Genomic DNA, 276,248 nt, shown 5'->3' with positions numbered 1-276,248 from the left:
CAGAGACCTGTAAATGTGCCTTTTCATGCAAATGAGGTTTGCAGTGGTTTTGGGATTCACAGGGGCAGTGAGGTAATGGGATCCAATGGCATCGTGCCATCCTAGTCAAGAGCACACATAGTAACTGTCTCTGAGTGCTAATGGTAGCTGCATTTGTTGTTATGGTCACCACTACTGTCACCAGATCCAGCCAATCACAGCCTCAGGACGAACTGTTCCGTTCTAAAGCTTGTCAATAAGAACTCCTCCCTGCCCCCCCCCCCCCCTTTCAATCCTTCTGTTGGCTAACCCCGTTTTCTCCCCACTCTCCCCAACCATTTTCTTTCAACCCGGTTTTGTTTTACCTCCCCCATCCCTTCCTCCCCTTTGCCCCTCATGCTCCACTGGTAGCTGTCTTTAACAGATGTGAACTCGACTGACTAATTACTTAATCTAGTAATCTATAAGCCTCTCACAGTCTGCTTTTATGACTTGTTCTGTACAGTAGTTCAGTTTGTAATGGGTGAAGGGGACTGATAGAGGGGGATAAGACAGCTTTCAAACAGAAGCTTAACCCTATTTGTAATTTGAATGGTTTTGCTTTCTATATAGGCTTGCGTTAGAATGTAGGATTGAAATGGATTGAATTGTGATTTATTTGTGAATACAAATTCTAAAACGAAAAGATGATTCTTACAAATTAATTAAAAGTAGATGGAAAAAAAGCCATGTGTGAACAAAAATGTGTTGACATGATTTTTTTTATTGCTATCCCTTAGTCTTTCCCTTATATACACACAACACCAGTAAAATCCCCCAGTCACGTATTCCACTTTAAACACAGGTGAAACTTCAAAGACCAGAGCCAAAACTGGTAGATGGAACCCAACATTGAATATATTCTGTTATTAGTTATGCTATACAGTGGGGAGAACAAGTATTTGATACACTGCCGATTTTGCAGGTTTTCCAACTTACAAAGCATGTAGAAGTCTGTCATTTTTTATCATAGGTACTCTTCAACTGTGAGTGACGGAATCTAAAACAAAAATCCAGAAAATCACATTGAATGATTTTTAAGTAATTAATTTGCATTTTATTGCATGACATAAGTATTTGATACATCAGAAAAGCAAAACTTAATATTTGGAACAGAAACCTTTGTTTGCAATTACAGAGATCATGCGTTTCCTGTAGTTCTTGACCAGCTTTGCACACCCTGCAGCAGGGATTTTGGCCCACTCCTCCATACAGACCTTCTCCAGATCCTTCAGGTTTAGGAGCTGTCGCTGTCGCAATACAGACTTTCAGCACCCTCCAAAGATTTTCTATTGGGTTCAGGTCTGGAGACTGGCTAGGCTACTCCAGGACCTTGAGATGCGTCTTACGGAGCCACTCCTTAGCTGCCCTGGTTGTGTGTTTCGGATCGTTGTCATGCTGGAAGACCCAGCCACAACCCATCTTCAATGCTCTTACTGAGGGAAGAAGGTTGTTGGCCAAGATCTTGCGATACATGGCCCCATCCATCCTCCCCTCCCCTCCAAACATGGCGAGTGGAGTTTAGACCAAAAAGCTCTATTTTTGTCTCATCAGACCACATGACCTTCTCCAATTCCTCCTCTGGATCATCCAGATGGTCATTGGCAAACTTCTGATGGGCCTGGACATGCGCTGGCTTGAACAGGGGGACCTTGCGTGCGCTGCAGGATTTTAATCCATGACGGCATAGTGTGTTACTAATGGTTTTCTTTGAGACTGTGGTCCCAGGTCTCTTCAGGTCATTGACCAGGTCCTGCCATGTAGTTCTGGGCTGATCCCTCACCTTCCTCATGATCATTGATGCCCCACGAGGTGAGATCTTGCATGGAGCCCCAGACCCAGGGAGATTGAACTTCTTCCATTTTCTAATAATTGCACCAACAGTTGTTGCCTTCTCACCAAGCAACTTGCCTATTGTCCTGTAGCCCATCCCAGCCTTCTGCAGGTCTACAATTTTATCCCTGATGTCCTTACACAGCTCTCTGGTCTTGGCCATTGTGGAGAGGTTGGAGTCTGTTTGATTGAGTGTGTTGACAGGTGTCTTTTATACAGGTAACAAGTTCAAACAGGTGCAGTTAATACAGGTAATGAGTGGAGAACAGGAGGGCTTCTTAAAGAAAATCTAACAGAATTCTTACTGGTTGGTAGGTGATCAAATACCTATGTCATGCAATTAAATGCAAATTATAAAAATATCATACAATGTGATTTTCTGGGTTTTTGTTTCATCTCTCTGATAGATATTGGGCATGAAAAGTAGCTGAATTACACAATGTATGAGAGTATTAATGATCTCTGTACGAAGGACACTAAGTAGGAAATATGATGCCTCATTTCTGATGATTTCCACACATCCTGTCCATACCTCCTGATAGGAGTTTTCCATCTGACTGTCATAGACCCTATGAATAGACCCATGGACCGTAGGTTGGCACATACCATTGTGAGGAAACCTGTCTGTACCTGATGATATGCATGTATTTTAGTTCTATTCTCTTGTTAGAGGAGTGGTTCGTTATCTTGTGCTATATGAGGTACCGTATCACAAGCAGTTGGTATCTACTACTGAGGGGCCTCACACAACCTGATAAGCTGTGGAGCCAAGAAACTTAAGAAGGGACACTATTAGGCCATGTAAGGTTAGGATGTAGAATACACGTATGTGATTGGAAGACAGCCAGATATTGGTGGGGATGTGCTGGGACATAAATACTGTGTCCACTTTGTAATCATTGGAGAGAGAGAGAAATGAGAAACCGAAGGAAAACATCATAGACTCATGCTGAATAAAGATGGATCTCCCCTGACTTCTGGTTGCATTTATTTTGTTCATGGATCAAACTTGGACAGAATCTAACAGTATGGTGCCGTGACCCGGATAGATGGATTTGCACTCTGATTGGTGAGTCAAACCACTCTAAAAGAACAAGTCAGTTAAATCAGCATGAGTATCCAGATTAACACATCTGGAACAAGAAGACCTAGAAATATCGTTTTTTTAGGCAATGGAAACCTGTGGTGAAGACGTAAGACTTACGTTGACACTGAAAGATGTGTTCTTAGTCTTAGTCCAGAGATTCCACAGAAGAAGATAAATCTTCGTTAAGTCATCTAGAAGTCCTTGCTAAATCTTCCTTGTTATGATGGGAAGTACTTACTAGACTGAGTAGTAAGTGACACATGTGTAAAGTCCTAATATAGGCCACTGTTTAGTGCAAAGCTTCGGTATTCATCTAGAAGTCCTTGTTATTTGGATAGCAGGTTGATGCGTATGTAGTAAATGAAATCTTGTACAAGTAAGGGGAAAATGACGTCTTTCAGTTAAAAACAACGTGGTAAATACAGGTACTGCAGCCCTCCCGTTGTAATTTAGAGAATGGCGAAATCATTGGCCTATGAGATCAAAAAGAGTTTGAAAATAGATGACTGTCACCAAGAGATAATTAAAAAATATGCCATTGTTCCAGAAGAAGATTTTTGGAGTTTTTTTGATATACAGAAAATATGGGAAGAAATTCAAAGAATGCCTGATGAATTACAAAAAACACAATGGTCGTTGATTGTGTTATCAGAAATTGAAGAATGGATTGATAAATTCCTCAAAGATAGAATGAGAAAGAATGTGTTCGGGCGTTGGCTGAACAAATGGCTGAACTGGATAAGTTGGAAAAAGGAACTGGAAACGTTGAAAGCAGGAACAACATCTAAAGACACTCAAAGCCCATTAAAAAAGAAACCAGGATCATGTCACTATTGTGGAATCATTGGACATTGGCAGGATGAGTGTCGCAAGAAGAAGAAGAACCAAAAGAAAAAGACAGGATGCACAGACAGTTGGAACATGAGACATTCTACCCACATTCTGATCAGCAGCAAGGAAAGTTCTCCCATGTATGGAATTCAGGAATCAAAGACAGAGGATTTCCTGGTGATACCGGGAACTGACGTGAGCTAATAATCATTGATTAAGAGTTTTAAATGTGTTTCCAAAAATGTATCATACCTAAATATTGAGTAGAGCTGGAACTTATCAAGGAAACCTGATCACTTCCCTTGATAATGACCATGCTTATTCAAGTTAATATTAGTTTGAAAGCACTTTGATGGTATATAGCATGTTTTAATAAGCACTGGAAATAGCCTGTTTTGTTCTGTCATGCTTGAACATGTTTTAATAGGTATTCAAGGAATAGCCTGTTTTGTTGTGCTTTGTCATGTTCACTATGTAAATTTAAATCAAACGTATTTATTGCATTGATGATAATGTTTAAAACCGTAAGGCCTCAAGGAGGGTCTCACTACAGGCTTTAACACGAGGGTACATCTAACCCTAGTGATAAATTAGAAATTGGTACAATGATGATTTTGTAATCTGGTAAAATAGTCTCATGGTTTTCTTACAAAAGGTTAAAATATTGTGTTTTCTCTTTCCTTATATATTATATCAGTGATAGAATGAAGAATCCACATGGTGATAATCTTTAATGTTAAGAAGACACGCTGTGTCCCATGAGGACTGAATATAAATCCAAAACAGCCATAAGCCTTTACAGAGGGTTTCCCCCAAGTTGGAATGCATGTGTGTTGTCTCTCTCTCTCTGCCTTGTCACAGGACAACTGGTGAGAGGGAAACAATATACATAGGGTAATAATTTTTTTAAATAGACACGTGGCTTTCCATGTGCACTGAATTTGGTTCTAATATATGTTATAAATTGGTTTTAGACAAAAGATTGAGATTACAGTCTCATGTGAAATTAGGACAAAAAGGGTGAAAACCGCCAAAAGCGAGTTTTTCCCCTACAATAAAATTGTATATTTTATTCTGAATTTGCTTTGGTTAATTAGGAACCGTTTAATTTGTTCTCTAGTTACTGAGATGACATATGTGTTTTAAAGAACAAAAGCTAGATACTCAGTTCTAAATAGGTTGACTGACAAAAATAGACTAATCCTGGGTTCTAAGAGCAGCACAGGAGGGAGGAGTGCTTGAGCCAATTCCCCCACACACTGCCCTGTGTTAGAAGACATAGGCTTACTTGGGTGGTCATGTCTGTTTTCGGTTTAGTCATAATTTTTATCAATGTTTTGGAATGTCCACAAGAATGTTAAGTTATTGTATAGATATGACAAGCATATTTTTACAAACTGCACACAATACTAGAGATGGGTAAGACAATAAATCTGAACCTTCACCTAAAGGATATTGGCTAAGTTAAGGGAATAACATATGTTGCTACTGACAGTCTGAGGACCATGTACAGATTTTCAATACGTGGAGACCAAAAGTCATCCTCCATTGTTGATGATAGAGTAATTCTGATGTCAATAGAACCACAGATGTGGTCAAAATATAAGTTGTGATTTAGTCTTTGGCTGACCGCCACTATTTGGAATGAAAATGAATCAAAGTTGGAGAATTTTACTTAAATGTAGAAGGTCAATTAAGACATTGTTTGTCACAAGGTAGTTTGGTCGTTGCCTTTAAAAATGCTAAATTTGGGTGCTGTAGATATGCTAATACAATCGCCCTGGTGGTTGCAGTAGATGTACCACTGGAACTTGGGCTGGAGTTTTTCTCTCCTAAAATTTAGTTGCTCAGCATATCCCTTAGTGGGCTAACCAATTTAGTTAGGCATGTGCCAAGAAACTTCAGGATATTATAAATGCATGATAGCCAATTAAAGAATTTGAGAGCTGTTTAGCTCTGTAAGACAAATGTGTCAGTGGGTTATATGGTTTATAATTCCTTCGCACAAGACTGTGTTGCACATTGATGTCTTTGATTGTGTTAGTGAATGTTTGTGTTTATAACATTTCCACTTTGTTGTTTTTGATGAATATACAGTATGAAACTCCATAACAAATGGATTCTAGATCCATCCCTATTACCAAATCTTTATTTTTACATGTCCGTCCCAAAATGATGGCCAGTGTGGGTTCAGGATGGCGCCTCCTGTGGCCATATTCGCCGTGATTCTGCTTTCACTCATGGTGTCGCTTTCCATTGACTTAATGAAGTGAAAGCAGGGGGGATGTATGATATGATAACTGATTATGATTGGAAATAGTTGAGCTTAGGGCTCAAAGCAAATCAAGTTGTACTTATAAGGAGTTACATGAACATTTAGTTTTTTTTCTGTTTGCATAGTTATAATGGTGCACTGGCATTTGTTATGTTTTACATCTTCCATTCCTTGGATTTGTTTTCATTTGTTTATTTGTAAGGTCTAACATTTTAATGGTGGAATATATTAGATCTTACCATTTTTGATTTGGTTATGCATAGTCAAGTCTGATCAGACAACGGAATCTCATTCTACTGCTAGGTGCTATCCAGCATAAATATAGCACATTGAATGAAACATCAACCAAGCCCGTTCTAGATGGAAAAGGAAATTTGACATGAACTTTTGAAACTTGTCTATGGAACTTCTGAGATCCACAAGTTTTCAGGACTGATCTATTGTCTTCATTGTTGGGAGTTGACGGAACCAGACCAAGTGGATGAAAGTCAGATGGACTGTTGAACCACACTAATCGTTGTTTTGCAGTTATACTTTCAACAGATCAGGACATCACAACCCCCTTTTTTGATGATACATCACGTCACTGACTGGACACAGGCAACTGAGTGTGTGAGTACCAGCAACATGTTCAAGAAGGATTTCTACAACTACACTGGTTGAATCTGTTCCGAATCCTCCTGACCAATCACATGGCAGAACGATGCCAGGGTCAGATCACTTGGCTTCACATCCCATTTCCAGATGAATCATTGACAGCAAGATGAGAGGAGAGTCCAGAGGGACTCCACATACTATAGGTCAGAGTACCACGGGCCAGTTGACTGGAAAGGTCACATGGTCCCATCACAGTAGAAGACACTGTTGTGGTGTTAATCTTGAAGTAGTGAAGTTTTGGAAACTCACTACTCCACTACACACCTACACTGACTTGTTAGAACAACCAGGCAATTTGGTGGGTCCACATCACACTGACTGCAATAGCTGATATTGGAACTTTACATCACTGATGCAAGACAGAGAAGACTGAAGACTAGAACTACAGGACATTTGATGGGAATCCAGCTTCATTCTTAACAATCAATAGTTTTCCTAAATTGACAGATATTTTGATATCTTATGTATGTATGTATGTTCATTCCTCACAAGGCAGGTAGAGGACTACATATGATCACTACCCAAACATTGGTCATTGATACTTGTCTTTTTATGAAGCTGCATAATAGTCATAATTACAACAACTGTCCTGATATGTTTAATAGTGCCATATTCCTTTTCAAAAGGTAGAAACTGTCACTAGTACATTCATTGGAGTTGAGTGTTGTGTTACGTTCAGGATATGTTGGGTTGTTGGTATGATGTTGACGCATGACTCATGATATGGACAAGGGGGGACTTTGATTGTTTAAAGGGTTTATTGTGAATGAATTATGCATTTCATTAATATGTCATGTTAGGTCTGTTTCTGTTGGACACGGGTTAGACTGATAGTAGCCTGGGACTTGATGTGTATGACAAAGATCGATCACAATGGTTATTGTGATTGCAGTACCATACAGTGCTATGTGCCAGGGCAAGCTGTGTCCATTGCATCTTATTTTCATTTCATTTCAGGAATAATAAAGCCTCATAGGCCAGATAATCCTTTTTATTATTTTTATTTATTGTTTTTTAACCAAAGTGTTTGGACCTTTTCAGTTCATTAGGAATTGGACTGTAATTTTATTTTTGCTATTTTTATCAACATGTAATTATTATATGTTAATCATTAATGTGTGAAGGGGGGACTGATAGATATTGGGCATGAAAAGTAGCTGAATTACACAATGTATGAGAGTATTAATGATCTCTGTACGAAGGACACTAAGTAGGAAATATGATGCCTCATTTCTGATGATTTCCACACATCCTGTCCATACCTCCTGATAGGAGTTTTCCATCTGACTGTCATAGACCCTATGAATAGACCCATGGACCGTAGGTTGGCACATACCATTGTGAGGAAACCTGTCTGTACCTGATGATATGCATGTATTTTAGTTCTATTCTCTTGTTAGAGGAGTGGTTCGTTATCTTGTGCTATATGAGGTACCGTATCACAAGCAGTTGGTATCTACTACTGAGGGGCCTCACACAACCTGATAAGCTGTGGAGCCAAGAAACTTAAGAAGGGACACTATTAGGCCATGTAAGGTTAGGATGTAGAATACACGTATGTGATTGGAAGACAGCCAGATATTGGTGGGGATGTGCTGGGACATAAATACTGTGTCCACTTTGTAATCATTGGAGAGAGAGAGAAATGAGAAACCGAAGGAAAACATCATAGACTCATGCTGAATAAAGATGGATCTCCCCTGACTTCTGGTTGCATTTATTTTGTTCATGGATCAAACTTGGACAGAATCTAACATCTCACAGTTGAAGTGTACCTATGATAAAAATGACAGACTTCTACATGCTTTGTAAGTAGGAAAACCTGCAAAATTAGCAGTGTATCAAATACTTGTTCTCCCCACTGTATATCAGGCATTGGCAATTGATGGCATAGTTATTCCAGCAAGGCTTGCACTTAAGTGACACAGGCACAGTAAAATTGAGATAACAATCGAATGACTACTGCTTTGGACCTGAAAACTTTTGTGAAATTTTTATTTAAGATTATATAAAGGATTTTTCAAATAAGTAGATGATAATTCAAATGGTAGTGTTGAGTCAACTCAAGTGTGGCTAAGATGCTCACAGGCAAGATTCTCTATTGAATGTGTCTTCTGCAAATGTATGTGCTGAACATTTTCTGTTTAATCTATTTGTTCTTTGCCTATAGGTTTTTATTTTCTATTAAGTCTCTATTACATACACTACCGTTCAAAAGTTTGGGGTCACTTAGACATCAAAATGATCAGAAATACTTGTCAGTCTATTCTTGTTCTGAGAAATTAAGGCTATTCCCTCACAGGTTCTCAACTGCCAGCATCATTAAATAGTACCAAAGCAAAGAGACAGGTGTTTTACAGGTACTGTTTAATGAAGCTGCCTAGTTTTTTTGAAACTAGACATTTTAATGTATTTGTCCTCTTGCTCAGTTTGTGCATCAGGGCCTCCCATTTCTCTTTCTATTCTGGTTGGAGCCAGTTTGCACTGTTTGGTAAAGGGAGTAGTACACATCATTCTTCAGTTTCTTGACAATTTTTCACATGGAACAGCCATCATTTCTCAGAATAGACTTACAAGTTTCGGAAGAAGGTTCTTTGTATCTGGCCTTTTTGAGCCTGTAATCAAAGCCACAAACACTGATGCTGAAGATACTGAACTGGTCTACTTTAATCGGCACAACAGCTGTGTTAACATAACCACAAAAGGATTTTCTAATGATCACTTAGCATTTTAAAATGATAAACTTGAATTAGCAAACACAACGTGCCATTGGAACACAGGACTCATTGTTGCTGATAATGGGCCTCTGTACGCCTATATAAGTTTTCCTTAAAAAATTTCCAGCTATAATAGTCATTTAGAACATAAACAAAGTCTACACTGTATTGCTGATCAATTTTATGTTATTTTATTGGCTTTCCTTTCATAAACGGACATTTCAAAGTGACCCCAAACCTTTGAATGGTAGTGTACATATCACCAGGTGTGCATTTACCATGAGTCATTTTCACTTCTAATCTGTATCTTTGGTTAATATTTTCTGTTAAACTATTCAAATACTGTATCAGGATCCTGTAGCTCATTGTTGTGCCATTCATCCTCCACCATAACATCATGCATGATAATGAACAGCCACATCTAGGATCTGGACACTATTCCTGGAAGCTGAAAACATCCCAGTTCTTCCGGGCCTGTGTACCCACCAGACATGTCACCCATTGAGCACGTTTGGGATGCTCTGGATCGATATGTACGACGGGCGTGTTCCAGTCCACACCGATGACAAGCAACTTTGTAAAGCTTTGGAAGATGAGTGAGACAGCCTTCCACATCAACAGCCTGATCATCTCCATGTTTAGGCGATGTGCTGCTGTCCGCGAGCTAAGTGGTGGTCACGCAAGATACTGACTTGATGACATGAATACATTTCCATTGACTGGTTTCTTTATATTTATTGTTACTCAGTAAAATCTATTAAATTGCTGTATGCTGCATTTATGTTTTTGTTTAGTGTATATATCTCTATGTTCTCTAGCCACCAATGGCTCACATAGAATCATACAATATGTCAATTTGGCGGAGGTCGTTGTGCTCTCATATAATCTATTTTTAATTTTAGATTTAGCTAGATCTCTGACCTCTGACAGAACAGACTAAATCTAAACAAATGATGGCCAAGTTTGAAAAACACAGTTCAGTACAACTGATTTCAGTAGATCACAGTAGAGTAAGCTAACGTTTTATAAGAGTACAGTAGAGTATGGGAAGGAAACTTCTCTTGGATGTCATCATAAGGCCACTGGTCATTCTAAAACAGCTACAGAGTTCAGTTGCTGCACTTCAGAACTTCCCATAAAGGTGTTGATGTTCAGATTTGGTGATGGGGGGGGGGGCGTGGAAGCTGTTTGACGTCATCCTGGTGTTCATAAAATCACTCTTGAATAAGTTCAGCAGTGGGTATGGGGACATAATGTAATAGTATTGGAACATCACCATACTGTAGGGTTCCCCATGTCCCGTAAAATTGCCTCATATTCCCTGGTAGTTGTACCACCAAGCAGAGCAATCATCATTTCCATTTATCCCTATAGGTCAGCTTTGACTTGTGGCCACTATTCCTCGGCATGTTCGGCATGTGCTGTTGTGATTTTTGATACTGTTTCCCCTGACACATTGAATAATTTTGACTTTTTTGTGACCGTTGCACCTGCAATTCTTACACCGAATATTTGGACCCTTTGGGACTCTTTTAGTTGCCTTGGAAATTGTGATGTAGTTACTTTAAAGTAAAAAAATCTTTCCATGTGGGGTTTCCATTAGTTTGTCCACCTCCTGTACATGCATTCCAACATTTCTTTGGCAACCCTAGGCTTAAAACACACGCACACACACGCACACATAACATGGACTTTAACTGAACACATGGCATTTATGGGAAACCCTGCTTGGGAATTTATGGATAAATGTACTAAGGTAAATCGGCTCACCAAGTAAAACATTTTGACAGGATTCTGACATCAATGTAACATCTGCCCATTTAAAAGCAATAATCCAAGAGTTGCTTAGTGTTGCTTTTGTAGAGGATGAAATCCTTCCGGAGAGAGAGACCAATGGAAAGGTTATTCTTTTAAATGTGCATCTGAATCTATGGGCATTGTCCAACTGAAGTGGTAACAACAAAAATGTAAGCTTGAGTTCAGATTTTGAAACAGTTAAAGCTGCCATCCTTCAGCCTTATGGGTTGGTCCCAGTGGCTGACAGGCAAAACATCTGTGAATCCCAAAAGAGTTGCAAAGGTATGTTGCAAGGGAGCCTGAGCTTCTTTTTGACCAGTTCTCAAGAGCTTGAGGACTTTGAGGGTTTAGAAACACTAATACTACTTGAGCAGTTTAAGAACTCTCTTTACGAAAGTGCTGCTACCTATATTAGTGAGCACAAAGATCACAGTCTTGTGAAAGCAGTAATCCTTGCAGATGAGTTGATGTTGACACATAAAAAATTACAAACATGCCACCAAACACAAATCTCCAACACCCTCACTCAAAAAAAAATGTGTTGTTTCCTCCAGTGTCCAAAGACAAAGATAGTCAGTTTGATAGAGACCACATAGTGACTTAACATCTAAATGTGAAAGAAATAGCTGTTTCTTCTTGTGGGAACACAACCCAGTTAAGTTTCTGTTTGGGAGTGGTATATCACTTAAACAAGTGTTTGTATCAGATGTTTATTAACCTTTGGCCTCATATGTGTAGGATGGTAAATGATTAGAGAATGAGAATTAAATGTATCCTGTCATATGTGACTGCTCTTTGCTTTCAAATTATTGTAGGTTAGTGTAGGTCGTGTGTTGTGACTGTGTGGAAACACATCTGAGCAAGTATTCCTCCTTCATTGTTGTGCATATTCAAATGATCTCTGTACCTCCGCTGGGCAGGATGAACACCCTGTTCTTCCTGTATTAAAGCTTGGCCCAGGGAAGATATTGGAGAGAGACCGCTATACTGGCCATGAAACTATCCTTGTTGCAGAGCAATAAACCATTAAAATTTAAACTTGATTTCAACATTTTAACCACTCACGTTTTTGCAAATATTTGTTTGTATCTTTTCATGTGACAACACTGAAATGACACTTTTCTACATTGTAAATTAGTGAGTGTACAGGTTGTATAACAGCGTACATTTTCTGTCCCCTCAAAATAACTCAACACACAGCCATTCATTTCTAAACTGCTGGCAAGTAAAGTGAGTACACCCCTAAGTGAAAATGTCCAAATTGGGCCCAATTAGCCATTTTCCCTCCAACGAGTCATGTGACTCGTTAGTGTTACAAGGTCTCAAGTGTGAATGGGGAGCAGGTGTGTTAAATTTGGTGTCATCGCTCTCACACTCCCTCATACTGGTCACTGGAAGTTCAACATGGCACCTCATGGCAAAGAACTCTCTGAGGATCTGAAAAAAAGAATTGTTGCTCTACATAAAGATGGCCTAGCCTATAAGAAGATTGCCAAGACCCTGAAACTGAGCTGCAACACGGTGACCAAGACCATACAGCGGTTTAACACAACAGGTTCCACTCAGAACAGGCCTCACCATGGTTGACCAAAGAAGTTGAGTACACGTGCTCAGCGTCATATCCAGAGGTTGTCTTTGGGAAATAGACGTATGAGTGCTGCCAGCATTGCTGAAGGGGTGGGGGGTCAGCCTGTGAGTGCTCATACCATACGCCGGACACTGCATCAAATTGGTCTGCATGGCTGTTATCCCAGAAGGAAGCCTCTTCTAAAGATGATGCACAAGAAAGCCTGCAAACAGTTTGCTGAAGACAAGCAGACTAAGGACATGGATTACTGGAACCATGTCCTGTGGTCTGATGAGACCAAGATAAACTTATTTGGTTCAGATGGTGTCAAGTGTGTGTGGCAACCAAGTACAAAGACGAGTGTGTCTTGCCTACAGTCAAGCATGGTGGTGGGAGTGTCATGGTCTGGGGCTGCATGAGTGCTGCCAGCACTGGGGAGCTACAGTTCATTGAGGGAACAATGAATTCCAACATGTACTGTGACATACTGAAGCAGAGCAGGATCCTCTCCCTTCAGAGACTCAGCCGCAGGGCGGTATTACAACATTATAACGACCCCAAACACACCTCCAAGACGACCACTGCCTTGCTATAGAAGCTGAGGGTGAAGGTGATGGACTGGCCGAGCATGTCTCCAGACCTAAACCCTATTGAGCATCTGTGGGGCATCCTCAAACGGAAGGTGGAGGAGTGCAAGGTCTCTATCATCCACCAGCTCCGTGATGTCGTCATGGAGGAGTGGAAGAGGACCTCAGTGGCAACCTGTGAAGCTCTGGTGAACTCCATGCCTAAGAGGGTTAAGGCAGTGCTGGAAAATAATGGTAGCCACACAAAATATTAACACTTTGGGCCCACTTTGGACATTTTCACTTAGGGGTGTACTCACTTTTGTTGCCAGCGGTTTAGACATTAATGGCTGTGTGTAGAGTTATTTTGAGGGGACAGCACATTTACACTGTTATACAAACTGTACACTCACTACTTTACATTGTAGCAAAGTGTCATTCCTTCAGTGTTGTCACGAAAAGATATGATCAAATATTTGCAAAAATTTGAGGGGTGTACTCACTTTTGTGAGCTACTGTATTTTGGCAATAAATATTCACAAATATTTCTGTATAATGTAGGATGCACCTACTTCCAATGACTGGCATCGTAATTCCACCTGGCCATCTTAAAATGTGCTTGTATATTTTATGTAGCTCTGGCTAAGAGGGTCTGCTAAAATTGCATGTACCTACGCAGAATGTTGGGTACGATCTGTTAGGGTGATCTGTTGTGCTGAATGTGTATGAGATTCAGCCTAGTCGGACCTGAGCGGAGGTTAGGAGAGACAGGTGTCGTGTGCTGCCTCAGGGGAGAATATTAATTAGATTAATGACTTTAGGTGATTCGTTTGGATCCGTATCACATCCCTGGACAATCTCCTTTGAGATCTTTTAACCTGAGACGACCATATTCACAGGCATACAGACACTCCGTAGACATCTGCTGTTGTGTTTAAAGAATCATTAAGGAGTACATGTTCCGACAGCTCCTCAGCTAGGCCAAAGGTGACGCCAGCTTTTCTCCCTTGGGCTTGTGTGTGTGTGTGTGTGTGTATGTATGTGTGGGGGGAGGTAAACGGTACTTCCGTGTAAGCTTGAGAGAAAGAGGGGGAGTGGGTAAGGATATTAGAGTGAGGGAGAGGTGGTTAATGTGTTGCTTTAGGAGTGTTATTCATTCTAAGATGTACAAGGAAGTTCCTACCAGGCCGAACCAGCTTCTTCCTGAATTTCAGAGGCCTCCCATACCAAGCATAGTTCATATCCCACACATCACTGCAGAGTCATGTGCGTGGTGTGTGTGTTTGTGTCTGTGTGTACGTCAGTGAGTGTGTCTGAATGCCTGTGTGATCCAGCTAATCCCAGCAATGCTCTTTCACTCTAAGAGGGTGGCTTTTCTGTTGTTCTTTTGTTTTCGTTGGCCAAATGTATAATATAAACCAGAAAAGGCCATCTAGTGAGCAAAATGTCATGTTTTAGACGTCATTCCCAGCTGCAGCATATGGTCAAATCTGGCCCACTTTTCTTTCAGCAAAAACGTCCCCCTGTCTTTATGGAAGTTAACCAAAGGTTTTCTATAAACATTGAAAATATTTATTTTCCTGATGTTGAAAATTCTTATTTACAATGATGGTTGTATACTACTATACTATTTTCTCGCTACTACCATTGTATGCTGATGTTTATCTTGTTGAATAGTATGGCGTCTACTGAATGACTACAATGTAAATGTGAAAACAAATACGTGCAAAACATGCCAGGTAGTATTCCAAAACACTCTGCCCCTAAACAGACCAGACTAAATCTCAATGAATGATATAGACAAGTTTGAACTTTGAAATACAATAGACCAAGGATTGATTCACATTGGGTCCCAATCTGACCTAATAACAGATTTTTATGTTTGGCCGAAATTCAGGCTGGTGCAGACGGAGGATGTACAAAAAGAAAACTCTAACAGACGTCAGTCCTCCCTTAACAAGAGACCTTAACAGCATGGAGTCTGTTCTAGCACCTTTCCAATATCACTGAAACCTAAATGACATTATCATTGTCCCCCTCTGCATTCAAGGTGTAATGACTGTTCCAATATCACAACTAACTAAAAGTCCCTTGCATGCCAGGATTGTTCACTTATGGGATGTATAACTAACGCCTCGCAGAGCAGATGACATCATCACTTTCGTCTATCAGATCTCCCGAGGCGGGAAAGGGGGAGGGGAGAGGCGGGCTGGGAATAGGGTCCATGGGGACTGATGGGGTTATTTTGGCTGGGGAGGAGGTAAAGTTTAGAGAGGGGGGGAGAGATTGGGGGCGAGCGAGCGGGGCTCTTTCAGCCCGTGTGAATGGGAGAGGGATTGTGAGTGTGAATGGGTCACTTCTCAAAGCTCCTGTGTGCCACTTCAGCATTGGCACAGAGCGGCCATTGTCGGGACCTAACGAACTGCAATGCACCGAATCCACTTCAGGCAAACCGATGCATCTATCGGTCTCCCCGTCACAGCAACTCCACTGGCTGTCAGTCTACTCAAGTCACTCTTCTGTCCTCCCGATCATCCTTGTCATACGCAGACTCAAATGACTAGACTTATTATTAGAGTCTCAGACAAGCTTTCTTTAGGGCCAATAAATTGAGAAGTATGAGTGTGTAGTTTCATGTTGTTTGTTCCTCAGCAGACTGTATATGCAAGTCCTGATAAGCAGAGGGGAGGTGATCTACATACTAATAAACACCGCCGAAGAGTGAGGGTAATCTGCCAGGAAGAAGAAAGGGAGTGTTCCAGGAAGAAGAAAATATTCACTTGCTTTCAGTTCCAAAGGTCATCACAGGGTTTCATGGCTACTCAAACTCCTTGCTCTGGCCAAAATCTATGCCACGCCCATGAACCTTACTTTCTTACCAAGGAGTCTGAGTTGAACAGACTCCAAGTTTGCAAAGATGGCCAATCGGATTGGTCACAGTAACTAAGGGGTTGGGCCAGTGTCAGAACCTACATGTGTGAAGCCTCATTTAAAAAAAAGCCTTTGAAATCGTTGGCTTTTATAATCTGATTGTTTAGATATTATCCAATTTCTGAGGACATTATTTTCAAAACCATTTCTCAGTCTTAAGCTGAACAATGTAGTGAAATGTAGTGCAGTGAAATATTAAAATTTGAGTTGTCATGGTAGATCACAAGGATCTCAAACAAAGACACAAACAGAAGGGCAAGTGATGAAATGAGCGTCGCTCCAAAACACCCAAACAAATGTTTTCCAAATGACAGATCAGAAGATGAAATAACAAATGTAAAAGTAAATGGTGATTCTGCAAAGGTTGTGACACTGTCTAGCCGTTAGAAAAGAAACATTTTGCCCCTCTCAAAAGTTGAACAGTTATGTGGGCGAACAAAATGTAATCAGCATCCATGAATTCATTAGATGCTGTGTTAAAATAACGGTTATATAAAAAAGGCATGTCCAATGGCCAGGTGATATTTTTTAAACCACCAACATGTTTTCAGTGAGTGAACAAACATCCAAATCACACTGAGAAGTGCTCGTATACAATGAGCAATAACCCTTTTCCATTTTTTTCCGATCGTGAGAATATCCGATTACAAGTCTCACGTGTGACCATTGGATACGATCACGGACATGAGTTTGATGAGATCGGCACACCCCTATTGCTGTCACTGCTATTGGGTCCCAGGGACTTTGGGGGCCCGGGAGGGAGAAAGACACTAGGACAAAGACGCAGGGTGGAGAGTCCACTGAGACCTGAAGTACTGGTGCCTGTTCCTCCAAAAACGCCTCCAGGAGGCCACCCCAGAGACGCCGCCGCCTCCCTATCACAGAGGTTGGTTTTCTGTTGATTACTCCCTCACCTCCTCCTCTTCCTAGTTCCTTAATAAAAACCCTTCAGGGCCCTGAACACTAGTCTGGTGACCAGCTCTGAGAAGGTCACGGTTAAAGCTCTAAACAGTTTTAGCTTTGTCAGTATCAATGTTCTCTTTTCTGAGATTATTCAGATACATAGACTTTAATAATGCTCTGAAATGTTATAGTTCAGAGTCCAAATCAAATAAATACAAGGGCCTGCTCATTGAAGGGTTTAACTGATTCTTACACATATAAGAGTGGGAAATATGATAAAGACATGTTAAAGCAGTACTACAGTGATCACCATTAGTAATGATGTCTTGGCAGAACATTCCAGTGGTGTACTTGGTAGGCATTTTTTTGTGGGAACAATATCAAGGAAAATTGCATTGTGCAATGACTTTGTTTGGATTAAACCGGAGAAATCCCTGATTTGGGACAGATTCTAAGCATTAAGAATATCTTAATTGAGGTAGCCTAGTAACACAATTTGAATGGACAATAAGTTCACTTAGGGCAGCCAGAGCACAGACAGGAACAGAAAGCTGTTCCTTGATACAGCTAAAACTGTTTAAGCAGATATAGCGGTGCAGATTTTCACTACAATAGACAGTTATTCTTCCTCCCTTGTAGGACCTAACCTGACAAAATAAAGCGTTTGAATTTCAGAGAGTTTGTCTGAGGCAATATTCTGACATGACAACCTGCACAGAACAACGGTTTGGAATGCATCAACAATTTCACATTGTCTCTTACATCTCAAGATCTTCTATGGACAATACTTTAAGTTCCACAACATATTCCCAACACCTCTCAAGTACAACAAGTGTCATGTTTCCGAGGGCACAGTGCTCCACAGTTTAGAAATAACTTGCTCATCTTCTGGTCTGGAGTCTTTCTCATCCTCTTCGAGCCCCTAAAGATTCCAACAGACCCGGAGCCCCAGCTGATTACCTTGGGAGACTCATAGGCTCTGTGAAGGCTGATCATGCCCAAAAGAGAAAGTCTCTCATAGTCTTTTAGACACAGAAAAGGGGATGTTTAGAAAAATGACTGAGGTTCCCTTAAATACATTACAGCTCAGTGAATTGGCAAACAATAAATATAGAAATAATTCAATATCGTCAGAGAAACAAATTATCTACATAAATAAATATCTGGGAACCCTTCCTCTCTTATTTGGACAGTTTGGCACCATAACTAAATTCTGAATGTCATATAATATACAGCTCCGGAAAAAAATTAAGAGAACATTGCACCTTTTTCTTCCCTTTCCAAAAAAGTTTTAAAGTTTTTTTAACCCTTCTGTTCCTCACTCAAAACCTTCCTTTTCAGCTTTTTTGGAAAGGGAAGAAAAAGGTGCAGTGGTCTCTTCATTTTTTCAGGAGCCGTATGATTCCATATTAGTCCATCATTCAACCATGACTTAGGGACACTCGATGTTGAGACATACATAAGAACTGACAGTTGCTGTGTGAGATTTGCCTTAGACCTCAGCCCTTGTGTCGTACTGCTTAAGTATAATCTGCATAAAGTCCTTTTTTTAAACACTAAACCCAAAACTGGTGTACATGGTCAAATAACTTACACTACTGTTTAAAAGTTTGGGGTCACTTAGAAATGTCCTTGTTTTTGAAAGAAAAGGAACATTTTTGTCCATTAAAATAACATCTAATTGATTTTGAATAGAATATCTACATAGGCGCACAGAGGCCCATTATAAGCAAGCATCAGTCTTGTGTTCCAATGTTCTAATATCATGTATCTTGAAAGGTTTCATATTGAGGAATGGTGTAAGTTTCTCGCATTGACTCCAATCTATTAAGTCTTTGTAGGAAAAAGCTCAGTATTGTTATCCAGGTAAGGTGTTGGAGTACTGCAAAAATAAATAATGATGACTATTTATGGATTTGTTTTATTATTATTTTCTACTTGTATATTATAATCAACTATATTTTTGGCATGCAATATATACAGTGTTTATTTGCGTATCTTTATCACCAGAACAAACCGTCTTGGAAATTAGTGTATGTTCTTGATTTTTGGTAAAATATTTTGTTATATATGTGTAGGAATGAACAGTGCCCTCTTGTGATTTACTGTCACCTCTGCTATGAAATCCCCTATACAAGTGAATGCTACTATTATCATAATATATGTTCTGGTGTTCAAGCATGAGTGTGTGCATGTGTTGAAGTGATTAATTTCCTGTATACTCAGTCAAGTAAGTCTTTTACCATATAGGGCTATGAGTAGAAGCTAGCAGGCGCAGGAAAAGAAGAACTTGTCATGAGGGGAGAGAAAAACCTCAAGTCTGAACTTGCAGCAGAGAGGAACAAGGTAGTGACTGCCAGAGATATCTATCATGTCAAGAAACGTCATTGGAAGGTCTTCATGTGCACTGAGTGTCAGAGAACATGTTTCATTCTGGCTTTGTCTGTACCTGCACAAACCATCCATGAGCACGATGGAGGCAGGGCTGGTTTATCTGTAAAACACTTGATGTTCATCACAAAAACCTGGATGTGCTGCTATCCAAGCACACCAAGAGCTTGCTTTAACATGGTTAGGATGACACACTGATCGCATCATCATGCCCTACCCAGCGCAACTGATTCCGAAATACTACAGCAATACTCCGCTTCAGATGCTCCAGATGAGACCCGAGTGTGAAAAAATTGAATATTGATGTCAGAGAACAGGAAGTTCCCTTCAGACTCATAGTATTTGGTGATGACTGAACTTGATCTTTACTTTCACTTTCATTGTCATATTGGCTTAGGCCTTCTTCACATTATTTTGAATGTGTACTTTACTATTTGGTGGGCATGGCATATCTTTCATGTCAGTTGATGTTTTCATTATATTCCAATAGAGAAGATTTTCAGTCAGACTACCAGCAAAAACACAGAATGACTAGAACAGCCTTCTTGCTTAAGCACTATGCACATCATCAACTCCTTTGAAGTATAACATGCTCCTTCTGTGACAGTCCTAGGCCACTGTAGGTTTATTTGATGGCTCACATACGGGGGCCCTTTGTGTGTTTCTTTTTCTATAACAATAGGGCAAGAATAAGGCCTTTGCAAGATATCATATTGCCTCCATTGTAGGCTCCATCTTAGGTACCATTAACTTTCAGAAATGTAGGTCTACATATAAAAATGAGTTGATTAAATAGTGCTTTATTAACAGTCATTAAGAAATCATTACTAAGCTGAACATTTATCTAATTTACTGATATAACGGTCCCTGAAATAACTGTTCCATGCAAAATAAAATATAATTCTGAAATACTGCATATTTGTCCATGAGTGAATATGCTTTCGTCTTCAGACAGGTGAAACAGACACCTGGCGACGTTACCTTAACAAATGGATCCAGAAAGGAACAGTGAATGTACTGCATCCAACTCTAAACACACCCAGCTCACTCAAACGGTAAATATCATGACCTTAAAAGGCGTTTTTTTTCGCTTACGGTTTTAAAATGAGTTGATGCCAAGCAGTTGTTTCTGCTCGCTCCTTTGCGCACTCTTCTGGCAAATAAGTGATAAGCAGCGGCTTTCAAATCTGCCTTCCTGGGAATATTATCTTAGTCAATCAACAGACATGTTTGAAGAATACACTTGTAATTAATTTAGTAAATAAATAATATCCTAATTGTAATACTCCCATTCGGCCTAGCTAACATAGTGATAATAATCATACTTTTCCCAGTTCAGTAATGACCGAATACACGGCAACCATATTCTCGCTAACGTATATTGACAAACATAGTATGTGTTTGTGAAATAACCTACACAAGCCGTGATACCTGCTTTATACCAAGTATCGAATTTCCCCCCCCAAAAAGGTCAGATTTCTCAATACTGGGAAAGTTACAGTTTAGAAGACATTATAATAACGTTGTAGCTATATATATATGCCTGCCTGCCAATTTGTATTGACTTTCTCTATTCTGCACCATCCAGTAAATAATGTTCAGCTCTTGAATGTACACTAATTCCAGATTGTCTGGCCACTGGATATGACGTTGAACAATTATTTTACTTTTTGAACTACCAGCCAATACAATTCGAGTAATATTATCGTGCATTTTTGGTATTGATTGTCTTCGCCTTCTTTAGACCAAAAAGTGTATTTTGTAGTTATCGTATGGGAGGGTCGGAGGTGGGGTTGATTCATCTTGAGTTGTTCAAGAGGTATCTGTATTTTGGGTACCCTGATTAAGTGACTGGCCATTTTTACGAATGGATCAAAAGACCCGAGGACAGATCGGGCAGGATCAGCGTTTATAGTTCAGGAATTGGGTGTGAGGGTAACAAAACGTATGACTGATAACGTGTCTGTTTACACAGTAGAACTTCTGGCTATACAGTATGCGATGAGTTAAGTGGAGGACACTAAACCAGGAAGGATGATTATTTGCTCTAATTCTTATGCTGGGTGGATGAGTTTGCCATCATAAATCTAATAGCCGGCAGAACATATTATATGAGGTAATACAAACACAACGATAAGGACGGGGCAGGGATACGATTTACTTGGGGACTAGCCTCTTAAACCAGGCGTAGAATAGCCGCCTCCAAGGAGGCCAGACAAGATTGGAGGTGTGGCCTCGCGAAACTACTTGGGTAGTAACCCATGCTGGGGTGGAAGGGAATGAGGCAGCCGGTGTTTACTAGACTATGGGTGGGGCACGGTTGTTTGAACAACACCTTACATTTGATAGGGAAGCATTCAACAGGACGATGTGACCATTGTCAGCAAGTCGAGGCAGGAGATCATGGGCGCTATGAGAGTGAGAGAGCTAGATTAAGAATAGGTTTGAGAGCAGACGGTTTACATGCGTGTAGTTTAAATAGTATTTTGGCTGGGGTAGGTTCAAACAGTGTTAAAATATATGTTTGTATTCCTTGGGGAGACTGAGTTGGCTGGAAGGCTTTAGCTGAAGCTTTTTCACCCTCCAACACAGTAGGTGGCGTTAATGCACCAAGAGCATCGAAAAAGCCCAAGCTGAAAAAGTGTTACATCGTGCCTCTCTGGAATGATATAATTTTCTTCTGTCACTAAGGTTAGCTAGCTTTAATATTCATATTTATATGATTGTCTCATCGTTTGCTAGTTCATGTGTGAGGAGCTGTTTGGCATTATTAAAATCCAGTTTCTGATGGGCTAAAGGGTATTTTAGAGCTTGGATTATATCCTTAGTAAAACGTGTAGCACCTTGTCAACTTGAAAACATTACCCTTTTAAACTTGAAACTAGGGTAATTGTTCGGTTAGCTGAAATTACTTAAGCAAACTAGTAAACTTGGTAACTCCTTCAGTAAGTGTCACGTTCCTACTTTCCTTGTAGCTGCACACACGTTACCTTATAGCCATGGTCATATAGCAGGAATAATAAAACAAAAAAACGCTTTATGCATTCTCTGGAAAACAATGCAGCTCCATGGACGGTTAACTACGTAGTTACGCTCTGTACACACCTTCCACACGATCATTTTCTCTTGGTTTATACTACTGGAAAAATATGTGCACACCCTCTCTATTAAAATCAATTCACAAATCACAATAACTGTAGCAACGTTTTTAAAAGTGTATATTGACCACAGTCGATGTCAGTCAGGGCAACGGCCCCTTACAATTTCAAAATTACAACACTCCAAATTACAATGCTTGGTTGGAGAGAAGGGCCAGTACCTTTTTGTATTCCCATTAGCTCCTGACAAAGCAGACTCCATTCTTCCTGACGAGAACAGCCTTAACAAATAACAGACCTTGTTGGACCATGTGATATTTTTATTTTTAATGCTAATTGTCTGAGTAAATGATAGTAGGAAATTCTGTGTGGCCATGGCTAAGTCTACAGTACTGTGCATTGCTGTGAGTTTGTTTTAGACTTGAAAACTGAAGAGACCCCCAGTTTAATGTATTTAGGTACTGTATGTGTGGGTTTCTAAGCTATGCAGTTTGATTGTGTCAATTTGTGTTGTTTATTACAGTTATTTCTATTTAAAGAAAATTAGAAAGGAACCAGTCAGTCTTTCACCAAAATACAACCAAGAGAAGCATGCATGTTTTTAATACTACCTGCATGGTTAGTTAAAGAGAATGATGCTGCTTTGTTATGAGCCAACTTTTGCTTTGCTAGTTCCTTTTTTGCCACAAGACCATCCTGGGTGTACTGTATAGGAGGAAATAGAACCAGACCAGACAAACATCTCCCATCTTCACAACCTTTGTCCATTTGACTTTAGCATGTGATCTGCTGGTCCTGTGTTAGTCGTTGTCCCAGCCTCCTTAACCTGCTCAATGGCCAAATCCTTTAATCCATAAATCTGGTTGAGGTGACTACAACTCTTTGCTAAGTGTCTCAGTATGTGAGGCAACCCGGTGTGGTGTGCTGACATGTAGAATGTGGAATCAACAGCAAACATAACCATTCTAGCTTCTTGTAAGAGGCAACAAAAGACTGGAGAAGTTGCCCAATGCTAAAAAACAAAACCTGGTGGAACATCACACAACTAATTAGGTCATTTGCCAAGAGGTGAAGTGGGAAACTGTCCTGTCTGACAAATCAAAATTATCATGGATGCAGCGTCCTCTGAACTAAAGAGGAGAGGAGCCATCCAGCTTCTTATCAGCGCACAGTTTAAAAGCCAGCATTAGTGCACATGGCGTGGTTGCACATCTGTGGAGGCACCATTAATGCTGAACAATATATACAGGTTTTAGAACAACATATGCTGCCATCCAGACTATGTCTTTTTCATGGAAGTCTTTGTTTATTACATTCTGCATGTATTACAACTGCATGGTTCAGTAGTAAAAGAGTCCGGGTATTAAACTGTTAAACAGTCCAGACCTGTCAACCATAGGCACATTATGAAACGAAAAATATGACGGTGATCCCGAACTGTTGAGCAGTTGAACTCCTATATCAAGCAAGAATGGGAAAACATTTCACTTTCAAAACAATAGCAATTGGTCTGCTCACTTTCCAAACACTTACAGAGTATTGTTAAAAGAAGAGGTAATCCAACACAGTGGTAAACATGCCCCTGTCCCAACTTTATTTGAAACGTGCTTCTGGCATCAAATTCAAAATGGGCATGTATTTTTCCAAAAACTAAAAATGTTCTCAGTTTCAACATTTTATTTGTTGACTTTGTACTATTTTCTATTAAATATAGACTTAAACTATTTGCAAATCATTGCATTCTGTTTTTATTTACATTTTATGCAGCGTCCCAACTTTTTTGGAAAGAGGGATTAGATGTCTTCATTGTAGTTTAGATGTCTTCATTAGTATTCTACAAAGTGGAAAATAGTAATAATAAATAAATACCCTGCTATATTTAAATGACCTAACCCCTTATGTGTTTACTGGAGATATTATCTTCATTGTCATTTGTTTATCTTGGTTTGGTAACTTATTTTCAGTTTAGTCAATGAATGTCTTTATTTACATTGTTAATCAATCATCTGATTTGTTTAAAACTTTTTGTGTCATTTATTTAAACCATAACATGTTTGATTAGGGACAGTCCAAGATAAATACGAACACCTGTCGTAAAGATGTGCCGTACACAGTAGGACCACTAGGTGTCGTACCATGCCACAGAAATAGATACAAGATAGTACATAAGATTTATTCAAACAACGAATTGTGGAGATGAAAGCATGTGAAAGTACTGGGAACCCAATAACCATTGACCCCTACAAGTAATTGTTAAAAACCTATACTTTTAAGTAATTTTATGAAGCATGAGCCGAAATTCCCACTTTGGAAATCTGACCTTCGGTTAACCAGCATTATTTTCAATTGTGCATTCTCCTCACCTGTTCTTAAAAGAATGTACTGCCTCTAAACAATAACGCAACTTGTCTCCTCGTCTTCCTTACCAAATGTAACCAGTGTAGTACTAGCTAGTCCAGGGTTTAGGGTGGGAAGGACGGTACTGAGAGTGTCTGAAGTGAGCATAAGGAGATTACAAATGAATGCAAGTAGATAGACGGACCCGCTAGAAAGTTTAAATGGGGAAAATGTCAGCGACTCCGATACATTTAATAGATAAACATTAACTTAAAACATTAACTGCCAAGGGCTGCTGCTCACATTTGCTTGTTTTGAGGCTATTAGTTCAGTAAAAAGCATTCCTAATGGCCATTTTAGTGACGTCCGTTCACATTGTATGGATCAGCTCCAATTATGTTAGACATACTTTAGTCACCCGTACATGTGTTTGTACTCATGCTTGTCTGTCTTGTCATAGTTCTCCAAATGTTCATTTGCTTACCTGTTTTAATGTGTATTTAGCATGTAAATGTATTCAAATGATGTATTGTCTTGGCTGCCGATAATGGGGGGGCCAATGACAAGTGGTGTCCGGTCTGCACACAGGGCCATGGGGAACACTGACAGTGTTGTAGTGCAGAAACGTCTGGCCCGCTTCCGGCCTGAAGAGCGACCCGTGGTGGAGGGAGTGTTTGATCGTCTCCATGGTATGAACCCTGTTGGTGTTGCTGGGAAAGCAGGGAAGGTTTTAACGCTTGAGATGTTGAAGGTGAGTGTGGAGTTACTGGGATACATGACATATTGTCTGTTGAACCAAGACTGTCTGGCTCAGTTAACCTCAAGAACCACAATCTCTTTAAAATGCTGCCATGTAATCACGTAATAATGTTTTGTATGTGAAACAGCAAAGATAATGTAGCAGCGATTATCAGACCAGGGTTCAAATACTATTTCGAATTTAGTAGAACAAGTAATCAATTTCTTTTCAAGTATGTGAATGTACCTTTTTGAAGTACCTATATGGTTCATTAGGTATGTTTTTCAGAATAGTTGTCCTTAATGTAATTAGTATTTGTTTTTAATTAGTATTTCAGACGTGTAGGTACTCAGACTACCGAAACATTTAGGTACTCAGCAGGAGCACTGCTCACTGTTGGCTGTGTGTGATTGTGTTCCAGAATTTCAGAGGTAGATATGGGGCAGTGAGGTAATCCTGCATTTTCTTGGTTGGTACGTGAATGTTGTGTCAGTATCATTGATGCTTGAGGAATGGGCATTGCACCATGCCAGGTTAAAGTATAGAGATGAGACTGATGCAATCCGGTATGGCTTGTTCTGCTCCTGAACAGTCAAGCATGACTTATTCTTTTTCTAGTCCTGTGGTTGGACTCTGAGGAGTTGACTCTTGGAATCTAAGGAGTTGGCTCTAAGGAGTTGACTCGAAGGAGTTGCCTCTTGCACAAGTCCCAAAACATGCTGAAGCTGCAACCACATACATACCGCCAGATTATTGCATAGTAGCAGTTTAGAAACCTGAATATTTCTATGCTTTCTTTTTATGAGCACAGCCTTGACAAATCCCCTGTTAAGATGAGGAACACTCTCAGTCCTATTTGTTGCTGTGTTATAGCCTTGACATGTAGATGATAGGCTACAAAGGCCTGAGGGAAGTTGTGTCATTTGAATAAAACCAGTGAGGAAGAGGCAAACGTTAGGCTACACTCGTGAATATGTGAGACATTGCGAGTTATGACCCAGCCTACAGAACACAGTTCTTTGGGTCTGCCCCATACTCTTTCTCCTGACTTTCTCTGTTGTATGTTGAATGTCCTAGTCCATTCACTGATCAGGGCCCTGTTTGTTGAAATTAGTGTTCAGCTTGGTGGCCGACCGGCCTGTAAGCAAGGTGACCCCACCTTGCTGATGCTTAGAGTTATGTGGCTGGCTGTAACAATGTCAGATCCATGCACAGTCTGTTATAACAATGTCAGATCCATGCACAGTCTGTTATAACAATGTCAGATCCATTCACACAGTCTGTTATAATAACGTCAGATCCATGCACACAGTCTGTTATAATAACGTCAGATCCATGCACACAGTCTGTTATAACAACGTCAGATCCATGCACACAGTCTGTTATAATAATGTCAGATCCATGCACACAGTCTGTTATAACAATGTCAGATCCATGCACACAGTCTGTTATAATAATGTCAGATCCATGCACACTGTCTGTTATAACAATGTCAGATCCATGCACACAGTCTGTTATAACAACGTCAGATCCATGCACACAGTCTGTTATAACAACGTCAGATCCATGCAAACACTCTGTTATATCAATGTCAGATCCATGCACAGTCTGTTATAACAACGTCAGATCCATGCAAACACTCTGTTATATCAATGTCAGATCCATGCACAGTATGTTATAACAATGTCAGATCCATGCACGCAGTCTGTTATAATAACGTCAGATCCATGCACACAGTCTGTTATAACAATGTCAGATCCATGCACACAGTCTGTTGTAACAATGTCAGATACATTTGGAAATGGCTCTGCCTACAGATTTAGGCCTGTCTTTCATTGGTTAAATATATTGTAAGTGAGGTGTCAGTCATACTGTGGGAAGTGATACTCAAGGTCAGTGGAAATTCCAGGTTGCAGGCATCATCAGTGTCCTGTTTGGGGAATTTGTACCTAGGTACTGATGTTTTCAACACCCAACAGGCCAGCTTTTGGTTGAGAGCTTATAGTTACCCTACATTCTTGGGTGATGAGAAGTCCTTAACACAGCTCTTCAACTGGATGTTTTAGTTGCATGGTGCCTATTGAAGCCTCCCTCTAAGACGAGATCAACACATTCAATTCGAAATAGATTTCTGGCTTAGTTAGATCAGCATCTTGTCTGCTGAGAGAAAAACGTTTTCTTCATGACAGAAAAATTATAATACGAGTTTTGTCAACATAATTTTATGAGCGGGACTAGTTGATTGCCATCAGCATTTTATTAAATTGATAATCCATGTGAAATGGGCCTCTTTGACCCTCAAAAATTGTGACACAATTGGCTTCTACCAACAGGGAAGTAGCATGGTGGTGCCAGGACAACCTCTCCCTCAATATCAGCAAAAACAAAGATGCTTGTTGGAAGGAAGAGAAGGGAACACTCCAGCAGGGAGTTTTAGAGTGGCCATATGTAAAACCCCTGCATTATAATGGAAGACAACATCCACAATATGGCTGACGTAATAGTGAAATGATAGTGACGTTTATTTATTTAGCACATTTCATACACAGAGGCAATTCAAAGTGGTTTACATTATTAGTTATATGGTTTCACCACGCTCATTCACCAGGAATTATTTTGGGTGGATACAAAAGTAATCAAAATAGGAAGAATTTCTATTGGTCAACAAAAGCCGGACCAAATCCATGGCTATACGAATGTATTTGAACCCAGGTCTGGGTGGGCTTACTTATCAGATATGAGTATGTACCAGTGGGTGAGATACAGTATAACACACCTCCCTTTCCTCCTTTAGTCCTGCATGGGCAACGTTGCTTCTGACTCCATGATAAAGAGGGTCTATACTGGAATGTGCAGCATGGACCCCGGCGTGGCTCCTCCTCCCCACGGCGCTGGAGTGAGCCGGGAGCAGTTGGTGGTCTTCCTGGCGGATGTCCTGCGGGGCACGGCTGAGGAGCGGGCGCCTCTCATCATGGCGATGGCAGCAGGGACAGGAGTTGCCACATGTGACCAGATAATAGAGGTTAGTAAATCTAACCTATGTAAGAACCAGTGCCAGTACCTGCGTGTTACCAGGGGAACGAGCCTTTCATTTTGCTCTGATTTCAGTTCTTGCGGGACCTGGTCTCGGCCGTGGTGGAGATCATCATCCAGAAGGGTCGCCTGCAGGGCTGGAAGCCACAGTGCATGGGCGACAGGGCTGTTGGTGGTCAACTCTTGGCCGAGCAGATGAGCTCTGAACTGAAACCCTCAGGTAAAGGAGTGGAGGTATCTCTTTCTGAAGGGAATGGGGAATGGCGTGCATAGTTAAGGAGATAATGTGTACAGGCAGTCATTCCGGTCCACCCGTGTTACTGTGCTGTTAGTCTGACCTGGTGCTCCGTCCTGCCCCTCAGAACAGCCCACCTGTGATGTCAAATGCCTGGAAGACTGGCTGTTCCGAGTTCCCAATGTGGCCATGTACATGGAGCTTCTGATAGGCGAGGGTCTGAACGTGGGCTTAACCTCCCGTCTCCCACCCACCCTCCTGCCCCCCTGCTGGGAAACCCCGTGGGACAAGCTGCGCTGCCTGCTGGACCTACCGTTGGTCATGTTCCTCACACCTCACCTACCTGACGGCTACGCCACACCCTGGAGGCTGCTCTTCTCCACTCAGCTGCATGGGGAGAGTTTCACCAAAATGGTGGGCAGCTGTAGAGGCTGTGGGCCCACGGTGCTGCTCATCAAAGACACTAAGGGACACGTCTTTGGTGGATACGCCTCCCATAGCTGGGAAGTAAAGCCTCAGTTTCAAGGTGAGTATAGTGATGGATGGAAGTAACTCTGTCCTGTTAGTAGTGATGGATGGAAGTAACTCTGTCCTGTTAGTAGTGATGGATGGAAGTAACTCTGTCCTGTTAGTAGTGATGGATGGAAGTAACTCTGTCCTGTTAGTAGTGATGGATGGAAGTAACTCTGTCCTGGTAGTGGTGATGGATGGAAGTAAATCTGTCCTGTTAGTAGTGATGGATGGAAGTAACTCTGTCCTGTTAGTAGTGATGGATGGAAGTAACTCTGTCCTGGTAGTAGTGATGGATGGAAGTAACTCTGTCCTGGTAGTAGTGATGGATAGAAGTAACTCTGTCCTGGTAGTAGTGATGGATGGAAGTAACTCTGTCCTGTTAGTAGTGATGGATGGAAGTAACTCTGTCCTGGTAGTAGTGATGGATGGAAGTAACTCTGTCCTGGTAGTAGTGATGGATGGAAGTAACTCTGTCCTGGTAGTAGTGATGGATGGAAGTAACTCTGTCCTGGTAGTAGTGATGGATGGAAGTAACTCTGTCCTGTTAGTAGTGATGGATGGAAGTAACTCTGTCCTGGTAGTAGTGATGGATGGAAGTAACTCTGTCCTGGTAGTAGTGATGGATGGAAGTAACTCTGTCCTGGTAGTAGTGATGGATGGAAGTAACTCTGTCCTGGTAGTAGTGATGGATGGAAGTAACTCTGTCCTGGTAGTAGTGGTGGATGGAAGTAACTCTGTCCTGGTAGTGGTGATGGATAGAAGTAACTCTGTCCTGGTAGTGGTGATGGATGGAAGTAACTCTGTCCTGGTAGTAGTGATGGATGGAAGTAACTCTGTCCTGGTAGTAGTGATGGATGGAAGTAACTCTGTCCTGGTAGTGGTGATCAGTACTCATCATGTGTGAACTTGTGTTTCTGCATTGTGTTGACTGTAGGAGACTCCAGGTGTCTGTTGTTCTCTGTGTTTCCCTGTCTCCGGGTATATACCTGCACTGGATACAACCAGCACTACATGTACCTAAACCAGGGTCAGCAGACCATGCCCAACGGCCTGGTGAGACGCCAGCACACACACCTCTACAGCTCCCCTGACCACACACACACCTCTACAGCTCCCCTGACCACACACACACCTCAACAGCTCTGCTGACCACACACACACCTCTACAGCTCCCCTGACCACACACACACCTCTACAGCTCCCCTGACCAACACCCATTCTGACTATTGGCATATGATCTGAACACATTAACTTACTGTTATTATATGTGAAGTGATGGTTGGTCAACATGGGTACATGTGACATATCTGTGTGTGTCAGGGCATGGGTGGACAGCATGGGTACATATGACATATCTGTGTGTGTCAGGGCATGGGTGGTCAGCATGGGTACTTCGGGCTGTGGCTGGACAGTGACTTTGGGCGTGGTCATAGCCGGGCACGGCCCCGCTGCACAACCTACGGTAGCCCCCAGATGTCCGCGGAAGAGGACTTTACTGTGGATTCTCTGGAGGTGTGGGGGGTCAGGAAGCCCCCCGAGGAGGAAGAGGTCAGTATATTGATGTAAAAAAATATTGATGCAGTGCATATATTGACATTGTTTTGACAATATTGTATTGGATCATTTTGACAGTAGTGCAATCTTATGTTGCTCTACATGCACATGGCCTGTACATGGCCTCCATCTGAATTTAAATAGTTAACTAATATGTTTTCACCACTGTTGACTGTCTGTAGCACAGTACAGTGACCTAACTGAAATGTTTCAATGACTGTGTCTGACAGATTTTTTGTTACCCTAAAATGCTGTAATCTCTAAATGGTTCATCCATTATGGATGAAAATAGCCTTACATTTAATCTGACAGTCTGCAATTTAACATCATCATTGTGTAATTTGAAATCCAAAGAGCTGGTATGCAGAGCCAAAATAACAAATGTGTCAGTAGCCAATCATTTGAGGATGACTATTTGGAACATGGAATCTCATTCTACAGCTCTGGAAAAAAACAAGAGACCACTGCACCTTTTTCTTTCCTTTCCAAAAAAGCAGAAAATGAAGGTTACGGGTGAGGAACAGAAGCGTTCAATTTGCCGTGGTCTCTTAATTTTAACTCTTCTGTTCCTCACTCAAAACCTTCCTTTTTCGACTTTTTTGGAAAGGAAAGAAAAAGGTGCAGTGATCTCTCCGTATATAGATTTGTGGACATGAAGACATTTCCAATAGATATTGCATCAACACGTGAGTATATTGACCACATCATATTGTGAGGTCTCCGGCAAATGCCAGCTCTTCCAGCATCAACCAGGAATATCCCACTTACACCGATCAGCCATAAGTGACAGGTGATGTGAATAACTGATCATCTGGTTATCATGGCACCTGTCCTCTGGGATGAATTAGGCAGCAAGTGACATTCTGTCCTCAAAGCAGGAAAAATGGGCAAACGTAAGGATCTGAGCGACTTTGACTAGGGCCAAATTGTGATGCTAGACGACTGGGTCAGAGCATCTCCAAAACTGCAGCCCTTGTGGGGTATTCCTGGTCGGCAGTGGTCAGCACCTATCAAAAGTGGTCCAAGGAAGCAACAGGGTCATGGGCGGCCAAGACTCATTGATGCACGTGGGGAGTGAAGGCTGGCCTGTGTGGTCCGATCCAACAGACGAGCTACTGTTGCTCATATTGCTGAAAAAGTTCATGCTGGTACTGATAGAAAGGTGTCAGAACACACAGTGCATCACAGTTTATTGTCTATGGGGCTGCGTAGCCGCATACCAGTCAGGGTGCCCATGCTGACCCCTGTCCACTGCCGAAAGCGCCTACAATGGGCATGTGAACATCAGAACTGGACCACAGAGCAATGGAAGAAGGTGGCCTGGTCTGATGAATCACGTTTTCTTTTACATCCCATGGATGGCCGGGTATGTGTGCATCACTTACCTGGAGAACACATGGCACCAGGATGCATTATGGGAAGTAGGAAAGCCAGCAGAGGCAGTGTGATGCTTTGGGCAATGTTCTGCTGGGAAACCTTGGGTCCTGCCATTCATGTGGATGTTACTTTGACACGTACCACCTACCTGAGCATTGCTGCAGACCATGTGCATCCTTTCATGGCAACAGTATTCCCTGATGGCATTGGCCTCTTTCAGCAGGATGATGCGCCCTGCCCCAAGTTAAAAATGGTTCAGGAATTGTTTGAGGAACACAACGAGTTCAAGATATTGACTTGGCCTCCAAATTCCCCAGATCTCAATCCAACCGAGTGTCTGTGGGATGTACTGGACCAACAAGTTCGATCCATGGAGGCCCCACTTCACAACTTACAGGACTTGAAGGATCTTCTGCTAACACCTTGGTGCCAGATACCACAGCACACTTTCAGAGGTCTAATGGATTCCATGCCTTGTGGGGTCAGGGCTGTTTTGGTGACAAAAGGGGGACCTACACAATATTAGGCAGGTGGTCATAATGTTGTGGCTGATCGGTGTATTTACAAATGGTCCCTTCACATGCTCTGCCAGTTTTATATATTCACCTGTAGGTGGCGATAAAGGCACATCCAATTTATTATAGGTAATAACCGACAACATACCGCATATTCTTTACTGATGACCTGTATTGATGTCATAACCAGAGGAGGGTGACAGTAATGTTGGGGTGTCCTGTGGCAGGGAGAGACCAGAGGGAAGAGGAGCATTTTGGATGCAGACCCTGAGGCCCAGGCCATGTTGGAGATGACAGGGAAGACCCTTCATAGCCAGGGCTTCCGAGAGCCAGAGGAAGACGAGGGTTGACCTCATGACACTACTAGAGGTTCTGACTGAGGATTTTCTGCTTTTCAAATGGACGTATAAACATGCTGATGATTCCTTCTCAGATGAGAAATTTCTTGTTGAAGAACTGTGTGCACTTATCTCTTTTCTTGTAAGTTGGAGTGTGTGTGTGTGTGTGTGTGTGTGTGTGTGTGTAGATGGGCAAGTATGATTAGATTTTGTATCTGTGTTTACTTCTACGGATTTACTTTAACGGGGCACCAAGTGTGGCTTCCACGCTCAGCCCTTTAACTGCTGGGATTGAGCTCCTGTAAAGAGATTTAAAGAGACATGGCAATTTATGTATCTAGTAAATGTTTTACTTTGATTGCTTTTGTGATTTTTTTTCTATTGTCATTTAAGGTCCTATACCTGCATATTATTTAAAGACCAAAGTAACATTGGCTTAATGCTACTTTGCTGCACCAATAACTGTAAACGGCCAGGAGGAAATGTGCCGTAATGAGGCCAGTTACATAACCTGTTGTAGAGGTTCCCCAACGGCCCTGTCATACAAGAGCCACCGAGCATCCGGTGTTGTCCCCAGCCGGTAATGGAAGCATCACGCCTGCAGAGCATAACGTCCAATGGCAGTGCCCAAGAGCAAAAACCACTGAGGTTCATTGCTCGTTGGCTGACGTGCAAATTAATCTTATCTTTTGAATAGAAAGAAGGGATAAAAAGTTGGGTTTAGTGTGTTTCTGGTGTAGCAGGTAGAGGTTGATGCTTGGCAACGTAACATGTTGAGCTCATTCTACTGCATCACTGGGTTTATTATGGAGCAGGGGATGAAAGTTACATGGGACAAAAGTAACATGGGGCAAAAGATACAGGTCCATTTTCTATGGTAACAAAAATAGAATCACATAGTGAACGCATCTTATTCTTAATGCAGAGGAAGACCTTCTGAAACAGCCGACTGACTAAGTTATCAACAAAAGGGGCTTTTTAGTGACCTGAGTAAAGAACAACTGATCCGGACATGTTTTTCGGTTGTACAACCCTGCTTCCTAAAAAGTTGCGACGCTGTGCAAAATGTAAAGAAGAACAGAATGCAATGATGTGCAAATCATCTAAGACAAAGTGCAATGACAACATATCAAATGCTGAAACTGAGAAATGTTATTGGTTCTTGAAAAATATATGCCCACTTTGGATTTGATGCCAGCAGCACATTTAAAAAAGCTGGGACAGGGGCAACAAAATGTGTGTAATGGTAAAAAAAAACTGGCAGAACATCTCACAACTAATTAGGTTAATTGGCAACAGGTCAGTGACATGATTGGGTATAAAAAGGGCATCCCAGGGAGGAAGAGTCTTTCAGAAGTAAAGATCCACAAATGCAAGTTAAAACTCTACCATGCAAGGGAAAAAACAGATATAAACAAGATCCAGAAACACTGCCACCTTCTCTGGGCCCGAGCTAATTTAAGCTTGAGTCGAAGTGGAAATCTGTGCTGTGGTTTGACAAATGAAAATGTAAAATTCTTTTTTGGAATCATGGATTGTGCGTCCTCTGGGCTAAAGAGGAGAGGGACCATCCAGCTGGTTATCAGCACACAGTTCAAAAGCCAGCATTCATGATGGTATGGGGATGCATTAGTGCACATACAGTTAGGTCCGGAAATATTTGCACACTGACGCAATTTTCATAATTTTGTCTCTGTATGCTACCACAATGGATTAGAAATAAAACAATTGAGATACAATTGAAGTGCAGACTTTCAGCTTTAATTCAAGGGGTTGAACAAAAATATTGTTTGAAACGTTTAGGAATTGCAACCATTTTCAGACACAATCTCCTTATATTAGGGGCTCAAATGTAATTGGACAAATTAACTCAATCATGAATACAATTTTCATTTTTAATACTTTGTTGAGAATCCTTTGGAGGCAAAGACTGCTTGAAATCTGGAACGCATGGACATCACCAAACGCTGACTTTCCTCCTTTGTGATGCTTTGTCAGGCCTTTACTGCAGCTGTCTTCAGTTGTTTGTTTGTAGGTCTTTCTGCCTTAAGTTTTGTCTTAAGCAAGTGAAATGCATCAGGTGATTGACTCGGCCATTGCAGAATATTCTACTTCTTTGCCTTAAAACACTCCTGGATTGCTTTCGAAGTATGTTTTGGTTCATTGTCCACAGGGTTGGGTAGGTTACTTTTTGCGTGACCAACTTTGTTTGCATTATGATCACAACTCTAGGCGCGCAATTGTTATTTTCATTCAAAACATTTAAAAACAAAATCAAGCATGCAACATGTCGTTATTATTTCTCGCACCTAATCATTTTCAATTGAAGTAATCCAAGGGTAATCTTTTTTTTTATTTATCTGTAATCCAATTACAATTTCTTTGTTGGTAACGTAAAGGATTACAGTGACTTATTTTTTGTAATCTGTTATATGTAACGGATTACTTGTAATCCAGTTACTCCCCAACTATGAATGTCCATCTGTAAAGTGAAGCGCCGTCCAATTAACTTCACTGAATTTGGCTGAATCTGAGCAGACAATATATCCCTTTACACTTCAGAATTCATCTGTCTGCTTCTGTCTTCTGTCATATCAATGAACACACCTTCTGTCATATCAATAGTGACCCAGTGCCATTGGAAGCCATGCATGCCCATGCCATCACACTGCCTCCACCGTGTTTTACAGATGATGTGGTATGTTTTGGATCATGATCGTTCCAAGCCTTCTCCATGCTTTTTTCTTCCCATCATTCCGGTACAGGTTGATCTTAGTTTCACCTGTCCAAAGAATGCTGTTCCAAAACTGGGCTGGCTTTTAAATCTGTCTAAAGTCTAATTGGGCTTTTCCATTCTTGAGGCTTATTAATGGTTTGTGCTTTGTGGTGAACCCTCTCTATTTGCTCTTGTGAACTCTTCCCTTTATGGTAGACTTGGATAATGATATGCCTACCTCACGGAGAGTGTTCTTCACTTGGCTGGATGTTGTGAAGGGGTTTTTCTTTACCATGGAATGGATCCTACCATTGTTGACTTCCGTGGACATCCAGGCCTTTTTGTGTTGCAGAGCTCACCAATGCGTTCTTTTGACCACTCCTAATGTCCCTGCTATCTCTCTGATGGACTTTTCCCCTGTCTAAGTGTGGCCTGTTTCACTTGCACTGAGAGCTCCTGTAGCTCCCCAGTAACGCGCAGACACACAATGTTTAGTGAAAAACTGGGTAATCTTTATTCCATCGTAGACCATTAATCCCGTGAAACTGCCAACAAAACAACACTTATCACAGCTGCTTGCCGTAACCACATTGCAACACTAGCTTATTACATTAACAAAGCAAGCTATCTGGCTAAGTTAACTAAAACGTGTAAACATTCTCAACGTACCTCGTTGGCAGCTTGTTACAAAGGAGCTAAACCCGAATCTTGTATCTTCACCACGTTGCATACCAACTTATCTTCACACAAATCCAATGTAGTAACTTAACTTGAGATATTAATACACTTTCTTACGGAATGCGCTTAACACCTTACATTACCGCTCTTTCCATCCATGTATATCTCAAAACTGCCCCACACGGGCAGTGCACGTGCAAATTAGTTCTGCCCCAAGCTATACAGAACATTATGTAGAGACATAACATTCATACACATACACTACAGAATAACTGTACTGAAATTGCACACCACATAAATGAGATCTAATGCATGTTAATGAACTGACGGCAGTTAGAGCTCCTTTGACCACATGTTGTGGGTTCATAGCAACAGCTTCCAAATGTGAATGACACCTGGAATCAACTCCAGACCTTTTACCTGCTTAATTGATGAAGTACCTTAATCAATTTCAATCTTTAAATGTAGGAATAGCCCACTCTTGTCCATGAAACAGCTTTTAGGTCAGTTGTCCAATTACTTTTGGTCCCTTGAAAAAGAGTGGGCTACATTTTAAAGAGCTGAAATTACTAAACCCTTCCTCCAATTTGAATGTGAATACCCTCAAATTAAAGCTGAGAGACTGCACTTTCAGCTCATACTCATTATTTAACATTAATGCCTTGCTTATTCAGCAAGACAATACCAAACCACATTCTGGACATATTACAACAGGATGGCTTTGTAGCAAAAGAGTCAGTGTGCTAAACAGGCCTGCCTGCAGTCCAGACCTGTCACCCATTGAAAACATTTTGGCGTAAAAAATACGACGAAGGAGACCTCAACCTGATGAGCAGCTGAAGTCTTATATCAAGAAAAATGCAAAACATTTCACTTTCAAAACTACAGCAGTTGGTCTCCTCAGTTACTAAACGCTTACGTAGTATTGTTAAAAGAAGAGGCGATGCAACACAGTGTTAAACATACCCCTGTCTCAACTTTTTTGTTGAGACAGGGGTATGTGTTACTGGCATCAAATTCAAAATGGGCATATATTTTTCAGAAAACAATAAGATCTGTCATTTGATATGTTGTTTTTGTACCATGTTCAATTAAATATAGGGATAAATGATTTGCACATCATTGCATTCTGTTTTGATTTGCATTTGACACAGTGTCACAACTTTTTCGGAAACGGTGGTTGTAGTTGTGTTGTATATATTTCCAGAATGTCATTTTCGTTACCCATCAAGTGACTAATGGAAGGCATAGGATTCAAGGATCATGCTAGCCAGTCTTGGATGTTTGCCTGGGAGAAGTTAAAGGAGAGATGGGTGGGACTAAAGTAACACAATGTTAACTGTTGACCAGTAATAGAGGAAATGAAATAAATTCAGCACTGACCATTTTCCTTTCGTTCATATTTCTTTTATAATGTAAAATATTAACAAGTGACTGAATGTTTAAAAATTATAAATGACCATTAGAATTGTTCAATAGACTAAGTAGCTTCTGACAGTAAACGTTTATCAACCAAAAGTCAATACTGTTGAAATGACTTTGGGACAAGTCTGTGAATGTCCTTGAGTTAATCAGCCAAAACCTGGCATTGAAACCTGTGAGGAGACCGGACGATTGCAGATCACAAGGCCCCCCATCCAATCTGACTGAGCTTGAAAGGATCTACAAGGAAGAATGGGAGGAACTGCGAAAATCTGAATAAAGTACTAATAAGAGAGCTGTGTAGCCAATTTTCTAAATATCTTTTGTATCTTTAATATGGGGTGACTGTATAAAATATAAAATGTTATTTCTAAATGCTTCATCTGATATGGATGAAAATACCCTGTCATTATTTAAATATGCATTGTATTTCCCAACATAAAACCAATGGCACCATATGGTTAATCAGTGGATTTTGCTAAACTGATGGAGTGTAAGCACTGAAAAAAAAGTTTTTCAATTGTTTAGGGTTTTCAATGCTTTTGCAAGGCATGAGGGTGTATGGCATATTGGCTAGGAGCTATTCGTAAGCACGAGGCACAATGCATTGCTGAGTGCCTGAACACAGCTCTTAGCTGTGGTAAATTGGCAATATGTCACAAACTCATCCAGTATTCAGCTTTCAAACCACACAGTTTATACATATATTTGTGAGCTGGGAGGTTTCGAATGCTGATGCATCTTTGTCTGATTACACTATAAAGCAAAATTAATGAATTGACTAAAACATGATTGACCCTAGAAATGCATTTGCAATTGGTAATGGTAGAGGACATATGTTTTGCCTGTCATAAAGTAGGGTTTCTCTTGCAGTTTGTGTCACCTGGGGGCTCACAATCCCGCCAAGCTCCTGTCATTCAAGATGTGCCGCAAGGTTCTGTGCTTGGACCCCTGTATTTTATCATCTACATGATGATCTCTCCACTTCCTCCCCCACCCCTGATCAGCTGTCTTAAAGGCACAAAAAGATGGATGACATCAAATGTACTCAAACCCAACAGCAGTAAAACTGAGATAATGTTGGTGGCTTCCAAGGCTCTACTCAACAAAATTGGTGACCTTGTGATGTTGATTGACGGCTGCTTCATCTACCCATCCTCCATGGTTAAAAACCTGGGTGTCATCTTTGACTCTACTCTCTCTTTTGACCTCCACATAAAGACTGTCACCAAATCAGCTTTCTTCCACCTCCGTAACATCTCTCGGCTCTGCTCATCCCTCGCGGACCCAGTAGCAGAGACCCTCATCCACACTTTCATAACATCACGTCTGGACTACTGTAATGGAGTCTGGTAAGGGGTCAAAGGCAATGCCCTGGAGGGGCTCCAGTATGTTCACAACTCTGCTGCCAGAATTCTCACACACACCAAACCCTGGGATTGCATCACTCCAACACTGCACAGTCTTCACTGGCTTCCTGTCAAGTTCTGCATCAATTACAACATCCTGCTCCTCACCTGCAAGGCCCTTCATGGCCTTGCCTCCTCATACCTGTCCTATATCCTTCACATACACAACCCCTCTCATAGGCTCCACTTCTCTGACACTGGACTTCTCACCATTCCAAAAACTATACTCTGTACCATGGAGGGCCGGACATTCAGTGTTGCGGCCCCTAAACTTTGGAACTCTCTCCCTTCTGCCACTCGCAACTCAGACTCCATCACTATCTTTAAAAATAGAAAAATAAATAGACTTGTTCATGCTGGCTTTTCCTTCTGTTACTATTGTGTTTTTGTTTTTTGTGGATGTACAGTGTCCTTGGGTTTCCTGAAAGGTGCTAAAAAGCCCATATATTGTTATTTTTATATTATTTTGCTCTATTCAGTTATGAGTAAATAGGAAAATAAATCATGTTACTTTGGTTCTGGCTGTTTCCTTACTGTAGTTGGTTGTTCTTGTTTCTTCACATTTCTATGCAAATTTCAATTTCCATGTATCCACAATGAATTGAATGGAACAAGAAGGTGGCTTCATATAGTATAACAACATTTGCCATGCACAATCATTTTAGAAATGTCTACAGTAACTTAGAACATTCTTATTTAATAGGCATGCCATAGTTACTGATCAATCAATCAATCAAATGTATTTATAAAGCCCTTTTTACAACAGCAGTTGTCACAAAGTGCTTTACAGAGACACCTGGCCTTAAACCCCAAGGAGCAAACAACAGTAGTGTTGAATTTCAGTGATAGTGTGTTGTTTACTACTGATAATGGCTTATAGTCTGCATTTAATGGCTTTAATGGTAATGTTCAATGATCAATAAATAGTATACTTTGAAATGAAACTGCCATTCGTCTCATATTGCCATTTCTGAGAGAGACGCTTTCTGCTCTAGAATAAACTCGCGCTTCCTGCTTCTCACAGGCGCCGCAGGTGCTTTCGCTCTTTCAGCCTATCGTTCTTCAACCACGAGGGCTGCTTCTACTTGAGGGTGTAGTTTTGGGCAATACTGTTGCAATCAGTGACCATGAGATCTATTTACATAAAATATTCCATACATGGACAGCAATAGGTTTTATAGGCTTATTAATTTAAGTTGGCCAAAACTATGAATCTTTAAATGCAGTGTTGCCAAATGTTTTTGCGTCCAAGGGGACTTTGCATAGATACCATCTGTTGCCTACTTCCGGATCTTTTTATTACTGCTATGCCTATAATGCAAGTTAACTTTACTTCCTTGTAGCATTCACAACGAATAGAGGAACTGACCATTTTGCGTCAGGGCTTGGACTGTATGAAAGACTAGGCTTTTTCTAATCTCACCCGATAAAAACATGAATTAATGCAAGAGGATACCCTACAGTTTAACGTTGATTGTTTCATTTATTGGGTAAGTCTTAAAATGTTTATCTATTTTTGTTGTCTGTGAATATGTACAGCAAAGTGAAAGAGTGACAAGGGGGAAATCCGCTTTTAGTTACAACTGCAGTGTTAATGGTTATGAATTTTATGCGGGCGTAATGGGACCATTACGGATGCAGTGGGGCTACGGTCTCTGGTGTGTGAATAATTCTGTTAGAATAGGCTGAATGCCAAAAATATCTCTTTTGCATTTTTGATAACATTTTATTAATTTAGGACCCCCTTCATGTTTTATTTGATCTTCTTCTGGAATGTATATTTGTCCAACAAGCTGCGTCAATTCTCGTTATGAATATAATATTAGAATGGAGTATAAGAATAGAATATAAGAATTGTGATTATAAAAACACAGCAACAAATACATATTTAAAACACACACACACACAAAATACAAATGTCGGTTGCAGATATAAGGCCAGGTTACTTTACCTGATGATTGACATTGTCTCTCCTAGAGTAGGCCTACATCAACCCGAGACAGGGTTGATAGGTTCTACACTACCACATGCCTAATTTCTAGAATTAAGTATTGAACTGTTAGTCACACTTATGTTTGTTTTGTTGTTAGCTATACTTTTTCTTTTTGTGTGGTGTTACAGCCAGGAAACTTTGTACCCTGGGTGGGTTTCCCTTTTGGGGAAACACCATGTTGACTCTAAATATTTGTCCTGGAACATATTGAAATAATTTTTGGTTAATACTTCACCATGTATTGGTCAACCCCATCACCCATGCCTGCTGCTCATTTGCAATGTAAATAATGAGTGCTACATGGAATCGGCTCACACAACCATACATTCCATCATTACCTTAAGACTAAATGAAAGTGCACAAAAGTCCCCTCACAGCAGAAGACTTAACTTTACAACTTAAACTGACTTGAGATGTTTTTTGTTAAAGGTTGTGGTTTGGAAAGTAGACCACAGGTCTGCTAAAGTTGTTCTGGCCTTGATCACTGCACTGTATGGAAAATTTGTGGTATGATCAGTATGTATCGTTGTTTCAATGTGTATTACTGGGAAGCTAAGTGAGAAAGATACAGCCTGAGAATGCTTTAACAAAATAGAACAGGATTTTTCAAACATTTTAATACCATGGTCCCCCAAATGCCCCCGGGACAGTGACCCCCACCATGTTTTTCTCCAGATGATTTAGTCCCTGCTTCAGTCCCAACTGACTTGGAATAGTAAAAGTTGAGAATCTTAAGATGTGTCTTCCGAAGCCCATTCAGGTTTTTTATCACATTGCTCACTCAACCAGGAAGCCTACATCAGAATCCTTACGCGCCAGAAGGAACACACTCTCCAGCTTTCTACCTTGACAAGGCAAGGCAGCCATATTAGACTGCCATCCCCCAAACTAAACGATGATGACCAATAGCACCACCCTCCACTGGACCCTTGGGCTAATCTAGGAGAAGGATTCAAACCCTGGTCTTGCAATCACGTAGCTAACTGTAAGATGCCCCAATTTGTCCCGATGATGGAACTTGTTGCCAGAGCTTGAACGTGGCCATGGCTGCCTGCAGCTACAGTATATATTACATTTGTTTCCATGTTATAAATATTCTATTGGCTGCTTGCAAGTGTTAGTCATTTAATAAGAAAAGTGTTACATTTGGGTCAAAGACCTTCATCAGGCATAAAAAAAATTGTGAACTCAGGGCATACATCAGTGGAGGCTGGTGAAATTTAATTGAGGAGCGATTGAAATGGTATGGTAGCTCACACTGGGTATAATGTGTTTAATTCCATTTACTCCAGTCTATTAATATGAGCCCATTCTCCTCAATCATGGTTCGCTGTCTTTCACTGGTGTACACACATTGTAACATAACCAATCACATAAAACAATCACGAGTGACATCATAATTATATAATTGCAGTAACGAAATTACAATGAGCTGATAATATTAACTAGAATGTAATTACACTTAACAATTGTCATTCAATTCTGATCAATAACAACAGTCTATAATTACAGTAATAGATGTGCAAGAACCAATTCCGATAAATCTGTAATGAATATGATGGGAGACGAAGTGCTGGTTTCAATCGCAGGGTGCAGCAGGTATTTCTTTTGTAGTGTACCACAGGAGGAGGCTGGTAACTTGGTCAAGGGACAGGCAAAAGGTCATATACAGGGAACAAACAAAGGTCAGGCAAAAGTACAGGAGAGTCAGGCTAGAGGAGTCCTCAGAAAACAGGCTGAATATCAAACTAGAGTCAAAGGCTAAGGTGCAGGTAAGGAATCAGGCAAAGAATCTGAGTTAAAGGTAAACAGGTCGGTACACTAATGTTCAAATATATAATGTACCAAACAACACCTCACAAAGACAGTAAGAACAAGACTGAACTATGCAGGCAAGAGATGATGGGAACAGGTGGTGCAGAAAACAGAAGAACACTTGAATCAATAACCAATAAACAGAAATAACAGACACTAAACAGACTAGGGAAACAAAGAAACTGAAAACAGAAAACACAGGACCTTACAACATCATAGAAAAGCAATGATGGAAAAACCCCAAATTAGGATCTCACTGGACAGAACTTCTGAACCCTGAGTCTCAAATCCTAAACAAGAGAAAGAAGAATGCGTTACATTTTTATTCTTAGAACTAAAGCGTGACATTTAAGAGTAACTCATCATTTAGAGCACCCGGAGTTTTTAGTCTATAAATAAAGATTAGGTAACGTCTTCTTATAAAGAGGTCTAAATCAACACCTCTTGTTCGCAATATATCTTTCTCAAGACTTTACAGGTACTAACTATTAGTTCATTTTTCTAGATGTTATAAATATTTTCATAATGTCTACCAAATCATCAATGCAAATAAACGTATATACCGCCAGTGTACGCCAATGCACCTCCTGAAAAAATGGAATTGGTCAAACAAAGGTCGGCTATATGAATTGACTTGCTTCCTTGTTGTCTTTATGACATGATAACCACTAAATATTAAATCTAATTAATTTCTAAGATAAGGTAACCTGGACAGAGTAAAAGCATTGTACCCCTCCTAAGTAGGCTATGGGCACATTCCGCAGGGGCAAAGATGGCTGGGCTGGGGCGAAGCCAGCGTGGGGAGTTGACGGAGTACAAGAAGAGTCTGATCAAGAGAGACCTGGAGATGGGCGTTGTCATGACAGTGTTCCGGCAGAAAGCTGAGCGTCTCACAGTCCAGGTCATCATGGAGACTAGGCAGGTGGCCTGGACCCGAACAGCTGACAAAACTGATGGAGTCCGTGAGTAACATTAACGCCTTGCCTTTAATTTAAAGGGATAGTTTGGGATTCTGCCAGTCAGGCTCTTTATGCATTTAGAACTTAATAGGACTCTCTGCAAGTTTGAGAAAAGGTAAAAAAATAACTCTAATGTGTAGAGCGATGCAGCTGTGTGTGAGGGAGAGTGTGCGCTCTGTTAAGTTTGTGAGACAGTCAGGTAACAGAGGTGATTACTGTTTCAGTGGACCTGTTTGAGATCCGGGAGATTCGTCCAGGGAGAAACTCCAAGGACTTTGAGAGGTTCAGAGATGGCAAGGATAAACACGCTGAAAATACCTGCTTCACCATCTTCTACGGGTCCCAGTTTGTACTTAACACCCTGAGTGTTGGGGGTACGTTTCTGAAGCTGCTGGATGTGACAGCTCTTCTGTTTGGTTGATGCCATAGAACAGCATTTTGTTGACAGCTTATTGATTGTATATGTGTGGTTTGCAGTAGGCTACGTTGTATAATCAGTGGTGTAATGGCAACAGTCTGTGTTGATTTACAGCGGACAGTGTGGATGATGCAGAGAAATGGCTGACAGGCCTGGAGTTACTAAGACAGGAAACACTGGTGGCCCCTACCCCAGATATCATAGAGAGGTGAACACGCGTGTGCTAACCCATCATACTGTACACGCCTGTCATGTGGATGACCAATAACAACTTCTGAATAAATCTTTTTTTTTTTTCTCCAGCTGGTTGAGGAAACAGATGTATTCAGTTAATCAGACTAAAAAGAACAGGTAAAAATAATGTCCACCAACTTGTGTCACAATATTGCCTTACTGTGATGGTTTTCTGTCTAAACGATCGAAAGGAAATGGGGGAGGGGAAAGCGAAAAAGTAACTGTGATTGGCTGGGAGGTTTGGAACGCTCTTCATATTAATCAGTTACTTCCATATTAATCAGTTACTTCTGACATCACCTATTGTGTCAGAAGTTCCGTCCTGTCTAAACATCCTATATTCCAGCATTTTGTTTCTGAAAGAGATCTCATACAAAAGGGCATTGTTTATTTTTAACCACATTATGTCAAGAAAACAGGGAATTCAGGTTTTTGACAGATGTGGCCCATTAGACCGCTACACAATTACTCCTACCAGACTGTGCCCATTTAAATCAATTGTTCTCTTAATTTGCTCTCCTCAGCATCTCATTGAAGGAGTTGAAGTCTCTTCTGCTACTGCTGAACTTCAAAGTGCCTTGCACACGCTACCTGAAAGAAAAGTTCTCGGTACTCAACCCCTCTTCTTTTATCACACTACCATTATCTGCCAAGTATTTAGTGAGCGTGTCAATACTGATGTTGTGTTCTATTGGACAAGGCCAGTCTCAACAGACTCCTGGAACACTGGTGTGTCAGATCTTAGGCCTTGGATATTCTTTTGTTATTTTAAATTATATCGAATGGTGTTTGGACTCAAGTGTTATCTCAAATTCTGAAATAATCAAAACATGTAATAAAACTAATTGTAGTGTTCTAAATCCAATATTGTCCACCGACCTCTTCTTTTCCAGGAAATTGGGGCACGGAAAGATGTCCTGGACTTTGAGCAGTTTCATAAATTATACAATATCCTAATGTTTGAACAGAAAGATGTGAGTCAGTATAAGAATGTACTACTCTCTAATAAAAAATGCTTTCAACACAAATTAGGCATTGTCACTCCTTTTGCAGCTCATGTACTTTCCTTTGTTAAGATGTTTTCACACTCAAACACACACACATCAGGAGGTCTCAGGTTTCCTGTCATGATAAGATATTGCTCTGTTGACTTGGGTCTGTGCTGCTGACCGTTTGTAATGTGTGTTTGTTTCTTTAGATTCTGGAAGAGTTTAAAAGAGAGTCTTGTGCTTTCATCTTGGGGTGGGTCTTTCATTAAGATATAAATTTCTACGTTCACAAAAATACAGTCTCAGCTTAATGTTACTGGTTTGCATGAATCCTGTTGATGTCATGTTGCTGTGGTTCCCTACTGTAGTAACACTGACAAGCCTGATGCCTCAGCAGTTCTCCTCCAGGATTTTCAGAGGTTTCTTCTGTACCAGCAGAAGGTAGAATCAACCTGTATCTGTTGTCAAAAAAAAAATAATACTTTTGTATAAATATACATGATAATGTTATTCTACTTTTGTTCACTCTTTCCTTCTCTGTATCCCTCACCCGTTCCCTCTCTCTCTTAGGAGTCATGGGCCAGTGAACTGAACCAGGTCAGAGAGCTCATGACCACCTTCATAGACGACACCATGAGGAAGACCAATGATCCAGAGTTCACTGTCAGCGAGGTGGGCCACAGTGAGTGTGTGAGGTGTGTGAAGCGTGTGAGGTGTGTGTGGGGCGTGAGGTGTGTGAGGTGTGTGTGTGTGTCGTGTGATGGTTGTGAGGTGTGTGTGTCATGTGAAGGGTGTGAGGTGTGTGAGGTGTGTGAAGCGTGTGAGGTGTGTGTGGTGTGTGAGGTGTGTGTGTGTCGTGTGAAGGTTGTGAGGTGTGTGTGTGTCATGTGAAGGGTGTGAGGTGTGTGTGGCGTGTGAAGGGTGTGAGGACGAGAGAATGCTGTGTTATTGTTATCACAACTCCAACGCCTGTCTCTCTCTTCTCTAACTTTAGTTCCTCAGTTTCCTCTTCTCTAAGGAGAACTCAATTTGGGATGAGAAATATTCTGAGGTGTGCAACCTGGATATGAACAACCCACTGTCCCACTACTGGATCAACTCCTCACACAACACGTCAGTATGGCCATACAGTGACGTGCACAAGTGTTGGGACTGTGACACATTTGGTTGTTATGGATCTGTACTCCAACACTTTAGAAATTACAATTTCATTTTTTCCAGATTATTTTATGTCCACCTGAAAGGAATAGTACATCCCTTTTTAAGTTGAGAAACTTACAGAATCCATGCAAAAAAAAATCCATGCTAGAATACAGAACTAAAAAAACAAAACAAATACATTTGGACAACACTGTAACACAAAAATACAACACATTAGAATGTAATAAAGTATTTTTTTTAAATCATTGTTCAGTGTTTAGAAAAGGCAGTAAAGTTAACCTGTGTACTGAAACCCTTTGGCTTATGATTATTTCCAGGTTGTGTTTCTTGTCATGATGCGTGATGTTTCTCTCAGGTACCTGACTGGAGATCAGCTCCGCAGTGAGTCGTCCACCGAGGCCTACGTGCGCTGTCTGCGTCTGGGATGCCGCTGTGTTGAGTGTTAGTGTTACACACCTTTAACCTCCGTTTTGACCTGTCTCACTTTGACTCTGACCCATTTCAGCTTTGTTAAAGTATCCATTTACATATTTTGTTGTTGTGTGGCCTGGTAGTGGACTGCTGGGACGGACCAAATGAACCCATCATATATCACGGTTGGACCAGGACCACCAAGATCAAGTTTGAGGACGTGGTGAAGGCCATCAATGACCATGCCTTTGTCACATCTGAGTGAGTCTCATGCTGGGGCTTTAACACTGATCACTGTAGATGTTTCTAGAACACTGTGGCTGTGTTAAGGCACTGTGGCTGTGTTAAGGCACTGTGGCTGTATTAAGGCATTGTGGCTGTGTTAAGTTAGGCTGTTGGTCTGTTGGTGTCAGATACCCTCTGGTGCTCTCCATCGAGGAACATTGTTGCGTGGAGCAGCAGAGGCAGATGGCTCGTATCTTCAAAGAGGTATTCCAGGACAAGCTGCTGACGGACCCTGTGGAACTGATGGCTGAACAACTGCCCTCCCCAGCGCAGCTCAAGGGCAAGATCATCCTCAAGGTAAGGTTCTGGTCAGAGGGTTCTGGTCAGGGGGTTCTGGTCAGGGGGTTCAGGTCAGAGGGCACAGGTCAGTGGGTCCAGGTGAAAGGGTCCAGGTCAGTGGGTCCAGGCCAGAGGGTTAAGGTCAGGGGGTCCAGGTCACAGTTTTTATCTGCACATCTTTAGAATATGCAGATAAAGTGTTTAGAAGTCTCTCAGCTGTTCCAACTCCTCCCCCTCCTTCCCCCTGCAGCACAAGAAACTGAGTGTGGAGGGGGGCATCAGCCGTAAGGACTTCCGAAAGGGAGAGAAGCAAGGTGACCTGCACATCTGGGACCCAGTGGACCAGGTAACCTGTTCAGCTCAGTATGTAGAGCATGGCACTGGAACAGAGTTGTGGCTTTGATTCTCACAATGGGCCCAGGACAAATGCATATCATTATCGTATTTTTGTCATGATAATGTGATGGCTGCCAATATTTTGTGGTTAATTATTTCCTTTAAAGTCGACTCCTCAAACATTGCATTTGTTTTTCCCCCCGTAGAGATGGAACAAGCACTACTGTGTGATTTCAGATGATAAACTTTATTACGCAGAGGAGGAAGAGGAAGAGGAACCACAGAGGAAGGTACAAAATGAGAAATACTTCCGCTCTGATCCCGATAAACCGATGATCATTTGTGTATACCGCATCTTTTCCGACTTTTTGTCATCTTCCTCCTGCCTGCCATCCTCTCTTCTCTCCTTCCTCCCCTCCCTGGCGTAGTCCTCAGATCTCCACACGTCAGAGCCCTGGTTCCATGGGAGAATGAGCGAGGGCCGTCAGACAGCAGAGAGGCTGCTGCAGGAGTTCTGCGCCGAGTCAGGAGGCAGGGACGGCACCTTCCTGGTCCGAGAGAGTGACACCTTTGTGACAGACTTCACTCTCTCATTCTGGTACATTGGTTTGGCTCCACTTAGGCTGACCTCCTCAGTGTGTGTGTGTGTGTGTGTGTGTGGGTGTGTGTGTGTGTGTGTGTGTGTGTGTGTGTGTGTGTGTGTGTGTGTGTGTGTGTGTGTGTGTGTGTGTGTGTGTGTGTGTGTGTACACTGCCTGGAATACTGTACAGAGGGCTGTTGTCGCTGTGTTCTGCTGTAGGCGCAGTGGGAGAGTCCAGCACTGTCGTATTCGCTCCGGCTCAGACGGAAATAAGACCTTCTACTTCCTGACGGACAACCTGCACTTCCCCAGTGTGTACTTACTGATCCAGCACTACCGGGAGATGCCACTCCGTTGCCACGACTTCGACCTCAGACTCACTGACGCTGTGCCTCGGCCCAACCCACACCTACTGGAAGGGTGAGTTTCACAATCTCCCAAAATGGACTATATCTGAATTTAAACATTCAAACACAGACACACACACACACTGATCCTGTATGCGTGTGCGTTTTCTCTCTGCTCAGGTGGTTTTACAGTAACCTGAGCAGAGGGGAGGCAGAGGATTATCTGTTGAGGATTCCCCGGGACGGAGCCTTCCTCATAAGACAGAGAGAGGAGGGCGACTCGTACGCCATCACCTTCAGAGGCGACGGGAAGGTCAAGCACTGTCGGATCCAAAAGGACGGCGCCATGTACGTCCTGGGTACCACCACCGAGTTCCAAAGCCTAGTGGAGCTGGTCAACTACTTCCGTAAGAAGCCTCTGTACCGCAAGATCAAACTACGCTACCCTGTCACGCTGGAACTGGTCAACCACTTCAGCAAGGTGAGGGAGGGGCTGGACAGTTGGGGGTGGGGAGGGGCGGGGCAGTTGGAGGTGGGGAGGGGCGGGGCAGTTGGGGGTGGGGAGTGGCGGGGCAGTTGGAGGTGGGGAGGGTTAAATATAGGATGTTCCCTGATAAGTTTTTGCAATTGTTTGTCTGTGTAGGAAAGTGACTCCGCCTCGCTCTATGATATCAAGATGTATGTGGAGCCAAATGAAATCGAGCCATCGCTGGTAGGTTCTGATACCATGACGACGTGTCTCTTTCACTGCATACAAAAAGTCCAATGTAAAATGTGTACAGTGTGTAGTTTGGGTTAATGCGTTTATGTCCTTCTTCCTGTATTGTGTCTGTACCTCAGCCTAAAAGCACCATTAAAGCATTGTACGACTACAGAGCCATGAGACCTGACGAACTGAGCTTCTGCAAGGGGGCTCTGATCCACAACGTGTCCAAAGAGAGCGACGGATGGTGAGACATACATACGCTTCACCTCCACTGGCTTGGGCAGACCTCCAATAGGGCCTCCATTGACTTGAGGATGGCCAGGAAATTGTTAATTTAAACTCCATCAGAATAGTTTGACGTATGCCGTGTTTGTGTTAAACCATGTTTCTGTCCAGAGCTGACATTTTACATGGTCATTTTCGGTCTGACCTGACGTCACACTAGTTGTAGAGGATCTGTATTCCTGGTTTCACATGATCTGTATTGCCGATTGAGGGGTTTTCTAAAGCCAGTAATATAACACAGCACTTACTACACCTTCAGCTAGCGTGTGGGGGGAGGTTTCTGGAAATGTAATCTAATAGAAGTCTAAGTGTTGGAAAACATTGCAACATTCATGCGATCCTCATTAGATTAAGAACCTAAATGTCTTGTTTCCTGCTCCCAACAGGTGGAAAGGTGACTATGGGGGAAAGGTGCAGCAGTTTTTCCCAGCAAACTACGTCGAGGAAGTGTTCCACAATATGACAGCTGAGTCAAAGGAGCAGGTAGGAGCAGGAGGAATTGTCAGACTTCGTCATGGCTTCACAGTAGTACTTGTGTGTGTGTGTGTGTGTGGTCATTCTGTTAATGTGTTGATGCATCGGTGCTGTATGTTTACATGACCAGTCTATTCAGAGATCTATAGTGTACTGCCTGTATGTCACAGGTCATGGAAGATAACCCCCTGGGCGATATGTGCAAAGGAATCGTGGACATTTCCAAGTGTAATGTTGGTGAGTACATCATTTCTGTTCATCCGTTCTCCATGCTGTCCAAACACATTGTGTATATACCAAACAGGCTGTCTTCATCTGATAAACACCCCATATGTCCAGAGCCCCTAGTTTTCCCTCAGAAGGGGGTCATCACATTGACGACTGCTTTTAAAACACACTGTATCAACAGTATACTATGAATGTTTTTGACCTCCGCCTCGGGACCAAGCTAAATATACTGTTTCAAGTGTACATAATATGTGGTCTAGTCCTGTACACAGTTTACTGGGCATGGTAAATATTTAACTGTCTCTTCTCCATGCTTCCTTTGTCCCCCCTCAGTGAGGTCAGCGAAGAATGGGAAGTCCCATGTCTTGACACTGCAGATAAACGAGGACCACAGTGGCATGCATTTTGACTTTGCAGCAGAGTCCCTGGAAGACCTGTTTGAGTGGTACCAGGTGGCCTGGGACATCACTCAGAGAGAGATCACCAAGAAGCACAACATGGAGTTAGAGGCTCGTTGTGCAATATCTATACGATTCCATGTGTCCTGTGAAAGTTGGAATGTGTTATGTCATGCAGACAGAAGGCTATCATGTGTCCTGTGGTGTCATGCTGTTAGAAAGCTATTATGTGTCCTGTGATATCATAATAGAATGCTTCTGTGTGTCCCGTGATGTGATGCTGACAGAATTCTTCTGTGTGTCCTGTGATGTCATGCCGACAGAAAGCTGTCATGTGTCCTGTGATATCATGTTAATAGAATGCTTCTGTGTGTCCTGTGATGTCATGCCGACAGAAAGCTGTCATGTGTCCTGTGATATCATGTTAATTGAATGCTTCTGTGTGTCCTGTGATGTCATGCCGACAGAAAGCTGTCATGTGTCCTGTGATATCATGTTAATAGAATGCTTCTGTGTGTCCTGTGATGTCATGCCGACAGAAAGCTGTCATGTGTCCTGTGATATCATGTTAATAGAATGCTTCTGTGTGTCCTGTGATGTCAGGCTGACAGAAAGCTGTCATGTGTCCTGTGATATTATGTTAATAGAATGCTTCTGTGTGTCCTGTGATGTCATGCTGACAGAAAGCTGTTGTTTGTCCTGTGATGTCATGCTGAAAGAAAGCTGTTGTTTGTCCTGTGATGTCATGCTGAAAGAAAGCTGTTGTTTGTCCTGTGATGTCATGCTGACAGAAAGCTGTTGTTTGTCCTGTGATGTCATGCTGACAGAAAGCTGTTGTTTGTCCTGTGATATCATGTTCTTTTTAGATCAAGCAGCAGGAGGAGGTGGAAAAAAATGAAGAAGTTGCTATGGAAATGTCTGATCTGGTGGTGTACTGCCAGCCTCGCAGCAAGGAGAAGGAACGCTTTGGTAGGATTTTCAGGTCCAACCCCCTCATTGACCACCAGGTGGCATTCATCCATTTACATTCCATTCCAATTGTGTGACTTCAAGTTTAATATAATCTATTCTGAACTATTCCTACAGCATGTCCCCCTACTCAAACAGTCAGATTTGGTAGATTCTCTTATATTGGTAATAGTCTGATTAACACTTCAAGTCCGCCCATTCTCAACCACAGGGAACTATGACTACAAAGAAATCCGCTCCTTTGTGGAGAACAAGGTCCCGGCCAAGAACAAAACCCCACAATTTCTGAAGTACAACCGCAAGGCCTTGAGTCGCATCTACCCCAAGGGCCAGCGTGTTGACTCCTCGAACTATGACCCTTACCCTCTGTGGGCCTGCGGTTGCCACATGGTGGCGCTCAACTTCCAGACTGCAGGTGGGTTTGACCAGCATAGGCTGGAGGGATGGTTCACCCCTGTGAACGATGTCAGCCAGGTATGACAGACATCCATACATTGGTTTAGTTTCCCTTGCTTTTTTTTCCACTGCTAAAATGGTGCAAGTTTCCTGTAAAAAAATCTATATTGCTTGAATTGTGGTGGGAACTGCAAGTAACTTTAATGTATCAATAAAACATCCTTCATACTGCAACACCTGTTTAGAAGAATTGTAGAAACTACTGGGAGTTTGCAGAAATTGGCTTGTGCCACCAGTGAGATGTGGCACAAGCCATTTCTTGAAACTATTTCTTGAAATGCTCGACAGTGAAAATTGTATTTATTATATTTAGCATACATCAATGCAAAGAAAGCTATTAAATACATTTAATTACTTATATCATCTATGACCCACCATTTAATGTCACTGACGTTACTGCCAAGGAGGTGCATGAGGAACCTCTGTCAAAGAATCCTAATTTATGGAAAGTGATGTTTTCTATATGCTAATCTACTGGGGGCACAATATTGTCATAAAGGTCACATTTATTTTGATTAATTAAGCTACCATATTAGTTGACTGGTAATTGGATTATGCACCGAAGTACATTTAAATGAAACAAAACCATTGGTTGTCTAATGCCATGCATAAATGCCACAATAAATCTGTTGATACTTTAAGTACAAATTCGAAACAATGTCAGAACATTTTTAACCGAAGCGTAGATTGCTGTCATACCTTTTCCATAGAGCACATCAATGTGTTGCTGTGTAATTTGAGTGAACTGTCCTTTTAAAGATTGAGACAAGACGAGACGACAGAGGAACTTTCACCAAAATATGGAAAAGCATTTGCAGCTCGTTGTAGCAGTGATGATCATGTTTGTTTGCATCCCCAGATAAGTACACTCAACTCAACAGCGCCCTCTTCAGTCTAAACGGACGTACAGGCTACGTTCTGCAGCCGGAGATGATGCGATCCGACAGCTACGATCCGCAGATTGAGAAGAAGAAAGTCAAGTTCACCCTTACTGTTCGGGTAAGGCTGAGCTCACTGTCTAGTATTATTTTTCCTTTCACCCTGTCATTTCCCTCTCATATGATATACTGACTGCAGTTGATCAGTGAGTCTGTTGTGCTGCCCCCTGCAGGTGATAGCTGCCAGACACCTCCCCAAGCCAGGCCGCAGCATCGCCAGCCCCTTCGTGGAGACAGAGCTGTTAGGACACACAGAGGAGAACAAGTTCAAGACCATCGTTTATCGTAAGGATCGGGGATCGGAACGGATGTGACATGCTTCCTGCAATGCCTTTTGAAAAAAATGAAGAAACCCTTGTGTTGTTTCAGAAAGGACTGAGTCATATTTCGTACTGGTTCCGTCCTTGTTCCAGGTGACAACGGGCTGAACCCAGTGTGGAAGGCACCTCCAGAGCCTGTCATGTTCCCAATCCACGAGCCAGAACTGACCTTCCTACGCTTTGTGGTGAACGAGGAGGACATGTTCTCAGATCCCAACTTCCTGGCTCAGGCTACTTTCCCTGTGAAGGGCATCCGCTCTGGTAAGACAGACACCGGCACCGCGTGAGTCCAATAGGCTGCTATGGGCGTTGATACATTCACACACCGTCCCGTGTCTTTTAGGCTATCGGTCTGTTCCTCTGAAGAATGGCTTCAATGAGAGCATAGAGCTGGCTTCTTTGCTCGTCTACATCGACATGCAGCAGGTGGAGGTGAGACTCACTGCATGTTGACTGTAAACAGCCTCCGGTGTGAGTTAGTGGCTTTCTTTGTAATTCTGCGCCCATTTGTCATTCAGAAAGCGGAGGAGGAGCTGTACTCATCATCCAGCCAACTGCGGAGGAGGCAGGCGGAGTTAAGCAACGAGCTCTTCCTGTACGACACCCACACCAGCCTTCAGCGCTCAGCCCTGCCCCAGGTCCGTGATGACCTCATGAGAGAGTTTAGCACCAACGAGAAACAGCTAGAGAAGATCCAAGACACCTGCCGACAGAAGTAGGCCCGGGTTAAGCTCTGTTCATGATTCATAAGAGGTGTCACAATGATCAAGGGAACACATTCATACTCGCTTGTCCGGTCCGCTGCTCTTTCCTAGGATAAAGGAGAAGAAAATCAACAACAGCAGATTCTATTCCTGAGGACTCATCCTGAGTTTGTGGATTCCTCCCAAACACTGGTCCAAACCCAAGGCCAAGAGAGGAATGTGGGCCGGACACCTTTTCCCCAGGGATTGCATCATGGATGTTGTGTTGCTGATTTCAAAAACATTTATTAGCATTTCTTTGTTTCTGTTATGGTTACTATGATGAACAGTGTAAGACGCTCTGTACAGCATCGTGATGATCATTTCCATTTTCCTCTGAGGTTTTTAAAGAGAACAGGAGTTGCAGGTAGGGACATCAAGTAGTGTTACTGGAATGCTGTTTGTTTCTTGTTTTTTTTCCTCACAGCAAATCTATTCTTTCACTACTGATAATGAAGGGGTCATTTTCATAGCACACCTTTATGCTCTAGCTATGTTGCTTTGGTAATACATCTGTTTAGATTTTCTTTTGTTTCTTCAAGTCATTTTTATAAATTCAATGAAAATACGACCTGTGCCTGTCTACTTCATTTGGTGAGCTTCACATATCTGCTGGCACTGATCCTGAGCGCGGGGCCTTTTGATTTACGTATGACAACCTGGGGAGAACCTATAAATAACTATGCAGCACTCACATTTCAAACATATTCACAGACAGTTTATTTTGATTGAAATTATTTCACATCATAGTTCTTATTTTCCTGTAGAAGGTCTTGTATTTTTATTAGAACAGCCACAGAGCAGCAGTAACCCAGCTGGAGAAGCAGATAATGCAGACAAAGGAAATGAGGCCAGCTTTTTCAAGCTACAAAAAAAATTACAGGAATTATGGGAAATCTAGTTTATGTCCATGACTGTGCCGGTGGGTGGAGGGGGGGCATCAGCAGACACCCCGCTGTCCACCACATTAAGACTCGAGCCGCAGTCACAATTCAAATGATAGAAATCTTCACAAATAAAAAAAGAAAAATAACCAGGTTGTAATATCACCTCTCGGTAGAGACAAATGAAACAGGGAGTTCGAGACAGAAACCCAAGCAAAGCACAATGAGCTCCACAGGATAGAGATAACAAATGGATGAGTCTTTTTTCTTTTTTTTTTTTATAACAATCACATAGTTTCCTCTACAGTAATAAAGCCTTCCACATTCCCACCATCAAGGTCTCCCTCTTTAGCCAGCTGCAGATATACATTTAAAATGTTAAAAACTAGAGGAACATCAGGGCTACAAAAAAACTCCTCAGGTCACACCCCCCCCACCCACCCCCTTCCCACACATCAATAGAAATGGTCCAGGAGTAGATTATATCAACAGTTACCGAAAAAAGAAAATTCCAGACTTGAATCTCAGCACAGTCACATAGTATCTGGCCAGTGCACGCATGGTGCAGTGGCCGGTCAACTCACGGGCAGACACGCCGTGTTCATATCCATCCACAGTATTTTGTGCACTAGCTAATGTGTTCCAGCAATACAACAGGTGATTCAGTCGCTGCTGTGTGACATGTAGAGACACCGCTTGAGATTGTGCTCCGATCAGAACGTTCTGGTAAGCCGTGGACAAAGGGCGTAGGGTGACGTTAGAGCTAGTGATCGGACCCTTTTCAAATAAAAAAAAAATATATATATATAATAATAATAAATGTTACAAAAATAACATCAGCTGATGCAACGTGTACATGCAAAAATAAACAGGCGACAAACTCTTGATTAAAGTGATCAACTCAAACGAACAGTAGAAATAAAAAGATAAACCATAACATAATAACCATGAAAATAAAAATAAAGATTACAGTGCACTTTGTGGGAAAATAAAAAGTCATAACCACATGCACACGTCCTGAAGACGAAGGCAACGACAGCCTCCCTAACCGGGAGACGAAGGGGATCAGAGCTGAGGGGACAGGCGAAGGGACACAACATTATATACACTTGTATATACATTATACAGGATGTGACATCATGAGGTCCTAAGCTAGACCAAAAATGGCCATACACGACAACATGTAGTGCAAGTAACCATCATGACACTCAAAATAAACAGCCTTGAACTTGGGGGGGCTCAAGTGGAGGGAACCAGGGCAGACAGAATAATGGTGTGATTGTATAGGAGACACCCCCTGGGGGTACAGAGTAGAGACAGATGGATTAAAGCCACCTACAGCGGAAGAGACAGAGGACAGTCTTCCAGACAGAGGACGTCACTGAGGACAGTCTTCCAGACAGAGGACGTCACTGAGGACAGTCTTCCAGACAGAGGACGTCACTGAGGACAGTCTTCCAGACAGAGGACGTCACTGAGGACAGTCTTCCAGACAGAGGACGTCACTGAGGACAGTCTTCCGCTGGGTGTGGACAGTGACCACATACCAGAATTCGGTAACATCACATCTCATTCCTCTGCATCAGCACAGCAAAACCTTTCAAAATGTTAAGTGGACTTATCCATAGTATACCATGTAAACAGAATATGTTCAGATTTCAAATGGAGATTGATAAAAGTGTTTGATTTTAAGCCAGCTACAACATAGTGGAGCATACTACAAAAGAACTCCAAAACCCCCTCTGTCTATGGGCGATTATGAAGACAAAAATGTAAATCCGTGAAACACTGCTTAGCACACTGGAGTCCACGTTATTAAATGTAACTGTTTAAAACAGTACAGATGTTTGATGCAATAGTTTTCCTGTTGTGAAGTATTGAATGCTTGAAAATAGCATATTAAACAGAAACAACCTTGTTTGGCAAACAGCAATACTGCCTACAACATTACCAAACGACCAACCTCACTCCAAATTTAGAACAGGTCTTATTCTAGTCTTTCAGGAAATAACGCACACATTTCTAACAGGATCATTGGTTACTCCAGCCTGTCGCTTCTTCAAAACCGGTCACTGCTGACATCTATGACCAAAGAATCTCCCATTAAATATGTCCATGAACTGTGTGTCTACTTCCTACGAAATGTGTCCCGTATTACTTTATAAAAACATGTCCCACCTTGCCAAGAAAGCAACATTGAGTGCGTGGATGCAAAGTGCATACAGGGCTTCGGTTGAAGCCACAGAATGGACTACAAATCAAAATTCAACTGCAGGAGGCCCTTGGCCTAGAAAGTGGAAACAAGTATATCAACAAATGACAAAACACAGGGTGGCAGAAGGAGAGATATGTAAATTGAGGCAGTCCCAGACCACCTACTACACAACCATTCTGTTAAATATGGAAGCTATGTACACTACACCGGGAATCTGTTTGCCTTGTCCTTTTGTTACAACCACAGAGTTCCTGAAATGTCTGCTTTTAAAATGTCAACAGGAAACACGTAATAAACCAAAGCAGAGATGTCTGGAAAAATATGTTCATTCAAGTTGATAAAAACTGATTGCGAGTGAACACGTCATACGAGGAATTAGGCACAGTCTTGCAACCTTTCTTCTGTTTGAGGTAGTACCTCATTCCCAATGAAGGACTGAAAAGGGCAGAATGTGAACCTGAAAGAACCCAAACCCCCAAAAAAACAAGACCAAAATGACAATTGAACACATCTTTTAGAGCTACATTTGGATTGACTAGAGGCGATATCAAAAGTTTACTGGAATGTGACCTGGTTATCCAGCCTTCATCAGACAAGGGTAAAAGAGCTTCCAATAAATGGGGAAGAGTGCATTGCAACACCAAGGTCCTCAGGGAGAGGGAGAAGGGGGCAAGATCGTCAGTTCGTTTCATTTGTTCTGTGTACAATATGACACAACACAGGAAATCTATGAGAAGCCTACTGAGGACAAACAGGATATGGAAAGGGACTGAATGAGCAAGCACATATGAGGACAAAAAGAGAGGGTCCCTTATTTCACAAGAAAGAGGGTCCTTGTACTTCGATTACGTCGCTAAAAAGGAGGTCCTTGTATTTTGATATCACAAGAAAGAACAGATCCTTACTGTTAGGTCACTAAAAAGATCGTTTTTCTCGCTCGACATATTACTGATGAGAGGGTCCCTGCATTTTGATGTCATCTCCAGATGGAACGGGTCCTAGTCTAGATGATACTCGTGTTTTTGACGATGTGAGAGACTAGGTGTTCTGATGGTAATCAGGTAATCCTCGTGTTTGGATGACGTGAGAGTTGGCATTCTAACGATGTCATACAGGTTGTGTTGGTTCACCAGGCTTCTGTGTAGCGGACATCCACCTCTTTCAGATTGGGGAGTTTGGCCTAACAGGAAGAAAGAGCAGATAAGAGACTGCAAACTTGCACTCCCGCATCCTTGTCAACAAACATGGTTATGGCGGTGCTCGTCACCTTCAAATCCTCATATGTGTCCACGGTGAGCTTGGTGCTGTTCATGTTCAAACTGCACAGGCTCTTCATGGCTGCAAAAGACGGGCATAAACATGTGACCTGACACATACTGACATACAGATGTATGAGGAGGCGTGGGGAAACCTGGTTCTTACAGCTGAGAGACAGCAGGCCAGCGTCAGTCACAGGCGTCTCACAGAGATTCAACACCTGCAGACACGCCAAGTGTTCCGACAGCAACCGCAGTCCCGCGTCTCCAAACTGCCGGAAAAGAAAACAGGAACAGGATTGGTCATTCAAATGCTCCGCAGGCCGAGTCGTGCTCGTCCGGTTAAGATAAAACAGGTGACGCGCGTGCGTGCGTGCGTGCGTGCGTGCGCGCGTGTTCGGACCTGGGTGGACCACAAGTTGAGCTGTTTCAGGGAGGGCAGCTTTATGAGCTGTTCAGCACAGGCACTGGTGACGTTGGTGAAGGCAAGGCTGAGGTTCTCCAGGTTCCCAAAGGACCCAGAGCTCAACAGCCTGGCAAGGTCGGCATCCTACAGAGATCCACAGACACATGGTCACATACAGAGGCAGTGGTAGACAGGGAAAGATACGAGGGGGAGAAATAGCCATCTTGAACAGTCAATGGTCAACCTTTTGTCAGTAAAAAAACAAAAAAACAAAGAAGCTTTGATGAAAGGGGAGTGGCATAATAAGAGCCAATCTCACCGTAGACTTGGAGGGGAGAGTGAGTCGGGTGGGGCCTCCTTTTCTTTGCTAAGGAAGTAAAAGGAAACAAAAATGGCGACTGATTACAACAGACACTGCAGTTCCCCATTAAGAAAACAGGTGGTGCACGTGAGCAATGTGTCAAGGATGAAATATGAGGTCTCTCAAATGAGATAGGGTGTATATATCTGTATTAAGTAACCAAACAGAAAGATTAAGGAACCCGGGAGAGTGAAAAGATAACTAGCTGCGTCGACAGTGATGACTTGTAACAGTTTTATCTGAGCAGATACTTCAGTTGTCCTGTGCTAACCCAGAGCCCTGGCGTGTTCAGTGGAGACAGTGTGCAGTTGTCCTGTGCTAACCCAGAGCCCTGGCGTGTTCAGTGGAGACAGTGTGCAGTTGTCCTCTGCTAACCCAGAGCCCTGGCGTGTTCAGTGGAGACAGTGTGCAGTTGTCCTCTGCTAACCCAGAGCCCTGGCGTGTTCAGTGGAGACAGTGTGCAGTTGTCCTCTGCTAACCCAGAGCCCTGGCGTGTTCAGTGGGGACAGTGTACAGTTGTCCTCTGCTAACCCAGAGCCCTGGCGTGTTCAGTGGGGACAGTGTACAGTTGTCCTCTGCTAACCCAGAGCCCTGGCGTGTTCAGTGGGGACATTGTGCAGTTGTCCTCTGCTAACCCAGAGCCCTGGCGTGTTCAGTGGGGACAGTGTGCAGTTGTCCTCTGCTAACCCAGAGCCCTGGCGTGTTTAGTGGGGACAGTGCGGAGTGGCTGTGCAGACATTGAGGTGGAGCGGGTGGTGTTGCAGCCTTCGTGTGTGAGTGTCAGATCCAGTAGTGACTCACCAGCTCTTTGAGCTCCCTCTGCCTGTCACACAGCTGCTCGTACATACGTAGCCCCACCTGGGTGCTCTCAAGGGTGGAGATGATCTGCAGCTGGGTGTCCTTGTTCTCGATAATGTTGTACTCCAGCATCAGGCACAAGATCTGAAAACGCACACACTTGGTTCACCACGGCTTCAGGGACAGGTACAACTTTCTGGTGCGCGCACCACACACAAGCACACACATGCACACACATGCACACACATGCACACACATGCACACACATGCACACACATGCACACACACGCACACACACGCACACACACACCTCAACCATGGTCTGGTTCCCACGTAGGGCCAGGAGCATACAGGGTCCTAGCTTGTTTTCAGCCAGGGACAGGAGAAATTTCTTGGTTTTGTAGCAGGAACCCATTAGGATGTGGACCTGGAGGCAAAGGTCAAAGGTCAAGTCCAGCCAATCAGAACAGAAGGGGTTCACGAGGGTTAGGATTAATAGAGTAACACCACCCATCGCTCACCATGCTGGCAAACAGCTCCCCGTCATCATCACAGGCCACGCCCCCTGGACTGTAGAGCTGGAACCAACCATCCTTACCAGAGCGCACACTGAGCAGACAGGAATGGACCTACAACACACAAACACATCTATGAGACACACACCCACACACTAAATATCAGCAATATCGCATTTGTGACATTCATTTCTGTAAAGCTCTGCCACACCGACATCATTTTTGGAATTCATAAAATAAGCTAGGTTTACCAGTAGCTATAAATAAACTAGGTTTACCAGTAGCTATAAATAAACTAGGTTTACCAGTACCTCAAAATAAACTAGGTTTACCAGTACCTGAAAATAAACTAGGTTTACCAGTACCTGAAAATAAACTAGGTTTACCAGTACCTCAAAATAAACTAGGTTTACCAGTACCTCAAAATAAACTAGGTTTACCAGTAGCTCAAAATTAACTAGGTTTACCAGTACCTCAAAATAAACTAGGTTTACCAGTAGCTCAAAATTAACTAGGTTTACCAGTAGCTCAAAATAAACTAGGTTTACCAGTACTTCAAAATTAACTAGGTTTACCAGTAGCTCAAAAGTTGGATCCAGTTTTGTTACTCTCTCAGTGGATGTTTAATTTGGGTGCATTGTTTCAGCACAACAATACAAATGCTGAGTTTGTGGTGTAAGTACACATGGTCTCCTACATCTCAAACACCCGGAGGCTTGTTTAACGATCATCCAGATAACAGAGGAGCAGAGAAGGGAAGGCATATTTAGACACATATTCAAAAGTTACACTCTATGTCACCCTGTTGATATAAATCATGCAGTATAATCGACCAGTCTCTTCACATTTACCAGTATAGGAAGTGAACCAAACAGTCAATCATTCAGTTACCTCCTGTCTGGGGTCCTCTGCAAACCGCTGAATGACATATTTCAGCTCTCTGACAGACAGAAAGACAGAGAGGTCAGGGACAATCCTCCAGCTATCCTCGAAGACTCTGGATCAACATGGTAACTAATAATAGTAATTATTATAATACATGGTATTTAAAGCGCCTTTCTAGAAACCCAAGGACACAGTACAGGCATAAGAAAACACCAAAAAAGAAATATATCTACACATCACGGCAGTAGGTACTCACTTTGTGAATTTGGCGTGTGCAAGAGCCCTATGGAGAGAAAGAAACCACATTCAATAAAACTAACCATTAATAATGATGAAAGGGACTATTGCAGACATAAAAACACCACTTGAACAACCAAACTTTAAGCACACTGTAGCTAGTTACGTTTCGGTGCCGAGACCCTGGATATGGCAAACACACAGACATGTGAACCTATTGGAGGTTATATGTGTGAGTGTGTGTGTGTGTGTGCGCGCACAAGCGTTTTTCTGAGTCATTCACTCTGGGAGTTGTGATGGAGTGTTGTTGTCCTCCCTAATGACGTCTGAACGTGAAGGTGAAAAACGGGCAACAACAACAGCCCTCTGCAGGTGTCTGGTAATGAGGGCCTGTGCTGAAAAGAGCCAATTACAGCAGCGACCCAGGGGTTGGCCCCGCCCCACAGGGCCCCATTGGCAGAGCACCCACGTCAACACTTACTCCCAGGACCCTGCACCTCAGAGGCGCCGGCCCCCAACCCCAACGCCTGGAGGGGAGAGGCTGGAAAAGGAAGGGAGAGCCGGAGCGGAATACGTACTCTTTAGGGAAGGGGATAGGCTGTAGCAGGCTGGCCAGGGCAGGTCTCCAGTCATCATAGTCGGACCTGAATGGTTGTACAGAGAACAACAGAGACAGATCAATCAAAAACCAGTAAGAGGATCACACAGGCTGTGACACACACACACACACACACACACACACACACGCGCACACACACAAGGTCACTGCCCGCTGTTCGTACACACATAATATTTAAGGTCTTAGTCCATTTCCCTCTTGCGACACAGCGTCACACCCATGTCACCCCTCCTCTCAGAAGCAAGAAACACAGCCTTCCTTTGAATTCTCCAGTAAGACATTAGAGGCTGCAGCTGTGTCCAGCTGCTCAGCACAGCCCACACAAACAGAACCACAAATAAATCCTTGTTTACACATTACACATACAGAGAGACAGACGCAGGCCCTCTGTTAGTCAGAGGGGTTACAGTGGTTCAAACTCACAGCATTTTGAGAATGAGTGCGAAGCACCCCAGCACACGGTCGGCTTGGGCGGGCAGCTGGATTGACAGGGCATTCAGGGCGGGGCTGACCAGCAGACAGTCAATCAGGTTGGGCTCGCTGTCGCCCCCAGCTGGACCTTTTCGCCTGGCGTTGGCTGTGTTGTTGTTGCGCTCCAACTCCACCAGGATCTCGCTGGAGTTGACGATGGAGGGGGGCGGGGAGAGAGGCAGGGCAGGGGGAGGAGAAAGGGGAACGGAGGAAGGAGGAGTGAGGCCCAGCAGGGCCGTGGGTGGGGGCGTGGGAGGCTCCGGGCGGAGTAACCGCAGTGGGAGGGGGGGTTTGCGCTCGTTCTGCTGCTGGCAACCGTTTCTGATCTCCTTCAGGCTGGGGGAGTTGTCGCGGCTGGGGACGGAGGGAGGGTTAGAGAGGAATCCTTTTTGAGATTTAAATAAAGAGTATGGACTTTAGTGAAGTAAAGAAAGTAAAGGACAAACATAGGTACACGGTAAGGGCTTAAGAATGTAGGTTTTAGTAACGACTGATGAGGATTTGAGTTAGTCAGAGATACAGTCCCACTCATGTTGTTATTTTAATGTGTTATTTAAGGCACATTTCCATTTGGAAAGATCTTAGGTTCAGCGCCTGTGCCTCTTCCAACAGTTAATCACAACAATGAAATTACAATATGCATAATATGCTGAACAAAAAAATATAATGCAACATTTAAAGTGTTGGTCCCATATTTCATGACCTGAATTATTTTTCAAAAACCTTATTTCTCTGAAAATGTATGCAGAAATGTATTTAAATCTCATCTCTTTCAGAGGTTTTCCTTATATGAACTGTAACTCAGTAAAATCAATGAAATTGTTCTTTGTTGCATACATTTTTGTTCAGTGTACTTGGCCAGTCATTGACTAGCAAAACATAGCTAGCTAAACTCTGCGCTAACTCTTGGCAGCTAACACAGGCAACTCCCTTTTGATAAGTTACACTGTCAATACTAATTAAGGTGACCAGATACCCAACTTAAAGGAAGCATTCAGTGTTGTGTGCATGCGTTTACGTGCACTTAACTAGCTACCATCCCATAGCCTACAAACTCTAATAGTAGCTGCTTTTGTTCTTGTTGGCTGCATTGTTTTTTGCCTTCCCCGCCTTTCTCATCTATACTGACAGGGAAAAAGAATTCCACCTGTTCAACTGGTTAAAGCTTTAGTAGGTAGAGGTTTGCAATATTGGTACTGGCAAGGGTTGAAACAAACAGCCGTGAGCTAACGAACAAACCGCTAACCGGCTACACTTTCCATTCTCTGTTTTCATCTTTGAGAGGGAGGTGAATCATGCACCAGAGCGATAATTCTCTGAGGTGGCAATGTCATGGAAATGTACCAGATTTGACCCAAGGGGCTTGACGAGACCGTGGTTCAGGGTGATGATGTAATGATGTAATGATAACCAATTAGATGAGTGATTAGTCAAGTAAACACCTCATTTAAAACGTTCAAGGGGAGTAGCCAAAGTCAACCAGGGAGGGTCTCTCAGCCCAAGTCTAGTCGATGTGGCGGTTTACACTAGAGGACAGTAACATAACGTCACTCACCTGTTAATGAACTCTTCATAGCAGGAATAGATGGCAGCCAGGCACACAGCCACTAGGTTAGGCAGGACGCGAGGGTGAGGGCACTGCCCGGTAGGACCATGCATGCTGAAACACACACACTCAATTAGCACTCAGCACCCTCCATGGAACAGGGAGGGAAAAAAAGGCTGGGAATGATTAGGACCTAACGTTTTCCCATGGTCAGTGGAAAACAAAATCACTGCTGTCTCTGACTCACCTGTGAATGAATTTCTTGACGACCTCCATCCCGGCATTGAGCTCATTTAAAGCCAAGATGTACTCCTGAGTGAAGAGACGCAGCCTGGGGCACTTCCCAAAGTCCTGTCAGGAACAGAGAGACGAAGAAATAAACACGAAGACAGAGAAAAATAGGTGTAAACATTGGAACAAAGAGAGAGACGGAACAAAGAGAGAGACAGCCCGAGAGAGAGAGAGAGAGAGAGACAGCCCGAGAGAGAGAGAGAGAGAGAGAGAGAGACAGCCCGAGAGAGAGAGAGACAGCCCGAGAGAGAGAGAGAGAGAGAGAGAGAGACAGCCCGAGAGAGAGAGAGACAGCCCGAGAGAGAGAGAGAGAGAGAGAGACAGCCCGAGAGAGAGAGAGAGAGACAGCCCGAGAGAGAGAGAGAGAGACAGCCCGAGAGAGAGAGAGAGAGAGAGAGAGACAGCCCGAGAGAGAGAGAGAGAGAGAGAGAGAGAGAGAGAGAGAGAGACAGCCCGAGAGAGAGAGAGAGAGAGAGAGAGAGAGACAGCCCGAGAGAGAGAGAGAGAGAGAGAGAGAGACAGCCCGAGAGAGAGAGAGAGACAGCCCGAGAGAGAGAGAGAGAGAGAGAGAGAGAGAGAGACAGCCCGAGAGAGAGAGAGAGAGAGAGAGAGAGAGAGAGAGAGAGAGAGAGAGAGACAGCCCGAGAGAGAGAGAGAGAGAGAGAGAGAGACAGCCCGAGAGAGAGAGAGAGAGAGAGAGAGAGAGAGAGAGAGAGAGAGAGAGAGAGAGAGAGAGAGAGAGAGAGAGAGAGAGAGACAGCCCGAGAGAGAGACGTAAACATGGGAACAGAAACACGGGGACCAAGAAAACCCCGGGAATGGAAAGAGGACAGGAGACAGCAGTGAGCTTTGATTCACTATACAACACAAGGCTGCACAAAACACAGAGTGCACCCCTTGACTTGGAAGGAGGCTCACCATGTTGTGTTTGAGAATCCTCTGTACCACAGGGGTGAACACTTCAATCACCACCATGGACCGCGGACGCTCCCGACAGTGCTGTGCAAACAACCACGAAAACACCATTTACTACAACACCTTAACAATGACCTGAATGTTACCTAAGCCAGGATAAACAGGAGATGGGCTTATAACAATGCCCACGGCTGTGGAGACACAAACAAGTGTTTACATCTGGCGCTCCAACAGCGGCCCTAGGGTGAGGGACGTTGATGACATGGGAGGCGTCGGGAGGAGGAGCGGTGTTGACAATGCGACTGTTTCACCATATCACCAGCAAAACGGCAGCTTTAGAAAAATGATTGCGAGAACATCTTCAAGTGCCCGGGTCTGTCTTTACCTTGCAGAAGAACTCACACAGGTCTGGGGGTGGGTGGTTGTTCTCCAGGAGAGGAGCGATGGCCTGGGGGGGGCACAGATGTCAGAGAACACACTGATCAATAGAACCGGACAGGTTCCCCTAGGTCATGTTTTATTCACAACGGCCTGGTTTCGAAAACCAGCCATGGGCCCAGCAACATGTGCAAGTCTATCCGAGCCTGATCTTTATAAATCTAGAACAAAAACCTCCCATAGTTAAGGTCGCTCTTTAACTCCCAAGAGATAACGTCACAAAAAAACATACACAGGTGTCCCCATTGTTCACAATCGCGGTGTTATCTTAACTCACGAAGCGCCCCAAGACAGGTAAACGAGGAGAGCAGCTGTTCGTATATAACAAGCGTACTTTCAACTCTACCCTGAGAGCTGCCACAGTTCATTAATGCCATCATCACAGCTCTCTAGAGGTCAGGACCGAAGGGGTTATGGACACAAAACACAGCCAGTTGAATCCAGCATCACACTAACAGGAACTCACCACAATGATGTTCTCGTGGTCTTGGGCGCTGAGGTTGGTGTTCTAATGGGGCATATGAGAGAACAGGAGACCGGATCAGAGAGAGAACAGGCAAATGTAATAGAGCCACTCCCAATCTGACTAACAGCTCTGGCTCTGCCAAACAGAAGGCAGCTGTGGGTTCTGAGTTCCCAGTATCAGATATGTGTAGGTGTATGTGTGTGTGTGGATGGACCCACCTCGGCCAGGAGAGTGGAGATGATTTGTAGTGGGGCCTGATGGATGGACTCGTCCTGCAGTGGTGAGGTCAGGGCCATGTCCACCAGTGACCTGATCTCCTTCAGAACCACCTCCCAACGACTTGGGTGGTTCAGAACCTTGCGGTACTTATAGATTTTTTTCTGGTTGGAAATGAGAGGCACATTAAATTAGTCCCTTTAATTTTTTATGTCAAAATTGGGCACCACATTTGGATTTTAAATATTCAATATTCAGCTTTGGACTTTTTGGAATGTTGTGATTTATTTTGCACGATTCCCTTACTTTAACCACACAGTTACTCATTTGAAGGAAAAACAGATTAACCTTAAAATGGGAAACAGGATACCCAATCTAAAACTTTGTTTTAACATGGTGAAATTATTCCTTTCTGAAAAGTAACTCTACACCAATTTCCGACAACAGCTATAACTGAGCTGGCAGGAGCCTGACCCACCACAAAGTCACTAGAGTGCAACGAGACAACCCTGGCAGACAACCAACCCTAACTCAACCCAACCCAGAGGATGCTGAGCCAATTCGCACCGCCCTGTGCACGACCCCCAGGGAATCGCAGGTAGGCGGTGAACAGGATGCACCCATAGCCTAAATCTAAATCACTTCACCAAAAGTCCAGCCCCCATGAAAGCAGTTCATCCTCAGCTTAACTGTACGGGAATGAAGACTTCAATGCAATGGTTATGGCTGGGCAATCTACAAATGATTCATTATAACATGGATCATCATCACAAATGAATCATTATAACATGGATCATCATTTTAACAAATGAATCATCATAACAAATGATTCATTATAACATGGATCATCATCATAACAAATGATTCATTATAACATGGACATGTTTCTGTTAATTGGCTTGTTTACACCGTCTAGATGCATTGGCTGACTGGTGGCTCTTTGGCTCATGAGAGACTTATATCTACAGGTAAAAGTACACTAATGTTTGTGTTTTTTCCGACTATAGCAGCATATAACGCAAAAGGAATAGCCTGCTGTTTTCTTAGACACGGCTAGTTATAACAGCAATTGATTTGAGTCCTGCTTATTAAAAACCATGCCTGACGGAATTAACTAATGAGATCTGTCGCTAGCAATCTACTGTACAATCTATAGTCTACCCTTTAAGATATTTTGCTGTCTGAACATAATACAAGAAACAGTAGCATCTTTCAGGAAATTATTAGATCTGTAGCCAAGTTGAGAAAAAACAAATATTGCTTGCTGTTTGAGAAAACACCAAATATAAATTATCAGTGGAAAACATTATTTCCACTAGTATATTTATGTGCATTTTCTCCAAGTAACCTGAAATGTATAGCCCACTTGGTATGTACAAAATCACTGCTTACATTACAGTGGCCTATAACCACCAAAAAGTGAAACAACACAAATGACCTTGTCAAAAGGAAATTATCATTGCAGAAATGGATTTCTACTGGTAAACGTTACTGTTTGTTAGCATGGTATAAGCGGGACAAACGCAAATGTGTTACTGACTGGTGAGATCTGTTGTACTTCCTTATGGGTTAATAACTGGCACCAAGCAAATTGTAATTACTACAGCCAGGCACAGAACACATTATTAACATTGTAAAACAATAGTTATTTTTGAAACCCCAGTGTTTTTATTGTGTTCTAATAAAAAATATTTTCAAATTGCCATTTTGTTAGGCAGGCAGTTTTATGTACACTATGAATTCTGGAATGGTATTTTATGAACAGACCCATACAGAGGAAATTAGCTTGTTGTAGATCTTTAAGTAGGCTGAGGTGAATGGATCTTTAAAAAATATATAAATGATTCTTGATGGCACAGTGATACCCTACACAGTTCAGTCCTTGTTCATGCACTGAATGTCCTCAACATGGCAATTACTGAGGGATTTTGCTTGCGTTTTGCCATTTAGGAAGTTCTTTTGGACGTACCCAGAATCATTTCTGGTAAATAAATGTTGTAAAATAAATGTTTTTTCAATTTACTCAAATCTGACCCTAAAGAAAGTATTTTCTGTTTCAAAGCTGTGTGTTTTGATACAAATAGATACTTCCCATTGATGGTAAAGGATTTTAAAATGAACACTGACATTTTAAACAGCATTTTCACATATATGCAAAAATCCATAGCATGTGTAGTGATAGTGAAACGAAGGCGTTTCATAGCATTAGTTAGTGTCGTGATTTGCTGTGAATAAGAGCTGTTTAAAGCTCTTATTCCAGATCTATGTCAGACTAATCTGATTATTGACCTTACCTGCTTGCTATACCAGTACTTGGATAGATCCTCTACTCAACAGGTTCCTAACTCCAATTTAAGAGTTATTGAACGCTTATATTAAAAATGCATATATTTCACATGTGGAGGTTCTCTAATCCTGCAGAGAAAAATACCACTGACATGTATTTGGCCAAAGCAAGGACTTTGGGTTGCTAGACTTTGAGACAACACTAATCATAAAAATGTAGAGAAACAAAAAAAATATATCTACACTGTAATTTGAACACAATTAGAAATCCCTCAGCACAAAAGTGTAAATACTCTCTCTATACAACAGAAAAACATTGAATACATCTAGACAAGACAATTTAGATGTTAGATTTAGAATGTTGTGCTGTACAACAGATGACATTCAGATGAAGACTAGTCGAGCAGCAGAGACTGAGACCATGGGAGCGAAGTTTTTCTAATCAGGTCACATAGTTTAAAATAACACACACAGACACGTTTTACTTAGCTCTCTAAAATGGGGGCACCAAAGTACTACTTGCAAAAATCCTAAACCTTATCCTAAACTCAGTATTATCCTAACATTATCCTCAATAACCCAACATTTATGCCTAATATCAAATCCTAAAACAAATTCTAAGCCCAATTGTAAAAATGCCTTTATGAAAGTCGGGACAGGGAAAAAAGGTTAACTTTTTCAGATTTATACACAGTTTGGGGACATTCTGTCCTTGTTATATAATTTAGTCAGAAACACACACACACGATCAGTAATGTCTAAGTGTAGGCTGATATTTATTAAAGGGTATTTGCTTGTGTCTGTTGGATGATGTGGTTTTACAGATTATAATCAGAGAAAAGTGGAGAGTGCGCCTTGAGCTGCTGTGTGTTGTGTCTTAGCCTGCAGCTCCCTCCCATGATTTTTAGCTCAATGTCAGACATCAGTGCCGAAGTGCAATTCCAATGACCAACACTGTGTGCTCAGTGTAGTTTGAGTGTGGAACTGGTTCTTAGATCGTTGTGTGATGCATTATCTTGCTCATGTGAGACATTTTGCACATTTGGTAGTAACCTGGCACCATTTGTTACTCTCTAGAACAGACTGCCGGGGTCCATAGCACAGAGATGAAAACAGTCTACCATCTGATGTTTCTATCAGGATTTACCTGTACTACCCGACTGCCAAGGACCATTTCTAAAACACTGGGTGGCCATTGTGGTAGGGGCCCAGCAATTATCTTCTCTGTACCCCACATTTAGTTGGAGACCCAAAGCAGACATTGGTAGAGGAGGTGAGGATGATAAAGCTGGGTCAAGACTGACTGGGGGATTTGTATCAGTTGCCACAACCTTGTCCATCCTCTGACATGCCTGCTTGATTGATCGGTGTTATGTCGTCCTCCCACCAGAGACTGTGGATTGATCTGTGAGATGTCGTCCTCCCACCAGAGACTGTGGATTGATCTGTGAGATGTCGTCCTCCCACCAGAGACTGTGGATTGATCTGTGAGATGTCGTCCTCCCACCAGAGACTGTGGATTGATCTGTGAGATGTCGTCCTCCCACCAGAGACTGTGGATTGATCTGTGAGATGTCGTCCTCCCACCAGAGACTGTGGATTGATCTGTGAGATGTCGTCCTCCCACCAGAGACTGTGGATTGATCTGTGAGATGTCGTCCTCCCACCAGAGACTGTGGATTGATCTGTGAGATGTCGTCCTCCCACCAGAGACTGTGGATTGATATGAGAGATGTCGTCCTCCCACCAGAGACTGTGGATTGATATGAGAGATGTCGTCCTCCCACCAGAGACTGTGGATTGATATGAGAGATGTCGTCCTCCCACCAGAGACTGTGGATTGATCTGTGAGATGTCGTCCTCCCACCAGAGACTGTGGATTGATATGAGAGATGTCGTCCTCCCACCAGAGACTGTGGATTGATATGAGAGATGTCGTCCTCCCACCAGAGACTGTGGATTGATCTGTGAGATGTCGTCCTCCCACCAGAGACTGTGGATTGATCTGTGAGATGTCGTCCTCCCACCAGAGACTGTGGATTGATATGAGAGATGTCGTCCTCCCACCAGAGACTGTGGGAGATGACATTCCTGAGACATTAAAAATATTTCATTCAGCCAAACCAACAGCTCGGTAATCAATCTCAGGTAGGGTTTCTGGAGCCAAGCACCACCTCCACAGGTCTGTCCGGGTTACACTCCGGGTGGTTTTGTCTGCGGCAGGCCGCCAGATGGTAGACAGCTCTAACGTACATGGAGTCAACCCTGTCTGGGACGAGACCATGGCTTGACACTGGCATTGCTGGACGTATATTCGCTGGCGTCCAGCGAGTAGAGGAGGTGTGAGAGCAGGCATCCTTCGGCCCTCCGGTCCCAAGGTTTTGGGATGATAGTTGACAACTGGAGGAGTGTGTTGAAGGCCAGCTTTATGCAGCACAATCTGGATACAGATTCAAATTAATCTACACTTTGACCTTAGTCCAATGTCTGTCCTGCCTCTGATAGGCTCCTTTGCACCTTTTATTAAAGGTCCCTAAACTAGTCTGAGATCCCAATCTGAACGTCCACCCTCCACAGATGGCACCAACGTAGGAAAGCATGGGCATCCTGGTAGCAGAGTGGGAGCGTAGCTTCCACACACACCTGTAGCATCAACTCCAAACGCAACGCAAGGTCTTACGTACACAGACCTCACTACTCAAACATGAAATTCCATAAGACGTTTCAGACAAATCTGGCACAGCGGATGGCACACAGCTCCAGTGTCATATCTGACTGCAAACCAGGGGGGGAAAGGCATGTTGCCCTCTGTGTACCAGGCAGATACAATCTCAGAGCAAAGTGGCGCGAGTGTGTTAAACCCCTGTGAACACAATCCAATAACTACTGTACAACACCGTAATCCTACCTTCCACTGTAGAGAATGAAACCACTGGTCCCGCAGATAGCTGTTGGCCGCCTGTTTGGGCACACACAGTCATGTAACAGTCAGACAGGTGGTTGAGCGCGCGTGCGCACACACACACACACACACACACACACACACGCGCGCGCGCGCACGCACGCACGCACGCACACAGCGGAGGGCGGTTGTTGGTGGGGGAGATGGGTCATACCTGCAGGAGGACAGTGCCCCCTGGGAAGCTGAGCTGCACACAATATTTGGGGGCGTTGTCCCAGGACAGCAGCTGCAGGTCCTCGATGGTGCTGTAGGACAGGGCGCCCTCCATGTAGCCGGTGGGCTAAAAACCAGAAGTCAGGAGAGAAGCCATGTCAATTCGCTCATTAATATAGGCTACGAACACAGATCACAGGCCAACAGCATTTCCAATCACTCATTAGGAATCCCCATGTTCATTGAAGACCCGTACGGCGTTAAACATGGGGCAGTTCTGTCCATACAGAATGATGAGAAAATGGGAAGTCAAGAGGGGCTTATATCTACACGTGGGTCATAATTGGTTGTCTTTGTTAATTTGATGAGTTTGCCTTGGTAGTTAATTGAGGACATGAATAATTGCCTCCCACTCTCCAGATACTACTACAGTATCCAGAGAAGGGCTATGCTGAATCACTCATTCAGTATTTGTATACATCATTCTCACAGGATTATAATTTATTTTATAAAATCGGTCAGAAATGACACTTCTGTGGCCAAATGTGTTATTGATCCAGTTGTTTTGCTTTCAAGTATTACATGAGGTAGTATATTATACTGCTTACAGGAATTATTTTTGCCCCAAGCTGGCCTGGAACAACAGGAAGACAGGAAGTAAACTTCCCAGTGATACACAGGGATAGAATATAGTGATAGAATGGGTAAACATTAAAAAGGCAAAGAGACTAAGTTGAAATGAAAAGAGAGCATCTGATGTGAAAGGAGAGAAATAAATGAATAGATGTTTTTCAGCAGCACAACTGACTGTTGTTTCTGATCACATGACCTGAAATGTCAGCAGGGTGTTCCATGAACACTTCCCTATACAGTAGGAGTTCAGAGCGTTTCCATTATTAGTGACAGCCTCCCTACCCAGTAAATCAACAGGCTATGCTTTTGACCTTTGATGCCCTACCTCAGAGCAAGCACATATGTTTCTTAAGTTGAAGTTATTCCCTGGTCAACTTTAACATACAGTTCCTTACTTTATGTTGCTCTTATTGAAGCCAACAGGCTATTCCATTATTTGCATCTCTCCCTCTCTAGTGTAATAGAACAAACAGGCAGTTCCTCCCTGCTTCGCCCTCCCCCTGCAAAAGAACAAACAGGCTATTCCTTTATTTATATCTCCCACCCTGGCTGTTAGAACAAGCAGGCTGTTCTTCATCTTATCTCCCTCCCTCAGAGATGTTAGACATATCAAAGCCATATTTCTCTATATCAAATATTGACTTATTTTTGTCTTAGAACAAAAGTCATTATTTTATTAAACCATTTTTTATTTAACGTATTGTGCATGTATTTGGCTGCAGGTGCCTGTGCAAATGTACCAGGTACGCATGCATGCACACACAAAGTCAGAGACACACAAAATACATAACACAGTGACAAGAGAAGGGGAACCTTGCATCTGAGAAAAGCAAACAAAAAAGTAAATATAGAACAGAAGCGAACCAGGAATTCAAATACCATAACCGCCATAAGTTGTCATGGATACAATATCATGCACAACAGCTTGCTGTGGTAACCCACGTCAATCTCTTTCAATCGTCATGTCACCCCCCCCCCCATCTCTTTTGATCGTGGTCTTTCATCTAATTGTCTTTTTTTATACTACTTTTCTTCCTTGAGGAGAAGTGGAGTACAACCATCCTCCTCAACACGGCAATGTTACCATGGAAACTAGGAGACGTGTTTTTTTGTTGTTTCCAGGGAGAGCCAGTTGGAAAAGGCTGTGCAGAAAGCGTATTCAGATTCCCAGGCCGACTCATCATACAACCCACCAAGAGAATCGATGTTGATCCTGCTCAATGAATACTATTATGGCAACACAATCAGTTGTCACGCATCATCATCCATTCTGTAACTTGGGGGGGGGGGTCCTATTTCTATACTGTGCTTATGTCTATTATACCATAGGTCTGAATGGGCTGTTCATTTTACCTATATTTTTTAAATAGACAAAATATTGGGAAGTAACAGGGAAATGAAGGAAAAGGAAAACAAATACTGCCAGGTGATATAATGATTCACCACCTCTATATACAGTATGCAGTACAACCATTGAGTCTGGCTTGCCAAGCACTCTCCACCATTTTCTCATTTGCACATGTTATTAACATCAGAGACCAGTAGATGGCAGTTGTCTCTGGACAGCTCAAACGAAGGATATCCAATTAATAATTGTTCAATGGCAGGTGAAACTGTAAGTAATGGGAGAAACAGGAAGGGACGTGATTCTGGAACACAGAGAGAGAATACATCAGGTGAGGTACTTAAGACATTCAGGCATAGAGGACCTGAGGTGGATCAATTCAGGCTGTATAAACATTAAGGGATTTCAAGCTGGTGTGTGCAGGGACTTTGTTTAGTTTGATCTAATCAAAGATACATGTTCAACCTTTACCCTGTTCTCTTCTCACCCAACACAATCCGTTGACGCTGTGGTTACCCCGTTGCCAATACCTCGACTGTCCACAGCTGTGTGCCGTTTCCCTACCGTAGGACTAGCCCAGTACTTTAAACATTTGCATTTGGTTTGGCAGACATGAGCGCTTCCTGTGTGAAACATAGCCAAATAGACGTGAAATGGATTATGGGATACCATGCAAACCTTACAAAGCTGGAACATCACTTATGTAACTTACGGAAAATACACAATCGTGTATCAGAAATACACAAGCCTTGGCTTGGATTCAGCAAGCCGCTGATAATAATAAAAAAACTATAGCGTTGTGCCAACATGGCTTCCTGAATGTAAATGTCCAGTGTGTCAACATGAATGATAGAGTGTTTTGAATGGAACACAGTCACTGAAACAAAACTGGTTATTGTTAGGGGAACTTCTTGCCATAATAAGGAACCATCCATATTGATCGACATAACCACTTTCTGATGAACAAACTCCAGCTCTTATGTGAGGATTTTGGGGTCCCTGTAACAGGGATTTCATTAGGAACACTGCTAAATAATAACAACTAGAAAACAAAATGATATACCATGGTACTTTGTAAAATGTACAGTGAAAGCTGAGGGAATAAAAAACAACACACAGTGACCAGAGACCAAATAGAGCCCACTCATGACCCCAGAGGTCCAAAAACGATGAGCCACAGAGTTTGGAATGGCCAGGCACCTCAAACCATATGACCTCAACACGTTGGAGGATAAAAATGAGATGTATTGCAAATTGTAGGAAATTGTGATTCAAACAATTCTGTGTACTCTATACTGTCCCTGTTCTCTGATGAGAGAAGAAACATGTTTACTGGACAGGCGACAAACAGGCCCATATTTCTGAAATTAGGAAGTTAAAATGCATTTCATTACTTAGTTGCACACATTTTAAGTCGGTCTTCCTACCCAAATGTTTGGGAAAAATTCCAACGCGGGTCGACAATAAGAAAACCGAAACACGGCACAGTCTCTTAATTCCGGATACCAAGTTAATTCATATTTTAATGGATGATTATCCCCAAAAAATAATTAAAAAAGGGTATTTGAATGTGAGCAACCATTTAGTCTGGCAAGAAGTCTAGGCGTGTGTGGTCTCAAATCCAGGAAGATAAATTAAAAACCGTCATTGGTAGCACTGGTATACCAGCCCCCGACAAGAATATTTAGACGGCTGATTAGCACTTATCTTGCAATCAAACAATACACTCCATGTATGAGAAATGTATCTCAACACATTTTCCAAGAGAATCTAAAAGGGCCAGTAAGTAGATTTTTTGCAGAAACTTCCATATTATACTGTATCAGCAGTAACAGTGGAATGAGTGTTTCACACAATTTAATTTACACACCAGAAATACAAAAGGGCATCATAAAATGCTGAATTGGTATTGGTTAACAAAAGGCATAACGTATTCTGTTGTCATATAAAAATGGCACCATCCCTCCTTCTCTTCCATCAGCATCACTAAGACATAGGTCACAGCTCCTCAAATGAGCAATGGCGCAATGGCAGGTGGGGGCTAGTAAATATTATGTAATTTCCTGGTTTCTAATATTCTACATAGTTCACTCATCTATTTTTAAAACTTGCCCGCAAGGCATGTTTTAACTAGAAATGTTTAAGAGGTTAACAATTGCAATAGTATTTCTGTTGAATACATCAACAAATGCTAGGGATCTTACAGATATCTGAATGCTAAACAACAAAGAAAGAAACCAATCAAAATTAAACCAGTTAGAGACCTTGTAAAACACTGATGAAAGATGATTTTAAGAGAACATTAAGATGATTACGTGAAAAATGTGTTTCAGTTTTCTAAAAACAAACTACACAAAACCCATGCTGTCCCAGTATGGGTCTAAACTTTACAAAACATTAGAACCGGCACACAAAACCTGAAACACTTACCTTTGCCTCGGTGTGACTTCGTTAACATCTCATCTCCAGAACGAACATTGGAGGGATGGCTGGGAGTGGAAAAACCAGCTAGATGAGCCCTTTCTAAAAGGCCTGACTGAAATGTCTTATTCAGGGACTGGCCACCAATGGAAAGATTTGAAAGTCTGTATGACAAGTAGTAGAAGAATCCTTAAGGATAATAAGAAACTTAATATAGGTTGGACATTTATTTTATTTTGAAATGCTTAGGTTGACATTCTTTTTTTTAACCATAGATTGAATCTAGAACTTTTGGAAGAATCATTAAAATACAATGACGGTCTAGTATTGTATAGGACTTAAGACAAGGTTCTGACAGATTAGATGGGTTTTTTAAATGAAGAAAATGCTTCTGTACTGCCTGTGTGTTGTGCCAGTTAATTAAGGATCACAAAGTCAAAGCCTGATGAATCCTAATGGCACAGGTAATGCCTCCGCATTTGAAAGTAGTGATTAGCATCCCAAGTCTTCAAACTGTTAACTTTTCTAAATTGCTGCCTTCACCAAGGAAATTGTGTTGAAATGTGAATACATATTCACATTCAATATGATCTAACAGCTACTAAATTCCCACCTCCCAACGGGTTCCCAATATGACCAGAATGGCCGTGCTGCAAAGCACTTTGATGTGGACTACTACGGTACCGGTTAACCATCTAATCAAACTCTGTATTTGACAAGTTTATGCCCTCTGGTTAACACTTTATTCATTAACTTTTTAACTCCTGGCGCTTTATATGAAGATGGAGCAGCTCTACCTCCTCAAGCCAAAGCAAAATTGCTTTAAATTCAAATGAACGCTTCTTGTTAGGAACAATTAGGAACACAACAGCCAAATGTAACCCTCTTCTCCCTTACATATTTTTTCAGAGGGGGGATATGAACACCTGTAACTTGCTTTTACGGCCTAAAACACAGTGACAATGAGCCATCATCTTGTTTAATGCTTAACACTAGCTACCTAGTTATGTGACCTGTTGTGGAATCAAATGTTGTCAGCGACTGATGGGCAAAATATTTTACACATTCAAAAGGGAGGATGAAGTACTGTATAAAAAAACGGTCGACTGCCTTGTTTAGGAACATTAATTCACCTTGCCAGCACTGAGTTTCTATCCAGCAACCGTTCGGTCACAGATCAGATTACCCAAATAAAATAAAAAACACCTTTAATCCACACTTGAGAGTTCATCAAGAGTGGTCCTTAGATAAGTTAATTTAAACACCCACTTCACCACCACTTTCTTAATAAATTAATATCTAAAGAGTTTTAATTGGGAGAAGTCAATGTATTCGATCATAATTTTATTAAATCCACTATACACACCCTTTGAGGGAAGGATTATCAACATCGATTTGACCTTTGTAACGAACACCATAATTGAGAGACAATTAAAGTCAATTAGAGAACAAAGCAGGAATTTATCACTAGGTGCAACAGTAAAATGTGTGGCTGGGAGTCCCGTGGTTGGCTTCCAAAATAAATATATTTAGCTTTTTTTTTGTGTTGTTCTCTGTGGTTAACAACAACAAATACCAACAAATTAGGCCCCTCCCTATTTAACTTGATTTGCTTGTTAATAGAAGCATTTTGTAACTAAAACATTTTGTTTGGCTCAAATATTATACCCTAGGCAACTACCAGATCACTGAATAGGGGCAACAGGGAAGTTCATAAAGTGGCTTGAGCATTTTACGATGTCCTAGGCTATAAACGCACCAATTGCTCCTGTTATGTTTTAGGCCTATTTGGAATTAGATGCAAAGAACTGACAGAAAATGAAGAAGAGAAGTTGGTGTTCTTTCAATGCATATCAATCTTGTGCCTGTGGTAGGAATACTGGGTGATGTTTTTGTAAAGATATAAACATGTTAGCATTTTTGCCAGGCACATAAGCTACTGTTGTTTAGTAGTGGCAACATAGCCTGCAGTTAACGTTCTATCCCCAACATGGGCATAATTGTATTAACAGAGTGATCTAGCACGTTATTTTGTTCTCAGATTTAGTCTACAAAAAAGGCATACAACACAGCTTAGGTATAGCCTATACAGGCCTAGTATTCATATTTATAAATGTTTGTCAAGTGTTTAGTGCAAATGAAACCACAGACCGTGATACCAGGGTTCAAACAAAATGTGTAGTTACAGCCCTATTCATACATTTGCGAAATTTAGGAACTTCCCAAATGTGTTTTTTAAAACAACTAAAAATGTACATGAGAGATTTCATTTGTGATTTAAAAGTCAAAAATCCAACCCATTTTTCTCCCTTCCCCGATGTTATCGTATCCAATTTTATCCACGGCCCTGTCTCATCAAAAACGATTCTTCCTTAAAGACAATTACATGGATTACACCTTAATATTCCCAAAGACTCACCCTTGTGGAATAGAACTTGGAAAACAGTTTGGGCTTCTTGTATTCTTACTTTTCCTGTGTTTAGATAGAAAGATGTCTCATCTACTGGTTTGGTTTCTTGCTGATAGCAAGGTTTCTCTGTCCAATCTGAGCCCTATGGGAGCAGTGCGGCCTAACCCTGCACTGTTAGACAGCCAACCTCCTGTTCTTAGTTTCTGTCTGTTCACTTAAAAAGATAATAGGGCCCTTGAGATATCAGTGCTGCAATATCATTTAAATCTGAGGCCTTTGCAAAATAGGCATGACAGGAAGTTATTGCAATGGGTTGACGTTATGCAAATATGATGTAGATTCTACGCTTAAGAAGTAGAAATGAGTCACATTTCTCCCATCTGACCAGAAGATGTCTTTATATAGTAGCATACCTCGTATATCAAAACTAAAAGCATCTACTGGGCTAGGGTTTTCTCCTAATGTGAATTACCGACAGGAAAGAGGGTGAAAACATGTGATGTGTTTCAGTCATAGTTAAGTGACCAAATACGAACATCAAATAGAACTCAAACAAATTGTCTAAGTAAAAAAAAAAAAAAAAAAAAAACTTTTATGTGTTTGAACTAGATATTCCACTGACAGGATTTATAAGGAATGAGGGAAACTTTCTGTGGACCGTCTCTGTGTGATTAATTGACAATCATATGACCTTGTTATAAAAACTTTTCAGAATAACCAAATAACGTATCACAATATACTAATTAAATAATAAACGGCAACAACTCACAGACATTACAGATATATTACTTGTAAGACATCCTGACTTGCTGTGGCTAAAAGAGACCATTAGTCACAGTCAACTAGACTTGCATTAGTAACGCTCTGCTGGACACTGGGCAGCTGTTGGACACCGGTTATATTATAGAGGGACAAGCATAGATAATGGCGGACAAAGGCTGGAATTCAAGGAAAGTTTCACGGCTGGAAACTTAGAGGTAAAATACATTTTTGTTTGGATAAAAAGAATAATAAAAGCTCTCCTGGTGGCGCAGTAGTGTAAAGGCTGTTGCACACTGCGTGATGGTGGACCTTGTGACCACTTAATGCTTTTCTCACCTCTGATCGCTAACTCATCTCATGCTGTGTTTTGATGACCACCCACAGCTAGCCCCCAACGCTTAGCCTTTCAACATGTTGAATCACTAGTCGCCAGCTCTGAGACAATCACAAAACGGTAGAAGAAAACCCTAGTAAAAGGCGAAACAAAAAGGGTGCTGCTTACGCATTCGCAAAACCTAATCGTAAACACATCATCCTCTGGTGAGAAGTAGGCAGTGTGAATACCAATAATCACAATGAGATGTTCATTGCTATCACGTTTGAGCTCAAACCAAGCCCCAATGTGTGACCGAACCATAAGGCACTCTTCTGTACCACTAGGCTGACCACCACTGTTTAGGTTCCTTGACTGTGCCTCTGCAAGTGGCAGGGAAGCACATGGCAAATTAAAATTGTCCAGCATCACCCAAGGAGGGGGAGGGCATGTTCACCAGAGAGTCCCTGGTCTCATCAGGCTCAAGTAAATCCCACAGGAGGCCGGGATCCAGCAAAGCTAACAGAAGTTATAAGATGAGTGATCGTTGACCCACATGAGTTCCCAGTTGGAAAACTAGTGTTGAAAATAGCAGAATGGCTTGGCATAGATGCCTTCAAATAAGGTTTTGACTCTCCCGATACCATTGAGGAGGCAGCGCTGTGGATTAAAGTGGTTACAACAAAATTGTAGAAAGGAGAATAATGGATGTGATTTTTTATTATTAGATCAAAAATGAAATCTCTCATGGAAATACATTTTCTCTACCCTTAATTTAGTACTATGGAAGCATCTTTGTCAGAGACCCCAGCTTCTTCTAGGGTACCAGGTTTGTACACATGGACTTGGGCAGTCTCTCCAATTCCTCCTTTTAGATCCTCTCAGAATATGTAAGATAGACCTGGGAGGATCAGCGAACTCTGATCATCATCTCTCCTCACAGATCATCAATTGGGTTCAAGTCCAAGCTTTGGCTGAGCCAATCAAGGACATTCACAGACTTCACAGTCCCAAAGCCAATCCAGCATAATCTTGGCTGAGCGCGTTGTTGTCATGCTGAAAGACAAATCTATGCCACAGTCTGAGATGCTATGCACTCAATCAGATTTTCTTCAAGTTCCCCTCAGTAATTTGCTTCAGTCATCATTCAAACAATCTTCACCAGCCTCCAAGTCCCTGCTGTTGAGAAGCATCCCCATTGCATGACGAGGATAGAGTCTTGGTGGTGTTGGCCTCTTTGAGGTCAGTTCCTTGAACTATTTGCTTTGTTTTTTGCTCTGACATGCACTGTGAAGAGTGTGTACTCATATAGACAGGTGCTTGCCTTTCAAAACAATGTCCAATCAATTGAATTTGTATGATGTCAAGTATGATCAAAGGACTCAGGATACATTTGAGCTCAACTTGGTGTGTCATAGCAAAACGTCTGACTACTCATGTAGATGAGATATTTCGATTTATCGCTTTCAATCAACTAGTAAAAATTTTTCAAGGTGTCATTGTCATTATAACACTGTCAATTGGCAGCACAAATCATTACACATTAAGTCTATAACACAAAATATGTGGAGAATGCGATGGACCTGAATACTCTCGAAAGGCACTGTATATTAACATAATTTAAATTATTTGTCTTTAAGTTAGTCAACACCTCACACATTTTTTTTAAATAACTCTCCAGTAAGTTGACAAATTCACACAAGATATCATATTTTACCAAGTGTTTTCCAGTCAACAACTAACCCAAGCCACAATTACTTCCTACTTGGTCATGAAGGCTGACACAGACAACTTGTGTTTGACCCTTGTTGCAACTGTACTTTTCATTGAATCCTTATGACATCAATGAGTTAAAGCGAGCAATCAAGATAGATTGGACAGATAATATGGTGAGCAGTAGGTTTGTAACATTGAATTGCAATGAAAATCTCAGTATTGATTCGCAATATATACAAATGTGAGAAGCAGAATACATGTCCAATCGGCACCTAAGTAGTACGACAATACTGTATTGTGAGATTCCTGGCAATTCCCAGCCCTACTGTTGACAAAACAATGCCCTTAGGCTATGGCAATACTAACCCATGGCCACATGTAAACAATAAAATAAAACAATGGCAACAATAACAGCAGCCTGACAGCAATGATTATATTTTCAACCTTTAAACCCATTTAACTAGGAAGTCACTTGCACTGTGAAGCTTTTTCCAAGAAGTAGCCTACTAATAAGTGTAGGAAAATGAACAGTATTCTAGTATGATTAGTAGTAATATATTATGGTTTGGAACACCATAGCCTGATGGGAACGGTTTTTATCTACTCTCTATGGATGCATAAACATTTTATAGAACAGATCAGTCCAATGAGCAGCGTATGTTAATATTTGGCATTGGGAAAGCAAGAACAATTTTGTAGGAACAAATACAAATGTTCCTACAAAAAGCAGAATATTTTTCATCTAGATTTTTTCTAAAATAATTGCAAGCAAATTATGCATATTGAAAAATGACTATTTAAACTCAATGGCAACTTGTTTCAGACAGAGCTGTAGATTTTATTTTGAACATGTTACGACAATTTGATTAATTGTGATAATTGTTTTCAGTGGAGTGAAACTAAAAGTAACTAACAGCACAAGCAATTTTATATGACGGCTTAAATAGATATACTCACAACATTTTATCAATTCAGTGATCGCAAGAAACAGATTGTATTCAGTAAATGAAGTGATAAAACGCTTATTATAGGATGATTTGAAATATATATTCATTTAATTTCAATTCATTATGTATTGAAAATGAAATTGATACCTGGCCTTGGCCTTCAAGTATTTACAAATCCATAGGCGGCAGCTGATGGGAGATCAACAGTAGGCCCGAATGAGCTTCCATATCTTACAGAAAATGTCCTCCAATAAGCTTACGCGCATGCCATCTCTGGCTGCTCACAAAACAATGCTTAATAGGCTACATAGAGAAGACCCAATTGCACGTTTATGAAATAACATGTCAGTGCTCGCCTACCGGTATGTTGGTTATTCGACGAGACGACAACAGTAGGCCGTCTACAACAGCCGTATGTTTCATTAAACATTATTATCAAATGTTATTATGATATGAAGTGTAGCCAACTACAACAAAAGCGTAGCAAATCAGTCCTCGCCAGGGTCGCCAGAAAATAATTGTAGATGTTGCTATTAGTATCATGGAGGAAATAAAACAACAACGTTGTGTCTATTATCCTCAGAAAACAAATGTAGCTTAACATGGAAGGTATGTTAAATAAGGAATCACAGGCTACATTTCCTGATGTTGATGACATTAAAAACATCAGTCGTCGTATTTGATCGGTGATCACAGGTGGAAACAGCAATGCAATAAAAAGACAGCCTACGGCCTTTGGGAAAATGTAAAATGTACGTGGACACAATGTTGCAACAGTAACTACTCACCGTCGCTGACGCCAGGCTGCTGTCTGTCAAGGTGAGGTGGTGCGGTTCCCATCGCCGTAAGAATTTTGATGTTAGGATTTTGCTGAGGAAGGTCCGAGGGTGTTTGACGACACAAACCTGGATGTCCCCCTCCTGTAGTAGTTTATATCGCATCCCACTGCTGCAATGGAGCAGGGTTCTCTTGCACGGCCCAGCACCTAACTTATTGTTGTTATTCCCCTCCGGCGGCGTCGGAGCAGACATCTCCCCCAGCAAAGGCTTGTTCTCCTCCGATTGATAGAATTGGTTATTGTGAAGCTCGTTACCCCCACCGCTACTGTTAAAATCCATATTTAACAATTTGCACACAAAAAAAGAGGTAATCTATTTAGCCTACCTTTAGGTCGTTTTCTAAAATATATAAAAATGAAAGCCAGTGGGGGTTGAATTGTAAGGCTTGGGTGCGAAACTACCGCGATGCTACCTCAATTGTTAAAATAATGTTGCGGACAAAAAAATGACACGGCGGAGACACAGATAGAAAAGCCATGAAAGGGTCTTAAATTGGGGTATTTCAAAATCAAGAAGTAAAAGGAACAGTAGGTTAATTGGTTAGATAAATAATCCTATTCATACAATGCCCACGGTAATGTATATCCTGTCCTGGTTTCGCTCCCCAACGAGCTATTCAATACGTTCGGGCCATGGCCATAGTCATTCTGCCAGCCCCAGTTCAAATAACATAATCCATGGTATGAATTCATACAAATCACGTAGCTTTGATACAGAAAACAACTAATCCAAATGCGACGTGTTTCTTCGTGAGTTTGGTCTTTAAATGTTCATTGGCACGGTTCCTTTTTTCTGTCTTTTCCTCTATCTTCGTAAAAGAACCCAAGCACTTCGATATAGCCGCTTGGATTGGTCCCTTCTCGTTCATGTGATACCAAAGTGACGTCAATGGGGAGGCAAGCGGATGCGCTGTGCGTCGTTTAACTTCGCTGTCTGCTGCCTGTGCGATAGGAGTGTGTGCAGTTCCTTCAACATAAAAATGGAGGGCGCACGACCTACATACACATTTCCTCGTCCAGCAGTATTGTGTCTCTTTTTTTTTTTTTTTTTTTTAAGATAAAGACCGCGTTTGACACGAACATTAATTAGGCTGTTCAATATGTCTGGGATCTTGGGCGTTATCAGGGCCATGAACAGACCTTTCCAAGAGGCATGTGCTGAAATAAAAAAAAAAGATGGGCGGAGTTCTCGGCTGACACGGACGGGCGATGTGTCTGAGTGGGTGATGCACGTAAGCTTGAAGACTTCTTCCCCTGTGAGATCGTCTGTCCATCTGGACACCTGATTAAACTGTGGGTTTAATCAACGGAATGATTTCATCACAAACTTTCAGAAATCTCAGGGAGACTCATCTGCAGGCTTGTCGACCTGAGGCTCTTGACCTGAATGCTGTTAGGTGACTTCAATGGCGAAATGCCATTGGTCATCTTCGAGTGCCAAAGGCACGCTGGAGAAGTGTTCTGTTGTTGGATAAATCCTAGTATCAGTTGGACAAGACAGAAAAAGTATTTGAAATTGTTGCATTTTAGGCTTTAAGCCTGATTTATGCTTCTGCGGCTCTGCGTTGTTAATGTCATGTGCGTGTGTGCGCAGACGTGCTCAGCATTTATAGTTGTGTGGCCTTGTTGTGTAGATGTCGTGCCACTACACTTCTTCGCACAAGGCGGCGATGTCGTGCAAAATGTTGGTTTGTTCGCATGTAGATCAGGAAAGCTTCAGAGAAGAAGTAACTGTATAGTTGGTGAACAATGTAATGGGTAGCTAACTAGCTAGGTTGGGGAAGACTAGTGAAATTAAATGCAGAGGAAGGAAAGAGAGAATACCCTTGGCACCTGGTTTGTTCGATTGTAGAGCAGGAACATTTCACACAAGTATTTATTTAGGGCGACACGATATATCGTTTTAGTGTCGACATTGCGATGAATCCGCAATAGTCATCTCAGAACTTGCGATTTAGTAAGGTAAACATATCAGTCTACTATATATATATTAAATGTTAAACTAGCATTATATCGGTCTGATATAAGGTAATTATGGGTTATTGGATACAGTTTATTATTATTTTAAACTGAGTTCATTGCTGCACGTGGTTGACATGCATGCTCTGTTTGCGCATGAACAAATGATGAGCGAGGAACAGGCAAAAAAGTCCGAAATGGAGAATTTGGTTGCAAAAAGAAATGCATCGTCAATTATTACGGCTACAGGCAGGATGTTGACCAAAAACAGGTACTTTGTCATAGTTCTGTGCAATTGTTGCCGCAACTCGACCAATTTGTGCGATCATTTAAGGAGGCACCACACATTTTCGTATGACGAGTGCAAAGCATATCAATGCCCTCCAAAGCAAAAATCTATTTCGGATGCCTTTGACAGTATTACACCATACGAGAACGGTTCCAAACGACAGAGAGAAATCACAGATTCAATAACATTTCCAGTCGCCAAAGACATGGTACCAATTAACATGTTTACCAAAGAGGGTTTTAAAAACATGATCCGGTCGCTTGACATCACGCACCTATTTATCACAAGTTGCCATCCCAGAGTTGTACGAGAAATGCAAAGCACAAGTTGAAAAAGAGCTGTCACAAGGAATATTATACAGCAACAACGGACTTGTGGTCCAGCCGGACAACGGAGCCCTACATAAGTCTGACCGTACACTTTATTAATGAGGACTTCCACCTGAAAAGTTGCTGTTTGCAAACTGCATTTTCCCAGAGGTTCATACAAGTGAGAACATCGCAACAGGCTTGAGAGAAGCTTTAGCTGATTGGGGTCTAGTCTGTATAACAGAATGCCTCAAACATGGTGAAGGCTGCAGGCCCTGAACAAGACTGCATCTTGCAGTTGGTAAATTATGCCCAATTGCGCATTATATTTTACTACTGTTGCTATACTGTTACTGTTACATATTATTACCTGGCAACCTGCTCTGAAATATAAATGTTAATAAGTTTCATGTTTTTACTGTAAAGGATGTGTCTGGGGAAGAATGAAGGATACAGACTGTCAGGTTGATAGCCAAAGCTCTGAATGGCAGGGCTGATATCCTATGGCATTAGTGTTTCACATCTCTATCTTTATGTTTAAATGTTGCATTTGTTTATAAACAATGGAATAAAATGCCCCTATATTTTGGGTTATCATTAAGTTAATTAGTTAGTGCTAAACTCATGAGATATAAGTTGAGAATGTTTTATTATAGGTCTTTAAAACAAAGCATGCTGAAACTCAAATGTAATCTGTAAATAACTAATCATTTGCAAAAGAGTTATGAGCAATTTATTTCTATAAATCATTTATTAAAGTAAATGTATTAAATGTGTGTAGTAATAAGAACTTTTTCTCTTTGTTTTTCCCCTTAGAAAATGCAGTGAAAAAGGTTGGACGCATTGACCGTGCTGCAGGTGTCTGCAAGAAGCTGGTGGTTCACTTCTCACAGCTGGAAGGCCAGAAGTGCTCTTGAAAGAGTCCAGAAGGAACTCAATCAACCTTCACATTCCCTCATATCAGAATGCCAAAAAAGATGGGGTTCCAGACAGAAGATGGTCAGCAGGATACTAGAGCAGCAGAAGGCTATAACTCAGGTCCTGTCTGTGGACAGGAAGACACGGCATCTAATTCTAACCTGGCTAGATATGGATGTCCTGGAATCTGTCAGTAAGTCACTGGGCCCACAGCTGGACTTCACAGATGCACTCTCAGGAGAAGACTGTTAGTGTCTCATGTGAAGCCAGTTCTTCACCTCTTAAACAATTCAATGCTGCTAATATAAGAGGGAGACACAGACCTGACCCAGACCTTGAAAACAGATGTTGCACTACATCAACGAGAAATATAGAGATGAAGCTACTCAGGAGCTGCTAGATGCTAGCTTCTTGTTTGGACCCCCGGTTCAAGATGGACTTACTCATTGAAGACAACAAGCCCCAAGTCAAGGCCAGATGGCATCAGAAATGATGGAATGCCAGGAAGAGACGTCAAGCAGCAGCACTGAAGTGGAGCCTGAAGTTGCTGATACGTCCCAGGCAAAGAAAGTCCTTGGGAAGTGTCTTTAAACAGAGCGGAACTGCAGCAAAGTGTGATTCCTCTCTGACCCACAAGGATGCTGTGGAAGCAGAATTAAACAACTACTTGCTAACACCTTCCATAGATAAAGAGGAAGATCTACTTGCATGGTGGAAAACACAGAGTAAGCTTTCCACATCTCGCCAAGCTTGCCCGCAAGTATCTATCCATTCCCACCACAAGTTCCCCCTCAGAGAGGCTTTTCAGTACAGGTAACATTGTCACTTGCCAACGGTCATGTCTCAAGCCTGTAATGGCGGATAGACTGGTATTCTTGGCCAAAAACCTTCAAGTTTGAGTGAGCAATGTATACATGCTTAAAGTCGAGTTATTATATTTGAATAGAATTTAGATTTACTATATTATTCTACAGTAGTGAGAAATACATTTATTTTACTAGGTACTCTGTTTAGAAAGAAACCACATTTTATACAGTAGAAAAGTTTAATTCGATCTGCATTTGTCTAGCCATGATCAACACTGTTTTCCTTTGGCACTGATGCTAAGAAAAGTTTATTTTAGAAACAAAAGTTTGTGAAATACAATGGTTCTGTGTTGATTTGATATTCATGTTAAGTTCATTGGTATTTATTAGTTAGGTTTTGCTTTTATTATGAAAAATTATTAGTTTTATAAACACTATTTAGTTTTTGTAAACCACTCAGGATTGGGGTCTAGCTGCTCTTTTTCATTTTTCAAATGGTTTAAATTAAAAGATGTTTCTATTTTCAAAAAGGTTTTTAATTTAATTTGTAATGTAATAAAATGTTAAATTACTTTTTGATTTGATTTTGTCATTCCCATTAATTCCCTATTGTGATAATGAAACTCCGTAGAGTTTGAACCTGGTTGGAGTACTGAGATAAAGCCTCCTGTAATCTCCTGGAACCTTTATAGACACCACACCTCTTCATTCACAAATGAGCCCTTTTAAGGCATGCCTGTAGATTTGCGTGACGCTCGTCACAGACACCGACTTGCACATGTCAACTGGAAATGGGACTATAGAGCAAAAGAGCAAGGTTGAGCCTTACCTGTGCACATGCCTGGGTGTCATGAATTATGAGAACAGGCCAACCTGTCAACATTTGGGGGTATATCTCATGTAAGCCATTTCACAGTGTAACTTTTTTTTTATGCCAGGGCATTTGTCTTATGCCATTTACTCAGGAGTGGCTTTTGACTACCCACTATCATAAAAGGCTGATTAATGGAGTGCAGCACAGATGACTGTCTTTTTGGCAGGTTGTCTAATCTCTGCAATCTGTTAGTGGCCATTGGGTTCTCTATCAACTCCCTGACCAAGGCCCTTCTTGCCTAGTTACTTTGGCCAAACAGCTAGCTCTAGGAAGAGTCTTGGTGGTTCCAAACATCCTCCATTTCAGTATGATAGAGCTCACGGTGCTCTCGGGAACTTTCATGCAATTTGAATGGAACTCTTCCGGATCTATGCCTTTGTTAGAAATCAGCCATTTCCTATATTGGTTGAAATAATGATTGCGTACCCGGTTGTCCAGGGAGAGAGTAAATCAATTATTTATTGCAGCGTTTGATAGTCGATTGCTCATAATGTTACAGGCTTGATACTCATTCTTACAAACTCAAGCTCACTCAATCTCATCTCAAAGAAACTTCCAGTTGTTCCTCAGATTTATAGACAGAGGACAGAATTACTGTAAACCCATTGGCTACTTACTGTCGCGCTTTGAATGAACGTGACTTCCTGTGTACGGATAAACAGATGGTCTTTTGCTATCTAAACATAAACAAGCATGCACTTCGACACCTTGACACAATTCTATATCTGATATATATATCTATATCTATTTCTTCAACAAGGCTTGGTTTTGATCAAAGAACACAATGCATCTATGCTGAATTTAGAAGGTCATTGATTAAGTACTGATGACTCATGTACATGAGATAATTCAGTTTTTCCATTTCCAATAAATGGGCACAAAACTCACAAATATTTTTGTTTTGTCATTATAGGGTATTGTGTCAATTATTGCAAATATATATATTTTTATTATAAATGAAGTCCACAGCATAACAAACTGTAGAAAGTGAAGCGGTCTAAATACTTTCCAAAAGCGTTTTATAGGCCTAACCAAGTACACATCTATCCATTATAAGTATTGCAATGATAGAGGAACCTAATGTCATGCTGATTAAATGCTGCTCTGTCCATTGAGGGGCTAAACATTTGCAAACCATAATTTTTTGCGGGGAGGGATAGTGTCTCCACAGGGGGAATTATCTGGATTGCATACTTGTCTTCGGCTGTTGGCTTTTTCTCAAAAATATTGGACGAGAAGGTGAGAGAGGCCTTCTTGCTTTATTATCCAATGGGTTTTAAAGGGAAATGAAAAGAGAGGACGTGAGGGGTAAGCATGATCTTCCCATAAAGTATTTTGGGCAATCCTCATCTCATGGGTAACACTATAAACAAGAAGTAGTTCTTTTAATCATCTCACCATTGAGGTTTTGATGCTCCCACTGGGAACTAGACGCATTTCTCAGCAAGCGCTTTCCATTCCACCCACTCCCATTACTCAACTTGACCACAACCTTGCAGAGACACGACACTCACCAATTGTGCCCAATATTTCTGAGACACAATCACAAGCCTCAGTGTTTGCTTTTCCTTATACTTTCAGCTTTACCGAATGTACCGACAGTCTGACTTTCATGATGCAAAATCGAAGGGGAACTTAAATAACCCCTGATGTAGTCTGTCTAAAATCAGCATTATAATTTCACGTGCCACTGGTGGACATGAATATGTTGTGTCTAGTGGTTGATGCTTCTAGACTAAATCCTGTGTCCAAAATGATGAGGGTAACCTTAAACACTCATGATTGTCCAGTCACAAGACTTGTATGAGAACATCACGGGAGCGTCTTGGTTTAAGTGAATTAACTCCATCCTAATTATCTTTAGTAATCCTGGAGTTAATCCCACGACTCTCCTCATCTCAGTCACACACGTTTGTCTTTCTATCTTTGTGGGGAGCTGAGCCCTAACCCTAAGATTTTTTTAAACATTATTTTGGTCAACTATTGCTCCAGAGAGACAAACTATTAAAATCCCAGAAATATCTCTGATTATGCTCAGTCCCCTGAAAAAGCCAAACACCCTGAATGCTACTGGATTTTTAACACCGGAATCAGTGCTCAAGTCACAGAGGAATACCTAGAGAGTTGCCCAGACAGAGTTGAGTTTAATGAATTAAATGAATTAATTAAACCAAAGACACTTTAGTGTGCTAATTCCATGACAGCTTCATTGCTACTGCACATAATTGAATACAAAAATACAAACAGCTTTGAAAAGCGGCTCTCATCTCCCTTTTGGTTAACAAACACATTTACTGGTACTATTTCAGAACTCAGTGAACAAACTGCATAAAAGTGTTTTGATAGCTACACAATGGGCCATGTTTTGTGAAAGCCCTGTTAGGTTGACTAGAATCAAGATAGTGTTTACTATAAACTGGTAAGGGTCACTATGGAATATGTAGAGTGTCTCAGCAATTCATCGTAACAATGTATAGCATGTTACATTAATATTGTGGTTGGGTATAGTACCTGGTTTTAAATGTACCGTTCGTGCTTTTCATAATTACCCTGAGCTCTGTTAGCTGCATAAAGGCATCAAGTATGTGTGAATGCAACGCTTAATGTTTCTTGGTGTTAAGTAATGTCTATGTGATGCATTTACTTTAATTTGGGATGGCCAGCAACATCTATAACTCAATAGAATAGTCTACACCGACTCGACAGACAGTTCAAAGGCCAACAGCAAAATACATCTTCAAACTTAAGAGAAACACCCAAAACACGCATACATTTGTTTGGTTAATGTAAAACTCTACATCCACTAAACAGCGGTGTCACCAGTGTCAATTTGAGGTAATATGAGTAAAAGCGTTCTATAAAAACAGTCTCCTTTAAGTTAAAACCTTTTTTGTTAAGATTATATTATTTTACAGGCCACAAGTCCCTTAGCTAAGGAACAACTTCTTGTATAAGTCTCCGTAGCTGTGTTTATACTAGCATATACATTATCTTTTAAATTCTTAGGTATTTGGACCAATAATTTCAGCTCTGAAAAAGGTGTTTAGGTGATTAGATTCTTTAGATCCTATCACTTTTTCAGAGCTGAAATAATTGGTAAAATTATCAATGAATTAAAAAGATAATAAAGGGTCTGCCAGTGTACACAGCCCCTGCAGATCTCTAGTTGTCATAATAGGCACAAGTCCCTTAGCTAAAGTTACAATGAAAACAGCATTTGTTCTTTTGAGATTCTCTTTGTGTATCTAGCTGTCCTTCAGTGACTAATTTGGAAAAAATGCTGATAAAATGGTAGACCTGGCAGCAAAAATTACACTACTACTGCGTTATTGCTTTTCTCCCCTTAAACATGGCATTCAATGCACTAAACCACGAAAAGCAGCTAAACCTACAGTAGTAAACAAAAACAAAAAAAGCCATCCCTTTAAAGGCATGAGCCCACACAAACAATAACACCCTAAAAAAAGTCACCAAGATACACCGATGATGACTTCCAAGGTCCTCTCTGGATGGTCCTGTCTGTAACCTCGATTCTAATGTCCCATTGCTGTGCCCATAGCCAAAGAATGAGTGTGAATGTGGAGACAGAGCAGCTAAATGTGCTGGGCGGATGGGACACCAAGTCTAAACAGACCCTGCTTCAGCTGCAGACGGAACAGTTTGCAGTTAGCGATGCGCAGCGCAGCGCAGCCAGTCTTGCACAGGTCAGCTGTCAACATGGGTTTGGTGCGGTGCCACGTCCCCGAGCTGCGGCGGAACTCCCTCACGTAGTCATAAGCCGTACCTGCAGAGGGAATATACATACCGGCAGATCACAGAGAGATGGATACATTACATTACACACAGTATTTGTCAACAACTGCCAAATTAACATATATTAATGTTTCCATTTCTGTTGGATGCGTCATTAACTCACCAGTGTCTAGGTCTCCCACTACATAGATGCTGGCTCCAATTGGGACCGCACCGTACACAAAGGAGGAGCTAGTCTGAACACAGAGATTCTGATCATCCAGGTATATCCACCTGGACAAAGCATGGTAAAACATGAGTACCATATGATTCAGAGAATGCCAAGAGTGTGCAAAGCTGTCATCAAGGCAACAGGTTGTTACTTTGACAAATCTACAATATGAAATGTATTTGGATCTGTTCGGTTGCTACATGATTCCACATGTCAGTTATCACTGATTAGCGATGGTTCAATCCGGGCCTCGACAAATTTGTCATAAATGAATAATATTGACTGAGCTTCTTTCTTTCCATCGGGCGCAGTTTAGAGAGCTCATTGAAGATGGCAGGGTCCAGACAACCTTGTGGTTCAAAAGCGGGAACAAGAGATGACAGAACAGCAGTCTCTATAACTTGCTCAAAAATCAGAAAAGTCGACACCGAAAATCGAGCTTCCAAAGATGAGTGGACTGACAAATATGCCTTTATTCTTCCCACAGCCCGAGCCAGACCAGTCTGTCTGATTGCTTCTGAGGCAGTGGCAATTATAAAAAGCAGAAGTGTTAAGCGTCACTACGAAACAAAGCACTGCTATTTAGAGGAAACCGATGCACTGAAGTCAGAGGTGAGGGCACAGAAAATAAACCAACTCCCAGCTCATTACCATGGTATGGACCTTTGATGGGGAGGACCTTTGATGGGGAGGACCTTTGATGGGGAGGACCTTTTAGTGACTGGGCCCCCTGACATTTTAATTGAATACCCCTGCCATATGTGTTGATTCATGGCTTTGATGTCTTCATTGTTATTCTACACTGAGGAAAATAGTAAAACTATAGAAAGTGTGTTCAAACTTGACTGGTACTGTATACAGCTCCGGAAACAAATTAAGAGAGCACTGCACCTTTTTCTTTCCTTTCCCAAAAAGTTGAAAAGGAAAGTTTTGAGTATGGAACAGAAGTGATCAATTTGCTGTGGTCTCTTAATATTAACTTTTCTCTTCCTCACTCAAAACCTTCCGTTTCAACCTTTTTGGAAAGGAAAGAAAAAGCGGTCTCATAATTTATTCTGGAGCTGTATATACACAGAAGATTGGGGTCACTTAGAAATGTCCTTGTTTCTCATGAAAACATACATGAGTTTGAATAGGAGAAAGTAATTGACAAGGTTAGAAATAATGAATTTTAATAATTACAATAATAATTGTATCCTTCAATCTTTGCTTTCATCAAAGAATCCTCCATTTGCAGCAATTACACCCTTGTTGGATTGGCTTAATGGTCACTTCTTACGTACCACATGGTCAAGCTGCTCCCACAACAGCTCAATAGGGTTGAGATCTGGTGACTGTGCTGGCCACTCCATTATTGATAGAATATAGTCACAACATTAACAATGTATACACTGTATTTCTGATCAATTTGATGGTATTTTAATGGACAAACAAATTGCCTTTAAAAAAATTATAAAAATCCTAAAATGTCTAAGTGACCCCAAACCTTTGAATATTGGTGTATGTTCTCACCATCTCCGGGTGGAAACATCCAGTCTACACATGTTCCTAAAACAATTCAAAAAGTATTGTTCAAAATTATTATTTACCTTTTCATTTCATCATGAAAAAACTCAGACTTGCAAGTGGTCATGGGGCTGGATTCTAGGTTGTCCAGGTCACGGTTCCTCACGCCTCCGAACACATATAGTTCCTGACCCACACCACATGCCACTGAGCCAAACCTGTGGGCAGACATCCACACACCCAACATAATGTGAATACATCACATGGGACTTGTCATTCACATCTTCTATTGCATTTAAAGGGAATCAAATGGAACAGGTAAAACAAGTGTCACACTCCCACTACAGAACCTGACATGTCCCTCCAATGATCAGGTCCAATTCTTAAAGGATTAGTTTGTATAATCCATCATTATCAAATATATGTATATTTTTTGTAGAAAACAGGTGAATGGAATAACTAGATTGCTTTTAAACCAACCAATCCAGAAAGGTGAGGTACATTTTATAATCAACATTTTGTGTATATTCGGTTTTTCTATATATGAAAAATGACCACAGGAACTGAATGACTGTCCATTATAAAACAAACTTGCACAAGCAGAGCTAGTAAGTTTCACTTTCACTTTTGGTCAACCAGATTATGGAAGCTGCAAAAAAGTGTTTTTTATATTTTAGAGATATTTCGTAGCGATTTTGGTGGAATAATGAATCTCAACAACATTTAATGGTTATTTTCACAGTTGAACAGAAATGTAGTCAACTGTATAGAATTTTAGCAACCAGGAAATGACTAAGGGATTTCGCTTACCCCAGTCCAACCCATTTTCAGGGGTAGATGTTATCATGTACACACTACTGTTCAAAAGTATGGGGTCACATTGAAATATCCTTGTTTTCAAAAGAAAAGGAAATACAGTGAAATACAGTGTAGATATTGTTAATGTTGAAAATGACTATTGTAGTTGGAATCGGCTGATTGAGAATCAATGTCACCAGTTTTGGTGCAAATGAAAGTGACAACAGGTGCACTGGAGAGGCAAGACAACCCCCAAAAAGGGAATGGTTTTGCAGGTGGTGCCCACAGACAATTGCTTTCTCCTTATCCTTCCTGAATGATTCTTCTCTAGTTTTCCGTTTTGCTAGAGTCCTTGGCCCTCATTTATCAAAAGTGCGTACACCAAATTTCCAGCGTACACCTGGCGTACACCCAAAACCACGGTGACTTTGAGATTTATCAATATGGACGTTGGCGTACGGCACTCTCAAATCCTACGCCAGCTCAGGAGGTGGTGTACGCACGTTTTGAGTTGCGCAGAAAAAAAACCTAACGCACTGACAAACTAAAAGATATGATGTATTATGACCCACTGTAAAAAAAAACAACAACATAATAATTACAAACTTCAGTGTTTATTTTAGTGCAACATGGACTTCAATGTTTAATTTGTGTGACTTTACCAAAGCATTTGATTTATATGTATTTCTTCAGATACTAGCCTGTGCGCTTTACATGACGTTTCAGGGTTAGGCCCGGCAGTTGCGCACGGACTGGGTTCAGTAATAAAAGGCTTTTAATGACCAAAATATAATTCAGACTGACAAAATAATAAAAATCACATTCTTCTTCTTTTAAATAATAATAATAATAGAAATAATAATAATAACGACATTCTTCTTCTAAATAACAATAAACGTCATTAATAATAAATATCATAAAATAATAAGACGAATATTACTAATTGTCATGCAATTATTAATGTGAATGAATGGTACTCCACATCATATCATCATCTTTTATTCCTCTTTAAACTGCCAAATAAAACCATTTTATTTCTTTCTACCTCCCTGGTGATCGTCTCAATCTCCACGTGAGAGAAGTTTCTCTTTTTTGCCGTCTTCCGTGTGTCCATGGCGTAAAATGGGGGCGTGGGGGAAGCGGAGACTTGAATATATAGGGGCGTGTTATTCTAATGACGATCGTTTTCAGCCGCGGCATTTATCAAGGGCAGGTATTGCGTACACCTGGATTTTAAAGGTACGCACAGCTTCATAAATCAGGCGGTGAGAGGAGTGTAAGCAAAATCCTACGCCAACATATACGCCCGTTTCTACACAAGAATGATAACTGAGGGCCCTTCTCACTACTGGCAGCATGAGGCGGTACCTACAGCCCATTCAGGGTGCGCAGGTAGCCCAGCTCCTCCAGGATGGTACATGCACACATGCCGTCGCAAGAAGGTTTGCTGTGTCTCTCAGTACAGTCTCAAGTGCATGGAGGAGATACCAGGAGACGGGCCGTTACATGAAGAGAGTTGGACAGGGCTGTTTAAGGGCATCAACCCAGCAGCAGGACCGGTATCTGCTCCTTTGGGCGAGAAGGAACAGGAGGAGCACTACCAGAGCCCTACAAAATGACCTCCAGTGGGCTACTGGTGTGCATGTTTCTGACCAAACTATGAAAAACAGAAACCATGATGGTGGCATGTGGGCCACCACATGCAAAACCATTCCCTTTTTGGGGGTTGTCTTGCTGTTGCCTCTCCAGTGCACCTGTTGTCACTTTCATTTGCACCAAAATAGGTGACATTGATTCACAATCACTTATGCTTCCAACCTGGACAGATTGAAATCCCTGAAGTTTAATTGACTTGGTGTAATAGTGTGATGATTACGTTGTTTTGGAGCAGTGTATATTGAGACAGGCTCAGTACTTTGTGTAATATTGATGCTAGCGGTAGACAACATGTAGAGAAAGAATACATTAAATGTACAAAGCTGACAAATAAAAATAGGCAGTCAGCATGTATGACCTAAAACTAACAAGAACAGTGTTTTGCTCTAGTGCAGTATTTCTCAACCCTGCTCTTGGGCTCCCCCCTGCCATTTGTGGTTTAGATCTCTCCCTACTCTGTCACACCTGATTCAAATGATCAGCTCATTATCAAGTCCTTCATGAGCTACATCAGGTATTTTAGGGCAGGGAGAGATCTAAAACATGCAGGGCGAGGGCGGGGGCGGGGGCGGGAACACCGCTCTAGTGACTGGTTGAATATGTTGATGCAAAACAGGTGAAAGCAGGTAAGAGTGTCTTAGTTTAGCTGGAGACCCAGGTTGGGCCACTAGCTATCCATCTGTTCTGTCTTTTTAAATAGCACGCTGACTCGATCTATATTATTAGGACAATTTACCTGATTGCAAGAGTGGATTAGTGTCATGGAGTCACAAGTGAGTCAAAAAATGTATAATTTTGATGTGATGTAAGATGTATTGTTCTATTAGTGGTGCTGTCACCAAGCATTGTTTTCAATGAATACATTTAAACAAGACATTGATAGTATTTAATTTAAGCATTAACAATGACCTAGAAATAAAGATAAAGCCTTAAGAAATGGCCCTGATTATAGCGCCAAACCGAACACCACAATCTGGGGTTGAGCCTTGAGAGTGCCGCTAACTGACAACTGGTTGGGAAGCCCCCAAAGGTGATGCAAACAGGCCAGCATCACCTGGGGAGAGGGTAGGCGTCAGCAGCGGGAATTCCCTGGTGTTATCACACTCCGCTGATCCACAGGAAGCCACCTCATCCTAATGAAGACTCTGCAAAGTATGATTCTAAAAGAACTGTCTAGCCTGATGTTAAAAACATTTATTTTACAATATGTCAAATCTCAGGTGGGATTTATGGTAGTTCCCCAAGGTTGGAATCTAAGGCCAACCTTATATTCTGTATATAATGTTGCATTGGGTACAGGCCGCTCCCTTATCCCCCTTTATGCTAACTTCGTCCCCAGGCTATTTTGCACACAGTGAATAGCAAAAACACTAGTATACAACCTTCCCCTAGCTATACGCTTTGCGGAATACTCATACTGGTGAGTGTTGAAGAGGGTCAGAGTGTATAGCTCACACTGGTGAGTATTGAAGGGGGTCAGACTGTAAAGCTCACACTGTTGAGTGTTAATAGGGGTCAGAGTTTAAAGCCTGTAAACTACTTTGTCATAGCCCAGGATTTGTAGGATGGTCATTTTTAAAATGGTTACACCTGCCAGTGTAGGTGAAGGGCATAGCAGGGTAAGACAGTATTCTGTATTTAACTTTAACTGAAGATGGGTGATATGTGTTTGTAATGACAGTAAGCAGTGAAGCCATATACCAAGGTACTACATTTGAAGGTGTCAACGTAATGTCAGACTCTTTTAGGACAAGGATGTTTGGGGGGCAGGCAGGTTGAGGCAGGTTCCGATTGGTTTTGAATTTGGTTTAGAGAGGTAAGCAAAGACATGTCAAAGAAGGAATGTTGGAAGTTACCAAAGCTATGTTTAAACTCTGACCCCCTTCAACACTCACCAGTGTGAGCTTTACACTCAAACCCCCTTCAACACTCACCAGTTTGTGCTTTACACTCAAACCCCCTTCAACACTCACCAGTTTGTGCTTTACACTCAAACCCCCTTCAACACTCACCAGTTTGTGCTTTACACTCTGAACAAGTGGCCCTGACTAACTGGTATCAATTAATTTACAAGTTGGGCCGAGTCCTTGTTCCTCACTTGTCGACTTTTTCAGCTCACCTGACAGGTTTTCAATTGGGTTTAATTTAGGGGACTGGGATGGCCATTGCAAAAGTTAAATACCGATCATTGAGCCATTTTGTGTAGATCTGGAGGAATGCTTTGGGTGATTGTCCTGCTGGAAGACCTAACAACTACTCAGTTTTAGCATTCTGGCAGAGTTGGACAGATATGACTCTTTAAGTCAATCCTATCATGCTCTAACTGGGCAATTGCAGGATAATTGTTGTGTAGAAAGATAAAAACAAATTCCCAGCTGTCTTGAGTACTTTGAGTGATAAACCTGTTGAATTTCTATCAACAAATCTTTGGAATTAAGGCCAAAAAGTTTCACATTTGTCTCAGGCCATAACACATTTTCCCACATGGTTTTCTGAACTGTATTTGGGCTTAGATGTTCTTTTTAGTGAGTAATGGCTTTTGTCTTGTCTTGTTGTCTTGACTTGTGGAAAATTCTTACAATAGCTGTACCATGCAGGGAGTGCCCAGTTACTGACATATATTCCTGCAGCTCTTTCAAGGTTAGTAGCCTACCTGAGGAGCTTACTGCTTACCTCATCAATTCTGGAGGGTCATCCTGGTTGTTGAAATGTCCTGGAGGTGACAACTTGGCTGTACATCTCAATGTCGGCCTTTACAGTGTTCAGTGATGTAATGTCTCCAAAATGGTTTGTATCACTTTCCTGATCTGGACCTTTCAATAATAAGATCCTCTAGATCTTTTATAAATCCTTGTGGACCATGGCTAACTCGGCACTATGCAACCAAGTGACCTCCAAGGAATTCCTACAGGAACTAATGGAAAATTCCCTTTGTACATGATTTGGAATGCAATTGGTTGAACAAGAAACAGTTTCAACGCCATTATAAGTGCGAGCACATTTGTGCAACCAAGACAGTGACAGTGTTTCATTAATCAGAGAAATTATCCATTTGTTTTTCACTTGACATGATTTGTCTTGTTTCAGACATTACATCAAGAAGGTGGCATATTAAATAAGGGTTGGTTGACTTTTAATATTACCTGTATACTCAAACTCAAATGAATACATTTACTATTTAAACTAGTTCATTTTGTACCTTCTCTCTTTCAAAGGGCAGATGGCTGTCCACTGCTGTGTCTTTGGATCATAGCATTCTACTGAGTCATACAGCTTTCCATACGACCCACCACCCATGGCATAGATCTTCTTTTTCATGGTGGCATAGCAGCCAATCTAAGGAGGAGAGATTGTTGGTGGTTATAAATGAAGAGGCCGCTATTTCTGTTTGTCATATTTCAGTGTATATTTCAGTATTTAAGTGTTCACGACATGTCTTACCTTGCGGACCATGGTCATGCTGGTTTGGGACGTCCAGGTGTGTAAGTGAGGGTCAAACACCTCCACAGTCAGGAGCTCCAAGTCCTCATTCTCTCCTCCCAACACATAGATCATCCCATCCAGCTCTGCGACACCAAAGTTCTGCCTCGCCTGACCAAACAAACCGCACAAGCCTCAATAGTATTGGGCAATACTGACTGCTGGTGGCATCTTTCAGAACTACAAGACAATGATGTGGCCATTAACAAAACATGGCTACTAGCGAGTATATGCGAGAATACCAGGGACATTTTATTTTATTAAAAAGCGGTATGTACTGTATTTATCAGTACAGAGCATAATAATCCTACACTTGATTTAGCAGAAGATTTTTTTTTTTTTTTATATTGGGTTTTGTCTAGCCCATTAATGTTTCACGTATCATTTGTCAAGGAAACTAGTGCGTTGAGTTTTGCCACAGAAAGGTTGGAAAGATATCAAGGAAACAAGCAGTTTCCATGTCGTGTGGATTTGAATACCTGTTTCATGGAAGGAATGGGGCTCCAAGTGTTTGTTTCTGGGTCATATTTCTCTCCACTGCTCAGGACAGTCTTGGTTTCATCCATGCCACCCATCACAAAGAGATAGCCCTCTGAGAGGACGAAGAATAGTGTTAATCCATGGTTGACCACCATGACTGGGTTGGGTTTGATTTACCAGTACATGACAGCTGCTGTAGCTATCAACTAATTACTAAGTGCCATGAAGACTGCAGTGTGTAGAAGCTATGGGTGAAGATCCCCATACAGTTACATTTGGTGTGCAGACAACGTGCGGTATCGGTTTGACAACATCACCACACCGTGTTTGCTGCTTCGGCACTAAAACGGGTTGTTTTCTCATGGCTCTCGTGTCCTTCTACTGCAAGTGCATGGTAAGCAATTTATTTGGAACACTGAATTGCAGTGAGCATAGAGACTGTAATAAGCGTGGTAATGACATTGTATGGTGAGGTCCTGGCAGTCCACAGCCCTAGGTTGTACAAGTTTGTTACAGTAATACTAGGTATGGATTCAATACAAACCTGCTGCAAGCACTCCATGCCCTATTCGCCCAATGCTCATTGGCTCCAGCTCAATCCACAGCTGGCGGTTTGGGTCATAGAGTGGACACATACAGCGTGCCACCGCTGACAGCTTCCGTGTTCTGAACAGGAACCAGAGAACAGGAAGTGAGTTGTGGTCGGTCCTGTTGGTTTTATCTCTGACACCCTGGCTCCGTCTCTCACAACATTCGCTCTGTGTGTTACCAATACATTCCTTCAACTTGACGGACTGAGTTGTTTGTTTGTCTTACTGCTTCAGCCTCCTCTGTTGTTCACTTTAAACCAACCACACACTATTCTTAGTTCATACCTTCCCTGTGCTTTAAGCATTCTCATCTAGCTTGTCATAACTAACTGAATGTTTTGCATGAATTTCCATTGCAAAAGGGTTTGTCCATAAATCACACCATGCACAAATACCACAGCATTCTGTGAAATTCGAAAAGTTACGGCCACATCGTACTATTCATCATTCAACATGGTGTTGACATATGCCCGGACGTTGTCCCAGAGTAGCAGAAACTCACCCTCTCATCTCCCCCCCCACAGTGACGATGCACTCCGAGTAGCCACGGGGTTTGAAGGCAGCTAGGAGAGCCTCGCCCTGCAGTGGTGTGTCACCTAGTGGAGCATTGCAGTACTCCCTGACCACCTCCCTCATCAGAGGCTCTCCCAACATCTGCTCTCTCAGGTAGCTCTGGTCCAGCCCCTGGATCCACACAGATGCCATCACCTCCTTCATGTGCACCTGGCGGGGATCACAGAGACATTTCTCTGAGGATAAGCTAAGAAGCCAATACTAATGTCTAGGTAAATAGCAAAAACACATCCCCTAAACTGTTTTGGTCATCTGTAAAACATGACGTTCATCTGTAAAACATGACGTTACTCACCACACATCTAATTTGCTAAGTTTGATGTATTATTCATTGCTCTATGTTTCTCTCATTTTTATCAGCACCAACACAGTACACGTTGCCAATTCTAGCTCCAAGCCGAGGAAAAGGGCTTTGTGCTAATTTATTGGCACACTGAATCATGTCACATGCCACAGTTTAAAAAGTGTTTCTACACTAGCCACAGAGTTATGTCATATTGGATTTCCTCCACATACAGGTACCTTTGCTGCTTTATGGTTCTACTTTTGTAGCCGTGCTTTAGGCAGATATCTAATACTACGGGTTGTTTCCTGGCAGTCAGAAAAGAAAAGGGCAGGACCACCACACCCTTGGTATAATAACAGCGCCTCACCCGTCGTTCTTCTAGGTCATGGCTGAGCCAACGCACCACAGCCTCCAGAACATGCTTCTCATTGCCCACATTGAGCTTCTCCATGGACAGGATCTCACACAGCCGGTCTACGGGTAACTCACTAAACTCCTCCGTGGCTGCCACGTCACGGAAATGCGTCTGGAGGAATTCTGTGGCAACATGGTGAACATGGTGCAGGCAGTAATGTAGAGAGAAGAGACGTATTCCAATGCAGTTCTCTGCAGCGATGCAGCTTTCCAGGAACTGGCAACACAAGGACTTCAGGTCTGTCAGGAGCAGGAGGTCAGCAGCCTGCACCATGTCCTGAATGGTGTCCTCATTGAGACTGATCTACAAACAGATTACAAGATGGAATGCACTTGACAACATATAACATTAAAACAAGACTTTGAAAAAAGAATATGGATTCTTTCAAAATAATTCTGATTATTATATATATAGCAGGTGTCCCGAACTCAAGGGGTGGGCCTCAATTTGGGGCACAAACACTCCATAAGGTACTTCTTTAACAAGAAAATTGTATATAATTGATTTGTGTTTGAAATATTTTATACCGAAATTTCAGAATAAATTTCAGAATACCTTTGTTTTGTCTCGACATTCAGAACCTGAGCTTTGAGTTTTGATTTATAATTAAACTGAGCAGAATAACATTTGGGGAAACAAGTTGAATAATTCTAATTATTAATCATATTATGTGATTAAACATGCATTGCATGACTTGGAAATAGTAATGTGGAAATATTTTAAAATTGTGGACGCATGGATATCTATGCTAAATCTTAACCATATTCATTGATGAAGGTAACCCATTTTAAAAGACAAACTTTGAAATGCCATGAAATTAACATCAACCAACATGCAAGTATACCCATACTATTATCATAACATGAAATGGCTAAAATAAAAATTCAAAGGAACAAGACAGTTAAGTGGCTGAATGGAAACACTGGGTAGGGTTGCCTTGCTTAAGGGATGGAGAATCTCCTCTTGTAGCGGATTGGAGCTTCAACAGGAAGTCAATAGAGTGTGTGAAGAATTAGGGTGACATCTATAGGCCTCTATTGCCACAATTGAGTACACAAGAAAATTGTCGGGAAAAGACTCCACAAATGTTGTTGGAACATAACTTAGACACCAATGTGTCTGGAAAAAAAACTGTAAAACAAAATGTTTGAAGGAGCCCATTGGTAGGTTTCTAGTAATCTAACCCACCTCACCTGTAATTACTTTATTGTAGGCCCATTTAAAAAACGTTGTATACTACTCACCTCCCCACAATAAATGTACTCCATAATCTTCTTCATGATAGTAACAGAGATTCCCTGTAGCTCAATAGTGTACATGGAACCATCTTCCTTTGGAGGGTTGTAATTCAGCTTTGTCCTATAGGATGTCAAAATAGCCATTTCAGAGTAATTGGAAAAAGCACCCAGTATGCCAGCATTGAGTAGGTACACACCCAGCTGGAACAGTTGTTAAGGGTATTACATTACCAGCCCTAACAATATATAACCATAATTAGATACCTGATATATGGACTAGCCGCCGCCAAAATGTTTTTCTGGACTGGAATCTGTTCCCCGTCCAGCACTAACACTGCATCTTGGAAGGATTGTTCTTGACAGAACGAGCGAAGGGCCTTGAGAAGTTTCTGAGAGTGTTGAGGGTCCGAGACAACCGACCCTGAAGCGCTAACTTCTGATTTAGTGCTGGACATTGTTTACCTAAGTTACGCAGAGATAAAAACACACGTCGTCAATGCCAAACGGACGATCGTCTTGCAGACAGGGAACATCAATGTAGCTTACATTGTTTATGTAACTTCTTGCAGGATTTTCCGACGTAGGCTAGGCTAACCAGAGCATGCTAAATTAGCTAGCTATCTACTTGTAATGACTTAACTAGCTTATTAGCTGAGTATCAAACGTGACAGCATTACACTTAACAGGAATACAAGCATTATAATAAAACAAGATATTGGTCTGTGACATTAATAAGCTAAATAGCTAACAATAGCTAAAGATAAAGAACAGGGTGCGTCCCACTTAAATGTAACCACGCATACCTCGCATAGACTACAATACAACACAAATCAAAGGTAGAAAGCGATAATTCTGTATGCGTAAAGCTTTTCGGCCTTCCATTTAATAAGTCAAGCCCGTGCAAATACGTTTACAGTCCTTTTCTTGGAGCAATTATTGATATGAGAAAAAATGTGTCCATGTGGCAATACTGTTTTGTTAACCTTTTCGCACAGATTAGAATACGTATCTCAAGAAGGGTGGATCTGAAATGTTCTTCTTCGAAGTAGAGTCCTGTCATGTACGGTATATTGTGGAGACGCCCATTTCACGCCCATAATCTCACCAAGACTCCACGTTTTTGAACGTTCAGAAAGATGCAATGTAAACAGCATGTGTATTCGAAGTAGAAATAAGGAAAAAACAAAACATGGACCAACCCAGTTTCTGGAGAGCTACCCTACGATTGATTCTCGAACGAACCGCTCTTATTTGTGAACATCGGGAACCAGATTACATTGACGAAACGAGCCGTTCATTTAGTTCCTACATTTTAAACTCAAACAATGATTATTTTCTGATAAAATGAAAACCTATTCACTAAAGAGTGAATACCCTCCTTACAGAGTCAATAAATAGTGGTGAGATCTCTTTGTTTTCCACGTGCTTTTCCCAGTAGGGTAACATCAGTAAGAAAAAGGCGATCTAATAATTATAACATGGAAGATATATCCTACATTAACTTGTATTTCACACTCTAACATAACTGTAGTACCTTTCCGTATTTACATTGGATAGTTGAACTTTGTAAGCGTTTTAAACAAGCCAGTTGGGTTTCAAATCTGTAGGCTCTTTCTGGAGCTCGGAATATCCATACTGTATTGATGGGTCGTTCGTGAACGATTCATTATTTTTTTAAGAATCTTTTTGGTGATTCATGATTCATCTCAGTAGAATCTTCGACTCTCGTTCACCAGAAAGAACGACGAACGAAATGAACGGTGATCCATGAATCTTTCGGCACTTTGGATCACCTGAGAACAATGAAGGCCGTCTAAACAGGAAATAAGTATTGGAATCCTGATCTCCCGAGTATCTAATTTATTATCATTATTAATGTTCCTTAGTAAGAAACACTAGCTACAATAAATATTAGGACAGTATGCTGTTATTCAGCTGTCAAGAGATGTACATGTATACACCAAAAAGGTATTTGGTGTATTATCATCTAGATTCAACAAACTATGTCAAAGCACTATTGTTGAAATTGCTCCTTTTAGATCTAGGTCAAGGCCTGAATCAAAACTTTACCCATGGTTAGAACATACAAAACCTTAAGAAGACGTAGAAAAGCAGAACGAAAATGGAAAATGACTAAACTACATGGCCATTACATCTATATGAAGGAGTCATAACCCAAAGTTCTTATTTAGAACTATGACTGTGGTTTTTTTTCAGCACCAGTCGGGGCCATGGCCTCAACTACTGCAGACTGTGAAAAGTCCTTAACCTTTTTTAATCAGAAAATTGCTAATATTAGATCTATGATAAACCATACTCTGCCCTGTACTGACGTTCCTTACCCCAGCATATGTGTATCTAAATCTTTTACTTTAATTGTTTTAGAAGACCTTTCAGATATCAAATTTAATTTAAAACCAATCCTGTTTTCTTTGTATATGCTTCCATTCAGTCGTATAATTCACCAGCATGACATTTCTTTTCATTGTTATGCAGATGATACGCAATTGTATTTGTCTGTTAAGCCAAATGATTTGAGCAAGTTGTGTGTTCTGCACAATTGCCTGGAAGAGGTTACAAACTGGATGTCCAATAATTTTCTTCAGTATAGGGTTGGGTTTCACCCTAGCAAAAACCATGCGGATGGCAGATCACCAGGAACAGGATTGGGGAGCTTTGATCATCTGCTCTACTCTCATGGAATTTCAATCTGCATAATGCTAAACCGTTTTGAAAATGAACATAGCCCAGAGTTTGTCTGACGCCTAGGAACAAACATTTTCTAAATGAATGTTCCTAGGATGACATAAGCGGTGTCAGGCTTCCATTCTGCAAACAGGCTTTCACACTGCTGTCAGGGGGCACTACTGATACGATAGTTTAGATCTGGGGGTCATCAACCTTTTCTTGTCCAGGAACCACCACCCAAACCAAGAAGCAATTCAAGGACCCCCACTATACGTTGGCCTTTACAGCTCGCTTGGTTATTGGCCTTTACAGCTCGCTTGGAGAGGGGGGTATGAAAATGGACAGTTGTGCTCAGAAGTTTGCATACCCTGGCAGATATTGTGATATTTAGGCATTGATTTTGAAAATATGACTGATCATGCAAAAAAACTGTCTTTCATTTAAGGATAGTGATCATATGAAGCCATTTATTCACATAGTTGTTTGGCACCTTTTAAAATCATAATAATAACATAAATCACCCAAATGGCCATGATCAAAAGTTTACATACCCATGAATGTTTGGCCTTGTTACAGACACACAAGGTGACACACACAGGTGAAAGTGGCAATTAAAGGTGAAATTCCCACACCTGTGGCTTATTAAATTGCAATTAGTATCTGTGTATAAATAGTCAATGAGTTTGTTAGCTCATATGTGGATGCACTGAGCAGGCTAGATACTGAGCCATGGGGAGCAGGAAAGAACGATCAAAAGACCTGCGTAACAAGGTAATGGAACTTTATAAAGATGGAAAAGGATATAAAAATATATCCAAAGTATTGACTTTGCAAATGCCAGTCAATACTGTTCAATCACTTATTAAGAAGTGGAAAATTCGGGGGTCTCTTGATACCAAGCCAAAGTCAGGTAGGCCAAGAAAGATTTCAGCCAAAACTGCCAGAAGAATTGTTCAGGATACAAAGAAAAACCCACAGGTAACCTCAGGAGAAATAGAGGCTGCTCTGGAAAAAGATGGTGTGGTTGTTTCAAGGAGCACAATATGACGATACTTGAACAAAAATTAGCTGCATGGTCGAGTGGCCAGAAAGAAGTCTTTACTGCGCCAATGCCACAAACATTCTCAGTTACAATATGCCCAACAACAACTTGACACGCCTTATAGCTTCTGGCACACTGTAATTTGGAATGACGATGGTCACAGCCATAAGCGCTATTGTTTGGAGAGGGGTCAAGTTGACCCCCCAATAGTGAACAGAATACCATCCCCACTGTGAAGCATGGTGGTGGTTCACTGATGTTTTGGGGGTGTGTGAGCTCTAAAGGCACAGTGAATCTCGTGAAAATTGATGGCAAGATGAATGCATCATGTAATCAGAAAATGCTGGCAGACAATTTGCATTCTTCTGCACGAACGCTGCGCAAGGGATGTTCTTGGTCTTTCCAGCACGACAATGACGCTAAGCACAAGGCCAAGTTGACCCTCCAGTGATTACAGCAGAAAAAGGTGACGGTTCTGGAGTGGCCATCACAGTCTCCTGACCTCAATATCATCCAGCCACTCTGGGGAGATCTCAAACATGCAGTTCATGCAAGACGACCAAAGACTTTCCATGACCTGGAGGCATTTTGCCAAATGGATGGGCAGCTATACCACCTGCAAGAACTCTGGGTCTCATAGACAACTATTACAAAAGGCTGCACGCTGTCATTGATGCTAAAGGGGCCAATACACAGTATTAAGAACTAAGGGTATGCAAACTTTTGAACCGGGGTCAGTAAATGTTTTTCTTTGTTGCCATGTTTTGTTTTATGATTGTGCCATTCTGTTATGACCTACACTTGAATGTGAATCCCATAAGAAATAAGAGACACATGTATTGCCTATTGACTCATGTTTTCTTTACAAAATGTACATATATTACCAATTCTCCTATGGGTATGCAAACCTTTGAGCACAACTGTATACTCACTGTTTAAAGCTAAGTCAGCTAAACAACTTTACATTTTTAAATGTTTTCTTAAATAACTTCAATCACTCCATACAACTATTTCAAGGAAATATGTTTAATTATAGCAATTTGTCTAATCCTAAAGTTTATATTTGCCACTAAATGGTTATAAATATAATCATGACAGATTTATGTTTTCTTCTGAAAACAAAACCCATTTCTCTCCCACCCTTCGTCTCCAAAACCGTCTCTGAACAAACAACTTGAAGTTATTGGTCCCTCACCCTGAACGTCTATGGCTCAAGAGAAACAGCAATCCTTGTTTCAGTTTTCTTTAAACAGCCATCACAAACATCACCTAATTTTAGCCACCAATAGTTGAAAATGAATAAAAGTAATGGGACCGTGTGAGGAAGGGAAACAACTACTCAGAGCAAGTGACGTTAAGGACTGAAATGCTATCAGTGCCGACCATGGCTAGCCATTTCACACCTGTAACACCCCCATGGTGTCAGTAGATTTTTTAGGTAGTGATGGTTAAAGCTGAAATTTGAAACAACAACAACAGATAACAGTTTTGGCAAAATGTTTGGAAGGTGTAATAGAATGTAATATTAACCAAATATATATTGGTACTGGCACAGTATCCGACTGATCCAGTTTCCAGTGCAAACCTAATTATTCTTGTCTTCCCCCTAAAGAAATTCAATAGAAACATAAATACATTTTAATTTAACCTGTGAAACTGCAGAGGTTTCTCTCCATCTCATGAGAAAAATATTTTTGATTTAAAGCTGCAACAACAAAAATCTTTGCCTTAAATATACTTTCTGAAGGTAAATTGCATTCAAAATTCCAAAATGTTCCTACGATTGCATCACCAAAAGCTGGGCATTTAGAATGTTCCTTTATAGAGAACAATTTGGTTTAGCCAAATCATATGTAAACAAATCCCTTTGCCATTTAATTAGGAACGTCTATCTGCTATTTTGTGTGAAACTGTGCAATCTGGAAATAAGGTGGTGTTTATGGAATTCCAGTTGGCTTGTGGAATCTGCAAAACTACAAGTACACCCTTCTCATACTAAGGAAAACACAACAGTGTCACCAACAAGAGAAAAGGTGCAACCAAATTCATCAAAGACCCACAAAACATTCTTATCCATTTCTTAGCGACATACTTTCTTGTTTGCCTCACTGGAAGCAGTATGACCCTGGACTGGCCAAGAACATGTCCATATTGTCTTGAATTGTCTATATAATGACAGCATAAAGACGTACCACATCTCCTAGACACAAACTGGACAGATGAGCTGCTTAAGAAACAGAACATTATATTCGCTAATGACACACAAACAGAACAAAAGGTTAAGGTCTATGTCACAGCAGTGGCCACTATCATCTGTTTAGTTTAGACTGTTAGTGGCCCTGTAGGAAACATACCAAAACATCCCCATGGTCTGGTATCAGTGCTGAATGAACCAAGATCTGACATGATGTTTTTGAAGAATCTGATAGCGGGAGCATCTCAAATAGGAGAATACATTCAGCAGCCAGAGAACGCATATGTCAGCACTATTCCCAACCATCCAGCAGAGGACAGAATGACAACAGCTTACCATCACATAAAAGTCTCAGCTAACCTTGGGCAGCTCATGGCTTTGTACGGAATAAACTGTCCAGTATCTGAACAAACCACAATCTAGTGAAGGGTTAACCACCATATGGTGAGAGGTTAACTACCATCTCATGAGAGATTAACTACCATCCGGTAAGAGATTATCTACCATCTGATGAGAGGTTAACTACCATCTAATGAGAGGTTAACTACCATCTAATGAGAGGTTAACTACCATCTGATGAGATGTTGACCACCATCTAATGAGAGGTTAACTACCATCTAATGAGAGGTTAACTACCATCTAATGAGAGGTTAACTACCATCTAATGAGAGATTAACTACCATCTAATGAGAGGTTAACTACCATCTGATGAGATGTTGACCACCATCTAATGAGAGGTTAACTACCATCTAATGAGAGGTTAACTACCATCTAATGAGAGGTTAACTACCATCTGATGAGATGTTGACCACCATCTGATGAGAGGTTAACTACCATCTGATGAGAGGTTAACTACCATCTAATGAGAGGTAAACTATCATATGATGAGAGGTTAACTACCATCTGATGAGAGGTTAACTACCATCTGATGAGAGGTTAACTACCATCTGATGAGAGATTAACTACCATCTGATGAGAGGTTAACTACCATCTAATGAGAGGTTAACTACCATCTGATGAGAGGTTAACTACCACATCATGAGAGGTTAACTTCCATATGATGAGAGGTTAACTACCACATCATGAGAGGTTAACTACCATATGATGAGAGGTTAACTACCACATCATGAGAAAAATAACCCAAGCAAAGAAAAAAATGCAGATTTCCTTGGACTGATTCACAATATGACCGAAAGGACAAGATCCCGGATACAGGCGGCCAAAATGAGCTTTCTCCGTAGGGTGGCTGGGCGATCCCTTAGAGATAGGGTGAGAAGCTCGGTCACCTGGGAGGAGCTCAGAGTAGAGGCACTGCTCCTCCACATTGAGAGGGTTCAGCTGAGGTGGCTTGGGCATCTGTTTCGGATGCCTCCGGAACGCCTTCCTGGGAAGGTGTTGTGGTCCTGTCCCACCGGGAGGAGACCCCGGGGAAGACCTAGAACACGCTGGAGGGACTATGTCTCCCGGCTGGCCTGGGAACGCCTCGGTGTCCCCCCGGAAGAGCTGGAGGAAGTGTCTGGGGAGAGGGAAGACTGGGCATCCCTGCTTAGACTGCTGCCCCCGCGACCCGGCCCCGGATAAGCGGAAGATGATGGATGGATGATTCACAATAGATAGTAGTTGCCAATGGAATGAACATGCCTCATGTAAGTTGGATAGAAGTTACTTTCGTACTAGTTATCCCAGTGTTTATGATGAAGGGCAGACATCTATCTCATCTCAGTATTGGCTTCAATGTGATTGAGAAATCCTAAAGATCAGTGGACAGTACACAGATCAGTTAATCAACAGTGAGGATGATTTTTCTTAGTATAGAGCAAATCACTGTCCAAGCTTTTCCAGACCTAGTTAATGCTGAATTTAAATGAGAGTATGTGCTGAAAACAGAAAATCAACTCAACAAAATGCCCAAAAAAAACCTTGTCAATGTTGTGTGCAGGAACAACAGTTATGGGACACCTCTGATCTTTAAGTCTGATATAAACCTTCAGGTCTGTGAGATTCTCGTAAAGCTGAGAAAAGATGCCTCTTCATTCTACCTCCTCATTAAAACAACAAGAAAATACCCTGTACATAATAAGATAGCACTAATTGCATAAAAAGTATGTCTCTTGACAGTCCCCAAGTTATACTTTGATCATATTTTTTAATCATTATAATTGTCTTTTTGTTTTTTACAGGTTTTTTCAAATACCAATTAAACTTTTGCCAATTACAATTTTGTTTTGATACTCCTTTTGTTATTTTTGGTTCAGTTGTAAGTCATGAAGGGAAACATTAAAAGGAGGTTTTCTCCCTACTCTCATTACCTTTGTCTCATTCTTTTACATCACAAAAACCTAGCATTTTAACAGAGGTGTGTAGACTTTTTATTTCCACTGTATTTCGTTCTCCTTGTGTGTTTACATAAAAAAAAAAAAAAACAGGCAGTTCTGTTTGTTTCTCGCTCTGTTATATGCAAGCATGTTTGAAAAGAAAAACACCTGAAATCATCTCCATATTGTGTTGGATGATAATGGTAATTTGACCATTAAAATAACTTCCAACTTCACATCCATTGATTTGGTGACTAAAGATAGATGAACCTTTAGGGGGGTTCTCTAGTTCATGGCATTAATATCTTAATTACCTACTGTAGGTGAGATAACTACAGATTACAATCATATGAAATACATTTTCCTCAGCCATCAGCAATTTCTATTCTGGAAAAAATCTAAACTGCTAGGGTTGGTTTATGTGGTGGGATTAATCAAGATGTTTTGAGTGGAGTGTGGAGGGAAATACTTTCTAGATCGTTTTGAGGAAAATAGTTATTGATGGTGTTTTCATCTACTATCTTTGTGCTGCATTTTGCAGCAAACCTACCCAAAAATTAAGACAGCAGAAAAGACATACTACAGAAGTGGATAATTTGTCTATTTCTCTCACATTGTAGAATGTCAAAAAAGAAAACAATCCCCATTTTAACCATTAGATGTCACTATATCTCATGTATTTCGTTCCTGGAGAACATGGTCTGTAGTTTGATTTGGTGTGACACTGTCTGTCACCAAAACTGTCATCCTTATTTTGATGTTGCTCTGACCTTTTTTCAAGGTTTTCAGTAATGCAATCCTTGGATAGTATGTAACACTCTCTCCAACGCAATTTAAACATAGTGCCTGTCAATGTAATATTACAATCATCCCAAGAGCCCTCAGTAGCCGATTTTTCTGTATCTATTACATTTTCAGGTACTCAAGTGATTAAAACAATAAATTGTTACATCCAATTGGTTAAACACAAAAGTTATCTAAGGGTCATCTAACCACTTACCAAACAACAAAAAAGTGTATTTATTTAAAAACACATTTATTTGTACAACACAAAATACATTTTAGTACACTTGAGAAAATATACTACATACTTTGTACCAGGTTTATACAAAAGATTATTTCTATATGCAGTCCATGGGTAACATAAATTTAGTAGCATAGTAGGTAGTAGCAGACATTTGAATAATTTGCATAAATTAACCCACTAACTCTTGAAGATTCAGGGTTGAGCCACTAAACTGATATTCTTTTAAATGTTTATAGTAGTAAATATTAAATATTCTATAGTTTGTAGTACAACATAAAAATAAGCACAAATCAGTAGACATCTATGGTTAATGTTTTAAGTTAATGTTTTGAATAATCTTTTTATACAAAATGAATCGGAGTGACTGACATACTCCCCATTTAAACTTTCCCACTGGTGCGTCTATCAGTTTGAATATAGTTGTAAACTCCTTATACTCACTTCAGACACTCGCAGTACTGTCCTTCCCACCCTAAACCACACGGGAACAGCTAGTACCGTACCGTTCTCATTCAGTAAGGGAAGACCAGGAGGACACAAGTCGTACTATTGTTTAGAGCCAGGAGTCTAAACAGTGCCCCTTTTCTATCGCAACCTAATGTGCTAACAAAAGCTGATAAACTATAACTATCCAAATGTGGATATATCTGCATAATTAGAATTAATTAACCCACTAACAGTCCTGTATTCAAGCATTCAAGCTGGAGGCATCCGAACCCATTTTGTTCACTTGGCAAGGCTATCCCAAATTTAAATACATAAATAAAATGCCTATTATCTATCTACATTTGCATTATATGTTCATAATAGCGTTAACTAATCCTCTAACAAAAACTCTTGAACTGTTTGCTAGAGACACCAAACAAACTTTATTTGTTTGGTGCCTGAAATGTGTTTAGGCTATCACATTTACTTTAAATTCTTGAAAAAAGACAGAATGAATTTGCACACATTTACACTTACTTAACATGAATTAACTCATGATCAGTAACTGCTGAACTGGTTAGGTTACCCAAACTTCAAAATCTTTAAAACGTTCTCAACTACAACAAGCTATCAAACACACTAAATGTACTTCTGTAAATTATTTTGTAATTTTGTTTAAAAATATTTTGGGGATACTAAAATCCAGAAAATCCACATTAAAATATTCAATGATTCATGATATATTCTGCTTAAAACACATTGCATATAATAATAAGAAATCCCAGCTTTGGTAGCTACAGTGCCTTCAGAATGTACAAACATACCTTCACTTTCTCCACCTTTTGTTGTGTTATCACCTTCATAATTGATTACATACTTTGTCGCCATCAATCATCAATATGCCCTCCATAATGACAAAGCAGAATTCTTTTTTTTCAGAAATTGGTGCCAGTTTATTGAAACTTAAATCTGAAGTAATATATGTAAGTATTCAGACCATTTGCCATGACACTCAAAGTTGAGCTGAGATGCATCCTGTGTCCTTCGATCCTTTGTTCAACCCTGAGATGTCTCTGCAAAGTGACTGGAGTCCACCTGTTAGAAATTCATTGAATTAGACTTGATTTAGCAAGGCTCAATTACGTCTATGTAAGGTCCCACACTCCACAGAACAAGTCAGAGCAAAAACCAAGCCATGAAGTCCAAGGAACCAAACGTAGACCTCAGAGTAACAATATCATTTCTATGAAGCGAGGAGGTAGGAGCATCATATTATGGGGGAGACTTCTCAGTGGCTGGGACTGAGAGACTTGGTGCATATACAGAGAGCTCCTTGAAGAAAATCTGATCAGGAGCGGGTCGAGGATTAATCTGTTAGCACGACAACTACCTGAAGCACACTGCCAAGACAATGCTTATTAAGTGGCTTTGTTACAAGTCTGTGAATGACCCAGCCAAAAGCCTGGAATTGAAACCCACTGAGCATCGGTGTGGAGCACTACAAAACTTGTAGAGACTCACCCAAGAAGACTTGAAGGTGTGATCACTGTCAAAGGCGCTTCTACAAATAACTGAATAAAGGGTCTGAATACTTATGTACATTTATTTGAGTTGTCTCTAGAGTTTTATCTCATTTTTTAAAATGTCAATGCACAATGAGCATACCAAACTAAACAACAGGAAATCATAGTAAAGATGCTGAATCTTTGAATTCCCCAAAACCCAGTATATTATAATACCAATTTAATATAATTTGTTTTTGTTTGTAGCTTAAATCATTTAGACTCTAGACCTGACAAAATAGAAATTCTATGCAGGCAATCTTGAGTTTAGCATTTTATTGCATGAACATCTAATAAAATAAAAGGTAAAATAAAAGTCAACATATATACAGATATGTTTCTGCACACAAATCTAGATACTGGAAATAATTACCAGGCACATTGCTCTTAGACATATGAGCTTTAAAAAACAACGAAACAACAAATAAAAATCATCACAAAAAATATGTGGCTCCAGAAACATGTTCTTTAACCATTTTTTTGGGTGTAAAAGCATTGACACTAGCCACACATTTTGGGACCACTATTTCCATTCATTGCTCCATCTTTTGCTCTACTGTCCGATGTTCAAAAACAATCTACAAAATAGCCTACATTAAGAGACTTGGCTAATTGACTGATTGATTTAGCCTACCTTTTAGCAATCATCAGAGATATAGTATCATTTTGAAATTTTAAATGTGTCAGTCATACATTATTGTCTTATTGCGCAATGAACAGAATAGGTTGCAATAGCAGCCTACATGATCAGCTATCAGTGTGTGGACCAAAGACTTGGAATATACTGTAGGTCCTACTGTAGCCTGCTTTTGGGCATACTGCCTTATTTCTTAATGAATCAGTCTATGGAACAAAAAAAAGCCCTGGAGTTTATATGCTGAAACCCCAAAACTTGTAATGTAAGCACCAGCCAGCTGTGTGCACTTGTAAAGTTGTTATAATCCTCCTCCATCTTATAAACAGGAAAATACATAATATAAAGCATCATGCACGCATCCACAAATAATACAGTTTACCTTCACATTCTGCCAAGTTGTCCTTTTATGGCAGTGGGTGACTGCTTTCTCACTCATCTGTTGATAACAGTTAAAATACTGTATTTAACATGTTCTCAAGTTTTATAAAAGAAAGATATGCTCTATTATAAAACATTGAAATACATGAAATGATAAGTGTTGCAATAAAATTAAATTAACTGCATATTGACAGAACTCAAAGTCTGCAATATAGGCGATCCTTCTCTTTTTAAAGTCTTAATTTGAGCTGCAAGGGGGGTCTGACACAATATAAGTTAGAAGAAAATTGTTTAAGTTATTTTTCTTTTATACACTTTGTTTTCATTTCAAGTAACCCACAGCAACTCCCAGAAAGAACTCGGCCGTGTTTGCTTGTTCTCTCTGTGTGAGCAACTTTCAGCGTCAAGGGTGGACGTGATATTTCAAACATCAGATCACTGCGTTTATGTATTGGGTGCCCGGAAATTTTTCCAAATAAACACAGCTTGATTCAACTTGGGTGGGCAGACTTATCAACAGACTAATTCTATAAACAAATGAGGGAATAACCAAGCACACCATTGGCTGGTAGGTCCTACGCAGGGGAGACGTGGGGAGAGAGCTCCGGCTTTCAGCAATGAAATTTTAATTAATGTGGGTGGGCTGAGAACACAACGAGTGTTTATGATAGACAATTTATTTTCCAGTGCAAAGTCAACATAAAACAGCAAACGTACAACAATTATTTAACATTTTTAGACTCATGAGTCAGGGACGCAGTGGAAGTCCGTCATTCCAGGAGCAGCGTTCTGTTCGGGCTGAAGTTCATTGGGAAGCAAACAGCGCTCCAGCATCATGAATCTGTACCATAGCCGAGTGCCGCAGCTCGGAGTGCCACCCTCGGCGCTTAATCTCTCAAATTCCTCCCTGATTTACTTATATGGAGGCGACGGCGGTACCATTCTTCCGGCCTTGGGTTTCGTCCCGACTCGACAGGAACCTCCGCAAAAACCTCCTTACAGCTACATAGCACTTATCGCTATGGCCATCAAGAGTGCGCCGGACAAGCGCGCAACGCTGAGCGGCATATACCAGTTCATTATGGACCGCTTCCCCTTTTACCATGACAACAAGCAGGGCTGGCAGAATTCAATCCGTCACAACCTCTCTTTGAACGACTGTTTCATCAAGGTACCGAGAGAAAAGGGTCGGCCCGGGAAAGGCAGCTACTGGACTTTGGACACCAAGTGCCTGGACATGTTTGAGAACGGTAACTATAGACGGAGAAAGAGAAAATTAAAGGGTCAAGAGACAGCAGAGTCGAAAAATAATCCCAAGAGAACCAGGGGTCCAGTTCCATCTAAACTTTCAGATGATGGTCGCTTGAGCAGGATGTCCGCAGGAGAGATGGCTCTGGTGTGCACTGATATGGAACAACAGCACAGACATTATGAGCATCGTAGTTCCAATTTAAAGCAAGTTCACGGTGAATTCAACAATCTTGGAATGCAACAATGTGGGTCTATACAGTGCCCAAATTTAAATATGCACAATCAAATCCAAATTGAATCCACGCAGGACATACAAGGCACTCAGTCCACTGACCCGCGCTTCGGTGCAAAGTGCAAACCCAGTCAAGAGCACAGGGTCTCGTTGGACGTAGCACATCCTGCAGGAGCATCTTCCATCCATGACATTGTACATGACAGCGGCAGACTAGCCTTTGATGGGAGAGAGAACGGTTCTCCTATCATGTCCGGTTACGCGGAAAACTTGAACTCATCTATCATGTGCAGGAAAAAAGACATAATACCCACGGTCCCAAGCAGATCAGCCGACAAATCAAAATGTTTTAGCATAGATAGTATCTTATCAAAAAAGGGAAATCAAATGCACAAAAGCAGCGTTTGCGTGACAGACGCAGGTTTGGACCCCGTTGGTCACCCCTTCAATTCATCTGTGATCTTGGGTGCGCGCACGCACCAGTTGTACCAGATGGGATTCCCTATATGCTCTTACTTATCGCTCATGTGCCCTGAGAAAGTTCTGCATTTCAAATAGGCAGAGGTATGTGATCGAGGAAAAAAAATCCACCAATCCACAAAAATATTTCACGCAGGAACGTCGATGTAGGTTATGGGAAGAGGGACTATGATATTAATATTGGACTTCTACGACCATCTTAAGAGCCTAACAACTGTAACGACGAGCAATTATGATGATCATCAGGTTTATTGTTATTAGGGCACCTATTCCCAAGAGCAGGCCATTGCACTTGACAGTCCCTTTCAGTTGACTTTTCATCCGGAGAGAACTACAGCACTCAAGAGAATACGGATGTTGTTTTAGTACATGTAAATGTTTATGAAAACTATGGTTTTATATGTAGGAGCTCAGAGGATGTCATCGGGGCCTTCAGTTTCACTGTTGTCTTTTGTATTCCGTGGGCTCCTCAGATTTTGAATGTCAGTGTTAAAATGTGTATATATATATATATATATATATATGTCCGGGAAGCTGAAAAAGTATTTTGTAAAATCAAGATTTTTTTCTCCCATCCTGAATATCAAATAAAAACAGAATGAATGAAAATAATACATTGCATATCAGCTTGATTTCATTTTGTTAAATATAGACCAATGAAAGTTCAAAAGAATATACAAAGTAACACATTTAGTCTTAATATGTATATATATATATATATATATATCAGTTAAAAAGTAAAGATATATACTGACGCGTAGTTACGTAATTTTGATATATATATGCATGCATCCTTCAATATGGCATTGCAACTAGTCTGCAGCAAATTTACACCTTGGAGTAACAGCTTAAATTATGAAGGAAAACTGAAACATGTCCAATGACCCTAGACTCCTTAATGCATCAGGATTAGAGCTTAGGGCACCAGTAAACATACATTTGTTTATCAATTCAACAAAATCCCCATTGCAAAATGTGCCGTTAACACAAATACTGCATCAATCAGAGCAGTGCCATCTGTTTCCTTGAGGCCACGATGTGATTTACACTGAATTAAAGTTGTTATGGTATTAAACTGCAAAGTTGTATATAGTATACAGTTGCATACATAAGCAGTGGGTTAGTCAGGTTTGCTATGACACCTGCATGAAATCTGAGCATTATTGACATATAATCATGAAAAGTTGGATAAAAAAAAAATCCACTTCTAAATATAGCGTGAATGTACTCCTCTAAAACCCCCACTGCAGACCTTGAGAGTATAAATCAGGAATGTCTGTGGAAATAAATAAACTTCCCCACATTTGAGGAGAGGAACTCACAATCACAAGCATTTCCTGTGTATAGGATTCTTTTGGTCAGATGTGTAAATAAAACATCATGCTGAAAACTTCTGAGGAGAAAAGATGTTGTATTCCCTAGATTGCTCAGCTCAAACAATCATCTGCACATTCAGTCATCAACTGTGGACCGATTCTGAAGGACCTTTCTAAGACACTGTGGCTCTGCTGAATGGAGGATCCTAAACAAACAAGACCTAAGCATCTAAAACAACATACAATGTTGTTCAAACAATTAAAATAATGTATTGTGATTTATCGCATAATCTTCATAGTTAATCGCGATTAACCATAATTGTAGAATGTGTTCAACACTTGCCCCTTAGTACACACTTTTTTAAAGCAGTGCATATGGTAAAGACATACTTTGTTTTATAGCATACTAGGGACAGTGCTTGACTTGGAGTTGTCACAGCCCTTAATTTAGTTTAATATACATACAATGTCAGTCCATAACTTACCACAATAACTGGCTGCATCTAAATGGAGCACATGAAAATCTAAATAGAAGGTTGCTGGTCTATGATCCCAAACTTCTACCATCACATACTGTAAACATTAGTTGGTATATTTCCTGAAAGTTGATATAGCCACAACTAAATAACAGTCTCTCTATTAAATGATTGCCAAATTCAACCAAATTAATAATGTAGGCTACTTCAATAGACAATGGCATAGGGTGTCATGGTGGCTAGATATGTTATCTACAAACGTTAATCAAACATGAATACAAAAAATATAAAATTTAATAAATAATGACAACTTACCATGCTACAAACACATCAGGTGGGTTCACGCAACACAGGTGGTTTGGGGAGCATTCTCGTTTGATGGGTTTTTGGAGTTAGACTGGGGTGCGGGACGCAAGGATATTAACATTTCCTTACATCCATTGTACTAACGGATGTGTAGCCCACTAACAACTTTTTAGGCTGTGGTCGTCAATCTAGTGCCAAGTACACAAGATTCACGACATGAATGCCTAGGCTACTATCCAACGATATATTGAAAACAAATGCCGGTCAAGCACTCAGGTCAAGTCAACCCCCAATAAAGTAACGGGTGAACAACAAGTGCACGCGATCCTGAAATCTCCCGTAAAAGTCATCCTCTAAGTATGGATGGGTCTGAGGCTCAAAATAAAAAAAAAAAAAATGCGTTAACGGCGACAGAAAAACTAACGGTTTTAAGCATTTGTAATTAATCCCACGCGTTACTGCATTAATTTTCACAGCCCTAATTTATAGTAATATATATGATTGAATGGCCAAAATGGTTTCTTTATCTAGAATGATATGGATTTGTGTATAAAAAATTACTCAGTATTATTAATAATTTATTATTAGAAAATTATTTTGACAAAATGATTGAAAGCTCAATATATTTCACATTATTACTTGAGTCTTACATAGTCACTCACCTAAAGGATTATTAGGAACACCTGTTCAATTTCTCATTAATGCAATTATCTAATCAACCAATCACATGGCAGTTGCTTCAATGCATTTAGGGGTGTGTTCCTGGTCAAGACAATCTCCTGAACTCCAACTGAATGTCAGAATGGGAAAGAAAGGTGATTTAAGCAATTTTGAGCGTGGCATGGTTGTTGGTGCCAGACGGGCCGGTCTGAGTATTTCACAATCTGCTCAGTTACTGGGATTTTCACGCACAACCATTTCTAGGGTTTACAAAGAATGGTGTGAAAAGGGAAAAACATCCAGTATGGGGCAGTCCTGTGGGTGAAAATGCCTTCTTGATGCTAGAGGTCAGAGGAGATTGGGCCGTCTGATTCAATCTGATAGAAGAGCAACTAAAATTGAAATAACCACTCGTTACAACCGAGGTATGCAGCAAAGCATTTGTGAAGCCACAACACACACAACCTTGAGGCGGATGGGCTACAACAGCAGAAGACCCCACCGGGTACCACTCATCTCCACTACAAATAGGAAAAAGAGGCTACAATTTGCACAAGCTCACCAAAATTGGACAGTTGAAGACTGGAAGAATGTTGCCTGGTCTGATGAGTCTCGATTTCTGATTCAGATGGTAGAGTCAGAATTTGGCGTAAACAGAATGAGAACATGGATCCATCATGCCTTGTTACCACTGTGCAGGCTGGTGGTGGTGGTGTAATGGTGTAGGGGATGTTTTCTTGGCACACTTTAGGCCCCTTTGTACCAATTGGGCATCGTTTAAATGCCACGGCCTACCTGAGCATTGTTTCTGACCATGTCCATCCCTTTATGACCACCATGTACACATCCTCTGATGGCTACTTCCAGCAGGATAATGCACCATGTCACAAAGCTCGATTCATTTCAAATTGGTTTCTTGAACATGACAATGAGTTCACTGTACTGAAATGGCCCCCACAGTCACCAGATCTCAACCCAATAGAGCATCTTTGGGATGTAGTGGAATGGGAGCTTCGTGCCCTGGATGTGCATCCCACAAATCTCCATCAACTGCAATATGCTATCCTATCAATATGGGCCAACATTTCTAAAGAATGCTTTCCGCACCTTGTTGAATCAATGCCACGTAGAATTAAGGCAGTTCTGAAGGCGATAGGGGGTCAAACACAGTATTAGTATGGTGTTCCTAATAATCCTTTAGGTGAGTGTACATTTCATTTATGTTGGCCTCCGAGTCCTGTACAGCATTATTCCGGCTCTGTAAAGAATATGGTTATGTGCAGACACCAACAAAATGAATGTATGTTCAAGTGCCGGGGTTTACAATCTGTGGTCTGCATTAGAGATAGTTTGTGATTTAAAGTAATATGTAATTTCATTTCATAACCAAAATGAACAGTTAGCATCATTAATGTTTTTTTAAGCAATTTCAAGTACATTTTAACAATGCACATTGTTTATAGTATTTCATATGCCTTGAACTGTTACTTTAAGAGATAATATGTAGGCTACTCTAAATTTGAGTGGCAGTACATGTTTTATAAAAGAAGTCTGCTACTCAAAGTAACTTTTCACTATGATGGTCTCCGGAATGAAAAAGGTTGTGAACCACTGTTCTACTGCCACCTAGCGGCTCAAATGATCTCCACCAATACAGTACACAATCAATAGAAGTCTGTTGACCCCTACTAGTAGGCTGTTTGATTGAAAAAAATGGGCTTCAGACTTAAGAATGTATCCTCTAATCCTTATTTTGGGAAACATGAGATAAATTGTGTTTTGGGTGTGATACTGCCCATCTAGGCTACAACAACCAGCCTGAAACACTAACAAAAAAAATATCTTAACGGACCTTTAGGTGGTTTGTATCATGTTTGAGAGATTTCTGGGTCAATAAGAGTTGTTACACAAAACTGTCCAGAAGGAGTGTCGGAATGGGACACACTATAACATCAGAACCATATGAGCGAACGAGATACCTCCACAACCCACGGCGATGGCCACGCATCGACGCCCGTCATTCAAGACAAGGGACATCCGACGACTGTCTGGCTGCGAATGAGATTCGCGTCACTCCAGCCGATGGATATCCGACAACAGGCTAACTGAATCAGGGTTCAGGCGATTGCCACGAATTATTTCTAAGGCTATGTCTTGTGGGTGTCCATCGAGACTGCTGCATGCCTGTGGTTAGAAAGTGTATCGAAGGACTAACAAGATCTGAATAATTAATTTAGTCATGTTTTCTTTCATTTTGCAAAGCCTCCATGTTATGCCGATTGTCCTCCCGGAGTGGCCGAGCTTAGAGTGATATAAAGTGGGGAGAACATGAACTTGATACACTGCCGATTTTGCAGGTTTTCCCAATCACAAAGCATGTAGAAGTCTGTAATTTCTATCATAGGTACTCTTCAACTTTGAGTGAAGGAATCTAAAACAAAAATCCAGAAAATCACATTGTATAATTTTTATGTAATTAATTAGCATTTTATTGCATAACATAAGTATTTGATACATCAGAAAAGCAGAACTTAGTATTTGGTACAGAAACCTTTGTTTGCAATTACAGAGATCATACATTTCCTGAAGTTCTTGACCAGGTTTGCACACACTGCAGCAGGGATTTTGGCCCACTCCTCCATACAGACCTTCTCCAGATCCTTCAGGTTTCGGGGCTGTTGCTCGGCAATACAGACTTTCAGCTCCCTCCAAAGATGTTCTATTTGGTTCAGGTCTGGAGACTAGCTAGGCCACTTCTTACGGAGCCACTCCTCAGTTGCCCTGGCTATGTGTTTCGGGTCGTTGTCATGCTGGAAGACCCAGCCACGACCAATCTTCAATGCTCTTACTGAGGGAAGGAGGTTGCTGGCCAAGATCTTGCGATACATGGCCCCATCCATCCTCCCCTCAATACGGAGCAGTCGTCCTGGCCCCTTTGCAGAAAAGCATCCCCAAAGAATGATGTTTCCACCTCCATGCTTCACGGTTGGGATGGTGTTCTTGTGGTTGTACTCATCCTTCTTCCTCCAAACACGGCGAGTGGTGTTTAGACCAAAAAGCTCTATTTTTGTCTCATCAGACCACATGACCTTCTGCCATTCCTCCTCTGGATTATCCAGATGGTCATTGGCAAACTTCAGATGGGCCTGGACATGCACTGGCTTGAGCAGGGGGACTTTGCAAGCGCTGCAGGATTTTAATCCATGACGGTGTAATGTGTTACTAATGGTTTTCTTTGAGACTGTGGTCCCAGCACTCTTCAGGTCATTGACCAGGTCCTGCCATGTAGTTCTGGGCGGATCCCTCACCTTCCTCATGATCACTGATGCCCCACGAGATGAGATCTTGCATGGAGCCCCATGCCGAGGGAGATTTACAGTCATCTTGAACTTCTTCCATTTTCTAATAATTGCGCCAACAGTTGTTGCTTTCTCACCAAGCTGCTTGCCTATTGTCCTGTAGCCCATCCCAGTCTTGTGCAGGTCTACAATTTTATCCCTGATGTCCTTACACAGCTCTCTGGTCTTGGCCATTGTGGAGAGGTTGGAGTCTGTTTGATTGAGTGTGTGGACAGGTGTCTTTTATACAGGTAACAAGTTCAAACAGGTGCAGTTAATACAGGTAATGAGTGGAAAACAGGAGGGCTTCTTAAAGAAAAACTAACAGGTCTGTGAGAGCTGGAATTCTTACTGGTTGGTAGGTGATCAAATACTTATGTCATGCAATAAAATGCAAATTAATTATAAAAAAATCATACAATGTGATTTTCTGGATTTTTGTTTTAGATTCCATCTCTCACAGTTGAAGTGTACCTATGATAAAAAATACAGACTTCTACATGCTTTGTAAGTAGTAAAACCTTCAAAATCGGCAGTGTATCAAATACTTGTTCTCCCCACTGTATGAGCAGGCCAGAAGGCCGGAGCTCATGATCACCCCAGCACCCCTCACTTCACTTGGTTACACTCTGCCCTCAATTCATTTGTATGACACTTTGTGTGCTGCTAACTCCATAAATGCGCGTAATGCCCTGGCAGTGTGGCGGGACAAAAATAGGCACAGATCTCAAGCTAAACCAAGTGCAATGGCTAAAGGTCTTGGTACAGATATTGAAAACATTACCTTATGTCCATTCGGTACAAAAGACAAAAATCTTGGCTTTTTTGTGTAATTTTTATTTAATTCTAATCAAGTACTTTTTGTATGTTATTTTATACAGGCAATATTAAAAATGTTTAAATGCTGAGTGCTTGATTTTCCTGGCAACCTAGAGGGTGTTGCGAATGCTTAACTTTGTTTATAGGCTATGAATATTCATTGAATAATATATACATAATGTGGCCTAACCTATTTAATTGCATACATTTCATTTGAAAGGCATAGCCTACAGCATGTAGCCAATTTGAAATGATTAATGCTCACAGTTACATTTTAATGTTGTTTATTCAAATAGGTGCACATCAGAGGGGAGTGAGTAACATGACAATGAAATAGACCGGCATGGAATCTGATATTGTGATATGAGCGATCCCAGGGGTCAGCTGGTAAGCCTAACCAATGACCGTTCGGGTTTCCTGTCTGAACTGGTTATGCTAATTCATTTGTACATTAACTAGGTGAGCTATGGTGAAATTCCCCTTTAAGTCCTAAAGTGTAGGAATGCAGATAGGTTCAGTGAATTGTATGGATTCAGTAACCCCTTAAGTCAACTGTTAGCTACTCAGTGCTAAAATGGAGGGCTGAGAGGGAAGATATATGGGTGGATGACATGACTTCAAATTATTGGAGATTTAGGGTGTGGTTAAGCACTCCAACTTGAATGTGTTCACCCTAATGAATTGAGATTGAGCAGAAAAAGCTTGATGAATCAGCAAAAGGTCAAATAAAGAGTGAGAAAAATAGGAGCAGTATTGAAAAGTGTCATCACTTCCATTTCACGCGCAATCAGTTCTCCATTCTGCACTAAATCATGCCATTTAATTCTGCTAGGTTCAATGGGGTTTAATCTACATGTTTATTATATTTTTTCACTCTCTACATAAACCAACTACACTTGTCCAAATACACACTCAGCAGAAGGCGAGGGTGGAACCGTGATGAAGATTGATGGGCCCGCTGCATGAAACATTAGCTGCTAATCAAGTTAAGTTTTCTGGCACACAACTTTATACATCATTATTTGCCTCAGATATCCACCAGGCCTATAAAGGCTGCTAACCATGTAGACACTATACACTATACACCCACACACACACACACCACGGATTGGACATATCCAATGAAACACACAATCAAAAATAACTATGTTCTGGATCAGAAAATAACTATTATTCCATCAAAACACAAGGCAGAAAATTCAAAAGCATATAGCATGCAAGCCATTACACTTATTGATCCCTTTAAAAAGAACTGAATAAAACTAACACAGAATGACTTTAATGTAACCTACTTTAAAGTAAACAGTAAACTGGCATGATTACAAACCATAAACCCACCGGTTTTGAAGCAAACGATGAAACAAAAACAAATGTTTCAGTATATTTATTTATTTTCTGGTCATACACAAATAAGCATAATTTTTTAAGAATTACAAGAACCCAGCTGGTTTTGATATGCCTCTTTCCCTTCAGTATGTGTAAAGAAGCCAAAGGCTCTGTGCGAACCACTTACATCTGCAAAGTGTGTTGATTTAAAATCTGTGAACCTTGCATGAAAATTGGATACCAACACCTAAAAATCAGCTTCATTTAAAGTACTACACTAATATGGAGTCTTCAGCTCCACTTATGCTGAATATATGCACCAACTCTTAAGATTAACAATTTTGTCACTAAATAATTATTTTAGGTGTGTGCGTATGAAAAAAAGGTAACACGCTTAAGAACTATATATCAAGGCTGGCCATCCCCTGGCTAGGAATACCATATTGACATGTCACACATTTAAGTGCAGAGCAGCTTCCCACACTGGGGTCCAATAACGCTTATCGCTGCCTGCAAAGTTAATCTCCACCCACCTCTCATCACTAGTCTACCAGTGTCACGTAGCCATACCACAGAATCCCAGTCGCAGCCTACAGACAGGGAAATAAATCAATAACTAAACATACTTAGGGCATTTACCTAAAAATACTCAGGTATATAACTGACAAAACATACTCATTTATCCAACTTGATCAAACATACTCAGGCATTTAACTGGTGAAACATACTCAGGAATTTAACTGGTCAAACAAACTCAGGAATTTAACTGGTGAAACAAACTCAGGCATTTTAAGCCGTCGTTCTCAGGTATTTAAAACTCACACCCTTAGTGTTGCTGATTAGCTAAGCACACTCACATATAATTGAACTCTCCCACAGGAAAAACAACACCATTGACACCGCATGCTGGTGAGAGTTGTATACAAAATGTTTTGTCAGTAGCTTATAATAGACAACACATGGAAGTGCAGTGTGGGAATTGAAAGGTACGGGGCAATGTGCAGAGTGTGTTGACCCTGAGAGTGGGATTGGGCTGTATAACCAGCAGGTCTGGGACTGATTAAAGACACAGAGAGCTGAGCCCTCGTTGTGTGACACCACTGACTGGGCTTTCACAGCTCATTACATTGTGTCCAATCAGTGAACAGCCAGCGTGACCACTGTTTATTTACATGCAGCAGCAGGAATGGCAGCCATTTGGCAGCTTGGGTCGTGGTCTGAACACTCCCACATTGTGCTACTACATGGTCCCCCTCTGCTCACATGGACGGTCTCTTTTCTCACTCACACACGCAGTTCTCTTTCCAGCCAACACGTTCACACTGAGCTCTCATCCTCAAACAGCTGTCTAACCCTTTCCCCTCTCCTAAACTATATCATACCCAAACCCGCACACACCCCCCCACACCAAAGACTCAAAATGCGTTCACATTAAAAAATATATTTATTATTTATCACAACAACGTTCTCCATCATATTTACATATCCATGCAAACTCAACCACCATTTGCACTACAAAAGTGGGAGGACATTGTGAACAACAACCAATAAGACGTCTCTTTCCCGACTCTTTAACTTGAGGACAGGCTGTGATCTTTAGTGCCAAAGGTTGTTCCAATTCCAAACACATGCAAGGCCCGTTCATGACTAGGTATCAGACATTAGTAGCGACTGGTAAAGGTGGACCACCACTGCCCACAGTTCAGCCAGACAAAGACATTGTGTGAGATGTCTCAAAGACCAATAATTGACCATCCGTGCATTTGCCATGCAACATGAAAAGCGGGTGAAGTGTTCCCAGTTCCAGTAGTGGAGGACGGAGGGTTGGTCTGCGTGTCAATATAAATGACACAGAGTTCACAGTCCACACAGCAAAGCAAACACAGGAGGGCCTGGTGTTAAACCACACCAAACCTTAACACAAAGGCCAAACCATCCAGCAGTACGCCAATACTGTGGACGTGAAGCATGCAGACTTAGCGGGACATATCGGACTGCTGTAGAAAGGTCCAATCCGGACCGTGAGCAGGGGGCAACATTGTAACGCAAGTACTACTCACAACTGAGATGAGGCCCCTTTGAGAAGAAGCTGGTCCTCTGTTACAGCTCACAAGGAAAAGGAGAGGGCAAGCCCAGACAGACACCTGATAGACATGTCATAGAAGTACAACTAAAAGGCATCATATGCCACTAGTCACTGTATTTCTAACACACTGAAGAAATCACGAAATACAATATACTCAACATTTGACACATAGACGGTTGGGTCCAGCACTTGAATGGACTAATCCTATGGGAGGAATTGAGGGCACTTCAGGGTCACAATATCTTTAGTTGCCACTGAGATAGTTACTTGGACTTCACAACACAGTTAGCATAATCATCATACACAGTAGAGTTACACAGACGTTGACCCACAGATCACACAACACACACAAAGACTTGGAAAAAATACGTTTGAACATAATGTGTGAAGAATCATCAAAAACAGACAAAACAAAATCACAAAAAATAAAACAAAAATGCCAGTACTTAAATTCAGCAGTGAGAAAATTAACAGTAATCATAAAATGCTTTACAACACTATATTCACATATATCTGAAATGTCAATGCTCCAACATTAATTAACGTTAATAATAATAATAATATATATTACTTCAGTCTGCCTCAAATGCTGGTTCTCAAACCTCTCCTTGGGGACCCTAAGATGTTCCGCAATTTTGTTGTAGCCTTGAATCGGCACACGATTCACCTAGCCAAGGACTTGATGATAGACTTGCCCTTGAATAGCCCTTGTTAAAGATCAGATACAGTTGATCCCAGAGGAGAGGTTGAACAAACAGCTGTACTAAACCTTAAAGTCCCAATGCTGCCCTCTGGTGGGATTGAATAATTCCAAGAAGTAGTAGACAGCATTGCTTCCTTAAGGGCCATGTTGCATTTGAACAATTCCAGTAACACACTGGTATGGGCAATGGTGCGTGGATAACCTACAGCGCAGACCCCTCAGGACAAGGCTACTGTGGGAATAAACCAAAAGACATGGGGCTGCTGCTGGAAGGCACCCTGCAGCCTCTTGCCACCTCATGTTAATCCAGATCTACCACCCCACACACAAATGTAGGTCATCATAACCACTACACACCGAGGACGGCCTTCACAAGCATGGGAAAACCGTCAACACCTGTGCACGAAACTTCAAATGTTCCTGACTGAGCATCAGTAACAGGAGGATATCGTAGTAGATGTACATTTACTGTTATAATGGGGACTTGCATTGACTACATTTGAAAGAGTTAGGTACGTTTTCCACAGGTACATTCAAGGCACTTTGGACAGAGAGGAGTTTATGCTCCAAGGTCATTATATGTCTCCACTGCAAAACAATAAAAACAATACTAATCGTAGGGTATGTGCACTGCATTTATCAGGGGACAGGGAGGATTAGAGAAGCAGGTTACTGTGTCAGGGTAGCCATACTCTATGAATCTATTTATCAGGGGACAGGGAGGATTAGAGAAGCAGGGCTGTAGGGAGTCTGGGGTGGTTAGCACCCATGCAATATTTTGGGGGCATTTTTCAAATAATCATGTCTGTTATTTTCTTTTCAGAATACAACCAACTCCAAGTGTGTATTTTATACTATATATACACTCTCTCTCCCTCACTCATATATATATGTAGTACACTGTCTTTCTCAGAGCCTCCTTAGGCCTTTAAAAAACCCAATGTGAAAGCAAACCCATTAGAAAATACTGATCCACTGATAACATGGTTTAGAGCCACCCCCTTAAACAGCTAAACAGCCATTGGTTCATGATCCACTGATAACATGGTTTAGAGCCACCCCCTTAAACAGCTGAACAGCCATTCGTTCATGATCCACTGATAACATGGTTTAGAGCCACCCCCTTAAACAGCTGAACAGCCATTCGTTCATGATCCACTGATAACATGTTTAGAGCCACCCCCTTAAACAGCTAAACAGCCATTGGTTCATAATCCACTGATAACATGGTTTAGAGCCACCCCCTTAAACAGCTAAACAGCCATTGGTTCATGATCCATTGATAACATGGTTTAGAGCCACCCCCTTAAACAGCTGAACAGCCATTGGTTCATGATCCACTGATAACATGGTTTAGAGCCACCCCCTTAAACAGCTAAACAGCCATTGGTTCATGATCCACTGATAACATGATTTAGAGCCACCCCCTTAAACAGCTGAACAGCCATTGGTTCATGATCCACTGATAACATGGTTTAGAGCCACCCCCTTAAACAGCTAAACAGCCATAGGTTCATGATCCACTGATAACATGGTTTAGAGCCACCCCCTTAAACAGCTAAACAGCCATTGGTTCATTATAACGAATGAAGCCTTAAATTTGAGTCTCACTCAGACGTTTCCAAAGTGAACAATTTCGGATTATTATTTAAAATTTACAGAGACTGAAAATATCAAAATAGAAATGTGTTGATATTTATAACTGCACTGGGCAATAGGCCAAATGATAATAGAAATGGGTTAATGGATGCTTATATTGCTGAATCAGTCAAACTGTGGACAAATAATTACCTATGAGAAAACATACTTACTAATGTCAGTATAAAATAATGCAATTTTATGTGATAGGGTAAAAGACCTCGTTGACAGTGCCCGGAAGAGGTGAAGAGTCCATATGTTAGTTTGAAGTGTGGTGAAGTTGGAATATTGACACTGTAGCTGTGTGTAGCATCACAGTGTGTTAGTTATTGCAGGTTAGTGATACTTCACTGGAAAATGATATTGGACAGATCGTTACTGTACTAGATATTGAAGGTTTTTGTAAAAAGTTATTGCTGAGTCTTCACCACAGTACAATGAAGAGGAGGTCTGCTGTACTGGGAACAGACTGATTACTAAGCTAATTACTAAAGATTCTGCACAGGTGTCACTGAAGGGGGTCATTCCCATTCAGTCCGAGGCCATCTGCTCAATGTGGTCGCTTAACAGCTTGTACTGTTCTGTAAGAGAGAAACAGAATTTTTTTTTTTTCCCCAATTAGAGGAGCTAAGATGGTTTGCATGTATACATTCAAAATATATTGTCTTTTTTTCTTTAGGCTGTAGGAAAGACAGAGGAGAGAATGTTCTGAAACTATCAGTGGGCTGTATTTGAACGCATGCTGTGATGGTATGATGTGCACCAGAGACAGTGTCTTCCCCTGCTAAACCACAACAGACCACAGCATGTTTCCATTCTAACTGTGTAGTGGCATTCACTTGACGCAGCAAGAAACAGACGTACTGCAATGGAGCAGTTTTTTTGGTACACATGAAAAACTATATTTTTAACGTAACAATGTAAATAGTTTGATTGGTTTTAATAGATGTATTTTATTATCAAAAACAATACATTTGATGCTACTTGTGTGCAGATGGTTGTCATGGTTACCTTCATTTAAGTTTCCAATGATGGCCTGCTTCTTCAAGAAGTCATTGCAGAGTTTCTTACTGAGCCCAAATGCCAGCATGTTGTGAGTGAATGTCCTGAAAGTTAATTTACCATGAGACAAAGACACAAAACATGTAGACAATAATTCTCCTGTTGAATATGTGAATTACATTTTGTACTTCTTTTCTTCGCTCATAGGCGTGAGAACATATCCTCACTCACCCTAATTGGCCGAAGGTAATATTTTCATCGACCTTTGAGCTGTCATCTTTCTCTTCCTGTGTCATGTGACACCACTTCTCCCTGGAGGAAGTGGAAAGCAGAGAGAATAGGGTCATGATTTATAAAGTTACCTCTGGCCTTCTAACCACAACCAAACAAAAATTAAAATTCTGGAATGAGATGATAGCAGCACTATTAAAACAATTCCAAAAGGAAAACGTCAATCAAAAGCAACGGCCAGCTGGATATCGTTACATTGTGCTGTTTCTCTGTTTTTGGAACAGAGAGAAAGGTCTAAAAGCTTTATAAACAGTGTAGTCATAGCATGAATAGTGCTACGTACAACTGAGGAAGCAGAACACCTGACCAACACCACAACATCGCACACTCACACATACAGACATGGTACAGGAAATCCTCTAAAGAATAATAAAATAAACTGATGATAAATAAATATAAATGAAGAAACTGAATGGTCTGAGAATTGGATAAGACTTGACATGCAATGGTCATAGAGACAGAAAAAATGTCACATGCAACAAGCCCTACTGAAGGGAAACCATCTGATGTTAGCATGCTGTCATCAGTGGAAACAGAACATGCGGGGACGGCTGTGAGTTCCGTGATCTCCCCCTCATGCAATGCTATGGAGTTTGGGAACATGGCCATTAGTCTTCAAACATGGCCTCATGTTCAATTAAAATACAATCATCCATGAACTAAACATAACTAAAACAAAAACAGTAACCACATAAGTAAATGTTGGCCTTTCTGAACAGAAATAGGTCATTTTATACCGGTTTCTATGAACAAGACGAACCCATGTTAATCAGTAGTCTGGACGAGGTGGCTGTGACTGAGAGACTGCATGGACACTGTGACTGAGAGACTGCATGGACACTGTGACTGAGAGACTGCATGGACACTGTGACTGAGAGACTGCATGGACACTGTGACTGAGAGGATATGACTGTCCCACTGCTGCCCTGCTGGTCCGGCCCACCCACTGTAGAAATACCAACCTGGGTTCTGTTCTGCAGGTGCTCAGTGACACATACTCGGAACACAACGGCACTTTCAAGACATTCAACTCCAAGTCACAATACTAAGTATCCATTGGTTATTCTCCATGTTCCTCCCCTCCTACGTATCCATTGGTTATTCTCCATGTTCCTCCCCTCCTACGTATCCATTGGTTATTCTCCATGTTCCTCCCCTCCTACGTATCCATTGGTTATTCTCCATGTTCCTCCCCTCCTACGTATCCATTGGTTATTCTCCATGTTCCTCCCCTCCTACGTATCCATTGGTTATTCTCCATGTTCCTCCCCTCCTATGTATCCATTGGTTATTCTCCATGTTCCTCCCCTCCTACGTATCCATCTATCTGCACTGAGTCAACTCATTGTCCCACCCCCTCTTATTCTCCATCTACCAGTGTTAAGGGTAGCAGACAGGTAGAAGGACAGACCTCTCGTCTTTCTCGTCCTCCTCCGTCCCCCTGCCCGGCAGCAAGGCAAGAGGAGACAAAGGGTTAAAGACACATGCAAAGGTTGAGAACAAGAGCTTGGAAGAAGAAGCTGGTGGCAACAGTCAGCAGATCAACAGCAGTCAACAGATCAACAGGAGGGAACTACAGGAGTACAGTGAGGCTTCCCTGAAGACGTCATGAGTTCAAACTCACACCATATTCCCTTAATTTGTACACGCCCACTTAGAAAAGACAGGTGTTCACATACAAAAAGACACACCTCATACCATTTAACACACGTCACATTCACGCTGCACGTGTTCCAATCTCTTGACACATCTACCGGAAACTCATACATACTGTACAGTGTCGTTTTATACTGTGTACTCACTCCACAGGCTGTTAAGAGCAGCTTTACAACACCAGGTTCCAGTGGATGTTACACCAATATCATCTTGAATTCATCCACCCTGGAGGTGTGCCGGTCTCTCACCTGGTTGTAGGTGACCTCTTCTTCCTCTCACAGTGAACCGCATCGAAGAAGGCTGCGTTCCAAAACCTCAACGTGTGCCTGCCCGGAGAGAGACACGTCTATAAAACCATGTTGGAGGACAATTTACCACTTTATTTTCACTGCGGGAAATTCTCACATCGTATGTAAACATCTGTAGAAACAAGGCAACAGTAAACATGTCATTCCTCACGAATGATGCACACCGGGTCAGTCAGTTTATTTTTGTATAAATGCCAGCTCTCTTCCCTGAGCGTGTGTGCTAAATGTAATCAGTGTGGACAACAGATGAAGAGATATAATAAACAAATGCTTGTTTTAGCATCGCTGTGTGGTTGACAGGGATTTTCTTGAATAAAATGAGTCTTGACAGTGTTTGCAACCTGCGCACAAAATACAAATATCTTTCACTGACTGATATGTATTTATACGCCAGACCAAGGCCACGTTAACGTTTATTGTACAAAAGCATACATTCTGTTTTTTGGGACTAATAAGAAAGATATTGTGTTGCTTGTACCTTGGCCATATACAGAATAAGTCATATCAAGTTAGTGGCAGAACGGTCATTTTATGCCAAATTAGCCATGTTATAAGTGCTGCTCACAAAATGTGAAATGGTGAAAAATCCATAATGCTGGACCGCATGAGGAAAATTGTGTTTTTGTGAGGAGAGGAACTTTAGGTCATTTCATGACTTTAGGTCAACGTGGCATGACCTCTCAGAGTCTGAGATTTCAAACACGTGTTGTAGCACCACCAATCGCCCACATTGTGTCAAAAATGGACCAGCTGTGAGATTGCATGTGGCCTAGAGTAACAGTCAAAACGTTTGGACACACTTTCCCAAATAGGTGTGCCCAAATTTTGAATGGTACTGTATACTAACGGAGAGACAACCATCCATAGTCTCCACATGGTTACATTGTGGGGAACAATGTAGAAATTTCCTACCAGATGGGTTGCTGCTTTAGGTGTGTGTATAGGTACACCTTCCCATTCTCTACTTTCTTCTCCTCTGGAGGTTCTGAGGACAGTGTAGAAAACAGATTAGGCAACGGACAACAACTGATGAGCAACCCATACTTCATGAGGCAACAGAGCTGTAATCTTAGATGGTGATAGGTTGGTTATGACAACAAATGAGTTATAAACTAGACTGATACAAGAACTGACTTGTCCGAATCATAACTGTTGATGGGTATCAACGCTGTACTACTTCAAAATAAACAAGGCACGTTGGATTCACGTACCTGGTGATTTGGGCTTTGCCTCGACTGGACTCCCTGCCTCCCTGGATAGAAAAGAATTGGGGCAATAGTGGATATTTACAGTTGTCTGAAACCCAGCTTAAAAGATCACTTGTTTTTTTAAAAGGAATGCATCTTACTCATTCTTGCGAGCAGACGCCCTCAGCTTGCTCTCAAGGCCTCCGAAGAAGCCTCTGACATCTGTCTTGGCAGCTGAAGAGTTCTTCAGGAGGCGCTCGGCCGCGTCCTTCTTGCCGGACAGCCAGGAGTTGGCCTTGTTCAGGTAGGAGTCCATGGCTACAGGCGCTCGCTCCAGGAGCTCGGTAGGGGACAACTGGGTTTTACCTGTGGATTAGGGCACGATCACTACGTCACCACCCTAATGACGCTTCCTTAGGAGGGTCAATTGGTGCTTCATAGAGCCTTATAGGACATTAATAACATGGTTATAACCCGGTAATAGCAGTGTGCAACAATATATACGCACGTGTAAAATTACTTGTTGATTATGTGACTATAATAATGATTGTCAAAATCTTCCTGTGACAAGTAGAGGGGTGTTTAAGCAGGTGCACCTCTCACCAGTATGGTAGTAAGTGAAGCACATGGTCATAAGGTGTTTAGCCGGACTGTAGTCATCCATTTGATAGCACCTGCAACACACACACACACACACACACACACACTTAAATCAGAGTTTATATAGCAAAAAATATACAGCAAATAGACAAGACAATTACCAATAAAAATTGTAAACTGAACTCAAAGGATACACAACCAAAACAAGCCAAATCAGGACAACATCATAAATTCAGAATGGACCGCTTGAGAAAAGACATACAGTCAGCTGAATAGGTAAGTTCACCCCCTGGAAATGTGTATCTTTTTTTTTTACATTTATTTGTATTTATTTATTGAGGGAGAATCAAACTCAGACCAGGGTCTCTTTTTCAGTTGAGTCCTATGTTACAGCTATAACCATATACAGAAAACACACACTTATTATAAATAGCAATCACATTTTACCGTAACACATTCACTTAACAGATGTTTGAAGTCTAAATCTTAATCATACAAAAATGCTCTGGTGAGACTTGAAGCATGCATGCAAGAAAGCCCTTGAAAATAACAGAGTTGAAGCAATACTGTAATGAAAAGCAGGCAAAGATTCCTCCCAGACAATGTAAAAGACTCATTGACAATTACAAGAAATGGCTACATTAAATTATTTCAGCCAAAGGAGGCACCACAAGCATTTTGAAGTGTACTTTTTTCTGCACTTTGAAATTAAATTTCTGTTGATTTTCAATGAAAAGATTAGTCCTTCAGTGTCATTTCTTAAATTAAGTCATCATTATCTGTCAATAGTGTTGAAATGAGGACTACATATCCATATGTCCAAATACAGTAAGGTCCGGAAATATTTGGACACTGGCACAAATATTTTGTTCTTTACGCCACCATGACAGATTTGAAATGAAAACCAGGATGCAAGTGAAGTGCAGACTTTCAGCTTTAATTCAAGGGGTTGAACCAACATTTCACATGAAACGTTTAGAAATTGCAACCATTTTAATACCCAGTCCACTTATTTCAGGGGCTCAAATGTAATTGGACAATTATAAACAAAATGTTTATTTTTAATACTTTGTCGAGAATCCTTTCCAGGGAATGCTTTGTAATGCTTTGCCAGGCCTTTACTGCAGCTGTCTTCAGTTGTTGTTTGTTTTGTGGGTCTTTCTGCGTTAGGTTTTGTATTCAGCAAGTGAAATGCATGCTGAATTGGGTTGAGATCAGGTGATTGACTCGGCCTTTGCAGAAAATTCCACCTCTTTCCCTTAAAAAAACTCCTGGGTTGCTTTTGCAGTATATTTTGGGTCTGTAGAGTGAAGCGTCATCCAATTAACTTCACTGAATTTGGCTGAATCTGAGGAGACAATATTTCCCTATACACATCAGAATTAATCCGGCTGCTTCTGTCTTATGTCACATCATCAATAAACACTAGTGACCCAGTGCCATTGGAAGACATGCATGCCCATGCCATCACACTGCCTCCACCGTGTTTTACAGATGATGTGGTATGCTTTGGATCATGAGCCCTTCCACACCTTCTCCATACTTTTTTCATCCCAGTATTCTGGTACAGGTTGATCTTAGTTTCATCTGTCCAAAGAATGCTGTTCCAGAACTGGGCAGGCTTTTTTAGAATTTTTTGGGTGAAATCTGGCCTTTCTATTCTTGAGGATTATGAATGGATTGTACATTGTGGTGAACCCTCTGTATTTGCTCTCATGAAGTGTTCTCTTTATGGTAGACTTGGATAATGATATGCCTACCACACGGAGAGTGTTCTTCACTTGGCTGGAGGTTGTGAAGGGGTTTTTCTTTACCATGGAAAGGATCCTACGATCATCCACCACTGTTGTCTTCCATGGAGGTCTAGGCCTTTTTATGTTGCAGAGCTCACCAGTGCGTTCTTTTTTTCTCAGAATGTACCAAACTGTTGATTTTAATTTGTAGTCTAAGGATGGCCTGTTTCACCTTACACTGAGAGCTCCTTTGACCGCATGTTGTGGGTTCACAGAAACCGCTTCCAAATGAAAATGCCACACATGGAATCAACTCCAGAACTTTCACCTGCTTAACTGATGAAGAAATAATGAACAAATAGCCCACACCTGTCCATGAAACAGCTTTTGAGTCAATTGTCCAATTATTTTTGGTCCCTTGAAAAAGAGGGCGCTACATATTAAAGAACTGTAATTCTTAAACCCTTCAATTTGGATGTGAAAACCCTCAGAGACTGCACTTTAAGCCCATATTCATTATTTAACTGTAACTTGAATAAACTTTGGTGAAGAGCCAAAATAACAACTTGTGTCAAAGTCCAATTATTTCTGGACCTAACTGTATATAAAGAAAAGACAGCTTCTCAGGGGGTGTACCAAACATACAGTGGGGAGAACAAGTATTTGATACACTGCCGATATTGAAGGTTTTCCCACTTACAATGCATGTAGAAGTTTGTCATTTTTATCATAGGTACTCTTCAACTGTGAGTGACAGAATCTAAAACAAAAATCCAGAAAATCACATTGTGATTTGCTTTTTATTATTGCATGACATAAGTATTTGATACATCAGAAAAGCAGAACTTAATATTTGGGACAGAATGCAATTACAGAGATCATACGTTTCCTGTAATTCTTGACCAGGTTTGCACACACTGCACTCCATACAGACCTTCTCCAGATCCTTCAGGTTTCGGGGCTGTCGCTGGGCAATACGGACTTTCAGCTCCCTCTAAAGATGTTCTATTGGGTTCAGGTCTGTAGACTGGCTATGCCACTCCAGGACCTTGAGATGCTTCTTACGGAGCCACTCGTTAGTTGCCCTGGCTGTGTGTTTCGGGTCGCTGGAAGACCCAGCCATGACCCATCTTCAATGCTCTTTCTGAGGGAAGGAGGTTGCTGGCCAAGATCTCACAATACATGGCCCCATCCATCCTCCCCTCAATACGGTGCAGTCGTCCTGGCCACATCAATGATCATTGATTCCCCACGAGGTGAGATCTTGCATGGAGCCCCAGACTGAGGGAGATTAACCGTTATCTTGAACTTCTTCCATTTTCTAATAATTGCACCAACAGTTGTTGCCTTCTCACCAAGCTGCTTGCCTATTGTCCAGTAGCCCATCCCAGCCTTGTACAGGTCTACACTTTTATCCCTGATGTCCTTACACAGCTCTCTGGTCTTGGCCATTGGGGAGAGGTTGGAGTCTGTTTGATTGAGTGTGTGGACAGGTGTCTTTTATACAGGTAACGAGTTCAAACAGGTGCAGTTAATACAGGTAATGAGTGGAGAACAGGAGGGCTTCTTAAAGAAAAACTAACAGGTCTGTGTGAGCCGGAATTCTTACTGGTTGGTAGGTGATCGAATACTTATGACATGCAATAAAAGGCAAATTAATTATTTAAAAATCATACAATTTGAATTTCTGGATTTTTGTTTTAGATTCCATCTCTCACAGTTGAAGTGTACCTATAATAAAAATTACAGAGTGTATCAAATACTTGTTCTCCCCCCTGTACATTTGACTTTCACGAAGCACTGGCAAAAGAAATCAGGGCCATAATAGGCACTTAGCAGAGAGAGGTGAAAGAGAGAGTTAGACTTACTCGAAAAGAACAACCGCAAAAGACTGCACCAGCCTGTAAAATGTGGCTTCACTCACACACTTGGAGTTGCAGCGCTGCAAAGAGAAAGTGTGTAGTCACCATAAAACTCTCAAATGGAATATGTAGGGCATATGATGATGACTGTGTTTCTGTGTGCCTGTGTGTCGAGACAGATCACTGTGATTAGATGCTGAAACTGACCTGTGCACTGACGTATCTGGCAAACCACTCCCTTCCGCTGCCATTCTCTCCGCTGCACAGCTGCCCAAAGCGAGCCTTCTCCTCCTGGCCAAAGTCCTCCCTGACAGAAAATGAAGGTTTATACAGACCATTGTTGTACACACCTACCTCAAACAGTTCCACACAGACCAGTGGTATATGTTGTACAGACCTACCTTAAACAGTTTCACACAGACCAGTGGTATATGTTGTACAGACCTACCTTAAACAGTTTCACACAGACCAGTGGTGTATGTTGTACAGACCTACCTCAAACAGTCTCACACAGACCAGTGGTGTATGTTGTACAGACCTACCTTAAACAGTTTCACACAGACCAGTGGTATATGTTGTACACTTATATACTGTAAGAAATACCCTATCCAAGTGGCATGTACATTATTCAGCATGGAACCCATTTTGTCCACCAGATGTTCTGGGGCCCCAATTTCTGTTGGGTAACATTTGTGACTCATTAGCTTTTTTTTAAATAAAATCTACTTTACATAAAACCCCACATGTGGGGGAGTATGCTAAATAACACTAAAAGATAAAACAAATGCACTGCTGACTCGGCAGGTGCTTTGTTGCGAGAAATGTGCTTGAAGTAGTTCTTTAAATCCAGGCATGTTTACGGCCCATCAAGTCACCCGGCAATGGCAGGGAAGGAGGAGTGACCTTTTCAAATCTAACAGTAATCTGCTCCTCTCTGTCATGTTGTTAAAAGGGCAGCCTGGTGCAAACTGTATTTTCCAATTGTACAGTAAGCTCCAAAATGATAGGCACCTTCAATAAAGATGTGAGAAAAAGAATGAATAAAATAAACACAAGCAATATTGTAATTATCCAACACAAGGAATATATTGCACTTCATTAATAATCCACGGGAATCAACCAATGACCCTTTTTTTAAATATAAATCATCCTTGTTTTCATTCCTCTAGCAAAGATAGCCTTAACCTATGATTTCTGTATGTGTGCTTGTGGTCATTATCTTGCAGGAAGCTCCACCTGTGACCAAGTTTCAGCCTCTTCCCCAATTCCACCACCCGCTGTGACACCTCTGGGTTAATCAACAAGCAGGATTCAAACCCTGGTCTCGCAATGACACAGCTAACTGGGAGGCAGTGACTTCACCACTGCACCATTCCAGCGATTCCAGATAAAGCATTTTGAAGCAATCACTTGAACATTTCAAAAAACAGAATCCTACTCATTACTGTTGACTACGGCACTTTCTACCACGGCTTTGGTCCTATACAATAACGCACTAAATACAGGATGATCTTACTTTCCATGAAACACCTTCTCCACATAAGCCTTCATAAACGCCCGATTCTGAGCTGCCTCTTCCCCGCCCTCCGCGCTGTGATTGGATGAGGAAGATGACCGCCGGAATTTCCACTGCTGGGAGTGTGGGTCCATGTCATTGTCACTGTCAGCTGACTCTGTGGCATCGCTGTCCCCGTCCTCTCCCCGGCGGTGATGGTAGGAGCTGGGCATGGGGGCCAGGGGCTCCGGCAGCTGGGGCTCCACGGGGGCCATGGAGGCAGGCCCCGGAACCAGCGGGGCAGGAGAGAAAATGTCTGCGTGGGCCAACATCCCACTAGGAGGCTCTGTAGATGAACAGGAGGGGAAGTCAAAGTCTATGAGGTTGTCCACACCTCCCCCCTCCATTGTAGCAAAGCACAGAGAGGTCAGAGTAGACAGGAGGAACTTCCGACTCTCACCCACTAGGGGCGCAGTGGCAGAGAGATGCCAATGCCCACGCGCCCAGTGCACCTGTGAAGAGATGGGACAGAGTCTTGTTACTCACATAGGCCTACTTTACCTCACATAGGAAGTATAATCACAGCACAGTACTGCTTATTGATGAGGTTAAAGGACAATTTCACATTTTACAACTTGATAACAGATGGTTCCTCACCTGGAAAGAAGTCCATAGGCCGAGACAAACAGTAATCCGTGGTTTGGTTCCATTTCACCAGCCATGGCAAACATCAGCTCATTTTAGCCACCTCTACCAAACTAAAATGTTTGCAATGGCTGTTCAAACAAAACTGAACCATAGACTGCAGTTTCTCTTGGCCCATAGACCATTTTCAGGGTAAGGAACCATCTAACATTACGTTGCAAAAAAGTGAAATTGTCCTTTAAGCCGATCATGTAGTAAACTGGATTTGGCTGGATATTGTTTTCCTGCAGTGCAGAAGGTGCCCTCCTACACAGATCTGCCAATTCCTCCTAGAACCGCCATTTTGCTTATCTTCAAAGGGAACAATTTTCTCCTATTGGATATGGCAGCAGCTCTGCCACTCAAAGCCCGCAGGCTGAGGTCTGGTCTGACTGTGAACCACTAGAGGACTGCACTATGACAAGTATACTTATATAAGACAGGATTAGGACGCTGGGAACCAGCATAAGTGAACACTCATGCAAACACAGCCACACAGATTTGCTAAATGTACATGAATATGTACACATTCAGGTGCCCATTTTATCACTAAACACATCCAAGCCCATTCACCGACTCCAAGTGATATTACTCAACCGAAACCTGAACATTGAGAATGTTATAGAGAGAACCTTATTCGAGTTGTGCTCAGAACAAAATCTCAACACAACACTGTTTTGGTTCCCACTGCAGTACTGTCGCCACAATCACCTTGCTGCTGCTCTAATGACCCTAGTATTAACCGTGTCCCCCCCCGCACAGCAAGGGAGGGGGGACTTTCAGTGGGGCTCAGTCAATCTCAGGGATGAGTCGACAGGCTGCAGTATTTCTGCTTCCCTGAGCAGAACAGGAGCAACCCCCACCACCCACCCACCCACCCACCCACCCACACTCCCTCCAGGGAACAAGCAGAGAAAATGAAGAGCTTTCGTCACAATCTGTGCCAAAATGTGTACGAACAAGGATTCATTGAAATGATGTCGCCTATGAATAAATATAGACAGGACAGTAAAAAGTCAAGGATTTTTTTTTTTCACTCTTCCTTGTTCTACAGACCTCAGTGGCATTCTTAAATGTTATATCATAGTCAGCAGCCCAGGAACTGAATCTGTTAGCTGTTTGAATATCCCTTAGCCTGGTGAATTAGGGCTGTTGTCCAGTCCAGATTCCTGAATGTCCTGACTCACACCAGACTTGGAGAAGAATGGGGACTGGTTCAATCCTATCTAATCACAGGCATTTTGACACTTGAATGTTCATCTAGGCTGCACTCTCTTCCATTGGAGAGGACTAGAAGCATAGATGGACATACCGAGTCCATAACTTAACATTTCATACTGAAGGGAAGGTGTGACAGAACAGGCCGCTGACAGATTAGGGTCATTTGAAATATTGTTTCATTATGCTTCCCTACAGCTAGACTGTTTGACCTGACCTGAGGTGGACACAGCTAGTTCAGAGCAAAAAGTGAGTGGATAAGAAAGACTAGGAGGATATGTACAGTATAACTCCCTCCAATTTGGTAGCTAAAACCAAATGAATTCTTGATTTGCAAAGTAGGCTTTTCACGTAGCCTATGGTTCTTTTGACATACCGTAGGCCTATCCCGTTGTTCTTTTCACACAGCCTGTGGTTCTTTTCACATATCCACTGGTTCTTTCCACACAGCCTGTGGTTCTTTTCACAAAGCCTTTGGTTCTTTTCCTGTGGTTGTATTCAGGTGCTTCATCTCACGGCAACTTCAATCTGAAACAGAGAAAACCAGCCTGTCTTTATAGCTACCTGTTTTGGTTCCAACTATCAAGAAACACACCAGACAAACATGTCCTGCTAGAGACCAAAAGATCTGATCTATTAATAACCAGTTTCCCAAGCCAAACCCTTGTCAGACCCTCCTCCCATTCATGACCTTGATTAAACAAGGTCACTGAAAAAAAAGCTACCATGGCAGCAACAGAAAGATAAGCTCTTAAGTCCACTGGGACACTATAGAATAGGAGCCAGAAGAGACAAGAGTCAATATGTGAAAGACCATATACATAACAGCAGGAAGTTCTCTTCAGTGTGCAGTTTCAGATAAAACCATTAGACAGAGTGCCAAACGAAACACTGTGCAACCAATCATGAGTATGCTTCATTACATTACAAAAGCCGGCTACTGCTAGTGCTTTTAACTAGTGCTCTTTTATAAATACATTATGTTATTCACACCCACTGCAATAAAAATACAACACACAGCCAACCTGATATGGCAATGGTTCTTTTTAACGTAATCAAAATTTTAACCCACTTCTTTACTCCGTCTTTTCGCAAGAACACAAAAAGGCAAGGAGAGTTGAAAATTAAAGCACGTCTTCCTCCTAGGTAACCATTCGATGTGATTCTGCCTTTTTCCTATACTGCAGGTCCAATCAAGAAGTCAGTCTGATCATCGTGTGTGATGACGCTCAGCCGACTGACACCTCGGTTTGACAGCATGCAAAGTGGGTGATGCTGGAGTGTGATGAGACATAATAGCTTGCTGAGCATGTCACACCTGACCCCCGGTGATGCTAGGCCAACATGCATCCACAGACACCCCAGACACCAGTCAGCCCCAGCACCCTCTGGTCTCAAAACTAGACTGTGGATAATGAAACTTTAACACAAGTCAAAGAAATGTTCATGGCTACTAGGATCTTTCAGTTAGAATTCCAATAAGCCAGTTCTGAAAACATTAGCAATCAAAATAACCAAGAGCAACTGCAGAGCAAATGTAACAAAAACAACTGAACTTTTAAATTAAAACTTTCAGGACATACATAATTAAAGTAATGGCTTAAATAATGATAGTGGCTATAGAAAATGTATACTTTGTTGAGCAAATGTTTTTCAAAGGTGGAAAATTTACCTTGGGCTTTAGTGGAGAATTAAAAAATAAATAATGTTCTCCATGCCCAGGTTCTGTTTGAAGTTAGAGTGACCGCATTGAAATAAAAAAATTTATTAAAAAAACGTCCAACATTTCTCATAAAGTAGGCTATATAATCATTCAGTGTCAGTAATTTTGGTGTGGAGATACTTTGCAACTTAGATACATTACTATCCATTAATATAGCGTAGTAGTAATATAATCAACCTCAATCCTCAAATCTCTCTTTGGATATTGAATTCCAAATAATCTCAATGCAATGAGCAATGAAAAGCCCCAGATGCGATAATAGTAAGAATTGTCATTGTCAAGTAGTCGGACAAAACACGATCTACTAAAACAAGTTGAAACCATTAGGCTACTATACACATCAGCTCTTCTCTTTTCAGGAAATAGATCCTATACAGTGAACAACACCGTTTGGAATAGGCCTGCGTTAGGCTAGAGTACACACTGGTTTACTCGTATTTTGTGTACGATTTTCTGATAACATGCACTTCACAAGGATAGCCGACGTTACCCACCCAATAAACACTGGGTTCATCAGATGATGAATGACAGGACAGAGATCGAAATAACATTGTAGCCTGTTTGTAACTGTGACTAAAACACACCAAATTATAAGCTTAAGAAAATACATTTATGATAAAAATGCATAAGGTATAATATCAAGACCATTCCTTATTAAAATGACAGCTGTACGTACATGAAACGTAAGTAGATGAAGAGTAGAGTCTTCTCTGAATGCATCCGAGCTCTGCTCTCTTGGGTAGTCAAAAAAACACGCATGCGCGATCGAGCACGGACTATAATGTGGGGGGACCCAATGATGTCACGAAGCAGAGCTAGAAAATACACACGTAACAGACGGACAGGAGAACAACCTGACTTTTACATTTAAACTGCAAGTTTAAGTATATATATCTAATGAAACTGAAAGCCAATCAATATATTTTAAGGTGGGAGCTCAAGGACATGTATTATGTTTCAGTAGCTTGTGGACGACTCCCTTGCTCTCAAATTCAAGGAAGGAATTTGATTGACCTCAAGTTTCCTGGGTAGAAAGCCTGTTCAAACAAACACACATTTCTTCTAGGCTCCAACTGATTGCCTTATTTTTGGAACCGGACTAAGTCCCGGGAAGAGCAGGCTCTAGTGACAAGTGATCTTGGGCGTTCCTTAAAAAGTGTCATACCATGATTATCATGGACCTCCTACGGTCCATGACAATCCCATAAAACGCTTTCCACAATAAGAGTGCAGCACGTGGATTCCCAGTTCCTCCTAGATTTGCTTTCAAAATAAAAGTAACTACTTTAAAGTACGAAAAATTATAAAATATAATAAATATTTGAAACAATACACATTTGGACTATATAATGCTAAACAACAGTGGAATGTTGTTAAATAATTATACATTATAATTCTTCTTATAGAAAATGTTTAATGTAATTTCCCTATGGATATACACTCACCTAAAGGATTATTAGGAACACCTGTTAAATTTCTCATTAATGCAATTATTTAATCAACCAATCACATGGCAGTTGCTTCAATGCATTTAGGGGTGTGGTCCTGGTCAAGACAATCTCCTGAACTCCAAACTGAATGTCAGAATGGGAACGAAAGGTGATTTAAGCAATTTTGAGCGTGGCATAGTTGTTGATGCCAGATGGGCCGGTCTGAGTATTTCACAATCTGCTCAGTTACTGGGATTTTCACGCACAACCATTTAAACCAGGGTTTACGAAGAATGGTGTGAAAAGGGAAAAACATCCAGTATGCGGCAGTCCTGTGGGTGAAAATGCCTTGTTGATGCTAGAGGTCAGAGGAGAATGGGCCGACTGATTCAAACTGATAGAAGAGCAACTTTGACTGAAATAACCACTCGTTACAACCGAGGTATGCAGCAAAGCATTTGTGAAGCCACAACACGCACAACCTTGAGGCAGATGGGCTAAAATTTGCACGAGCTCACCAAAATTGGACAGTTGAAGACTGGAAGAATGTTGCCTGGTCTGATGTGTCTCGATTTCTGTTGAGACATTCAGATGGTAGAGTCAGAATTTGACGTAAACAGAATGAGAACATGGATCCATCATGCCTTGTTACCACTGTGCAGGCTGGTGGTGGTGGTGTAATGGTGTGGGGGATGTTTTCTTGGCACACTTTAGGCCCCTTAGTGCAAATTGGGCATGGTTTAAATGCCACGGCCTACCTGAGCATTGTTTCTGACCATGTCCATCCCATTATGACCACCATGCACCCATCCTCTGATGGCTACTTCCAGCAGGATAATGCACCATGTCACAAAGCTCGAATAATTTCAAATTGGTTTCTTGAACATGACAATGAGTTCACTGTACTGAAATGGCCCCCACAGTCACCAGATCTCAACCCAATAGAGTATCTTTGGGATGTGGTGGAACGGGAGATTCTTGCCCTGGATGTGAATCCCACAAATCTCCATCTACTGCAAGATGCTATCCTATCAATATGGGCCAACATTTCTAAAGAATGCTTTCCGCACCTTGTTTAATCAATGCCATGTACAATTAAGGCAGTTCTAAAGGCGAAAGGGGGTCAAACACAGTATTAGTATGGTGTTCCTAATAATCCTTTAGGTGAGTGTATAACTGCAGATTTGCACAGACAGCATAGAAATATACAGAGTATTGAACATACAGTCCATTTTGGACTGTGCATCCTAAGCTAAAAATGGTTCACTTTTATTTTGAAGCCAAAACTGGGAGAAGCTAGGAATCCACTATTGTGGCTTTCTGTCCTGTTCCTGACGGCTCTGCATAATAGAATCTGTCCACTATGCTGCAGACGTTAATCAGCTGTTTTCTTTTCATTATGAATAAAGTCAGACACAAAGATGACAAGCACACGTTTGCAATGAAAAGTTGTCTGTTATATATTTCAGTTAAGAGTCTAGACCTACCTACAAAAATCATTAACAAGAATGACATGTGCTGTGTTGTACCACAAAAAATGCCTGAATGAAGAAAAAAAATCTGCCAGTGCAATGAGAAAAATTTTCTTGTTACAAAACAGAAAATTCTACCCACAGGTAAAGTCTAATTCAGACAAAACGACAAATCTGAACAAGCCTTATATTCTTGTTTACAGAATATATTTTGCTTAATTTTAGCATTTTTCTAATTTCAACTGTTTTCTAAATTTTTTGACAAAGGTTTTCTTTTGCTGTGTGAGAATAATGCAAATGGAGTCAGTTCCCCCCTCCGGCTGGTGCTGACAGGCTGCGGAGCTGGTCAGGAAGGACAACATTCATGAAGTGCACCTTGTCCTTCTTCAGGCCCTGAGAAACCACCTGCTTCAAACCCAACTCCATGTACTCTTCTTTCTGGTCATACAGGGGCCACTGTACCAAGCCCTCCCCGTTAGGTGAGCTAAGGGTCACATTAAGTTAGAGTTAATGTACGCCCAAGGATATCTGTGTCTGCAAATAACTAGCAGAGGTGGGAGCGCAGACAAACAACGGATATCCATTTACCATTATCATTTTCATAGGAAACGTTGAGCCATGACCAATCCAAAGTTCATTAAGTTAGGCTCAGTCATTATGGAAGTAAACTCAGGAGTCACTTTCTACATTTGGGAGCTACATTGCAGAGTTAATTAAAATGAAAATCTGTAATCAGGAAATAAACTAAACATAGAACATAAAATCTTAATAAAAAACTAAATGATGTATATCATCAATCATTTGTCCAGGCATGTCTGTATGGTGTCACCCAAAACATACATTACAGACCGAATGATCAGCCATCACACGTTTTCTTTATAAAATGCCATTAATGGTACTAATGTACACATTCAGATTTGAATAACCCCCACCATTAAACCCTGGACTGTTGTGTGGAATGTAGGCAGCTAGAACCTAGAAATAACCATATTGTTGTGAATTAATGTTGGACTGAATGCTCACCCAGTGCGAGCAAAATTAGCCCAATATGCCATCATTGTCTTGCACAGCGTCTTCTCCTCTTCAGTTATTGTTCCTGTAAGTGATATTTGTAAGTAATAAGGCACAAGAGGCTGTGGTATATGGCCAGTATAACACGGCTAAGACCTGTTCTCAGACATGACACATCGTGGAGTGCCTGGCCACAGTGCTCAGCTGTGGTATATTGTCAAGATATCACAAACCCCCCCATATGCCTTATTGTGCAAACTGGTTACCAACATAATTAGAGCAGTAAAAGGGATTTGATGTTATACCCATGGTATTCGCTATCATGTACCACGGCTATCAGCCAATCAACATTCAAGATTCAAATTGGGACACTTATGAGTCAACAAATAATGGAAATGAACTGCATCTATTAGCCTCCTGACCACCTCATTTAATTACTAATTTGTCCTACATTTACTCTTATCTTTTAAAAAGATTATGTTCATATTCTCAGCAGACATTATCACCATCTCCTTATAACAGTTTTGATTAAGTTGCATATTTAAATTTAATTATTCTGGTGATCACAAATGGCATCACTTTTTTTACAATTTAGTCATTTAGGAGATGCCCTTATCCAGAGCAACTCACCGAAACAGTTTGGGTTAGAACTATCGCTTTAACAGATTTGTAACACTGCTGACTGAGATTCAACCTAGCAATCCGTTTGGTTGTTTGGTTATTGGTTAGACCCTATAACTGCAACGCTATCTACCTCCCCAACGTAAAAGTTGATTATGCGCTTGATCTTTGCTATAGACCTACCTGTTATCTTAATATGCCCATTCCAAAAGCACGATCCAAACATAAAACCAATATCATCAGCATGGTCGGACTTCACAAAGCTGGGTCTGGTGTCTTTATGCATCTCTGGCCGGTGCTGGAACTCATATAGGTATACTGGGGCATCTGCATCTGAACAAACAGGAGAGACATTGGAAATAATAACCAGAACTTTTAGCAAGTGAATTATGATGATGTAGCTGTTAGCCTACCAAGAAGGTTGATTTACCCACACCAGGACTAACCTCTGTGGTATCCAGCAACTTTAATAACAGGCAGAACCATGAACAGATCTCCTAGCATTTCAGTGAAACCATCACGGATCTCCTGAGGATTTTTTGCATCCTTAAGGTATTCATCTGCAATGAGTTTGTTTCTTCCAGAGGCCTGTAATACAACAGAGGTGTAAACTGTGGTGTAGGGATGTGCAGGTTTAGAGGTTCAACAAACTGTGTGTTCAGGCCCAAAGCTGACTACCCATCTGGTTTGATGTTGCTGTATTACCTTCCTGTAACTAGCAGTAGTTTTATATCCTGGTTCATTTAATGGATAACGATAACATACTCAAAGTACTACAATAATACATCTATCATCAACATACAGTAGTGTAATTGGTAGGTTAAAGCAAGCCTGCCTCATATTGACATGGATACAGTAACAGTTGAGGGAACAGATGAGGAGGAATATCGATGAAGATGACTCACCCCTGCAGGATAGAAAATGTTCAGTACTGACATGGCAGACTGCCTGTCTAAGCCCTCTGACCATCCAGGTGGAGCAAAGGACTGTTGCAAAACATCAGAGAACATGCAGTATGAAAGCAAAAAAGCTCATCAGAAACGAGTAAAGAACTGTGATTTTGTGTTGACTTTTTACCTCTTCCTCTGTTGTTCGTTGCCTTTTGATTAGTGGACTGTATCTACTTTATTTAACAAAAATATACCTGATTATACCGAAATTCCTGTTGTACACTTGAGAAAGTGTAGAAACATGTAGACAATCAAACTAAGGTAACTCACTTTTTGGAGCCATCAATGTTCATTTTCATATTGTGTGTCAGAGATCAGTGAATAAGCTGAATGATAATGTATGTATATTGTGGTATTTGGATCAATAACCAAAGAACTTGCCGAGGGGAGGATCCATCCAAACTCATGGTTTGTCACTCCAAGGAGCACAGGAACCTTTTGGAACTCCTTCCTCTTTAAAAGTTTCTCAACCTCGTCTTTCAGAAACACTCCATCGACAGTCGCTCCCATATTGATTTTCATCTAAAATGCAGTGAAATTCAGTTGTTAAAGACAGGCCTATTCTGACATCTAGTGGCCATCTGAAAGAGAAGCAACTCCGTAGGCTTTATTTAAATGAAGATGAGGTCAAAGAATTTCAAACATCAAATAAACCAGAGGAACAAACCAGAGGAAATACACATGCACAATATCTATTAATGTACCTTTCTTGTAGTGTTCACCAATTCCTCTTTAGTCTTCTCTCTTAAACATTTGACAAGCTGCTCATTAGTGGTGTTGTCACACTCTGCCAAATTAGCCACCACCTGGACGCATATAGTATTTCAAAGATCAGTAATAATTCAAAACATAACGTATTGACAAATCATGGTTTGTCGTTAAGTCAGTAAAAATGTATTCTGTGTCAGATGAACGTGAGAAATGTACAATACCATAGCTTGAGAAAGAGGGTCTTTTGTAGTATAAGTGTCTAATGTTGCCACTCCACTTTGGAAAATTGCTCGATTAAATAATCCTTTTGCTAACGGGGACATAGTCTGTCAGGTTGGAAACAAAGATGGAGATCAGACACTGTTATTTCTCATTCCCTGAAATATTCTGAGATGCTTTTTGTTTACCAGTATGGAGGCACTGATGCCCCCCGCTGATTCCCCGGCGATGGTGACAGATAAAGGGTCCCCTCCGAAGCGTTCAATGTTCTCCTGAACCCATTTTAGAGCTGCAATCTGGTCCAGAAAACCCCAGTTTCCAGTTGCATGCTTATCTCCAGTGCTTTCAATAAATATGCAAAGAAATCCATTAGATACATTGCATTTGGACAAAAACGCAATGTCAAACAAAATGTACCATGTAGAACATCTACATACCTCAGGAATCCCAAAATTCCAAGACGATATTGAATGACAACTACGACCATGTTCTGATAGGCTGCTAGGGGTGAGGCGTCATATTGAGATGCTGCACCCATTGACAAGCCACCTCCATGAATCCAAAAGAATACCTGATCAGGATAAACACACAAACACACACACATATACACATGTTTGCCCCTGATGTTCCTATTTACTTTCCCCAGTTCCCTGTGTTTCTTGTCGGTCATTGTTTTGTGACGTCACAGTTGGAGGCTTTTATTATTAAGCCTGTTGTTATTAAGCCTGTTAATCAAAAGTCCTTGGTCCGCCCCCTCTGTGGCTGTCTCCTACCACCTCCACAACGTTACACCTGTTCAGCTGTGACATGTTTAACTTACAGGTAGTTTTTCGCCGGTTGCCGCTTCTTTAGGCGTGTACACATTAAGATAAAGACAATCTTCTGACACATCTGGCAGGTTACATTCAATTGCCATTGCTTTTACAATGTTTTGAGCAATAATTGGATCTTGAATGCACCTATATAGAAGAAAGTGACAGAGAGACACAGAGGGGTATTGTGAGTTCTTAGGTTAAATGCCACATCGGTTTAGCACTCCGTTTCCAGAGAGACAAGACAGTACAGTAAAAAAGCTTCAGCCATCTCACATGTGAGGCTGGCGGGTACCGTCCCACTCTCCCTCCCATGGCTCTACAGGCTGTGGTGCAGCGAGACGCAGGGGGCCCAGAGGTGGACGGGCAAATGGTATTCCCAGATACTGCTGCACCCTCTGCTCTATGCCTTTCACGCTTATGTACTTTCCCCGAACTTTGCCACTCTTCAGGGAGACCACCGGACCAGTCTCAGCTGGAAACACAGTAAACACAAAGGGGCTTAACCACATAACCTGCTCAAAGTCTAAGCCTACAAGTTGTCACCCTTCAGTTTCTGTATTTAAAGGAGACAACTAACAGTTGAAGGGAAACATTAGTGAAGTAGAAATTCACGCTTTTAAATGGGAAACATTTAAGTAAAAGTTATGGATATTTCCGGTGCTACTTTCCCAATTATCATGTTAGGTAAAGTCGCTAATGAATATACGCATGTTATGTAATCACATTTTCCTTTTCCGGGGGTGTCTTTATTTTGTATGGAATGATGAAATAGAAATGTCTTACCTGTTGTTCCCAGAGAAGGACCTAAAAAGACATTAGTTAGATACACACAAAGAAGCGTTGTTCTCATCATGTCTGTGTCTTGGAAAGGTATAGACACACTCAGTTTTCATTCCAACAAATACCCCTCTGTATAGCAAGCACCTCCCTCTTTTTGAGTACACACTCACAGTCCAACCATTTTCATTGATTTAACCCCAGTTGCACTCAATAATGTATATGAACATTAGATTGCTTATGCAATGTATTACCCAATAAGAGGTTTTGAAGCCATTGGTTCAGCATATAAGTACTCAAGAAACAGTCTAACTTAGAAATTAATGTATTTGGTCATGTATGCACTTTACAGCAGGTCTAAAGCGCTACGGTGAAGTACAATACCAAAATCAATGTAACAAAAGTCAGCAGTCTGGTGGGAGAATGTCTGTTGGTCTGAGCCTGAATGATCAAATATCATTTGTCAGATGGTACCGGAGTCAAGAGTCCGTGACTGGGTTGACTGGATTCCCAGAACTAGATTAAATATCTATATAGACAGAATTATTGATATTATAAAGTTTAACATTTTAGCTATTAAGTCCTTTATCTAAGTCTCCATAGATGAACGTGTGGATATTATTTTCTATTTGGTAGTGTCTAGTTACAGGTAGTTTTACAGTACAAGCCAATGTTCACAGGAGCAACTATCCTGATAGCAATTTTCAAAGACAAGCACCCAGTGCACAAATGCTGCAATCAACCAACATATTATAGAAAGCTATATTATCTTCCACTTATATTTTACTGGGTCACAGTTTGATTAACAAAATAAGTGAATTTAAACTAATCACTTCACATGTGATCTCACCAGACTGGGAATACATAAAGAAAACATCTGGGATCTTTTATTTAATTTCATGAAACATAACTTCCTTCTAACTGTCAAAACTATTCAGAATAATCCCTTTAAATAAGTTTTAAAGCAGGGAATGTATTGCTAGTACTTTCTAAATGGTTCATCTCATTGTGATGTTCCTAGATGGATGTATAGCTGTGAAACATGAAAATAAACTTTTGAAGAATTGAAGCAAGGCCATTTTCTCATGGTCACACAGGGATTAAATAACCTTTATCTTAAAGGGACGTTCACCCAGTTTTACATGTATCTTTATTTTCTGTCTTTCTGTATTTTTAGTTGATCCTGTAAACTGTTTCCAAGGCGAAGATGTTTGTTTGGCACATTTTGCTGACTTATCACTTAACACTGGGAATTAATTGATTCCAGTCAAGCAATTGACTGAAGTAGTATGAATCATAATCCACATAATAACTTGCAACAAAACTCAGGAATGGGCACTATGCCTTATTACACCATTAACTTTGTTCCATAGGGGATCGGTAGATCCAATTCAAATAAGGTCTGTTTCATGTTGGCTTACACCTCCTCAGTGTTTTAACTGTGTCAGAATCTACAGGACAAGGTAACTTTTATCAATATTGGCTGAATATAAGAAAATACGTTATTAATAAAAGCAAATATTTTTATAAATGTCACCTTGTTCTGACAAAATGTACACAGTTGTCAAAATGCAGAGCCAGGGAAAACCTAAACGAAACAGAGAACTAATTTGAAGCAGTTCAAAAATATTGGATAAATGAATGGTCAAATGCAAAAAGTACAAGTACCATATTAAGGGGATTATTAACATGTAGACTATTTCAGTCTCTGTTCCCATATATATTCCTTGTTGTTGGAAACAGCATCCTTCAATAATAGATTTGTGGAACAACAATGTTCAAATATTGTAATAATGTAATATCAATTGGTTTTTCGTCTCCCAGCCAGTTTTAAAATAGCCTTTGTCAGACCTCTATTGAATATATAATGTAAGTCATTGGTTGCCCCAGACCTCTGGCCATCTACAGCCCAACTTTCAAAACACCAGTCTTCAAACAACAAGCTTAGTAAGGCTATTCAGGGAGATTCAAGTTGTTGAAGTGTTGGATTATTCTAACTTAGAAGTATTTTTTTTAATTTTATATATTGAAGTTGATCTGTATTAGTCATTGCTTTTCATTGTGATAGGGTGACACATCAACTTACACTAGACTGTATTTAATCCTCTTATGACATTCATGAAGCTCTTGAGTCTTGTCCTGAGTTCTCCTTAATATCTCACTGCAGCACTGCAGCATAAGCCAGCCTTGTAAGCTTGTGGCAGTTATTCACCAGCTGGTGAATACCATGCACAGACTTAACAGTTATGCTTAGCTCACCTGGACAGAAATTCTCAATATCCATTGGGTTTACAATGCAAAGTCTTATCTGACTTTCAGACTGACTTTTTCTGTAGTTAATTAATACTGTAATGTTCTCTGTTGTAAATAACACTTCGCTACAGTGTTGTTGTGTAGTTGTATGTAATGTGAGGCTAAGTTACAAGACCTTTCGCATAAGGCTCTTAATTGTACCCAAGGATACTTCATGCCGGCTGCTTTGCCACTATATATATAACATCACACGTAATGCTATCTGGATTAGGATTTTGTCAGAGACTGCTGAAACATACAGTATGACCACTTTTAATCACCACAACTTAAGAGGGAAGGTTGTGTGCCACTGATCAAGTCAAAGGATGTTGTTTCACATGGAAATGCAAAGATTGAATGTTACTGGAGGTGATATCAGGTAAATTATATTTTGATATTAGATGTGTTCTTAATGCTCCTTTAGTCAGTGAATTCTGTGAAATATTTAGTGTTGTTTTTTCTCTATGTACTACAGATTGTGACATGTCCAACATGGTTTTCTATTGATATTCTAAACAATTATTTAATGTTAAAACAAACAAATGTCTGAACCAAAATTAACCTTTACTTATTCCTCTGTTTTAAAACCTTCCCATTACTTGTAGTAAAGAACCGTCAGAAAGTGGAATATTCCGGCACGTGAGGTTTCCCCGTCAAAGGTGCTTGGTAGTGCTCGTGCTCCTGTCTGTGTGGGTTCTAATGATCTTCCTGGTAACCAACCTCGTTACTCTTCATACAAGCCTGACTCCTTTTTGGCAACTAGGAGGACAGGGTGAAACTCCATATACCAATAATAGCGAGAGGGAGTTTTTTTCACCATATCATGTAGCTTACCCACAGAGCTACCAGTTTATCTTAGATGAGCCTGATGAGTGTCATGACCAGAGCCCCTTCCTGCTTCTCATGGTCCCAGTTGCTCCTGGTAACCTAGTAGCCAGGGAGGACATCCGGAGGACTTGGGGTAACGAGAGCATGGTTTTGGGCCAGGCAGTGCGTCTCTTCTTCCTGCTGGGCCTGCCCAGTGGAGAGGGGGCAGAGAGGTTGCAGGAGGAGGTGCTGCTGGAGAGCCGACAATACCATGACCTGCTTCAGAGTGACTTCAAGGACAGCTATTTTAACCTGACTATCAAGACCATGGTGATGCTAGAGTGGCTGGCCTCTCGCTGCTCCGGTGCCTCTTTTGCCATGAAGATCGACTCTGACATGTTTCTCAACGTGCACAACCTGGTCCACATGTTGATAGACCCAACCACACCGAAGAGCAACTTCATCACCGGGAAATTCAGTCTGAACAATCGAGCGGTGAGAGATCGCACCTCAAAGTGGTACATTCCCGCAAAGGTTTACCCTAACAGCAAATTCCCTCCCTATCTTTTGGGAAATGGCTATGTCTTTTCCATCGACCTTACTCAGAAAATAGTGGAAGCTTCCAAACATGTCCGTGCCATATTTTTAGAGGATGTCTACCTGGGAATGTGTTTAAAACATTTAAGGGTTGTAGCCAGTAACCCGCCCAGCTCAACCCTTTTTAAGCTTTCTATGCCCTACATTCACAATCGCTGTCACTACTCTACTGTCATCACAACTGAAATGGACCACGTCAGTGACCTACTGAGAGTCTGGCAGGACTTACAGAGTCCTGGCACGTCCTGCTAAGACCATTAACACGCGTTAGTGTAAAGCGTTTAATCCTTATATCATAAACACTATCATTTAAAAGGATAAGCAAAATCCACCTACGTTATTAAGCAGAAATTACAATTACAACACAACAAGAGAATGTTCTTACTATAACAGCATTACTACACTTAAGTAGAATAGTAAAATACTGTGTCTGATGAGGGAGGGGCCTGATATAATAATGGCAATGTCAATGACGGTGGGTAATTAGGTATTTGGAGGAAAATAATAGCTTCATGGAATAGCTGTTGATGGTATGTCACTGATGATGCACCACGTGGCCTGGTTGACAAGGTGACATAGTGATAAAGATTTCTCTATCATTTCTGAAGGATGCAGCTCCCTCAGACTAGGCACTGCCGAGTCAACCGGAGCTATCCAAACAAAACTGAGGCAGCAGGTAGCCTAGCGATTAGAGCTTTGAGCCATGAACCAAAGATTTTCAGGTTCTGAATCCTGAGCCCAGACGGTGACCTGTTGATCTGCTCTTGATCAAAGCAATGGACTGTATTGCTCCGGGGTTCTGTCAATACTGGCTGATGCCTGTCTGTCACCCCACTCTCAAGGGAGCTAAAATATTCAAAACACGCACATTACCAATTCACATAAAGGAACGTGAACACTTCCATCTGTGTGTGTGGACAGTGCTTAATGTGAACACTTCCATCTGTGTGTGTGGACAGTGCTTAATGTGAACACTTCCATCTGTGTGTGTGGACAGTGCTTAACGTGTACACTTCCATCTGTGTGTGTGGACAGTGCTTAATGTGAACACTTCCATCTGTGTGTGTGGACAGTGCTTAATGTGAACACTTCCATGCGTGTGTGTGGACAGTGCTTAACGTGAACACTTCCGTGTGTGTGTGTGGACAGTGCTTTATGTGAACACTTCCATGCGTGTGTGTGGACAGTGCTTCATTTCTAAATTTAGAGGTCCCTGATTACAAAGTGAAAGTGGATCTTGTAAATCTTTGGTAGGGACGAGGTGCCGGTTCGAACGAGTTAACAGAACGGTGCTGAAATAACTGAGAAAAAGCCTGAAACCAAAGATTTTCAGGTTCTGAATCCTGAGCCCAGACGGTGACCTGTTGATCTGCTCTTGATCAAAGCAATGGACTGTATTGCTCCGGGGTTCTGTCAATACTGGCTGATGCCTGTCTGTCACCCCACTCTCAAGGGAGCTAAAATATTCAAAACACGCACATTACCAATTCACATAAAGGAACGTGAACACTTCCATCTGTGTGTGTGGACAGTGCTTAACGTGAACACTTCCACCTGTGTGTGTGGACAGTGCTTAATGTGAACACTTCCATCTGTGTGTGTGGACAGTGCTTAATGTGAACACTTCCATCTGTGTGTGTGGACAGTGCTTAATGTGAACACTTCCATCTGTGTGTGTGGACAGTGCTTAATGTGTACACTTCCATCTGTGTGTGTGGACAGTGCTTAATGTGAACACTTCCATCTGTGTGTGTGGACAGTGCTTAATGTGAACACTTCCATCTGTGTGTGTGGACAGTGCTTAATGTGAACACTTCCATCTGTGTGTGTGTGTGGACAGTGCTTTATGTGAACACTTCCATGCGTGTGTGTGGACAGTGCTTAATGTGAACACTTCCATCTGTGTGTGTGGACAGTGCTTTATGTGAACACTTCCATGCGTGTGTGTGAACAGTGCTTAATGTGAACACTTCCATGCGTGTGTGTGGACAGTGCTTAATGTGAACACTTCCATCTGTGTGTGTGGACAGTGCTTTATGTGAACACTTCCATGCGTGTGTGTGGACAGTGCTTAATGTGAACACTTCCATCTGTGTGTGTGGACAGTGCTTTATGTGAACACTTCCATGCGTGTGTGTGGACAGTGCTTAATGTGAACACTTCCATGCGTGTGTGTGGACAGTGCTTAACGTGAACACTTCCGTGTGTGTGTGTGTGGACAGTGCTTTATGTGAACACTTCCATGCGTGTGTGTGGACAGTGCTTCATTTCTAAATTTAGAGGTCCCTGATTACAAAGTGAAAGTGGATCTTGTAAATCTTTGGTAGGGACGAGGTGCCGGTTCGAACGAGTTAACAGAACGGTGCTGAAATAACTGAGAAAAAGCCTCATGCATGTGCTGGTAAATATAATGAACACAATAAATACATAACTGACATTACTACCAAAACTGGTCTGTGCCCACATTACTAACTTACTAACACCGACAACCAAACTCATCTCTTATAAGCCTATAATTCAAGCATTGCACCCAATCCACAGACTAACACAGCCAAACTAACTACACCATAACATCAAAATTATCGGATCATCATCAACACCACAGATAACGGAACATTTGTATTCTTACCTTTCTGTTTAATGGGCAAACACTCACATAACAGTCATGGAGCTCTCCCATCTGGGCTGTTTAGGTGCTGACTGACCCGCTGGTTTGAAAAATGAAATTAAATCTTATTGTCTCTCATACATTACAGCTAACGTTAGCTGACAATCAATACTCCACCACAGCTGGTAAACACATGCTGGCCCTGTTGCCCGTGTACGCGATGACGTGACTGCAATTGGCAGTTTTGTTTTATCATTATGTTTACTTAAGTCATATTATTATATAACTCTAATGTTTTGTACTTATTCAGACATATAACCTTATCTGTCAAATTAGGTGCAGGTCCCAATAGGTACTGGATACGAGTCACTAAGTCCCGGATCTGGATCTGGAGGTCCAGATTAAGCACTGTGTGGAACACAACAAATATGACCTGTAAATAGAAGTCCATGATTATCTTTATTTAGGATTTTCATGCTCAACTGATGCCCACGTGAGACTCTGTTTTACACATGCCTGTGTTTGTGTTATTTAAAAATATTGAAAAACCTATTAAAAGCCTCTGTTTTTAAAGGACTAGAATGCATTTTTTTTTGGGGGGGGGGTAGTACAAACAGTTTTATTCCAATAAAAGCCACATTGCTTAATTTGTGCCACCAGCAAGGAGCACAGAGTTCGAACCCTGTAGGACATTTTTGCTCCGAAACATGCAACCTTATGTCAACAGTCACTCCTAGGGTTAAATGGGGGATGTTTGTAAATTCTCTGGTTTCACAGGAATCAGGGTTAGGGGATTCCAAATTTCAATATATTTCTGATTCTGGAAATCCCGGAAACCATTATTTCAGTATAATTTCTTGAAAGTAAAAATGTTGTAAGCCACCTTGTTCCAATGAGGGTTATCTTTACGATACAGCACATTTCAGTGTCAGTGGTTGAAGACCGGACCTACCTGACCTCCTGTGGCTGTTATTGGTATAATACAGCATCTGAAGATGCTTGTTTTGCTTTTATATTTCTGCATGGAATGTGAGTTTTAACCAAAATATGGATAACAATTAACCATTGGAATCACCAAGACAATATTCATATGCAAAACATATTTCTTCAGTTTACCTTTCTTTTGTAACATTCACTTATATTCAAATATGTCATTGTTTGACGATTTTGCGACAGTTACAATATCTTAGTTGGCCCATGGCATTTTTCAGTTTGGGACATTCAAGCAAACTAATATATCAGCAATTCATCAATAAATGCTAAACTCAGAAACTGTCTTTTTGTTGAGTTCAAAGGTTCAACTGGTGGAGTGAAATGTAGGTACAGGATGTTTCACAAGTCTGCTATGCTGCAATACACTCTTCTTCCTGTGGTACTTAATTCGTTATTATGGTATCTTAAGTAATCAAAATGCATTGTTTGTAATGCATAAGCTACTCTGTTTTTTCTACCATTTACATGAAATAAGGCTTTGTTACCTGTTGTTATTACCGGACCTAAAAATACTGTCAGGTAAACGCTTGTTCTCATCATGGCTGGGTCTTGGAAACTGAGACAGTCAGTTTACATTCCAGCAAATACTCCTCTGTACACCAAGCACCTCCTTCCGGGTAAGTACTCCCACACACACATAGACACACACATGCACAAACACTCAGACCCAGACACATATATATATACACACACAGACAGACACGCACATTGATTTAACCTCTATTGCACAAGACCCCTGATTGCCCTCAGACCAACAGTCTTTGAACTATACGCTTCGTATGGCAATTCAGGGACATCAACTGTATGAGGAGCTGGGTTTCTCTAACACTCTGGGTGCTAGTGTGAGCATTATTTGACTTTTCAGCCGTTTTTCTAGACAAGAAGGTGATACATAATGGGCCAAACATATTGTCTAACAAGAGATTGCATTCAAGCCTCTCTTGACAATAATGAACCATTTCCTCGTCCTGTATCTTTTTGCTTTGCAATACAATCCAACATGGATTTGAGTATAATAAATATCCTTATTTATATATAACCTTATTAAATGCTGGTCAACTAAACAGTTTACCTTTATATTTTTAATTTACTGTTTACTGTTTTGTAGTTAGCCAGTTAGTAGTCATGAAAAGATTTGTGTGTATATAGCATTTTGGAAATACATTTGGATTGTAATAATAATTTCCTCCAATTCTACAACTTTTGACATCATATGGTGTTTGTAGGGCATTTGATCTACAGGACGAATGTTCCTTACGTGGCTGTTTAGATATATAGCCATGGCTAGTGTGTTTTTACACATCACCCTTTTTCATCTTCACTAATTTTCACTAGATGGCAGCAGTGAATCTAGGTTAAATGTCTTGTGAACTGTTGTTGTCTTGGTAGTTTTTAAAAAACAATCCATGATATATCTCCAAATTCATTGATACCTTTGATATAAATAAGCAACAAATATTATGTAAAGTGCATAATAGAAAAGCTGTGCTATATTGTATGCTCAGTAAATGTGTAAATAATATAATTTAATGTTTATCCATTCGCACAGTGATCAAGTAATCATTTATTTTCTCAAAATATAGGGGTCCAAATTATTGGCACATCTGTTTTCAGTACTCTGGCACACTCCCAGCACTTAGACTTTATAAAAATGTTTTATGAGATTGGATGACACATTCAAAGAATTTTAGACCATTCCTCCATACAGAATCTATTCAGTTCCTTGAAATTCTTTTTCTTTGCTTATGTATGACCTCTTCAATTCTAACCACAGATTTTCAATAGGGTTCAGGTAGAGGTCTTCACAGATCTGGGTAGATTTGATTCCCCAGACCTGAACCAGGCAGGATCAAGTTGTGTATAAAGTCTGTATATGATGAGAAAGTCCAGCCAACATATGGAATACATATACAGTAAGCATATTTTGTTGTCAATTAGTAAAGGGACAATTTGGAATTTGGGAATTTCCCATAATTTTGTAACCAAGATCCCTAGTATCTGCTTTTTGAAGCTACTTGATGGTAGCATAATGGTGAGCTAAGCATAACTGTTAAGGTAATCTCTGGCTTCTCTCGAAAGCATGGAAATAGACTTTATTACAACCCCAAAGATGGGTGGTTGTTTGTTTATAGTTTTACAAAGCCAGACATAATAAACCTTATTTAGCATTTTTTTATATTATTAAAAATAGTAAAAAACAAGATTCTATCACACTTGCTCAATCTTACACCCTTTGTGCATTAACCCAAATGCTGAAGGAAGCAAACAAGATAGCAACTTTACAATCTGATTGTGATACATTGAAAATACAGTTACTGAAAAGGTTAGAAATAATTATTTTTAATTGAAATAATAATTGTGTCCTTCAAACTTTGCTGTTGTCAAAGAATCCTCCATTTGCTACAGTCTTGTAGAGCTTTGGCATTCTTGTTGTCCATTTGTTGAGGTAATCTGAAGAGATTTCACCCCATGCTTCCGGAAGCACCTCCCAAGTTGGATTGGCTTGATGGGCACTTCTTACGTACCATATGGTCAAGCTGCTCCCACAAGAGCTTAATAGGGTTGAGATCCGATAACTGTGCTGGCCGCTCCGTTACAGACAAAATACCAGCTGACTGCTTCTTCCCTAAATAGTTTGGCATAGTTTGGAGCTGTGCTTTGGGTCATTGTTCTGTTGTTGGAGGAAATTGGCTCCAATCAATCAGCATCCACATAATATAGCATGGCATTGCAAAATGGAGTGATAGCCTTCCTTCTTCAAGATCCCTGTCACCTGGTACAAATCTCCCACTTCACCACCACCAAAGCACCCCCAGACCATAACATTGCCACCACCATGCTTGGCAGATGGTGTCAAGCATTCCTCCAACATCTTTTCATTTGGTCTGTGTCTCACAAATGTTCTTCTTTGTGATCAAAACACCACAAACTTAGATTTGTCTGTCCATAACACTTTTTTCCGATCTTCCTCTGTCCAGTGTCTGTGTTCTTTTGCCCATCGTAATCTTTTCATCTATTTGGCCAGTCTGAGATATAGCTTTTTCTTTGCAACTCTGCCTAGAATGCTAGAATCTTGGAGTCACCTATTCACTGCTGACATTGAGACTGGTGTTTTGCAGGTTTTATTTAATGAAGCTGCCAGTTGAGGACCTGTGAGGAGTCTGTTTCTTAATCTAGTCACTCTAATGTATTTGTCCTCTTGTTCAGTTGTACACCGGGGCCTCACACTCCTCTTTCTGTTCTAGGTAGAGACTGTTTGCACTGTTCTGTGAATGAAGTAATACGCACAATTGTATGAGATTTTCAGTTTCTGGGCAATTTATCGCCAGGAATAGCTTTCATTCATTTCTCAGAACAGGAATAGACTGATGTGGTTCAGAAAAAATAAATAATAATCTAACCATCTGGAGCCTGTAATTGAACCCCCAATTACTGATGCTCTAGATACTCAACTAGTCTGAAGAAGGCCAGTTGTATTGCTTCTTCAGCTGTGCTAACATAATTGCCAAAGGGTTTTCTAATTAGCCTTTTACAATGATAAACATGGGTTAGAAAACACAACGTGACAATTTCATTTTATTTTAGTGGACAATTTTTTACATTTTCTTTCAAAACAAGGACCCCAAACCTTTGAACGGTAGTGTATATACAGTGGGGAGAACAAATATTTGATACACTGGCAATTTTGCAGGTTTTCCAACTTACAAAGCATGTAGAAGTCTGTAATTTTTATCATAGGTACTCTTCAACTGTGAGTGACGGAATCTAAAACAAAAATCCAGAAAATCACATTGTATGATTTTTAAGTAATGAATTTGCATTTTATTGCATAACATAAGTATTTGATACATCAGAAAAGCAGAACTTAATATTTGGTACAGAAACCTTTGTTTGCAATTACAGAGATCATACACTCACCTAAAGGATTATTAGGAACACCTGTTAAATTTCTCATTAATGCAATTATCTAATCAACCAATCACATGGCAGTTGCTTCAATGCATTTAGGGGTGTGGTCCTGATCAAGACAATCTCCTGAACTTCAAACCGAATGTCAGAATGGGAAAGAAAGGTGATTTAAGCAATTTTGAGCGTGGCATGGTTGTTGGTGCCAGACGGGCTGGTCTGAGTATTTCACAATCTGCTGAGTTACTGGGATTTTCACGCACAACCATTTCTAGGGTTTACAAAGAATGGTGTGAAAAGGGAAAAACATCCAGTATGCAGCAGTCCTGTGGGCGAAAATGCCTTGTTGATGCTAGAGGTCAGAGGAGAATGGGCCGACTGATTCAAGCTGATAGAAGAGCAACTTTGACTGAAATATCCACTCGTTACAACCGAGGTATGCAGCAAAGCATTTGTGAAGCAAACAACACGCACAACCTTGTGGCTACAACAGCAGAAGACCCCACCGGGTACCACTCAACTCCAATACAAATAGGAAAAAGAGGCTACAATTTGCACGAGCTCACCAAAATTGGACAGTTGAAGACTGGAAGAATGTTGCCTGGTCTGATGAGTCTCGATTTCTGTTGAGACATTCAGATGGTAGAGTCAGAATTTGGCGTAAACAGAATGAGAACATGGATCCATCATGCCTTGTTACCACTGTGCAGGCTGGTGGTGGTGTAATGGTGTGGGGGATGTTTTCTTGGCACACTTTAGGCCCCTTAGTGCCAATTGGGCATCGTTTAAATGCCACGGCCTACCTGAGCTTTGTTTCTGACCATGTCCATCCCTTTATGACCACCATGTACCCATATTCTGATGGCTACTTCCAGCAGGATAATGCACCATGTCACAAAGCTTGAATAATTTCAAATTGGTTTCCTGAACATGACAATGAGTTCACTGTACTGAAATGGCCCCCACAGTCACCAGATCTCAACCCAATAGAGCATCTTTGGGATGTGGTGGAACGGGAGCTTCGTGCCCTGGATGTGCATCCCACAAATCTCCATCAACTGCAAGATGCTATCCTATCAATATGGGCCAACATTTCTAAAGAATGCTTACAGCACCTTGTTGAATCAATGCCACGTAGAATTAAGGCAGTTCTGAAGGCGAAAGGGGGTCAAACACAGTATTAGTATGGTGTTCCTAATAATCCTTTAGGTGAGTGTACATTTCCTGGAATTCTTGACCAGGTTTGCACACACTGCACTCCATACAGACCTTCTCCAGATCCTTCAGGTTTCGGGGCTGTCGCTGGGCAATACAGACTTTCAGCTCCCTCCCAAGATTTTCTATTGGGTTCAGGTCTGGAGACTGGCTAGGCCACTCCAGGACCTTGAGATGCTTCTTACGGAGCCACTCCTCAGTTGCCCTGGCTGTGTGTTTCGGGTCATTGTCATGCTGGAAGACCCAGCCACGACCCATCTTCAATGCTCTTACTGAGGGAAGGAGGTTGTTGGCCAAGATCTCGCGATACATGGCCCCATCCATCCTCCCCTCAATACGGTGCAGTCTTCCTGTCCCCTTTGCAGAATAGCATCCCCAAAGAATGATGTTTCCACCTCCATGCTTCACGGTTGGGATGGTGTTCTTGGGGTTGTACTCATCCTTCTTCTTCCTCCAAACACAGCGAGTGGAGTTTAGACCAAAAAGCTCTATTTTTGTCTCATCAGACCACATGAACTTCTCCCATTCCTCCTCCAGATCATCCAGATGGTCATTGGCAAACTTCAGACGGGCCTGGACATGCGCTGGCTTGAGTAGGGGGACCTTGCGTGCGCTGCAGGATTATAATCCATGACGGCGTAGTCTGTTACTGATGGTTTTCTTTGAGACTGTTGTCCCAGCTCTCTTCAGGTCATTGACCAGGTCCTGCCGTGTAGTTCTGGGCTGATCCCTCACCTTCCTCATGATCATTGATGCCCCACGAGGTGAGATCTTGCATGGAGCCCCAGACCCAGGGAGATTGACCGTCATCTTGAACTTTTTCCATTTTCTAATAATTGCGCCAACAGTTGTTGCCTTCTCACCAAGCTGCTTGCCTATTGTCCTGTAGCCCATCCCAGTCTTGTGCAGGTCTACAATTTTATCCCTGATGTCCTTACACAGCTCTCTGGTCTTGGCCATTGTGGAGAGGTTGGAGTCTGTTTGATTGAGTGTGTGGACAGGTGTCTTTTATACAGGTAACGAGTTCAAACAGGTGCAGTTAATGCAGGTAAAGAGTGGAGAACAGGAGGTCTTCTTAAAGAAAAACTAACAGGTCTGTGAGAGCCGGAATTCTTACTGGTTGATAGGTGATCAAAAACGTATGCCATGCAATAAAATGTAAATTAATTATTTAAAAATCATATAATGTGATTTTCTGGATTTTTGTTTTAGATTCCATCTCTCACAGTTGAAGTGTACCTATGATAAAAAATTACAGAACTATACATGCTTTGTAAGTAGGAAAACCTTCAAAATCGGCAGTGTATCAAATACTTGTTCTCCCCCCTGTATTACAGATATTATTGTCTTTAGCTCCGCAAAGACGTTAACATGTTGCACTCAAGGACTATGATGAGGTTTGAAATTGCAAATAATTATGAATGTTTTTTGTATGTTGAGCCATATATTAGGGCTTACTATTCAATTCATAGTAAATAATAATAATACGCCCATCATGTAGACGTTTGCTCAACGTCAGACGCAGACAGCGTTAGAGGGGCGTGCCAGCTCTGCATATCAGCTGTGCTGTTTAGAGTAATATACTCGCGCTCCATTGAAAACGTCCTGCCAGTTCAACAGCGTGGGACGGACTAGGAAAAAACATAGAGCTTAAACGAAAACAATAATAGGCTTCATTGACCTCTAAAGCGGAAACAGTTAATAGCCTATAATAGTTATCGCGGTTAAACTGCAGCCACTGGCATCCCGTAGGTGTTAGGACATCACAAAGAAGACGAGGGAGGGCACGGAGAAGACCGCACATCTGGGCAGACATTGAAAAGTAACTAAAGCTTACTTGGCCACAGGTAGCCCTTGCGCGTCAAAGAATATATCAGTACAGGTCATGCGGATATCTCCGGCTGGAGATCGTGCTGTGTTTCAGTGCTAATTCTTCGTGGGAAGATCACTTCTCTTCAGTGGACCAAGAGCAGCGGAAAGCCATGTCCCGAAGAAAGCAGAGCAAACCCCGGCAGATCAAACGTAAGGATTTATAAGTTCAAATGTATTTTCAAATGCGGTTAATTGCGCACTTGTTACAGATATGCTGTAACTAGCCTATTAGGCAGTCACCAAAAATTATATATATATACGTAAAATACTGGCGAAACTATTTGTATTTATTTTTTATGATGATTATGATTATAGCTTATACCTACCGACCCAAACCAGTTTGAAATAGTAGTTATTATAATATCGAATACAAGTGGTACTATACTTTGTAAATACTCTGGCATTTTCAAATGCATTTCACAATAATGTATCATTTTAGATTACTGTAAGCAAAGGCGCTCCCTGCTCCTCTCCTCTCCTCAAAGTCTTCAAATCATTTGTTTTTAAGGAACGTTGTGAAACATAGAGATGAAGTGTATCTTTATTGTACATGTCATAGCCTACAGTTAGAGACATGGTTGATGCTGTAATTTGTTTTCCTAATTGGAGCCCATTTACTTGAGAGTCTCCAACTTTATTGTGAGTTGCAATATAGGCCTGAAGGCCTAATAAAGAGTTGAATTTGCTTGCTATTTTAAAAAACGTTTTGTCCATTGGCAACTGAACTATAACAGTGGTTTCCTGTTTAATTCTGTTGTGGAAACGTCACTGTTCTCTGAAAAGGCGATGTGAACGCAGATAAACAGCGATCTGATCTCAGCCGAGATACGGATTAAAATTGGATCTTTTGTATTTGTTTTCTGTCTGGTGAGGCTGCACTGTGGCTGGCGTTGCATTTCCCCAGGCTTTTCAGTTCTCTTTCCAAAGATGGGGCGTCTGATAGCGCGCATGGCCGATCTTTCCTGCTGATAGTGGCTTACAATTGGATCTTTTTCATCTATCCTTTTAACTTTATAAAGCATAGGCGTCCATTTAAAAGGTTTTTCGTTTGGCCTGGTGCTTGGTCTCAGTACTTGACAAGTTCTTCCTGTTTACAAAATGTGTGAAGGTTTGCGTGATCATGCAGTTGATAAAGATATTAATAATACGTTAACACTCTCACACAGGCACACATACACTCACTCAATGCCTACTGCTGAAAAGCCGTTTGCTCTGGTGCCAGGCGCTGTTTCAGTTCTTCATCCAGAAGAGATGCCACGGTCAGATAAGCATAGTAGCAATATCTTGGAGGCTGAGTTTGAAAGGGTTGCTGAAAAATAAAGCAGAAAGCTTCTCTTGAAAAGGAAGAAATCACATGCTATAGTAACATCAGCATACATTACTGCACTGTGCTTAAAGTGTGTAACAATATTTGTAGTAAAATAAGTGTCCCATCATGCCAATTGCCAAATGGACTGTCCAATTAATTAGAGAGATATCGAATACCTTGTGACTAAAAGAATTGTTGGCCTGAATTATTTTAAATGATACTAACTCTTCACATTTTGTGTTGTTAATGATGGAGATGATTGTTCTGTAGGCTAACTGCAATAATAATAAAAAAAAGTTATTTCCGTTCAATATTATTTTCCCATAGTGGTCTACCAATTGAGCACCTATCAGTGTGGTGGACTGTGAGTATACTGTAGACACTGGACAGGATTAACTCAATGGCCTTGTCTTTATCATTGTTTTACACCATCATGCTTTCCGGGCTTCTGACGTGGAACACAGAGAAACATTTAAGACCACTTTCCTTATGCCTTGGTGGATATTTTAATGGAAGAATGGTTATCAAGACTTTGGGTTAGATTACATCCACCATATTGTTTAATAAGCATCGCTGGCTTGCTTCTCTGTACCATCCCCTATTATAGCTCTTATTTTAATTCCATATTGTGTGATGGTCACACATGCTGGGCGGTGGTTGTATTTAGTAGACTGGGACAAAAACAGATGGGTCCGGCATTATGGAAGCCTCAATTGAGGGTAGATATTTGTCTGCGTCTTTTGTGCGTCATTCTGCCCAACGGTAAAGATCTGTCAAACTGATTATACATTGCTCCTTGATGGAAAGATATGCAGGCGGGCCGCTGGGTCCAGATCCCAGGGCTTATATTTTGCCGGTTGAGATGGGAGGCAGGATAAGCGGGACGGCGATCAAACCTTGGATAGTGTGAATGTGAGACAGATAGAGGCGATTGGGACGGAGCTTGCATTATAATTCCATCTGGTTGCTGCATTCTCGTCTTTGTCGTGTTTGTGTTGTTGTTTGGGAATGGCTCGGTGTGTATCTCTTGATAATTTAAAAAAAAAAGAGAGCGAAGCAGATAAGACCAGAAATAGGGATGGCAGGACTGATAAGGCATAGTGGGAAAAAAGCCAGGAATACAGAAATGGTAGATGGATGTATTGTAGGTTTAAAAGCAGGCAGCTCCCCCTCGCTGAGATGTGTGGCGCTGATAAGGCCGTCTGCTGATCGCTGATAGATAAGCTCAGGCAGATCCACAGATACAGAAGCTCTCTGCAGCTCTGCCCTCATGACGTCACTGACAAAGCTCGGAGGTCACAATGAATAATGCACGGCCTCCTATAGAAATCATGACGTCACGTCCGTAGGTTCTGCCGCCTCTGAATTACCACTGACCTCATCTTTTTAGACAATGGCATTTGTTCTGGAAGTTTATTTGGGCATGAAAGGGATTTTTGGATATCTTTTCTAATAGGTTTTCTGGGGTTTGGTTAACCCTGTTTCATTTTGAATGGTGTTCCTCCATACGTCTTTGCCGCTATTGGTCAAATGACTGTTTACAATTTCACTTCCTGTACCAGTCTATTAGGCCTATCTAATTATTTATTTTTTTACATTGGTCATGTACTTTACACACAGTCTCAGACAGACACACTCGCACTCAGAAAACCCATACGCCCATACATGCGCACACACAGCGTCTTGGTGGCTTTCTCTTGTGTGTTTTTCCTTCTTTGTTCTGCTTTTAGCTCGATGTGAACTTTTGATAAGCCCTGGGGCCCGATCTCCGGTGCAGATAGAGATCGCCAAGTGTGATTAGAGTTGTTATCAGCGCGGAGCAGGCAGGAGCTGAGACTCCACTGCAATAACAAAGCGACACGTAGGAGCAGCAAGGCCTGGACCCTGGCAATCAGTTCCACCGTTAATGTGATTAATGCTGTTGTATAATTAGATGATAGGTGTGAATGCATTTCTCTCCCTCTCTCTTCTTCAACCTTGCCTTTTTCCCCGCCCCCTGTTTTTCCCCCTAACAAGCATTGTAGTTGATTAATTTAATTAAAACTAATACCACATATTACTCAGTGTAGATTCCATGTAAGATAGCATTGAGATGCGGGGGAATTTTTATGTTCGTTGATGAGTATCTTGCAAGTGCTTTTTTTGGTGAAAAATGAAGAGCTTATGCAGCTAAAAGGAAAAAAATGAGCAAAAAGTTCAGCATCAGCATTTAACTCTGAAATCGGTTGATGTTGCTATGAGATATTAGATGATGACGATTATGGGATTGGGTGATTTTTAAAGTCATCAGTTTGAGAACTTAAAAAAAAACATTGTGTATAAGCTAATATTTTGAGGCAACTGCAAATTTTCTGGTAGGTTTTTGTGTATATCTGTTTGTTGTGCCATTAATCTCATGGGTGTGAACAATGTTGGTGGAAATGGTGAGGGTCTGTGGGGGAAGTTAGTAGGGTTACAGAGGAAACGCTACTTGTTTGGTGTGTGGATGAGTTATTACACCTTCCTGCTGCTATTTGCTAGGGGACCGGGTAGTGTGAATTATGATGCACTGTTTCTTGGCCCATCTTGAGCTATTGTAAACACTCACCTCTGACCTGTGAGGTGTGGGGACTTGTTAAAGTATGAATACTCAACACACCGATTTACAGTAGCCTAATCCTCATCAAACTATTAATTTATACAGTAGTTGCTGCTGTGTTTTGTCATCAGTGTGGTTTGCACATACCGTTCTGTAGTGAAAGTGGACTTTTACCGTAACAACATACAGCAAGGAACCCTTTCCTCACGTACATACTGTACCAGCTGTGTTGCACCCTCCACTCTAAACACAGCTGTGTGATGTATGTTGGGAAGGGTGGATACAGTGAAATATCACTGATTTATTTTTGCGTATTTTAGATAGAAACCTTGACTCCAAGTATCGATTTGTGGAGGGAGTAAGCTACATCTACATTTCAGGTATTTGCCTGACATTTTATCAGAGATATTTCAAAATTGCTTGTTCTTAAATCGTCTGTGCCAACATTTTTTGCAGTTATTTTTTCAAAATGGTTTCATTATGGCTCTTTTTAATTCCTCTCCAGTTCCTCTATGGTAACCTTTCTCCTTGGAAAATGTAATCGCAATGAAATAGCTCTATTAAATTGCAATATTTAATTGTGATACGCAGAAATTGCGGTAGATATAGGCACTTATGAATCACAACAATATTGTGTTACAGTCCCTGGCTATTCCTGGCACTAGTTGTAAAGACTGTGCAACCATGGGTGACTTTGACATAAAGATATTGAGGTCTTATGGACACTGTCCAACTGTTCTTGACATCGGCCTATGGTCCAGTTTAAGAGTGATATATCTGGAGAGAAGGGGGTCTGTGCGGTACTGAGGTTACAGATGTTATTACGCGTCAGGTATTTTAGAGGGGTCTCCATGCCCTGTGTATCAACAGGCCACATGGCCAAGCCCAGGCTAAGTTGGCCGGCCGTCCGCTGGCTGGGGGACAGAGTCTGACGCTGTTATGACAAGGCCCCCCCCAGCGCCGGTGATAAGAGAGGCCATTTACTCCTACTGTGTTCAGCACTCTTCTGTTCCGGGGTGTAAAAAGGCCTGGGCAAACAATCAAGGTGACCTGGTTTTACAGCTGTCAGGCAGGCAGGCAGGCGGGTGTAGGGAGCGGAGCGACGCGGGAGTAAGACTCTGCCCCCAACCGTTACTGACAGGATGTACATGGGAGTGTGTGTTGTTGAACTGTTAATTTACAGTATTTATGGCACACCGACTTAGGACCACCACTCTGTAAGATTCTGTACGCGTGTATGTGACATCCCCCCCCCCCCACACACACACACACACACACACACAGACAGCTTTATTATACTCATATTTCCTCAGCAAATGTTTTGTTTTTATTGTTTTTGCTTACTTTCAGTGGCCCGCAGTGCTCCATTGGGCTCCATTAGAAACGTTATGTGAAATCTCTTTGAGTAATGGACAGGGTGTATGGGGAGGAAAGGCGTCAGGGACAAAGGCCCAGAAAGCGGAGATGCTAGCCTGGCCCCTGGGGAGCCACCTTGACAGAGGTGGTCTAGACCAGCGGCTCCTCTCCCTGTCTGCTCTCATACATTACACAGGCTGCTTCCCAAATGACTCCATAGTCACTATGTTATGCCCTACATTTGCCTAAGGTCTTGGTCAACAGCAGTGCACTACGTGGGGAATGGTAGGCCTTTTGGGACGGAGACATCCACAATTCTTTGGCTGGCCAGTTGTGCTGAAGCAGGAACCAGGGATCCGCTAGCCCTCACTGTGGACGTTATGGTTCATTCTGGCCAGCCCTGTTACTTGCGAGTGAGTCTGGCTTGATTCATGTTTGTGTAAACCATGTGTGTTCTTGCTCTGTGGCTGATAAGAGACCTGTCAGTCAACAGTTCTGTAAGCCGAGGGGGGAAGGACTTAGATAGTTGGGGGCGGGGCCACAGGTTTCATATAACACATCATGTAAGGGCACAGTGTTCAGGTTTCTTATGTACGGTAATAAATGGTTAATTGAGTATTAATGAGACAGTTTGAAGCAGGGAATGATTAGGTGGCCATGATGAGAAGGCCAGATTGTTTTTTTAGCCAGGTCACCAGAGTTAACACCCCTGTTTTACGATCATTGCTGAGGGATCTTAGGGACCATAGAGAGTCTGGCGGCAATGTCCCCTTCCCTGGAGCGTTGGGATTTTATCTTTATGCCAGAAGGATGAATGCCCCCTACTGGCTCTCCAACAAGACTTTGAGCAGCATCTGATCTCCAGTCTAGTAACCTCGTCCCAGGCTACTGCACACTGTGCACATAAGCCTGGAACTGTAACCATTCAAAGTTGACAGTGTCATTCAATGGGACTGACCTGACTGGGTCAAGTATTGGTCATATTATTTATGTTAGTGAATCGATTTAATGCAATGTGTGGTATCAAGGGTAGTGGTATTTCTGACATCTGATCATGTAAATCAACATTTAATGGTAAAATCCAGTCTAGCCTGACTCAGCCACTTTGTAATACAAAATAGAAGCTAACAAGCTGAAACATTTAACACTTTTTTTATTACCTGGAACCAGTTGTAATGAAGCAAGAACTGTTACCCCCCTTGTGTCGGTGCAGTATACTACTGAGCTGCACTGTAGCTCTCCCACATCAGTGTTACAACACGGCGATTGGGCCTTGGTTGCATAAGACACGTGAAATATGATTGGTTTGCAGACTGAGCGGATTACACCAAAGCCTGTTCTCACGTCTATCTTATTGGCTAATGAAGGACAATTTTAACAGGTTGTTCCACCAGACAGTTCTGGGCGGAACTGTTTATGAACGATATTACCAACCCAGGGACAGAGCAGGACCAACCCCGCTTAGCTTAAGAGGCAAGCCAGCAATGGGATCTACACTGCTGGCCAATAGAAAATAGAAAGCCATTTTCAACCCCACTCCCTGTGTTCTCATCCAATAAAAATCCATGTTCCACCCCATTGCCTGTGTTCTCATCCAGTAGAAAGCCATGCTGATATATCTTAGATCTTCCTTCTTCTAGTGTCTTATTGATACATGCACATATTTTAATACATAAATATATTATTTGACCGTCCTGCTAAATCTGTATTTTGTAATGTTTATTCAAAGCTAAAAAGGTCTTTGAAACTTTGTAATTTATGTTTCAAAATGTTATACATGATTTGCCCTAATAAAAATGTAGCAAACCACTCCGAAAATGTTCATTAATTATAATCCACATTACAATTCACATTTCATGTTACTGTAGGATTATTTTCCTGCAGTGTGGAACTGGTTCAAATTAAGATACTGCTTAGATGAGATGAGGGATTATCATGGCAGATTGAGTCAGATGGCTATGACTCCCCTGGAAATGAAGAAGTTGCCGTCTCGACAATCAAGACACATGAAAGTAAAATGGGGAAGAGGACAGGAGGACGAGCAATTCGGTGGTTTGATGACATCCGTTAGCGATCCATTGTCTAACACAATGCTTTTTTTCTTTTTGGTTTTAAGTTACTGGACTCACCTATAGCGTCAGTGTACTGCCAACCTCAGCACACCGTTGGTACACTTTGACAATATGTACTTCTGGTCTCAAGAGTATTTACTCTTTGTGATGTCAGTAGCTACAATAGGTACCTTCAACACTGTTGGTTACTATCTGGTAAGATCTTTGCCAAATTAAAAAAATAAACCCAAATAAGCGTGTCACTATTAATGCTATTTTTGTGTAATTACCATGTAAAATGCTAAGTGAATAACTGCTACTCTAAATGGGATGTTGTGGATAGTTTTCAGGTTTTATGTTGTTGGTGTAACCTTTCACTACTGGTCTTGCTCTCTATTTGCTCAGACTCTCCCTAGCCTTTATTATCCTCATTCTATAGCTTCTCTTCTCTTTCCACCGGTCTGTCTGTTTTATTCACTCTATCTTTATCCCTCATTCTCTAGCAGCAGCCCCCCCCTCATCAACCCCCTCTCTCGTTCTCTCTCCCTCCTTCCATATCTCACCCCCTCTGTCTCTGTCTCTCTGTCTCCAGTCAGACCTCTAGCCTCACTGAACCAGGTCTTGGCGGTATGATAATGTGGAAAGTTGAACTGGCCCCATTACAGCTTGGCTGATGGCAGTGCCGATAAGGCTGTTGATAATGGGTGCAGATAGCGCTGACACAGCGGTCCAATAGCCAGCCCTCTCTCCCCCATTATCATTCCTGCCCACCGATGGGCTCCCAGAGCGCTATCTGCTCTCCATTTCCACTCCTGCGACAGATAAGAATGGAAATACTGACTTCATAGCTGACTGATTAAAGTGTCTGCCTTTCTTGATAATACACAGATAAATTATGTTTTTTTTTCTCTCTCCTCCCTCTTTCTATCTCTCTCTCCCCCCTCTCTCTTTCACCCTCTATCTAGAAAGGGTAGGGTGCGTCAGGGAGAAAAACCTCTCCCCTTTAATTTCTCTCTCTTTGTAGGCCTTTTTGAGAGGGAGCAGGGTAGGAGGCAGAGGAGACATGGACCGGGCTTGGGAGTCTGATGCTGGTAATTGGCTCTGTTTGAGGGCGGTGTAGTGTGGAGGTTCATTTTATATCCAGGTTTGGTCCAGTTATTCCCCCACGATGGGGACGTGATGGGGCGGTTGTCTGAGCCTTACGTTTGCAGCGAGGCAGGGGGAAACGGAGCAGAGCGCGGGCCGGCGGTTCTGTACACGGCCCGGTGAACTCTCATGCAACTCACAGGATTTTCCAGGTTGAGTTTTTATCACTGATCGCTCCAGTGAGATACCAGGCTGATCACTGATGGAGACCTACAGCATCCAAAATCCAACAGCCCATTAGGTTTTCATCCACATTCCCTGTCTCTCCCTCTGCTCTGCCCGTGTCTGTCGTTTCTCCCGTTTCCTCGTGTCCTGTCCCCTCCTCTCGTTATTTGGGTCATTTGGAGTGGTACGCCTCCCCAGGACCCTTCCTTTGTTGTGAATGATGACGTCAGTCACTCTGCTGTGTGTGTGCTTGTGGGGAGGTAGACAACCTGTTCAGGCCTCATGCAGTACACCTGGACAAGAGCTGATAGACTGCTCATGGCAACATCTCACTGGCCTGTCCCAGTTGTAACCCAACCCTCACCCCCTCGGTCACATTTGAACCTGGCTGCCCAAAGCTGGGCCCGTGTCAAAGCCTCAGAAGCGGATGTGAGTGGTTTTTCCCTTCAGGGGTGCAGAGGAACACCACCTCTAAAAGCCCCCCCCCCAACAGTGGGACCATGTAGCCGTTAGAACAACGTGCTGTTTGTTCGAGGCACAGTAACTGACCTTGATAGATTAGAGTTTTTTTTTTTTTTTTTACAGTGTGTGTCTGAGAGAGAGAAATGATAAGTGTGTGTGAAATAGTTGTTCTTTTCACTGAAACATGCCTTTGGAATAGGGTAGGAGGGGACCGTCTGCTCTGAAGCCTGTACCACTCCAGCACTGGGTTGAATGGACTGTCTTGACTTTTTCCCACACTCCTCCATGGCCGTTTTACCATAGCTAACCCTGCTGCTGAATTATTCACGTTAACAGGCCTGTAAAAAAGCATGCCTAAGGTTAATTTGATACCAAAACCTGACATTATTTTTAAGGGCAGTAGTCCTTTTTCAGTTAGGCCACAAAGAACGGGGAGTGGAAGCAGAAAAAAAAACACGAAACTGATAAAAAGCCTAGATAAGGGTATGACTGTGTTGTGTAGGAGTTGATATCAATGTTATCTATCTCTCTTTTTCACTCTCCTAGGCCTTCTGTTGTTTTTTAGTCCTTATCTCTCTCCACCAAAATGCCAGGAACATAAAGGGAGAAAGAAAGAAATTACCGCACAGATTATTCATGGGTAGGCTGATAAAATGTTGACATAAAAATTAAGAAGAATATATGGAGCTATTTGTGCCCCCCCCCATTGATTGTTTTTGATATTTCTTTTTTTGTGTGAAAGCTTGGTGGTGGGTGAGCTTAGTGGTTGTGCGAGGTGTGTCGAGACCTTGCTTAACCCCTTGGCCTGCTCTGTCTTTCTGCTCAGACCTAAGGCCCCCCTCCTTATGATCCACCCTGACGTGGAGAGCTGCTTGGCTTAGATAAGGCCGACCTCAATCTGACAATAGAGAAGCAGGAACAGAGAGGACAGGCCTGTGTTGCCGTAGACGACAGTTTGCCGTGGATGACAGCGGGTCTGGTTATTGTTAGGCTTCGTCTGAGGAGTCGTCGTCGTCCTCCTCCTCCTGCTCTCAGTCCCGATAAAGAGGGGAGGATGTCCCTCTAACCCTGCCTCACTTCCTGATCACTAATTGCACCTGTCATTATATAATAGTTGCTCTTCTCAGCACTGTTTATCTGCTTCTCACTATCACCCGTGTTTCTTTAGTCTCTAACCAGTCGGCTGTGGTCTCTAAATAGCTTCCGTTCTGGTGCTGATACCTAAGATCCAGGTGTGACGCATCGAAAACCACCAAATGAATACATGCATTTCAGTGGATAAACAAACCAGAGAGAAGGGTTTGTAGTAGTTGTGTCCATTTCTCAATCTTTGTCGTAATGGCTTGGTGTTGGTTGCTTCAACGAAGTGGGAGCAGTCTTTGTGTTTCACACTTGACCCTGTTTTTGACCATAGGTTATTCGGTCCTCCATCCCCCTGGGGGCAGGGTCAGGTTTCCTCTGCTCTTTGTGCCTCTGGTTTGTGTGTGTGTGTGTGTGTGTGTCATTGCAGGCAGGTGATGGAGGCTGAGTCTTGGGGCAGACAGGTTCTGTTTCATGCCTAGTCAGGGCGGGGCTGGATTTGCCCTCTGTCCCTGGTTCCTGATGCATGCTGAAGATTAGCTACAATGGACCAGGTAACTGTGGATGGACGGAGCGCCGCCATCCTGGCAATGAGATCCAGCTTATGTTCTTCAGTCTGCCCTCCTCTCCCCGCGCGCTCCTCCTTTCTCCTCTCCTGTCTGCTGGGCTTTTTCTTCCTTATTATTAGTTCACCTAACAACATTTTTTACTTTGCCATTTGACATACAGTACCTCCTATATTCTGCCCCTTTTGTTTCATTCTTTTGTCAAAGCCCGGGAAATTTTATCCACACACACACACACACACACACACAAACACACACACACATTTTCCCTTCCCGACTCATCTACTTTCTTTGCCCTTTCCTCTGTGTTCTTTGGCCCCGCCCCTCACCAGTGAGTCTTAGTCTAAGTATTAGTATTAGCAGCAGCGGTGTCCCCTGAAGTAAAACAATCTGTTGTAATCTATCAGTGTGTGTTATCGGGCCTATCTGAGAGCTGAGAGAGCCGGGGCCGGGGCTGTGGCGCCGTGCTCCGGAGCTGATAAAGTTTCAGAGTTCAGCGATTATGAATGTTAAGAAACTACACCCTCGTTAGAGAGCATGTGGACTTGGCAGAGGGAGTGAGGGGGGCCTGTACTAGAAAACAAAAAAAAAAAAGCCTCCACGCCAGCTACGGGCCCTGGGTCAAGCCCTTGTTTTTTCACAGACACACTCTGTCCTGACCCTCTTGGTGTCTACTCTGCCCCCCCAGCCCCAGCCCCTGTCTCTCCTTCGATGGGACGTCATTTCCCCGTAGTTTTGTTATTCGGTTGCAACTGTGTCAAAGTTCTCATCCAATTTGTCTCAGACGTGTTTAACCCCTGTCTCCCCTGATCTCATTGTCCTCTCTGCCCATCTGAGCTCATCAGAAGCTTCTATCACCTGAGCCATCACGTCATGCCTCAAAGTCCCCGATTACGATGCAATTGATAAGGAGGCCGGAGACTCAAAAGAGCACAGTACAAAATGCCGATAAAGCATTAGTTCCTTCACAGATATTAGCTTCTGTGTATTCAAATGGGTCCCATTCTTTAACAATTCTTAGAGCTGTGATAATTGATAAGGGCATGTATGGAACCCGCTCAAGTCTTCTGACTTATTGTCCTCTGGATGGTTGTAAGCCATCTTTTTACCTTCATCCTCCTATAACAATTGGCAAAAAGAGAAATAGTTGGAGTTGTTAAGAGCATGAAAAGGGGGGAACCATTATGATTGTGACAAAGTTCATGAGCGTATAATAGCAGCTAATGCGACGCAAGGCGCGGGCAGCTTTGTTCGCCAAAGTGTTGAACGTTTAATAGAATCTGATAGACACGAGTCCTCGGGCCCAGAGGACGAAGGGGGAACCATGTGCTCATCAAGGAACTCAGCGTTCATCAAGGGAGCCGGGCGCGCTCTGAAGGAATAATTTGTCAATAATTGGCCGTGTCAGTCTCGTTAGACGTTTGATAATGCTTCGGTTCTTTGGGGCCGGCCCATGAATATCTCAAATGAAACCGCTAGGCAGCGTGTGGCAGAAGATTCGGGCTCCAGATAGCACCATTAAGCGCTTTAGAAGTATTTTAGCTGAATTCACACAAAGCAAAAATAGATAAATAAATAATGAAAAAGAAAGTGGAACATCAACTGTCAGGGAAGTGATACAGACTTTAAGAAATCATTTGGGAGGGTGAAAGATAAAAGATTATCCTTTTTTTTTCTCTGGTCTTATTGCCTCCTCAGCCATCACCGTGGTTAATTCGCTTACTCAAGCAATCATGCGGACATGCCCTAACTGTGTGTGTGTGTGTGTGTGTGTGTGTGTGTGCGGGTGCGTGGTTGTGTGTGCGGGTGCGTGTGTGTATATGAGTGTGTGTGTGTGTGTCCTACAGCCCCCGTGGCCTTGCAAGTGCTACTGTAAGTGCTTATCCCAGCAATGTGTTATCCCAAAAAATGGTTTCCAAATGGTGTGAGTAGACTATTCGCTAGGTGTGTGTGTGTGTGTGTGTGTGATCTCCCTGGGATCACGTCACTTCTCACAACCGTATGGGATCCATTATCTCTCTCTGGAATGTTTCTAGATATATCGTGGAATAGTTGAATATGATAAAAAACAAAATATCTGAATGGCTGACGTTTGTCCGATTGGCTAAATCCTTCATCGTACCACATTCCACAAACCCTCCTGCCCAGCAGCTGCTGAGTGGAGGCCGGAGTTCTAGGCCAGGGTGGAGGTGTTGTTGTTCCGTGAAATCTGCCCGTTCTCAAACATGGCTGTACGTCAGCGTCTGGACGGCCCCTGCAGATACATCCTTAGTTTAGGGAAAGAGTCTTTCACCGTATCAGTGCAGGGATCTAAGCGATAAACCGTGGCAGGTCTGGGGCTTGTTTGCCCTCATGCTGTACAAAGCCACAGCGACCTTTCAGTCAACTGGTCACACTTTGCATGCTTTGCCGCTATTTCCTTTTCATGCAAATGGGGTCAGATACTGTAGGTTCCAGGGAGAGGGATTTGGGCCCTGCCAGATGGACATTCAGAGTGGGGAGATTTTTGGGGTCCAGACAGAGCCCCTATTAGATATTTTGGCCTGTTTGGTGATATTGGTGGATTTGGATTAGTTGGATTGAGGTGACTGGGTTGTCTGGAATGTGATTGGCTTGGAGGTTGGTTTGTCTGGTATTGATTGGTTGGTGAGAAGGGGTCATTATACTGTGTATCGTTGGTACTGTTTGATGAACCTCTACTGTATGACATACAGGATGGTATTGGTCATGAGCAGATAGGCAGAGCCTGCAATACAATACTTTTCGGGCTGACGCCGGGTTACTTCAGTGTAATACTTAAATAAATGTACATGTTACTGAAGAACAAGCTTCACCCGGGTAAAGTTTTGTATTTCCGAATGTCCGTCAGCTTCTCTGAGTAAGGTGTTTTTCCCCATTCTAAAACCACACCGTTTAAGTGAGTGTTAAACTGGAATCCAGCATTTATTATTAATCAAAAGATAACACTTCCAGTGCTGAACCTGGAGAGTGGTGGGCAATGGGCTAGGCTGGGAGGAGCAGGGGGAAGGGCGAGGGCACATTAATATTCCCTTTCCTCTGAGAGTGCCTCTCAAAAAGAGGAGACATCTATCGCTCTCATCCCTCTGCTTTATTTCCCTTTCAGCTCATCTTAAATTTCCATTATTCACCACAAAAAGCCAAACCAACCCTATTCATATGACTGTGACACTGACAGCCCCTCCTCTGCGTGCCCAAACACACACACACACACACACACACACACTCCTCAACAAACACTTTTATTAATCATCCCTATCAGGTTCTCACATCTCCCTGCTATTTGCTGTTTAATCACTAAAATAATATGTGGGTGGGGAAGGGGGGGTAGGTTAGAGGGCCCGTTGCCATGGCAACAAAATGGAAAAGGTCAGGGTGAGTTTATCTTATCAGTGATAGAGAATGGTTACTAATTAGAGATAGGTACTACCAGCGTTCAGTCCACTGGGCCCTGCCTTAAAACACTATCAGCAATCCACACCGGCCTGATATTAAAATTATCTACAGTCATCCACACAGACACACCTCGCCCTGGCACAGTAAGGCAGGCTAGACAGGACCAGACTTTATCACAGCTAACTAATACTCCAAACTAATGTGAAATCCCTGATTAATGAGTGCTAAGGTACTTGCCTCCGATATTAACTGATGAAACATGTCTTTTTCGAGGTTGTGCCCTCTGCTTAGGGGTGATGTCTATCCTATTCTAAAAATCTAAGTGTGTTTATGACTAATTGCAACTATTGGAGGCATTGTGTCCATAATGAATGATGATACCTAACTTGTAAATGGTCGCCGATGGTGTGGCTTGGTTAGAGAGGATTTTACAGAACTCATTTAGAAGTAATATTTCTGACAGCTATAAGCTAATTAATATATTTTTTTGAAACATTCGGTATTGAGCTTTATAACATTCTATATGTAAGAAAGGTTTTTACACATGTGGGAACCAACAATGAGCCTATAATAGACACTTGACTTGAAGTGTTATTTTTTGTGTGTAATAAAAGTGTTATATTTCATTTTTTTAAAACTAAAACAGAAATGTCTTGGGTGTCTCTAGTACACATGTACTCCTGCTTTGTGGATTTGAATCTGACCCACTGCTAATTCCTGGAAAAACAGTCACATTTCTCCAGTTTGCAGTCCAATAAAACATAAAAAGCCAAGGCTCATATACCTTATACAGGCATGAACCATAAAAATTTTTGGCAAGTGAAAGTTTAAAATGTGGTATGGTGCAACTGTCTAAGGTTTAATTTCAACAGCAAGTGTTATGATTGGTGTTATTCATAACTAAACATGGGTATGTGATGAAGGGGTAATTTATCTAAAAAGGAATAATTTTCTTTGAAATCCTTTTTTCTGTGCATTTTAAAAACACCAAAATCCTACAGTGCAGTAATTTTAGTAAACTTATTTTTGGTAATATTTCCCCATGTATCATGACATCAACGTCTGCGTTAGTGGTGGCTCAAATGTAGCAGCAAGATCTAGTACATCTCCCACTCTTTTTCACAAATTTAACATCTGTGTTGTCATCCTTGAACAGGGTCAATCTTATTACACAATTGTTGTGTAATAAGAAAGTAGTTGAAGTGGTTACATCATTTGTATGTAGAATTAAATGACACTTTATGTCATTTTGACTTTTTTTGTCACTTGATTGATGATTTCATCTTCTTAGCATAGCCAGGTAAACAGAAAAGGGAACAGAGGCAGTTTAGTAGACTGTTGAGTACACATTATCAATTTTGATGGATGGGCTTATTAGCTATACCATTATACATTTTACCATGAATAAAATTACTGCTCTTTAGTTAGCTAGATTATTATGATAAAGCATATCATAGCTTGCTTATTAGCTATAGCTTACAGGCTTAACTGCTTGCTTATTAGCTAATTTTTTTCTTGCTGGTTTCTAAATAGCTGTCTAGCTAGTTATGTTCATGGGTGGAAATCTGCCTGAACATTTGGTTTTCCTGACTTCTGTGTGCTTGAAGTTACAAACAAATGGGGAAAATTCACAAAATAGTGTCTATTCCTGTACAGCTCAGGTAGAATCAGATGCTGTTTGTTCACCCCCCAAAATGCTAGATGACATGTATTTCATCAGCGGTGGCCCATTGCTTGACTACAAAAAGTCCAACTTTGTTGTTGCTTGAATCACAGATTTGCCATTTAAACCTGTCCACTGGCGTAACTATCAGGTGTGCAAGAGGTGCGGTCGACCCGGGCTGTGGTGGGGGGCCCGTCCATTACCTCTATCGAAAGATTTGATGAGTTTCTAATTTACCTTGTGTGTTTCTATTGTGTTATCGCCGTCAGACGGCAGATAGTAGCATGATCTACGACAGGATTGGCTTCACGTGCGTATATATCGCTCCATAAGTCCCATTCCAGGTGGGGGGTGGGGGTGGGGCTCTGTGGTGGAGGGGGCGGCATCTTGTACTCGGGCCCGGCGTCTCCGCGCTATGCCAGTGAACCTGATGTCATATGATCAGAGACAAAATGGTGTTAACCTATATTATACATTCCCAGTTTTTGTCATGTGTGCGTGCGCGTCTGTGCGTGTGCGTCCGTGCGTGCGCGTCTGTGTGCCGTGTGTGTGGGCTTGTGTTTCTGCACACTCTTCCATTTATCATCTTTGACATTTGGCTGTACTCTCTCCTATCTACCCATCATCTGAGGAGAACACATTTTTCCCATCAGAAATCCCATTGTGACTTTTTGCGTTCGAGGGGTGCTGATACTTTCTTTTCGCGGCCGGGGGGAGATACATGGATGAGAGTGCATCTTTCCTGAGCTGCCCTCCCTCTCCCGCTGCAATCCCCCCCTCCCAACATGGATGTTATCAGAGCGGTGCGGACTGCAACGATGCCCTGCCTCTTGAAAATACCCCCTTTCTTTGCTGCTGCCAGGCATGCAGTGGGTTATATTTAACAAGCTAACCCCATGCTATCTCCTCTGCATCCCCTCTACATGCTCCACAGAGTTATCAGGCTCTCTCTCCCAGGATTTTTTTTATGATATTTTAAGCCATGTGACAGGAGTGATAGATAACATTTCAACTGCCAGTCACCCTATGCCCCCTTTCTTTAACTTTCCCCACTTCGCTCTTCTTATTTATTTTTTTTAATTTTTTTTGCCCTTTCCGTTTTTTTTTTTTTTTGACGTCTAAATCTGAAATAGTTTAAAGTCAGATATAGACTGCCATGGTCTTATGGTCGTGTAATTGCTCCGCATGTAAGTGTTGGTAGACTGGTATGTCCTGGTTTTGTGCAGCTCAACCATTTCCAAGTTTCTCATTAGGGGCTAGTAGCAGTAGCCAGTGTGTTTAGTGTTTTTATATTATTTCTGGAAGAGCCATGGGATATAATTTAACAGTAGTAAGATATTAAACACCCATAATACAGAGGTTTGGCTTCCAACAGGGCAGCCTTCGTGGGGAGTGGGTTACAGAACAGGTGCGTCCTCACTCTGTAAGGCTAAGAAAACAGAAGGCTGTGATACTGTAGTGCTTAGTAAGCAAGCACACTGAGTACATCAACTGTTGGTAAGTATACAAACACTGTAGATACAAGCTTGAACAATTTAGATACCCAAGATAGATAAGAGAGATCCAGTGGCCGGTGAAATGCCTGTGAAGCCATGTCTGGTGGGCGGAAGCAGCTAGTCCATGAGTGGAGGCCTTTTAATCGTCTCCTATCAGAGTTGTATCAGTCTAGTCTAAACCCTAACCCCCGCCATGTTTACTGGGGTCACGCTAGCTCCAGCTTCCCAGCAGCCTCTGCACTTTCAGCCATGTTTTGGTTTGGTGATCCAGATCTGGGCTGTTTCTTTTCTCATTTTCTGGGTCAGGTTGTGTTTAGTCTTTGGCGCTAGCAGAAACATCTGTGGCAGTGTTTGTCTGTTGGAGCAGTGGCGATGGTTGTGCCCCCCCCCCCACCCCCCCCCCCCCTCGGTTTGATAGCGAAGCCGAAGCCTCAGGGTCAATGCAGGGATAAGATGGCCGACCGAAGGCCACGGCACTTCAAACAGGGTGGAGGAGAAGAGAGTCTACGGAGGAGTTCGCCTTCCTGGATCTCCTGCTGCTTTCCGTCAGAGTTCTGAGGGCCCTGGTGGTGGAGGAGAGGAAAGGGAGGATTGGGTTGCTCCTCTCTCCTCTGCATACCATCATAATCACTCCTCCTTCCATCTTCATTCAGGGTTGAGATCAAGGAGAGGAGCGTTGGAGGGATTGCAATCATCCTCCTTTTATGAAATCTCCCCCTTGGCCCCTCCCACATGTGTAAGTATTAACGGGATTGTTCTAAATAGGCCCGGTTGATTGATTCCACCGTTTGCAGGGCCAGTTCTGTGCTTGTAGTGGTGTTGCTCTGGTAACTGTGGTATGGCACAGAGCAACACTGGCACTAAACTCAGGTTTTTGGATGGAAACCACCAGAAAGACCTTGTAAATTGGCTTAAGCATGCATGTAATTGGCATGAAAGGCCATATTAGGATCCAAGCCAAGTTAGGATTTTAGCAGTGAGATCCCTTTGTCAATACGTTCCCTCTACAGCCATCTGACACCGCCTTGCCTAGATTTTAGTCAAACCTGAGTGACAATTCTCACGGTGCCCGAGGACACCGTATGAGAGTTAGGAATTTACAAGAATGGCACCGGTATGTATCCTTCCCGGCTGGAGAATCTGTTTTTTGTTTGGGAAAATGGCAAGCTTGAGATTCACTGCCGTTGTGTTCAGGTATGCGTGTATGCGTGTGTGTGTATGTGTTTATGTGTGTGTGTGTGTGTGTGTGTGTGTGACTGAGAGACTGTGATTTTTTCACCTCCCCAGTGCTACCTGTAATAAAGCCCATTCTAATTTTATTAGATGTGTATTTTCAGTGATCTCAGTCAGCTGTTAGATGGGCTTCATCATGCAGATACATGCTTTATATAAAAGGTCATATCTGATCATTTTTTGAACATATTGTGCTGTAGGTGTGTATGTTGAAAGCTTGGAGGGTGATATTCATGTGAAATAGGATTTTAAGATCAGAAGAACGAGGATATTATTAGAAAAGGTCCCGCTATCCTTTACACAAATGTTAGGTTTTTCCATCCTTGTTGGGACCATTTATTTTCTATATTCCCTGTCTGTTACCTAACGCCACCTTCAATAATCTAACCTGTATGCCTGAACTAACCTCACCCCTAATGTCTAAACCTAAATCAAACCTGTTCTAACACTGTCAGGTTTACTTCTGGATTCCAAATCTGTGATAAAACCAGGATCACACACACACACACACACACACGGGCACACACACACTACAGCAACATGGAAATTCTAAAGGAGGAATACTGAGTGGGTCAGCATACCCTTGCTAGTTGTTCAGGGGAAGCAGATGGATAGACAGCCTTGCCCCCCAGCCCCCAAACCCCTCCCCCACACCCCACCTCATGGATTTTGGGATGGTGGGAAAGTTCAAATCTGCTGCTATTTTCTATCTTTTATCAGGGGCGCTTATCGCGCAGCCCTTGTCTGCATGCCTGGCTTCAATAGTCCAGGGTCTCCACTGTAGCTCCCTGACAACTCCCCCTGGTTCACCAGGACACTGGCTGCACACTCCACTCAGGCAGTGTTCCTTGGTTAGGGAAGAAGCATGTGGGAGACAATGGACAGTTAGGTCCCGGGAATCCCTCACATAAAATGGACATTCAAATGACTGCCTTTTAGGTGCCTTGGATAAGTGTCCGTGAAACGCGCTGTGGAATATTCTATAGAACCATTGCCTTTGTTGGGGACAGCGGTTTTTGTGTGCGTCTGGGGTTTAACTGAGGTTGCGTCTCCGTGCCGGAGGGGGGAGAGGTATCCGTAGCGCTCCCACATGCAGGCGGGTTGAAAACAGGAAAACGGGCCCTTGTGTTTGTATAAAGGTACATGGTGAAAGTCTCCTGAAACACTCCCTGTTAGAGTACACACCGGTTATATGTGGACCAAAGGCTCGGGCCTCTTCCTATACTGACTCTATGGGACAGTATCATGGCCTTGATAATGAGGAACATCTTTCATCGGGGGAGTGTTTGATGAGGTGCCAAGTATGAACTACTGAGATGTGTGCCTAGGGAGGGAGGGGGCGGGCTTCCACACATCCTGGAGAGGAAACATATGCTTGCGCTGCTCATATAAGAGCCTCATTGTGACAATGAAATGACGTTTTGTAGTGTACATGTGAAACCTGTAAGGCGTTCGGGTTAGATCCCCGCGTTTTGGCTTGCCGTCAAGGTTTTAGCAGTTACCGTCATTGCAGGTAGATGAACGCGCGGTGGTCTGTGGTCCAGTGCCTGAGTCAGGTCATGGTCAAAAGATGCTCTCGAATATTTTAAGTATCATAAACCTGTTGAAAACAAGTCCTCTGATAATGGTCTGTTTTCTGCACCCAAACAGAGAGGTTTTGTTATACCCCACTATCTATTGTGCCTCAGTGCACGCAATCACATTTAGACTGAAGTCATTTAGCAGAGGATCTTATCCAGTGCGACTTAAAGGGAGTGCATCGATTTCCATCAGTTTTCGTGCTGGCCCCCCATTTGGGATGGAACGCACAACCCCGCCATTGCCAGGGCCGTGCTCGACCAACTGTGTCGATGCCACTGATGTGGGCGAATAATACCGGGAACACAGGTTGAGAGCTGGCTGGTGCAGTGTGCGTCTTCTGCATCCTTCTCTAACCCGCTGCCTATGTGACTGTCTTACAATACAAATCCTCCTTTCTGTCACCATGTCGGTGTTAGCGTCTAGTGGAGTGACATGAGGAGCTGTGCCAGCCTGGACGTTGCACTCCCAGCCTGGACGTTGCACTCCCAGCGTGGGCGTTGCACTCCCAACCTATCGGGCCTACAAACACCGTGTTCCAACACAGAAAACAAGAGGAAGATTTATTTTAGCCCCTGAAAAAAAAGATGTGCTCTTGAGAGGTGTGTCTATCTGATAGATTGGTGTGAGTAGGTTTGTTGATCTGGCCAGGGTAGTTTTTCTCTCGTGGGGGCATGAAGGATACTGCTACGTCGGACCATCCATCACCAAGGCCTGGCTGGGCGTTGGGTTAGCATGGCGCTATCACTATCTACTATCACACCTGCCCTCTCAGGGCCCACAGAGCAATATCTCCACCCCATAGTACTGACTTCTTATGTTTCTCTCCCCACCACCCGGGTCTGTCAGTGGGTTCATTTACTACATTGTGTCCCACGCCGTGGGCTCGCCTGGACCTTTATCAGGGAGACAGCTCCTGCTCATTAAGGAGTTAATTTTCTCTGTCCTATCTCTGATTAGTATAGTGAACCTAAAGCACTGTGAATTCTTTAAATTTCTTCCGCGTTATCAAAAAGAGAAAAAGGGGAATGGGGGATATTTAATCGTTTAAGTAGTCTTCCTGGGGAACTGTGATTTCTTTTTTTTTTTCTTTTTTTTTTTTTGCTCTTCCCAGCAATGTAAAGAAATCCTGCTGAAGCCGCCCAGCTCAGTAATTCAGTTTTTAAAGCATGGAAAAAAAAAAAAAACGACTTGATGAAATTCCACTATCAGCTCCGAACCAATATGCAAAATATCTTGCTGGAAATCAAATAGCTATTATGTTTTCATTTCCACGTCGGCGTATTTGCTTAATGAAGAGGAGACAGATCAGACCGGCAGAGAGAGTCTGCAGGAGCCGATAACCGAGAACGGCTCCCAGCTATCCACACGGAGTGACGCTCCCAGTCACAGCCCTTTTCTCTCTCCTTTTTTTTTTTTTTCAGGGGGAGGACGGGAAGGGAGGGAGGGGGAAAAAGAGGGAGAGCAAGAATATAAAAGGGAGATGGCAGCGTGGAAAGGGGAGAGAAATAGGTGATGGTTATAGGACGGAGGCAGGGAAGTGGTGAAGGCAAGAGGGAGCGAGGGATGGAGGTGGAGGTGGATGGGGATTTACTTTTAAGGAGGTGGAAGGAGAAGGGGGAGGTGTTTGTAAAAGCTTCCAAACCTCAGTGATCTGTCCAGGGATTTGACTGTTTGATGTTTTGACGACCTGCCGTCACATCCACATGTGGGAACAGGCTGTGACTGCAGTGCTCCGGTGCCCTGTGCACATCCTCGCCGTGCATTATCACATGATAATCATACTCATTATCATCCTATTATAATCAGTCATTCGTACGATTTCGCTGATGGCGCTGACAGCCATTTTATGCGGATACATTTGTCTGTTTAGTTGCAGACTTTAACTGTCCTATCTGTCATTCTTTTTCGACTTCCCGTGGTCAGCCCGGCTTCCAGTTATTTGACAGACATACCACATATTCATGCGGCGATGGATAGACAGGGCCTCTTAAACCCACAAACTTTTCTTTTTCACAACCTCCACATTTTCTGCATCAGGCCTATCTAGTTGTTTTTTAGAGTGTCTGACCACCAGGCTGCGGGTCCTGACATGGGAGGGTGTGGTCAGTCTGGCTGGCGTCTCAGAGCCTCCGTCTGTCTGCCTGCCTGCATCCAGCCCAGCCTGACTGCCTGCCACTCACAACCGCTGGCAGCAGAGTGAGAGCCCCGGGGCAGCGCCCCCCTTGCCCCCTCCCCCTGGGCTTATCATCCGCGTCTGGGGTGTCACCTGTGGCACCTCTCACCCCAATGCACCCTGGTCCGACGCAAGCCCTACTGCGGAGTGTTCCGTCGTCATTGTGGGGGATTCGGAAAGCCGCCGTTACCAGGATTTCAGATCTGTCAAAGGAACTGAAACGTTATGCTAAAATATTTGGCAGTGGCACTTAATCATGACAAAGAAAACTGCTTTTTTGAACATGTCACCTGTATATCAAATTAGAGAAATGAATACGATTGCGTGGGCTTTTTCATATCACCATTTTTTGCATTGTGCCACGAAAACTGAATTTGGATAATCGAACCCTCTGGGAGGGTTCAAGCTTAAAAGCTAATAAAATGGAAAATATTATTTTCTCAATGCTTGGTTGTTCCATTTACTGTGATCAATAAGAGGCTCCTCTTCAGCATGTGACTCTGTGTCAGGTAGCCCAGTTCCCTTCCAGAGTACAGAGTAAAGGGCCTCTTGCTCGCACTAAATATCTTCCTTTAAGGTTTTCTCCTTTCTCACAAGTCTCTGATTGTCTGATATAAGTAGTGCTTTCTCTTTTAATTCTACTGTTTTCTAAGATGGTTATTAGTTTAAGAGCTGTCGAGGCGCCGCGGACGTTTAATCAGGCTTGTTGAGCACGCAGGTTTGATGTGTTGTCTCTGTGTTTAATCACCGCTGCTGAGCACAGAGGTTTGATGTGGACGGCGACTTAATAAAGCAATATCTCCTCTGCCTTCATCAGCTCAGCACTTTGTTCTGTGCTGCCTGGGAGTGGCAGATGGAGTTGGTGGCTGTTCAGAACCCCCCCTCCCCCCCACTCCTCTCTACCTCTCTCTTTCACTCATTTCATTATGAATGGTAATGGTTGTAATTCGTGTGTCATGGATGCATGTGTGTGTGTCTTTCCGACTGGACACTCATGAATGAGATCATTTCAGATATGTAAGTCCTGTAAGGCATCGGTGCAGGTGATGTTCGTGGGTTCCACCTGCAGGTATTTAGTGGTTCAATGCTTTTTGTGTTGACAGTCTAGACACTTGCTCCAAAAATAATATTAGAATATGACTCTCCGCAATGCGATTCATTTGGGGCTTGGTGTGAGTTAATGTTTCTAATATGATTGGTTAACCAAGTCATTTTTTTTTCTTTCTCATTATCAGTTTTTTTCAGCAAGTCTTAAACAATTAGCAGTTATAACTTTGAAAAGTGCCAATGAAGTAGGATGGTGCAATGCTTATCAAGTAGCCTGTACTATCCTTTCATCCAACTATCCTGAAGAGGGGAAAATATAATATTTCTTAGTGGATAAAAGAGGCAAAAGTTGAAACTTTTTCCGCACCATTTGATGTGTGAAAGCAGTGATGCGGCGATTGATTCATTAAACCAGAACAGTCATGAGGAAAGAAATCATAATTCAAACGTACATTTTAAACACGAAATATAATTGGAGTTTTATACAGAGAAGTCCCTTTGTACAATTATGATTAAAGGAAAATTAATTGTATGAAAATGTCCTCAGATACAGAAAATTAGATCTACCAAAGCTCGAGCCACATAATTCTAAAAATATTGTGTTAGGGATCGATCTTTTCTCCCCCCCCCCCCCTTTTTTTTTTTTTACTAAGGTCCAAATCTAACTGTGTTCATTTTATCTGAAATTACAGTGAACCATGCAGGCGTGGAAGTCGAAATTAGCCTAAAGATGTTTCATTTACAAAGACAGAAACACTTTGTCAGGCAGCGATTGTTTCCAAGCATTATCTCCGCCTCGTTTTAATTGCTTGGAAGTTAAATTAACAGAATTAGAAAAATTGCCTTTCCCTTTTTCTACAAGACTCTTTATTCACGGGTATTGTTGTGTGCTTTGTATAGATTATAGCCTCTTTGTTCTAGGAGTGTAAATATATACGCCCCTAGTCACGGCTTTAGCCTGAAACAATCCCTCTATGCTCATCATAACCACATGGAAATTAATTTACAAACTATGTTGTAATATCTCATTTTAATTTCAACTAAATGTACTTGTTTCAAAATTGTCTTGTGCCCCACGACTTAATTTGCGATGCCTTTGTGTTTGCGGGTGTTAGTTGTTTTCTGTCATGGGAATCAGCAGAATATTAACCATTTCTACTGCTTTGACAGTTCCTAATCCCCTTTATGGAACAGGTCCAGGAGGAATTAATAATCTGTCTCTCAGCGTTCTCCTGGGAATAGGCTCTAATGTTCTGTCTACAGAATGGTGTCATCCGATGCGATTTGACATAGTGGTGGGCTTTTATAATTAGAGTGGTCTCATCATTAGAGAAGCCTTTTTGTCATATAGAAACCTTTACTGTGTGTGAGTGTCAGAACATATGAAATCATTTAGATAATAGAGAATGCTGCCCCAGTAGAACCCGACCAAAATGTGCTGCTCTGACGGGGACGGAGTGATGAAAAGGACAGCTTTAGTAATGCTCATTGTTGGTTGTATTTACTGAGTGATGATTATGAGAACGCATATCCATAGATTTCTTTAAAAAGGCTGACTGAACAAATGTTGATATAATTATGCTTTGAACCCAGCTTCCTCAGAGGACTGAAATAGCCGTGCGGTATAATCCCCACCCAGGTAGTCATCAGGGATTATAGAAATGTAATATCAGGTGTGACGTGAGTTAATCATGTTATGGTATTATTAAAACCCCTTTCATGTAATATGAAAATGTATTAGCAATATTTTGTTCAGGGATTGGTACTTATTTTTCCACACATTAATTCACATCTATTATGCAACATTCTATGTCCTTACTTTCTTTTTTTCCACACGGACATGAAGTTAACAATAATATCAGTTCAGAGGTTTCTGCTCAGTGATCTCTTTTGAAGAGTGGCAGCGCAATATGATTGTTTGAATTCAAATGGATTTTATTCTGATTTGGTTATCACTTCAAATGGATCTATATCCCCAAGAATTTAGAATTATTGTTGGCTGATGGTTGATGTCTTCCCATAAATGAGTAAAGATTTTCATTTCAATTAAACTTTTTTACCCTTGTTTCCTTTGGAAGGTTCTATTGGTGACCTGGAAGGGGGCGAGGACAACACACCAGACGATGTCAGCCTATCGGGTGATGAGGGCGGAGCCTCAGACCCAGAAGATTCAGCAGAGTGTGACAGCTCCAGTTCACCACCATATACCCCTTTTTACACTGAAGGTAAGCTGTCAGCGCGGAACAGCTCTGAGAGACCTACAGCTATTGTGTAATGACCATGCAAACCCCAACAAGAGTCTCCCAGCAGAGCCTCTGCTAGCTCATAGCTGTTAGCCGCTATTGTAGCTTGCTCTGAGGATGTTAACTGCATGGCTTTTGGCCAGTGGGGCAAAACGGCTCATATTCCCCTGCCATAATACTACTGCCAATCCCTGGTTCTTCCTGACTGGATACTTTCCATAATGTCTCGGGGCATCAACTGTAAGGAAATTTATTGTGTATGAAGTTACTGTTTTATTGTGTGGAACGTTATGCTCATCCTGTCAGTTGGTTAAAACTATAGTGAGCTTTCTGTCATGGCAACATGATGTTGGATACATTCAATCGTATTGGCACAGACATATTTCTTCTAGTGATTCATTATCTATTCGGCCATTTTAATTAATCTCATTGAATTGCAGCTTCATTGACTTGAGGATTATTTAACATTCAGATAGATTATGTGCTTTTCTCATTCTTTCTTAAATATTTGTAAGTTGAGAGATGCATTTTGTGGTTCCTGGGTTATGAATTCTGTAATATCTCAAACCAACTGCCACTCATGTGTAACCAGTAATACACCAAAACTCATCTAATCACCCACTATGTTAATTCTTAATCATGGAATTCATACCCTAAACAAATGTCTCACGTCATTCCTTCAGGGTTTCTACTTATCCTGTGATAGTGGAGTTTGGAGTCATATTCTTTTGAGTTATTCAAGATTTCAGTATTTCTTTTATAATCAGAAAAATTCCTGCTCTTGTGAAATTTGGGGCTGGAGTGATAAGAGTCTGCTGGTTGGCTTGGTTCGATAAACCCATGGAAATTCTGTCAGGTGCTAATCGAGACTAGATTAGAGATTACCCACGGTTTTGTGTGTGTGTGTGTGTGTTAACGTGGTTGGGTGTGTGTGATGGTTTCAGCATGTATGCTGCCAGGTGAGCATGATAGAATTCAATGTGTATGTATGTGTGTCAGAGAAAACAGAACGTCGATTACATTTCGGAGCCGAAAAGATCTTGTATTTTTGCGTTTTCTGTTTTTGTCTTACGCCTTTTGTTTTCTTCCCTCCAGACTGAATGGATAAAAGCAACACGTCACCTTGTTGATTTAGCTCTCTGGGGTTCCTCTGTTGCCCGGTGCTGCTATTATCAGCTCTCTGTAAATCAGCCTTGTTTGACGAACCTGCTCTTTCAACCTGGGATCAATACCAGGTCTTTATCAGGCCAGCGCTGGCTAATAAAGGCAAGGTCCCTTATCCACCATCTGGGAGAGAGAGACACAGGCGATAACCGCCTGATAACTTAGAAAGAAAAAAAAACATTCTACCAGTAACGAGACCAGCACACTGTTCATCTCCCAGATAGAAAACAAATATTAATTCACACTGAACAATGAAAGCAAATGCCAGATACACGAGTCTCCATTAGAGATAAATAAACTGGGAGTGAAACAAGAGCCTTTGTCTGAGACCTTATATGGTTTTAATCAAAAATCTGGTAAACTGGTGAGACCAAAACAATACTGGTCCTAATGTTTGGCGTGCCTCACAGGGCTTTTAGTCGAATCCCTAGTTGGGCGCCAACATGGCCGGCATAGCTGACCGATAAGGGGTCCCTGGGTTAGAAGAGGCTGTAGGTGAGGGGCTGAGACATGGAAGAAGTTGGGAAGGAAATGTAGGAGTCTGGGTGTAGAAGTTCTGGTAGTTAGGTGACTTTGCCCTGCAGGTGTGACAGGGGAAGTTGTGCTTATCAGATTGATGGAGGCTGTCTCGGTCGGGTGGGAGTGGAGGACAGGCGGAGGGGTGGGGGGGGGGGCGTCGGCGAAGGTGTGGTAGAGGTGGAGAGCGGGCGAGACTGAGCGATGTGTGTGTGTATGTGGGGGGGGGGGCGGGTAGAAAAAGTCTCTGTCGACTCCTCCTGATACCTGCCTCCTTGGCTCAGATGATATGGGAGATAATATTGATAATATTAAACGCAATAACTGTGGTTCCCGCTCCACTCCCCCAGCTGAGCGCTGCAGGATAAAATCAATGTGCCATTCAATGTGATTTATAGCTGAAAATAATGGGAGTGTTTAGGCAGGCAGGGAGGATTGGTACTGTAGGGGGCTGATGTGCTGGGACAGGGCCAGTGTGTGTGTGTGTGTGTGTGTGTGTGTGTGTGTGTGTGGAGTGCGAAGGGGGAGGCAGGCGTACCCGTTGGGAACGGGGGGGGGGGGGTGATTTATTTGACGATGCTGATCTAATCTGTGGTAACATTAATAACACCACCTCTGATGGCGTCACGTGGGCGGACGTTTATGGCTGGTATCGATCGAGAGCTATCACTGTTTATCGGAGCGGGAATGCAAGGGTAAACATGCTCTCAGTGCGCACGGCCCGGCGGTGTGGTCGGTGGGGAGGGTGTGTGCACGGATCGAGCGAATGGCTGATGACCGGCCCCTTCTGCCAGGTGTGACCTGTGTGGAGCAAATGATGCCGGAGTCGCGGAGGAGGTTCCCGAAGTTCTGCCCACGTGCTGATCGCTTTGATCAGGGAGAGAGAGCTTCAGCAATCGCCTTCATCAGAGACCGACAGGCGGGGCTATTGATGGCGGTGATTAGAGTGTACTGTATACTGTCGGCCTGTCTCTGTTGAAGGTGATTTGCCTTCGCGAGAGAGAGAGAGGGAGAGATCACTAGACATTGTCTCTAATGAGCTTTTCTCTCTGTGATGTTGCTGGGATAATCAAAGGGCCCTCTCGGTGCTGAGGTGTTGTGTTACACAGCTATGAGAATTTGTTCTGTGGGCTTTGATCCACCGACGCTGAGGAAACTCTGTGCGGGGGAAGTCGCCTTGCGCACATGCACAAACTTGCATGTGGTGAATAATGCATGAGAACGTGCACCTACAAAGCACGCACACACACACACACACACACTTGTTGTAATAAGTGGTATCCCACGATGACTTTCCATTTCCGCTTTTGTCTGATAGTCTTTGTGTGGCAGTGAGGTCCTGTCTTGGGGCCCACGTAGTCTGTGGCAGGCTGGACATTGTTGGTGCATTCAGTGATTTCTGTTTCTGGAGAGTTCTTTGTAGATCACTCTGGTCCTCCGTTGACCTTTAACCCCTGTGCCCCTTGCTGGTGGTGCTCTCAGTGGCAAGTTAGTGAATGGAGTTTTGGGTCTACTTTGTCTTGATTGTTGTTGTGAACCCCTGCCGAATGTCAGGCCAGATGGACCTGGACATACGAGACGTTATGTGGCCTTGTACATTCAGACAGACACACTCCCACAGGAATGAATAAATAGGAAAATAGCCCCTGAATAGGACTGGATCAGCATGTATCCTCTGAATAGTCTTTATTTTAAGAATGCCACTGTGTAACCTGATATTATACAGTATTGATATGTGCTGTTACTGATGGCCTCTCCCTTGGGCAGAGCCAAGGACACACGACTCCCTTGGTGCCCCTGATGATGAAGATGGCGAGCAGGAAGAGAAAGGCCGGACGAACACGGAGGAAGAAGAAGAGGCGGAGGAGGAGGAGATGAAAGTGGAGAAGGATGGTGCGCATTGGAGGGGTCCAGGTGAGTCAAGGTGGTCAGACACTGGTGATTCCAAGTCTATTTAGGTCTGCTTCCGTCTGTTTGGAGTTGTCTGTTGTGTAGTGCATGTGGTTATCTTTTGAAGTCGCGGTATGTTGTTGACTGGGTTTTCTTTTAAGGAAGTGCTGTTGTGTTTTTCAGTGTGGTTGTGTTGACGGGGTGTTGCGCATGAATTGTTGTTTGGGACAAGCAGCCATTAATGTGACAATGAGAATTCATTCAACTTAACAAAAACACGTCTTAGAGCACAAACATGGCACACAGGAGATAACTAGCAATTGCCATAATTTGATTTTTCCCCGTCTCTTATCATAGCTGTTTTCTATATTTTTATTCTGTTGTGCTGTCTACAATTGGTTAAATATTGTAAGGAGATTACAACAGGATCTATCTTTCTTATTCCTTTTCAAACTGTGTGCGTGTGTGCGTGTGTGCGTGTGTGTGTGTGTGTGTGTGTGTGTGTGTGTGTGTACGCATGCGCGCGTGTGTGTGTGCCCGTCAGTGTGTCAGTGTTTTAATTCTTCTGGTAGAGGATGTTTTCATTATCATCATGTCCCAGACTGTCCCTTTAACAGTAATTGGAGCGATATTAATTGCTGTGTGCTTGCTGGTTGATGGCAGCACAGTGATGTTAGTGTGATAGACTTTTTTTTCCTCACAAACTAACTGCCGGGAGAACGAGTGAGGGGGGGCGGGTGAGCAAGAGATAGCCCTTCTATCAGTACTGGAGCAGGCGCTGTCTTTATCAGGAGCACGATTGGCAAAAGGGAAACTTTGACCGGTCTGAATTTTTCTCTTATCGTCAAGACCCCCCCCCTCACAATCCCCCACCCTCCTCTACCCCCCCCCCCCCCCCCCCCACACCGCTGGCCTGACCATCACCACTAACAACCCCCCCCCCCCCCAACACAGACATGTACTCCTTCCCTTGTTTTTTTTTTCTCTCCCTCTCTTTTTTTCTGAATGTCAGGAGTAGACTCATGGTGAACGTGGTCTTGTTCATATATTCGTTTAGTCTCTATCAGAGATTTCCCACAAGCCTCTGGGAGAGGAAAATTTGCTTGTATGGAAAAGGCTTTTATCTCCCCCTTTGTGAGTGTTAGCATTCCGCTCATTTCTCACTGTCACTTAGTTTACCCCTGTTTTCCGATCAGACTCTGTTTATTTATTGAAAATCCAGAACTTTCTAACCACATATCTCTTTTTGTCCTTACCCCCTGGCTGTTTGTCTGGCTGTCCTACTGACTGGTTTTCCGTCTGTCAGTCCGTCTGGGTACGGGGGTGGTTTAGACTAGAGAGTGGGCTTTGGGCTAGACCTTACCTTTGACAACGCAAAACTCATCCCATGTCTCTCCTTCACTCTGTCTCTTTCTCTCTCTTTCTCCTTGTGTCTCTCTCTCTTCTCTCTCCCAAGCTGTCCAACTTCACTATTTTCCTTCTCACAAATGCAGACTGTCATGCTCCTGTCTGCCAGAGATTGGTGCTTGCCCTCAATTTCTCTGCTTTCTAGATGTTTATGTCATGGCAGCCACGTTTCATGTGAGAAATTTGATATATTCTGTCTCATAAATGATGTCTTCGGGCCCTCACAGCTCTCTCTCTCTCTCTCTCTTTATGTTATAATGAGTCAATGATGAACACAATCAGGAATATTTGTCATTAATTTACAGTGTAAAATATTTTCCATTTAATTTCCATTTCTGGAGAAATTGGGGAATTGCAATGTAACTACTTCCCAATTATGTGTGAATTAGAATGCATTTAATTTCATACTTCTTTAAATGTCCAAAATATAATCAATAAGAATAGAAATTTAGAAATTCTTTATGTAAATTATATTTACTTAAAACCATTTAGTTACTGTAAATGATATTGATTTGTGTCTCTGCCACTACATTTTTCTTTTTGTAATGGTTGTTAATCAGAGAGACTAGACAATGGAAAATATATTCCATCCCCTGTCGGCTGTCAGCCGATATTATAAAATAGAATTCGAAACTTCCCATCAAAATGGTATTAACATCTTGTTTTGGTTTTTTCCCACTATTTGATCTTCCAGGTCTGGACAGTGTGATCAATGTGTGCTTTATCTGGTAGAACCACATGATAAGTGGTCATTTATCCTGGTAGAAACATGATTAGTGGTCATTTATCCTGGTAGAAACATGATAAGTGGTCATTTATACTGGTAGAAACATGATTAGTGGTCAATTATTCTGGTAGAAACATGATAAGTGGTCATTTATCCTGGTAGAAACATATGATTAATGGTCATTTATCCTGGTAGAAACATAAGTGGTCATTTATCCTGGTAGAAACATATGATTAGTGGTCATTTATCCTGGTAGAAACATGATTAGTGGTCATTTATCCTGGTAGAAACATGATTAGTGGTCATTTATCCTGGTAGAAACATGATTAGTGGTCATTTATCCTGGTAGAAACATATGATTAGTGGTCATTTATCCTGGTAGAAACATGATTAGTGGTCATTTATCCTGGTAGAAACATGATTAGTGGTCATTTATCCTGGTAGAAACATGATTAGTGGTCATTTATCCTGGTAGGAACATGATTAGTGGTCATTTATCCTGGTAGAAACATATGATTAGTGGTCATTTATCCTGGTAGAAACATAAGTGGTCATTTATCCTGGTAGAAACATATGATTAGTGGTCATTTATCCTGGTAGAAACATGATTAGTGGTCATTTATCCTGGTAGAAACATGATTAGTGGTCATTTATCCTGGTAGAAACATGATTAGTGGTCATTTATCCTGGTAGGAACATGATTAGTGGTCATTTATCCTGGTAGAAACATATGATAAGTGGTCATTTATCCTGGTAGAAACATGATTAGTGGTCATTTATCCTGGTAGAAACATGATTAGTGGTCATTTATCCTGGTAGGAACATGATTAGTGGTCATTTATCCTGGTAGAAACATGATTAGTGGTCATTTATCCTGGTAGAAACATGATTAGTGGTCATTTATCCTGGTAGAAACATGATTAGTGGTCATTTATCCTGGTAGGAACATATGATTAGTGGTCATTTATCCTGGTAGAAACATGATAAGTGGTCATTTATCCTAGTAGGACCATATATAGGTGTTTTATATATGGTAATTGAGCAGATTCCTTCATCCAGGGGCCCTTACTAATTTTAATATAATACATTTACATTTTCATACTTTTTTCATGCTACGGTATCTAGATTTTCCCCTGTCAATAATGATCTATGTATAGCCTATAAGGGTCGCATTTACTAATAGTAAAAAACATAATCATAAACATTATTTATTAGCAATATTAAAATTAGTTGGGTTCTGTAGAAAAATATGTTAAATAGATGCTTAATTAAGAGTCTAGCTATATTTTGCAGCCCTATGGCTTTATTCTCAAAGATGTTTGGAAGATGAGATGGTAGTATGTGTTTGTGTGTGGTAGTGTGTGGTAGTGTGTGGTAGTGTGTGGTAGTGTGTGTTTGTGTGTGTGGTAGTATATGGCAGTATTTCTGTGTAGAGAAGTTGGTGTCTGTAGTTATACAGAGAGTTTGATGAGGGTGTGGTGGTGTAGAATTAAAGGCGGTGGTTTGGACCCAGTGTCAGGCAGGGATAGTATGATACGGTAAAGCAGCTTTTTAATCTAGGATGTGTCCTTCTGAATGATATGCAAAATATATTATGAAGAAAAAAAATTATCTTTTGAATGACCTTGCTGCCTGAAGGGTTTGATATTTTCCTCTGCATAGAATTCTTGATATGCAAATAGCCGTCACAGTAATCCCTGGTGGCTCACAGACCGGCTCTCCTGTCTCTCCCCTCACATACAGAACAGGACAGACCGAGTGTCACTGAGCTGCAGAATCGGACCGGGAAAACCCAGCAGACCGGCAAGCATTCCTGCCTTGTTAGCATTTTACACTATCCTTATCCTCCAGAGTTATTCAAATGACCCCGATGGGACATTAGACTGGCAACAGGAATAATAATGATGATGATTATTGTTATTTACCATGTGTGGGGGATTTTTTTTTTTAATCGTATTTAATTATGATGGAGCATGGAGAGGGGGCGAGGGTTACGGGTGAATGGCATATCAATAACTCTCATTTCTTTGGGGTAGGTGGTGATGGTTGAGGGGCCCAGTGAAGGGGTCTGATAGGAAGGCTTGCACTGTTCTCTCTCTGTCAGCAGAAAGGGACTGAATATGCATGTGTCTATTTTGTAGAGCTCTGGAGTGGGAATTTTAGACAGGCAGCAGAGAATGAGGGGAGAGGTGAACTGAATCAGAGAGAAGGCCATGTTTAAGGACAGACATCGCCTAAGACAAAGGTCATAGTGTTAAATACAATGCAAGTATTTTTTGCCGGGTTCAAGTGATTTATTACACACATAATGCAGTCAAAACAAAATGAAATCAATGAGCATACAAGAAATGAATGGACAGGGGAAGCAGAATAAAAGTACACATTTAATTTAGTTAATGAATCATGACTATAACAATGTTGTTGATTTACATTATGTAGTTTGTTTTGAATCTGGACATGTCTTTGGGTTTTGTATAAATCTAGTATTAAGTGTGTGTACAGTAGCCAAAGCAGAGTTTGGAGGATGTCCTATATTTAGCAGGGTTGGAGACACCCGAGACAGGGAGCTTTTTTCCTCTCCATCAGAATGTTAATGGCAGTCATATTTTAGGCTTAGTGTTCTCTAGCAAGTGTTTATTTTTTTCATATGGGATGTTATTCAAATGATTAATGGGTATCGGGTTTTGGTACAGTTTTTCTGTTGCGGGTTGTTATTTCTGCTGGTTGATTCCTTTGAGGAGTGGAGGGGTTGGGTGTATTAGGTGCAGACATTTGCATATTTCAATTTTTTCACCAAAAACACCAAATACAACCTATTATTTTTAGGATATTAATACAAATGCCTGTGTTCAGTATCAATGACAGAACATACCCGTGTGTAGCGATAAAGTGGCTGATTGTCAGGACAAGAATACGGCTGTGTGGTGGCCATCAATCAAAGTGATTCTGTCATGGAAGGAAAGTACAGTTTGTGGTGGTAACAGTTAGAATTTCCACGAATCTCTGCAAAATTGTGGCTGTACATCAACAGTTTGCTTTGAGTGAGAGGACGCTTTTTTTTGTATCATTGCAATCCTAAAAGTAAAGCAAGTAATTTTCAGCTACTTTTTATAATAACTTTTTGTAAGAAACCATCCTGCTCTTTAAAGGGCTGGGTCGATGGGGGAAGAACCGAGGGAGGGAGGGGGTGAGGGGCATAGATAAAGGATACGGGTGAGGGATTGGGTGAAGGGCCGGGGTGAGGAGCAGATGGAGGGGCTGGGGAGAGGGTGTAGGACATGTCAGTTATCATCACAGGTGAAGTCAAGAAAGGTAATATTCCAGTTGTAACACTGAATTCTTGATACATTCTCAAAATGCTGGACCAAACTTGAGGCCAACTCAGGATCTTGTTAACCGGCCTTTTATTATGCCTTTTTAATAAATGGTCCATCATTCTGGACGCTTTTATCACTCAACATCATTGTCTTGCCTAGTCACAAGTTTGTGTCCCGTTTAGGCACTCTGTGCTCATTGGACGTGTTAATACGATGGACGGGTACAGTCACTGATTGGTTGCTTGGCCTCCCAGAGGCCGGCCTTCACCGCTGTGACCTCAGGACCGAGTGGTTGGCTGTGGCTCGGCTGTGGCTGAGACGGAACTGCAACGGCAACCCCGATGCGTGTTACGTGAACGTGCGTGCGTGTGTGTTTGTGTGCGGCTGCCTGTCACTCTGCCATCATAAGCAAATGAGCTCTCGCTTTAATCTCTTCCGGTGAATAAATATGGTGGCCATTAGATGTCTCACTGTGGTGGAATAAACTCACTATTTAATGATGGACCTGCTTTAGTTTATTTATCTATAATGAAGGAGCTAGTTAATCCTCAGCCACCCCCCCACCCCCTATCTCCATTCCTCTTGAACACTCCCCCCCTCTCTTTCCACCCTACCCTGTCTCAGTGTCACTCCTTCCCCCCTCGTGATGATTGATAGGCGAGGGTTATAATCTAGAGGAACATTTCTCAGTGCTGTCCCGGCCCTATCAGCCCAGCTGCTCCCATCGCCGATGTGTTAGCGCCTGCTGCCGGGACAGTGGCACGGTGATTATGGCACTATCAGATGCCTGGCTTCTCTGCAGTGCCAGCCCACATCCTGTCCTTCCTAACCCGCGTTTCAGTTAGCCCTCTCCCCCCTTCGTGTCCTCTATCTCTCCCCTGCCAGACTCGCCAGCTTCCCTCTCCGGCTCACTTCGCCGCGGCCAGTGTTCTGTAGGGTTCCCATCCGATGTGTGTGTGTGTGGGGAGATCTCACGTTGTCCATGAAGCCTTGACACACGTGCTGCGGTTCATTCGGAGAGACTGATTGGTCTGTTATATTGTATTTGGTTTGTTCTTGAATAGTGGCATCACCACCATCAACTAATATGGCAGCTTAATGACACTAAATGTATACAGTATATATATTTTGTAAAGTATTTTAACAGTCAGATGATAAATCAGGATTTTTTTTTTAAACTGGAGGCCACATGTTCGCAAACTGAAAGGTCATCAATAAAAGTATTTATTAGTAATATGTGATGAAACATTTTGCTCAACAAGTGACCCGGAGCGTTCCAAAGCCTCTGTGGATGGATGGAACCCACTGTCATGTGTTTTCTTTCTCTCACCTGCTCATTCAAATCTGGCAAACGTTGGTTGTTTTAATAAACTTAGACAGAAGTGGCCTCTAAGATGTAAGGCGGTCTTTGGTTGCACCAAGCTGACTTGCCATAGTCACGGGTGGATCCTTGACTGTGCTGTTTGCCAACTGGCTGGTGACTGGGGATCCCCGTGGGACATGCAAATTGACCCGCATTGCCAAGGCAGCGGAAAGGCATTGTCAGCAGGGATTTCCATTGTTCTGGAGAGACTCCCTTCATGCAGTTTGCAAAGCAAACTGAGGTCATCAGGTGAGGAAGCGTGCTGTCATACGCATTGTCCCACATTACTTCCTGGTTGGAAGAGGTGTCGGTCATGGTGCCAGTTGCTATCCATTAGTCGACCGAAAATCGGGAGCTGGCTTTGCAAAGCACTGTTTTTTAAATGCTCATAAGACCAGACTGAACAATGCAAGAGCCCAAGGGAGGCTCAGGTGAATCCGTGATTTATTAAAATGTAATGGAGTTTTTTCATTAGATATGTACTACACATTCATTGATTTATTAGTTATATAGATGATTAGAAAATGTAATTGCATTAGGGCTTTAATCTAGACCCCTCTTCCCATAAGTTTGCTAATGGAAAGAATTCTCAAGGTCCTTGTATATCTTTCTAACCAGTTTCAAGGCAGTACAGAAATATATATATACACACATATATTTTTTTTATTTATTATATTAAAATTATTGAGCTGTGCAATATATTACTTTTTTTAGCTGTATAAAATGTCACAATAAATATCTCTGATGTTTCTAAACCACAAAAATCCCTCTACACATCATCAGTTGAACAAGCGAATTTGCTTCTCTCTGTAGTTTCTACAATGCATTCAAATAGATGTTTTTGCCGTATAAAATATTTACATATTTCTGCTTATTAAATAAAAGTAAATACAACCAAAATGTTATTATTTGTCATGTATTTTCATAATAAAATGCTTAACATGGTGCCAAAGTCAAGGGACAACAGTTGCCAGTGCAAATGAAAAAGGACCCTTCTTGGAAGAGTTATTTCTCCTCAGTATTTTCTGATAAGCATTGTTTTCTTGTTTCGCCTAAATATATGTCCCTCGTGAATAATTGAACGTGCATACAGTACCTCCTCCTTCCTGAATTAATGAATTAACACTATGATACCTGCATTTTGGACATAATTTTTTTCAATGTACTCAAAACAGGAACATGTCCACGTGTCTTTCACCTGCCTCCTAACTGCACAAGAACAAAGTAGCCATTTTAGGAAGTGAAACAGGAGCAGACTCAATTGTCTCTGTAGCAGCCCAATGATAATTCCCTTTTATTACCTGGGATTACTGTATAGAATGTATTACAGCAGCATGTTTAAATATTATTTACTGTATTGATGTATTACGGCAGCATGTTTAAACATTATTTGTAGTATAGAATAATTACAGGAAGCTTCAGCATTTTTAAACATGATTTACTGTGTATACATGTTATAGCAACATGTTGTACTGTATAAATGTGTTATAGCAGCATCTTTAAATATTATTTATGCTTGACAGCAGTATGTTTTAGCATTATTTACTGTATAAATGAATTACATGAAGCTTCAGCTTGTTTAAACATCATTTACATTTACGCAATTAAGGCAGACGCTCCTATTCAGAGCAACTTCCAGTAGTCAGTGTAGACATTTTCATATTGTTGGTACTGCAGCCCCATGGGAATGAAACCCACAGCCATGACTTACCAAGCTCTTACCAAGTGAGCTACACTATAGTGTAGTATGTTTAAAGATGACCTACTCTATACAGTAGATGTATTAAAAGAAGCCGTAATGTTTATGTTTGAAGACTATTTACTGTCTAGATGAATTATAGGAAGCAGCAGTATTTTTCAACATTGTTTGCTGTTGAGGAACAGACACAACCCACAGTGAATGAACAATGCCTCATGTTTTAAGGCCTGTTGTTCAGTGTTTTGTGTTACACAGTCCTCTAGGCCTTGTAGCTAGTGATTCTGAAAATGGCCCTGACCATATAGCTGTAACATTTTCACATTTCACGTTTCTTTCCAAGTCTGCAATCAGCGATGATTGAAATGTCCTTCCTGAAGCCAGAAGGAGTTGTTAAAGTAGACATGAATTAGTGATTGAATTAATTATCGAAGTCACATACCGTACAATGAAATTTGTGGCTTTGCCTGAGTCTTTTTTCCTCCGTCTATGCGGAGAGAATGTCAAGAAACATTTTCTAATTAATTTATGTGTGATTATCAGAGAGAGTTTCTGGAAGGTCTCCACTTTCAATTTATGAAAGGGTAGCAGTGGAGTAAGGGGAGGCTGGAAGAGATGGAGGCAAAGAGTGAATTGAGAGCAAACTCACACACGTACACACACACACACACACACACACACACATACACACACATTTTTCTTTTATATTTCTCTGTTGATGAAGAGCAGCCATTGGTTCAGCTCAGGGTTTTGTCGTAGCGTTGGTGTCTTGATGTGATCCTACTCTGCTGTCTGGGATCCTCCAGTCCTGCTACTGCCCTCAGCCCTGACAAGATGTTTCACAGCCCCCTCTATTTGTTCAGCCTCCTGGAGGCAGAACGGCACGGGGAGAACATTTCAAATAGGCCTAGCTGTGCCAGCTCTAGCCTTTTGGGGGCCCTTTGCAAAATGTGATTTGTGGGCCCCTAGTGATGGGGCCCTAAGCCACTGCTTACATCGCTTGTGCCTAGAACCGGCCCTGAGGCATAGCTTGACAGTATTTATGATGACAGGCTGTGTATTTGATTATTGTATGTTGTCTTCACATTACCTTTCTATATTACCAAAAGCTCCCTGTTGGCTGTGGGTTTAGTGATAAACGGAGAAGGAACCACACCAGTCGTATCTTTATCACGGGCTACCTTATCGCAAATAAACCCATTCAAATGCTGGGCTTTTGAACTCAAAATTAAGTTTTATATGTGAATGTCATCATTCTTCACATTTCTTGTCTTTTTTCCACCAAATTTTGTCAACACTGCCTTGCCACCCCTGCATACAGTTATTTTTCTCATTTTGTTTTAAGTTATTTTATCTTATTCCACGTATTTGGAATTTGCATGTTTGGGTATCTGCTCTTTTCTAGGGTATGTATTTTGCAGATAAAAGTTCAGCAGTGCAGTTAAGAGAAATTAGTTGGGTAAACAGTTGTAAATGTCAATGATAAAGTTCTGTTGAAGCTCATCTGATTAGCGTGGCGACGCAGGTGTCTTATCTTTACTGTGCAACAGAGGGTAAAATGGAAATTATTGCATCCTTAGCATGAGATTCATATCCCAGAAATGTGTATCTTCTTAACTGAACTACTGCTGGACCGGAGGGACTTCAGGTCTGCTGGGATGATTGTGTAAATGTTTTTTTTTTGTTCGAGGGTGTAGGGTGAAAACCACGACATCGCTATCCCAACACGCTCTCCCCTCACACACTCCCACACACGCGCTCACTCACACACACATTGTGACTGTTATTTCTGAGGGTCTATCCAAGCCTCTTTGAGAATCCCGTGTAACGACGTGAGGCTTGTTATTGCCAGAAAAACCACAATAACATAATCGTAGATAGCTGCCGTGACGATATGTCTTGCAATCTTTTTCACGATAATGTTAGTCAGTCGTGGGCGTGCAAGTGCTGAAAACCACTGCGTTCCCTGTTTAGAAGGACGGGGAGCAAGTTTTGATGGGAAGAAAATACATTATCATTACGATGCAATGTGACACCGTATCGATGTTCATCCCCCCCGTCACTTTTGTGGCAACGGCCCATCTGCTTCCCTCAGGTGGGCTGTGCCGAGCAGCGACGGGCAGATCCAGTGCTCAGTGAATGGGGAAGAAAGCTCAGGGATTTGTCATTCAGCAGAGGTTAAACCCCTCCTATTAGCGCGGGGTCGGAGTGCGGCGCTGATAAAGATTTCCTGTTGTACTGTGTCAAAAAATCAATGGCTCCGCAGCGATGTGCTCATTTGATATCAACAATAGTCTTTTTAAAAATCAATTAGCCCTGATAGAGGAGACGGCGGTGCTGGGGGATAGGGGGAAGGCCTGCTGCTGAGGGTTGTCAAACACTTCGGTACTCATCGCGGGTACCGGCCGTTCCCTGTCAACATGCTCTAGTGTCGTAGGAACGCGCCGATAATTTGTCTCGTTCTGCATTCGGATGCCGTGTAAGGCCGGGCCGGCCTGGCCTGACGCAGTGTCGGCCATTGTTGTTGAGTACTGTCGTAGTTCAGCGTTCGATGTCAAATTACGTTCACCCACGTAATTGGAGACAATGAATGAGCCACTGCGCCCACACCGGTGTTCTGTTGTATCTTCTATCTCAGGACATTGTTAGGATTATCTGGCTTGATCTGTGGTTGCCACTTCAGTTTTCTGTAAGAGGGTAGTATTTTAACAAAGTGTCGCTAATGGTCCGTTTCAAGGGTTCATGGTGGTTGTGGGTAATTCATAGGGGCAGGTAAGGGCACTGTACTGCAAACTGCTCTCGTGTCTATCTGACAGACTTGCCTAACCACTTTCTGGTGTCTGTTAGCATCTGTTGTTTTCCCCGGCGTGGATTGCAATGTTCACCTGCTGTTTCCTTTGTTCCCCTGAATGGTTCTGGGAGGAAGTGAATGTGTGTGAAATCTAATAAATTGCACCCTTATTGTGTTTGTGGAATTTGTTGATAAGAAAATGAAACTGGTTCTCTCTGCGACTGTGGGTTTCATCCAGGTGCATGATAAATCAGAAATATGTTACATGTAAATCCCAACTTCAGTGGAACGTGTAAAGCTCCATTCTGTGTAGGACCCTATGGGCGCGTTATTCCCCCTCTCTCTCCTCGGCCTCGTCTGGTAATTGCGTTATTCTTTCATTAATGATATAGTGATTGTTTTATTGTTGGCTGTTGTAAATGAGACTGGATGCCTTGGTGGCTGGAGAAGCAACCGTATTGATAAGGCTTTGTGTGGACCCCATCAGACTGGAGCTCTATTGATAAGCATGGCTGCTCGCGCTGTGTGAACCCTGCTCTGCCAGATCCTTATTGATAAGGCCTGGGACTGTTTTTTCCACTGGTCATGCAGCAACATGGATAAGGTCTGTGGTCCCGGTCGGGGGTATTGTTGTGGGTTGCGGTGGGGGTGTACCAGTCCGGTATCAGCCGGAGCGGCGGGGCTGTGAGTGTATCGGGCCGGTATCAGGCCGTGCGGCCAAGCAGCAGGGCATTGAGCACTATTGATAAGAGCCCCGGGTCATTACCGAGGTTTATGGTGGGCGGTGGTGGTAATTAGCGGGGATTAGGATTGTAGGAGGCCCTGCGTAGCCTAGCGCCGTGCTAACCTGCAGGGATTACTACAGAGCACTGATTAAAATGGGTCCGGAGATCACACCCGCCCTCCCTCCATCCTCAGCGGGTGGATGAAACCTATCCTACGCTTGAAGCCACCTGTTGGACGGTGTGTCCGTGCTGCTGACCGGAGAGCTGCCTTCCAGGCAGACCCAGAATATTCCGGTACCGAGAGAAGAACATGGCAGCGGGATGTTCGAAAAACACTGTCTGTCTTTGTTCGCCTTCCCTCGCAAGACTTCCCAGCAGACCATTTCACAATTACTATTGGTTCATGTCGGCGGCCATGCTGATAAGGCACCATGTGACCGAGGCTGGGCCAATAACAGGGCAGGAGACTGGACATTGATGGAGTGTTGAGATTAGGAGGTCAGAGTGTCATGTGGCCAGGGGTTGATAGAAGATAAGCTTGGCCTGGACACTGGACTTCAGTCTCTCTGATGTGGAACAGACATTCACATGGACCAATATCAAATGGACACATGGACATTTGGCCTATGTAATATGTATCATTTCATAAGAATGGAAGGAAGTTTAGCTTCAAAGTCTGTTTTATCATGAGATCACCCTAGGCCACGACTCCTATCAATATTCAGATTCCACGGCCTGGTTCAGCCCATTGCGAAGACGTGAGATGCACTAGAAAAGCATCTGCGTAGAAGACACCATCTGACCTGGGAAAGTTCATTGTTACAAATCACTACGCAGTATGAATTTATTTCGTTTATTTGCAGTTGGTTACAAGAACTCATGGTTTATGTTTTTCCCCTCCGTCAACACATATGGTTGATCGTGTCTTAAAAGCCCTGTCTGTTGGTGAGACATGAAGCAAAACTGTTGGAGAGCACCTGAGTGAGACCTTCATGAGAAGAGTCAAACAGGGGTCATTCACTGAGTAACACAGTGACACACAGTCGCACAGTTGTCAGTTCCCATCTCCTCACTATCGCTTCTTCATTTTTTCACTCCCTCCCCTTTATGCTCCAACCCTCCCTCTTGCCCTGCCTCCCCTCTCTGTCCTCAGTCTTCCCCTTCCTCCCCCTGTCTTTTGTCCCTCTCTCCTCCCTCTCGGCCCGTCTCCCCCTCTTTCCACCCCCTTCCCTCCCTCCAGTGTTGGCTGTGGGAAAGCCATTTTATCAGCGTCTGTCTGTTGTTCTCTGTTGGGGATAGATACAGAGATGATAGATGAGTGTTTTGACATGGAGAGTGTTAGACAAACACTCTTATCGGCCCGCCACTTTAGCCCGACCCCCGAAAGAGAAGCTGAACCACGGAGGAGACCCGTGGACGGGGACGGGGAGGGGGGGGGGCGGGGGGGTTGGGGGGTTGAGGAGAAGGGGAGCACAGAGGAACGGAGTCAGGGAGAGGGACAAGCGACCGTGGCGTATGTGGAGGTGGTTCCCAGCGGATCTCCAGGTTTACAGTGCTGTCATTGAGCGCTGTGGCCCAGCGGGCTCAGCTTCCGGACAGCGCCAGTGTTCTGAACACACTCGAGTCCTACGAGTCCCTCTCAATGGTCTCCTCTGTCTGTGTGCTGTGTGTTTCTGTCGAGGTCTTGGGGTTGAGTCATGGTGTTGCAATAGCCACCAAGCCCCCTTCGTTCTGGACTGTGACCGAAGCCTTGACTCCCTGTTTGTTCCTCAGTTATCTCTGAAGGACAAACATTTCCTTGGTATTGGCCTGCTCTCTGTCAGTCTATGCCTCAACCTGGCAAAGCCACGCGAGCGGTGGAATCACCGTTGCCCAAGTAAAAGAAATAAAATTATCCTATCCGGCAAGATTAAAACCGTGAGAATAGAATGAATGGGAATGGGAAATCACCATTCAGGTGTGGAATTATTAATCCATTCTATTCCTTCTATTGTTATGCATGGATTTAAAAGAACAGCCATAACATGACAGACGTTTTCCTTTAGGGTTAGTTTCACAGTATTTGGCTTTTGGTTGCCTGTGTCTGGTTGGCTGTTTGTCTGGTTGCCTGTGTTTCAGGTTGCCTGTGTTTATGCCACTATGATGGTGCCACCAGGGTGACCCTGTCTTTCTCCTCTTGTGTTTTCTCTCTCTCTTCTATCTCTGTAGATGACCTGGAGCTGACTGATGATGCTGATGACCCCAAGGTCCTGGCGTGCAGGGACCTTCCCCCAGACACACTATGGGGGCCATATACTGGGATTGTCCAATCAAAAGAGGCTGGAGAAGAACAGAGGACTCCACTGTCAAAGGTGCGAGTGCACAAGAAATACTTCCCACAGCCATTCATATTCATCATTTAGAACTTGACAAGAAAGGGTGTGTCACTTTTTCTGAAATTACTGGTTTTCCACTGAAATAGGCCTACAAAAAAGATTATTGATAATCCATTGCTCATTCAGGGAACCGTGATCTAATGAATAGATGCTAGTAGCAGATGGTCTACTCTATGGCTGCACATGTGTGCTTTTGGTGCAGGAGATCGTAAAGTCATGCAAAAAAGTACACCCCCTGGAAAGTTATTTTACATCCACTGTAACAAATCAGAAAAAATAACAACTTTGAAGCCGATTCTGGAGTTAAATTGAACCGAAACACACCTTTCTTATGCAGAATCTTGCTACACACCTACCTTCACCATCAAATAAAAATAGCTCAAATTAGAATCAGATGTGCCAAAACAGGTGGAAATTATTAGAAAACCATTAGAGATACTTGGGAAGGTCCATCCTGCCATTAAGATTAGAAAATGTGTCTGGCTTGGTTTTAACATGTGTGGTAACACATCAGGCCAAGATTACAAGACCTATCCGAGGCCTTCTGAAAAAAGATTATTAATACCCATAAATCTTGAATTATTGAGCCACTTCAGGCCAAGAGCTGACCTACAGATGCTCATAGAAGTCTCTATGAACCCCATGGTAACATGACAGGATCTACAGGCCCCTCTTGACAGAATCAGTGTCGAAATGCATAACTTGGCCTACATAGGTTAAGAATAAAGAAGACTATGCTCTCTAAATAATAATATCAAGACACGACTGACATTTCCCAGACAACACCTGCGTAACAGCTGAAACTACTGTGACAAAGTCAAAGGTGGAGTTTTGTCGCCAGATGTCATGTTTGACAGAAACAAAATGCTGCAGAAAAACCTCATTCAAACTATAAAGAATATACGTAGAGCCATTATGGTGTGGGGCTGCTTTGCTGTCTTAGGACCTGGGCAACTTGCCATCATTGAGTCAAACATTAATTCCATATTGTACCAGATAATTCTTGAGGAGAAATTAAGACTATCTGTATAAAAGCTGATGCTGAACAAAACATGGATCTTGAAACTGGACAGTGATCCAAAAAATCTGCCAAAGGTGGCAACATCCACCGTTGAACCTAGGGGTATACACATCTGTTCTGTAATTTAAATGTTTTTCTTTTTTATGAATAAATGATTGCAAAGCACAATCTTTCTGGGACATTTGTTTAAATAGGTTAACTTCATCTTTGAATAGCGGGTTGTACTTTAGTATACTTTATGTGACTGTATACTATTTAATCAAAGTGTCTAGTCCAAACGAATATCATCTCTGGATGAACAAAATATTAAGCCATTGTTAGCTTTCCATAGAAGTATGTTGGTGGCAAAACTTTTAAATTGTCAGTTAGTGTGAGACCAATGTTTGGCAATCATAATGACAGCATTGTTCCACTAATGCCATCGCAGACTATTGGCTGTATTCATTTTGACATTCATATTTTATTAAGGAAGGGCCAAGTTTCAACATTAACAAATCACCCGACAAATTTGTTTTATTATCTCCATAAAAAGTGAATGAAGGACAATTTCCAAGCAGGGTTGTATTGTTTTTTCGCATCAGCGGAAATGGAACTGATTTATTAATAGAAAGATGCATAGAAGTTGTGTGCGGCTGTGTGATCAATACCAATAAGTTAGTGCAGACAAATTCTAGTATCTCCATGTGCAACAGAATTTTGTGAGAAATGTACACACGGTTGATTAATGAGGCCATGTGTCAGAGGTCAAGGTTCAAAGTGCACATTCAAGAGGTGGGTTGAAAAGGTCATTATCTGTGTGTGTGTGTGTGTGTTTGCGCGTGCTCCTATAACCTCATGGACAATCACTTGGTAGATTTTCCTTGGGAAATGTTAGACACAGGAAGTTCGTCTTTCAGGGTTTGTCTCTTATTCATCATGTGCTGAAAGTCCATCTAATCATATGATGTTGAGCTGGGAGAGTTTTCCTGGCACTGACCAGCTACAGATACTAGAACATTGCACACTCATAATCAGATACACAAAACACACACATACACACTTGCACACATACACAAACTCTGGACTGTGGATCTCTGGACTGGGTCAAATAGCTTTTCATTACTTTGTCGTCTGTGTGCTCCTAAAGCCCTTTGCAATGTCGTCATTAAACGACGGCTTGTGTTGTCTGTTTTCCGTAAACGGTTAATACCTGGAGAGACATGACGGTCATCAACTACATTGTTATACCTGAATTACCAGGAATGTCTCTGTGACACTTCTGCTGTGTCCATAATCCTTGTGTGTCCTCTCCCAGCCCAGCCCTCTCCTATCCCAGACGTCCGCCTGTCTTTTATCTCTGCGTGGCGCCATCCTCTTGGACATCAAATCCCAGTGATTGATTTCTGGTTGATAGGGTCTCATTTCTAAGATTTCATTTATTATCAGAGTCTACACCCCCGCCCAGCACCTCACTTCCCTTCCTCACTTCCTACTCCGGCTCAGTCTTCTCCCTGCCATGTTTAACAAGACTACGTCTAAAACTGGGCTTTTTTCCATGACTTTCGGCTTCAACCGTCTCTTTTGAAGTCCAGCCCCCCCCCCCCCCCCCCCCCCCCCCTTCCCTCTCGTCCTCCCTCCCGCCTCTCCTATCTGCCGGCTGAAGGAGTGAGGAGACGGTGCGTCAGTATCAGCAGAAGATAGTGTGTTTAATCTGGCCTCCCTCCTGTGTCTCCCACTGTCACTTCACATCCTCCTACTTCTCCAGTCCAGGGGTCACCAGGGGTCAGGGTTACCCTCGGTACAGTGGATCTAGCCGCCCTGTGGGCCTTCATCTCTATCTCAGCTCCTCCTCCTTTGTTTTGAAACAAGGAGGTTTCAATGTGTTTTCCGGGAACCCGAGAGAGACGTTCCTGTTGACGTGTTGAATGGCAGGATGCCCTGCTCTGTCCGGTTGGTCTGCCTTCCCCCGGTCCTCTCCCACGAGGTCCAGTGGTGGTGTCCTGCAGTCGTGATGGTGGCCTTGGCTTTAGTGGAACCTTCCATCCCTGGCCAGAGGTCAACACACGCATGGCCTGGCTCCTCTGGCAGGCCTACAGATCCTACCCGCTCTGACCAAATGTTCTTCTTATTTGGTCTGGCCAGATAAGCTATCGGTTTAATACTGGACCCACCATGTATCACAACGAGACAAGCGTTCACTTTGAACACACACACACACAGAGAACACTGCAAAACACCCCCCCCCCCCACACACACACAGAACACTGCAGAACCCCTACACAGCTAACAGAGATCTCGGCTAATATAAGGCCTGTTCTTTTTTGATCTGATATCGATTTCATGCTGGTGTGAGTGTGTGTGTGTGTTGCTTCTTATGGGTGGCGATTATGATGATTGTAAGTCACTTGGAAGGAAACAAGGTGGGGACATTAAGATGATATCCAGGCCAGGTCTCTCTTAAAGAGATGTCCCTCATTAGATTACCAACAGGACTGGGCTTTGTCATATGGAAATACTGTCATTTGCATCTTTTGAGAAACAGGTATACACGCATTTATCTATTTAAATATATTCTGTCTGATATGGATGTTGGACATTTGTATGGAGCATAATAATGTTTACAGATGAGCTGATTAGGGTACTTGAGATTCCTGGGTGTGTTTGGTTTGGTGAACATGCCCACGTCCCAAGCCGTCACAGTTCAAATGTGTCTTCGTCCTTCTGATTGGAGCACAGTCATCACACAGCTAATAATAATTAATTAGCTTGATGAAAGTTTGAGATTTACAGATGAAACCGTGTTCTTAACTGTCCTCAGTGTTGGAGTTCAGGCTTTACTTTGCATGTTACCACTGCAGAGTGGAGGTAGTGTAGTATCATAAGGTAATTAATTCAGTTAATCCTTGGCTTTTAGAAAGGACTCAGAGAGAGTTGTTTTCGTTCACAGCTGAAACACGATGTTAAAAAGATTAGATGTTAATGAAACAATACAGAGCAAATATAATTGTTCTGAGTTTCTTTTGCATGTTCTACAGTATTGTAAAGGTTGGGAATGGCTGAGACAGGTGGTTACTATGTAATGGATGTTGATGGATTTGAGCTCCAGAAACTTCCATCTGTCACATCTTGTATTCTTGTTCTGAGATGCATTGTTTAGACTTTTACTGAAGCAATGTTGATGCCTTGAAAATTATGTGTAACTAATATAAAAAATAGTCAAATATGGTAGTACTGTTTCATGCTTAGATAATAAGAGTGTTTATAGCCAATCAGTCCCAGAGAGAGTTTTCCAAGTGAAAGTGCCCAAGGGGTCCAGAACTGACAGTATAAGCATGTACACCCTTGTTTCCTAAAAAGTTGGGACACTGCGTAAAATGGAAATAGAAATATAATGCAATCATTTGCAAAACATTTAAACCCTACATTCAATAGTACAAAGACAACATATCATATGTTGAAACCGAGAAATGTTATTGTATCTTGAAAAATATATATTTAAACAAAGCTGGGACAGGGGCAACAAAAGACTGGAAAAGTGGTGTAATGCTAAAGAAAAGGTTAAGTGCAAAACTGTCCTGTGGTCTGACAATTATTTTTGGGATTGTGGATGCCGCATAATCTGGGCTAAAGATCAGAGGGAGTATCAGGCTTGATATCAGCGCCCAGTCCAAAAGCCAACATCCATGATGGTATGGGGGTGCATTAGTGGACATGGCATGGGTGACTTGCACATCTGTGAAGGCACCATAATTGCTGACTAATATACACAGGTTTTGGAGCAACATATGCTGCCATCCAGACTGCGTCTTTTTCAGGGAAGGCCTTACTTTGTTCAGCAAGACAATGCCAAACCACATATTACAACAGCATGGCTTCATAGTAAAAGAGTCCAGGTGCTAAACTGGCCTGCCTGCAGTCCAGACCTGTCACCCATTGAAAACATTTGGTGCATTATGAATAAAAAAACACAACAAAGGAGATCCCGAATGGTTGAGCAGCTGAAATCCTATATTGGGAAAAAGCAAGAATGGGAAAACATTTAACTTTCAAAACTACCGCAATTGGTCTCCTCAGTTTCCAAATGCTTACGGAGTATTGTTAAAAGAAGAGGTGATGCAACACAATGGTAAACATGCCCCTGTCCCAACTTTTTTTTAAACCTGTTGCTAGCATCAAATTCAAAATAACATTCATGTTTTCTTTGTTGTCTGCTAATTTCAATTAAATATAGGGATTCAATGATCTGTACATCATTGTATTCTGGTTTTATTTGCATTTTACGCAGGGTCCCAACTGTTTTGAAAACGGGGTTGTACAGTATATTTTCCAATGCTACATTATTTCAGTAAATTAATACAAAACAAAAATATCTATGTCTACATTCAACTGGTAAATCATTATTGTTATACATTAAGTTAACATTTTACAGTTTCATAACAACACAGTACCCTGCCTCCTTGTCATTTGTTAAAAGGTTTAACAATACAAGGCATTTATGATACTTTTTGAGCATGAAATCTCTGTGTATCATAATTTTCTTGTCTAAAGTTATCTTGGAAATGACAATCTTTTAGCGATGCTTCAACAAGAGGAAGAGCATCATGCTACAGCTCAGCCTGAGGTTCGGTGATACTCCCCCAAACCAGCTTGTGTTGAGCACTACCCCTCCTGTCTCTCACGCAAACCAAGCCTAAAGGCATGATCCTAGAAGAAGCCGAGTGTGGAGTTCAAAGCGTTATCACACGCGGAACGTCTTTTCATCATGTTTTAGAAACAACCGTTCGCACTAATCCCCCAATAATCTCTCCAGGAGAACTCCAACGATAAGACGTGCCACCCACGGCTTTCAAACACACTTTTGGGGGGAGTTTCCCCATCACTGCTCTATCATACCCTAGGAAGGACGTGTGAAGGTGAGCACCCTCTCACTCTCTCCACACTCTGGCGGTGTTTGTTTACCTCTTGGTAAATCTCTCCGGTTGATCTGAAATGATCAACAGAGACTATCTCTGGCACTTTGAAGCGCCCCGCCCCCTTCCATTAGATCTTAATTAAAACAGACACTCCACAAGACCCACAATCTGTCATTTAGCACTTGTCAGCCTCTTGATCGCTTGTGAATGCCTATGATAATAACGTGAACCGAACTAACTTGATCTTGATTCACGATGGCAGACATCTTGGAGTTCACATACTGCTTGCAGAAAGACCCGGGTGAAAACCCTGAAGGCCTGTTCAGACATTACGAGAATAACGCCCAGGCTCACCCTGTCCCAGTTGGATGACTGGTGAGCGAACGGAAGGGGAAGCAGAGAGGCGAAAGGACGAAGGCCGTGCCAGCGAGGAAGAGAGAGGGAATGAAAAGAGGTGGGAATGGAGAGATGGAAAGATGGAGTGGATGAGGAGGGAGGGGGTTCTCATCACTCAGTCCCTTCCACTGGGCTGGTATCTGCATCTGGCTGTCATCTGCGCTGGCTTCTGCGGGGCAGGGAGTGTGGAGGAGAGGAGAGGGAAAACCTTCCTCTATCTCAGAGGCTCATCTCCGGCAGTTCAGGAGCCTGCTTTCCAAGAGTGCCTCATTTTCAAATGTCTTATCTCGCCCGTTTTTAAGTATCGCAGTTTTATATTTTTACATGTCATTTGCATGCAGCTCATCAAATTCGGAGCCTCTTCTCTTGGAGGTGCATGCAGATGTGTGTTGTAGTGGGTGAGCACACCAGTGTGGGGGAATGGCTTTCACTATATTTGCTTGTTGAGCATGGTACTGTAGCTACTAGTATAGTTCTGTGTACAGTGAGCAACTGTACTAATGGGCATGTGCGTGTGTGACAGTCGAATGGCTTGTGCGCGTGTGTGTGTGTGCGCGCGTGTGTGTGTGTGCGTGCGTACGTGCACGCTTGTGTTGATGGAGGGAGAATGTGTATGTGAGAGAGGCGGATGAGAGTAGAGTTCTGATGTTAATCTTCCTTCCTTTTCTTCTCTGTATTTTTTGGAGGGATTCACACAGTGACCTCTTTGTTTGGGACAGTCAGAACCCCCTCCATTCCCCGTTTTTGGGAAAGAAACCATTTCCTGTTGGAGATCGAGAGAGAGAGAGAGAGAAGGCAGACAGAAGGGGAGAGGAATGGGAAAGAGAAAGGGATGAGCGAGATTGTGATTAGCCAGACCGAACTGAAGAAAGGGAGGGATGAGAAGATTAGATGAGGAAAAAGGGATGAACGGAAACTAGAACCTCTCACTGGTCAGGAGGTCTACATGTATGGTGAAGTCAGGAGGCCTACATGTATGGTGAAGTCAGGAGGCCTACATGTATGGGGATGTCAGGATGCCTACATGTATGGGGATGTCAGGAGGCCTACATGTATGGTGAAGTCAGGAGGCCTACATGTATGGTGAAGTCAGGAGGCCTACATGTATGGTGAAGTCAGGAGGCCTACATGTATGGGGATGTCAGGAGGCCTACATGTATGGTGAAGTCAGGAGGCCTACATGTATGGTGAAGTCAGGAGGCCTACATGTATGGGGATGTCAGGAGGCCTACATGTATGGGGATGTCAGGAGGCCTACATGTATGGTGAAGTCAGGAGGCCTACATGTATGGGGATGTCAGGAGGCCTACATGTATGGGGATGTCAGGAGGCCTACATGTATGGGGATGTCAGGAGGCCTACATGTATGGGGATGTCAGGAGGCCTACATGTATGGTGATGTCAGGAGGCCTACATGTATGGGGATGTCAGGAGGCCTACATGTATGGGGATGTCAGGAGGCCTACATGTATGGGGATGTCAGGAGGCCTACATGTATGGGGATGTCAGGAGGCCTACATGTATGGTGAAGTCAGGAGGCCTACATGTATGGTGAAGTCAGGAGGTCTACATGTATGGTGATGTTGGCTATAGAGACTACAAAGGCCAGGAAAGGAAATAAACTACCTTTTTTTCCCTCTGTCAAGCTGTGTCCTTTTCAGACCTGCACAAACACTTGGATGACATATCATGGATGCTCACTAGAAAAATACTTTTGTTATTGAGTAATCAATCCTTTGGGGTTTTCATGGGTCCACAGAGAACCGTTTTCCCATGTATAATTGCTTTGATCTCCAGGGAATAATCAGCTGATTACGGTAGCAATGATGCGTATGTATGAAGTTCTACATAGTCTATACACTGTAAAGCTATTCTGAAGAGTTGACAGTGGTATCAAGGCTTAATCTTCTAATCTACTGGAAGTCGAGGGAGGCATTTTCTTATTTCCTATGCTTTATATGAACAGTCTATATAACTGGGTCAGACTTGGGGTTAGTTCAGGGAAAGGTTTCTTCCGTCATTTCCAGACCCTGAGGAGAGCGTCTGGGGAGAGGGAGAATTCTGTATTCATATTTCTACTCGGCAACGACCAGGCTACGGAATGAATGAATAGAGAAAGTAAATCAGCCGAGCATCATTTGCATTCAGTTTTATCGTTGTGAGAGGAGGGCGTTTTTGGGAGTGATAAGGAACGGGCGTCGCAGGCTGTGCAGGGGGTGGGGGTGGTGAGGTGCATGCGCACTGAAGCTGTGTGTGTGTGTGTGTGTGTCTGTCTGTCTGTCGAAGGTGGGTATGGTGAGGCTGGCGTGTGTGGTGGTGGTTAATATCAGACCAAATAATTAGATTCGCTATCGTCTCGGCGGCAGCAGTGAGCGGATCAGGCAGATTAAAGCCCGGCCGGGTTGATTAATATTCATGAGGGACGAGGGTCCGGACAAGGGGGCTTAGACTGCGCCTCAAAGACTCCCTTACTGAGCAGCTTAAAACGCTCTCAAAGTGCCTGGGTCCCAGGGAGACCGTCAGGGTGAACGCCAGCACCGCTGAGCGACATTCACTTCTCCTCTTAGTCTTTCAGCCATCCACTCCTCTCCCTGCTCCTCATTTCTCCTGCGACACCTCCTTAGGAAGTGTTTCTGGAGGACACTTCCCATTCTGGGATGGCGGTGACCAGGTGGTATGCTGCGTTCAGAGCGCCGGACGTTTTTAATTTGACACTGTGATTGTTGAAGATGTCCTCCAGGCTATGTGATACTAGAGGCTTCACTGCTCCTCTTAACTCCGCCATCTTTGGCCGCAGCAGCCTCTGTTGGCTTCGTTAATTACACGTCCTAATCAAACTGCGATCTTGCCCCATGCCTTTTAGTTTTCATTATCTCACCGTGGGTATGTCCCAGTGTAGCCGAGGCCCAGAGCCTGGTCAGAGCCTGCTAAACTCCCATCTCCTCTTCATCTTCACCCTGCTCCTCTCTGACAGCCTCTCAGAGAGAGATGGAGGCCGAAAGAGAAGCTTGGATGAAGCCTTTTTCACCTGGATTTGTTCATACTGTACAAAACTACAGATGGGTTTTGTTATAGGGATCTATTTTTCTGTCCCACATCCAAACGTTTTGTGTCAAAATGTTCCAGGGAATTTCTTCCAGTGAATTCCAAAGCATCATGATATATTTTTGATAAATTAGTCAGAAAACAAATTAGCAGCACCTAACTCAGATGGCTTCAGTGGGGTACGTTGGGTTACAAATTAAAACAAACTAAGCCATATCATGGAATCAGCGCAAGTTCCTCATGAAACACAATATGCAGAGCCTGAAGGCAAAAAGAGACTGATTCAGAAATAAACTCATCCACTGTCGTCCACGCATCCCAACTCGTCCCATTCTTTGAACATACACCTATATTAGAAAAAATGTCAGTACCTTAGGTAACAGACTCGCTATCAGACTTCCTGACAATGACTGACTGGATGACTTGCCGTGGAGCTCCTGACACACTGTCAAGGCTACTGCTGCTGAATTCCTGCTGCCACCTTGTGGAGACAGAGAGTAGTGTATGGCCTCATGCCTCAGCACAGTAGGAATTAAACTGCAGCTGTGGAGCTCAGCCTAGTGCTACTGTCTTTATGGTTTTACTACATACTCACCTAGATGTACCGTGGAATACACCTAACTGTAACTTAGCACAGGCAGGTACGTTTTGTGTGTGTGAGTGTGTGTGTGTGTGCCGACACATGATAAGCCTTTGGGAGTGATTGTCAGTTGGAATGCTTAGTGAGCCTCAACTGAACAAAGACAAGATTGTTCTGAGGACAGCACAGGTGTGTGTCTCTGTCTGGTCTCCCCTGGCTACAGCAACACTCACACATGTGCAGACACACTGACACACACACTGACACACACACACACACGGCCAGAGTATGACTTCCCTCTACTCACACATCTTTTATCATGTATTGAGAGAGAGGCTCGAGTCCTGAGATTGCGTCCGGTTGAAAAGGAACACTACAAACTCATCCCGTCTCCCGTCTTCCCCTTTCTTCTCCTCTCTCCTGGGGTCTTTCTGTTCCTTGCCTCTCTTCCTTCCTGCTGCTGGCTGTAGCGCTTTTCTGTGAGTCTTTGTTCAGCCCATGAACCCTTCCTATACATCTATGATTCTGATTGCTTATGATAAGGATGTCCCTTTACTTCTGGAAAAGACGAGCCCCTTCCTCTTTGTACAGTATGTTCACTGGGCTTTAATTATTTATGTAAGTATTATTTAGAGGTTAACATAAATGTGAGGTTAACATTTTTTGTTAACCTCACATTTTTTGGTTGGTTTGAAATGTAAATAATACGTTGTTTTGGGAAGTTTCACCTTTTTCTTAGTCGACTGCCCAGGACACACTAAGTCATTACTTGCCGGGCGCCGCTCGACCACGCTTGTAAAAGAAATACAAAGAAGAAAAATGGACGGAAAAAAAAGCACAACGCTGATAATGTTCACAAAAGCAGAGTACATGAATGAATACCTCCATAGTGTTTGTGCGTTCGCATGTCTGTGGCCAGACCAGGTCAGGTGTGTTAAACAGTCCTGATGGCTTGCAGATCAGAGGATAGAGGATAGATGGGAATCGCTACTGGCTGTACCTTATGACTTATTGATGGTAACCCTGTGCCTGACCATACCTGTGTTTCTGTGTGTGTCTTCAGGGCTCCGTGTCCACTCTGACGTGTGAGGATGCTGACTGCTGGCTCAGCAGAGTCCCGCTAACCTCCAACGCCACAGATGCCAACTGCTCCATCTACAGCCAAGGTAGTTAATCAACAGACAGACCTAAGTGTACCCACTAGCAAACCCCTCAGCACAGTGTACCCACTAGCAAACCCGTCAGCACAGTGTACCCACTAGCAAACCCCTCAGCACAGTGTACCCACTAGCAAACCCCCAGCACAGTGTACCCACTAGCAAACCCGTCAGCACAGTGTACCCACTAGCAAACCCGTCAGCATAGTGTACCCACTAGCAAACCCCTCAGCACAGTGTACCCACTACTAAACCCGTCAGCACAGTGTACCCACTAGCAAACCCCTCAGCACAGTGTACCCACTAGCAAACCCCTCAGCACAGTGTACCCACTACTAAACCTGCAGCACAGTGTACCCACTAGCAAACCCCTCAGCACAGTGTACCCACTAGCAAACCCGTCAGCACAGTGTACCCACTACTAAACCTGCAGCACAGTGTACCCACTACTAAACCTGCAGCACAGTGTACCCACTACTAAACCTGCAGCACAGTGTACCCACTACTAAACCTGCAGCACAGTGTACCCACTAGCAAACCCGTCAGCACAGTGTACCCACTAGCAAACCCCTCAGCACAGTGTACCCACTAGCAAACCCCTCAGCACAGTGTACCCACTAGCAAACCCCTCAGCACAGTGTACCCACTAGCAAACCCGTCAGCACAGTGTACCCACTACTAAACCTGCAGCACAGTGTACCCACTACTAAACCTGCAGCACAGTGTACCCACTACTAAACCTGCAGCACAGTGTACCCACTACTAAACATGCAGCACAGTGTACCCACTAGCAAACCCGTCAGCACAGTGTACCCACTAGCAAACCCCTCAGCACAGTGTACCCACTAGCAAACCCGTCAGCACAGTGTACCCACTACTAAACCTGCAGCACAGTGTACCCACTACTAAACCTGCAGCACAGTGTACCCACTAGCAGACCCGTCAGCACAGTGTACCCACTAGCAGACCCGTCAGCACAGTGTACCCACTACTAAACCTGCAGCACAGTGTACCCACTAGCAAACCCCTCAGCACAGTGTACCCACTAGCAAACCTGTCAGCACAGTCTATACACAGAGCCGTGAGAAAGCGGTTACACTTGACTTTAAACTGTGCGTTTTTCTGCCATTTCAACTCCAAAGCTAAATAACCTGGTGGTGCTATAACCTGTCCTTCTCATTTTAGCATTTAGATCGGTCATTTTCTTTAATGTCTGTGTACATTGTCCATTTATTAGAGATTCATCCCCCCCTAAGCAAATGCATGTTAGAAACCAAGAGTTTACAGATGTTTGGATTTCTGATAGCTTTGCACACATTGATAATTTTTTCTTCTATTGGGTATTGATTATTAGTAAGCATCTATTTCCTTGTCAAGCAGATTTGAGCCCAAACTGTTAACCAATACAGGAATATCCCATATCTTGTAGGAATATTGTCTTGCTGAAGTGGGAATTTGTCTCCCTGTGTTTGTCAGAAAGTGGACTGAAGGAGATTTCTTTTCTCTTGAATTTGCTGGTGATTATCAACAAAACAAATGTTTGTTATTCGGTACTTTTTCTGCAAATTACTCTTTCATTTTGGCTAGTGTTTTGGACTACATTCAAGGTTTTCGATCCATCCTCAGTTTTCTTCTACTACAGCCTTTTAAACTCCGGAAACCAAGTTAGAAGGGAAACATCTCATTGACTCTGGGTCAAGAAGGTGTTTCATCTATGCTGGCACAGTTGATATTTAAGACTTGCTGGAGCAATGCTGTTGGGGCAGTATTGGCTAGCTCATGAAAGTTGTTTGTTTTGTTTGTACCACTTTTTGCTAAGTCCCTAATCTTAGTGAGCCTTTTTTAGTGAGCATTTTCTCTGGCAAGTTTTTAGGACCCATTTTCTTTGCTTGTCAATGACATATTAAGTAAACAAGCAATGACATTTTAAGTAAAACAAGGAACAATGATCAGAGTTACGGAGTTGAAATACTTTCTGAGGGCCCATATCGTGTATTGCACCATATTTACATTGTCACCTCATTCAGCCGCACCGGCCTTTTTCACAACATATCACAATCAGAGATCTCTGATCCGTGCGACAACAGAGATCTGTTGACCGGCCTGATAACCATGCATTCCGCAGATACCGTTCTGTATGATACAATCTGTGTTTCGTTACATGCCCCAGGGGTGTGTGTGCGCTTCCACTACCTGCCCCAGGGGTGATGTGTGTACGTGGTGTTCGTTTTCTGCCCTGACCGTGAGAAAAGAAAACACTGTGGTACGGGTTTCACTTCTCTTTGAACTTGGTCTACTGAAGGAGGTACGGCTCATCCTCTATATGTACATTATGGAACAGTAGCAGCCTGTGCCTGCATTACTTGGAAGTTACACGGCGAACGACGCAACGATTAATAACTGGTTGTTAACCGGTTGCTCAGCCCCTTGAGTGTGAGGCAGTGAACCCTAATTGCTCCAGATTCACCTTCCAGGTTGACTGATCCCCTGGCTGTGACCTCGCAGGGAAAAGTGAATTCACACGTGTGTAAAACACCTCGTACCTGGTTATTATCATACCTGTCCCCTTGAGAATTTTTCAGGGAGGCTCCTCTACAGCTGTTCATAACCTACCCCATGTCTCCACAGCCTGAAAGCAGACATTTTGACTAGGGGGCCAAGATAATATAGTTATTCAGGGGTTTTCAGGCATGGTGTTTTCAGGCATGGTGTTTTCAGGCGTGGTGTGTGTGCGTGTGTGTGTGTACATGGGTGTGAGGTGTGTAATTCTACTATTCGCCCCAGTTCAGAGGTGATATTCCCTGTTTGTTTCTCTCCGTTCATCCAGGAGAGGAGCTGTATTGTAAGGTGACCCGAGACATTTCCGCTGGGGACAGTCTGCTGGCCGCTCTGTCTGTCCCCTCTACGAAGCAGCGCTCCCCCCCTCAGACCCAAGATGTAGAGGTGAAGGAGGAGCCTACAGGTGTCTACCCAGCAGCCCTCCACTCTGAGATACAGCTCCTCCCCCAGCAGGCTGGGATGGCGGCCATTTTGGCCACAGCAGTTGTGAACAGTGAGTGTCAGCATGTCAGACACCTTAGAATAATAATGTCTAATAATGGGTTATTGGGTTGTGTGTGCCTGCATGTGTGTGTGCATGCGTGCGCGTGTGTGTGCGTGCGTGCGTCTGTCGGGGCGTGCATTGCTGCCCAAACCCGGGTGTAGATGCGTCTGTTCACTTGCAAATGTGGCCATCTTTATCTTCAAGTTGTGTATACAGTGTGTGGACCGTTGCACTGGCCGAGTGAACGGCAGCATTTCCCCTGTCGACCACAGGGTGGCAGTAGAGTCTTGCCTCAGAGGTAGACCGCATGGTAATTGCATTCATGCCCCTTCATAAAGGTCCCCCATCGGCAGTGTTGTGCTGTCGGCAGCCGGAGCAGGCGTGATCACGCTGCGATGAACGCACGATTAGTCCCCACAAGTGAAGCTAAAGGGTAAAATATGATCAGCCGTATCCCCGGTTACAGCCGCCGGAGTGCCATGCACGACTGTGGGTAATTATGGACCTTATCAAGCAGTAGCCTGTTGAACATGGGCCCTGACACCAGATCCGTGTGATTACCCCGCGCCAGCAGGTGGCCGCTTTGTCACACAACCTCTGTGCTCTGGTTGCCTTGGAGACCCTGGAGCAGTATTGCTTGTGCTGCGTCGCATCGTGTCATGTGGCCGGGGTGAGCGAGGTGTATGCGCACGCGGTGACGTGTGTACTCGTGAGCGAACGCGGTGTCTGCATGGACGTGACGGCGGTGAACCTTGTCATATGGAACACCACACATCATCAAATGTTCTATTTCAGATTTTACGTGGCAGGAAAATCATTGCGCAAATGTTACCAGAGCACCAGTGTATACAATATAAATTGTTATAAAGTAAAGCAACACTCTGGAAAGATTTTTTTCCCCAATTATAATTGTCATAATTGAAATAACAACAATAGAAGGATAGCTGTGATTACCGATAACAAATTAAATGACTTTCTAAATGAATGAACCCCCACTGCCCACATGGTTAACGTGGGTCTCATTTGAGAATTGATTGGTTGCTGAGCTTGTCAGCCAACGGCTGTGTTTGTGTTTGATTGGTCCAGAGGACATCTTCCCGTGTAAGGACTGTGGGATCTGGTACCGCAGTGAGAGGAACCTCCAGGCCCACCTCATGTACTACTGTGCCAGCCGGCAGAAGCAGCCGGCCTCATCCTCCCCTCCTGAGGACAAGCCCAAGGAGTCTTACCCCAACGAGCGCGTCTGCCCCTTCCCACAATGCAACAAGAGCTGCCCCAGCGCCAGCTCCCTGGAGATCCACATGAGGACCCACAGTGGTAAGTCTTGTCACGGTTCGTCGTGTATGGCGGCCCGTTCCGGTCGGCGGCGTCTCGTTTTAATTGTGTTGTCTGACGTGTGTCCGTAGGAGAGCGTCCCTTCGTGTGTCTGATCTGCCTCTCGGCCTTCACCACCAAAGCCAACTGCGAGCGTCACCTGAAGGTACACACGGACACGCAGAACGGGGTGTGTCACGGCTGTGGCTTCGTCTCCACCACCAGGGACATTCTGTACAGCCATCTGGTTACCAGTCACATGGTTTGTCAGCCCGGATCCCGCAGTGAGGTGTATTCCCCCGGGCCTGGGATGCCCAAACTGCCCCTGTCCACAGGTAAACACGCCTGTTGACTGAGGCCGTGACAAGATGACCTGTTTTGGCGGTACTGAGTTTCTCGTCAGTGTAGGCTGTGGTACATGTGATTCCATGTTCTGTTTGTAATAATGTGTCTGTGGCAGGTCTAAGCCCAGGGGACTCCGGCGTCGTGTTGAAGTGCCAGTTATGTGGCCACATCACAGACTCCCCTGCCCAGCTCCAGCAGCACGTACGCACCCACCTGGAGGTCAGAGTCCCAGCCGAGAGGAGTCCCACTCCCCGCCAGAGCACCCCCTCCTCAGCTGACCCGCCGGATCAACACGACCGGGAGCCCCCCGCCTGCGTACCCCACCCGGACTCCACCAGCCCTGGGGCCAACGGGAGCTCGGCTACACCACGAGACAGCTCACCGGCGGACCACCTCCCAGCCGACGTGAGGATTAAAGAAGAGCCGCGCTCGGACTCTGAAAACGACGGGCTTGAGGAGGCGCTGGAGGAAAAAGAGCAGGTGAAGCGCCGGGATCATAGCCACGTACGGACGGGCCCTGGGTCCTCTCAGACTTCCACCTCCCCCAGAAGTCCCTCTGCTGTGACTGTGAAGGCGGAGCCAACAAGTCCAACCCCCGGCTCCAGCCCCGCCCACCCGGGGGGAAATGGCTCAGTGCTGCCCGGAGGGAACGTGTTCCTGCCCCAGTACATGTTCAGCCCAGAGGCAGCCATCCTCCCCCAGGCTTCAGAGATCCTGGCCAAGATGTCGGAGATGGTTCATAGCCGACTGAAGCAGGGCCAGGTCGCCCCCGGGTCAGCACCGGCCTTCTACCCCGCAGGAACCGCCGGCGCTGTACACAAAGGAGCTACCTGCTTTGAGTGTGACATCACGTTCAATAACATCAACAACTTCTACGTTCACAAGAGGCTGTACTGCTCCAGCAGGCACCAGCAGGGTGATCAGGCATCGGGGCCCGTGAAGGAGGGGACTTCGGGGGCGGCTGTGCCCTCTGTGGGCCACAGCTCGTCCCCCCCCGCTGGGTCAAGTAGCCGGGCTGCCTCGGCCTCCCCAAGTGACATCGACCCTGTTCCAGGCAGCACCGCCACGGAGGGCCAGCTGGTGGAGGTAAAGAGTGAGAACCCCGGGGCGAAGGAGGCAGTGTCCTCGTCTTGCTCCGAGGGGGAGGGCGGCGGCGGAGGAGGAGGAGGAGGCCAGGCCAGCGAGGGCACCCCAAGCCCCAGCGGCTCGGCGGAGGACCAGGAGGACGACCCCACCAGGACCTTCTGTCAGGCCTGCAACATTCACTTCAGCCGCCACGAGAACTACACTGTACACAAGCGCTTCTACTGCGCATCGCGCCATGACCCGTCCAACCAGCGGTCTAGCGCGGGCAAAGCCGCCTTCTTGCCTCAGCCCATCCGCACGCGCAAGAGGAAGAAGATGTACGAGATCCACATGGCCCGGACCGAAGCCCTGGCCAATGCCGCGGCCGCCGCTCCGGTCCTGCGTCTCGCCGTGAAGCAGGAGGCCGTCGCCGCCACGGGAAGGGTACTGGAGGCCCCGCGTCCGGCCACCTCCCGCAGTGCCAGCCCCGACGGTGACGGGCCCATCGACCTGAGCAAGAGGCCCCGCCTGAGAGAGACCCCGCGGGCGGGCAGCATCCCGGCCCTGCCCCTCACTGACTACCACAAGTGCACCGCCTGCAGCATCAGCTTCAACAGCATTGAGAACTACCTGGCCCACAAGACCTACTACTGCCCGGCCACCACTCTGCAGCCCCACACCCTGGAGACCCTCCACCGGCTGAAGAGGCCGGCCTCCGCCTCCCCCAAGAGCAGGGCCCTGGAGCGGCCGGATCTCCTCCTCGAGGCCAAAGGCCCGCCAACGGAGAAGGCCACTCCGGGGGACTCGCCCAGCCCGCACCCCTCCTCCTTACCCGGCTCGGAGGCCACGTCGCCTCACAGCGGCCCCGCGCCCAAATGTCCGGGCTCTCCCGTGGTGGTCTGTCCCTATTGCCCTCCAAACATGGCGGTGACCTGTGACTTGGTGGAGCACTTCAGGGCCACGCACGGCCTGGTCCTAAGCCTGGAGGGCCAGCCGGCGGTGGTCAGCCCCAGCCTGAGCCCCAGAGACGGGACCCCTTCCACCCCGACCAAGATGTCTCTCCGAACCCGCAGGGAAAGCCTCAACGGCCGGGTCAGAAGGGACACTGTCTCCCCGTCCTCTCCCCTGGTAAACGGTAGCTCTCTGGGGCCCCATGCCGGAGGCGGCGTCTCCCCGAAGGCGGCCCCGCCTGCAGTGTCTCCCTCCAGGTCCCTCCCCATGACTGTGTCACCTGTGCCTGAGGTCCTGAGGGAGGTGGGGGTTCTAAACCACCAGGCTGCTGTCACTCTGCTCCCAGACAAGACCGCCCTCACCCGGGGTCTGCCTATCGCCATCCCGGCCCCTCCCACACCCAAGACCCCCCTAGTCTCTACTGTTCAGAACGGCAACAGCCGCTTCTGCAGGCTGTGTAATATCAAATTCAGCAGCCTGTCAACGTTCATAGCCCACAAAAAGTACTACTGTTCCTCCCACAGCGCTGAGCACGTCAAGTGATCTCTCCTGGCCCTCCACAGTGTCCCCTGAGGGCCCCAGGCCCAGCCCCGGCCCCGGCCCTGGACTGTCTGTGTATGAATTGTGACTGTTACTTGCCAGGCAACGGGTTGCTGCTCGGACCCTGATGCTCCCGGTATTGTTACTATGGTAACTTGTTTTTCCTTATGGGTCAAAGTTCATATTACACTAAGAGCTGAGATGTGCTACCTGCACACACAGTTGTGCTCCCGTCCGCGACACGTCGACATATCTCCCTGCTTTGTTCCACGCCTTTCACCTCCGGGGTTCACAGAATGTTGAACAGGTGACTTTTAGATCCGACATTTTAATCTCACGAGCGACATTCATTGAATTATTCATATTGCAGTTCTCTTGATTTGATTCTGATTGTTCGATACTTTTTCTTGCTCACGACAAAACTCTCCTGAGCTGACGAGGCCCTTACGTCTGTCCGTGGGTTGTCCCTCAATGCCCTCTAGTGGTGAATATCGTCACCGTTTTATTTCTATCTGTGAATAGTGTATGATGTTTTGAAATGATTCTATTTGCTTTTGTTTGAACACTGGCTCTTTAGCTAACTAAAAAGCTAAAGCATTTTTGTCTGACTTACATAAATGTGGGTATCACATGGTTACCAATTACAACAAAAATATTTACAAATGGACAGGTTTGTTTTTCCTAAACCACAATTTTATTTTCTCTTATTGCGAAATGTGAAATATTTATCTTTGAGTCCTCACTGATTTCATGTCAACGGAAAACTACCTAGTGTCTAATATTTTTTGTATTTTTTATTTGTATATTTTTCATACTGTTCGAAAGGAACTGCTTCAATCTTGGTGTGTAATGGTGTTTTTGTAAGTGTAGATATGTAATATCTTTCACAGTAATCACTGGGAGGACACTGAACCTTATTCTTTTTGTCAGCATTTCTTTCGTCTGTCCTTTATTCATCTGTGAATTTAGGAAATGACACAGAGTTTTCTATATCCTATATTGCCAGATAAATTATTGGAATTAGTTGGTGGTGCTTGTGACTGGCCCTGAGTGCCGGGATGAAGAGAATTTCCCTGACCTGACCGTTACCCCCCCCCCCCCCACATACTAAACCCCTACAGTGTCAACATACTAAACCGCTACTCTGTGGCTGCTGGTACACCACCATCAGACAGTTTTAAATTAGTCATGTGATCCGTTCGAATCTATGTAGATTATTTAACACCTTTTTGAGAGTGTGCGCTCGTTCAATGTGGGTTTTCCGGTAATGAAGGAAAAAAATAAGGAAAACTAAATGTTGAAGGCAAAACAGATATTGGTAGGGACATCAGACAAATTTCACAGATCGTAGAGAGACACACGTGTTGGGTAACTAAAACACATACATCCCTGTTTGCAGAGGGGTGTTAAATAAACCTGCGAGATGCAATCTTTCCTCAGTCAGAACTGGCAGCACTGGCACAGCCTTACCATGGAGTTGAGTTAGCTTGTTATGTGCTCCACTATCCTTACCTCTCATGATGATCTGAATGGATCTGTATGTTACTTCTGGTGGTCCCTTCCTTGTGTTACACAGGCAGATGTTTCTCTGCTCGAAAAACTGGAAAACAAAATGGTGGGGAAAAGCCAAGTAAATTTGCTCTGTTGTGGTTTTGAAGAGTGCTGTATCAGTCATATCTTACTCAAGAGTGTTTACAATTTAACTGCTTTCTCTTTTCTAGCAGAGATGAGCATTTTCAACAAGTCACAAATGGAGGAATGCAGTGCTGAGAAACATTTTAAATGTCCCCTTTATATTGCACTGTGTTGTACAAATGTGCTGAATGTTTTAGTTTTAGAAGCTTTTTTTGTACTGTATTTATGTTTTTACAGCACTTTTCCTTGTCCAAACCCATCCCTTGAAGGACATGCTGATCAATTTCAACCTTTTCACATGAATTAAAGTTAATTGAAAACATTTAGTGAATGATTCCAAATGTCAATAATGGAAAAGTAATAATGAATGTCAGATCTTTTATTTTATTTTTTAATCTCAAGTTCCACTACACACTTGTCCAAACTATGCATGGGAAATAAACGTCCTGAGAGACATTGAAGTGTCAAACCTTTCATCTTTTTTCACATTTGATTGACCTCCCACATGAAAAGAAGTTCACTATACTTCAGTCGTTTTAAAGCTGAGACTGGTGTTTTGCCGGTACAGGTGAATGAATCTGCCAGTTGAGGCCCTATGAGGCGTCAGTTTCCAAAATTAGACACTCATTTATTTATCATCTTGCTCAGCTGTGCACCGGGGCCTCCCACACTTTCTATTCTGGTTAGAGACAGTTTGTGCTGTTCTGTGAAGCAAGTAGTGCACAGTGTTGTATGAGATCTTCAGTTTCTTGGCAATTTCTCATATGGAACAGCCTTCATTTCTCAGAACAAGAACAGACTGACAAGTTTCAGAAGAAAGTTATTTGTTTCTGGCCTCTTTGCGTCTGTAATCAAATCCATTATTGCTGATGCTCCAGACACTCAACTTAAGGCCAGTTTTATTGCTTCTTTAATCAGCACAACAGTTTTCAGCTGTGCTAACATAATTGCACAAGGCTTTTCCAATGATCAGTTAGCCTTATAAAATGATAAACTAGGATTAGCAAACACAATGTGTCATTGGAACACAGGAGTGATGGTTGCTGATAATGGGCCTTTGTACGCCTATGTAAATATTCCATAAAAAAATATTTTCCAGCTATAATAGTCATTTACAACATTAACAATGTATATGCTTTATTTGTGATCAGATTTTTTATTTTATTTCAAAATGTAGTTTTTCTTTTGAAAACAGAAGTGACCCCAGACTTTTGAACAGTAGTGTAAACCATATTCAGTTTATGGGAATGCGCCTTCTTGAATTTCTCCAATGTATTTTTTCCAAGAGAAAGCTCTTATGTCACTTTAAAGTTAACAATAAATATTGCAGTATTCTACATTCTTCTTTAGTAAATTCTACAGTATTCCTTGTGTTTTACAATCCACAAAAATGGCACACTAATTCAAATATTCTGTATACTACCATTTTTATTTATACAATACATGCTGCCAAACTACAGTGAATACTTCAGTAATTTTTGCTAAAACTGTCAGGCTGTGTACCATGTGTTTTTTCATGTAGGGTGTTCCAGTGTTCCACCCACAAACCTGCCATTTTACCTCTTCTCATTTCATCACCCACTTCTAATGTTTGCCACAATAGATTTGAGGTCTCACAAATAATTTGTCTTTCATATAATTTCCTGCATGCCTTTCTGTGAATGTGCAAGCCTCCATACAGAAGATAATTTAATGAATCATCTCCACAGTGGTAACATGCCTTTTCTCTAGGACGGCTTGAATTATATTTCCTGTGGAAGAAAAGCTTTATCCTCAAAGTCTCAAGGCTGATTTAGTAGTATGTTAGCAGTCAGTCTCTTCAGTTCTTTTATGACCAAGAGGATGGAGGTTGAGGACATAGTTAATTACTTCTTTTAATTTGTTTCTTTATTCCCAAATAGTGCAGCAAGTTCAAAACGTATTCAAATAGGACACTGCCTGGCACTGCTTAATAAATTTTTTATTTATGGTAACTCATGGTAAAAAAGACCCCTTCTACGCCCCCACCCCCCTCCCTGCCCCCATCCACGCCCCCCATCCACGCCCCCCATCCACACCTCCTATCCATACCCCCCATCCACACCCCCAACCACGCCCCCCCATCCACGCCCCCCATCCAAACCCCCTGCATGAATTATTCCCATCCAAAAACCCCTGAATGCACACTCCCACCCACTCCCCCATCTGCACCCCCCATCTATGTCCCCATCCACTCCCCCATCCACACCCCCCATCTATGTCCCCATCCACGCCCCCCCATCCAAACCCCCTGCAGGCATTATTCCCACATCACATGATTCAAAATAAGTAGTCATTGAGAAGATTTGTAATTTATTTCCCCATATCATACACTATACCTACGCAAAACAAACAGTTTGGACTGGGAATTGTCTTCTTTCAAAATATGTGAGTGTTTGGAATATACCTGATGTACAGTATGAAATTATAATGGGTAATTTGATGATGGAGATGATGCTGACATGTTGGATCAGACTGAGCCCAAGTTAATGGCAGAATCTGGTAGTGAAATATCCCTACACGATTGGGCATTAGGAGATTGGAGTTTGTTTTAAGTTGTCAGCAGATACGGATGTAATTTGGAGATCAAGCTTCTGGTTTTCCCAAAAGTTTTATAACGTTGTTCCCCATGGCACATCCATAAGCATAAGAAACATAAGAACAGCCCACCACTGCAAATAATAGAAGCAAGGTCTGTGGTACATTGTGTTGACTTTCCAAATCCCGGAAGGCACACATAACCGTTTTATCAGATAGGGTAGGAACACCTCTAACACGCCACTGTGGAAACCTGATGGGATTTCCCCGATCAGTTTAGAACTGTGGAACACTGTTACACACATGGTGGTCTTGTTTTGGATTTTAGCATGCATCTCAACAGAACACCACACAGATAAGACATGACTATACTGAAACTATTATCTTCTGGGTGTGACTTTAGAAAATATCAGGTCTGGGAGTTTGTGTCAATATCCCAGATTGTACTCCACTGGTTGCCATGCTACTGAGATTCTGGGGTTTAAGCCATTTCAGTGCAGGACCCAGCGAATAATGTACATGAACAGTCCTTGCTGTTTGGAAGGTTAAGCCCTCTGTGCAACATACAGAATTTAATTTGTGGTCTTTTCTCCATCCAAATGAGACACTTTCTTCGGCAAGCTGGCCAAATACCCAGGTCAGGATGGGAAAGGTGGCGTGGAGCTGTAAACATCGTCACAAAGGAGAGTATTCCTTCATTTTTGCAATGAAAATGAGGGCATTAAATACATTTTCTAATCTTATCTATTCCAATGTTCTGGAGAACAAGTGGGTGTTGATGGTTAATCAGTGAAAAGCTGAAAATAGGCAATTTGCCAAACATAGTTACATCATAGATTGTGAAAGTCAGTTGTTAGCTGCATGAATAAACCAGCGTTGTTAGATGAGTGGAACTCGGTGTGAATCCAATTCCATGTTATTGACTTTTTCAAGCCAAATGCTACATTCACAGCCTTTATTATTATGAAGTTCTTTGGGAAAACTCTTGTTTGACAGTTCCCAATACCATGGACTGGCGCAAAAAGCACTTATCGCAGCACACACACTTTAAAGTAATTGCTTTATATTGTTGCCTGATTCCAAGAAACCAAAGTGGTCCTATTTCTCTGAATTGGTCTACATAATAATCAAGCTCTTAAACTGAATAGAATGCTTACACCTGTCCTCACTGCCTTGAAGGTTCTTAAAACCCTGTCATGACTATTATTGGTTTGGCAATATCAAGATTTGGATGACTTTCTTTTGTTTTGCTGGCATGGTGATGATGAAGATGACAGTGTTAATTATCAGGAGTTTTTTTTTTGCATATGTGCATGCATTCCTGTGGATACCTGTCTGTGTGGGTGCATGTTGGTGTGTTTGTGTAAGTTGATTGAGTATGTGTGTGTGTGTGTGTGTGTGTGTGTGTGTGTGTGTGTGTGTGTGTGTGTGTGTGTGTGTGTGTGTGTGTGTGTAAGTGTTGGAACTCAGTGAAGGACAGTGGGCATCTCCTCTCGCTTGACTTCCCATCCTGAGTGAGAGGTTCGGTTATGGGGTTACTGACCTCTATTTCCCAAATTCCTTTTAATGCTCCTCAGTCAACATCTTTACCTCCCATCAACCAATGTTTCACAGGTCACCTCCCCAGCATCCTTCCATATCCTCACCTCACTTTCTTGACCAGCTCCTCTTTAAGACAATCACAGGGGATTTGATTGGCTTTCAAAAGTATAAAACATTTGACTCCTAAGCTATACACTGCCCCCTTCTGGGGACTTGTGATTGATGACAGTCGTTAGAAGGGTTTCTGTGGATGGATAGTGATAGTTTTCTCAGTAGAACCTCTTTTGATATCAAGCACAAATTGAGCATGGGGACAAAGTCAAAAATGGGAGTCCATGGAAATGATTTGGTCAACATCTGTTGCTGTATGTTTGATAGGCTTCAGTCCATCTGCTGTAGATGTTATGAGTGTTGTCTTAATATGGAGAAATAGAGTTGTGACTCATGAGTAATGAAGCCACCGCTCTTTGCTTCTGGCTCTTGAAGTAACAGAGGTTCTCATCATTCAGCCTGTAGATATAGGAGTAATACTCCAACATTAAACACAAACATTTTCAATATCTATCATTTCCTGAGAATGTTCCCACTGTGCTTTCAGCATAATCGCCTGCCCCTTATTGTAATAGTGCACTGTAGCTAAACCAACTACATCCTTCATTAGTACTACAATGAAGCTTAATCATCTATCAACTTTATTTAGTAGTGTACTGTAGCCTAACCATCTATGCCCATTATGTAGTGGTGTACTGTAGCCTAACCATCTATGCCCATTATGTAGTGGTGTACTGTAGCCTAACCATCTATCCCCATTATGTAGTGGTGTACTGTAGCCTAACCATCTATGCCCATTATGTAGTGGTGTACTGTAGCCTAACCATCTATCCCCATTATGTAGTGGTGTACTGTAGCCTAACCATCTATGCCCATTATGTAGTGGTGTACTGTAGCCTAACCATCTATCAATCAATCAATCAAATGTATTTATAAAGCCCTTTTTACAACAGCAGTTGTCACAAAGTGCTTTACAGAGACACCCGACCTTAAACCCCAAGGAGCAAACAACAGTAGTGTTGGATTTCATCTATGCCCATTATGTAGTGGTGTAACCATATATCCCCATTATGCAGTGGTGTACTGTAGCCTAACCATCTATCCCCATTATGTATTGGTGTACTGTAGCCTAACCATCTAACTCCATTATGTAGTTGTGTACTGTAGCCTAACCATCTATCCCCATTATGTAGTAGTGTATTGTAGCCTAACCATCTATCCCCATTATGTAGTGGTGTACTGTAGCTTAGCCACCTATTCCCATTATGTAGTAGTGTACTGTAGCCTAACCATCTATCCCCATTATGTAGTGGTGTACTGTAGCCTAACAATCTATCCCCATTATGTAGTGGTGTACTGTAGTTTAACCATCTATCCCCTATATGTAGTTATGTACTGTAACTTAACCATCTATATCCTTTATGTAGTATTTTACTGTAGCCTAACAATCTACAGTGGGGAGAACAAGTATTTTGCAGGTTTTCCCACTTACAAAGCCTGTAGAAGTCTGTAATTTTTTATCATAGGTACACTTCAACTGTGAGTGACTGAATCTAAAACAAAAATCCAGAAAATCACATTGTATTTTGTATCAGGTCTGTGAGAGCCAGAATTCTTACTGGTTGGTAGGTGATCAAATACTTATGTCAAGCTAAAAATGCAAATTAATTATTTAAAAATCATACAAAAAATTACAGACCTCTACATCCTTTGTAAGTAGGAAAACCTGCAAAATCTGCAGTGTTTAAAATTCTTGTTCTCCCCACTGTATCTCCATTATGTAGTGGTGTACTGTAGGTTAACCATCCATCCCCTTTATCTAGGGGTGTATTGTAACTTAACCATTTGTATACTATATGTAGTGGTGTACTGTAGCTTAACCATCTATCTCCTCCATGTAGTGGTGTACTGAAGCTTAACCATCTATCCCCTCCATGTAGTGGTGTACTGTAGCTTAACCATCTATCTCCTCCATGTAGTGGTGTACTGAAGCTTAACCATCTATCCCCTCCATGTAGTGGTGTACTGTAGCTTAACCATCTATCCCCTCCATGTAGTGGTGTACTGTAGCTTAACCATCTATCCCCTCCATGTAGTGGTGTACTGTAGCTTAACCATCTATCTCCTCCATGTAGTGGTGTACTGAAGCTTAACCATCTATCCCCTCCATGTAGTGGTGTACTGTAGCTTAACCATCTATCCCCTCCATGTAGTGGTGTACTGTAGCTTAACCATCTATCCCCTCCATGTAGTGGTGTACTGAAGCTTAACCATCTATCCCCTCCATGTACTGGTGTACTGTAGCTTAACCATCTATCCCCTCCATGTAGTGCAGTACTATAGCCTAACCATTTATCCCCTTCATGTACTGGGGTACTGTACCCTAACCGTCTATCCCATTTGTGTGGGATTGTTCTGTATCTATCGAATATGTTGTTATAAAACTCAGCAATCTTGAATCTATTGGGACCAAAAGGACAAAAACTCCACAACTCTATCGCCACTTCCATGGAGAGACAGAGATAAAGAGCCATTGATAAATGATTTGGCTGCATGTGGAGTCATATGGGCCACAGGGAAGAACACACACAAATCCCATTGCGGCTCCTGCTGTCAGGGCCCAGATGCAGAGGTGGTTGAAACTTTTACAAGAATCGATATGGCTTTCCTTGCTGTTTTATTTCTAACGACGCGGTCCAGTCTGTGCTCAATGCGAGTGAGTCACGTTAGAACTGACATGAAGTGTAACTCTGCCCATTCATCAGATGGCTCTGAAATAATACCCCCCCCTCCAGAAAGAAATACATAAAGAACACATTCCCAGACCTTCACAGTCCTCATCGCGCCCTTCTATGAGTAACCTGCCGTGACGCATTGACGGTTTGAATCATTCCTCTACTTCAATAGTGCCAGACTTTTATTATTCACCAAGGACAGTAGGAAGAAGACGCATTTCTATAGTAAAACGTTATAGATTTCCATTTGTACAGGTTGAGGTGGTCATGTGTGTGCTGCTATGCTTAAACTTCTTTCTTTTTTGTGGAGCCCTGTTTCACTGTCATACTGGAGATTTGACTCTGAACCGAAAGCCATTAGAGAGATTTAGAAATGACAAGAGACTGACTGATCGAGGGATGAGGAGAGAGAAAACTTGGCCGGTCAGGAGCTGGGTCTTATCAAGGACTATTTTAGACATTTGTCCAGGTGGATAAAATGTTGGTACATTACTTGAAAACCGTCCACTATGGGGAATGGTGAGCCTGATTACATTTAAATAGAGTGGCGGTTAGTGGATGTGGAGGCTGGATAGTCAGTGATAGTCATGATTCTAAGCTGCTAACTTGGTTACTAGTTGTGTTCAAATCAATGTTCAAAAACAATGTTTTAACATTGTTTATATTTTTGTGTTTCCCAACCTCAAACCTTACCTAAGAATAAATATACAATAACCTAAACCTAAACCTAAAGCTAACCTTTGAAGGGGATATCCCTCATTTTCTCCCACCTTTTGGTTAGTTTGTGTTGCCGAATTACAGCTACACGGTCAAACCAACTCTCTCCCCCATTGGCGCATTACTCAACCAGCTTACAAACTTTAAGAAACAATATTTTGGAATATAAAAAAAAGTGATTTAGACAGCACAATGATTACCTACAGAATTATTTTCTATCTTTATTTTCGTGGACCGTGTTGTAGTGAGAGGGAGAGCCCGGCTTGTCCATTAGAAGTACTGCCTCCGGTACTTAACAACTGATGCAAATGGATTTGAATCCAACCCACTGCCTCCGACCCACTGCCTCCAGTACATAACAACTGATGCAAATGGATTTGAATCTGACCCACTGCCTCCAGTACATAACAACTGATGCAAATGGATTTGAATCTGACCCACTGCCTCCAGTACATAACAACTGATGCAAATGGATTTGAATCTGACCCACTGCCTCCAGTACATAACAACTGATGCAAATGGATTTGAATCCGACCCACTGCCTCCAGTACATAACAACTGATGCAAATGGATTTGAATCTGACCCACTGCCTCCAGTACATAACAACTTATGCAAATGGATTTGAATCCGACACACTGCCTCCAGTACATAACAACTGATGCAAATGGATTTTAATCCGACCCACTGCCTCCAGTACTTAACACCTGATGCAAATGTATTTGAATTTACGACAATCTTTCAGCAGAAAGTCTTCTCTATCATTCTGAAATGTATTGGTTTATATCAATATATAAATACCAGAAAATATATATGAAAAAAGAATGAACACCTAACCCTTACCTTCGCTACCTGTGTCCACTGGACTTTGACCTTCTCCACTCCAAACAGACAAAAAGGGGCATGTTTGGACATTCTATGAGTCTCTGGGCTTCTGTGACGTTTGACAGACTCAAATGAAAGATATCATGGTATCACTCGTACATAGGCAACGAAAGGATGGAGGAGTGTGGGAGGAACATACAGGCTTAATGTAACAGAATTGCAGACTGAAAGAAGTACTAGTAGGTGTATTTATATACCAATGTGAATGGAGAACACCATAAAGCTTGATATGTTTAGTCCTGGACTTTATCTGTGTCTGCAAAATCGTCCCTCAGAGTTTGGAGTTTAAATGAAAGGTTTGGGGTTAGGATTAGGGAAAAAGTATTTTGAACAATTGATTTGGGTCCCCCAAATAATCTTGGAAAAAAATGTGTGTCACTGTATGAGAACAAGACAAGTAGAGATAGACCGAGACTTGAGGTGTATGGTGTGGAATATGAGCTGTTCTTAGGCACGATACGTTGTGAAATGTCTGGACCCAGCGCTTATCTGTGGTTGTATTAGCAATATATGACTTATTGCTGTTATAAACCAGTTGCAAACATAATTACAGCAGTAAAAGGTTATGCAATGCCATACCTGTGGTATATGGTCTCATATATCACAGCTATCATGATTCAAACCATCTGGTTTATAAGTCAAAATGATTCCCTTGGTTACTAGGTGAGATGTCTATATATGCTGGGTTAGAGACAGCAGGGGAAACCAAACCTCACCAGATCCAGCTGCTATCACATTGGTGTCTACGGGAGAGACAATCATTTTGGTAAGTAAACTAAGATAACAAAGAGGCTGTGATTTCTCATTGGAGGCTAGTGAAGCCAAGTGGGCAGAGCCTAGAAAATGTGATGGAAAGGTGAGTTCCTGTTGGGTAATATCGCCATGTGATAGAATTTTTCTGTTGTTTGTTTCCAAATGCATATGTCATGGATCTTGAATTCACCCTGCAGTCCTTCAAATCAATTAAAAAAAATAACTTTGACAATGTCTACAAAACCTATGCCAATCTGTTAGTTAAATTTGATACATTTATATCAAACAAGAAAAAAGAAAAGAAAATATAAAAGAAAATAATAAAAGAAAACTGTATTGAGATCATATGTTTAATTACAGAGAATATTGGCCGGTGGTCTGTCCAGTTACCTCTTCTTGGCTGGTATAATTCCTTTTGGTCTGGAGATGATGCCCTGATGGTTCCATTTTATATATTTAGTGAGCTACTGTGAACTCTAAAGGTATTGGCACACTGATGATTATTTTGGCTCTGCTTTAATTTGAGGTAACAGTTTTGTTCAGTTACTTGTTTTTTCATATTTATATTTTATTAGAGAATGTATGCTTGTTTTGGTTGCTACAGACACCACCCAATCATTTGTTTGATTAATTCTATATCACTAAAAAACTTCAGAACAAATTAAACAAACAGGTTGGATTTGTAGCAACCAAAACATGAAAAAGCATAAATTCATTAAAATATCATGTTAAGATTAACAAAAGCACATAATTTCTACTAGTAAATGTTTTTTATCTTGTTGTTTGTATACTGTGATATAAGAAGGATAAACATCTCAGTTCTGTTCATTACCCTGGAACAAAATATTTATTGCGTAATCCAACATTATATTACAATGAAATCAAGCAAGCAAGTTTATTTTTATAGCACAGTTCATACATAGAAGCAATTCAATGTGCTTTACAAAGAAAAAAAAGAAAAATACAATGGCATAAAAACAAATACTCAAATGAAAACATCAAAACAACGTCATAATAATAAAAAAAATTAATAATAAAAAGATTTCTTTTCTTAATATAAACATTGGAAGCTATAAAAGCTGTAAGGCTAAACAGTGTGGTTAAGTTTAAGTGCTCAGTCATAGGCACATGAAAAGAGAAGTGTTTTAAATAGTTATGTTTATTGCTTGGTTTCTTATCCTTAGCATGCAATGACTGATTGAAGTCTGCAACCCGTAGACATCACATGCGTTTCCCTGATGATGCTCTGCCAGACTTGTACTACAGGCATTTTCAGTTCCTGCTTGCTTCAAGGGCCTTTTTGCCTTCCCTTTTAGCTTCAGTGTATGAAAGGCATGCTCAACTCGATTCAGAATAGGTCATTGGCAGTTTTGTTCGTGAGACTTGCTAGTGGTTTGCATCTTAATGTACCCTAGTGTATTCTGCCATAGATCGTGGGATTGAGAACAGGACTTTGATCAGTGGTGTCGTAATGTAGCCCTGGGCTTCTGGGGCTTCAGCCGAGCCTTTTGGGACTAGACTTGGGTCTTTTTGGAATAGCCCGGGGTCTTTTGATCCAACTCCCCAAAATTAAGATTAATATTTTTGCTTGTTTTGGTGAACTGACATTAACGCAGCTGGAGTGGTGTTAAGAAATACATTCAGTGAGAGACAGCGTTTTCATAGCGCTCTTTGTTTCAATTGCTCAGGGTTGAGTCTTGCTTCACCCATCCAACCCTGCTATGGGCGAAGCCCTGAGTGTCCTGTTATCCTGGATTCACTCCTGGTTTTGCTTTGACCAGGTGTATTTCCTCCCAAGCCTCCATAGCTTCTTATTGTCTATTTGACATTGTCTTTTTCTTGGCAGTGCCTGGGTGGTGTGATGAGGCTTCCACTTCCAGTTTATTGATCCAACTGTGCACACTGGGATATCCAAACACCTTTCTAATCAATGCATTTGTATTACTTTATCTCTAACATTTGTAGAATGCTCTTTGGTCTTCATTCAGCTTAACAACCTGACCAATGCTCCTAAAAAAATGTATGTATTTATTGCTAGAAAATTTTACCGCAACTTTACTGGTTCAAAGGGGTAGTGGAGGCCAGTGGTAATGTCAAGTAATAGCATTCTTGTTTGAGCAATTTCTTTTATTTCAGTAAACTGTGAACTTCCAAAGCACAGGGGTTGAATACTAACTGGGAAATATTTCTTACAAATATTTCCCAATATAAAACATACACCTGTTGCAAATGAAGTATGTGACAAATGCAGTTTGATAGCCTTTGAGGGATGACTGATCTCATAAATAGTTATTCTGTAGTGAATAAAAAATAAAATAAAAATGAAGGACCCAGCTGTGGTGTAACTCATGTCATAGCCAGCGATCTAGCTAGCTAGTCCATCAGTAATGATGTCCCTTGACACCTATAAAGCACCACACCTCCACAGCAGTGACAATGCCCCTCTAATGGAGATATTAGCTAGTTAGTCCCTTCACAGTAACTACAACTGAACTGTAAGACAGCTGTTCTTGGCAGGTGGGACAGAATGAAACTGTGCCTTTGTCTATGTGGCAAACGTTAGCCAGCATGCTACTTCTATAGTATTATAGTCAATCTCCTAAAAAAAAATAGCTCTGTGAACTGCTCTGGACAGGGGCTTCAGGCATAGTAATAGTAGTGAATCAAACTTAAACGCTGCAGTTCTAAGACCGGGGAGGCAAGGGTTGCCCTATCAACCCAGTGATAACACAATTATCAAAGCCCTAAGGGATAAAAAGAAAGGTTTGTTTGGTTAGGTCTCATTAAGCAAGACCTCGTTATGCTCCCTGGATGTGCCATTCAGATGATGAAGCCATTAGACACTGATTGTAGACAGGGAATGTCTATTCGTTTGAATGTACAATACGTACAGCCATGAATGCTGTCCAGTTAAACCAGGGAAAGACTAATCATCTCTTTAAAACAAACCACACAGTTTCAATACCCTCTCACCTTCTTTCTAATAAGAGGAGAAAATGCCCTATTAGTTCTGGGGTAAATGCTGCATAGTTCACAGGGTTTGTACACACGTTAACATAGCTGTCATGTGGAATGTCTCTGTTCCTTCATAAGCTATGCAGACCTTAGAGTAAACATCATACAGCTGCAGGAGCTGTTAAGCTGTTGAGTTTTGAATTCATCATTCATGTGAACACAACGTTTTGATGTCATGGATATCAATTGCTTTTGGTCTGTTAGATTGTACTTTAGCTAAGTGTTTGATCAGCATCAGGGATTTGCTTTATAGAAAGTCAACCCATAGAACAAAAGGAATTGCTACTATCAGGAGAAATGTAATCTTTTGTCTACTTTAAAACATTGATCACACAGTACTAAGAACGTCATTTTATGGTTGTTTTCCATAGTTACATTGAATTTATATTATGGCAGTTCACACTGTGTGTTTCAGGCTTCTCCATCATCAACAGACCACAATATATAGCCTTCTGCAGCCTTCTTCAGGTGGAGACAGAGAAATGTTCTCACATATTCAAATTAAGTTTTTCTTTGTCAAATACTAAATTGACTATAGATGTTGTATGTCTTTGGAATTTGAAATCTCTCCTTGTATGGTCTCATAATATCACCCGATGTGTTTTTTTCTTTACAAATGTATATGTATGAATCAAGTAAGGGGTCAGAAAGTGGCAAAATTATGTTGGATCTGTAAGTCAATTAAACAAAGCAATGTCAAGTTATCCAACTGGTTGTATGGAAAGAGAATAGAACATAAGTTGGCATTTAAGGCAATAAATCATGTTATATTAATTTTATTTCTCTATATTTAATCCTAGGTAAAATCTGTGTAACATCAGAAAACAACATGTCCAAAAGGCAGTGATATACATTGGGCAGAACAAGTATTTGATACACTGCTGATTTTGCAGGTTTTCCCACTTACAAAGCATGTAGAAGTCATAGGTTTTTATGACTTCTACAGGTTTTTATCATAGGTACTCTTCAACTGTGAGTGACGGAATCTAAAACAAAAATCCAGAAATTCACATTGTAATATTTTTAAGTAATTAATTTGCATTTTACTGCATGACATAAGTATTTTATACATCAGAAAAACAGAACTTAATATTTGGTACAGAAACCTTTGTTTGCAATTACAGAGATCATACGTTTCCTGTTGTTCTTGACCAGGTTTGCACACACTGCAGCAGAGATTGACCTGCACTAGGCTGGGATGGGCTACAGCAAAATAGGCAAGCAGCTTGGCGAGAAGGCAACAACTGTTGGCGCAATTATTAGAAAATGGAAGAAGTTCAAGATGACGGTCAATCTCCCTCGGTCTGGGGCTCCCAGAACTACACAGCAGGACCTGGTCAATGACCTGAAGAGAGCTGGGACCACAGTCTCAAAGAAAACCATTAGTAACACACTACGCCATCATGGATTAAAATCCTGCAGTGCACGCAAGGTCCCCCAGCTCAAGCCAGTGCATGTCCAGGCCCGTCTGAAGTTTGCCAATGACCATCTGGATGATCCAGTTTTGGCTGAAATCTTTCTTGGTTTACCTGACCTTGGCTTGGTATCAAGGGATCCCCGAATTTTCTATTTCTTACTAAGTGATTGAACAATACTGAGTTGCATTTGCAAGGCTTTGTATATTATTTTATATCCTTTTCCATCTTTAAGTTCCATTACCTTGTTACGCAGGTCTTTTGACAGTTCTTTTCTGCCCCCCATGGCTCACTATCTAGTCTGCTTAGTGCATCCAGGTGAGAGCTAACAAACTACTGGACTAGTTATACACAGACACTAATTGCAATTTAAAAAGCTACAGGTGTGGGAAATGTAATTGTCATTTTCACCTGTGTGTTTCACCTTGTGTGTCTGTATAAGGTCAAACATTCAAAGGTATTATGATTAAAAAAGGAGCCAAACAACTATCTTAAATATAAATATCTTCATGTGATTACTATCCTTGAATAAAAAGTTTTTTTCATGATCAGTCATACTTTCCCAAATCAATGCCAAAATTCCACAATTTCTTCCAGTGTATGCAAACTTATGAGTACAACTGTAGATGTTGATAAAAAACTGTAGCTAGTAACTCTAATAAGCGTTAGCTAATGCTCGGTAGCTAATACAAGCTAAAATTACTGTACTGTTAAAAACTCTGGTAGCAGAACATTGTTTCTAAACAGTACAGTAGGACCAAACAGCAGGGTTACATTAGCTGGCGCTAGCTAAATACTATAATGATTGTATATTGATTTGCTGGTAATCATGTTTGATATTGAAATAAATTAAATAAAAAAATGTCTGTGTAAAAATATTTAACTGTGGTAGTTATCTAGGTTGGTAGGTATTGTTGAACAAACTAGCTACTTAGCCCTTGTTAATAACCTTTATGTCAATTTTTATGATACATAGCTTTAGGCTTTAGCTTTACAGTACTTCTCCATATTGCCAAAACCTGTACAAGAATGCATTGTGCTGCACGTACAGTAATGCATGAGGAAAGTCAGAAGAATATAGGAACTAGGTTAGGAATGTACTGTAATTAGCTTATGTTGACACAGGACATTCCATAATGTGGCTAGCTGTTAGCATGAACAACAGGCTAAGTAAAATAAACTATTCATAAGATTTTTATAATTATTATTACAGTGGGGTAACCATTATTAATAAGGTAGGCTAGATAATGATAGTTTTACATAATTATTTTTTATTTACTAATGGTGAAATATCAGTTATGGTTATAAATCGAAAAAGTACTTTGGAACATGGTTGGGATTCTTAATTAATATACTGTATTTCTGTGACAGTGTCTCTCCCTTCTTTCATTCCATTCCACACACTATTAGTGAGGATGCACAGTATTAATTAAGCCACGATCATGGGAAATATCTTGCTCACATTTTAAATAGAACATTAGGAAATACATTTTTGCAACAGTCTGTCTACAGAATTTCTAATTAAGGTTGTAGAGGGAAAAGGAATTATGAAAGTGGCACAGAAGATATAACTGGTTTACATTAATTGCTACATGAAAGCCATCAATGCATTGCCGCAGCGAGGTTCACCCTTCTCCTCAGCTAACCAGAACAAACATTTCCTACCCGAGTCCTATCCAGCTACTCTTCTTGTAATAACATCTTTGTAATTACTCTGGAATTAGATTTTCTACAATCAGAAGCAAATAACCACATGAACCTATGTATATCCTTGATATTTAGCTCACTATGTGTAATATTGATATGGAACTAAACCTGGGAAATTAGTGCAATGCCTGATCATATAACATATAACTGCTGCCTGTCATCTTATAGAGTTGGGAAGAAGACAGCTCTTTGGAATAATTGTAAATGTTGCTGTGCTGAATTATATATCTTTCTGAAAATATCAGTGTCATGTATTGGATTTGAGAGGTCACATGTCAAATAAACAGGAAGTAAGGGGTGAGTAACCTACGAGAATAGCCTGACGACATGGGGCTGTAATAGTCGTGTTCAGACAATAAAGCAAGTAAACAAAGGAGCTCCATGTGGTGATTAAATTCAGAGTGCACTATCTAATTCAGTATTAAGATAGGCACACAACAATCAGGGAAGATTGGGAGGGACTTCCAAAAAAGAGGAAAGGTTAAAGAATCCTGCATGAAGACGTAAAGGACGGTCAGAACAATCTGCCTTATATCAGTTGTTTTCTTCCTCTTTCATGGTATGGTGAAACGGACCAGTTTTTACAAAAATGTGACATCCTCTCATTCAATGGTCAAAATTCTTCTGTTCAGGTGTAGATGAATACTCCAGGTTAAAGCTATCTGACATCAAGTTTTTACAGCCATGCAATGAACTAGTCAACAGCTATAAACTCTACTGGACAAGGGCAGCACCCCTCATTGCTTGAGGCTAATATAAGCTAGTTAGAATAGGCAGTGTTCAATATGCACATCCCTGTCTATTTCAAAAAAGCTGCTTGGCAAAAATAAATGCCTGAAAACAATGTACACACAATTTATATATGCATTTCCAAGTGCTTTAATTCCTGGGCACAAAATATTGTTTCACCTTCACAGAGTTTTAGTACATTCCAAATACCAAACAGATCATTTCCAATTATATATACTGTAGTTATACACTCACCTAAAGGAGTATTAGGAACACCTGTTCAATTTGTCATTAATGCAATTATCTAATCAACCAATCACATGGCAGGTGCTTCAATGCATTTAGGGGTGTGGTCCTGGTCAAGACAATCTCCTGAACTCCAAACTGAATGTCAGAATGGGAAAGAAAGGTGATTTAAGCAATTTTGAGCGTGGCATGGTTGTTGGTGCCAGACGGGCCGGTCTGAGTATTTCACAATCTGCTCAGTTACTGGGATTTTCACACACAACCATTTCTAGGGTTTACAAAGAATGGTGTGAAAAGGGAAAAACATCCAATATGCGGCAGTCCTGTGGGCGAAAATGCCTTGTTGATGCTAGAGGTCAGAGGAGAATGGGCCGACTGATTCAAGCTGAAAGAAGAGCAACTTTGACTGAAATAACCACTCGTTACAACTGAGGTATGCAGCAAAGCATTTGTGAAGCCACAACACATATAAATTTGAGGCGGATGGGCTACAACAGCAGAAGACCCCACCGGGGCCTATTTTTCCACTACAAAATAGGAAAAAGAGGCTACAATTTGCACGAGCTCACCAGAATTGGACAGTTGAAGACTGGAAGAATGTTGCCTGGTCTGATGAGTCTCGATTTCTGTTGAGACATTCAGATGGTAGAGTCAGAATTTGACGTAAACAGAATGAGAACATGGATCTATCATGCCTTGTTACCACTGTGCAGGATGGTGGTGGTGGTGTAATGGTGTGGGGGATGTTTTTCTTGGGCATCGTTTAAATGCCACAGCCTACCTGAGCATTGTTTCTGACCATGTCCATCCCTTTATGACCACCATGCACCCATTCTCTGATGGCTACTTCCAGCAGGATAATGCACCATGTCACAAAGCTCGGTTTCTTGAACATGACAATGAGTTCACTGTACTGAAATGGCCCCCACAGTCACCAGATCTCAACCCAATAGAGCATCTTTGGGATGTGGTGGAACGGGAGCTTCGTGCCCTGGATGTGCATCCCACAAATCTCCATCAACTGCAAGATGCTATCCTATCAATATGGGCCAACATTTCTAAAGAATGCTTTCAGCACCTTGTTGAATCAATGCCACGTAGAATTAAGGCAGTTCTGAAGGCGAAAGGGGGTCAAACACAGTATTAGTATGGTGTTCCTCATAATCCTTTAGGTGAGTGTATATTTAGTACTGGATACATTTTAGATTCCTGTATCAGATCAGTGCATTCCTACTTGCAAGAAATGGCATTGTAAGTTGTGTTACAGCTTATAAACTACATTTCCAGAAAGGCTACAGACAGAAGAGATTGTAGAATGGGAGGACCACGCTCAGGGATGTGGAAATAAGTGACGCACCCTTAAAAATCCCTCCCTAACACCCAGTTACCCTACACACAATGCTCCATTACCCCAGTTACCCTACACAACATGCCCCATTACCCCAGTTACCCTACACAACATGCCCTATTACCCCAGTTACCCTACACAACATGCCCCATTACCCCAGTTACCCTACACAACATGCCCCATTACCCCAGTTACCCTACACAACATGCCCCATTACCCCAGTTACCCTACACAACATGCCCCATTACCCCAGTTACCCTACACAACATGCCCCATTACCCCAGTTACCCTACACAACATGCCCCATTACCCCAGTTACCCTACACAACATGCCCCATTACCCTTTCCATGGTCTTACTGCACGATAATATTGTAAATATATTGTGAATAATGTAAATAAAATATAATACATTTTATAATCCACACTTGGATGGCTGAAATTATCGAGTTTTTAGAATTACGGACTTCTTGAAAAATGTCCACGGATACTTGAGTTCGCTAATGTGGAACCGCGGATAGCTGGGGGAATATTGTACTTTACAAAAGTCATAGGCCACCTAAGAAAAGCATTTTATGCATTTGTCTAGGCGGTGCCAACCCAGGTTTCACTGACAGATTAAGCCTAGTCCAGGACTAAAAATACATCTCTGGACAATATCCATGGGAATTACATTTTAGTCCTGGATTAGTTTAATGTGTATGAGAAACTGTCCCTATATATTATTAGTACATAAATAAACATAAATACCAGAAAAAGAATCACAATTTCTATCTTAAAGGGAGATGTTCGAAAATATGTTATGATGTATATCGTTTGGTCTGAGTGGCCCCTAGGTATTACTTCACCAACAGATCTAGTGGGAGGAAGGATTTGCTGTCTTTCTGTGGAGTTTGGGAATTTTTTGTGGGGCACTCATGTTAAGAGTTTGCATGTACTCTTATAAAACAGCGGAAGGATAGAAGACCTGTTCCTTACGGCAGCTGTGGACCACTACCTAAGAAAGGTAAAAGTGCCCCCCACCCCAACACACACGCAAACCCTACCATGCTTTTATCCACCTATGAGGATAAAACTCAGTCTAAGTAACCATGCATTTTCTTGCTTCCTCATCTCAATTCTGGTCCTGGGGATAGGGAAAAGAAAGAGACATTGATTTAGAATGCCTGAGTGTTTTCCAGTAGGCAGAGATAAAAGTAAAGTTACCTATGATTCTTGGTAGTCTTTCTCTCTTTTAAGTCCGTGGCAGTTCGATATATAAATCAATATTATACCTTTTTCTATGAAAAGCTGGGATGTTTTGGTTTTTCGGGAGATAATTGATGGCAGAGATAACAAAGAGGTTAGTAAAACAGTGACATAAGAACAGTATCCATTAATGGACATTGTCAGACTCAGGGGAACATCCATCAGACATACATGGACATCTGTCAGACTCAGGGGAACATCCGTCAGACACACATGGACATCTGTCAGACTCAGGAGAACATCCGTCAGACACACATGGACATCTGTCAGACTCAGGGGAACATCCGTCAGACATACATGGACATCTGTCAGACTCAGGGGAACATCCGTCATACATACATGGACATCTGTCAGACTCAGGGGAACATCCGTCAGACATACATGGACATCTGTCAGACTCAGGGGAACATCCGTCAGACATACATGGACATCAGTCAGACTCAGGGGAACATCCGTCAGACACATGGACATCTGTCAGACTCAGGGGAACATCCATCAATCTCCCAAATGTAGATGTACGTGGATGGAACTTCTGCCCTATTTAATGTAAGTCAATAAAAGTCTTCAGGTTAGGCAACAATCCTCTGTGGTTATGGTTAGTATTTAAGCTGAAATATGTTAGTGTTTTCTATTAAGACATCGCTGTTCTATTAATCTGGATTGTGAATGAGTTCCTGCCATATCAGATGGTCCCAGGCCCGTATCTGAAAAACCTCTGTATACGGTGAACTGCTGCTAGGGGAAGAAATGCCCGTCACGGCTCTCGCAGTGACGGGAAACATTTTCATGCGCACAGGAAGTGATGCGTTTGACGTATCAAACAAAGAGCTGATGCTGGACAAAATAAGGAAGAGCCTTTCCACGATGGATGATACTCAAGGAGTAGAATGGATTCAACTGTGATGCTTATGTGTAATTATGTAATTTTATCTACATAATTAAAAGAATGGCATGTCAACTCACCTGGCTAGATGAAGACATATTTTTAGATGGGGCTTTAAGAGCAAACTGATGTCACACTAGCAACAGCCAAGATTTCTGGGAAAATTATGTGGAAATAATTCCATTCCTTGAAAGTTATGTATGTCAGCTTTAATGTTAGGGGTCAGGTTAGAAAACAAAAATCTTGCATCTTTCTTGTGATTCAAACTCATAAGCTTTTAGGTGTGAGTCGGTTGTGTTTATGCCTGGCCACCATCTTCAACGATGGCTCCATACCAATACAGTACTTCCTTTAAAGCTGCAAGCACATGGTATTGTCCGTTGCAGCCATACTAAACATACGGGACTATAGCATTGTATTGCAAATTTGTCAATTTTTATGGTTTGCCTAAAATGCACAAAATCATACTAAATATAACCTGTAAATTCCTGAATTTTTGCAAAAGATCAAATCTCCCGAATAGCACAGAATAAGGGCCTGATTTGACTGTGATAATGTATTGCTCATGAGGACATCTTACTGTCATTCCCTGACATCACTGCTCTACAGAGGACAGCTCTATAGTTATACCAGTCAGAAGCACCCAGTCAGTCATGTCAGTTCTTTGACTAACACACAGACAGACTCTTGTCAGGCTCATCCGTCCCACTGACTGCATGTAATACCTGAAGGGTATCATTATCGCTCACTCTATGCTGCCAGGGCTTTCACAATGTCTCTTTTACGCCTCATTTCAAACTGCTTGGAGACATGATTACTTCATAAAAGTGAGACTATCAACTGCAGTGCTTGCACGAAGGGAGCAGTTATCGTATTTATCAATGCTTCATCACATTCGGAAATGCGTCATGTGCAGTGAAAAGGGAAACTAAGAAATTATGCATGACCCAGATAATTCACACGTTTTTTTAGGGAAAAATTGTATTACAGGCACTTTAACATCAATATGTGAACCAGCAATAGGTTGTGCTTCCTGGCATGGTGGTCCTGTAGAATTGTTACATTGGGTTTTATTGTTTAGAGAACGTTACACCTAGTGCACTGTCCTGTCCTTTGAGTTGGACTATTGGCCCACACGCTGGAAAGCAGTGAACTGCTAGGTCCCAGATAGACTGAATGACTTGCATGCACACTTACACACACACAGGAGCGTATTCAGTGAAGAGGAGCGTCTGGCCACACCAAGTGTCCAACAGACCCTTGGTGATGTTAATCAGTTGTCCTGCATCACATTTGCTTCTCTAAAGATCTGGAACACCAGATGTGGGCCATGTAACTACTGTAAATGCATGATATTCTGGACATTTATCTGTAGTTTTGGGATTTCCCTTATTCTCCATAAATGGATGAATAATCTGATACGCTTCATTGTATGGGCTATAGATCCATTGTAGAATGTTTGTCCGTGTTGTATGACTGACAACAGATGGCAACACCCAATTCATTTGGACATTTTACACTGATTAGGTGGAACCGTTCCTGTCTTTTGTGTTCATTGTGTTAGCCAAGGTAAAGTAATGCTAATGATTATTTATGGGGGTGTTTTAGATATGTCTGCTGTTAGGATAAATAGCCATATTTCAAACAGTTTTTTTGAGCTTGTTCTCGTTAAATATTCCTCCCAACACAATGTGTTATAGCCTAAAATTTAGGAGTTTGTTTTCGTTAAAGAGACCTCCCGAAACGTTGTGTCGTTAAACGAGTTAAGAGTCCATCATTACCAGATTCTAGCGCATGTTTGTGCTATAGTGTGTTTTAGACACTTATGGTAGACTTGGATACGATTTGGGAGGATGTTGAATATTGCTGGTATGTGACAGTGTTTTGTATTTTAACTTTATTACTTGATTGGAATTAATTGTATTATTTTGAAATATAGGTTACAACGACATTCTTCATTCATCTTCGGTTACTTTGGTGGAGTAATTGGGAACCTCATCCTTATACTCGAGTTTGCAGGGCTGCTGATAATTACATGCATCTAAGTAAAGTCTAAGCAACCAGGCTTGGCATCCCCGAGTCCTGAAATTCAAAACAGTCTGTGTAGCCCCAGCTCCATTTTAATGCTGGGCTTGTGATGAAAGGATTACCTTTACTAAAAACTACCTACATATTATAGTAACATACGATCACATATATTTACAAACAACATGGAGTCATATAATATGAATGTGTATAAATTAGGGCTGTCAAAATTAACAAGTTAACGCTTGCGATTCATAAAAAAAATCATACTTTTTTTTGAGCCTCAGAACCATAGTTAGTGCTTGACTTGACTGGGAGCTGTCACTTCTTGATACACTATGTGCATACGGGTATACAGATAACTTTTTTGGCACTTGTGATGGACTCCAAAGAGCTTCACATCAACTTTTTTCAATATAACAACGCATTCATGTTGTGAATCGTGTTTACTTGCCATTTGTCTGTGAATCCCGGTGAATCCTGACACTTTCACAATGATGGCATGCCATTTATGTGTGAACGGGGTGTAACACAGGGTTGCCAGATTTCATTGACTGTAAACTGCTCAATCACCCGCGGAATCCACACAAAAAAAAAAGCACAAACGCTATTTTTTCTATACGACCCCATCTGTAAATCGACCCATCCAAGCCCATTTTTGCCTGCACACTGCCATTAAAAGTAGCCCAATTGGGGGGGAATTGCTTTCCAAAAGCTTGCAAGGCACCGTTGGAAACGGTAAAAACGCCCTGTTTCCATTCGTGAATTTGGACAATGCACCTAATGCCAACTGCTGACTGGGACAGAGCTGAATAATGGTTTATTTTGAAATATTACTCTATGTACCTTCAGAAACAACTCAGGGTAAGTGGACCTTTACCCCAATATGAATCTGGGCCGAAGAATCCCTTTAAGTCCCTTTTTAAGTTCCTCCTGCCCTAGTGTTTCTTGTGAGTTGTTGGATGTTGCAGTTGAAGTTATGTTTGTTTATGTCAAGCCTTGTAAAGAAGTCTGTCTTGGAATTAAAGCGCCTTTATGTAAGTCTCCTCAGCACCTGTGTCCTGTTACCCTTGAGAACCGTGACAGAATGACTCACCCAAAACAACGGACGCAGCAGAGGTGGATGGTAGGTTGAACTCCTCCGCTGGCCCAACTCCGAGGAGGAAGACCCCTACTGTCACCCAATGCGATTAATTGCAATTATTTTAATAGTTTGACAGCGCTATTATATATATATATATATATTTAAAAGGTCACTTGCACTCACTTTCCTAGCTGTCCCCTCAGTAACCTTCTAAATGGTAAACTTTCAATCACCTCACTACACATTCACTGTCACTCTCCACAGCATTTTTTGACCCTGAAAATCAATACCCACTCAGCCAAAATGGAAAGTGATAGTAAGAACTTCATCCCCTTGTATAGCCCTTATATTCACAACACATCAGATTCTGAGCTATTCAACTGGGGTTTAACCCCCCAGAGATCCTGGTCCTATACATTTAAATGACAGCCTAATCTTATTCAAGGACAGTGATCCCACAATAGCCTCTCAAAATGAACCTGAATAGCTGGCTACAATAGCTTTGAATCATTAATTGTAGTGCGGTCAGAGAGCCATAGTCCTAGGCTGTATTTAGCCTTGCATCATGTCTCTGTGTATCTAGTCTGGTTTGATGACAGGCCTCTGGTTACAGGAGCTACAGTGGGGAGAACAAGTATTTGATACACAGCCGATTTTGCAGGTTTTCCCACTTCTAACATGTAGAAGTCTGTAATTTTTTATCATAGGTACTCTTCTGTGATAAACTGTGAGTGACGGAATCTAAAACAAAAATCCAGAAAATCACATTGTATGTCATTTACATTTTATTGCATGACATAAGTATTTGATACATCAGAAAAGCAGAACTTAATATGTGGTACAGAAACCTTTGTTTGCAATCACAGAGATCATATGTTTCCTGTAGTTCTTGACCAGGTTTGCACACACTGCAGCAGGGATTTTGGCCCACTCCTCCTCCAGATCCTTCAGGTTTTGGGGCGGTCGCTGGGCAATACAGAATTTCAGCTCCCTCCCAAGATTTTCTATTGGGTTCAGGTCTGGAGACTGGCTAGGCCACTCCAGGACCTTGAGATGCTTTTTACGGAGCCACTCAGTTGCCCTGGCTGTGTGTTTCGGGTCATTGTCATGCTGGAAGACCCAGCCACGACCCATCTTCAATGCTCTTACTGAGGGAAGGAGGTTGTTGGCCAAGATCTCGCGATACATGGCCCCATCCATCCTCCCCTCAATATGGTGCAGTCTTCCTGTCCCCTTTGCAGAAAAGCATCCCCAAAGAATGATGTTTCCACCTCCATGCTTCACGGTTGGGATGGTGTTCTTGGGGTTGTACTCATCCTTCTTCTTCCTCCAAACACAGCGAGTGGAGTTTAGACCAAAAAGCTACATTTTTGTCTCTTCAGACCACACAACCTTCTCCTATTCCTCCTCTGAATCATCCAGATGGTCATTGGCAAACTTCAGACGGGCCTGGACATGCGCTGGCTTGAGCAGGGGGACCTTGCATGCGCTGCAGGATTTTAATCCATGTCGGTGTAATGTGTTACTAATTCTTTGAGACTGTGGTCCCAGCTCTCTTCAGGTCATTGACCAGGTCCTGCTGTGTAGTTCTGGGCTGATCCCTCACCTTCCTCATGATCATTGATGCCCCACGAGGTGAGATCTTACATGGAGCCCCAGACTGAGGGAGATTGACCGTCATCTCCATTTTCTAATAATTGCGCCAACAGTTGTTGCCTTCTCACCAAGCTGCTTGCCTATTGTCCTGTAGCCCATCTCAGCCTTGTGCAGGTCTGCAATTTTATCCCTGATGTCCTTACACAGCTCTCTGGTCTTGGCCATTGTGGAGAGGTTGGAGTCTGTTTGATTGAGTGTGTGGACAGGTGTCTTTTATACAGGTAACAAGTTCAAACAAGTGCAGTTAATACAGGTAATGAGTGGAGAACAGGAGGGCTTCTTAAAGAAAAACTAACAGGTCTGTGAGAGCTGGAATTCTTACTGGTTTGTAGGTGATCAAATAATTATGTCATGCAATAAAAGTCAAATTAATTATTTAAAATGCAAATTAATTATTTAAAAATCATACAATGTGATTTTCTGTATTTTTGTTTTAGATTATGTCTCACAGTTGAAGTGTACCTATACAGACCTCTACATGCTTTGTAAGTAGGAAAACCTGCAAAATCGGCAGTGTATCAAATACTTGTTCTCCCCATTGTATGTACACGTGTTACTCAGGACCAGACTGTGCCAGATGTTTCTCTGGAAGGGCCGTCTTATTGTTTCCAGGGAACAGATTGGTAGATGTTTCTGTCTTCAGTCTGGCTATGGAGGTAGTCACAGGTTCTCACTCCACCCCAGACTGTGCTGCGGTTATCTATCTCCCCACAGTGAGTGTGAAGATGTCTGCAGATACGGCAAGTATGTATAATTCATTGAGGCACCATGGCATGAGCGCCCATTACAATTGTTGCACGCAACAGTAGCTTACTTTATCTAGTCAAAGCTCTGGAGGACCACACTCCATTCAAAATCACTGTCAAAACGCACTGTTGACTTATCTCCATTCAAAATCACTGTCAAAACGCACTCTTTAATTATCTTTCAATTCTGGTGAACAGTCCACTTATTTCATATAATTCCCAGTCATTCAGTTCAGTTCCGATTTCATCTGGCAATCCATGTGCTGTCAATAAGTCCTGTCTAACAAAATGGTTTAAAGAGTTTGGTGGCACTTTTTTTTGCACAGAATTGCTTTTTGTGATTTAAAGAGGGAACATTTTAGTGTGTTGATTAAAGATTTTATTAGATACTGTATGTTGGATGTATCCATGACAAAAAACTGTTTCCATGATCATAATGGATGACAGTGGTGAAGCAATCATATTGGATTTTTGCATTACATGTAAAGCTGTTCCACCAATAACACTACATATTCCCGCAAACATGTCAATGTTACATTAACACTGGTGCAATGTGTTTTTCCACGTTTGATTTGATCACACCGCTGTTGGTTGTAGTCGGCTAATTGGACTGTGGATAATTGGACCTTTTGGTGAAGAAAAGAGGGAGAGGGATGATGAAGAATATACGGAAACTTACAGAAGGAACTTAAAGGAATATTAAAAACATCTCGCTATATTATCTATTCCTTTTTTCCAACATTACCGTAAGTTGCCCGTTTTAGATCGTGTACTGTCCACCCGCCAGTTATAAAAGCAGCCAGGTTGGTGGCTGATGTGGAGGTTGCTGTGGTTTCCATAACACAAGTGGCGATGTCAGTCACTGTGTCAGTGAATGCACCTATGTTTGGACAGCTGCCGTCTCTGTCTCTATGTACCGCTTCAGTGCTGTGATTGAGGCGTATAGCAGGCAGCAGCAACTAAACTGCAGAAAACAATCAAATGAATTAATCATGAAGAGGAAACTGTAGACTAGCTCCTCTCATCCCTCTAGTACCACCGTTCAGAGAAACAAATTAGCGTTATTGCATATCAGAGTGATGTTAGGCTTAGGAGCGACGTACATTATTACAGGGTTTTAGAATATCTCTTAAAAGTCAACTGATTTTAATTTGTCGCCGAATTTCTAACGTCGGCGATTCTGTTTCCACATGTCTGACACATTTCTCTCTGTAAACGTGAAGAGTATCACCCTCTTTAACCCAGTAGTGAACATGTTTAAGGCTTCTCTAAAATATTAATGTGAGAGGACAACAGTCCTGAGACTGATGTTTCCTTTTCTGAACACACAGGACCATGTCATCCTTCTTTAGTGATGTTGAAACATTAATGAATGTCAAAGTTTCCAGATTTCCTCCCTATACTGATTTCCTCCTAAAACCTACAAATTTTAGAGTTGTAGTTGATTGAATGGGGATGTCCAAGACACAAGCCTATGACGGTATTTGAAATTGAAGGCCAATTCTCTTTCAAATGATCAGCTCTCCTTGGCCTTTTACACAGGATAGTGTGTGACGATAACAGCTTGATGAAAGAGGTTGAAAGGGAATTGCAAGAATCATGCAAATCAACAGTCTACACAGTAGCACTTATATCATTTTCTATATTGTCACAATATGATGGATGTTTGGTTGTGGCCTTCTGCGTTCCCAGTTGGTTATAATGCGTAATTTGAAAGGTAACTGCATAATTTTTCAGAACAGCAAGTATGACTATGTTTAAAATGCAAGAGGGTTTCCCTCTTAAAGCCATTCATGAATGTTATTTAGGTATGTACCATTAGAGTTCAAAGGTCAATGTTCTGTTGACCTGAACATATCCAATACTATATGTGTATGATGAATACCTTTGAATCCAAGCAGGAAATGACATCTAGTATAGTGACATGGTTTGCTGTAGAGAGAATCCCCATTGGAAAACTCTGGATGGCTGAAAGAAATAATAATAACACAGGAAAAGTGTCAGAAAGACACCATTGCTGCATTGTTAACACACAATTCCCAACAACAACAAAGATCACAATGATACATAGTCGGCTCACATAGACTGAGTAGGAGCTGTGTTTATGTGTGCAAGTTGCAATGTTTTAACAATGCTGTAGAGGTTTTGGAGTGACAAACAGATAATCAGGAGGTAATCTAATGCACATTAGCCCCAAACTCCTACATCCTGAAGTGTGTGTGTTTAATTGTACCCACATGAAGTGGTTCTCTTTATTGAGACACATACAAAACAGCATCAACAAAGCCCCCGGCCCTCCAGAGTCCCTGATGTCATAAAGAAGGTCCTTAGCAGCTCCCTTCATCCAATTGTTACAACCACAGTTTATTAACAATCAGACAATCTTTTCATGGCCAACAATGGGGAAAGAGAATAGTCACTTCAACACAATCTCCATGGAAATGAAACATTCATATTATGCAGTATGTATGAAGATCAAATGAAAGCACAAAGAGCTCTGTGGCTGACCAATGATTAAGCAATATTGCTTTCTTCTGTCCTCATTCAAGTGTAGAAGTTGGAGAATTAGACTAAGTGTTCAGATTCATATTGAGATGGAGTATAAAGAATGTGGTATTGTGACAGTCCAATTTACTTGTTTTGTAATTATGAAATGTACACTGAACACTGTGTTATGGACAACGAACACAGGTGCATTTTATTGATGGCATTTTGAATGCACAGAGATACCGTGACGAGATCCTGAGACCCATTGTTGTGCCATTCATCCATGACCATCACCTCATGTTGCAGCATGATAATGCACGGCCCCATGATTCAAGGATATGTACACAATTCCTGGAAGCTGAAAACATCCCAGTTCTTGCATGGCCAGCATACTCACCATCAGCATGTTTGGGATGCTCTGGATCGGCGTATACGACAGGTTCCAGGTCCTGCCAATATCCAGCAACTTCGCACAGCCATTGAAGAGGAGTGGACCAACATTCCACAGGCCACAATCAACAACCTGATCAACTCTATGCAAAGTAGATGCACTGCGTCAGCCAAATGGTGGTCACACCAGATACTGACTGACTTTCAGACCCACCCGGACCCAGGGATACATACAATTACTGACAGCGCAACACATTTACCAGAGGCCAGTAGAAATGGAAAAATGGTAAATACCATCAAACTAAGAAACGAAGGAAAAAGGTGTGGGTGGTTTCCATAGTGATCCCATTTCCAAATAAAACGGCACCAGTGGCTGACCTACAGTAACAGAACCATGCTATTCCTTGATGTTTAAATTATACTATGTGGTGCCATATTTTTTGCTGTCAGTCATTATGCCTTGACTTTTATGTTATGCCATTTGAGCTTTAATGTTCATCCCCCGTCCCTATTCACAACAACCTAGCAAGCCACAAGCCTACTAGATGGGAATTGGCACTTAAGATGCCCCTGCTGGGAAGTGAGCTTCCACATTTCACAAGGCCCAAACCAACCCAGTACCTGCAGAATTGTCCCTTTCTGCATTCTGTAACAGAATAATGTATATACTGTATACAGAATATAATTTGATTAAAAAGATAAAAGATGAGAATTTGTACAGATTTGCCTATAAAGACTAAGTACATTTATACCCAGAATTATACTTGGTGTTGGTGCTATTAGTGGTAGACAACAAACAGGGAAAGAATACACACAATCCTGGTTGACATACTTAGATATGCAGTTAGTGGCAGGCATATGAAATGATTAGATATGAATGGTAGCAGTAGTTTCCTCTATACATTAATTTACAGTTAATCTACACATTTACATTTCCAGTATATGCATGTACTGTATCTATGTGTAGGGAGATGAGGGTTCTAGAGGCAGTATTGTTGCAACTGTTTAATTAACAGCTAAAGGGGCAATATGCAAGATTTTTACTATACTACTAGCATAAAAACAAACAATGGCCATTACAAATCTGCAGTTTTATTTTTTTTAAATCCCCATTTAAACTTTCTTGCCGGTCCGTATATCAGTTTGTAATCTCCTTATACTGGCTTTAGACACTCACAGTACCATCCTTCCAGTCCTAAACTACCTATCTAGTAGTATACCAGCCTCATTCATTAAGGGAAGATGAGGAGACACGCTGTGTTATTTTCTAAAGGCAGGATTCTACACAGTGCCTCTTTGACTGATGGCTTGATGTGGTGTGCATAGTCTTGTTAGTCTTTGTGAAGAAGATGGACAGTTACTTAGGGCCACAGCATGTGGAAAAAAACTGTTCAGGTGGTTATGTTTGACCTCCGCAACCCACCCGTCCTCCGCCTGCCTCTTCCTATCCTCTTCCTGCCTAAGGAGGATAATTTTGGGAACAATGGGTAATAGGGCGGTAGAGTTCAGCTATGATACTGCCTGCAAAGCAAACACTCAACCATAAGCACTAAGGAGCTTTCAAAATAACTAAGGGACAAAGAGTTGGAAAGAGATCAGCTAATGGGTACAAATGCATTTCAAAGGATGTTGTATGGCAGGGCCCTAACAGCACCTCATATTACATTTGGGGTCCAGCTTGTTGTACTCTTTGAAAAGTGAAAAGAGGTCAGCAGCTGTCTAATCCTGCAGGCCTTCAAATGTTTATAACGAGAGGTTGAAAAGACAGACAACGGAGTGTGACATAATGGAGGCCGACAGCTTCAGAAAAAACAAAAGGAGTCCAGACCATCAAGCCCAGCTGATTGTAAGGGTCCAAATGTAGCAGCTCCTATAACCCATTTACTTGTACCAGCTGAAACCAAGGAATCTACACGGGACGGGGGACGGCGATGCTGGCAGCGAGACTGGCCGTGGCACTTTCAAATACGTGACCAGCTCTGACAAACTGATTGCTGAAGCTCTCAGCCATTCTGTCTTTGTCAAAGGTGACAATGTTCTGACATTTGAATCCTGTAGGCGCCTGAGATTATATATTTTTTTTACTTTCCATGGATTTACCGTGGCCCAGAACCTTTCTGGGTCAGAACCACGGGGAGTACATTTCTGTTTGAGTGCACTGGTTGCTTGTTTCCCAGAAAAGTTGCAAATCAGTGGAGCATGTGGTAAGCCATAGCTTTGCACAGAAGCAGGTGTTTTCGCTGAATCAGCTCAGACAATTTATTGCCTAAAATAGGGGCTGTACCTATTTTTTATGACTTTCTAGTGGATCATGTTTATTAAGTACTGAGAGGAAATACGTTTTGAAAAAAGTACCAGGAGACTTCAAAAGAAGGCATTCATTTCTTCATCACATCTATCAGGTGCGGGGTATAATGCCTTGAAGTATGTAGAACGCAGATAACTCTTCTAATTTTAGAGAATTTCAAATGTTACATTGACATTTCATTTTTGTATGTTTTATGCCTTAAATCAATGACTGTAATGACAGTTTTTTCTTAGAAAAAACAAAAAAACTCAATATGTTGACAGTCCCGCTGGTTAGGGTGTCAGGAAAGCGAGCATTTGGGGAGGCAGCTGGGAGGGTGAGAAAGAACCTACCGAATGACATTGTGTATGTGTGTGTTTTCAGACTGCTACTAAAGGACACTTGCCAAGACTAGCTGCTGAGGCGGTCCCTGTACGCCTGAAGAGCTGAGTACAGTCTTAGTTCCAGTTCGATACATTGCCATGTTATTGTTTCAGTCCTGCAGTATTTTCTTGCTCCATCTTTTTTTCCCTCCATTTTGAATATGTCAATTTCCTGCTCAAGAGAAGCATCCCCACAGCATGATACTTCCAACACCATACTTCACTGTAGGGATGTTGTGTATTGAGGCATAGACTGTGTTAAGTGAGCAGTGAGTTTTGTGGCACAGCCTTTTCTTGGCAGCGCCAAGTTTCTAAAAAAAAATGTCTAATCTCTTTATTATTTCATCTGTAAGTTCTTTAGAATTCTCTTTGGTCTTTATTTTCCATTGGATTCACAGCCAGACTAGTGATCCTTCGACAGTGGGGTTTTTATCCAGAAATCAACATTAATGGTTCAGACATGGTGGCCAATGGTAGATTCGTAATTGTGTCCTCCTTTAAATTTCTTTAATAATTTTAACCTGGGAGCTTCCACAGGAAAGGGGTTCAATTAGGTAAGCAGTATACCGCAAATCAGTTTTTATTTTACTTACAAACATTTCCCAACATAAAACCATTGTCACCATAAATAATATAGTTTGAGATGTTGTTCTGTTTGATATTCTAAAATGAAAACAGAACAAAATCTCAATGTAGCATTTTAACTAAGTAATATAATGAATTGGTCAAAGGTCTGAACACTTTTGCAAGGAAATAGTTTATGTTGTAAAAATGCTAGCTTTTCTCCCACATCCAGAAATGGTGAAAAAGATGTGTTCTGGTGTGTTCTCTTCAGACTGACACCTCTTACAACAAATCATCTGTTTATGTAAGGAAGTAGTGTTCTTCTCCCTCTTCCGGTGTATGAATTTTCATACGACATTGTACTGACGTCTATATTGTAACCATCTAAAAATGTGACAAACAGTGATATGAAACCTTGGGTGTACTGGCAATACTGTACCTCTCACTAGATTTATTTAATTTTACTTTATCAACAATAAATTATCGCTATATACTGCATACCTGGTCTTTTCTTTATTTCGTCTAGTAACTCCCTTTTTCACACTGATTAAAATGTTCTGCTATTGACATTTCAAATCAAATCACCTTATTTATCAGCAGCATATGTCAACTCTAGTAACCCCACCGCCAAACTCTTACACAGTTACACACACTAATAGACGCTGCACATCTCCCTCAATTACTAATACTTGTCCAGTCGTCTTACATCATCCATGTGCCCATTCTGATAGAATAGTCATACTGTAACTGTGTGCGGTAGATAAATGTCACTGTGGGTTTTCTCACTGTCAATCTTGGAGGACTCTCAGAGTCTGTGAGTATCGGGGAGATTGGCAGCCAAAGCAGATGTGAATGCACACACACATACACACATACACACATACACACATACACACACACACACAAAGAAGGTTGAAGGCTGCTGGTCTGATTAGAGTAATATCTATATTAAATGAATCTTCCACTAGTGTCCTGTGGAGAGTGCAAATGCCAAACTAAGTGCCGGCATATAAATATGAGGTTCACACCACGTCAGTGTCATTTAGAACTACATGGGAAGGGATACTGAGCATGAAATAATGTAAGTCTGTTTTGAAAATGATGAATTATGGCTTGTGAACTCAATTGTGGACCTCCGGGCCACTTCCACCATTTTTTTTTAATTGCATCCCTCTAATCAAGGACTTACTTAGACCTGGGACACAAGGTGAGTGCAATTAAAGATGAGTAGAACAGAAAAGCAGCAGGCTCCAGACCTCGTAGGGTAAAGAGTTGAATACCTTTGATTTGTAGCTTCATCACTGTTGTTGTATAATTAGTCAGAGCTGGGTACTTATTTTGGGATTTATTTTATTATCTATTTGCTAATATCCAAATTATGTTTTGCTGTAGGTATGTGATAATAGACAGGAAAGTCATTTTGCTAAGAGGAGCACTTTAATTTGATTATTGCATGTTGTGTTATTGTCATTGTGATATTGAAAGACTGTTTATAGGAGAATCATGGAATATTGTTATTAAATGCTGTTACACATAGTGCATTATTGTGTTCTGGTTTTATTAAAACCATTCAGTTTGTTTTCTAATGTACCCTGGTTTCTGAAAGCTGATTCTGACTGGATTTGGACTGTTGAGTCATCCACTTTTTTTTTTTTTTTGCATGGAAAGATATCTTCCCACCTTATCCAGGAAAGGTTTTCACTATTCGCAATCCAGTGTTTATGTTATGATAGCACTGAACCACTTGAACACACGTTTACATTTGTGCATCTATTGGTGCAATGAGCTTTCTCACACATCCAGTCAATGGGCTAATATGTGGGGTTACTGATGCGTGTTAATGCTTTATTGTAACTTCTGATACAGTAGTTTAACTTTGATTACTTGAATTTTGAAATTTCACTTGGTGAACCATTGTGAATGAGTGCACCCTGGTATTCATACAGATAAACTGCCTCACAATACTTCTGCATCACTGAGGCTGAGAAGTTTCAATTCTGGTTCCAGCAAACTGGAACCAAAGCCTGTGAGAAATATATGATATCACAGTGAATGAACCAATGAAGGACACTTTTCAAAGTACTTTCTGTCTGATGCTCAGATTGGATGGTTCTCATCTATGCAGTGGTTTGGTCTGTGGTTATCTCTGCTGAAACATCTCCATTCCCAGTCCAACGGCTACATCGTTAGAGGATTTGTGTAATCTATGATAGCTAAGACTTTTGCAGGGGCATGAGCATGACCTCAAAATGACACCCATATCACATATTTTGCATACAAAATGTAGATCAAATAATTAGCTCTTTTTCATTGACCCCAGTTGTTGGAAACACAGGGCCTTCTGCCCATGATTTGCAATTTTTAACATCTACTTGTCCCCCCAAGAAGTTGAGAATTATTTGAAAATTACAGTGAAATGTCCTTTACTGCTCTTGTGCTTGAAATTGTTTTGTGAAACTGAAACAAGTTGGTCTCGTACATGAACAATGCATACTCCACATCGCAGAGTGCCTGGACAGGGCGCTTAGCCATGGTATATTGGCAATACAGTATATCACAAACCCCAAAGATGCCTTATTGCTCTTATAAACCTGTTACGAACCCAACTAGAGTGGTAAAGAATTATTTCAAAATCATGGTAACAGTATCATATACCACAACTACCAGCCAATCTGCATAGAATTCAAACCACCCGCTATCTAAATCTCAGATAGATATGTTGTATACATACATATAGATAGATTGATAGAAAAATATAAACAGAGACTGGTTGAGAGACAGATATAGATATAGATATATACACATATATGGGGGGTAGGGGTTGTGAGAGTGATTCAAAACAGAAAACAAGCCACTTTGCTAGGGAGGTGATGTCCTATCTGAGGCAGCCCTTCTCCATACCGTCTTTCTCCTTGGCTCCTGCTTCACTGCTTCACTGGCTTGGTGTTGCTCTCTTTCTGCCTTCTGGAGGCTCTTGTTCTTTCTACCACAGCATGGCCTTCTTTCTTCATCTTCCCCCACAGTCTGCTCATCATATAGCCAACTTTAGGGATCAAGTGCACCTGTGAAATATAGCAAATGAATCAGAACAACAGGGTGTTGCATTTAAGTTGTTCTTCACGAAGGCCCCAGCCAGAACATATAATTGACATGTTCAGAATACTAATGAAGAAGTTAAGTTATAATAACAAAAAAAATAATTTGTTAGGAAATTGTGAATGGTGCTTTATTTTGCCAACGAGGGTAAGGAGGGTTTACAAATCTTGTATCTCTGGACGTGCCAAACTGTTCTAAAGAAGGTGAATACTACAGTACAATAGCACCTGTTGGTTGTTATACTACAGCTCTGCATGTAATACAGTAGCTCCACCCCCCACTGGAAGCTAAAGATAACACAGCACAGTCAGCCATCTTTGTTGAATTATTCATGATTGATTAGCTCAATATAGCACAGCTGTCATACAACAATAGTGTTCATTTGATATCAAGATGTTTTCATCTCACTTGGAAAGCTGCAGCTGTCATTAAGCCGTAGTTTTGTAAAGGTTGGCCTCTAGCACACGTTATATTGCACTGTTTTCAGTTTAAATATTTTAACCGGTTATAATTCCTGAATCTACAAAGAGAATAAATACAGTCATAAAAAAAATATAGGTAGAGAAAATGATCACCCCTTAAACAGAACTTCTGTTATAAAGGGTTGTGACGGCAGGAAGTCACCTTTGCCAAATTCCTCTACGTAGGTGTCGATGTTGTTGTGATGCATCATGTTAATAGCTGGGTTGTGGCTGTGTCTGCCAGGCCCGTATCTATCATTGAGGATATGTCCCTAGTATTTCTTTCAGTCTCTTTATATACTTAATAAAAGGCGGTGGTGGGTGAACAGATAAAAAAAATCTTAAAGATGTTGTCGAGTTCACGATCACTGCCTGCTTGCACGAAACCACTTGTGTGTTGTGAAGAGAGACGCCAGGCAGAGATCTCTTTTAGAGCCAGGCAGAGATCTCTTTTAGAGCCAGGCAGAGATTCTTTTAGCAAAGTTGTTCACCCACAGATTCTTAATTGATAGTGTTCGGGGCGACGAAGAGTTATTGTTGCTGTGTGGTGGTAGTTGAAATGGCAGACTTTTTTTTTATTTGGAAATAACATTTCAATCAAATTTCAATCAAATGTATTTATAAAGCCCTTTTTACAACAGCAGTGGTCACAAAGTGCTTTACAGAGACACCCGGCCTTAAACCCCAAGGAGCAAACAACAGTAGTGTTGAATTTTCATTTACATTTGTGTAACTAGCACAATGTTATTCATCTCTAGACAATCTAAATTGTCTAAACTAGCATGGCCGGTTTACTGGATTGCTAACGTTAATTAACACATTAAACCCAGTGGGCTAAATTACCTTAATATTTTTGGGGTCCTTGATACAGCCTTGGTTGTGGCCTCCCATCTGGGGTGGCACGGGCAACAGGTGAGGAGGTAAGCATGAAGTGAAGCTCAGGGTAGGCCAGGTGGGTTGAGAGGCAAACCGCACCTATCCAGGCCAGGTATTTCTCCATGTGGCCCAGGGGAAGGAGTGACAGAGTGACAGCCCTGGTGGGCGACTGAGCTGTCCCAGTGGAGCGTACTTAATCGAATTGACTTGGTGAGGAGCAGCTGCCTGGATCAGGTAATTGCCGCCAGACATGGAACTCAAAACAAGCAGCCAGCTATTGCTGGAATCTGAGAAAAACACCTTCTATCATGGACAATGCTATCTTAATGTAGTCTATTGCATATGACTTCCAATACATTTTTGTGCAGAAACAGGACTCTGCCTGCCTGTTTTTACTAGTCTAGTCTAGTCTGAAATTGGATCCTATGAACTGTTGCCTGTGATATATCTAACATTAAATGTACTCAAATTGAGAAAATAGGGACAAAATATAAAGTACATGATAAATTGAGATGTATAATTGAATGCATTATTAACAAAGCACTACCTTTTAAGACTGGATCAAGTACTCCAGGAATGAACTTAAAACTTTTCATTGGCATGCTTACAAGGACATATAATATAGACAGTGCAGTTTGATTGACATTAGCTTACATTTTTGGGGGTGTGGTCATACGCAGACCAAATGTGTCTTTCAAAGATATCCTTTGGTAACCACATCCAGATTTACAGTATATGTCAGGTTCCGTGTCTGCCTGTTCTGTTTTGTTTTACGTTCTTGTCTTTTGGTTTCTGTTTGTTATTTTTCATTATCTTGAAAGTAGCTTGTGTCTTTTGTTCATAGCCCCACCTGTGTCACACACCTTTTTCCAGTTTGGCGTACCCTGCTTAGTCTATTCAGTTTTATTCCCCCATTGTGAGGTGTTGTTGTTTTTAACTTGTCATAGGCCACCGCCTCCAGCTAAACCTTTTGACTATTCTGCCTGCCTGCCTGCCTTGTATTTGTAGTAGTATGAGTAGTAGTTGTGTTGATAAACAAAAAACAAGCAATACATCAATCATTGTGACTTCAAAGAGGGCTGGCCTGATACAGAGTGCAATGATGTGTGCTAAAACTATTGCCTGGTGATGTAATGTAATGCATTGTGATAAACCATGTCCAGTGGCTGCTGAATTTGTAAAGACAGTATTACCATAATCAGAAACTGGAATGTAAGTTGAATGAATTATTTATATTCTGCTGTTTAACATAGGGCATCACCTATTCCTGTAAAAAAAGTTAACTAATTCATCATCATGCTTTTTGAATGAAGGCCTATCATAAATCTAGTGCTTAGATATTAGTAGGCAGCTTTGGGCAGCATGCAATGTACATATCCATAAATCAATCTGATAAAACAACATACTCGTTTTACCTGTATATGAACAAATGTTAGTTCAACTTTTAGTTCAACAGAGTATTTCTGCAAGATCAAAGCTCAAAAACAGTGTGGTTAGATGTTTGCATGCAGAGGTTATTTTTTTCTTTGACAGCTAAAACAGAATTCTTGTAAAATGTGAAAAGAACGCAGTCTTTTTCAGGCCAATTGATCAAAGACAGAAAATAAATAATAACTGATCCACAGTGTTGATGGCCTTAGATAATTTAATAAGAAGAGCCTCACAGTTTTTACTCATGTCCATAAAATTAATCACTTTATTAAAAACCAGAGAAGAAGCACAGATGGTGCTATTAAACCCCATTTGATGTGAATATAACCAGGTCTTAAACCAAACTGATGTGAATATGATCAGGTCTAAAACCCAACTGAAGTCAAAATGATCCGGTCTTAAACCCAACTAATGTTAATATCACCAGGTCTAAAACCCAACTGATGTGAATATGTCCAGGTCTTAAACACAACTGATGTGAATATGTCCAGGTCTTAAACACAACTGATGTGAATATGTCCAGGTCTAAAACCCAATTGATGTGAATATGACCGGGTCTAAGCAAACAATCCATTATTCAGCTCTGTCCCAGTATGTAATTAACGTTATTAGCATCGTTCAAATTCATGAATGGAAACGGTTCGTACCTTTATCGCAAAGCTGCATTGCAAGCAGAAAACTTCTCCAGTTTTCTACTTGATCAATCTAGAGTGGTCCCTGAAGTGTACGATCACACTGGTGTGATTAGAACGTCATGTTTAGAACGCACCATTAGCATGCCTAGCTACAAGTAACGTAACAATGGCTGGTCAGACCACGCTGTTATTTACTCACATTTAGCTCAAACAGTGTTTATAACTTTATTTCCTGATTGTAACTGTTTCAAGACCATACTATGATATTAACCAGGTAGAAAGCATTCAAATCGGGACAAGAAGTGTTACTTACGTACCAACAGACAGCCAACACTAATACACAAAAACGAATTATATTAGCGACTACTACCCAAGCCTGCCGCACAAGCCCTGAAAAGTGAAGCCAAAACGTCTCGATCGCCCCCTGGTGAGTGGTCCCAGTATAGGTCATAAACCCCGCCCTCCCCATGTTATTCAATGGGACGCGAGACCAACTAAACAATTAAATTACCCTTCAAATATATTTTTTCCGAAGCTGGTTTCTGTCATTTACTGTAGTTTGTATCACGCTAATGTAAATTCAAGAGTTTGTTTTTAAAATAAGTTTGTTTTTAGTTAGTTATTTAATGCTCTAAAAACGGTGGTGTGACGTCGTGATTCACAGCTGTGATTGACAGCTATCTGAGCCAAGGAGCCACTGAATCTTCGGAGGACTGAGGAGATTGGAACTTTACATTTAATCTCTAAATTTCTATAATTGATATAATTTCACACGGACATAATGGGTTGTTCTGCAGTACATTGTGCTAACCGATCTGGCATTTCCAATCGATCTTTGAATTTTTTTCGGTAAGTTAAATTTATAAGCTATTTAATTAGTAAATAAATGTAATGGGCTAGCTCACGTTAGCTAAAAGACAACAAGCCTCGTTAATAGCCATGTTAATAGCTAGCAGGTGATCGTTAGCTAGAAGTTACCAATTATTTTGTATTAGGCCTATTCTAAATTAAGGTTAAACATGATGTAAGTTAGGCTATAACATATCGTCTAGGTTTAACAAGCAAAGGTTGTACTGTACTTGGACTTGCGATTGATTACGGTATGCGCATTCTGCGAGGGAGAGTGAGGGCGGGGCACAGGGGTGGAGCCGTTGATTTCGCGGCTTTACGGCTTTACTTCCTTCTCGCTACTGCGCATAACTACTGCGCAGAACTGGTCCCAAGATCGCTATCTGCGCAGACGCAAGTCCAAGATGTCAGCGCCGTATCAGGACACTGGTGGCTTCATTTTTCACCAATGGAAAAGAGCGAAAGGGCGTCGTCCATTATTTATACAGTCTATGCTACTACCGATCAAAACCATTGCAAAAACTTTCTAGAAGTTACGTTACCCGTTTTATGCATTTTATATAGTTTATTCATTTTCACTGCACGGAATTACTGGTCACGATTTGTTAGCTAGCGGGCAGCTGACGTTTGCTGGCGGTTAGCTGATGTTTTCCAGCTAGCTACAGTTATAAATCAACCAACTTTTGCAGCTCTTAGAATTCGAGTCAACGAGAGAAGCTTGCAATGCAATGCATGTAGTGTTCCTTACCCAGCAAGGTGACTGTTCAAATGCTGGCGTGAGTTCAAATGCTGGAGAGTGCTGAAGTCACGTGCAAAAAAACTCACGCTGGGGAGTCGGTAAGGAATATTTGAAACTCACGCGTGAAAAGGTTAAACACTGATGAATGGACGTGCCAAACGAATACAAACTGGCACTAGCGAACTATTTACTATAACCATCATACACAGCTTCTGTTCTTCGGCAGTGATGTTATCTAGGTGAGTGTGAACTTTAACCTCAACAAGCTATGCGAAGATAAGTTGCTTTGCCTAGCTTTTAAAAATGACTGCTAGTTTCCACTTACGTATATTATTGCTTGATTTCTTGCTAGATATTTGCTTTATATATTTCTTAATTCTTACTATACTGTATATATGTCGTGTGCCATGTCACAATAATTTCTTTGTGCAGGATGACGCTGTGATATTCGGTGCGTTTGCTAAATAAACATAGAACTTTTGGATTTCCGTTGTTCGATGTCAACTTCTGCCTGCTCATTTACCTGCTTGTATATATTCTACCCGCTCTGCAATTCGGTCAATGCACCACTTGTTTTAGTTTGGAGTGTTTTAGAGTCGTTTTTTGCTTGCAATGCAGCTTTGCAATAAAGGTATGTACAGTTTCCATTCATGAATTTGTACAAAGCTAATAACGCTAATTACTGACTGAGACATGAATAATGGATTGTTTTAAAAAATTACTCTGTGCCTGAAGGACCAATTGGGAGGAAGAGGATTGAAGTATGATTTTTGGACGAACTATCCCTTTATCTTAGAACATTTTAGTATTTAGAAATAGAGTTTGGGGATGAATGGATTACTAATCATCTTTTAAATGTAACATATGACAAAATAATTAGTTACATGTAAAAGTGTGATGTTTTTATTTGTATGCTTTGTCTTTTATGCTAAATGTATTTCTATTATTTTTATCATTCTTTTCTAATGTAATGCATTTTGAATTGCCCTGATATTCCATTGAAAATATTGTATTAAAAACATATATCCTTACCTGGTGATTTATTTCAGATAGGACTTTTTTTTGGTGGCTACTATGTTTAAAGATAGCTTTAATGGCACTGCCTTCAATATTATGCGATGAGATGCAACATTCTGTTGTGTACCGCCAAGGAATAGCAAGCCATGGCGTGTCACGATTTCAATTCAGCCCCATAACCACTGCTTTGCTGCATAGCCTACAGGTAGACATTTTGATTCTGCTTGCTCTGGACAAGTAATACAGGTAACATTGGCTGCGGACAACATTGACGTTAAGCTAAAATGATGTTGATGAATCACAGGCTACATTTGCGCAAGTCAGTTTGTTTCTTTGTCTGCATTGTTTGGATGCATCTGTGCGTCGACAGGGTTGGGGGGCTGTGGGGCTGTGGAGTTCACTTCTGAGAATCACAAGGGTAATGGGCGATAAACTATGGATATCACTGTATTTTACATACAATGATGTGAATACCACTGCTGCTCCTGAACTCACTATTCATTTTTTGTGACTCATGGACACTGACACACTCATGGATACACATGGGTTTTATTATTTGTCATGAGATTTGTAATTGAATTGTTTTTCCACTGGCCTAACAGACACATTATCATCCCACAAGTGCAATTTAATAAACGTCAGTAGTTTAAATATTGAGATGTTGAAAACTGACCAACAAAAACATAAACAATTTTGGTAGAGCTCATGGTGTGTAATTTAATGAGAGCTGCATTTTTTTCCTTCTTACTTTTACCCCATTTTCTCCTGAACTTCATGACATGATTAAGGTTTTACCTTGATTGTGCTCACAGGCGTCCAAGTCACCATAAGGAGACGCTAGAGTGCTGGGAAGCAAGACCATCAAATTCAATGACTAACCCTAACCTGGACAGTGCTACCCAATCACACTACTCCCACCACTAACCCTAACCTGGACAGTGGCACCCAATCGCACTACTCCCACCACTAACCCTAACCTGGACAGTGCTACCCAATCGCACTACTCCCACCACTAACCCTCAGAGACGTGCACGAGCGAACCCCTACAGGGACAAGGGCCACAACCCTTTTCCCCCAGACTTATCAAGTGCCCTTTTTGGTGGTTTCCCTGCACGCATTACGTTGACGCAGCAAAATGACTGTGCACGGCCCTAGTGAGCTGCATTCAAACCCTGGTCTTCCAGCAGCATTTATTCTTCAACAATGTTTTCAAATCAGTGAGTCCTCCATGAGAAGAAAAACAGAGTGCAGACTAATACATCTAGTCATATTAGCACTGAAGTAGAAAGCAATGTTTTAGAAACATAACGCATAAGGTAAAATGCTAAATCCATCTATGGCCAGCTATTTAAACACTTGAAAAAATTCTGTGTTAGATGTCATTCAATTGGAAATATTCCATTTTGTCTTATAATGTCTCTTAATTGGAAAGTAAAACAAAACTGAAAGTAATTAGTTTTCATTACTGAGTTTGAGAAAACCAAGAATCTGGTTACTGTTTATAATTTTGGACAGGTAACTTGTTATTGTTATGGATTCCATTTTTAAAGTAACATACCCAACCCTGGTTAGGAATAATCTGTGTTGAGTGTTTTAGGTCACAGTGTCCATCGCCCTTGTGAAGGGGTAGCACATGTTCTCTCATATTAAATCCTATTCCACACTAGTTTGTTGCCATGGAATTTCTACCACTCTACAAATCTTAGGACATTCATTCCATTTAACAGCAGAGACAAAGATATGAACATATGTAAATCCAGATACAACATAACAGCAGAGACAAAGATATAAACAAATGTATGTCTGGGTTACGGTTACATTGTGATAAACATATGTTGGCAGATCTAATGTTGAAGTGTTGTTGCTGCCTGCTGGGAGGAACTCATCCTGTATTGCTGTATCTGCTCATCCAGACATCTCTTCGCGCTTAGTTGCCCTCTACACTCAGTCATCCACACAGAGATACCAGGCTTCACTTTAAACCATCCAGGAAAAGGGATTTCTTCATGTGTAATCTGGTCCTGGAGAGGAGTGAATAAACGAATAGAATAGAATAGACGTTTACATTTGGCAGACATTTCATATCCAGAGCAACTTACAATTAGTGCACTCATCTCAAGAAATCACAGCTGTAGCAAGTCGGATTTCCCTTAACAAAGTAATGATCAGCAAAGTCATTGCACATATAGATTTTGTATCCATACTTTTAAAACATCTGGTCCAGGTCACAGGTGTACAGTGCAATCTGATATTTGCATAAGCCGTCTTTCTTTTGTCAATTTGAAAGACTAGTCAGAATCCTCTGGGTAATTCCACTTTATTTTTGGACAGAGGGCTGATTAGACAAGACCCTGGCACACCTGACCAGAGATCCATTCCCACAGCATCTTATCAGGCTGGCCTCCAGCCCTCTACTCTGTGAACAGAAACACAGTGTAACCTTAGCAACCATCTGCCAACACGATGGACTCCATTCACATACTCTGTTTGCTGTCCCACACTTAGATTTGTTTATGCTTTGAATAGCAGGACAATACTTTGGAACCATGTAGGCGTCCTGAAAGGAATCCTGTCTCAGTAAACTGACATACACTTGTATCTATTGATACTTGGAACTGATCTGGAGGATTTTTAAATAATGTTTTTATAATGCTGTGACTAGACCAATTATTCTGTTCAAACTGTACCTTTACTTTCAAATATTTACCAATAGTAGGTTGTTGTTTTTCATGCCTAAAAGGAGGAAATCATTGAATCAACTAATGAAATCTCTATGTAAGCAGAAACAAATTATTCTCTGACTCATTGTTGTAAAGTTTATTTTAGCATGCTGATTTTCCCGCAATATGGAAAAACAAAGACATTAAAGAATAACGTCATTGCTGACAAACATGTTTTGGTTCATTAAATGGTTCATTAAATTGGACACTGTACTAACTGCATGTTTTTATACTGTATACCACACACTAGAACATAGCATACTTGTCATTACAATCACTGGCTTAGCATATTTTTGAAGCACTTTAAAATCAAATACAATTCTAGGCTTTTGACAACAATACACTGGTGACACCCTTTTAAGCTGGAAAGCACCCCATAATAACAGCTAATTAAAATCAGCCAAAAATATATACACATTTTGTAGAGTCAAAATAATGCTACAAAATCCTATCAGCAAATCCACTTAGCAGCTACAGTAGCTAAAGACTACTACTGTATGCCACATTTGATGCTTTGGCAGTTATGTTTGAAGATACTGCTTCTTGTAATGAACAAAAACAACCAGAATTATGATCTGCTTTTCGAATACATAGACAAACATTGATATTGATTTAAGTGTTTATTTTTCTCAACATTGGGAGAAATGTTAGGGAGCTGGGGGAATATAAATGATGCTTGGTAAGACATTAGGAATTACATCATGTTGCATAATATTGAAAGCCATTTGGAATTGTATGAAAGGATTCATCAGCGCTTCAATATGATGCACTTATTTATTGACAAAAAACTAGAGTGAAAAGCAAGTTTTAGTGTGTTTCCACACATTACCACACAAGTGGTACATCAAACTGCATCAGTCTTGATCCGTTATAAGTGCTTTAACTTTGTAGTTTTTAAGGAAATCTGTGTAATACATGCTGACCATTAGGCCTACTGTTACTGTAATACTGTAGGTGTTCTTGACAATGGTGTAATATACCGTAATAGTCTGGCAACCGCTGGGATGGGAAATAATCACATAAAAGAACAGCTGTGGTAGCTCTATCTGTCCTGTATCTAGTGGATGATGAAATATCCTTTTCAGGCTTGAAATCAGCAATGTAACGTGGATCCTTTATTTAAAACATATAATATATAAAATGCCTTTATGTTTCCAGTCTAGTACAGCGACCATCTCACAGCAATGATTACAACCATATCTCCTTCCTGCTGAACTAACCGCAAAGATTATTAAGGGAGAGATTTGAGTTGGCTGATATCTCTAATAATGAATGCAGACAGCACTCAAGTGTTGAGGGACCAGGGTCAGTGACCTGTAGGCTTCTGGCAGGAAAAATACAATGGCAATCCATAAGTCTGTGGCACTGAAACTATCCATGAAGCACGATTTTGATTTAATTATTTCAATTTGAGTGGGATTCTCATTATTATATAAAGACATTTGCACCTTGGTATTTGGGAGCAATTTAAAAGGCACTGTCTGTCTGAGACCATGACTCATCAAGATGTGGATGTGTAGTGGAGATCAGGGCTGGTTCTCTCACAGGTTGTTTGCCACAATGCTTGTGACTCCCAGTAATTGCAGTAAATATGTGGATTCTCATAAAGAACTAATTCACCTGGTAAAGGCATGTACTCATAGGTGAACTTTCTGACTTGAATCTGTATGGTCACATTGAATGTGAGGTTGGTTGTCAGTATCAAATCCATTATAATAATACTATTTGGGGACATTGCCACTGCCAGGATGCAATGAAACAAGCTCTTTTGTGGTTGTGCCATAAAGAGCTGCATTCCCAGTAAACGCACACACCATTAGATCAATGTGTTAACATGTTTAAGTAACATTTGGTGTGAATTGCATTTGCACAATTGGAAAATCGAAATGTTGTACCCTGGCCGATGCACAGTAATGTACTGTATCTCTGCTATCAGGGTTGTTGTCTCTGTCATATATATCTTTATTCCATCACACACCCACGCATGAACTCCTGCTGACTCCTGAAAACACACACACGCATTTACAAAAAATTGCATATGTTATGTTGGCATTAAAAGCTTTCGCCATATGCTACGGCGTTTTGGTAAATTTCTTGTTTTAAAGCAATAAGCCCCTGGCAGACTACCAACTACTGCCATAGGACAGCACCTGGGGGTTCCGCCGAAGGGCAAACATGACGGACAGAGCTGCCTCAT

General features: G+C 41.9%; 9 protein-coding genes and 1 long non-coding RNA gene across 22 annotated transcripts; 5 read left to right on the top strand and 5 right to left on the bottom strand.

Annotated features, from left to right (window-relative positions):
• Positions 1–20,578: 20,578 nt before the first annotated feature.
• Positions 20,579–33,670, top strand: meak7 (MTOR associated protein, eak-7 homolog). 3 transcript variants are annotated; one of them, XM_020056631.2, is made up of 8 exons: positions 20,579–20,628; positions 25,597–25,759; positions 28,542–28,769; positions 28,856–29,000; positions 29,143–29,541; positions 30,463–30,581; positions 30,897–31,076; positions 33,202–33,670. In XM_020056631.2, the coding sequence occupies exons 2-8, from the start codon at positions 25,601–25,603 to the stop codon at positions 33,322–33,324; spliced, it is 1,353 nt and encodes a 450-aa protein (XP_019912190.2). In that variant the 5' UTR covers positions 20,579–20,628; positions 25,597–25,600; the 3' UTR covers positions 33,325–33,670. The 3 variants fall into 3 exon arrangements, with proteins under 3 accessions (XP_019912190.2, XP_019912191.2, XP_010882423.2); XM_020056632.2 differs by lacking the exon at positions 20,579–20,628 and adding an exon at positions 21,814–21,991; XM_010884121.4 differs by lacking the exon at positions 20,579–20,628 and adding an exon at positions 21,814–22,264.
• Positions 33,671–40,742: 7,072 nt separating this feature from the next.
• On the top strand, positions 40,743–55,429 carry plcg2 (phospholipase C, gamma 2). Its single transcript, XM_020040500.3, has 32 exons — positions 40,743–41,027; positions 44,110–44,307; positions 44,529–44,678; positions 44,837–44,930; positions 45,026–45,073; positions 45,481–45,565; positions 45,850–45,930; positions 46,155–46,198; positions 46,314–46,386; positions 46,516–46,617; positions 46,940–47,058; positions 47,462–47,547; positions 47,661–47,778; positions 47,931–48,099; positions 48,332–48,427; positions 48,624–48,707; positions 48,846–49,015; positions 49,217–49,417; positions 49,525–49,825; positions 49,988–50,056; positions 50,185–50,294; positions 50,722–50,818; positions 50,980–51,046; positions 51,371–51,546; positions 52,302–52,404; positions 52,616–52,819; positions 53,720–53,859; positions 53,972–54,083; positions 54,212–54,379; positions 54,462–54,550; positions 54,637–54,833; positions 54,934–55,429. Exons 2-32 carry the CDS (start codon positions 44,118–44,120, stop codon positions 54,974–54,976), a joined length of 3,786 nt encoding a protein of 1,261 aa, XP_019896059.2. The 5' UTR covers positions 40,743–41,027; positions 44,110–44,117; the 3' UTR covers positions 54,977–55,429.
• Positions 55,430–55,557: 128 nt separating this feature from the next.
• On the bottom strand, positions 55,558–85,080 carry cmip (c-Maf inducing protein). The gene is made up of 21 exons (XM_010884125.5): positions 84,117–85,080; positions 72,783–72,908; positions 72,575–72,625; positions 67,383–67,544; positions 67,165–67,206; positions 66,646–66,708; positions 66,264–66,344; positions 65,302–65,405; positions 65,064–65,168; positions 63,461–63,862; positions 62,997–63,062; positions 62,438–62,464; positions 62,188–62,236; positions 61,303–61,410; positions 61,092–61,208; positions 60,785–60,925; positions 59,942–59,989; positions 59,620–59,766; positions 59,383–59,488; positions 59,228–59,298; positions 55,558–59,140 (listed from the first exon to the last, which is right to left on the bottom strand). Exons 1-21 carry the CDS (start codon positions 84,444–84,446, stop codon positions 59,087–59,089), a joined length of 2,400 nt encoding a protein of 799 aa, XP_010882427.1. The 5' UTR covers positions 84,447–85,080; the 3' UTR covers positions 55,558–59,086.
• Positions 85,081–91,441: 6,361 nt separating this feature from the next.
• Positions 91,442–105,528, bottom strand: gan (gigaxonin). 5 transcript variants are annotated; one of them, XM_010884128.3, is made up of 12 exons: positions 105,506–105,528; positions 104,571–104,768; positions 104,313–104,427; positions 103,021–103,371; positions 102,297–102,517; positions 101,749–101,870; positions 101,204–101,316; positions 100,686–100,835; positions 100,444–100,580; positions 94,874–95,008; positions 93,237–93,346; positions 91,442–93,104 (listed from the first exon to the last, which is right to left on the bottom strand). In XM_010884128.3, the coding sequence occupies exons 2-12, from the start codon at positions 104,759–104,761 to the stop codon at positions 92,914–92,916; spliced, it is 1,836 nt and encodes a 611-aa protein (XP_010882430.1). In that variant the 5' UTR covers positions 104,762–104,768; positions 105,506–105,528; the 3' UTR covers positions 91,442–92,913. The 5 variants fall into 5 exon arrangements, with proteins under 5 accessions (XP_010882430.1, XP_034144202.1, XP_010882428.1 ...); XM_034288311.1 differs by lacking the exon at positions 105,506–105,528 and adding an exon at positions 105,412–105,431; XM_010884126.3 differs by lacking the exon at positions 105,506–105,528 and adding an exon at positions 105,110–105,401.
• A 9,427-nt stretch (positions 105,529–114,955) lies between these two features.
• On the bottom strand, positions 114,956–120,928 carry LOC109616936. The gene is made up of 3 exons (XR_002198228.2): positions 120,646–120,928; positions 116,577–116,633; positions 114,956–115,093 (listed from the first exon to the last, which is right to left on the bottom strand). It is a non-coding gene; the product is annotated as an uncharacterized LOC109616936 (long non-coding RNA).
• Positions 117,163–119,065, top strand: foxl1 (forkhead box L1). The gene has a single exon (XM_010884130.3). It carries the CDS (start codon positions 117,411–117,413, stop codon positions 118,614–118,616), a length of 1,206 nt encoding a protein of 401 aa, XP_010882432.2. The 5' UTR covers positions 117,163–117,410; the 3' UTR covers positions 118,617–119,065.
• Positions 120,929–128,204: 7,276 nt separating the features above from the next.
• kiaa0513 (KIAA0513 ortholog) lies at positions 128,205–145,749 on the bottom strand. 4 transcript variants are annotated; one of them, XM_010884131.5, is made up of 14 exons: positions 145,642–145,749; positions 143,619–143,770; positions 141,362–141,852; positions 140,053–140,152; positions 139,852–139,925; positions 136,254–136,324; positions 135,812–136,016; positions 135,675–135,715; positions 135,376–135,448; positions 134,404–134,481; positions 133,911–133,940; positions 132,440–132,520; positions 132,218–132,312; positions 128,205–131,787 (listed from the first exon to the last, which is right to left on the bottom strand). In XM_010884131.5, exons 3-14 carry the CDS (start codon positions 141,745–141,747, stop codon positions 131,738–131,740), a joined length of 1,284 nt encoding a protein of 427 aa, XP_010882433.1. In that variant the 5' UTR covers positions 141,748–141,852; positions 143,619–143,770; positions 145,642–145,749; the 3' UTR covers positions 128,205–131,737. The 4 variants fall into 4 exon arrangements, with proteins under 4 accessions (XP_010882433.1, XP_010882435.1, XP_019896107.1 ...); XM_010884133.5 differs by having other exon boundaries at positions 141,362–141,686; XM_020040548.3 differs by lacking the exon at positions 145,642–145,749 and adding an exon at positions 144,315–144,383.
• A 2,081-nt stretch (positions 145,750–147,830) lies between these two features.
• On the bottom strand, positions 147,831–153,084 carry ces3 (carboxylesterase 3). 2 transcript variants are annotated; one of them, XR_002198212.2, is made up of 14 exons: positions 152,978–153,084; positions 152,468–152,666; positions 152,200–152,338; positions 151,817–151,950; positions 151,568–151,721; positions 151,382–151,486; positions 151,154–151,255; positions 150,831–150,971; positions 150,405–150,485; positions 149,946–150,087; positions 149,683–149,832; positions 148,891–148,963; positions 148,456–148,563; positions 148,260–148,351 (listed from the first exon to the last, which is right to left on the bottom strand). XR_002198212.2 is itself a non-coding variant. In XM_010884135.4 (13 exons), the coding sequence occupies exons 1-13, from the start codon at positions 153,045–153,047 to the stop codon at positions 148,171–148,173; spliced, it is 1,671 nt and encodes a 556-aa protein (XP_010882437.1). In that variant the 5' UTR covers positions 153,048–153,084; the 3' UTR covers positions 147,831–148,170. The 2 variants fall into 2 exon arrangements, 1 of the variants encoding a protein (XP_010882437.1); XM_010884135.4 differs by lacking the exon at positions 148,456–148,563 and having other exon boundaries at positions 147,831–148,351.
• Positions 153,085–155,507: 2,423 nt separating this feature from the next.
• On the top strand, positions 155,508–157,647 carry LOC105018584 (beta-1,3-galactosyltransferase 2-like). The gene is made up of 2 exons (XM_010884137.4): positions 155,508–155,642; positions 155,869–157,647. The coding sequence occupies exons 1-2, from the start codon at positions 155,590–155,592 to the stop codon at positions 156,917–156,919; spliced, it is 1,104 nt and encodes a 367-aa protein (XP_010882439.2). The 5' UTR covers positions 155,508–155,589; the 3' UTR covers positions 156,920–157,647.
• Positions 157,648–166,972: 9,325 nt separating this feature from the next.
• On the top strand, positions 166,973–231,248 carry zfpm1 (zinc finger protein, FOG family member 1). 3 transcript variants are annotated; one of them, XM_020040336.3, is made up of 10 exons: positions 166,973–167,411; positions 192,660–192,806; positions 196,272–196,418; positions 200,272–200,331; positions 210,629–210,771; positions 221,793–221,895; positions 224,714–224,938; positions 226,016–226,246; positions 226,336–226,578; positions 226,704–231,248. In XM_020040336.3, exons 1-10 carry the CDS (start codon positions 167,372–167,374, stop codon positions 229,145–229,147), a joined length of 3,783 nt encoding a protein of 1,260 aa, XP_019895895.2. In that variant the 5' UTR covers positions 166,973–167,371; the 3' UTR covers positions 229,148–231,248. The 3 variants fall into 3 exon arrangements, with proteins under 3 accessions (XP_019895895.2, XP_010882440.2, XP_019895896.2); XM_020040337.3 differs by lacking the exon at positions 166,973–167,411 and adding an exon at positions 174,318–177,962; XM_010884138.5 differs by lacking the exon at positions 200,272–200,331.
• The last annotated feature ends 45,000 nt before the right edge of the window (positions 231,249–276,248 follow it).

Source organism: Esox lucius, chromosome 19 (genome assembly GCF_011004845.1).
Source record: "Esox lucius isolate fEsoLuc1 chromosome 19, fEsoLuc1.pri, whole genome shotgun sequence".
Classification (NCBI taxonomy): Eukaryota; Metazoa; Chordata; class Actinopteri; order Esociformes; family Esocidae; genus Esox; species Esox lucius.
The sequence above is the reverse complement of the archived record's forward strand: the minus strand, read 5'-3'. Positions and strand labels throughout refer to the sequence as shown.

Excerpts from the sequence above, each read along its gene's own strand:
- gan (XM_010884128.3), bottom strand. The coding sequence starts at position 104,761 with ATGTCCAGCACTAAATCAGAAGTTAGCGCTTCAGGGTCGGTTGTCTCG. Across the intron at positions 102,518-103,020 it reads ATGACCTAGAAGAACGACGG|GTGCACATGAAGGAGGTGAT; the intron begins GTGAGGCGCTGT and ends GATCCCCGCCAG. Across the intron at positions 93,105-93,236 it reads AGTGGGAGACCTAGACACTG|GTACGGCTTATGACTACGTG; the intron begins GTGAGTTAATGA and ends TTCCCTCTGCAG.
- meak7 (XM_020056631.2), top strand. The coding sequence starts at position 25,601 with ATGGGGAACACTGACAGTGTTGTAGTGCAGAAACGTCTGGCCCGCTTC. Across the intron at positions 29,001-29,142 it reads CTCTGAACTGAAACCCTCAG|AACAGCCCACCTGTGATGTC; the intron begins GTAAAGGAGTGG and ends CCTGCCCCTCAG. Across the intron at positions 31,077-33,201 it reads AGCCCCCCGAGGAGGAAGAG|GGAGAGACCAGAGGGAAGAG; the intron begins GTCAGTATATTG and ends GTCCTGTGGCAG.
- kiaa0513 (XM_010884131.5), bottom strand. The coding sequence starts at position 141,747 with ATGGAGGGGGGAGGTGTGGACAACCTCATAGACTTTGACTTCCCCTCC. Across the intron at positions 134,482-135,375 it reads CTAAAGCAGCAACCCATCTG|GCACACGTTGAGGTTTTGGA; the intron begins GTAGGAAATTTC and ends CTCTCCGGGCAG. Across the intron at positions 133,941-134,403 it reads AAGAGGTCACCTACAACCAG|GGGGACGGAGGAGGACGAGA; the intron begins GTGAGAGACCGG and ends GCTGCCGGGCAG.
- ces3 (XM_010884135.4), bottom strand. The coding sequence starts at position 153,047 with ATGATGAGAACAACGCTTCTTTGTGTGTATCTAACTAATGTCTTTTTA. Across the intron at positions 152,339-152,467 it reads GGTACCCGCCAGCCTCACAT|GTGCATTCAAGATCCAATTA; the intron begins GTGAGATGGCTG and ends TCTTCTATATAG. Across the intron at positions 150,088-150,404 it reads ACATTTTCTATCCTGCAGGG|GCCTCTGGAAGAAACAAACT; the intron begins GTGAGTCATCTT and ends GTTGTATTACAG.
- cmip (XM_010884125.5), bottom strand. The coding sequence starts at position 84,446 with ATGGATTTTAACAGTAGCGGTGGGGGTAACGAGCTTCACAATAACCAA. Across the intron at positions 62,465-62,996 it reads CCTATCCCCTTCCCTAAAGA|GGCTCTTGCACACGCCAAAT; the intron begins GTACGTATTCCG and ends TTCTCTCCATAG. Across the intron at positions 59,489-59,619 it reads TCAACTTGTGGTCCACCCAG|TTTGGAGACGCGGGACTGCG; the intron begins GTCCGAACACGC and ends CTTTTCCGGCAG.
- LOC105018584 (XM_010884137.4), top strand. The coding sequence starts at position 155,590 with ATGTTGTTTCACATGGAAATGCAAAGATTGAATGTTACTGGAGGTGAT. Across the intron at positions 155,643-155,868 it reads GTTACTGGAGGTGATATCAG|TAAAGAACCGTCAGAAAGTG; the intron begins GTAAATTATATT and ends CATTACTTGTAG.
- zfpm1 (XM_020040336.3), top strand. The coding sequence starts at position 167,372 with ATGTCCCGAAGAAAGCAGAGCAAACCCCGGCAGATCAAAC. Across the intron at positions 196,419-200,271 it reads TGCGCATTGGAGGGGTCCAG|AACAGGACAGACCGAGTGTC; the intron begins GTGAGTCAAGGT and ends CCTCACATACAG. Across the intron at positions 221,896-224,713 it reads CTGCTCCATCTACAGCCAAG|GAGAGGAGCTGTATTGTAAG; the intron begins GTAGTTAATCAA and ends CCGTTCATCCAG.
- foxl1 (XM_010884130.3), top strand. The coding sequence starts at position 117,411 with ATGAATCTGTACCATAGCCGAGTGCCGCAGCTCGGAGTGCCACCCTCG.
- plcg2 (XM_020040500.3), top strand. The coding sequence starts at position 44,118 with ATGGCTGGGCTGGGGCGAAGCCAGCGTGGGGAGTTGACGGAGTACAAG. Across the intron at positions 46,387-46,515 it reads TTCTTCTGTACCAGCAGAAG|GAGTCATGGGCCAGTGAACT; the intron begins GTAGAATCAACC and ends TCTCTCTCTTAG. Across the intron at positions 54,834-54,933 it reads CAAGACACCTGCCGACAGAA|GATAAAGGAGAAGAAAATCA; the intron begins GTAGGCCCGGGT and ends GCTCTTTCCTAG.